Source organism: Hibiscus syriacus, unplaced genomic scaffold, assembly GCF_006381635.1.
Source record: "Hibiscus syriacus cultivar Baekdansim isolate YM2019G1 unplaced genomic scaffold, ASM638163v2 tig00111983_pilon, whole genome shotgun sequence".
Lineage (NCBI taxonomy): Eukaryota > Viridiplantae > Streptophyta > Magnoliopsida > Malvales > Malvaceae > Hibiscus > Hibiscus syriacus.
In genome coordinates this window covers 375,903-596,100 of record NW_024063228.1, presented here as the reverse complement: position 1 = coordinate 596,100, position 220,198 = coordinate 375,903, and the positions used below count along the sequence as shown (strand labels likewise).

The 220,198-nt window shown below is 35.7% G+C and overlaps 32 protein-coding genes, 3 long non-coding RNA genes and 7 pseudogenes across 39 annotated transcripts; 15 read left to right on the top strand and 27 right to left on the bottom strand.

The window, feature by feature from the left end:
- Nucleotides 1–25,200: 25,200 nt before the first annotated feature.
- LOC120173746 lies at nucleotides 25,201–26,946 on the top strand. Its single transcript, XM_039180819.1, has 5 exons — nucleotides 25,201–25,533; nucleotides 25,662–25,759; nucleotides 25,836–26,467; nucleotides 26,549–26,709; nucleotides 26,791–26,946. The coding sequence occupies exons 1-5, from the start codon at nucleotides 25,201–25,203 to the stop codon at nucleotides 26,944–26,946; spliced, it is 1,380 nt and encodes a 459-aa protein (XP_039036750.1).
- LOC120173702 (receptor-like cytoplasmic kinase 176) lies at nucleotides 26,944–27,487 on the top strand. The gene is made up of 3 exons (XM_039180789.1): nucleotides 26,944–27,071; nucleotides 27,184–27,330; nucleotides 27,411–27,487. Exons 1-3 carry the CDS (start codon nucleotides 26,946–26,948, stop codon nucleotides 27,477–27,479), a joined length of 342 nt encoding a protein of 113 aa, XP_039036720.1. The 5' UTR covers nucleotides 26,944–26,945; the 3' UTR covers nucleotides 27,480–27,487.
- A 2,735-nt stretch (nucleotides 27,488–30,222) lies between these two features.
- LOC120173704 (putative GTP diphosphokinase RSH1, chloroplastic) lies at nucleotides 30,223–36,988 on the top strand. Its single transcript, XM_039180790.1, has 24 exons — nucleotides 30,223–30,343; nucleotides 30,620–30,810; nucleotides 31,306–31,476; nucleotides 31,577–31,642; nucleotides 31,721–31,813; nucleotides 31,898–32,029; nucleotides 32,156–32,257; nucleotides 32,335–32,412; nucleotides 32,483–32,554; nucleotides 32,651–32,758; nucleotides 32,914–33,011; nucleotides 33,448–33,508; nucleotides 33,613–33,675; nucleotides 33,760–33,816; nucleotides 33,905–34,006; nucleotides 34,295–34,453; nucleotides 34,574–34,705; nucleotides 34,808–34,894; nucleotides 34,980–35,051; nucleotides 35,438–35,524; nucleotides 35,614–36,055; nucleotides 36,414–36,475; nucleotides 36,562–36,630; nucleotides 36,779–36,988. The coding sequence occupies exons 1-24, from the start codon at nucleotides 30,319–30,321 to the stop codon at nucleotides 36,881–36,883; spliced, it is 2,634 nt and encodes an 877-aa protein (XP_039036721.1). The 5' UTR covers nucleotides 30,223–30,318; the 3' UTR covers nucleotides 36,884–36,988.
- Nucleotides 36,989–38,133: 1,145 nt separating this feature from the next.
- On the bottom strand, nucleotides 38,134–39,116 carry LOC120173708 (proline-rich protein 3-like). Its single transcript, XM_039180794.1, has 2 exons — nucleotides 38,646–39,116; nucleotides 38,134–38,538 (listed from the first exon to the last, which is right to left on the bottom strand). The coding sequence occupies exons 1-2, from the start codon at nucleotides 39,079–39,081 to the stop codon at nucleotides 38,195–38,197; spliced, it is 780 nt and encodes a 259-aa protein (XP_039036725.1). The 5' UTR covers nucleotides 39,082–39,116; the 3' UTR covers nucleotides 38,134–38,194.
- A 2,111-nt stretch (nucleotides 39,117–41,227) lies between these two features.
- On the bottom strand, nucleotides 41,228–42,894 carry LOC120173745 (adhesive plaque matrix protein-like). Its single transcript, XM_039180818.1, has 2 exons — nucleotides 41,673–42,894; nucleotides 41,228–41,569 (listed from the first exon to the last, which is right to left on the bottom strand). The coding sequence occupies exons 1-2, from the start codon at nucleotides 42,892–42,894 to the stop codon at nucleotides 41,229–41,231; spliced, it is 1,563 nt and encodes a 520-aa protein (XP_039036749.1). The 3' UTR covers nucleotide 41,228.
- Nucleotides 42,895–43,826: 932 nt separating this feature from the next.
- Nucleotides 43,827–45,851, top strand: LOC120173709 (60S ribosomal protein L19-1-like). The gene is made up of 5 exons (XM_039180795.1): nucleotides 43,827–44,015; nucleotides 44,678–44,800; nucleotides 45,100–45,413; nucleotides 45,561–45,622; nucleotides 45,716–45,851. The coding sequence occupies exons 1-5, from the start codon at nucleotides 43,904–43,906 to the stop codon at nucleotides 45,738–45,740; spliced, it is 636 nt and encodes a 211-aa protein (XP_039036726.1). The 5' UTR covers nucleotides 43,827–43,903; the 3' UTR covers nucleotides 45,741–45,851.
- A 554-nt stretch (nucleotides 45,852–46,405) lies between these two features.
- LOC120173705 (ethylene response sensor 1-like) lies at nucleotides 46,406–50,101 on the bottom strand. The gene is made up of 6 exons (XM_039180791.1): nucleotides 49,922–50,101; nucleotides 48,298–49,226; nucleotides 47,716–48,084; nucleotides 47,346–47,612; nucleotides 46,972–47,102; nucleotides 46,406–46,676 (listed from the first exon to the last, which is right to left on the bottom strand). Exons 2-6 carry the CDS (start codon nucleotides 49,201–49,203, stop codon nucleotides 46,433–46,435), a joined length of 1,917 nt encoding a protein of 638 aa, XP_039036722.1. The 5' UTR covers nucleotides 49,204–49,226; nucleotides 49,922–50,101; the 3' UTR covers nucleotides 46,406–46,432.
- A 3,522-nt stretch (nucleotides 50,102–53,623) lies between these two features.
- LOC120173710 lies at nucleotides 53,624–54,534 on the bottom strand (annotated as a pseudogene).
- Nucleotides 54,535–58,641: 4,107 nt separating this feature from the next.
- LOC120173706 (probable galacturonosyltransferase-like 7) lies at nucleotides 58,642–60,537 on the bottom strand. Its single transcript, XM_039180792.1, has one exon. The coding sequence runs from the start codon at nucleotides 60,236–60,238 to the stop codon at nucleotides 59,024–59,026; it is 1,215 nt and encodes a 404-aa protein (XP_039036723.1). The 5' UTR covers nucleotides 60,239–60,537; the 3' UTR covers nucleotides 58,642–59,023.
- Nucleotides 60,538–64,083: 3,546 nt separating this feature from the next.
- LOC120173624 lies at nucleotides 64,084–64,819 on the bottom strand. The gene is made up of 2 exons (XM_039180721.1): nucleotides 64,306–64,819; nucleotides 64,084–64,159 (listed from the first exon to the last, which is right to left on the bottom strand). The coding sequence occupies exon 1, from the start codon at nucleotides 64,752–64,754 to the stop codon at nucleotides 64,320–64,322; it is 435 nt and encodes a 144-aa protein (XP_039036652.1). The 5' UTR covers nucleotides 64,755–64,819; the 3' UTR covers nucleotides 64,084–64,159; nucleotides 64,306–64,319.
- A 6,453-nt stretch (nucleotides 64,820–71,272) lies between these two features.
- Nucleotides 71,273–72,205, bottom strand: LOC120173656. Its single transcript, XM_039180751.1, has 2 exons — nucleotides 71,926–72,205; nucleotides 71,273–71,846 (listed from the first exon to the last, which is right to left on the bottom strand). Exons 1-2 carry the CDS (start codon nucleotides 72,103–72,105, stop codon nucleotides 71,280–71,282), a joined length of 747 nt encoding a protein of 248 aa, XP_039036682.1. The 5' UTR covers nucleotides 72,106–72,205; the 3' UTR covers nucleotides 71,273–71,279.
- A 131-nt stretch (nucleotides 72,206–72,336) lies between these two features.
- LOC120173655 lies at nucleotides 72,337–74,448 on the bottom strand. The gene is made up of 3 exons (XM_039180750.1): nucleotides 73,739–74,448; nucleotides 73,283–73,660; nucleotides 72,337–73,023 (listed from the first exon to the last, which is right to left on the bottom strand). Exons 1-3 carry the CDS (start codon nucleotides 74,145–74,147, stop codon nucleotides 72,665–72,667), a joined length of 1,146 nt encoding a protein of 381 aa, XP_039036681.1. The 5' UTR covers nucleotides 74,148–74,448; the 3' UTR covers nucleotides 72,337–72,664.
- A 792-nt stretch (nucleotides 74,449–75,240) lies between these two features.
- LOC120173778 (importin subunit alpha-like) lies at nucleotides 75,241–79,305 on the bottom strand. Of its 2 annotated transcripts, none has more exons than XM_039180852.1 (11): nucleotides 78,942–79,305; nucleotides 78,568–78,664; nucleotides 78,405–78,496; nucleotides 78,190–78,321; nucleotides 77,910–78,098; nucleotides 77,646–77,809; nucleotides 77,444–77,522; nucleotides 76,803–76,931; nucleotides 76,520–76,647; nucleotides 76,048–76,436; nucleotides 75,241–75,698 (listed from the first exon to the last, which is right to left on the bottom strand). In XM_039180852.1, the coding sequence occupies exons 1-10, from the start codon at nucleotides 79,155–79,157 to the stop codon at nucleotides 76,064–76,066; spliced, it is 1,599 nt and encodes a 532-aa protein (XP_039036783.1). In that variant the 5' UTR covers nucleotides 79,158–79,305; the 3' UTR covers nucleotides 75,241–75,698; nucleotides 76,048–76,063. The 2 variants fall into 2 exon arrangements, with proteins under 2 accessions (XP_039036783.1, XP_039036784.1); XM_039180853.1 differs by having other exon boundaries at nucleotides 75,241–75,707; nucleotides 76,062–76,436.
- Nucleotides 79,306–79,913: 608 nt separating this feature from the next.
- LOC120173744 lies at nucleotides 79,914–96,315 on the bottom strand (annotated as a pseudogene).
- LOC120173780 lies at nucleotides 83,575–84,218 on the top strand. The gene has a single exon (XM_039180856.1). The coding sequence runs from the start codon at nucleotides 83,804–83,806 to the stop codon at nucleotides 84,095–84,097; it is 294 nt and encodes a 97-aa protein (XP_039036787.1). The 5' UTR covers nucleotides 83,575–83,803; the 3' UTR covers nucleotides 84,098–84,218.
- On the bottom strand, nucleotides 88,985–89,950 carry LOC120173781. The gene is made up of 3 exons (XR_005521094.1): nucleotides 89,781–89,950; nucleotides 89,557–89,656; nucleotides 88,985–89,324 (listed from the first exon to the last, which is right to left on the bottom strand). It is a non-coding gene; the product is annotated as an uncharacterized LOC120173781 (long non-coding RNA).
- Nucleotides 96,316–96,781: 466 nt separating the features above from the next.
- Nucleotides 96,782–101,302, bottom strand: LOC120173743 (annotated as a pseudogene).
- Nucleotides 101,303–103,814: 2,512 nt separating this feature from the next.
- On the bottom strand, nucleotides 103,815–105,410 carry LOC120173779 (transcription factor MYB13-like). Its single transcript, XM_039180854.1, has 3 exons — nucleotides 104,980–105,410; nucleotides 104,772–104,901; nucleotides 103,815–104,665 (listed from the first exon to the last, which is right to left on the bottom strand). The coding sequence occupies exons 1-3, from the start codon at nucleotides 105,110–105,112 to the stop codon at nucleotides 104,011–104,013; spliced, it is 918 nt and encodes a 305-aa protein (XP_039036785.1). The 5' UTR covers nucleotides 105,113–105,410; the 3' UTR covers nucleotides 103,815–104,010.
- A 307-nt stretch (nucleotides 105,411–105,717) lies between these two features.
- LOC120173742 lies at nucleotides 105,718–106,957 on the bottom strand (annotated as a pseudogene).
- A 1,445-nt stretch (nucleotides 106,958–108,402) lies between these two features.
- On the top strand, nucleotides 108,403–109,697 carry LOC120173782. Its single transcript, XR_005521095.1, has 5 exons — nucleotides 108,403–108,545; nucleotides 108,679–108,768; nucleotides 108,852–108,956; nucleotides 109,258–109,359; nucleotides 109,446–109,697. It is a non-coding gene; the product is annotated as an uncharacterized LOC120173782 (long non-coding RNA).
- Nucleotides 109,698–111,152: 1,455 nt separating this feature from the next.
- Nucleotides 111,153–113,326, bottom strand: LOC120173776. The gene is made up of 3 exons (XM_039180851.1): nucleotides 113,218–113,326; nucleotides 112,712–113,127; nucleotides 111,153–112,605 (listed from the first exon to the last, which is right to left on the bottom strand). The coding sequence occupies exons 1-3, from the start codon at nucleotides 113,272–113,274 to the stop codon at nucleotides 111,321–111,323; spliced, it is 1,758 nt and encodes a 585-aa protein (XP_039036782.1). The 5' UTR covers nucleotides 113,275–113,326; the 3' UTR covers nucleotides 111,153–111,320.
- A 1,608-nt stretch (nucleotides 113,327–114,934) lies between these two features.
- LOC120173633 lies at nucleotides 114,935–138,129 on the top strand. The gene is made up of 8 exons (XM_039180730.1): nucleotides 114,935–114,946; nucleotides 125,785–125,792; nucleotides 136,640–136,799; nucleotides 136,920–136,991; nucleotides 137,140–137,213; nucleotides 137,446–137,575; nucleotides 137,666–137,746; nucleotides 137,832–138,129. The coding sequence occupies exons 3-8, from the start codon at nucleotides 136,665–136,667 to the stop codon at nucleotides 137,964–137,966; spliced, it is 627 nt and encodes a 208-aa protein (XP_039036661.1). The 5' UTR covers nucleotides 114,935–114,946; nucleotides 125,785–125,792; nucleotides 136,640–136,664; the 3' UTR covers nucleotides 137,967–138,129.
- LOC120173632 (probable beta-D-xylosidase 2) lies at nucleotides 120,619–124,809 on the bottom strand. Its single transcript, XM_039180729.1, has 6 exons — nucleotides 124,411–124,809; nucleotides 123,467–123,745; nucleotides 122,517–122,686; nucleotides 122,326–122,423; nucleotides 121,902–122,252; nucleotides 120,619–121,817 (listed from the first exon to the last, which is right to left on the bottom strand). The coding sequence occupies exons 1-6, from the start codon at nucleotides 124,798–124,800 to the stop codon at nucleotides 120,802–120,804; spliced, it is 2,304 nt and encodes a 767-aa protein (XP_039036660.1). The 5' UTR covers nucleotides 124,801–124,809; the 3' UTR covers nucleotides 120,619–120,801.
- Nucleotides 127,262–127,891, bottom strand: LOC120173634. The gene has a single exon (XM_039180731.1). The coding sequence runs from the start codon at nucleotides 127,874–127,876 to the stop codon at nucleotides 127,277–127,279; it is 600 nt and encodes a 199-aa protein (XP_039036662.1). The 5' UTR covers nucleotides 127,877–127,891; the 3' UTR covers nucleotides 127,262–127,276.
- Nucleotides 130,371–132,513, bottom strand: LOC120173635 (GTP-binding protein SAR1A-like). Its single transcript, XM_039180732.1, has 3 exons — nucleotides 132,252–132,513; nucleotides 131,865–131,996; nucleotides 130,371–130,860 (listed from the first exon to the last, which is right to left on the bottom strand). The coding sequence occupies exons 1-3, from the start codon at nucleotides 132,378–132,380 to the stop codon at nucleotides 130,540–130,542; spliced, it is 582 nt and encodes a 193-aa protein (XP_039036663.1). The 5' UTR covers nucleotides 132,381–132,513; the 3' UTR covers nucleotides 130,371–130,539.
- On the bottom strand, nucleotides 133,631–134,162 carry LOC120173636. Its single transcript, XR_005521088.1, has 2 exons — nucleotides 133,974–134,162; nucleotides 133,631–133,903 (listed from the first exon to the last, which is right to left on the bottom strand). It is a non-coding gene; the product is annotated as an uncharacterized LOC120173636 (long non-coding RNA).
- Nucleotides 138,130–140,219: 2,090 nt separating the features above from the next.
- On the top strand, nucleotides 140,220–142,484 carry LOC120173741 (annotated as a pseudogene).
- Nucleotides 142,485–149,488: 7,004 nt separating this feature from the next.
- Nucleotides 149,489–150,113, bottom strand: LOC120173629 (calvin cycle protein CP12-1, chloroplastic-like). The gene has a single exon (XM_039180725.1). It carries the CDS (start codon nucleotides 149,974–149,976, stop codon nucleotides 149,587–149,589), a length of 390 nt encoding a protein of 129 aa, XP_039036656.1. The 5' UTR covers nucleotides 149,977–150,113; the 3' UTR covers nucleotides 149,489–149,586.
- An 842-nt stretch (nucleotides 150,114–150,955) lies between these two features.
- Nucleotides 150,956–156,074, top strand: LOC120173678 (probable glutamyl endopeptidase, chloroplastic). Of its 2 annotated transcripts, none has more exons than XM_039180764.1 (11): nucleotides 150,956–151,260; nucleotides 151,401–152,388; nucleotides 152,667–152,795; nucleotides 153,384–153,683; nucleotides 153,769–154,227; nucleotides 154,358–154,423; nucleotides 154,500–154,560; nucleotides 154,655–154,804; nucleotides 154,917–155,054; nucleotides 155,359–155,663; nucleotides 155,790–156,074. In XM_039180764.1, the coding sequence occupies exons 1-11, from the start codon at nucleotides 150,987–150,989 to the stop codon at nucleotides 155,791–155,793; spliced, it is 2,874 nt and encodes a 957-aa protein (XP_039036695.1). In that variant the 5' UTR covers nucleotides 150,956–150,986; the 3' UTR covers nucleotides 155,794–156,074. The 2 variants fall into 2 exon arrangements, with proteins under 2 accessions (XP_039036695.1, XP_039036694.1); XM_039180763.1 differs by having other exon boundaries at nucleotides 155,359–155,679; nucleotides 155,797–156,073.
- Nucleotides 156,075–157,105: 1,031 nt separating this feature from the next.
- On the top strand, nucleotides 157,106–159,290 carry LOC120173653 (protein trichome birefringence-like 6). Its single transcript, XM_039180748.1, is given in 6 exon segments — nucleotides 157,106–157,558; nucleotides 157,560–157,822; nucleotides 157,910–158,102; nucleotides 158,198–158,388; nucleotides 158,622–158,780; nucleotides 158,895–159,290. Coding segments are annotated over 6 exon segments (1,584 nt in total). The 3' UTR covers nucleotides 159,220–159,290.
- Nucleotides 159,291–159,484: 194 nt separating this feature from the next.
- On the bottom strand, nucleotides 159,485–166,368 carry LOC120173651 (histone-lysine N-methyltransferase EZA1-like). 2 transcript variants are annotated; one of them, XM_039180744.1, is made up of 17 exons: nucleotides 166,218–166,368; nucleotides 165,690–165,791; nucleotides 165,167–165,441; nucleotides 164,611–164,772; nucleotides 164,075–164,159; nucleotides 163,798–163,944; nucleotides 163,626–163,673; nucleotides 163,472–163,543; nucleotides 162,310–162,977; nucleotides 161,819–161,969; nucleotides 161,014–161,234; nucleotides 160,658–160,789; nucleotides 160,494–160,581; nucleotides 160,369–160,416; nucleotides 160,133–160,261; nucleotides 159,854–159,931; nucleotides 159,485–159,783 (listed from the first exon to the last, which is right to left on the bottom strand). In XM_039180744.1, the coding sequence occupies exons 1-17, from the start codon at nucleotides 166,296–166,298 to the stop codon at nucleotides 159,592–159,594; spliced, it is 2,679 nt and encodes an 892-aa protein (XP_039036675.1). In that variant the 5' UTR covers nucleotides 166,299–166,368; the 3' UTR covers nucleotides 159,485–159,591. The 2 variants fall into 2 exon arrangements, with proteins under 2 accessions (XP_039036675.1, XP_039036676.1); XM_039180745.1 differs by lacking the exons at nucleotides 165,690–165,791; nucleotides 166,218–166,368 and having other exon boundaries at nucleotides 159,501–159,783; nucleotides 164,611–164,777; nucleotides 165,167–165,258.
- A 1,385-nt stretch (nucleotides 166,369–167,753) lies between these two features.
- Nucleotides 167,754–169,572, bottom strand: LOC120173652 (DELLA protein RGL1-like). The gene has a single exon (XM_039180746.1). It carries the CDS (start codon nucleotides 169,570–169,572, stop codon nucleotides 167,818–167,820), a length of 1,755 nt encoding a protein of 584 aa, XP_039036677.1. The 3' UTR covers nucleotides 167,754–167,817.
- A 1,266-nt stretch (nucleotides 169,573–170,838) lies between these two features.
- LOC120173654 (probable WRKY transcription factor 69) lies at nucleotides 170,839–172,190 on the top strand. Its single transcript, XM_039180749.1, has 3 exons — nucleotides 170,839–171,050; nucleotides 171,129–171,269; nucleotides 171,354–172,190. The coding sequence occupies exons 1-3, from the start codon at nucleotides 170,953–170,955 to the stop codon at nucleotides 171,901–171,903; spliced, it is 789 nt and encodes a 262-aa protein (XP_039036680.1). The 5' UTR covers nucleotides 170,839–170,952; the 3' UTR covers nucleotides 171,904–172,190.
- Nucleotides 172,191–173,309: 1,119 nt separating this feature from the next.
- LOC120173670 (ATP-dependent Clp protease proteolytic subunit 5, chloroplastic-like) lies at nucleotides 173,310–175,636 on the bottom strand. The gene is made up of 9 exons (XM_039180758.1): nucleotides 175,416–175,636; nucleotides 175,080–175,199; nucleotides 174,872–174,986; nucleotides 174,683–174,775; nucleotides 174,506–174,551; nucleotides 174,315–174,387; nucleotides 173,936–173,970; nucleotides 173,746–173,834; nucleotides 173,310–173,649 (listed from the first exon to the last, which is right to left on the bottom strand). Exons 1-9 carry the CDS (start codon nucleotides 175,544–175,546, stop codon nucleotides 173,440–173,442), a joined length of 912 nt encoding a protein of 303 aa, XP_039036689.1. The 5' UTR covers nucleotides 175,547–175,636; the 3' UTR covers nucleotides 173,310–173,439.
- A 1,597-nt stretch (nucleotides 175,637–177,233) lies between these two features.
- Nucleotides 177,234–178,074, bottom strand: LOC120173642. Its single transcript, XM_039180735.1, has one exon. It carries the CDS (start codon nucleotides 178,042–178,044, stop codon nucleotides 177,277–177,279), a length of 768 nt encoding a protein of 255 aa, XP_039036666.1. The 5' UTR covers nucleotides 178,045–178,074; the 3' UTR covers nucleotides 177,234–177,276.
- A 673-nt stretch (nucleotides 178,075–178,747) lies between these two features.
- LOC120173786 (receptor-like serine/threonine-protein kinase ALE2) lies at nucleotides 178,748–183,130 on the bottom strand. Of its 2 annotated transcripts, none has more exons than XM_039180862.1 (9): nucleotides 182,718–183,130; nucleotides 181,576–182,013; nucleotides 181,091–181,462; nucleotides 180,664–180,876; nucleotides 180,024–180,395; nucleotides 179,667–179,910; nucleotides 179,440–179,587; nucleotides 178,972–179,360; nucleotides 178,748–178,921 (listed from the first exon to the last, which is right to left on the bottom strand). In XM_039180862.1, the coding sequence occupies exons 1-8, from the start codon at nucleotides 182,746–182,748 to the stop codon at nucleotides 178,983–178,985; spliced, it is 2,196 nt and encodes a 731-aa protein (XP_039036793.1). In that variant the 5' UTR covers nucleotides 182,749–183,130; the 3' UTR covers nucleotides 178,748–178,921; nucleotides 178,972–178,982. The 2 variants fall into 2 exon arrangements, with proteins under 2 accessions (XP_039036793.1, XP_039036794.1); XM_039180863.1 differs by having other exon boundaries at nucleotides 178,748–178,924; nucleotides 178,975–179,360.
- A 1,935-nt stretch (nucleotides 183,131–185,065) lies between these two features.
- On the bottom strand, nucleotides 185,066–186,717 carry LOC120173740. Its single transcript, XM_039180817.1, has 6 exons — nucleotides 186,667–186,717; nucleotides 186,400–186,554; nucleotides 186,247–186,317; nucleotides 185,728–185,796; nucleotides 185,486–185,582; nucleotides 185,066–185,363 (listed from the first exon to the last, which is right to left on the bottom strand). The coding sequence occupies exons 1-6, from the start codon at nucleotides 186,700–186,702 to the stop codon at nucleotides 185,066–185,068; spliced, it is 726 nt and encodes a 241-aa protein (XP_039036748.1). The 5' UTR covers nucleotides 186,703–186,717.
- A 972-nt stretch (nucleotides 186,718–187,689) lies between these two features.
- LOC120173676 lies at nucleotides 187,690–191,185 on the top strand (annotated as a pseudogene).
- Nucleotides 191,186–192,579: 1,394 nt separating this feature from the next.
- LOC120173739 (glycine-rich cell wall structural protein-like) lies at nucleotides 192,580–196,686 on the top strand. The gene is made up of 5 exons (XM_039180816.1): nucleotides 192,580–193,748; nucleotides 194,100–194,200; nucleotides 194,814–194,933; nucleotides 196,156–196,412; nucleotides 196,519–196,686. Exons 1-5 carry the CDS (start codon nucleotides 192,580–192,582, stop codon nucleotides 196,684–196,686), a joined length of 1,815 nt encoding a protein of 604 aa, XP_039036747.1.
- A 207-nt stretch (nucleotides 196,687–196,893) lies between these two features.
- LOC120173738 (probable pectinesterase 66) lies at nucleotides 196,894–198,238 on the bottom strand. The gene is made up of 5 exons (XM_039180815.1): nucleotides 198,012–198,238; nucleotides 197,769–197,928; nucleotides 197,475–197,693; nucleotides 197,144–197,394; nucleotides 196,894–197,059 (listed from the first exon to the last, which is right to left on the bottom strand). The coding sequence occupies exons 1-5, from the start codon at nucleotides 198,236–198,238 to the stop codon at nucleotides 196,894–196,896; spliced, it is 1,023 nt and encodes a 340-aa protein (XP_039036746.1).
- A 1,222-nt stretch (nucleotides 198,239–199,460) lies between these two features.
- LOC120173661 lies at nucleotides 199,461–203,949 on the top strand (annotated as a pseudogene).
- An 8,946-nt stretch (nucleotides 203,950–212,895) lies between these two features.
- On the top strand, nucleotides 212,896–213,536 carry LOC120173736. Its single transcript, XM_039180814.1, has 2 exons — nucleotides 212,896–212,942; nucleotides 213,179–213,536. Exons 1-2 carry the CDS (start codon nucleotides 212,896–212,898, stop codon nucleotides 213,534–213,536), a joined length of 405 nt encoding a protein of 134 aa, XP_039036745.1.
- Nucleotides 213,537–220,198: the final 6,662 nt, after the last annotated feature.

Here is a 220,198-nt window from a genome sequence, read left to right as displayed (position 1 = left end):
TCGTTTAAAGACTGTTGTTTGTTTCCGATGTGTCGCAAACCGTCTTCCTCCCCGGGGCTTCGACTTAGAAAAATGTGGATTAGAGTCGCCACCGATCATTTATTTAAAAATAAATGGGTTGATCGGATACCCTATTTCTTACCTGATATGCGTCTTACCAGAAATATGTCGGGCTCGGGAGTCGGTTACGGTTAAGGAAGGATTAGCACTCTTGAACCGCCCTTTCGGTACTACGTAATTTCCAGTTGTCTTAATTAAGAAAAATAACAAGTTAAATTAAAAGGTAAAGTTTCAATCCTAATTACTTACCCTTGATTAATTTGAAAATATCCTTTAAAAAGAATCGAGAAATGTGTTAGATAAACAAGGTAAAGAAACAAATAAGATACAAGGAAAAATAAAATAAATAAAATAAATAAGTAAGAAAAATAGTAAAGTATAATTATATATAGTAATATTTGAAAAAAGGAAAAAAAATATAAATATATATATATATCAAAGTATTAATAAAATAAATAAGCGTATATGTACATCAAATACTTAAAAATAGAAAGTTATCCTTCCAATTCACCGAAAGTGGGGCTTTAGTAAGAAATAAGACAAAATTGGGCCCTCTAGGTTAGTAGTATATAATATAAGTTTAATAATAATAATGATAAAGACACAAGATTTTTTTTTAAAAAAATAATAATAATAATAATGAATAAAAAAAACGAAAATAATAAAAAATAATATAATATATAAAGTTTAAATATATTACAAATAAAGAAATAATCAATAAAATAATTAAGAATATATATTTAATATATGTATATAAATAAACTATTAAAAGTATAAAATACATACGACTAGATAAAGATAATTATAATATATATATAGTATATTAGACTTATAGTAAATATTAAAGAAATATATATAATAATAATAATAATAAATATAGTAAAAAAATCAAATGAAAATAATTTAATATATATATATATATACATATAATAATATAACATGAATAATAAAAAAAATGAATAAATATTCATATAATAAATAAAGGGACTAATATAGATTTTAAAAAACTCTTCCCCTCCTTTAACGAAAATCAAATCGTTTTTTAAAAATAAGCCTCGGGGTAGATCTAGGTTCGAAACATCGAAACCCCACCCATTTTGGTCATCGGCGCAACCCACGTTTTGGGTTATTCGAACCAAATTTCAAGAAAAATAACGTGCACATGCAAAAGAAAGAAAAAAGAAAATGCTACCTTTTATTTCCTTTTCGAATCCTTTACAATAGCTTTGTCTTTGTATCTTCCCGTGCTTTCCTCTATGTTTTGTGTCTAAATCGTGTGTTACAATGGTGAGTTACAATGGCTATTTATAGTGCTTGTAGATCCTATCTTTAGGAATTTAAATAATAGTATAACTCTATCCTATTTTTAGGAGTTTGAATCCTAGCAAAATTTTATCCTATTTTTAGGAGTTTGAATCCTAAAATTCTATCCTATTTTTAGGAGTTTGAATCCTAGTAGGACGAAAAATGTGTGTTTGACAGCTGCCCTCTCTTGCCCATAGTCGTGTAACGGGATAGGGCAAAGATTAAAGACACACTTTTCGTTCGGTGGAGTTGAAAATTGACTCTGATGTTTCAATAACTCCCTGTCGAATTGAGTTACGGATGACTCTTCTATCGTGAAGTCGAGTTCATCTTGAAATGATATGAAATTAAAGCCGTAGTTTGGAATTTGAATCAGCACGTGGCTTCCCGTTACCCTTCGGTCTTCTTCTCAGTTTAAAGACCTTGGATCAGAATCGATCTCAGAAATCTTCATTGACAGATAGCTTTTTCTTGACTTAAGCTATGCTGTTTGAAAATGGTTGCTTGTCACTAAGGCACGGCTAACCCAGGTCCTCTTCTCGACTTGAAAACCTCGACTGCAACCGGAAAGTAGTGTGATTGATGTGTCATCGAGCTGAATGGAGTCGAACTCGACAATTTTGATGGCAGATAATCTTTCTTTGAGTTGGATATCCTTCGTCGTGAAGTTGAAATCCAAGTAAGTAGCATTGTTCCAAGTCCAATATCCTCCGTCGTGAAGTTGAAATTGGCTCTGGAACCGGGAAATTATTTGTTGACAACCAGCCGTCCCTTCGTTGTGAAGTTGAACTTGTGTTGTCTCGAGTCCAATATTCTTCGTTGTGAAGTTGAAATTGAATCTGAATGAAATTTTGTTGACAAGCAGCGGTCCCTTCGTCGTGAAGTTGAACTTGCGTTGTCTGGAGTCCAATATCTTTCGTTGTGAAGTTGAAATTGGCTCTGGGATTGGGAAGTTGTTGTTGACAAATAGCGGTCCCTTCATCGTGAAGTTGAACTTGCATTGTCTGGAGTCCAATATCATTCGTTGTGAAGTTGAAATTGGCTCTGAATGAAATTTTGTTGACAAGCAGCGGTCCCTTCGTCGTGAAGTTGAACTTGCGTTGTCTGGAGTCCAATATCCTTCGTTGTGAAGTTGAAATTGGCTCTGAGATTGGAAAGTTGCTGTTGACAAGCAGCGGTCCCTTCGTCGTGAAGTTGAACTTGCATTGTCTGGAGTCCAATATCCTTCGCTGTGAAGTTGAAATTGGCTCTGAATGAAATTTTGTTGACAAGCAGCGGTCCCTTCGTCGTGAAGTTGAACTTGCGTTGTCTGGAGTCCAATATCCTTCGTTGTGAAGTTGAAATTGGCTCTGAGATTGGAAAGTTGTTGTTGACAAGCAGCGGGTTTGACAAGCAGCGGTCCCTTCGTCGTGAAGTTGAACTTGCGTGTCTGGAGTCCAATATCCTTCGCTGTGAAGTTGAAATTGGCTCTGAAATTGAGAAATTGTTATTGACAACCAGCGGTCCCTTCGTCGTGAAGTTGAACTTGCGTTGTCTGGAGTCCAATCCTTCGTTGTGAAGTTGAAATTGGCTCTGAAATTGAGAAGTTGTTTGTTGACAACCAGCCATCCCTTCGTTGTGAAGTTGAACTTGTGTTGTCTCGAGTGCCACGATATCCTCTGTCGTGGAGTTGAAATCACGGATGGCCCCTTCGTTGTGAAGTTGAGCCTTGACTTGAATATCCTTCGTCGTGAAGTTGAAATCCAAGTATTGTATGTTGCGGGTGGACACAATTCCCTTCACCGTGAAGTTGAAACCGTGGAGACCCCTTTATTGTGAAGTTTGGCTTCGAGCTAGATATCATTCGTCGTGAAGTTAAAATCCACTCTCGAGCAAATCGTGTCGCTTTGAGTTCAATATCCTTCGCCGCGAAGTTGAAATTGACTCTAGCTAAAACCTGAAAAAGTTATGCATATATGATGCTATGGATGCAATGCTCTTAGGTGTGCCTAAAATGCATATGCAACATATGTTATCTTGGGGCTCTAGAAATCTCGATCTCCAGTTGCCTGTCTGGAATCTTGATTCTTGAATCTTCAAATTTTGATCCCTGATCTTGAATTCTTCAAATGTTCAAATCTGATGTGCACATTCTATTTTTGATTTGAGAAATGCTTCTCGACCATCTCAGTATGTGCCTGAGCTGAGTGTAACGGTTCAGATGATGCTTCAAAGAAGTTGTCTTGAAAGAGATAGAATTCGTTTCAAGGGAACGATCTCAAAGATATCTGTTGTTTCATGAGAAACGGTCTCAAGGGAAACAAAATTATGTTTTAAGGGAAATAAATTTGAAGATTTTGTGTTTCAAGAGTAATTGTCTCAAGGGAGAAAAAATTTGTTTTAGGGGAAATAAATTCAAAGGTTTTGTTTCAAGGGAAACTGTCTCAAGATAGACAAAAATTTTTTCAAGAGAAACTGTTTCAAGAGAGACAAAACTTAGTTCCAAAAGAAACTGTCTCAAGGGAGACGGAATTTGTTTCAAAGAAAACATATTCAAATATTTTGTTTCAAGGGAAACTGTCTCAAGAGAGACAAAATTTTATTTCAAGGGAAACTGTCTCAAGATAGACGAAATTTGTTTCAAGAGAAACTGTCTCAAGAGAGACAAAATTTGTTTCAAGGGAAACTGTCTCAAGAGAGACAAAACTCTTATAGTGAAAACGGTCTCAAGCGAGACAATCTTGTTTTAAGAAAAACAATCATGAGTGAAATAAATCTTCTTTCGAGTAAAACAGTCCCAAGTGAGACAAAGTCTGTTTTAAAAAAGCAATCTCAAGTGAGATAATCTGCATTAAATGAGACTGTCTCAAGCGAGACATAATTTATATTGGAAATGTCGAATCTGAAAATGAATGTCGATCTTTCTATCTGTCGAGTTGGTTGAAGTGTAGCTTCTTGCTGCTGAGCTAAGCAACCGACATCAATCTGTAAAGGTGCTTTTGAATCGAGTATCCTTCGTCTTGAAGTCGAACTTGACTCTAAAGCTGTAAAATTATGTACGTGGAAAGAAATGATAGATATGACGCTCTAAAATGTATGCATAAGATACATGTAACATGAATTGGTTATATTTTATCTCCTGAAAAAGGTCTGATAATTCGCATTAGGATGTTGAATCCCCAAAGATGCCTCAATATCCAAAAATGCCCAATATTGATGTTGAATCTTCAAAGATACCCCAAATGTTCCTCATTTCTTGCTTCATCATTGATCTAAGCATGAGCTTTGTGTTTGAGAGTCACATGTCATTTACCAAGATCCACTCTAGAGAGACTGTCTTGTTTGAAAAAAAAATGTTTTTTCTCTTTTATTTTTAAAGTCATGAAAATATCAATTAAAGAGTTTCAAAAAATGTTTAATCTCAAGTTTTAAAAATATTGTCCCTATCACGGTTTTACAATTGAGACGAATCATAAAACTAGAGTTCATCGGATATCAAAGAATTAATTACAATGTTAATCCTTCAATAAATTATAGCTATTTGACAACTGTCATGATCCAAGCTATCTTTGGGAGATAGTCAAGTAAGGAAAGGATAAAAAGTCTCAGGTTATTGTGTTTGGTCAAAGGTTTGGCATTTGATGCTCAAAGGTTTGACATTGGATGCTCAAAAGATTGATGGGTAGCTTGCATGCTTGCTGGAAGTGTTCCCTGACTCCCAACCTTTTTTGTCACACTCGGATTGTGCGATGCCTTATCAAGGAATTTACGTGATTGCCTCAGTTGCACAATTTTTATATTCGAGCCGCCTTTTTAGGTTTTCAACTCGAACCCTCCTTTAGTTTCAAGACGTTATTCAGGATTTACGTCTTGAACCCCCCTTTGTTATTTTTTCTACCATGCATTAATTACATTGTTTTTTTGCAAACAAAGATTAATCCTGATGGGCGGGATGAAATCTGAAGATAGTCTCTTCTGTTTAGAAATCCATGTATAATTAGAAGGGACTTTTAAGGCACGTAATGTAGGCCAAGGCTCATGCTTATGAAATAAAAGGATAAATAGGCCCAAACAAGTGTTTCAGGGTGTTGAACCAAGGATCAATTCATTATGATGCCTTCAATCCTGTCTTGCTCAATTTGGATATGCTCATATGTGTTTCTCTGGATTTTCTCTGGATGTTCCATGATCTTCGAGTGAAGTGATTCAGAGATTCGGGAATGATTGTGCTTGATCAATCTCATAGTTTGAAGCTTGATGTGCCATTTGTCTTTAGAGAAACTTTGCATGTGCTTTTTGTCCCTTTTTCTTTTTGATTTTTGCTCTTCTTTCCTTTTGTTCTTGTTTCTCTTTTTCTTTGTTTTTTTTTTCTTTTTTGCTTCTTTTCTTTTTTGTTCTTGATTGGATCTTCGCACTTGCCATTTGGTCCACCTTTTGGTGTCTCCTTTTGATTGATGTCTTCACTCATGTGAGCAGATTTCTTCCACCTTGCCCCCAATGTGGAGGGTGATCCTGGTTAGGGTTGAATCAGAAGAAAAATACTACAGGCTCAAAAGGGGACACAAGGGATATATTTTCTCCTGTTGTAAAGGGATAAAGAAGAAAGCCGTTCATCATTTCATACATGGAAGTCCTCACAGAAGAGGTATCCCAGGGGGATAGATTTTCAGGATTAATTTCATTCACATGAAAACAATGTAGTTAATGCGTGATAGAATTATTTCGAATGAATTGTTTTTTTTGCTCCTTGCTCCCAACATATCTCAATGTTCAGGCTCCCGGCGAGATGCCCCAAATTGTGTCTTGAAGAATACTCATGTTCAAATGAACAACTCAATGCCTTGGGTATTAAAATGTCAATTGTGAGTCTAAAAAGACAATGGTGTGACTTTATTTGACTCAAAGAAAGGTATGGGTGTATCAAAAAGATAAAGACAATGTTCAGAATTTCAAAGGGAAGGTATGTCAAAATTTGGTCTTTTTGGTAATGATCAAGGTATTTCATTTTGGGGTTTGAGACATGATAAGAAAGGTCTAATCTTGTCATATGTCAAAAATCTATAATTCTTGAAGAGTTTAAAAGAATCCTTAATTCATCATTTCGAAGACTAAGATTAAAATTTGTTCAATTGCTCCACCTTAGAAAGTAGCATAAAATTCAATCGTTTAAAAGATTAAGCAAACATGAAATATCAGTGACGTGTTCAAACAAAACAATCCTCTAAGTGCAAATGGTATACGCTATGCCCTTCTTCGGCTGTCAATGCCTCTGAATCCATCAGGTTTTGGATCTTGCGCTTCAGCGCCTTATAGTTCTCAGAGGATGTTTGAGCATCCTATGTGGCAACTACAAATAGCTTCAACATTGTAGCCCTTAGGATATGTGGACTTTTTCTAATCTCTTGGCAGGTTTAGTCGTACAACCAGCTGATTGGGCTCATTCGTTGTGATAGTTTTTTTATGATGTTACAATCTTGCTTCCATGTGGTGTCATGTGGTTAAACCACTTCATCGAATTCTCCATGAAGAGATTCATGTTTATGAAAATACTTAAAAATGAAATGTATATGCAAAATGCAAAATGCATGAAATGTTCGAGGCATTGATCCAAAAACATGTATGTTATTGTAAATAACCTTTATTGGGACAAAAGTGTTTATCTTTTAAGAGACAATAAACATATTTAAAGGTACATCCGGACTAAATCCTCTAGGCCCGGAACCGGTTGACTAGTCATTTGCCTTCGTCTTTCACCGGTTGAATAACCTGTCGAACCGCTCCGACCTCTCTGGATGAACGTGAAAATGTTGAGTTTTTTTGTATTGGTTCCCAAAAAGTGTCGAATGACTTCATCTCTGGCTTTCATCCTTTGCTGAATCGGAAATTCCATTGAAATCCTCCATCAAAGGGATTATTCGAAGTTCATTTGCTTCTTTCTTGAATTTGTCGACAGTGACTTGCCATCTTGTTCTTGTTGTCTTTGAATGGACTCTCGAGGTCAATAACCTTTTTTCTCGTCTTGCCCCTACCACCTTTGTCAACCCATTTTTGAAAAGTTAACTTTTGATGTACTTGATTGTGGGCACCATGAATGTGACACATAGTTGTCTTGCAAATTGTCATTTTCTTTCTGAGCCCTTTTCGGACCATAGCCGGACCCTGCGTTCTTATCTCTTGTATTACAACCCCTTTGTCCATTAATGCAGATTATGTTTTAACAAACAAGTTTTTGGTGGATCAACACCTCTTTTAAATGATGCAAATAATGAAAACAAAATAAAAGAGACAAAAGTAAAAAAAAGTTAGTGAGATAAATCAAAACAAATAAAACGAAAAATCCTACCCCACATGATATCTACCCCGCATGCTTTAATTCCTACCCGGACATGATCTCTATCCGCATGCTAATTTCACACAAATCCTAACCGCATATTTGTCTAGTTCGCATGCTTTGAACAGAAAGTAAAGCAGGAAATAATTCCGGCATCCTAGGGTTTGAAATGAGGTTTTGGGGTGGGCTCTAATTCTCCATCATCCCCTTTTTAGGTTCTAAAAAACGGTACCCGAGTTCTCCTTGTTGGTGCCCCCTTGGGCTTACCAGACCCTTAGTCCTAAACCCATCACAGGCTTGTATGGACTAAGTTAAACTCGAGAGGAAACATTCCCTTATGCCCACACGGAGAATAAATTCACACGAAGGCATAAGGAATATGTATCCCGAAGGCTACTTGCTAGGCCCACACGGTGAATAAATTCACACGAAGGCGTCGCTTTCACCCCCACTTAAAAGGGTTCGGAGCTCGGGAATAGAGCCTTTGGATGAAAAAGTTTGGAAAGCTGAAATCATTAGAAAACGGTCAGTCCAACTATTTACTCGAAAAAAAATATAACCAAAAGTAAGTAATAAGGATCGAATGTTGCCTTAAAATTCAAACTTACCATTTTCGTTAAAAAGACAACTGGAAATTACCTTAGCCTGACTCGCTTACCTGCTTCCCCAGCGGAGTCGCCAAGCTGTCGCAACCGTCTTTCGGTTGGTTCCCGGAATTGGGCTTCGACTTAGAAAAATGTGGATTAGAGTCGCCACCGATCATTTATTTAAAAATAAATGGGTTGATCGGATACCCTATTTCTTACCTGATATGCGTCTTACCAGAAATATGTCGGGCTCGGGAGTCGGTTACGGTTAAGGAAGGATTAGCACTCTTGAACCGCCCTTTCGGTACTACGTAATTTCCAGTTGTCTTAATTAAGAAAAATAACAAGTTAAATTAAAAGGTAAAGTTTCAATCCTAATTACTTACCCTTGATTAATTTGAAAATATCCTTTAAAAAGAATCGAGAAATGTGTTAGATAAACAAGGTAAAGAAAACAAATAATATACAAGGGAAAAAATAAAATAAATAAATAATAAGTAAAAATAATAGTAAGTAATAATATATATAGTAATATTGAAAAGGAAAAAAATAAATATATATTATATAATATATAATATATATATATATATATATATATATATATATATATATATATCAAAGTATTAATAAAATAAATAAGCTGTATATGTACATCAAATACTTAAAAATAGAAAAGTTATCCTTCCAATTCACCGAAAGTGGGGGCTTTAGTAAGAAATAAGACAAAAATTGGGCCCTCTAGGTTAGTAGTATATAATATTGTTTAATAATAATGATAAAGACACAAGATTTTTTTTTTTAAAAATAATAATATAATAATAATGAATAAAAAAACGAAAATAATAAAAATAATATAAATATATAAAGTTATAAGATATATTACATAAATAAAATAATCAAATAATATTAATATATTTTTAAATGTATATAATAAACTATTAAAGTATAAAAAATACATACGACTATAAAGATAATTATAATATATATAGTAATATTAGACTTATAAGTAAAATATTAAAGAATATATAATAATAATAATAAAAAATATAGTAAAAAAAATCAAATGAAAATAATTTAATATATATATACATAAATAATAACATGAATAATAAAAAAATGATAAAAATATTCATAATAAATAAAGGGACTAATATAGATTTTTAAAAAACTCTTCCCCTCCTTTAACCGAAAATCAAATCGGTTTTTAAAAATAAGCCTCGGGGTAGATCTAGGTTCGAAACATCGAAACCCCACCCATTTTGGTCATCGGCGCAACCCACGTTTTGGGTTATTCGAACCAAATTTCAAGAAAAATAACGTGCACATGCAAAAGAAAGAAAAAAGAAAATGCTACCTTTTATTTCCTTTTCGAATCCTTTACAATAGCTTTGTCTTTGTATCTTCCCGTGCTTTCCTCTATGTTTTGTGTCTAAATCGTGTGTTACAATGGTGAGTTACAATGGCTATTTATAGTGCTTGTAGATCCTATCTTTAGGAATTTAAATAATAGTATAACTCTATCCTATTTTTAGGAGTTTGAATCCTAGCAAAATTTTATCCTATTTTTAGGAGTTTGAATCCTAAAATTCTATCCTATTTTTAGGAGTTTGAATCTTAGTAGGATGAAAAATGTGTGTTGACACGATGGTGTTGAGCTCGGAAAGGTCGTGAAAGTTTTAGGTGTAGTCCTTGCATGGAAAAAGTCTACAAAGTCACGTCCGACGTGAACCCAATAGCCTAAAAGAGTTTTTGCCGCTAATACTTTTGGCCTGGAGTGGGGTTAGGTTATTGACGGTGGATTTGGGATACCATAGTCAACACGCGCAAACATGCTTGTCCTTAAATCAGTGGTGATTGGCTTATCGATTCATGAATTGACTGACAAGGAGAAGATACAGAATAAAAAATATTAAAAATCTTATATATTTATTTTTATATTTTAAATACCAATTAAAAATACATATGATGTTTAACATTGCTCGTAATTTAAAAAGTCTTATTATTAATGTATCAAACAATTATTTAATGAAAAAAGATTATAAATACATAGTTGAAAATGAAAACCCTCGGAGTTCTGAGGGAAACATGTGCTAGCTAGCTGCTGCTGCTGAAACAATGAAGCTTCGCATGACTATATATATTCAGATCTAATTAGTGTTTCCCCACTTGTTTTAAAAATGAAGTTATATGCTTACTTTGTAATAATTAAGGAAACGCAATTATCCCGATAAAAAAATAATGATTAAGGAAGCTTAATTTCCACGTATACGAGAAGATCTTGAGTTTAGAATAATTAAATTGCAAATTAATAATTAATGATAGTTAAGAGGATATTGGATCAGCTTTTAAAAGTAAAAAACTTGTCCTATTAGACGATATATAAAATGCGACAGTTTTAATATACGATTAAAAAATGTATTATTATAAATATAAATATATTTTTTAATATTTCTATTAAAATATTACTTAAAATATTATTTTTTATACCAAAAATATTAATATTAGGCTCTATTTTGGAATGACAAAATATGAAATTGAAACGAATATTATTAATTTATAAGAACGACTGACGGTGCTGAATTTCATGGTAACAGGCTTTCCCATACGGCGGTCTCCAGTAGGTATGTCCTGGTGCTTGGGGTTTAACAGCTTTTTATCACATTTGATACATTTTGGCATATCATACACGAAATGCTTTACCACCAATCGTTTGAATTAGTCAGTATAAAGTTGTTCTATTTTAATTAAGATTAAATGTATAAGTCATTAATGTCAACACACCTTTTCGTCCTACTAGGATTCAAACTCTTAAAAATAGGATAGAATTTTAGGATTCAAACTCCTAAAAATAGGATAACATTTTGCTAGGATTCAAACCACCTTTTCGTCCTACTAGGATTCAAACTCTTAAAAATAGGATAGAATTTTAGATTCAACTCCTAAAATAGGATAACATTTTGCTAGGATTCAAACTCCTAAAAATAGGATAGTCTACTAAGATTTAAATTCCTAAAGATAGGATCCACAAGCACTATAAATAGCCATTGTAACTCACCATTGTAACACACGATTTACACACAAAACATAGAGGAAAGCACGGGAAGATACAAAGGCAAAGCTATTGTAAAGGATTCGAAAAGGAAATAAAAGGTATCATTTTCTTTTTCTTCTTTTGCATGTGCACGTTATTTTCTTGAGATTTGGTTCGAATAACCCAAAACGTGGGTTGCGCCGATGATCAAAATGGGGGTTTCGAAGTTTCGAACCTAGATCTACCCCGAGGCTTATTTTGAAAACCGGTTTGATTTCGTTAAAGGAGGGAAGAGCTTTTTAAAAAATCTATTAGTACCTTTATTTATTATAGATTTTATTTATTTATTTTTATTATTTATGTTATTATTATTATTATATTATATATATATATATATTTCTTTAATATTCTACTTATAAGTCTATTATTATTATATATTTGTAATTATCTTTATCTAGTCATATTTTTTATACTTTTAATGGTTGATTTATATACTATTATTAATATATATTCTTAACTATTTTTATTTGATAATTTTTTTTATTTACGTAATATATCTTAACTTTATATATATATATATTATTTTCGTTTTTTTTATTTATTATATTATATTATTTTTTAAAAAAAAATCTTGTGTCTTTATCATTATTATTATTAAACATTATATATATATTACTAACCTAGAGGATCCATTTTTTTGTCTTATTTCTGACTAAAGCCCCTCACTTTCGGTGAAGTGAGGGTAACTTTTCTATTTTTAATACTTTGATGTATATATATATTTTCCTTTTTCAAATATTACTATATATAATTACTTTACTATTTTTTTTTTTCTTTATCTTTTATTTTATTTATTTTTTCCCTTTTACCTTATTTGTTTTATTTACCTTGTTTATCTAACACATTTCTCGATTTTTTAAGGATATTTTCAAATCAATAAAGGGTAAGTAATTGTCGAAATTTTACCTTTTAATTTAACTTGTTATTTTTCTTAATTAAGACAACTGGAAATTACGTAGTACCGAAAGGGCGGTTCAAGGGTGCTAATCCTTCCTTGACCGTAACCGACTCCCGAGCCGACATATTTCTGGTAAGACGCAGATCAGGTAAGAAAGGGTACCGATCAACCCATTTATTTTTAAATAAATGATCGGTGGCGACTCCAATCCATTTTCCTAAGTCGAAGCCCATTCCGGGGCCCAACCGAAAGACGGTTGCGACAGCTTGGCGACTCTGCTGGGGATTCTCAAGTGAGTCAGGCTAAGGTAATTTTCAGTTGTCTTTTTAACGAAAATGGTAAGTTTAAATTTTAAGGTAACATTTCGATCCTTATTGCTTACTTTTGATTATATTTTTCGAGTAAATAGTTGTACTAACCGTTTCTCAATGATTCAGCCCTTAAGTCTTTTTTCATCTAAGGCTATAAACCCGAGCTCCGAACCCGTTTTAAGTGGGGTGAAAGCGACGCATTCGTGTGAATTTATTCATCGCATATGCCTAGCAAGTAGCCTTCGGGATTCATATACCTTATGTCTTCGTGTGAATTTATTCCCGCATAGACATAAGGGAATGTGTCCTCTCGAGTTTAACTTAGTCCACACAGCCTGTGATGGGTTTAGAACTAAGGGTCTGGCAAGCCCAAGGGGGCACCAGCAAGGAGAACTCGGGTACCGTTTTTTTAGCACCTAAATCGGGAGACTTTGAAGAATTAAAGCCTACCCCAAAACCTCATTTCAAATCCTAGGATGCCAGAATTATTTCATGCTTTACTTTCTGTTCAAAGCATGTGAACTAGACAAATATGCGGTTAGGATTTGTTTGAAATTAGCATGCGAGATAGAGATCATGTCCGAGTAGGAATACTAAGCATGTTCGGGTAGATATCATGTGGGGGTAGGATTTTTCATTTTATTATTTTGATTTACCTCACTAATTTTTTATTTTGTCCTCTCTTTTTTTCATCATTTGCATCATAACAAGAGGCCATTGATCCCTAAAAAGGTGTTTGTTACACAAAATAATCTGAATTAATGGATAAAGGTGTTGTAATACAAGAGATTAAAAACCCCGAGGTACGACTATGGTCCGAGAAGACTCAGAAGGAAAAGAGAGATAGTCTTCAAGGAAGCTATGTGTCAAGCTAGTTAGTTACGCCTCTATCAGTTTAAAACAAAATAATGTGCAAGAACTTCGAGACATATGAGATAGTTGGAAGAATGATCGGAAACAGAAGTTCAATCAGCGGTATGGTGACATTGCACTTTTGCTTCATGTTAAGACCAATGAGCCCTTAATCAGAGTCTTGGTTCAATTTTGGAACCTGGGATACAGTTGCTTCACTTTTAACCAGGAGGACATGGTACCTACCATCGAGGAGTATACTACACTATTGCACTGTGAAAACATTAAACTGGAGCGAGCCTACATCAAACACATCAAGAGTCAGCCTTTCAAGAACGGACTGGCTAAGATTGCAGGAGTTGATGAAAAATGGGTGTGACTGACCGACTCCGAAACAAAGGTAACGGGCAAGACTATAGACCTTTTTGCACTAGGTCTGTATGGCTTGATCATCTTTCCGAAGGTTTTAGGATGCATTGACGCAGCCGTGGTGGAACTGTTTGAGCAACTTCCGAAACGAGTCAACTCATCACCGACCATCTCAGCCGAGACCTTTTGGTCTCTCAACCATTGCCGAAGAGCTGGCGGAGGTAGATTCATTGGATGTGTTAAAATAAATGACAGGATATGAAGGCGCTTTAAAAGAGAAATGGGGTTGCCTTCATCCATTTCTCTTTTGAAGACTTTACCCTATTTGGGAGAGTTAAATCTACAATAGGCAACCCCATTAGTCTTCTAGAAGACTACGTATTCACCTTTGAGAGAGTTCATCACCATGACAGGATATGAAGGCGCTTCAAAAGAGAAATGGATAAAAGTCTTCACTCATCTACAGGACCGGGATATTACCTGGAGAGCCCCCTGGTTGTTCCTCAGTGATGTTCTTTTCAAGTGTGGGAATTCTGACACTATGACCCTATTTGGACTTTGAGGTGCAGTTGGGTATGCTCTGTTGTTGGCACTTAGACAGTATGGGGCACATCAGTTTGTCCCAGCAACATATGGATTATCTATATAAGAGTTTATGTATCACGGTGACAGTTATAAGAAGATGATCAAAGAAGCAGTCGAGTCATGGAAGAAAGTATCTCAGATGGATGTCTAGAAGATTTAGTCCGAACATACATTTTATTGTTTTTATGTCTCTTACAAGATAAAACATTTTTGTCTGAATAAGGATTATTTATAATAATGGACACTTTTCTGGATCAATGCCTCGAACATTTCATGCATTCTTGCATTTTGCATTTTTGCCTTTTTTGCATTTTCATCTACATTTTAAGCATTTTCACAAATATGAAATTAAGTCGTGAAGGGCTCGATGAAGCAAATTTAACATGGAAGCAAGATTGTAACAGTAGGAGCCTGATCAGCTGATTGTAGGACAAGCTTGCCAGGATGATCTAAGAAAAGAATCCCATATCCTAAGGGCCACGATGTTGAAGCTGCTAGCTGTTACCACGTAAGAAGCCCCAAACATTCCTCTGAAACCTGTAAGGCGCTTGCCGAAGAAGGGGCATGGCTACCATTTGCACTTAGAGGATTGTTTTGTTTGAACACGTCTTTGATCTTTCGCTTAATCTGTTAAACGATTGAATTTATGCTACTTTCTAAGGTGGAGCAATTGAACAAATTTTAATCTTTAGTTCTTCGAATATTAAATGAATTAAGGATTCTTTTAATTCTTCAAGAATTATAGATTTTGACATATGACAAGATTAGACCTTTCTTATCCTGTCTCAAACCCCCAAAATGAAATACCTTGATCAAAAAGACCAAATTTTGACATTACCTCCCTTTGAAATTCTTGAACATTGCCTTTACCTTTATGATACACCCATACCTTTCTTTGAGTCAATAAGATCACACAACTGTCTTTTTAGACCCAAAATTAACCTTTTTTACCATTAAAACCCAAGGCATTGAGTTGTTCATTTGAACATGAGCATTCTTCCAAGATACAATTTGGGGCATCTCGCCGGGAGCCTGAACATTGAGACATGATGGGAGCAAGGAGCAGAAAAAACAATTCATTTGAAATAATTCTATCATGCATTAATTGCACTGCTTTCATGTGAATATAATTAATCCTAAAAATCTATCCCCCTGGGGATACCTCTTCTGTGAAGACTTATATGTGAAATGATGAACGGCTTTCTTTCTTTATCCCTTCACAACAGGAGAAATATATATCCCTTGCGTCCCCTTTTGAGCCTATAGTATTTTTTTTCTTCTGATTCAACCCTAACCAATGATCACCCTCCATACTGGGGGGCAAGGTGGAGAAAATCTGCTCACATGAGTGAAGATATTGATTCAGATGAGATACCGAAAGGTGAACCAAATGCCAAGTGCGATGATTCAATCAGAACAAAGGGCAAAAAGAAAAAAGAAAGAAGCAAAAAAGGAAAAAACAAGAACAAAAATAAAAAAGGGAACAAAAAACACATGCAAAAATTCCCTAAAGACAAATGGTGCATCAAGCTTCAATGAGATTGATCAAGCACAATCATTCCCGAATCACTGAATCCCTTCACTCAAAGATCATAGAGCATCAGAGAAAGAGACATTTTGAGCAAGACAAGATCGATGGCATCAGAATGAATTGATCCTTGGTTCAATACCGTGAAACACTTATTTGGGCCTATTTATCCTTTTCTTTCATAACCACGAACCCTGGCCTGCATTACGTGCCTTAAAAGTCCCTTCTAATCATACATGGCTTTCTAAACAGAAGAGACTATCTTCAGATTTCATCCCGCCCATCAGGATTAATCTTTGTTTGCAAAAAAAAACAATGTAATTAATGTATGGTAGAGTAAAATAACAAAGGGGGGTTCAAGACGTAAATCCTGAATAACGTCTTGAAACCCAAAGGAGGATTCGAGTTGAAAACCTGAAAATGCGGCTCGAATATAAAAATTGTGCAACTGAAGCGATCACACAAATTCCTTGATAAGGCATCGCACAATCCGAGTGTGACAACGAAGGTTGGGAGTCAGAGAACACTTCCAGTAGAGAAGCATGCAAGCTACCCCATCAATCCTTTGAGCATCAAATACCAAACCTTTGAGAATCAAATGCCAAACCTTTGGCCAAACACAATGACCTGAGACTTTTTATCATTTCCTTACTTGACCATCTCTCAAAGATAGCTTTGATCTTGACACTTGTCAAATAGCTATAATTTATTGAAGGATTAACATTGTAATTAATTCTTTGATATCCAATGAACTCTAGTTTTATGATTCGTCTCAATTGTAAAACCGTGATAGGGGCAATATTTTTAAAACTTGAGATTAAACATTAAAGAAAACATTTTTTTCAAAACAAGACAGTCTCTCTAGAGTGATCTTGGTAAATGACATGTGACTCTCAACACAAAGCTCATGCTTAGAATCAATGATGAAGCAAGAATGAGGAACATTTGGGGTATCTTTGAAGATTCAACATCAAATATTGGGGCATTTTGGATATTGAGGCATCTTTGGGGATTCAACATCCTAATGCGAATTATCGGACCTTTTTCAGGAGATAAAATATAACCAATTCATGTACATGCATCTTATGCATACATTTTAGAGCGTCATATCTATCATTTTCTTTCCACTTACATAATTTTTACAGCTTTAGAGTCAAGTTCGACTTCAAGACGAAGGATACTCGATTCAAAAGCACCTTTACAGATTGAGGTCGGTTTCTTAGCTCAGCAGCAAGAAGCTACACTTCAATCAACTCGAATAGAAAGATCGTATTCATTTTCAGATTCGACATTTCCAATATAAATTCTGTCTCGCTTGAGACAGTCTCATTAATACAGTGATTATCTCACTTGATTGCTTTTTAAAACAGACTTTGTCTCACTTGGGACTGTTTTACTCGAAAGAAGATTTATTTCACTCATGATTGTTTTCTTAAAACAAGATTTGTCTCGCTTGAGATCGTTTTCACTAGAAGAGTTTTGTCTCTCTTGAGACAGTTCCCTTGAAACAAATTTGTCTCTCTTGAGACAGTTTCTCTTGAAACAAATTTCGTCTATCTTGAGACAGTTTCCCTTGAAATAATTTTGTCTCTCTTGAGACAGTTTCCCTTGAAACAAAATATTTGAATATGTTTTCTTTGAAACAAATGCCATTTCCCTTGAGACAGTTTCTTTTGGAACTAAGTTTTGTCTCTCTTGAGACAGTTTCTCTTGAAACAATTTTCGTCTATCTTGAGACAGTTTCCCTTGAAACAAAATCTTTGAATTTATTTTCCCTAAAACAAATTTTGTCTCCCTTGAGACAGTTACTCTTGAAACACAAAATCTTCAAATTTATTTCCCTTAAAACATAATTTTGTTTCCCTTGAGACCGTTCTCATGAAACAACAGATATCTTTGAGATCGTTTCCCTTGAAACGAATTCTATCTCTTTCAAGACAACTTCTTTTGAAGCATCATCTGAACCGTTACACTCAGCTCAGGCACATACTTGAGATGGTCGAGAAGTATTTCTCAAATCAAAAGTAGAATGTGCACATCAGATTTGAACATTTGAAGAATTCAAGATCAGGGATCAAAATTTGAAGATTCAAGAATCAAGATTCCAGACAGGCAACTGGAGATCGAGATTTCTCTCCAGAGCCCCAAGATAACATTTGTTGCATATGCATTTTAGGCACACCTAAGAGCATTGCATCCATAGCATCACATATATGCATAACTTTTTCAGGTTTTAGCTAGAGTCAATTTCAACTTCGCGGCGAAGGATATTGCACTCAAAGCGACACAATTTGCTCGAGAGTGGATTTCAACTTCACGACGAAGGATATCTAGCTCGAAGCTAAACTTCATAATAAAGGGGTCTCCACGTTTCAACTTCACGGCGAAGGGAATTGTGTACACCGCATACAATACTTGGATTTCAACTTCACACGACGAAGGATATTCAAGTCAAGGCTCAACTTCACAACGAAGGGCCATCCGCGATTTTCAACTCCACGACGGAGGATATCGTGGCACTCGAGACAACACAAGTTCAACTTCACAACGAAGGGACGGCTGGTTGTCAACAAACAACTTCTCAATTTCAGAGCCAATTTCAACTTCACAACGAAGGATATTGGACTCCAGACAACGCAAGTTCAACTTCACGACGAAGGGACCGCTGGTTGTCAATAAACAATTTTCCAATTTCAGAGCCATTTCAACTTCACAGCGAAGGATATTGGACTCAGACAACGCAAGTTCAACTTCACGACGAAGGGACCGCTGGTTGTCACAACAACTTCCCAATCTCAGAGCCAATTTCAACTTCACAACGAAGGATATTGGACTCCAGACAATGCAAGTTCAACTTCACGACGAAGGGACCACTGCTTGTCAACAACAACTTTCCAATCTCAGAGCCAATTTCAACTTCACAACGAAGGATATTGGACTCCAGACAATGCAAGTTCAACTTCACGACGAAGGGACCGCTGCTTGTCAACAAAATTTCATTCAGAGCCAATTTCAACTTCACAGCGAAGGATATTGGACTCCAGACAATGCAAGTTCAACTTCACGAAGAAGGAACCGCTGCTTGTCAACAACAACTTTCCAATCTCAGAGCCAATTTCAACTTCACAACGAAGGATATTGGACTCCAGACAACGCAAGTTCAACTTCACGACGAAGGGACCGCTGCTTGTCAACAATTTCATTCAGAGCCAATTTCAACTTCACAGCGAAGGATATTGGACTCCAGACAATGCAAGTTCAACTTCACGACGAAGGACCGCTGTTTGTCAACAACAACTTCCCAATCCCAGAGCCAATTTCAACTTCACAACGAAAATATTGGACTCCAGACAACGCAAGTTCAACTTCACGACGAAGGGACCGCTGCTTGTCAACAAAATTTCATTCAGATTCAATTTCAACTTCACAACGAAGGATATTGGACTCGAGACACACAAGTTCAACTTCACAACGAAGGGGACGGCTGGTTGTCACAAACAATTTCCCGGTTCCAGAGCCAATTTCAAACTTCACGACGGAGGATATTGGACTTGGAACAATGCTACTTACTTGGATTTCAACTTCACGACGAAGGATATCCAACTCAAAGAAAGATTATCTGCCATCAAAATTGTCGAGTTCGACTCCATTCAGCTCGATGACACATCAATCACACTACTTTCCGGTTGCAGTCGAGGTTTTCAAGTCGAGAAGAGACCTGGGTTAGCCGTGCCTTAGTGACAAGCAAACCATTTTCAAACAGCATAGCTTAAGTCAAGAAAAAGCTATCTGTCAATGAAGATTTCTGAGTTCGATTCCGATCCAAGGTCTTTAAACCGAGAAGAAGACCGAAGGGTAACGGGAAGCCACGTGCTGATTCAAATTCTGAACTACGGCTTTAATTTCATATCATTTCAAGATGAACTCGACTTCACGATGGAGGAGTCATCCGTAACTCAATTCGACAGGGAGTTATTGAAACAGAGGTCAATTTTCAACTCCACCGAACGAAAAGTGTGTCTTTTAATCTTTGCCCTATCCCCGTTACACGACTATGGGCAAAGAGAGGCAGCTGTCAACACACCTTTTCGTCCTACTAGGATTCAAACTCCTAAAAATATGATAGAATTTTAGGATTCAAACTCCTAAAAATAGGATAACATTTTGCTAGGATTCAAACTCCTAAAAATAGGATAGTTCTACTAAGATTTAAATTCCTAAAGATAGGATCCACAAGCACTATAAATAGCCATTGTAACTCACCATTGTAACACACGATTTACACACAAAACATAGAGGAAAGCACGGGAAGATACAAAGGCAAAGCTATTGTAAAGGATTCGAAAAGGAAATAAAAGGTAGCATTTTCTTTTTTCTTTCTTTTGCATGTGCACGTTATTTTTCTTGAGATTTGGTTCGAATAACCCAAAACGTGGTTGCGCCGATGACCAAAATGGGTAGGGTTTCGAAGTTTCGAACCTAGATCTACCCCGAGGCTTATTTGAAAAACCGGTTTGATTTCGGTTAAAGGAGGGGAAGAGCTTTTTAAAAAATCTATTAGTACCTTTATTTATATGGATATTTTATTATTTATTTTTATTATATATTATTATATATATATATATATAATATATCTATATATATATATATATTTCTTTAATATTCTACTTATAAGTCTATTATTATTATATTGTAATTATCTTATCTAGTCATATATTTTTTATACTTTTAATGGTTGATTTATATACCTATTATTATATAATATTATCTTACTATTTTTATTTGATAATTTTTTTTATTTACGTAATATATCTTATAACTTTATATATATATATATATTATTTTCGTTTTTTTATTTATTATTATTATATTATTTTTTTAAAAAAATCTTGTGTCTTTATCATTATTATTATTAAACATTATATTATATATTACTAACCTAGAGGATCCATTTTTTTGTCTTATTTCTGACTAAAGCCCCTCACTTTCGGTGAAGTGAGAGGGTAACTTTTCTATTTTTAATACTTTGATGTATATATATATATATTTTTTTCCTTTTTCAAATATTACTATATATAATTATTACTTTACTATTTTTTTTCTTTATCTTATTTATTTTATTTATTTTATTTTTCCCTTTTACCTTATTTGTTTTATTTACCTTGTTTATCTAACACATTTCTCGATTTTTTAAGGATATTTTCAAATCAATAAAGGGTAAGTAATTGGGGTCGAAATTTTACCTTTTAATTTAACTTGTTATTTTTCTTAATTAAGACAACTGGAAATTACGTAGTACCGAAAGGGCAGTTCAAGGGTGCTAATCCTTCCTTGACCGTAACCGACTCCCGAGCCCGACATATTTCTGGTAAGACGCAGATCAGGTAAGAAATAGGGTATCCGATCAACCCATTTATTTTTAAATAAATGATCGGTGGCGACTCCAATCCATTTTCCTAAGTCGAAGCCCAATTCCGGGGCCCAACCGAAAGACGGTTGCGACAATTAAAAATAAAATTAACATTAAATATTTAATAATATAGTTTTATTGATTTTGTGATTTTAATTATTTTAACTGTATTATTTTTTTATTCAAATTATTAATCGGATAGACAAATGATTGAGTTATTAAACTATTAACAATAAAAATGTAAAAATTATTTAAAACTTGCTTAATTTTCGAGTAATATATATATATATATATATATATATATATATATTTCAGAATATGCATGAAAATCATATACTAATACTGCACCCATAGAATATTGCAACTTGTCCACTTTGTTCTTAATCAATAATATAAAGATCAGTTACTATCTGCCTTTGCTTGGTATTAGCATTAGATTTATTGTTAATTTTTAAGAATTTATCATATCACAGTTCACTGTATTTCAGAAATTATATTAAATTTTAAATATTATATTTATATCGATGTTTCATAATGTAATTATTTAATTTTTAAATAAATATATTCAAATTAAATATTAAATTATTATAACAAATTATATAAAATAAAAGATGCATTCAACCATGACATAAAATTAAAGAAAAATTATTAAAATGATTACAATTTATTTTCTTTATTTTTTGAGGGGATCATAGACTCACAAATACATTATTCCATTTGTCATAGGCTAAAAGAGACTAATTTGATTTTTCAATAATTAAGATCAGCAAACCCTATAATTATTCAACCTTACTAAGGAGTCAAGGCCTTACCTGCTGGCCCGTTTCATGATATTCTGATTTAAGGATCATAATATTTCATTTCCTTCGAAAAATTTTATGTCCCTAAATTATATTAATATTATTATTTTATTAAAAATTTTCATATATTTGAAATGTAGATTTGTAATTAATAGTTTTATGAGATAAAAAGAGATAACAAATTTCATAAACTTGAAAAAGAAGAAAGATTTCGACATTGTAACTTATATATTCACAGATAGTGTTAATATCAGTCCTTAGATCATGATAAATAATTTTAAATTGTTGGATCACACAAATATAATTTGTCACATAATAAATTTAAGGGTAAACTATACCATTAACCACCTAATTATTTACTCATTTTACTTTAATCATCGATCTTTTAATTTTGTCAATCGGGTCACCTAACTATTTAAATCTTGCCAATCAAGCCACTTGCCGTTAAATATTAACGGAGGAGCTAACGTGACTGTTAACAAAATTAATATAATTACACATTTAGTCATCATTATTTACACATTCTATCAATTTGATCCTAGCTTTTATTTAATTCAATAAATTTAATTCTCAATCTAATGGTGACAGTGTCATTGTGTGATTGGTTTTTTTTAATATTTTATTTAATTAATAATTTTTCAATACAATCAAATGGTGTCACGTGTCACCAATTGAATGAATAGAAAATAAATTAAATCAATAACCGCTACTGGTGGGGTTTGAACCCAATAAGTGAGGAGAAGAAGCACACACCACAACCACTGGGCTGAACCATTTAAATGATAAATCTATTATGGCGTAATATAATACAATATATATATAATATATATAATATAATATATATAATATATATATAATATAATATATAATATATATAATATAATATAATATATATAATAATAATATAATATATATAATATAATAGATATAATATAATATATAATATAATATAATATAATATAAATATAATATAATATAATATAATAATATATATAATTAATAAACTAAATGTAATGTAATGTATTGTAATGTAATATATAATATATATAATAATATAATAAATATAATATAATATAATATAATATAATATAATATATATAATATAATATATATAATATAATATATATAATATAATAAATATATATATAATATAATATATAATATAATATAATATAATATAATATAATATAATATAATATAATATAATATAATATAATATAATATAATATAATATAATATAATATAATAAGTCAATGGCAATTAAAAAAGGGAAAATGACCTAATAATACGATAATATGATATATATATACACACACAAATATTATAATTGATTAATACATGAATGCATTTTATTTATATTTTTAAATCATTTTAATGAAAATAAAAATAAAAATAATTAATATATTATAATTGAAATATAAAGACGAGCTTTGTTGACTTAGAATTTTCCTAATAGTTGAGGGCTTATCGTAGTAAGCATTTTTACTTATGCATTGACTTATTTATATCTCTATCAGAGTTATAATTTTATATTTTATTATTTGTTCATTATATGTTTAAGAAAATTTGAGGATAAATTTGATTTTATTGAATTAGTCTATTTTAATATAGAGTTGTTAAATAAGATTAGAATCCGATCAACATTATAATATTTTAAAATATAAGATATAATACATTTCAGTTCAATAAAATTAGAATAATGAATATAATTTATTAATTTAAAATATAAAAAATGATACATTTCAATTATAACATATTAAATTCACTTTTATTTTAAAATTTGCATTAAATGTGATTTAAAATATAAATAAAACATATTCATTTATTAATCAATTATAATATTTGTTTATATATATATATTTTATATTTTCATATTGTTTAATTATTTCATGTTTGAGTCCTTATAAGATCATTTTTCCTTTCTTTATTACCATTAACTATATTATAAGTTATATATATTATGTTGTGTAAACTTAACAAATTTAGTAGTCGAGCTTAGTAGGTAGGGCATTTAATTTTTTGGTTTGCCTCCTAGATTCAAACCCCAAAATCAACGGTTATTGATTTAATTTATTTTATATTCATTCAATTGGTGATATGTGGCACCATTTGATTGGATTGAAATTTTATTAAATAAAAATATTAAAAAAATCCAATCACACAGTAACACATATCACCATCGGATTGATGATTAAATTTTTTAAATTAAATAAAAGTTAGAAAAAATTAATAGAATGGGTAAGTAATGAGGACTGAATGTGTAATTATACAAATTTTGTTAATTGCCATGTCAGCATTAATATTTAAAGCATGTGGCTTGATTGACAATATTTAAATAGTTAAGTGACCCGATTGATAAAATTAAAAAGTTAGTCAATAAAATAAAAGGGATAAATAATTAGGTAGTCAATTGTATAGTTTACCTTAAATTTAATTTTAGCAGATAACTTGATCCGTTAGAAATCATGTAGAAAAACTAGTTGGTGGTCTTAGGATATGACCTATTATGAAAAAAGAATATTTGAGTATTAAAATTTGTCTACAAAAGCATTCCACACGTGCAGTTGACAAAACAATGTTAATCCACTAAATTCTAAATAAAACGTTAAAAAGGAGATCGTCTGTTTGGACTGCTGCATCTTTCTTCCCCGAAAGCAGAGTGATAATGGCATTTCTGAGTCATCCAAGCTCAAGCTTAGTTTCGTCCTCCTTCCCACTTTTCAATGCTCTATACATTTCCCCCGACCTGTCCGTATTGCAAATTCCGCACCAGCACTATTTCCAGGCAACTCAACTCTCTCATGGAATTCATTAACGTTTCCGAAAAGGCCAAATCTCTAGAGCCATATTTGTGAAGTATTCGGTGTCTGGTTGGCGGTTCGAACAAAATGTAAAGAGGCGAATGGTAAGTAAAGCCAAATGAACAACAAGGTTTCCGGCAATTCCCAGACTGAATGTCTTGTTAATAACAAGGAACAAGAATAACTATGTCGATCACATAGTAGAAAGCTGCCATTGGTGTTCAAAATAAATGCTAAGCAACAGGGAATAGTCTCGAAACAGCTTACTGAAACAAGGGGGATATCGATTAACAATGACGACTAGGAAAAGGGGGGAGAGTTTACATAGAGTGATCGTTGTTTTAGAAGGAGAAAAAGTCGCCGCAGATAAGAGAGGCGTTGCGCCGCTGCTGTGGGCTTCGAAATATGCGAGTAATAATAAGGTGGATGAAATTTTAGCTCTCACCCTTCTCTCCGTTGAAGGGTCCGGACCGTCTTCGAGCAAACGTTATCATGGAGATCATAGGTGCAATCATACGTGTGGAGATGATCCGTATATCAGGTTCCTTCGTCATCAAGTCAGCCAAAAAAAAGAGGATTACATGCGAATTTTCAGACCCTTTTATGAAAGATTCAAAAGCAATGGAGTGAGTGTTCTAGCTATTCCTTTGTTTCTATGTTACTCAGACTCGTGTGTGAGTGTCGAACACTGATAAAAAAAATGTCTCGGAATACTTGGATTTTGATTATAAACCAACTTAATGTTATATTACAGGTGAAGTTTCTGGTTAAGGTTGCTGCAGGCTACCAACCAAAGGATATCATAATTGAAGAGGCCAACAATGTTGGGGCCACTTGGATTATTCTTGATAGGTTTAATTCCTTATTCTTTTGCTCTTCCTCTATGTATTTTAGCTAGCTTGAAGAAGCTTCAAGTTTTCTCTTGCAGTTCCTTTTTAAAACACTTGACTTTCCGGCTGATCGGAATCGAATGTAATGTTTCATTGGTGACTGATGGGGAAGGTGCCGTTGTTGATGATCATTGGATAACCGAGGATGTGTCGTCAGACAGCTTAATGCTCATGGAAGAAGTAATCCATAACCCCAAATCCCCGAAGATGATGAAGGGATCGTCATCGACATCACAACTGAAGCCGGTCATTCACCCGAGTGCCATTGGAGAAATCGAAAAGGAAACAGAGTCGGAGCCACTTAAGGAAAATGAAAATCCGAGACAATTTGAGCTCACTAAAACAGGTCATAATCTTCCATGTAGCAACATCAGCCCACAGCAGCTAAGCTGGGAAATGATTATGGAAATAACAAAGAGATTTTCAACAAAGGCTAGTAATGAACGTGACAAGAACTATAGCACATATATGGGATGTCTTGACCAACAATCTGTATTAGTAAAGAGGTTTGGGCCACACTCTACAACCATTCTTGAAGCAGAAATGAGAGCATCCTCGTGTATGAACCACAAGAACATATCGGTTATCACGGGTTACCATCAGAGCGAAAATGGAACGATTTTAATCTTTCCCCTGCTACAAGGAGTGACATTAGATAGATACATTTGGGGTGAGTTGTTAGTTCTGGAAATATAATCCTTCATTTTAAATGTTCATATTCAATTTGCTGAAGGCTCCATTCGTCTTGCAGGCTCGGAAAGAAGGGAGCTGAGTTTCGAAGCTAGACTTAAGATTGCCATAACTATAGCACAAGCTGTTCGATACATGCACAAAGATTGTCCACAATGGCCCGTCGTCCATGGCGAATTGCAGCCCCGCAACATTTTCATAAGGCGTGATTTGCAGCCTATGGTAAAATATCTTAAACCGAAACCTCTTACTAGGGTATATCATCTTCGGATTCTCTAATCGTGCCGTTCTTTTTCTTATTAGATTTCTGGCTTTGGAAAGGCTGCATGGCTTCATAATGAACAACTATCATTCAACTCCAAGAATAGGTACACATCCACTCTCATTAGGAGCAACTTGCTTTATGTGTTTTTCTTGAGCAATCAACTTAAAGCAACTTTTGTTGATAAAGGTGTCTAATGGATCCTTTAGACCATGAAACAATGGAACTGGTGAAAAGCGATGTCCTATCATTCGGAGTTCTGCTATTGAGACTGTTTTGCCGAACATCGGCGCCCGAGGACGACAAGAGCTTAATCGAGTGGGTTAGTAGTCTATCATCATCAGCTTCACCTTAGAAATTCTCCGTTTCTCGTTCCCTAGCTTTGTTTCAGCCTTATCGAGGCCGTAACATTCGGCTATATTCGGAAATGGCAGGCCCGGCCTTTGATGCTGAAAAGAAAATTCTATGAGCTGTTGGAGGAAGACTCAGAGTGCTCGGACATGCATGGAATTTACAGAGTCATGGCTGCTGCAACTGCTTGTACAAGGACCAAGCCAATTTCTAGACCCTATATGACTCAGGTAATCAGAACCCTTCCTTGAATTACAGCTATGGCTTATAAATCATCATTTTTGCTTTGTTTAAACACCAAATTTAACAGGTAATCAGCCTTCTTAAAGGAGAGCATTTCTGTAACATGCAATCGTCTCCATCGGACAGCAGCACGTAAAGAGGAACCAGAAGTCAGTGATGCCATCTTCTAGCTTTTGCAACCCTTTTGAGTAGCAGAGAAATTCTAGTTATTGAATGAATATCCCTACATCATTACCGTCTTTCTAAACTTTATACTTTGTTCATATAAAACAGAAATCATACTTTTTTCTACAATTCTTATCAAATTGCAGAGGTAACTGCATTGATTTCAAAGACGACTTACACTTCTTTGAAGCTAACAAATGAAAGGAATACTTTTATATAAATTTTAGGGTAAAATACATTATAGGCCACTGAACTATGCTCAATTGATCGTTTTGGTCACTAAACATATAAAAGTTATAAAATTATCATTAAATTTATCGAACTCTTAAAAGATGACCATTAAACTTTTTTTTACAAAATGAACATTAAACTTATTAAACTTTTACACTTACTATAACATTGCATGACCATTTTATAACAGTTCAATAATTTTATAACCATTTTGTAATTTTTGAAAGTTCATTTACCCTATAACATTTAGGGTAAAGGACACTGGAGGTCATTGAACTATGTAGAAATAATTTTTTTGGCTAACAATCTTTTAAATGTCACAAAATGGTTATTGAACTTCCCAAACGGTTGCAAAATAGCCATTGAAATTTATCGAGCTGTTATAAAATGGTCTTTAAACTTAGCAAGTTATTACAAAATAGTCCTTAAATCTATAAAAAATTATCACCATTTTAAATTTACAGGGGACCATTTTGTAACCATTTAAGAAGTTCAAAAATTATTTTATAACATTTAGAAGTTGTTGACCAAAAAAATCATTTTTACATAGTTTAGTGTCCTCTAGTATACTTAACCCATAAATTTTAATACTCAGATTTCGTGTTTTGTATGCATATTATTAACATTTTTACCAGTTATAGTATTCCTGTAAACACGTTAGCTCATGTTAGGTCCAATCCCACTATCAATGCAAAGCACGTTGATATTTTGTAAACCCTAACATGCATTTACCAGTTTAGAAGTTCAAAAATGCATGTTGCTTGCATCGTTTTTCAAGAAAAAAAAAATGTGTTTGTGCTCTGGAAATGGGATGTTGTGAATTTTCCGGGAAAGAAATGACTGAAACGCTGGTGTCAGCAAAGCATCTGGTCATAGCCATGGAAAACGCCAAAGCCTGTAGCTTTGTTCTCTTGTAGATGTATAAACTAGTCGTACAGAGATTCCCTTTATCTAAACTAGAATCGATGTACCAAGGGAACCCAAATACAACGAATCTCTTCATTTTTTCCTGATGCTGGAGAAAATGAATTTGGTGATTATATGCTTGACAGTGGTTAACATGTGGCGCCGTCACGGCTCTTTAGGTTCCGTGGCATTGGCACATGGATGAGATGACATGGGTGAAGGGCACAATCTCCTCTTTCCATTCACGTTTTCAGTCCAAATCAGAAAATACGTCTTCAGCTAGAAAAGCAGCGCAAATATTAGCTCCATTAAAGTTTCCTTTATTTAATAGGGTAAACTATACATTTAGTACCTAAACTATTACTTTTATTCCGTTTTGGAACCCAACAGTTTATTTTAGGTTTTAGTTTGGTACCCATCATTAAAAATTAATAGAACTACTGAATTGATATTTTTTTCAATGGTGACGTGATACTATTTTATTTTGTCACATCAACATCACCATTAAGTTTTTAGCAAGGGATGTTAAAATGAAACATAAACTAAATGTTAAATATAATTCTAAAAAATAAAATTTTGATACCAAGATGGAATAAAAATAATAATTTAGGTACTAACCGTGTAGTTTACCCTCTTTAATATTATTCAACCTTTTAACTTCTAACCTATTCTTTTCATTTCTAATATAAAATTAGTGTTATTAACTTATTAGAATGTATAATTTATTGTAGGATCATCATCATAGTTGTTTATCTTGATTATTTCATCTATTGAGATATGATATTTTTGTCACAAATTATTATAATAATTGTCCAATCTGTCTATAACATTCATTACTGTGTTCAATATAAAATCGAACAATAAAAAATCGCATTAACTCATTTTGTTTAAAATATTTAACGTATGATCTCACTAAATTAATTAATTGTTGTTGATGAAACAAAATGATTTTTTAATAATTAAATGAATAAAAAAAGTTTCTATACCAAGATTAAGAAAATAATCGTGAGTTAAATTAAAATATTAAACCTACTAAATAAATATATATTTAAAACTGTTATTAAAAAAGCTAAGTATCTTTATTCTTATAAAATTAAAATAATTTAATTGGTGGATTTGAATTTTGATGACTTTAAGGTCCCCGCAACGATAAATAAACTCAATTAAATTCCAACTAAAAATTTGACGAAACCCAAATTAAATTTTCCGCCATTCATATTGCATTCATCATCTTCTTTAAAAAGAATAAAATAATAAGGATAAACTATACTAATGATCACTAAAGTTTTAAGATGCTTATAACTTAGTCACCTATTTCGGCCACTGATCACTGATGGAAGCTGAATCAACATGTAAAAATGAAAATAATTTAAAGTTCAGAGACCATTTATGTAATTTTCACAAATAAAAATTATAGAAATTGAAGGTATTGAATATTTGTGTGGCTTCAATATCTCTTCATTTCTCTCTCTGGATTATCTCTTCGCCATCATCCTTTGCTTTCAAATTCATTGCTTATTGGTCCAAATTATCAATCTATAATATTTTTCCTTTTCCATCAGCTCCACTTCCACATAAAGCTCACTTAGTTTTTTGTTTGTTTGAATTGTTGATCAATGAGTTATTGTTTAATGCTTAGTTCGATTCAATGAGATTTCTCTGCTATTGTACAAATGGCCTCTGCTTCTTGCTTATCCGGTGAGTAGCACTACTTTATTTTTTTCAATTTAAATTTATTAATTTGTAACTTTTTTCCCGATCAGCTTTGTTTCTTTTTTTGTTAATAAGAACGAATGATGGGGGAAAATGATGGAATATCTGTCTTCCGGTGCTTGTTTCTTCACTTAATTTTGACTTAGTTTTGAATTTTTAAGCAACCAAAAGAGTGTGAAGAAATTAATTCTATGTTTATTTCGGCTTCGATTTTATTGTTCATCTATTTAGTTATTTGTTTTTTGATTCATTTGATTGCAGTTTCCTTGGAATGCGTGAATATATGTAAGTTAACGAAAGGGGAAAGAAGTGTAAGGTTCGACTGTAGCTTGCTTTCTTGTGCTTCCAAAGCTCCAAGAGCCTTAACTGGATTCCTTGCCAGCACTGCCAATCCTTCTCATTCTTCCTCCTTCACCTACGCCCGCCACGGAAGAAGAGCTCGTATCAGATCGGTGAGTTTGATTTTTACTACTCCATCTTAGGTTTTGTAGATTATCAGAAGTTCGAAGCTTGTTTAGAAATATATTGGCATCAGAGATTATTTTAGATTGAATTTACTTTATTTAATGTATAAGTAGTTGTTTTCATTTATTGATGTTGTGGTATGAAATAGGACCTTGATTCTTTTAATAGGCCTTCCAGTCAGATCCCGAACTTGTACTTAAGAGGGGTTGTTAATATTAGGTTGACAAATAGAAATGTTTCGGTGAGCTCAGAATGTGATTTGGTGTGTTCTTTAATGCGTGGAATCATCCAAAAATTGTTGGTGAATTCATTCAATAAAGAAAATGGAGAGTGATATATTAAGGTTAGAACATTGGGGGTTGGGGGGTGATTTTTGGGCAAGTAAAACATGCAATTTCTTAAAGCATTTTTGTACAACTTGCATGCATAGACAGCAAAGTTGCTAATACTTTTTTGCTGATTCAATCTTGTGTTTTTACTAGGCTCTTGATGCTGGTGGATGGCATTCAACAGATATTTCCGAGCTTGTACTGCTTGAAAAACTCTTTAGATCAAGCTTGCTTGAGGTTGGCTGTAAAAGATGGCAGTTGTATTGTTTGTCATCCGTCTTTTCAGATACCTCTAATGAGGTTTCTCCTGAAAGGTTGTGGGAGGTACAATTGACTTTTTTAAAACCTCTTATCCTTAAGAATGCGCATTTTCTGTAAGCAAAGCTGTAACTGTCTTATACTTATTAATGTTATAATGCATCAGGATCTGAAGCCTACTATATCATACCTTTCACCTAAAGAGTTGGAATTGGTCCATAATGCTCTCAAGGTAATGTCTTTGCTTTGCAGAAAACTATTACCATGCACTTTTTGAAAAATATCTCTTGACATGAGTTGTTTTGTACAGCTAGCTTTTGAGGCACATTATGGTCAAAAAAGACGGAGTGGGGAGCCATTCATCATTCATCCAGTTGAAGTTGCGCGCATTCTTGGAGAACTTGTGAGTTAATAGAAGTATGCTCTTGTCGGAAAATGTATTATGCATTCTGATAAGAGGTCTAACTTGTCTCAACTATTATTCTAGGAGCTAGATTGGGAGTCCATTGCAGCTGGATTGCTGCATGACACTGTAGAAGATACAAATGTTGTTACATTTGAAAGAATAGAGGAGGAATTTGGACACACCGTACGTCGTATTGTAGAAGGAGAGACTAAGGTGATTTATATATGTGTATATATACGTCATTAGTGTACTTGTCTGATAAAGTTTGAATGTCATATTTGACAAAAATCCAGATGGTTTTGGCTTGTTTGAGTTTCTTTAATCTTGTTTCATAACCAGGTGTCCAAACTGGGAAAATTGAAGTATAAGAATGAAAATGTTTCTGTAAAAGATGTGAAAGCTGATGATCTCAGGCAGATGTTTCTATCAATGACAGAAGAGGTTATTCTTTCTTTCTTTCTTGTTTTGGGATGGTATTTGTGGAAAGTAATGTGCCTAATCAAATTGTTTGCTTCTAGGTTCGTGTCATCATTGTCAAATTAGCTGACAGATTGCATAACATGCGGACTCTTTGTCACATGCCCCCGCATAAACAGGTTGATTGCATGAGTTGAAGCTTACCCTGGTCATTTACTTTTTCCTTTTAACATTATTGTATTATTTCAGTCCAGCATTGCAATGGAGACATTGCAGGTCTTTGCTCCTTTGGCAAAATTGTTGGGGGTGCATCAAATCAAGGTACATTCTTGTGCTTTTTGAAAATACAATTTCCATTTTATGCTCATGAATTCAAGATATCATTCAGACTTAACACAATCTGATTGCTTTTTGTAGTCTGAACTTGAAAACTTATCCTTTATGTACACAAATCCTGAAGATTATGCCAAAGTGAAGAGAAGGGTTGCTGACCTGTATAACGAACATGAGAAAGATCTTATGGAGGTGAACATTGCCCTCCTTTAATCAATAGTATTAAGTTAGAGCTCCAAACTATCTATGTGATAATTAGCATAACAGCTCAATGTTGAAAGCGTACTTTATGACTAGTATCTCATCTGCATTGTTATATTTTCTTTTCTTTTCTTTTTTGGTATTAGGCAGATAAAATTTTGACGAAAAGGATTGAGAATGATCAATTCCTGGACTTTATGTCTCTTAAAACTGAAACCCTTGCAGTGTGCAAGGAACCTTACAGGTAGGGACTTGAATATTTTTTCTGCCTCTTTGTTCATTATTTATTCAGTTCTTTTCCTTGTGATACACATGACTAGAAGTTTTGGGAATTATTTCTAGTTGCATTTCGTGGTCATGGTCACAATTGAACCAGTGGGGACTATGGAAGAGTAATTCGACATAGAATTGCCTACCACATGGCTCTAAGTTTTGTGGGAATGGGAATCTGGGACCCATTATTTCTTACTTCTCCTGATTCTAAAAGACAGATTGAGTGAGTGAGATGCAAGATATCATTTTGAATATCAATATCAAATATGGTGTTGCTTTGAATACCAGCAGCTAATTTTCTGTTCCCTGATACCTTTTTCACCTCTTTTTATGATGACTTTTAAGGCTTTTTTGGTGGCTTTTGAGTGATAATTTGCTTGCTTGTAATTTTTGTTATGGTATCACAGTATTTACAAATCTGTGCTGAAATCCAACGGTTTAATCAGTGAGGTTAACCAAATTGCCCAGGTTTGTTCTGATGCTTCCTTGAACCATTGACATGTAGTATGGAACTCTTTCTCATGGTTTATTCTTTCTTATGGACGCATTCATTCCTGTTGGCTATAAATCAGCTTCGTATAATCATAAAACCAAAGCCTTCAGTTGGAGTTGGGCCTTTTTGTAGTCCACAGCAGGTGAATTATTCTGCCAATGCAGAATTACTTGGTTATGATAGAATGCATCTGTACTTGAGTAACAATTGCAATTTCTTTTAGCAGATTTGCTACTATGTTCTTGGATTAGTTCATAGCATCTGGACTCCTGTTCCTCGAGCTGTATGTATATTTTCTTTCTCCTCATTCGACGTGTCTTTTGTATATTAGATTATTGGCATTCAGTAAAAGTCGCCTATCTTTTGAGCAGATGAAAGACTACATAGCAACACCAAAGCCTAATGGCTATCAAAGTCTACATACAACCGTAATTCCGTTTTTGTACGAAAGCATGTTTCGCCTGGAAGTTCAGGTTCTTAAATTCTCAATGGTCCTCTCAGCTATTTGTCAAGGCAACATTTTGCTTAGTTAAATTATTTTAAATATTTTTTTAACACAAGGATATCCACAACTTGTTTCCAAACAATTTTGAATCTTCTCATTATTACAGAAGTAATCATTATTGATTTATTTATATTAGTAATGTACCGGAGATGAATGTACAAGTGATTCTAATTGTAATATAGTCTGAACTTTAAAAAAATAAAAAAGGAAAAGAAAATAATTCTGGCATATTTTATTAATTGTTGGTTTCTTACAGATTAGAACTGAAGAGATGGATTTGATAGCTGAGAGAGGCATTGCTGCTCATTATAGTGGGAGAGTCTTTGTTACTGGTCTAGTTGGGCATGCAGAGCCAAACGGTAGAAGTTCAAGAGGGAAGGCAGTTTGCCTTAACAATGCAAACATAGCACTCAGGGTATAGTTTGTTTCCTTGAGTAATTTTCATTAAGAGTCATCCTGAAGGAGATTCCTAGATACCCTCTAAAGTCACCTAACAAGAATGTAAATTTACGGATGAAGCCTTTCTTTTCTCCAGGTTGGGTGGCTCAATGCAATTAGAGAATGGCAAGAGGAGTTTGTTGGCAACATGAGTTCTAGGGAATTTGTGGATACCATCACCAGAGATCTCTTAGGTAGTCGTGTCTTTGTATTTACCCCAAGGGGAGAGGTAATTCACATACTAAAAGTTATCGATGTGTATTTCTGCTAAAAGATTTAACAGAAGCCTATCATGACAAGTGTTATGATAAATAATTTATGTGATAAATAGATTAAAAATCTGCCTAGAGGGGCTACTGTCATTGACTATGCCTACATGATACACACTGACCTTGGAAACAAAATGGTAGCTGCTAAGGTATTTTGTATCTAATGGCACAATTTTTCCAATTGCAGTTTCAGTGTAAATGAAAGCCCACGTTTAATGCTTGACCTCATTGCAGGTCAATGGTAATCTTGTTTCTCCAACGCATGTACTCACCAATGCCGAAGTTGTAGAGATTATCACGTATAACGTTAGTATATATTGATCGTTGGAAATTACTTCTCCATTACTTGTATTCAAGCATGATTTCTTGATAATGTTTAGATTGTGGGAATCAGACATATGCTATGCATGGGAAAAATGTGTAATACTTGTTCTTTTTCCCTCAATAACTTGAAACTAGCAGCGAGGACTGTCAAATTCTGAGTATTGTTGCATGATTTAGGTGATTTTATCTGTTATTGAAGAGAATTACATGTATTTACTATTTTGTCAATTGTGAAAGAAAAGAAGACGCACAGGTTACTGATTAAAGTACTTACAAAGATGTATACCTGGTTCCATATATTATAGGCTATTTGTGCACAAGCTGGTGCCCTGTTTTTTTAATAGTTACAACTTTTCCTCTTGTTTCAGGCCCTCTCAAGCAAATCAGCTTTTCAAAGGCATAAACAGTGGTTGCAACATGCTAAAACACGTAGTGCCAGACACAAAATTATGAAAGTAGGTTTATTTTATGGATTATGATTTATTTTCTCTTAATTCTCTTAGTTTTCAATGCTCTGATTGTATAAATTGCTACTTGTAATTAGTTCTTGAGGGAGCAAGCTGCACTATCTGCTGTGGAATTAACAAGAGAGAGAGTAAATAGCTTCATTGGTGACTCTGAAAAGGAGAGTGAATCGGAAGAGTTTTCCAGACAGAAAAAACCTCTATGGGAGAAAATCCTGGGGAACGCTGTGGACTCGTCATCGCAAGGAAGTTATGAAGATGCATTGGCTACAAAAAGTGAAAATATTTGGACCCCTAAGGTCAATGGGAAACTTAACAAATATTTACAGCCTGTGAGTTTGATGGCCAATGGGAACATGTTATCACGGGCCAATGGTGCTGTGAAAATGATACCTACAAACATTCCGCCACCTGAGGTATTGCCTGGTCTTGAGAATTGGCAAGCCAGTAAAATTGCCTTGTGGCACAATCTTGAAGGACATTCAATTCTGTGGTTTTCTGTGGTTTGCATAGACCGAAGAGGTAAATCATATGGCAACCCTTTCATTATAAGGTCTTTATTATATGCGGTATAAAAATCCAAACTATTGGAATGGAAAAAAGTACGCATTTCCGGGTTTTCTGGGAAGACTTGGGAGGAGGGGTTCCATGAGATAATTGAATTAGAGTACCCTGGTGACTTGCTTCGTTATTCTGCTGACTGTCATAGTATGGATCATCCTACCAAGCTATCCCAATAGTGCACTAGTAAATTCTTAGAACATTGTTGGGGAGATCCTAAACTGAGCATTTAGATTTAGTATGACATTTTTGCAAACTTTTAGGTTATACCAGCTCTTTTCCTTTTGGCTAAAGCGTTTAATTGCAAACATGATTTTAGGGATGATGGCTGAGGTCACAACGGCATTGGCGTCTGTAGGCATCGCCATATGTTCCTGTGCGGTGAGTGATTTAAATTCGTCTATCACGCAATTTGCTTCTTGACTGTCAAAACTTTGCTAGTTCCATAACAATTCTACATTTCTTAGGCCGAGATGGATAGGGGAAGGGGAATGGCCGCCATGTTATTTCATGTTGAAGCCAACCTTGAAATTTTGGTACTGTGTTCACATCTACTTTCATTTTGTTTCCCTGTATTCCTTTTACCTTTTCGTTTTCGATTTTCTTCTGTGTCTGTGTTCATTTATGAGAGAGTTTATGCTTTTTTAAATGTCGCGATCAGCAAACCACTTATTTGTTTCTCAGGTTAATGCTTGTTCAAGGGTCGATTTAATCCTGGGTGTTCTAGGATGGTCCATCGGTTGCAGCCGGCCAAGCTCAACAGAAAATAACCAAATCCTTGAGTGCTAATTCAAATAATGGATCCAATAAATCCAACTAGTTGACCCAGCCGGCTGCGAGCTTGGGTATGAAGTTTTGTCCCACATAGAGCTAAGACCTACTGTTTTTTCTTATCGTAAAATTTACTTCATTTGTCCATAATCCCTATGTATTTTGTTAGACGCTCTAAACCAAATTAACCAGGAGTCAAGTAAGATGACGCTGGATCAAGGCAGGCACTGTGTGTAAAAGAAAAAGAGTGTTAGAGTTGAGTATACACTTGTAAAGATACTCGGTATGAAAAATGATCATAGTATATTAATGATATTTATGACTGCATATGAATACTGTTCAACTATGTATTTATGTATTTATTTATACATGCTTTGCATTTTATCTATATTTTTAATTTTTTGACTGCCGGATGTCTTCTACGGAAGCTACTCTCAACCTGACGTTGGGGGCAACCTACTACCCTACCTCCCCTTACCCCATTGTATATGGGAATTGGGTTTTGTTGTTATTGTTATTATCTATTTATTAGGGTTGAATCCTTAATGAGAAAAAAATCTAATATTACAATAAGTCATTTATTCTTAATTCTTATTATCTATTTATTAGGATTGATTACTTAATGAGAAAAAGATCTAATATTACAATAATCTAATTTAATATTAATTTTCACTTTTCTAATAAAAGAAGAATAGTTATGTACGGACTTTGTGTGTAATTAGATTGGTACCACACGTAGGGATAGAAGCAAGATTTTATATTGAAAGGGGTTAACTTATAAAATTTTAAGGGAGATAAACTTATAAAACAGATTTTTAACAGAAAATATAAATATAATATCTAAATTATATAAAAATTTAAAATTTTTAGGGAGACGATTGTCTCCATCCGCTTCATTGGTTACCACATGGTGCCCCTGTTGGGATTGATGGTGGATTTCGATTCAAGAATCTTTTTATCCACCATAGATCTCTTCTTTTCTATTTTGTCAATTTATTTTTTCTATCCAACAGATTATATCACAAGCTTTTCAGATCAAACCACATATTATAACATTCATTGTGTTTTTTTTCTTCATGGAAGTTAATATTATTAACTATTAATTATTTTGTAATGTTAATTAGTATGGTAATATGGTTTTCTTTTCGTGCTTTTGGGGAAAAAATCATCAAACATCCGATAAAAAAACATATTCGGGAATTATTAACAGAGCAAATTAAGCTCTTTGAACATTACAAGAACAAATAAATTACACAGAAATGAACACCAGTCTCCTTCAATACCAAAGCAGACGGCAAACAATAATAATAGAAGAATTAAGCTGTTTGTTTAGTAACCATTAGGGACCGAATTAGGTTGAGAGTCGAAGAAGAAAGGTCCTACGGAGAAAAGCTTCATCTCCATATGGTGGAGAAGACGGAAATCCGAAAGATGAGCGCCGCTAATGCCTTTATTGACATCCACGGGAACATTACAGTTCTCCAATGGAGAGCTTTCAAGGAAAGCCTTGCAATCTGTGAGCTTGCTCAATTTATCACCCTCGTTATCAAGGCCTGAAGGAGATAATCTTGCAAAGAAGTAACCCTTTGAATCAGTTTCTCCGCTGCAAATAGAGTGAGTCATCTCGTATCCATTCTCGTCAACAGCTACACATGTTATCCTCGCCAAAGCTCCTGTGTTCATTGCAACAAAGTCGAGAAAAAACACGAGGTGCTGAGTTAGATACGGTCTTAAACATTAATATGAATGCATAAATAGTGTTTTGTGCCAAATAGTTTACCTTGAATTGGATAATACTTGGGACCTGATTTACATAAAACAAGCCCTTCAACGCCAATGGGGAGAACTTCAGGTGTTGTTGGATACAAGTCTGGTTTTTTATATGCTTCTGGTTGTGGCTTGTTGATGTTTGGGTAATCAGACTTGGCTTCATTTTCGAACTCCGGCTTTTGATTTTCTACCGGTTGCTGTTGGTACAAGTCATTTTCAGTGCCACGATCAGGCTTTTCTTCCTTTTCCGGCTGCTTTTGGTAGACTGGTTCCGTGCTGTAACCAGGCTTTTCCGTCTCTTTTGGCATTGCCTTTTCCTCATCTTCTGGCTGTGGTTTATAGGAGTTTGGTTTAGTTCCATAAGCAGCATAATCATTGGCAGAAGCAGTGACAAGCAATGAGCATAACAGCAATGAAGCTGCCAACAAGGAATAGGCGATCGCCATGGTTTCCCACTGTCAACTATCGAGCACGAATAGAAGAAAAGACGATGGGATGAAGCGCAAGGGGTGACCTTCATTGTCCTTTATATATTAGGAAGTTCGGTGCGATGTAATGCCCCAATGATTAAGCAAAGAAGGAAGCAGTCTTTACAATGATTTAGTTGCACGATGTCATAAACATCTATAGACTTGAGCACCACTAACTAATATTACTTACATACCTATAAATTAAATATTTATTAATTTCATCATAATAGATTTATTAACTCGATTGATTCAAAAATCAAATGATTATAAATTCAATTAAATCATAAATCGAATACTTACATATCTTTCATAAGAGCTTGCATCTTTTGGTACACTATGCACAGAGGTCTTGGACTAGAGTTGGAAAATCCAATTGTAAATGAAATTATTATTAAAAAAACATTTTCTTTTGTGTTACTATGTATTACAGTATGGTTTAAAACAAACTACAAAGTAAAAAGTTAAATTTAGTCCTCGACTTTAAAAATATATATTGTTTTTATTTTTTACTCAAACTTTTAATTTTTTTATATAATTGAATTAACCAGAGAAAAAAAATTAAACTAACATAAAGTATTTTATCTTCTTACTAGTTTTTGTTTATATTTTTTGTAATTTTAATTTATTTATTTTATTTATATACAATTCTTTAAAATATTGGATATTTTTAAATATTTTTTACTTTTTTATACTAAAGAAAAATAGTTAATGTTCAACATTGGTAAAAATATAAAATAACTTAGAAATAAATCAGATTAATTTTTCGATCAAAAGTACTATTTGAAATTTTATGTTTTTTCTTCTTTTTCTATCCCTATCCCCTAACTTAATAAGTCTAATATTTTTATATCAATTAGGGATGGGCACGTGACTGGGTGAGTTTTTGACCGCCCTGATTCTGACCCGAAAATAAATTATTTCAACCCGCCCGTTCCGATGATCATTAACCTTTCTCCCGCCTCAGTTTTTAGAACAAAACTCCGACCCGACTCGATGATTTCAAATTTACGTATTTTAAACACATAATATTTTTAACACCTTATAACAGTGTGTTGCATTTAAATTAATTGCTGGAAATTCTTCTTTTTTTTACTACGAAAGGAAAACAAATAGAAAACAAATAAAAAATCACATCTACCATTCACACTTCAAGCATCAGTTTCTCCAGCAAATGGTGAGTCTGGCGCCTGTTCTTAAATGGAATGGCAGTGAAGGATGAAGTTGAACTAGATAAATGAACAAGTTAAATGCAAATACCAGATTTTAATGGCAGTATCCTGAAAAAATTGGAAAAAAAAATCAAATGAAGAACTAAAGAAAAAGAACAAAATCTAATAATAATTAATCTTGGAAAGTTCATGAAAGAAGATAACTAATATTTGAAATAAAAATAGAATGAAGATTGAAGAGGTAAATTTTACAGCCTTCTTTTCTTTACTGGATCTAATCGAGAAGAATGAGAGGTAAGAGGCAAACTAAAAAAAGGCAAAACCCTAAAGCGGTAAAATTTAAATATATATTATATATAAGGTACTTTTGTAATTTAAATAGAGTCGGGTCAATAATTTTTTACCTTAAACCCGATTTCACCCTGACCCTGACTTTCTCTGTTATATAATATGTCCCAACCCATTCCGAACTCGAAATTTAAAACAAACAAAAAACCCACTCCTATAGAGTCAAATCGGGTTTAGGTATTTTGACAATCCCTAGTATCAATTGATTTAATTTTAAGAAAATAAAAATTTAAGATAAAAAGAGTATTTGAAAAATATCTTTTAAAAATGATGAGTAATTGATATAATATGATATAATGTTATATAACAGTAATAATTTATCATAAAAAATAAATTTATAAAATAATTTATCATAAAAAATAAATTTATAAAATGATGAGTAATTGATAAAATAATTTATATAACATGTATAAATAAATAAATCTCTGCAAATAATCTCCAAAACAAATATCTTAATAATTATTAACAGAGCGAAATAGGCTCTATACGCATTACAAGAACAAATCAATTTTTATAAAAATCAAATACTCGCCTTCTTCAAAACGAAAAGGTCCAAAACATACGACAGATAAATAAATTATAATAAAAATAAAAGAATTAAGCTGTTTAATAGCCATTGGGGACTGGAGTAAGTTGAGGGGTGAAGAAGAAAGGTCCCACGGAGAAAAGCTTCATCCCCATATGATGGAGAACACGGAAACCAGAAAGCGGAGCGCCACTAATGCCTTTGTTGACATCCACGGGAACGTTACAGGTCTCCAACGGAGAGCTCTCAAGGAACGCCTTGCAATCTCTGAGCTTGCTCCACAGATCGACGTCGTCATGGCCTGAAGGAGACAATCTCGCCAAGAAGTAACCGTGTTCATCAGTTTCTCCGCTGCAAACCGAGTGAGTCTTCTCGTGCCCATTTTCATCAACAGTTAGACACGTTATCCTTGTCAAAGCTCCTGTGCTCATTGAAACAAATATCACCCAAAAAATGAGCTGAATTAGGGAGAGTCTTAAACATAAATACGAATGATTAAATTCTGTGTGTGTTAAATAGTTTACCTCGAATTGGGTAATGCTTGGGACCTGATTTACATAAAACAAGCCCTTCAACACCAACGGGAAGAACTTCAGGTTTTGGTTTGTAGAAATCCGTGACTGGGTTTGCGTTGTAATTTGGGTGTTCTTCATTTTCTAACTTTGGGTTTTCTTTGTCTTCTGGTAGCTGCAGATTGAAGTCATTTTTAGCGTCATAACCAGGTTTTTCTTCATTTTCTGGTTGTGGTTGGTAGATTGGTTTCGTGGTGTAAGTAGGCTTTTCAGTCTCTTCTGGCTGTGGTTTATAGTAGTTTGGCTTGGTGCCATAATCAGGCTTTTCTTCCTGTTTTGACTCTGGCTTTACTGGTTGTGGTTGATAATAAACTGGTTTTGTGCTATAACCAGAATTTTCTGTCTCTTCTGGAATTGGCTTCTCTTTCTCTTGACTTGGCTGTGGTTTATAGTAATTTGGCTTGGTTCCATAGTCAGGTTTTTCTTCCTGCTTTGAATCTGGCTTTTCTGGTTGTGGTTGATAGACTGGTTTTGTGCTGTAACCAGACTTCTCTGTCTCTTCTGGCAGTGGCTTCTCTTTCTCTTGATCTGGTTGTGGTTTATAGGAGTTTGACTTGGTGCCATAATCAGGCTTTTCTTCCTCTTTTGACTCTGGCTTTTCTGGTTGTGGTTGGTAGATTGGTTTCTTGCTGTAACTAGACTTTTCTGTCTCTTCTGGAATTGGCTTCTCTTTCTCTTGATCTGGCTGTGGTTCATAGTAATTTGGCTTGGTGCCATAGTCAGGCTTTTCTTCCTGTTTTGACTCTGGCTTTTCTTCCTGTTTTGACTCTGGCTTTTCTGGTTTTGTGCTATAACCAGAATTTTCTGTCTCTTCTGGCATTGGCTTCTCTTTCTCTTGATCTGGCTGTGGTTTATAGGAGTTTGGCTTAGTGCCATAATCAGGCTTTTCTGGTTGTGGTTTGTAAGCTGATTTTGTGCCGTAACCGATACTTGCTGTTGCTTCTAACAATGGCTTTCCCTTCTCTTCTGGCTGTGATTTATAGACATTCGACTTACTGCCATAATCAGTCTTCTCTTCCTTTTCCACCTGTTGTTGGTTGACTGGCTTTGCAGTACCATAACCATAAGCTTGTGTTTTGGATGAATCATAAACGCCATAGTCATTGGCAGAAGCAATGGCAAGCAATGAACATAAAAGCAAGGAGGCAGCCAACAAGGGACAGGCAATACCCATGGTTTTCCCAACTGTTAACTACCGAGCACAAAGAGAAGAAAGATTATGGGATGAAGTGCAAGGGATTAGCTTCATTGTCCTTTATATATTGGAATGTCTGCTGTAATGCTCCAAGGATTAAGAAATAAAAGAATTTGGCTTTAGAATGATTTGGTTGCATGATGCTGAAACATCTGCAGACTTGAGTACCACTAACTTGTATTACATTTATATTTCCCTGTGGATTGAATCCAATCTTTGCACGAACCCACTTTCTGAAAATGTTTGAGTATCATTTAAGCTAACCCAAATCTGTTTTTATAATTTTTTATACATAGAGGCAACATTTGTAATTGATTCTTTGTGCAATAATTATAGCTGGCATTTGATCATTTCATTTTATTTGATATATCTATTAGTTGATCGATTAGAATTAGGATGACAATTTGATTTGAATCCGACGATTTTGACTTGATCTTATAAAGTTGAGTCGAGTTTTACAAAGGATAAGGTCGGATCAAATTTATGTCTAAGGTGAAAAAATATCTGACCTAATATGATTCGAGATAATAGTATGATTTTCTCTATATATTTAGAGATAATTATTATAATACCCTTCAATTGATAAATTAAACTTATTATACATTTATGCAAATGAATCAAATCTTCGAATATTAATATTCAATATACTTCTAATAAATTTTCAAATAAAATTTAAATTTTAAAATTATGAGTAAAACAAACTGAATTAAAAAAAAAACGTTCTTATAATTAAGATTTACGATATCCAAATGAATCATATATCAAAAGAAATTAGGACACCTTGAAGAAGAGATATCCAAATTAACTAAAAGGACACGCGTACTAAAATCAACCGCTAGATATTAAAAACCCGATCCAAAATCAAAAACAAGCAGCTCCCTCCAAACCCTAGGGTTAAGGCGTTCATATAAATAAGCCGCTATCACTTCCTTCTCATCCGTCTTCGCTAACAGCAGTTAGCTGTATCACCGACGAGAAGAAGAGAGAGATGGTTTCGCTTAAGCTCCAGAAACGGCTCTCAGCGAGCGTTTTGAAGTGTGGAAAAGGAAAGGTTTGGCTCGATCCGAATGAAGTTAACGAGATCTCCATGGCGAACTCTCGTACGTTTTCTCTTTTCTTTTTCCTCCTTTTTAATCATTGCCTTAACATTTATAGTTTTCATGTTCATCTTCTTTTAAGTTGAGATATGACTTGAACTTGATTATCGCACCGTTTGTTGCCAGATGTTTGTGGAAATGAAGCCAAGTGTTTTTAATTTTTTTAGAAATTAAGTCTGTCAACTGTGATAGCTGATATATTTCACTTTTAAGCCCTTTTCCCTTTTACTGATTTATGACGGTAGAGCGTTATATACATCTTCTCAGATGAGCTTTAGCATTTTTACAATTCAGATTCTGATTATTCTATTGTTTGTTTATTAACTTGTTGATAAAAATTAAAATATTTTCAGCTAAAACGTACTGCAAAAGCTACACCAATTGACCAGAGATTTCCTGCTGTAGAAAGTCAAATTTTCACGTTAGTAATAGAGTGCTACTGGAGTTGTATAAATTTAATTGTTTTTAAAAGTTCCTTGTTTGCTCCACTGATAAATAAGAAATTTTTCATCTGAAGTTGTGAACTATTAATAGTAAGTTCAAGCTGATGTTATGTCATAGTCGTAATAGAATTGGATAGTATATGGAGTTGTTTATCTGTCTGTAGCTTAGCACAAGAGTTTGTTATTTTAATGTTCAATTTTGATCATGAATGGGAGTTACAGGCCAGAATATAAGGAAGCTAGTTAAAGATGGTTTCATCATCAGGAAGCCAACCAAGATTCACTCTCGATCACGCGCACGTCGCATGAAGGAAGCCAAGAGAAAGGGACGTCACTCTGGATATGGTACGCTTTTCTTTGTACACTATGGTTCTTAGATTTGCTGGATTTGATGTTATTTGTCGGTGGAGAGAAGGTTGACATGCTTACAGATTCTGTATCAGATTATATACTTGAACCTTGATTAAACATCTTGTTTCCAAAGTTATGATGTCAGAATCATTTTATTAAAGATGAGATGCAGTAATGTGGAGATGCTTAATTCTGAGAGGAATCATTTGTTAGCCATCAAAGACTGTGATTCATATTGAGTAATTTATGCATATATCGATTAGCTGGGTTTAATATTTTTATTCTGATTTTAGGTAAGCGCAAGGGTACAAGGGAGGCAAGGTTGCCCACAAAGATCTTGTGGATGAGGAGGATGCGTGTTCTGAGACGCTTGCTTCGCAAATGCAGGGAATCAAAGAAGATTGACAAGCACATGTACCATGACATGTACATGAAAGTCAAGGGTAATGTGTTTAAGAACAAGAGAGTTCTCATGGAGAGCATCCACAAATCCAAGGCTGAAAAGGCCAGAGAGAAGACATTGGCTGACCAGTTTGAAGCGAAAAGGGCTAAGAATAAGGCAAGCAGGGAAAGAAAATTCGCCAGGAGAGAGGAGCGTTTGGCCCAGGTAATAACATTTGTATCTTGTGGTTCTTTGGGCATGCAACGAGCATAATGGGATGCTTTATGTGGAATAGATATGCGGATAGTTATTTTCCTTCTGAAGTTATGACTTGGGTTTTTATGTTTTATTTTCCCCCTTAAATCTGTTTAGGGACCTGGTGGAAGAGATAAGCCAGTTGCATCACCACCTGCGGCAGCTGCTCAACCTGCCGTGTAAGTGTATCTTTGATTTGAATTTCTTTTGTTAAAGGATAAGTGTTTTTAAGTAAATATAAATTTATTTTTCCTTTTTTTTTAATCTTTCAGGGTTTCCAAGAAGTCCAAGAAGTAAGAAGGTTATGTACTCAAGATGAGTGATAGACCGTGGCTTTAGATATTAGTGTGTCCAAGTAATTTTGTCGAGCCAGTGTTTCGTGTTTTTTGGTCGATATGAACTTTGTTCTTTTAGGTGGATTAAGCCAGTTACATCCGTGGTTTTGTTGATTTTCGAAGGTTTAAACTAAAAAAGTTGTTAAACTATGTCTTGTATTTAAGTACCTAAACTAATTTTTTTTTTGCCAAAACAAGTCCCTAAACTATTATATGTAGCCTAAGTACATAAATATATCTGAAAGAATTTGTATATCTCATTGGTCGAAAGGATGTTATATCTGAAAAAATGCAACACTTAAGAGTAGTTATAATTAATAGTTGAGGGATTAGTAGGGATTTGTTTCGACTAAATATAGTATATGTACTTAAAGCAAAAAGCATAGTCATTTTCTTAATCACTAGGAATAAATCTGTAAAACGGTCAAGTGAGCTTTGGTGTAAACCTTTGAACCATATCTTCATTGTGTTTCACTGTTTCTAATCAAACTTAACTGTGCTCTTACCTCGTTAACGGGATAGCTTCTAGCAGCTTTTATCAGGGTAAATTATTTCATTAATTTAAACAGCATTTCTCAACTTTAACATAGATCAATAAGAAGAAAATGGAAAATCAGAACATTTGCCCGTCGCAACTTCGGCCCCCACAATCATCTAAAGGCTTCTTTGATATCGCGCAATAGATGAAACACTCCTATCGGTGTCTCTTAAGGTAGGTTTCTGTCCGGTCAGATCTGCACTTCCATGATGAGCTCTAACTTGGGGTGAAACTTGATGATGGATAGATGAATCATTCGGGTTATTACAGATCCCGAGTTTGACGAGGAATGTTGCTATGCTACCTTTGTTAAGGCCTTCACTCTCCATCCATATGTGGCCTCCCATCAGATTCACAAACCTGTGATTCAACATTTAATAACGTACAACTCAACGTCCTACAAATCTGCAGATTGTTGATCGAATCACAGGTTTTTTTTACTCAACCTGTTCGGCCAGTTGAACTATCGATTCGATAACAGATTTTAATCGTACGTACAATTTTTTACCTTATCATACAAGTTTAATCAGGCAGTCCGGTCCGATTTTGACAAGCATAGCATAAGCATTTTTTATAGCTACTGTGAATTGTCCGATTATAAGGGTAAAGACCAAATATTTCTTGTGCAGAGGATACTCGGGGATTTTTGTTTTACCTTCTACAAATGGCAAGTCCAAGTCCAGCACCTCCACCACTATTTTGACTGGATCCACTACGCGGCTGTGCAAATTTGGTAAAAAGAAGTGGTATATCTTGTGGCAGAACACCACAACCAGAATCCTTAACCTGCCACAGAGTAGATGATAGGTAATAGGCATGTGCAGCATCCAAGTAATATCCGATGGTCTCCATAACAATACATGGATGGCTATTCATCGGATTGTACGTCATAAACGAACACTACAATTGGAAATCCTAAACAGCATAATTCGAATTACCAGGAGATGCTTTTATGATCATGCAGTTAAAAGTTAAATAGAATAGAAGCAAAACAAGATGAAATGAAGTTTAACTGAAGCAGTCAAGAACCTGCACTCGTAAGTAGAAGTGGCCTTGACTTGACACTGGGTAAAATTCTGGAGGTCGCCAGTCCCTTAACGACTCCGGTTTTGCAACTGACGCTATAATTGAAACATTACCTTCCTTTGTGAACTTCACAGCATTCCCCATGATATTTAAAATGGTTTGCATAAGCCGTTTCTCATCGCCAACAGCATACTTTGGCAAATCAGGTGCCAGGATCATAGTCATAGATAACTTCTTTAGGGATGCAATGGGCTTGATCAGATTAATAACCTAAAATTATAGAAATATAAAAATGATTACTAAACTTAAACTGGAAAAGCAAAATTATTGCAATTTCTATGCTAAAAAAATGTACAAAATCACCGTTGGTTACCTCTTTGAAGAGTCCATGAAGAGTAAACACCCCAAAGTCTAATTCTAGGCTGCCATCTTCAAGTCTTGAAAGATCGAGAACATCATTGATTAGTGTTGCCAAAAGGTTGCTACTCTTCAGCACCGTCTCTATCATAACTCTTTGTTCTGGAGTTAGTTCAGTCTCTAAAAGAAGCGAGCACAAAGCAATGATTGCATGCATTGGTGTGCGCATCTCATGGTTCATTACAGCTAGGAAATCGTTTCGTGCATGAATTGCCTTCTCAGCCTCTCGACGAGCCAAGTCTAAAGCAACATTTTGCTCCATAAGCTGATCACGTGCACGCATGGATTCCTCCAGAATAGCGGCATGCGAAAGAGCAACGGCAACCTGTACATATATCACCATTATAAGAATCAAAGTCTCCTGTTTTCCAACTAGAATAAGGAGCAAGAACATCAAATGAAGTCACTGAAACTTTTCAAAAATGAATTCATAAACTTACAGCCTAGTGCAAATTAAAACTGAAGGTGAGCATTTCATTAAGACATCAAAGAGGCAGCCAATGAAAGAAAGAACATAAAACATAAATCATAAGATGACCTGGTCTGCCACAACTTCGACAAGTTCCAATTCATGGTCTCGCCATTTTCTGGCACTGTCCGTGGGGAGAATAAGAACCATGACTGCATAGCTTTTCGCAGAGAGCTCAGGCCAGTCATTAATTTGGAAATTTGAGAGATGTAGAAGGGGTACCCTAACAGCAACAACCTCTGGTGGCACATATCTTCCCACTAGAGGCCTGATCTTGGCTAGTGGACAGGTATAGGGTATACGCACTGCTTGAGCATTATTGAAGACTTCGTTGACAATAGGAAGATTTATTGGCACAATAGATCCAACTTGTATTTGGTAATTTAGTGTATGTGAAAGTTGCAGATTTATACCAGTCCTTGACGGCATCCACAGGGCACATTCCTCCAGGCCCAAGGTCCTACCCAATTCAACAAGGGTAGTCTTCAATATCGTGTGCCTGTCGAGTGTGCTTCTAATTTCATGAGTTAGCATCCTGACATGCCGTCCAGTTTCTTCTTGAGTGAGAATAAGGCCCATTTCTCTGTCAAGCTCTTCGGCTTTGTTCCTCAGAAATAATTCCCGAGTTTTAACACTCAACAGGTCGGGAATAATGTGCACAAGCATCAAAGCAGTTGCACACGATACAATAGCACATGCGACCTTAGCAATGGTCATCACCATAGCAACGACTTTCGAATGCATAGTGAATGTCCAAAGGTTTATAAAGTGTGTTGCGCCGCAAAGAATGATAAAAGCACCGAATTGCATAAGCACCCATCGATATGGGAAGAATGCAGATTTTTTAACAAAATAAATAAGCTCGAGGGGAATTGAGAAATATGCAAGGGCGATTAGAACATCTGATATGTACTGATATTTAACAAGCAATTCTTCAGGTGGCCACAGTGAGTCAATACAATCACAAGTCTCCATTATGTGAAAAAACGGCGCCAAATCTAAACAAAAAAATCAAGAAGAAAAAGCCATCAATGAACTAAAATGCGAAACTTCATTGGGTCGGTTATATCTTGACAGATGTTCATATCTTATTAAGATGTTTGTTCAAATTTATGCTTTCATATTTGACAGAATATTGCACCAAATCAATAGAGAGAGAGAAAAAACTATGAAACGATAAGATTCCATTAGAAGATTTATATTTTCCTACGAAACATAGCATAAGATTCCATTAAAACATTTTGAAGTGCTTTTTCCTACAAATATTCTTCGTCGCTTTTCCATCTTTATACATAAAAATATAATAGCCAGGCAGCGATTCAACATCTAGCCTTTCGAAGAGAATTTGTTCTTAAAAGTCTTTCTAACAGATGACATAGCTAATCAGTGATCACGTCAATAAATTAGTGATACGGAATCGATTCAATGGAACTAATCTTTCTCGAGAAAGAAAAGTTTTTTTCCTTTTTCATTAAAACATTTTCTCTCGAACCAAACACGACTTTTAAAAAACAAGAAAAAGCCACTCGAAACACAGGATAATAAAAAAAGAACGCACCGAACAATCCAGTTCTGAACTCATTAAGCAAAACATGATCGACAGTAAATAAAAAATGGAAGAAAAAAAGCTGATCTAAACAGAAATACAAACCAATAAAAAGAATTAAAAATAATGGAAATGTAAATGGATTACCAATGCTAGTGAAGACAGAAGAGGAGGATCGACGGCAAGCTATCAGCTGCGGACGCCAGGCGCCTGATCCATCCGTCCACTAATGAGGTTTTTCTTTTGGTCAATTTTGAGCTTCTTTGCTTGATACTATTAAACTTGCAACTGAGAAAGAAGAAGGAAGAACCAGTAAAATAAAATAAAATGAAAAGGGTGAGGTGGGAAACTGCGTAATAAAGTGGAGAGGCTGGCAAATGTATCAAGGGAAAAGGCTTCACGGACAAGGGAAGGCGACGAACGAATTCAAAATGGAGATATTACACGTGAGGCACCTAGCTGGATTTTCCTTTTCAGTAATTTATTTTCTTTTACGATCTTACTCGCACGTGTGAGTTCATTTAGGTGAACAAAGGCACAAAATATACTAGAAATGTAGTATTTATATAATTCATATGCGATTGAGATTATAATTTTATCTATGATTGATGAATTGAATACTATACTCAAAAAATAATTTTATATAAATTTAATTATAAAAATTTGAGTAACTTTTTATCATTTTATTTATCTACTATATTATAGATTATACAATAAAATAAAACATAAATTTTTACATAAAATATTTAAATAAAAGGAACCACATAGAAAATATTTATCAATATAAAAAAAATAATAAAAGTACAAGAAGATTAAAACTATATACAACTTTCAAGCTTGGTTCAACCTACAATTAATTTTAACTTCTAATATTTATTTAAAATAACAGTTATTTTAAATAATTTACACAATAATAAATTTTTTAAATTAAATTTTCTATCTTTAATTTACTCAAACTTGTGACTTTTCAGATTCATCGTAATTTTTTAATTTTAATTTTAAATATAATTAAAATAAAATTTAAATCATAGAATTTAATATTTTTAATAATATGTAAATTTATTCGGTATTCATGTGTTAAATATAATTTTTAACTGTAATATATACTCGTTTTAGAAAGAAAAAAAACTTTAATATATACGCATGATATTAATATTTAAAGTAATTTTTATTATTTATGTATAATTTTTGAAAGGCGTGTACACAAATTTCCGCAACTTTGGAAGGGGCGGAGAACGGTGCTGTATGGCTCATCGAAATGTAAAAGTTCCAATGCACGCCGCTTGTTGAGATGGTGATTTAGATTAGATGCTACTCAAGCATTGTCATTAAAAACAAATTGCCATCAATAAAATGACAATGAAGGTCAACCCACCTGATTGGTATGTGACCACCATTTATAGTACCAATTTAAGCTTAAATTCAATCCTAATATTATATGTTGGGATTTTGTGATATTTGATATATAAATTTTAGTTTTATTTACAATGAAGATAGAATAAAAATTTTAAAAATAAATTATAAATAATTATTATAATTTTTTTAAAAAAAATCAACTTATCTTATTTTAGTTTTATTTAATGTTAAAATTTAAATTTTATATCTCATAGAAATAGAATTAGGGATGAATATTGATCCTAACTCGATAGGCTCTAACTCAGTCTGATTTGTTAGGATCATATTTTTAAATTTAAGTTCATGTTGGGTTGATGATTTTGAAAGATATTATCAAATCAAATCGAGTTTAGATCTAGAGTAAAAATACTCTAACCAAGAATAATAATGTTTATATCACATCAGATTGGATATAAAATTATTATAATACTTCTTTTAATTAGAATTTTATTTTATCAAATAAAATTAAAAATTATATATATATATATATATTTATATCACGTCATATCGAATATATATTTTTATTCTAAAATCAAATTATTTTTTCAGAGTTACTTTAAATTCAAATAAGAAAAATGATGAACATCATACTCCAATTGAATTTAAATAAGTAAAATTTTCAATTTAACTAGACCCATCACTCTCCATTCGTGTAACCAAAGAATGTAGATATTAGGTACAAATACCAATGAGATAGGCATACTCTTTTGCTGGGTCTGGTTCCGAAAGGGTAAGGTTGAAAGCAACATATTGAGGCAAAATGAAATGAACATATAATAGTGAGTGATTGATGATTTGTAACCCCACATGACTTCGTGTTGGGTCTTGTCCTTCCAATTGGAAGTCCAACGATTCTACATTACATCTTTTTATAAAAGAAGAAATAGAAAACATCATGGGATGGGGGTGGGACCACGTAAATATGCCAAGTTCAATGCATTTGGATTATGGAGAAGTCCTTCAAATATTTAATCATGTTTCGTTAGAACATTATGCAACCGTCTCTCTGTAAATATATATATATATATATATATATATATATATATATATATATATATATATATATACCTATTTGGATGTGACATTTGATTTGATAATTCCTATTCTTAATTATGTAAACTAATGAAAGTGGTATGTTTGTTTCACGTAAAAAAAACCTTTTAAAAACAATTTTTTTATTTTTTAATAGTTGGTTAAAAAAATAGATTAATCAATGTAAAATATTTTTTTAATATTTTTTTTATTTTTTGAAAGACGACTTAAGGTCTAAATTTTTGTAAGTCCTTTTTTTTTAATTTTTTTATTCAAAACATAAATATTCAGAATAATATTATTTTATATATTTAATATTAATATAATATTTTAGTATCATTTTAATAAAAAAATTAATTGTTTAAATATTTAAAATATATTTATTAATAATTTTAATAGTATAATATTATAATTTTTAATATTTAATAATATACTTAATTATATTATAATAATATATGATATTATATTTTTATTTTAATAGAATATATTAGTGCTGATATTTTTATTTATAAAATTTTAAAAATAATATTTTAATAATATTATTAAAAATAATATTAAATAAATTATTCTAATATTTTTAAAAATAATAATATTAAATTTTTATAATAAATAATACTATTTATTATAGTTCATATTTGCAATAAATATTTTCTAAAAAATTATCAATTAATGAAAAATTATTTAAACAACATATTTTAAAAAATATAATTTATTTTACAAAAAAATAAAAAAAAAATCAATGAACTAACAGACTCAAACTTTAAAATTATTGTGTGGATCTGAGGCTGATACAAAGGGCTTAACAAAGTGCGTCACTACTGATCCGCAAACTGTGCGGATGAATTTGATAAGGGTGCGGCCCAAAAGTAGATTTCTATATTTTAAGGCTAAAGTAAATCATAAGTCATTCAACTATATTCATATGATTGTTTTTGTTATTAATTTTTTACAAATCATTAAATTTATCAAATTATTATAAAATGATCACTTTGATATTATAATAAGAGTAGAATTTTGATAAATTTAATTAACATTTAACAATCGTTTGATAAATTTAATGACTATCTTATAATTTTTAAACATTAAGTGACCAAAATGATTATTTGAATAGTTTAGTGACCTATGATGTATTTTATCCTTTTTAAGTGTAAATGAAAATCTTTAAATTATCTATTTAACGTTTTCCGTTGTTAATTAGGAAACAATTATATTAAAATATATTTAAATTTACCAAATAAGATACATTAGTTATAAAAAGAAATGTTCTTCTTCAAGAATTTGAATTTGAATTTGAACAAATATATATATATATATATATTAAAAGAAATTGTAAACAAATTCTAAAGGTTACCGAAGTGATTATCTTCTTTTCACTACTATTAGTTCATTACTATCTTAATAACTTAATTTACATAACACCTCAAATACCGATGGTTGGTTTCATCAAATTCTTGCTTTCCTCCACAAATCATGCCCCAAGAGCAATTCCATGCAATCTAGGAATATTATTGCCTCCTTTTGCATCCCCCTGACTGTCGAGGCCATGATTTGCCAAGAAAAATGTAACAACCTTCGAGGCCAACGCCATGATCAGCAAAAACGTGCTCTCTTCCTGGCACTAGATTCCCAGTCAAACCCTAATTTGCGCCTTTCATCTTCAGCCATCATGTCCATTAACGATCCTTGATGATCCTCAAGACTGTTTCCTTCCTGTGAGCGCACATTTTGCATCATCAAAACCATTTCTTGCATGAAATTAACAAATCCCTGTTTCCATAAATAAAAAAAAACCATTAGTACACCATAATACAATGATCTCAGTTCTCACATGAGAATTGTACATTAACAACGACTCACTTCATCGTCTTCGTCCGTAAGCAGACCCAACAACCCAGCATCATAAATCTTTCTCTTTCCTTTATCTCACAAAACCGAGTAAGCCTCCTGAATCTTTTGGAATCGTTTCTTAGCTTCTCCCGATTCTTCGGGGTTCTTCATCCATCTGTCGGGATGCCATTTCTTTCAAAACCGTTCACAAATTAACAAAAGAAAAACAACCCATTTAGCATGTGTATAAAAAGAGTTTCAAACGATGAATCAAGAAAAGTTATTATAGTATACCAAAGCCTGCCTTCGATAAGCGTCACGAATCTCAGAAGCAGAAGCTTGTTTACAAACTCCCAGCACTGAATAATACCAGGTTCCAGCTTTCGACATTTTCAACACCACCACCAATGGGACTATCGAAAACAGAGGAACGCAATTATAACATGCACGCGGGTAGTTTGGTTTTAGAGTTCGGCACTTGAAAAAAGAGTTTGACGTTGTGATTAAAAGCAGAAGGATGGGACTTTGGAGAAACTTCGAGAGGGTTCGGTCGAAAGGGAACTGTGAGAGATATATCTGGTGTACGTTGAAGACATATATGTTAAAGGTGGAGATTGTTGGCCACATGATATGACGAGCAACCGGTGAGCAGCCACGAGAATGCGTCCTTCACAACCCCTGGCTGCAAAAATGCTGTGGTCCACGCTAGTAAACCATTTGTGGCCCATCTTCTACCTTGCAATTGCATCCAATTCCAATGGCAAGATTTCATTAGGATTTTAATATAATATACTTAATTTATTCATTAAGGTTGTGGTAGAACTGCGCAGAGTAATTATAAAAAATATTTAATTTTTAGATAATAAAATACATGAAACACATGTATTACTAAAATTAATTTTAGTAAATATTTTTTTATAATACGCTTATTTTATATATTGGATGAGTCGAGATTGAACTATAAAATTATATTAACGTCTATTATATCACCTATGACAAATCTAATTTTATTTCAATCTTCATTTCGTCACTCACAACACTTATATCAATACCCACCCAATTTATTAAATAAAATAAAATACAATTTTAAAAAGCATTATAACTAAATTTGTAATTATTACTTCTCATGTTTTTTCATAATAAATAAAAAATTAAGTGTAACCGAAATATTTCAATAACACTCAAATTAGAGGAAGTCGTCAATTAAAAATAAATTTAATAATTTATTTAATGGTATAATTCAAATTAGAGGAACTCATCCAACAATCGTGAAAGTAGTCAAGTACTGCTTCTAGTTCTCCACTCCTTTGAGCTGAAGCATTTAAATAATACTATTCAAGTTCAAATGACTGAACGAAGCTTTTTCTTTTCTAGTTTCATCAAGCTCTAAACTCAAGCTTTTCCAACTAAGAATTGAACACTATGAAGACAATTTCTGTGGAGAAAGCACCCAAAAGCTTGACAATGATAATTCTTTCGAAAATGTGTTCTTTTCCACAACCTACAACGACTACAATCCCATGAACCTCAACGAAATCATTGATTTCGACGAACTGATGGTGATACTAGACGAGGGACAGTTACATGAAGGTGGTGGTCCTAGTGGCAGCCATGGCAGTACCACCATAGTGGCCGCCGACTATATAGACAATGGTGAACTGATGGAGAAATCGAATACGAGAAAGAGGATTTCTAAGGGTACTCTGGAAGCTTATTAAAGGAAGGAATTAATTATAATCAGAAACAGAGAGGCAGCTGCTCGTGCATTTGAACAAAAGAAGGTAACTTAGAGGCTAGCAACTTGCAATTATTTGCACTAACCCATTAATAAACGTTTCATTATATTACTTGTATTCCCAACTTAAATCTAATTTTATTCGATCATTAGGCTTACGTGAAGTGGCTAGAATCAGCGGTGCAGAAATACCGCTAGAAGAATGCAGATCCAAAAAGGCTACTTCTGGTGATTAAGTTTTCATCATTTCCCATTCATCTACATTACATTTGTTTTAAAGAAAAAAGTGACTTCCAATTTCTATGTATTACTTTCAAGTGAATATACATGTACAGTAATACATAGACATGTCTCGGAAACAACTAAGAAGGAAAAGCTTTGGACTGCTGTAGATCTTCAGACTTGAAGCAACTGGAAAGATTAATTGCTTTATATGAAAATATGTGTGTCTATACATATATTAAATTCTCAAATTTTCATTGTCTCTATTAAGGTTTCGGGGGATTGACCTGAATGACCGATACTCAGATCATAATACTGTGTTCTTTGATGAGAACGTGAGAGCTCGTGATGGGTTACAGGGGCCAATGTATGTAATGTAGGTACAGGTTGCACTTTCAGGAGAACTACACTCTATGTATTTGGTCCTCCTAGAGCCACTGGACATCATGGGTGGTTTTGTAGAAGGGAAGTCAAGTTATTTTTTAGGAAACCCAAGGTGACAAACAAAGCAGAAGATGTTAAAGCATTGTCTATTAATGCGGAACACGACGACGATGATGATGCAGATCATATCGAATCTTTGCTTCTTCCTAAGGGATTTGGGAACTCAACTTCTCTGGCAGCGTCAATCCCTGTTGCAGAATACCAAGGAAGGCTGCTTCAGGATGTGCAAGGAAAGGAAAACCATGTTGGACCAGCGGGTTCTCTTGCAGTGCTACTAGAAGAATGAAGTTCTTGCAGATAGTGACATATCTGAATGTGGGAATGTACCCTTTCACTGCTATGTTTCTCCTAGTCTACTGCATTTTACCTGCAGTTTCTCTATTCCCGGGCCAGTTCATCGTGCAAGCTCTCAGTTTGACCTTCATATTCTTGTTGGCCATCATAATCGCTTTGTGCCTGCTTGCTATCCTCGAAATCAAATGGTCAGGAATCACTCTTCACCAGTGGTGGCAAATTGAACAGTTTGGGTTGATTGGTGGAACCAGTGCCCATCCTGCATCAGTGCTACAATGACTTCTAAAGGTCATAGCAGGAATAGACACCTCTTTCACATTAACTTCCAAATCCGCCACCCCAGAAGAAGACGGAGACGACGCAATATGAGTGATAAATTTTTATCTTTTTATTCGTAAATTTATTTTATTGCTCAAGAGGTTAGTTTAAAAATGTTTTTGATATTAAGGTAACTTTTGTTTTATTCGTAAATTGTATAAGGTCTCTTAAATCTTTGAACGGTCCCAGCAGTTGAGAGTGGTTTAGACAGTGAATTAAACCCAGTTAATGGGGTTGGTTCGTTGTTTGTTACTGCCTCTTCGGACCCAAACAGAGAAACTTTCACCTTGCTTCAAGTCCCTGTTCTTTGGGGTTACTTTGTTGTTTGTTACTTGCTTTCTGACTTTCTGGACCCAAAACAACGAAATTTTTACCTTACTTGGACTCCTCGGTAAGTTCAAAACTAAACACCGCCAATTAGATTCCTGTAGGATGAGTTGTTCAAGTTTCTACCTTCGTTCGAATCGCAATGGAGTTTTTTAAGTACAAGATGTGCCCCACTTTAGGAGCAGGGGGACCAATTAATGTTATATTAACCTAATAGATGTTTCTAGCAGTAAAAGGTTGTCAAGGACTTTTTTTTTATTTGGTAAAATAATGATAATCTTAAAAAGTTGTTTTTTCTTCTTATTTTATCCTCCTCAAATAGTCGAGGGAGAATAAAGTAGAATGTGCATTCTATAATCAGTACGGATATTTATAATAGGGTGGATTTTAAAATTTTAAAAGAGAATAAATTTATAAAATTTTAATTGACGAAAATATATTTTCAATTGAAAATTTATTAAAAAAATCCACCACCCCTATACATCCTGCCAATAACATAATTTGTAGTAGTAACGTGGTTCGATCTACAATCACGGTTCTCTCCCAAAAAGCACACTGAACTCGAATTTTCCACGATGACTACATAAATATTTTTAATGCGGATGAGATCCTCAGGTGACTCTGTATTAAGATTAAGATTTTAAGAACATAAACTTCATACGACCATAACCAAACAATCAGTGGCCATGTTAGGACCAGAAACCAAACATGTCTCTGCTTTCCTCCCCATGGTGGGAGAAAAGAATATATAAGGTTTCCAAGAGCCAAAATTTACTTGGTCTTGGCTTGCGTGCCAACGTTTCTAATATCTAGCAGAGCCATGAAAATCGCTGTCGACATTCAGTAGAGCGATTAACGATATAAGACCAAGTTTGTATTGTTGAACAAGTAAATGTCCGGGACCAATCGATGGCGATTGGCTTTTAAGGGTCGGATAATTCTTCGTAACTAACAACAACGCGTTACAGAAATCATTGTCAAATGCAACATTTTGGCACTACAAGTAATGGCCCCCTCTTCATTTATATATACTTCAACCAGAGGATGCCATGCTATTGCTCGGCCCTCCTAGAATCATCCAAATGATTATAAACAATTGGATTAAGATATGATTAGAATAATTGAGATGGAAATCTATCAACATCAGACCGATCTTGTACGATTTCACCACCAAATCTATGTAGGTTCAGCAACTGTTAGCATGTCGGTAAGTTTCTATAATTTTAATTGATTAATTAAGGTATGGTATATAGGAAATATGATGCACATTAACTGTAAGATATAGAACTCGTTATATTTTACAGATAATAATCAAACAACTGGCTCAGGGCCAAAAAAGAATCGGGTCCCATTCCTTCTTTGAACATATCCATACACTAGAATGACATCTGGGTCCCCTACCCATTACACACAAATAGTCTGGTTGAGATAAAAAAAAATAAACATTATGAATCAAATGTACGTATGGTCGTATGTATCAAATTATTTGCAGTATGAAAACCATAAAGGTTATTGCCTGGCTTGACACATGTCCCGAAAGGAACAATGTGCAGAGGAAGTTCACGCAGGTCTTCATCCGCTGCCACCGACTAAACAAAATATTTACAGCCCCATGGTTATTCCGAAACCGGCGACTATATCCCTCAACTTTGATTTTAACTCGCGTGCCCGTACAAGTCATAAGGCGCCCACAATGCGTCCAGTGGACACGGCCGATCGGAGTCCAACCTTAGCCACGGCTTACCGCTACCGGACCAATGCAAGAGGCTAACCGGACCGGGATGCAAGTCTCGACAGCTTCCCTTCACATTGTCCCCACCCAACCCGTGTTGGTTCCATCTATGCTCGATGGGCGCCACGCGTCCCGCAAAAACCAGCAAGAAGGGCGGTAACGAACCAAGCTCGTAGATCCGGTGATGTTTCTGAATCTCCATCCATCTTTCTATCCGCTTCGTGTACCCGACCCGCCTCCATTTCACCAGATCAATCACCATCACTCCCGTGTTGAAATAACACGGCTTCCTCCCTCTGAAAATCCCCGAGAACCTTTGGTCCGACCAGAAACCGCCCGTGAAATATTTCGTGAAATTCGCGTGGCAATATTCAGGTGCCCCGATTGTACGTGGACCCAGATTGGTGCTCCACAGCTTAGAGATATCGTCAACGACGACTAGATCAGAGTCCAAATAAATCACTCTCCGTACGCATGGCTCTAGAAGATCAGCTAAGTAATTCCTAGCATAATTTAACGGCTGTTCAAGCGCTTGCCTAACGGAAGACGATATCAGGTTCCGTACAATCTCGGGATTGAAATAGTAGACCTTGAACTTCAACTGGGGGATCGTTGACCGAACGAGGGTATCCAGACTGGGCTCCGATACGAGGAAATGGAAGAAAATGTTCTCCGGGCACAATGAATGCCGGAGAATGGAGTGAACAGCGGCGATTGACCCACGGAGGTAGACCACGTCGAGAGTGACGGCCACGTGGACTAAAGAACGATCGCAGACGCCTGTGATTTTGTTGTCGGTGGAGCCACATTCGTCTGCATTACGAAACCCGGTGGCTTTCCGAAAATAAAACTCATCCTTCGATGAGTGTTGTGATGTAGACGCCTGATACGGTAACCAGATATAGCTGTCTAGATGAGACGATCTTATGGCTTCAGCGGGAGGAAACGACTGGAGTGATGGTGAGAGAATGATCATCAATATTGCGGCTGAAAAGAACCCTGAAAATCGCATTGCCCAAAGCATCTTACTACTGTAAATCCCCTTCCTCTTCTTTTTATATTTGAAATCGAGCCGATCTGCTAAGAGAGTAGACAGTGAGGACTGGAAGAACGATAAGATTCCTTTTAGGTCCGCCATAGCTCACAATAATGAATCTGGAGTAAGAATCCAAAGCTCAGAATCGGTGAAAAAAGAGGCAGAGTCCAGTGCTACCGTGCGCCGGCGGCGTAACGCTCTGACTCCCTTTCACTTCTCCCTCTCTCTGTCCCCTCCTCTCACTCTATGCAAAGAAACTGATGGCAGCACAATAGAGGGATAAGAGGCAGAGACTAGAGAGAGAAGGAGATGATAAAAGTTTCAAATTTTCTCTTAGCTTGGCGTTTTCCACCGTAGAAATCGACGGCCTACCATAATTTTAGTAACAGAATACTATTGATTCAAATATAAAGCCTGCACGTACAACAACAACACAACACAACAATTGGATTTTTGTACGAATCACCCACCCCTTTTTGTTGGATTCTTTTAATCAGTTTTAATGATTAATTGCACTAAGCGTCCTCAAATCATGCTTAGATCTTATATTAGTCAAATTTTGAGGCATTATAAATTACTATTATCATTTGAAATATGTGTTTCTGTTAGTTTAGTAAATTATTTGAGTATTAATGTCAATTTAAGTTTGATATAGAGCATATTTAAATTTTTTTAATTAAATTTTAAATACATTTGTATATATTGTATAAATAATTAAGATCTGTCATGTATAAATTTAATTATTATTAAAATTTGATATAATTATCTTTAACATTATATTTAAAGTGTTCATACAATAATATATAATATTTAAATTTTGATGCACATGTTTTAAATTTCCTTCACATCATATCTAAATTGCCACTTAATGCTTGAATAGTTTGGAAAACTAACATATTGATGTGTTTGAAATGATTTTTATAGTTTATAGATTAATTTAAAATGTTTCAAAGTGTAGGGTCTAATTTAGAATTTGAGCTATATTTTTGAGACACTTGGTGTAATTAACTCATTTTTAGTTTTACAATGAGTTAATTTTATCAGAGACCCGCAAATTATTGCCTAAATTATAAGTTAACGAATTTCAAGACATTCTAATTGAATCTTCAAAGCATCAGAACTAAATTAATTAGCTCGTTTTATCAGTCTTGTCATTAGCTTTAGGGTGAAATATTAGCTCAACTTGGATTTTTATAGAAGATTTAATTTGATCAACAAATTAAATTTGATTGAAAAAACATGATATAATGAGGACATAATTAAAATATTTTAAAATTTGTAAATTGATATAAAATATAGAAGATTGTTCAAAGACATCTAATGTAATTAACCCATCAACCGTTCAACGATGAGCCCAATCAAAATCAAAAGTGTCCGGGTCGGATCCAAACTACACGGTTGCCTCTTTAAGTCATGATTTTTATAGCACAGACTTCTTGTGACCAGTAAGTAATCTAGCCTTAAAATTGCATATGTTGGTAATTGTCGGCAGAGATTTTGTTATTAAAAATATTATTATATAAATTTATGGTATTTGATGCGGGATCGATGAGATGATATTAGACATTAGTGGATGTTGATTAATCACCATATACTGATAAACTTATTTATAAACTTATTTATAAACTTATTTCATTTTGTCTAGACGATATATCTCTTATTATTTTAACTAAAAACAAATTTGTCTAAAAACTTTACGTCAATTCCACTACATGCTCCAAAACTATGATTCAAGTTTTAAATCGGTACTTCTCTTTGTTGGAGGAGATTTTCGACTCTTTCAAGATAAGTATTCAAAATATCGTTTGTTAAGTTATCAGTCACGAACCTCCAATAACTTTGGTAATATGTTCAAATGATGTTTGTGTTCCATTCTAATATTAAAAATTTATTTTCTGATCTTTATGGACGCAGGTACTTTTAGGACTTGATTATGATGTTTTAAAGTATACAAATTAATTTAGAATCTAAGTAATACTTTAATGACGTCTTGTGTAAAATGTTTTAACATTCTTCGTACTAAATGCAGCAATTAAGGAAATGGTAGAACATGTTTTGAAATGAAACCTACAGGTTTCTTCAAATGAATACAAAATACCATGATAGTTGCCACATTACAAAAACAGGGCTAGAAAAACACTAGGGTGCCCTGTTGATTTAACACCTATTCGTTGCCACATTTCATGAACGGTTGCAGTACAATAATCTTAAGTGGGCTATAGGTAAGGGAAGCAAGTTTTTTGGACCTAATCGTTTATGGGTTAGGCATAGGCTGAAACTAACGATGAATCAAATGGTCCAATTGGACTAAATCCTTTATAGTTTCGGCTGAACCTCCATACCATTATATGCGAAATTATTATTATTAACAATGACTTTGGTATCGAGTCAAGTAATTGTTAAGTTTATTCAATTCAGTTTTAATAATAAATGAGACATATGAAGGCTTATTAATCTAGCTTAATACCAACTTTTAGTGATATTTTTTTATTAACATGGGGTAAGTACAAAAAGATAATATATTTTTAAAGATAACTCTCAATCATTTGATATTGAACGTTCGTACCTCTGACATTATCGATGCTCGAACTCGTATCTAAAAAAATAATAATAATTTATTTACTACCGAGATTACACGAGTTCATAATTTTTTTAGATATCATGTTTGATAAAACCATATTCACTTAAAACGATTTTATCAAATATTATAAAAAAACCGTAATTTTTTAAAATGATTTCAAAAGCATCAATGTTTTTATTATTATAATATATTACTAAATAAAAATAAAAGTATAATAAAAACCGATGGTAGTTAAATTGATAGGTTAGGTGGAAAGAATCTAAGCAATCTGGAAGAGCTCCTGTGAGTGTAGATGCCATCTGAAGAAGAGAGTTGGAAGAGTGCAATAATTAATTAAAGTTGGGGTTCATTTAATTAAACGTGTGGGGTTGGGTTCCCTTGCGCATTTTACGAGGGGCGGACTGATGGTAGCTAGCGTACATTATATATTCCATATTTACGTAAGGCTGTAAATAAATCGAACGAACATTAATAAGAGTATATTTATATTTGTTCGTTTATATTTAATTAAATAAATGAACGAATAAAAAATTTATTATTCGTGTTTATTCGTTAATGAATGTAACTTGTTCGTATTCGTTTATGTTTGTTCATTTAAATGATAAACGAATACAAATGAACGAATATAAACGAAAAAATGTAAACGAACGTAAACAAACACAAACAAACGGATGTAAACAAATATCAGCGAACACAATAAATGAACGTAAACAAACACAAACGAATAAATGTAAACGAACACAATAAATGAACATAAACGAACATAAATAAAATTATATTTTATATAATAATGATTAAATAATAGAAAAACAATTGATTTTAATAATAATTATTATATAATAGTATGTTAAGAAAGATTTTATATTAACTTAAAAAAAGATTTTATGTTCTAACATCTAAAACATATTTCTTAAGATTTTAGGTTCGAGTATCAGAAATATCGAACGTCTAATATCAAATGATTGAGAGTTATTTTTAAATAGATATTACATTGTACTTACCTTATATTATAAAATATATATATAGTATCTATAATATTTTTATATAATTTTTAAATAAAACAAAATTAAAAAAATTCTTTAGAAATAAATAAGTCTGAATTTAATGCTTGAATTATAATAATTATGAAAGGTAAGATGAATGGCAAGGTTTGACGCACATGAATGATATTGATGTGGAATGAGCTTCGCTTGCTTTTCCCATTAGTCAATGGTTTTTACTTTTTATAGTTACCTTCATTCAGCTCCAGAGCCCCCACCAACATTGAATCTTTTAGTTGGGAGTTCAGTCGTGTACTGGATTATGGTATCCAAAAAAAAATTAATTGTCGTTAATTAAAAATTTAATGAATTTTGAGCAGCCATATCTGGTCCCAGATGATTAATTTGGTAGGCCAAACTGAACAGTTTATTGGGTTTCAATCGCAAGATTAGAAAAACAACGTCAAATCATTTTGAACAACAGAGGATTGTAAGTTTCTTTTTCTTCTTGTTTATCTTTGAGAATCGATACCTCTAATGTTTCCATGAACTAATTCCTTTTGCGCCGCTGGGTTTTTGTGGCGAAAACGTACAGTCGGATGCATGAAAATAAACCACGTCGTCACCGTTTACAAATAACGGCAGAGCTTAGCTTCCCTGCTTCTCTCGGCACCAGCTGACCTTGCGCCATCACCAACGATTTGTAGATCTCGACGATCATTTTCTCGTCGTACTCTTTAATCGGACGCTTCCCAAAGGCCGATACCCCATGATCCCCCATGGCTCCGCCGTACCCGGTAACCGCCCTGGAGTTGGCTAACCCCAGCATCATCTTCACGTACGCATCCCGTAGCCAAACAAAGAACTTCTTCGGCGAAGGTAATCTCACCTTTGCCCTGACCCTGATCTTCCAGAACGGCCTCCGCCGCGAGGAGCCGCCAAGCTCCACTCTGCTCCTCCGTGCTCCTCCTCTCGTACCACCGTTTAGCTTTACATAGCCTCTCCTCTTCCAGTACCCTCCCAAACGCTTGTACATGGTCGTAGAAACACCCTCCATCACCGTTTCTGAATATTCGTATTTCTCCAGAGAGAGAAGAAAGTGGGGGGAGATTGAAGAAGATACGTATACACATATATGATATATATACATGTATAAATCAATATATCATAGAGTAGATAGAGGGTGGCGGTGGTAAATGCGAGAGGCGCAAATGAATTAAATGTGTGTGGTCATTCCACGTGTCACATTGTAGTCGTCGTATCGTTTGATCATCCATGGGATTCTTCTCGGGTGTCAAATTAAAAATAGAACTTTTAATTGCCCGATGTGAGGGCTAACTTAAATTGTTATTGTTAAATTGGAATTATTATTATATTTAAGTAAGTGACGTTTGATAGAGGTAAAATATCAAATCATGAAAGGGGGATGAAAGGGATTTTCCATGGCGATTGTAAGGTAGGTTATAACTTACTATTTGAAGGTCGGAAGCTGAGGAAGAATGAGCTACTTAGCTACACCTACACAGCCATTTCACACATGCATGTGGATTTTTCTAATTGCATCTCTCAATTCTTTTATTTTTATTAGTTTATGGTAATTAAGGTAGTATCTATTTACTTTTTTTAATTGTTAACTATACATATATATCTTGTAGACATACGTGTTTAAGTATAATCTTTTAAAAACAATAATCTCTTTAATCATTAAAATAGTTTTGGGAGGTTTATATTACTCAATTTTTAATGTTTACATTATAAATTTTTAATGTTTACATTATAAATTTTTAAATATAATGACGAGTGAAAAAATATCATAAAAAACATATAATATTTATATAAACAATTTTAAATGTGGAAAATGTAAGTAAAAAAAATTAATTATAACGTTGAAATTATAATAAGTTTTCAGTTTAATCGATATTTAATTAATAAATTTAGTAATATTATTTTTATTATTAATTATCTAATGAGAATTTTTTAAAGAGAAAATAACCTCAGTGACCAAAAATCTCAGATAATATACGATTTTGACCAATTTTTTTTGGATTTGAGAATTATCTATTTCGCGTTGCGATAGTCTACAGTTGTCGTTGCGATTTTCCAAATTCGTTGCGATAGTTAAAAAAAAAATTTTGTTTCTTAAGAATTTTCTCTAAAAAGATAATATCCGCGCAGACGTGTCGAAGACACGTATTACCATTACCACGACCACGACCCGACCCGACCCGAGCGGCGGTGGCGGCGCGCGAGAGTCCCCCTTATTCTCTTTCACTCAACAAGGAAGTGCAAAATCCAAACCTTAAATACCATTCCCAATAGTATTTTCAATATTATGTGGGATTGAGCATTACCCCACTTTTTCTAATTTTTTACTTTTAACAATGTTTTGAAACAAGTAAAAGTAGTCCTTTAATTTGATGACTTTGCTTGCATATATAGCAACTTACATTCTTAAGAGTAATATACGTAGATATCATGTGCTTAATTTAAGTAGCATAGGTTATCATCATTTCTTCAAGTATAAGAATACAAACCCGACAGAACCTCCACCAGAACCAATCATGCAACGCTTGTGGCAATGAACGTTATTTAACTCTTCAAGCAACAATCTTCACAATAAGATTGGTAATGCTCAATCCCACACAGTATTAGAAATACTATTAGGAATGGTATTTAAGGCTTGGATTTTGCACTTCCTTGTTGAGTAAAAGAGAACAAGGGAGACTCTCGCGCGCCGCCGCCGCCGCCGTCTCGTATCGGGTCATGGTCGTGGTCGTGGTTGTGGTAATACGTGTCTTCGACACATCCGCGCGAATACTATCTTTTTAGAGAAAATTCTTAAGAAACAAAATCTTTTTTTTTAACTATCGCAACGAATTTGGAAAATCGCAACGACAACTGTAGACTATCGCAATGCGATTTTCAACTATCGCAACGCGATTTTCAACTATCGCAACGCGAAATGCAATGCGAATTTGCGATACTGGAGATCGCAATGCGAATTAGATATCGCATTGCGATTTTGTTGTCATTTTCGCAAATCCAAAAAAAATTGGTCAAAATCGTATATTATCTGGGATTTTTTGTCACAGAGGTTATTTTCTCTTTTTTAAAAATTATAATAAGTATTATTTAACTGAATTTGCGAAAATGACTAACAAAATCGCAATGCGATCTCTAATTCGCATTGCGATCTCCACTATCGCAAATTCGCGTTGCATTTCGCGTTGCGATAATTGAAAATCGCGTTGCGATAGTTGAAAATCGCGTTGCGATTTTCCAGTTCGCGTTGCGATAGTTGAAAATCGCGTTGCGATTTTTCATTTCGTGTTGCGATTTTTCAGTTCGCGTTGCGATAGTCTACAGTTATCATTGCGATTTTCCAAATTCGTTACGATAGTCTACAGTTGTCGTTGCGATTTTCCAAATTCGTTGCGAAAATCGCGTTGCGATTTTTCATTTCGCGTTGTGATAGTTGAAAATCGCGTTGCGATAGTCTACAGTTGTCGTTGCGATTTTCCAAATTTGTTGCGAAAATTCGTTGTGATAGTTAAAAAAAAAGATTTTGTTTCTTAAGAATTTTCTCTAAAAAGATAATATCTGCGCGGACGTGCCGAAGACACGTATTACCACGACCACGACCACGACACGACACGACCCGACCCGACTCGAGACGAGACGGACGGCGACGGCGGCGCGCGAGAGTCCCCCTTGTTCTCTATCACTCAACAAGGAAGTAGGAAAGCCAAGCCTTAAATACCATTCTCAATAGTGTTTCCAATACTATGTGGGATTGAGCATTACCAACACTTGTTTCCAATACAATGTGATTATTCAGGAAACAATTAACAATCATGCACCTTAAAACAACTGAATCAGCAACCAATTGCATTAGTATTATACGATTAAATATGTCATAATTAAAAGTCAATCTACAATCAATCGCGATTATTGCAATTTTAAGCAAAACATTCAAAAACAATATCATTATTTAAGGCTCAATCCCACATAGTATTGGGAACAAGTGTTGGTAATGCTCAAATCCCACATAGTATTGGAAACACTATTGGGAATAGTATTTAAGGCTTGGCTTTCCCACTTCCTTGTTGAGTGATAGAGAACAAGAGGGACTCTCGCGCGCCGCCGCCGCCGTCCGTCTCGGGTCGTGGTCGTGGTCGTGGTCGTGGTCGTGGTAATACGTGTCTTCGACACATCCGCGCGGATACTATCTTTTTAGAGAAAATTCTTAAGAAAAAAAATCTTTTTTTAACTATCGCAACGAATTTGGAAAATCGCAACGACATTGTAGACTATCGCAACGCGAAATGAAAAATCGCAACGCGAAATGCAACGCGAATTTGCGATAGTGGAGATCGCAATGCGATTTTGTTGGTCATTTTCGCAAATCCAAAAAAAGTTGGTCAAAATCGTATATTATCTGGGATTTTTGGTTACTGAGGTTATTTTCTCTAAATAATATTCATTCTGCTCTGGATTTTAGACCCATATCCTGATGCTCTGTATTTTATAAGACTGTCACTATGATACTGGTGAGTAGATTGGTTGGATACCTTCCTGAGATGATTACTCCTAACCAGTCAACCTTTGTGAGGGGGAGAAACATTGAAAGCAATACTCTCTTGGCTCGAGAGCTTGTCAGAGGGTATGGAAGAAGTTATATTCCCCCTAGATGTGCTATTAAAGTTGATTTGCAGAAAGGCTTTGATACTTTAAGTTGGAAGTTTCTACTTGTTATCTTGAAGGGGTTAGGGCTGCCAACTCAGTTTAGGGGTTGGATTGAGGCTTATGTTATGGACTCCAGATTCTCCATTGTTCTGAATGGTAGCCTTGTGGGATATTTTAGAAGGAGAAGAGGGGTTAGGCAGGGGGACCCTTTATCCCCTTACTTATTTCTCATTACTATAAACATCCTGTCCAAACTGCTTGATGTTACTGCCTCAGAAAAAAAATTTCAGTTTCATCCTAAGTGCAAAAGAGTGAATCTAACTCACTTGTGCTTTGCTGATGATTTGCTTATTTTTTACAAAGGTAGATTGGATTCAATTGTTGGGGTTAAATGTGTTTTGGATAAGTTTTATGTGATGTTTGGGCTAAGGCTTAATGCCTCTAAGACTGAAATATACATTACTGGTATAAATGAAAGGCAGAGGACTTTGATTCAATAGACTACTGGATTTACTATTGGCTGTCTCCCAGTGAGATACCTAAGGGTACCTCTTGTCCCCAGGAAACTGACTGAGAAAGACTGTGCTAGCTTAGTGGAGAAAATCAAAGCTAAGTTGGGACATTAGTCCAACAAATGGCTGAGTTATGCTAGTAGGTTACAACTGGTGAAGGTTGTTCTATTTAGCATAACTAATTTCTGGTGCAGACAACTTATTTTACCTGCTGCTGTTGTAAGGAGGGTTGACCAACTTTGTGCCATGTTCTTTTAGAATAGAGGTGATATCCCAGCTAAAGGTGCTCGTGTGAGCTGGGATTTGATTTGTTCCCCTAAGTCTGAGGGGTGGTTAGGCCTTAAACATCTAAAATGCTGGAATAAAGCATGTACTATGCTTCTGGTAAAGGAGTTACTCTTTGTTGAGGGTTCTCTGTGGGTAGTTTGGGTGAGGTCTTATGTCCTTAAAGGGGCTGATTTCTAGTCCATTGAAAGTAAAGCTTCATTCAGCTGGAGTATGAGGAAAATTATGAAAACAAGGGAAGATTTGCAACCTTTGTTCTCAGGGACAACAGACTGGGACAAAGTGAATGCTCGTTGGATTTGGCAGGAGATTAGGGAGAGAAGAGTGAAAGTTGAATGGCACAGGATAGTCTGGTTTCCTATGCACATACCGAAGCACTCCCTTATTACCTGGATGACTATACTTGATAGGCTGCCAACTGCTAATAGGTTGGCTCGCATGAGGATTGAGGTGGATGACAAGCGCAGACTATGTGAAGCTGTGCCTGAGACTCGCATCCATTTGTTCTTTGAATGTTTGTTTTCGAAGGCTGTGTGGGAGGGGATTGTATGACTGTGCAATGTTAACAGGGCTGTAGGGACCTAGGCTGTAGGGACCTAGGATGAGGAGTTGAATTGGGCTGTTAATAGGTTCAAAGGTAAAACTTTCCCTGTGTTTATACTTAGAATTGCTTGGTATGCTTATGTTTACTGTATATGGATGGAGAGGAAGTATAGACAGTTTAGAGGAGTGAGTAGGGATATAGATAATGTGGTAAATTGTATTAAAGAAGTAGTGAGGGTGAAAGCAGCGAGAATTGTGATTAAAAGTAGTATAGTTAATTGTAGACTTTTCCAGACTTGGGGATTACCTTCTCCTAGAAGGCTAATTCTGTTTGTTTTGGGTGGTCTGTAATTGTTGTAGCAGTGATTTTTGTCTACTGCTTCTTGGATAATAATATGAGGAATTTATCTAAAAAATAATATTCCTCCTGTCTCATAAAAACCTTCAATATGTAAAATATAATTACTTTATAAACCTTCAATCAAGTAATTTTCAAATATATATTTTATAAAATTTAATTATTTAAAAATATTATGATTAAAGTTTAAAAAGTTTGATTTTAAAAAATCAATAAGAGAATTTTTTTATGGACAGAGAGAGTATAATTTATTTGTTGAAAAGTCAATAAAAGACATTTTTATTTTATAAAAATTAAAAAGTTTATGAAACTCGATATTATTTGTTGAAACTATTTAATAAATTTAAATTTATATGATTAATAATGAATTATATATTGTGGAAGACAGAGAATTATGTGTGAAGGTTTAAATATGTCAAATCCCATACATTAGTTTAAATTTTAATCTTTTTATTTTAATCTTTTGGTATGGAATTTATGTACTGTTTATTTATTTATTTAAAGAATTTGTCTCTTCCACCGACTAATGTTAATTTTATTATTAATTATTGAGCTAACAAAAATAAAAAGGTAAATATCTGTAAATATCTTTTTCACTTATGATTATTCTTCAATTACTTTTATAAATATAATTTATTAGATAAAATATTTTATTTCAATAAAATGGAATAATTTTGAGAATTAAACCGCAGGGTACAAAGTATTGGTGCAAAGAGAAAATAAAATAAAAGGTAAAGACAATTTGTTACTTGCAAACTTGAGTTTTTATGATCTGAAATATCATTTTAAAAAATAAAAAAGATATTATACCAAGAGACAGATGCGAGGATCTCTATAAAAATTTTATATTATCAAATATTATTTTATATCTGTTAGTAATCTGCTTTGGTTTCATAGGCCTGATGATATTGGGCTGCACAATAATGAGTTGGTTATGCCAAGTCCAAATTCAAACATATTGAAGTCGTAAATGAATGAAATCCCTACTTGATAACTTCATTCATCTTAACTCCTTGAATACTTGATGTTTATCTTCTTTGTTCTACCTACTTTTCTGTATGATAATCAAGAAAGAAGCTACATCAAACTAAAAGAAGCAACATGAAGCTGGAAGAAATAAAGGGAATGCACAAGTATTGATTCGACATCCACTTTTGATTTTTGTTTCCCTGTCTTTGGGTTACCATTCACTTTGCAATCAAAACCATTCACCACGCAGTTCTCTCAGTCTACGAGAATGTGGAAGCTCGGGAATCCCACGCATCGCATTCTCCTTCCAAATCTCCGATGCCCTCAAAAGCGTCTCTTCAGCCGTCAGAAGCTGCTCCGGCTTCCACCCGATCACATCTCCCCCACTCTGTTTCGTCTCCGTGGCAGTCCCATCGGTGGCTCTCGTGATGGGTTTCCTCGTATCCGCCACCTCAATCTCCGACAAAGGAGACGCCTTGTGGTCCTTGAAGTACTCCTTGTCATCCTTCGTTTGCTCTCTCTTTTCCCCTTGCTCCCTTTCTTTGCTCTCCGGCAAGGGCGTACCGTCGATACCTACACAGCTCACTTCTTCTATGGCTGCAGCACTGACATTGGTACGCCTTTGTTGAACGTTGGGTTCCACGGGATGGTTCACCGGTGAACTCTTGAGCCTCGGAGAACTTTCATGTGGCAGCTTGGGTTGTTTTAGCGGATCCGTTTCGTAACCAGGTTTGGCCTCTTTCTGTGACCGGAAGTCATTAAAGTTATGGTCATCATCTGGATGGTTTTCTATGCCCTGCAACGTAAAAAAAGGTCAGCACTTTAACAAATCAACAAGAAGCAAAAAACAAGATTAGTAACTTTATAATTCATACCTGAGCTTCACCCGTGTGAACTTCGGGTCCGGCTTCGAGATCACCGGAGTGGATTTCAGGGTCAGCTGTTCTTCCTTTAACGGCTGATCCAGAGGCAAACCTTCGAAAGAGAGCCTGGTTACCGGCTGCATACAGCGCCGAATACGTTCTCGATGCTGTTGTTGCCAATCTAGATTGCATCTTTGCTTTTTGGGGTTGAGGGTCTCTGGTTTATGCGTGTGATGGAGTTGATGGAAATGAACAAGGTGGTCGAAGAAAAGAGAAGAATCTGTGAGGACGCGTGTAGTGTGAGACGAGGTGGCATCCATATATAACGCCTCGTGGTGGGGTTTTGTTTGTTTGCTCTTACGTGTATATGGTGCAGAGGCACCTAGAAGGCCGGAGAAGTTTGGTAGTGGATTTAGCTTTGAACTTCGAGGCTACTCTAGAATTTCCTTTTATAGTTGAAGCCCTGTTACCGCCCCTTCATATAACTAAATGAGACCATCTCTTTAGCCTTAAAACTGGCCTAAGCACCCCAGTAGATAAAGCCATCAAAAGAAAATCATTTTATTCTTCATTATGTTGAGAATTTAATCAATACATCAGTAAGCAAAAACCAGATGGTGAGTTAAGATATTTAAAACTAAGGGTCTGTCATTGTCAAGTAGGTTAGTCTCTCTCAAATATCACTCTCCTAAACCTAAAACACCACTGATCATAACACTGCCGTTATTACAACAAAATAAACCCACTTGGATCACATCTTCAGTTTATGTTTCCCAAGGTTGGAAAATACATCAGCCAGGAAGCCGAAGCAAAAGCCGATGAACCGCAACAGCCATAGCAGCATCAATAGCGCCACGTCCCAGAATTTCTTCTTTGGGTAGTGGCCTCTATCCGAGATCAGCACTGCCCTGTACACGGCTTCGGTTAACGCATAGGCCGAAACGGGATCCGATTCTTCTACCGCGAATCCATACTCATTGAGGCATAGTATGTCGTAAACTCCATTCGTCACCGATATCCGGAGACTTTCGCATATCTTCAGCCGGCCATCGATCCTCTCCTCTGTCGATAATAAGTCACCATGTGTTAAGATCAGGATAGGGTTTTCGTCTGCAGACATGGAGACATGATTATTCACAAAATTGCTTTGGTTTTTGCTTTCACAAAGAAGTATATGCATATATATGTACATGTATATATACGTATATACAGCTTAGGTGAAGGTGTAAATGTCAATTTTCTTTATAAGGACATATGCACACTGTGGAGAAACGTATAATTCAAGGATCTGAACCAGGAAACTTCTATTAAGGACAATTCCAATTTGCTTTTCACGCCATTAAAGACGGTATTGGGAGAGAAAACTTACTGCTTTTACGCAAGGCAGGGGAGCAGAAGAGCTGTCTGATGGCTTCTAATGGCTTAAAGTCTCCTGCTTTTAAAGCTTTGTAAATGTGTGCTATGTTAGCTACAACCATCACACAATTCACTCGTCTCTGCACAAATTGCGCTGATGATCTCGTGCCAATGTTCTCCGCATCGTCCACCATCGTCGTCCTGCAGTCATCATATCTAAAGCATGGTTGATTATGATGAATCCCTTCACTCATCCAACATGACAATTCATCCAAGGCCTCTCTCGTTCTATTGTAATCGAACCCTCTCGAATCATAAACGCAGAAGCCGCTTTGCATCGATCTTAGGACATTGTGTTCTTCCAGGTACATTGTTGTATAACCAGAAATTCCTACAATGAAAAGTTCAATTTAGATAAAATCAATTTTTTCTGCATCTGAAGTTACTAAATTATTCAATTGAAACTTACCTGATGATGTTCGAGCAAAGGGTATTAGGCCAGAGCGACCGAGAATGCTGTACATGAGATTTATAAGCGAGCTCTTGCCTGAACCCGAAAATCCGACCAAGAGAATTGTGTTCACCGGGGGAATGTCCATGTCTTCCTTGGTGATCCCTCCTGTGGGTACCCAGAAATCACCCGAACGATACCCGATAAGCTTGTGCCGAAGCTCGATTAGTCCATCGGGTGCAATCAAAGCCAGTCTCTCCAGTTCTCTAAGCAGTCTGAGCCTAGGCGTAAGGATGGAAACGTTGGGAAAGTCCAGAGTCAGCTTCACGCATTCATCGAATTTCGCAGCCGTTCTCCACCAACAATACGCCAACCTACACGACTCGCAGTCGTCTTCATCTACGACGCAAGATACTTGGCTTTTCATCACCCGTTCCTACGATGTTCGTCGACTCCAAGCAATTCGATGATGATGTTTGTGGCTTTACTTGTACTGTTGGGAATAAGTTTTAAGGTGATCAAGAGATGATGGCATTGCGCAAAACAGTGCTTCAAATCCCAATCCAAACATGTACAATCCTTTTCATGTGTCTGGATTCGTGGTCCGACTTCCAGGTTCCTTCCTAATGAAATGATGATACAGGTTTAGGAAAGTTCCAACCGTCGTCGGTCTGACGGAATTACCCTCGTCACAAACTGTTCATAATTGCTATTATATGGGTACTTTTGCCATTGTATTTGTAAAGTTCCTAGTATCATGTTTCTAATGAAATCATTTCTTTGCTTCTCAAGGACATTGTTTGGGGTAAATTTTACTAGATAATAATTACATGCTCACGTAATTATATATTTTTATAAATGTTTTTATTTTTTTTATAAATTGTAAATCTAACCATAATCTTATTTAGAGGGGAGAGAAACAAAAAACCCTAAAAAAAGTCTTTTTAATAAGTATAAAACTCATAACTTAAAATTTAAGAAATTAAAGATAAACAATTAGACCAATCAACCAAATGTGTTTTGATATCTTTTTTTATTATGTGTAATTATTGCTCTCACCACTCACAAATATGTCACACGTATATAAGCACACTCTAGTTTGACAACTACTGGAACACACTCTTGTTTGAAAAATAAATAAATATAAACACATAACTTTAAATAAACAAACATAAATGCAATTTCAAAACATAACAAATACCCATTCGTCTAAACTCAGTTCATTCATCCCCAAGCATTGGCTCGCACCATTCATTTCAAATGTACGAAATATAAAGTTAACTTTGCCACATGCAAGGCATGTTTTGCAATTGCAAAATAGCTTTTACATGGAAAGCATCTGCCCACCACCGCACTTTCCGCAAAATTGTTCTAATATGCAGGGAAAGGTGCTACTGGTAATGCAAAGAAAGTACAACAAATGGAAGGTCTCTTTGTACTAGGGAATCTAAGAAAGTCATTGTCGGGATACAATGGGAGATGCAGATCAAGTGCAATGCATTAAAAAAAACAAAAAATATGGTAATAAATTGAATTCTATATAGAAAAACCGTAAGTTTAACTCTGTAACTTGCAACTCCAAAACAACCTTCAGGTTTTCGACAATTTTTGACAATCATACATTATCGGGATAGATAATTTTTCCTCATTGAAACTGATCGGGAAGACCAGTCAAAATACTCCACAACTATCACAAAAAAGGGATCTTTCACATGTGCAGGAGCATATGGTGGGACTGATATACAAAGAGCCAAAAACAGAAGACGGAACATGGAGTTGCATGCCTCAACCTTTGCATCCTGGAATAAGGATGCTGAAAAAAGAATATATGTATGGCTATTGGACTCTTCAGACGTTGCTACCATGGTTTGTCATAGACCTTGTCTTTATTGGAACATAATTTAGCAATGTTTCGACTATATATGAAATCCAATAAACCAGAAGAAAATAATGACCATTGAGCTTCATTCTACTCCAACCACGCGTCCTGCAAATTCAAAAATAAGTCAGGACAGGCAATTAGGCCCGGAAGTAGCAAAAACCAAATTGCTTTACAAATAAGGGCCATGCCACATGTGATCAATTCCAGATGCAAAGCACAATATAACACAATCTAAGCTTGATATGATGAAAGCTCACTTTAACAAACCTTCCACAATAAGAACAGTGGGGACTCCGATCAGTCCAAAGTTTTTTTTAATTCACTCTCTAAAATAGTCCCCATGTAAAGTAAACGATAGAGAAGAGATACCAAGAGAGCAATTCAGGCCTAAACGCAATTGCCGGACTAGAGCAACCAATACTGCAATATAACAGTGAAATCAGACGTATAAATTCATACCTTCAATTGAAATTGAATCCACCAGAGGGAACAGGAAATTGATTGCCTCCAAACTGGAACCCAGATTGTGATGCATCACCAGGGGGTAAAGGCTCATCGTCTTCTTCCACCCAATAAGTTTCAAGAATCTTCACTGCCTTTTCATATATTTCATTGTTGTCGTGACTTTGGAGGTTTTCAATCTTTTCCAATCCCTCGGCATCATCAATTAACTGAGCATAGAGATTGGCATCTCCAGTGTGCCCCAGATTTTTCTCCGCTTCACCAACCTTCAAAAAATTCTCAAGTCCTTCTAAACAAACAGTGACAATTCTTGGGTCAGGGCAGTTCAGAAGATCACACAGTGGCTTAATGCAACCTTGGCTCACCAAAAACCTGAAGAACAAGACAGAGTTAATAATTTATAGGAAATGGTTCCAAGAAGAACCCAGAGAATGATAATGGCAAAGGGAGTGTACTTTATTTGTTCATGGGTTCCACCAGATGTAGCATTTGAAATTGCCCAGGCAGCTTCTTTCTTGATCTCAAACTCAGCATTTTGAAGTAGATGGACTAGAGGGCTAATAATCCCAGCCTCAATCACAGCCTGCAAAAGGTTTTCAAAATTCATGATCCAATAGATATCCATTCAAATGGGGGGGGGGGGGGAGCTACACACACACATAAAAAAAACCTTACTTTTCGAACTTATGCAGTAGACCATCACAGTCAATAGGCTTGTCATAGTATATAATTGCTTACCTGTATCTGATCTACATTTCCAGCAGTGATGTTTGAGATGGTCCAGCATGCTTCCTTCTTGATACTCTTTTTGTAGTTATGTGTCAGCAGGTTCAACAGGCATGGAAGGGCTTGGTGGCCAATAATGCACTGAATAGGGTAACAACATAAAGAATAAGAGTACTGAAGAAAGAACCAACCTAAAGCAGTGACATGATGAAGAAAAAACATTGTATTCGAAAGAAAAGCAGATGGAAAGCATGCCAAATGTCAATTGAAAACCATGAAGAGGTTTCAAGCTCTCAGACCAATACTCAAAAGTAATCTTCAGTAAAAAGGCCAAATTATCAAATAGGATGAACACGTGTGAAGACACAGCACCCAGATCAGAGTTGCAATGAATACAGCCACATTATAATGTTTGCAGTATTTATAAAAAAAAAAGTTAGATATAAGCATCTAGCACAACAGAGTAGAGACTGTCAAAATAATCCTAATAAAAATATCAGAACTGCACCCACAAGGTTTAGGCACAAAGAAGCAATAGGATAATTCAAAGTAATAAGATGTGTACAAGAACAAGGATAACTATTAACCATATCTCAAGGGAGTGCAATTCAGATAACTGTTAAGTAATACATATGCAATGAAATATCCAATACCTGAGTCTGTGTATCATCCCCTGTAACAATATTTCCAACTGTGCGAAGAGCAGGGATTAGGACTGTCGGGGACGGATGACTAACAACAAGTGAATGAGAAAATATCCAATACATCCAGAATTTAAATGCAATTAATAGAAGAAATAAACATAACAAAAACAAATACATCAATTTAAAAAAGGGAATGAAGGTCTTCACTTACAGCAAGAGCTCAACAAGTCGAGGGCAGACACCAGCCTCAATAACAGCTTGGATTTTGTCATTAGTACCATCTGAGAGATATGACAGGGCCCAGCATGCGTCTGTAAGGACTTCCTCATCATTTGAATGGATAAGACGCTCAAGAGTGGGCAAAGCAGGTTTTGTCTGCTTATTAAATTTCAAAAACCCAATTTATTAGAAAAAATTCATCACCAATAAAAGAAACATAACAACTCCAACAATTCATATTAAAAGAAAGTCCAACCTGCTCAAACGAAGGTTGTGGTGGCTTGCCCCTGCACAAGTTTGACAAACTCCAGGTAGCATTTCGCAGCATAGAGAGCTTTGCATGCTCATTAAATTGTGCCAACAAAGGCACCAAGGCCCCATGCCCAAGGACCAAGTCACGGCATTTAGGAGAATCTCCAGCAACATTTCCTAATGCCCAAACAGCCTGTAATTCCAAAAAGAATGGAAAAGCATAAGATAAGTGCAAATAAACCGTGTTAACAAATAGAAGATCACTTGCAAACTGCAGTTCTTACCTGTTCTCGTACATCATCGGCTGGAGAGCCTAGGAGTTTAACAAATATAGGAACAGCTCCATGATCAATTACAACTCTGGTATTTTCTGATGTCCCTGAAGCAATATTTGTAAGAGCCCAAGCTGCCTCAAACTACAAAAAAAATGAAACAAGAAAAAAGTTATAACAAAGAGGTTGAGCAAAATCCTAGTTACTTCAGAAACGAAATATCAGACCTGAAGCTGAGAGAAGTCCTCCCTAGCAAGGAACTCAACAAAGCGAGGAACAACACCTGATTGTACAACTTCGTTGATTGGAGGACAACGTTCTGCAGATAAAATAAGAGCATTCCTCAAATTTCCAACAAAAATGATAACAACAACCAAAACAAAAATTAACCTATTGATAGCAGCTTCCGGAATTGAGTGGTTGCCTCAAGCTGCGCATTCCTGTCATCCGACCAAACACCAGCAATCATAGCCGGAAGACTTTCTAACTGCAATTAGATATGTAAAATATTAAAATCAATTTTATTTCAATATTAAAAAAGTAAAAATACCGTATATTTACTTCTTGAGGTCAAGTACAATCAATAAATTAAACAAACACTTCACTCCGTTTGATTAATACAATTTCGGCTACCTAATAACATTTGTAACACTGCAAAAAGCACTACCGAATCCAAATAAAGCAACATCAATCAGCTCGGGAAATCATGCACAGCCTATCATTCACGATCCAAGGGATCAAATTGATTAATCAGTAGAATATACCTTTTTCTCAGAACTGGCGCCAGAAGAGAGCAGCTGCGGTTGTGTTTGTTGAGCGAGAAGTCCTTCGCGGCGCTTCTTTAGAAGATTCTCTTCTCTCTTGTTCTTCCGGATCTCCACCATGTTGTCTTCTCTCCTCCGCCGACCTTCCTCCGCATCAACCGCCACCTTGTACCTGTTCCGTCGAACCTCAGTCCTCGCGCTCGGTCTTAAAGACATCTTCGTGTTCTTTTTCAGTTAATCTGATTGAATCGCCGATTAATTTGCAGGTGAAATACGGGGAGGCTACGATTCTCTGCGATAGATTGTTCTGAGAAAATGACGGGGAAAGAGAGTGGTTCGATTATTGGATCGGGATACGTCGGGACTTCGGTCAGGCGAGATACTGTTGTTTTGTTTTATAGTGAGGTTTTCCCTCTTCTTTTATTGGGATTACTTTCTATGTCGAAATTATTTTGTTATTTTTTACGGAAATCGGACTTAAACGTAGTGGTAATAACGATGGTGCCACTGATTTGAATTTGAATTTTGGGGAACCCTAACGTTCATATGCCGTTATGGAATCCAGTTCACTGGGATTAGATTAATATTATGATTATCTAAGAGAATATTATAAGGCTTATTATTTGATAGAGTCCAGTGAAATTGAGTTAAATTTATGAGCAAGTTGAGTTGGTAAGTACGATTGTATTAATTAAAGTTTATTTAAAATTTTATCAAATTAAATGAAAAATATATTCAAGTTGTATGAATCAATTTAAACTAAAATGAATATTTAATTATAGTTAAATATAATAAAGTAGGTTGAAGAAATATTTCTTTAATTTAGAAATTCACTTAAAAATCATAAATTACTAATAGCACGGAATTATAGATGGGTATGGATCATGTTTTAGTTGTTTACATCTTAATTCGAGAATTACATACTTCAAGATGACATTTAACTCGATCTGACAAATCACAACATAATAAAATTTAACAATGAAAACAGAAATTGAATCCACCAGAGGGAACAGGAAGTTGATTGCCTCCGAACTGGAATCCAGATTGTGAAGCGTCGCCTGGGGGTAAAGGCTCATCATCTTCTTCCACCCAATATGTTTCAAGAATCTTCACTGCCTTCTCATATATTTCATAGTTGTCATGACTTTGGATGTTTTCAATCTTCTCCAACCCCTCAGCATCATCAATGAACTGAGCATAGAGATTGTTGTCTCCGGTGTGACCCAGATTATTTTCTGCTTCACCAACCTTCAAAATGTTCTCAAGACCCTCTAAACAAACGGTGACAATTCTTGGGTCGGGACAGTTCAGAAGATCACACAATGGTTTAATGCATCCTTGGCTCACCAAAAACCTAGTGAACAAGACAGTTAATAATTTATGGCAAATTGTTCTAACAAGAACCCAGAGAATGATAATGGCAAAGGGAAGATACTTTATTTGTTCATGGGTACCGCCAGATGTAGCATTTGAAATTGCCCAAGCAGCTTCTTTCTTTATATCAAACTCGGCATTTTGAAGTAGATGGACCAGAGGGGCAAAAATCCCAGACTCAATTACAGCCTGCAAAAGATTCTCAAATTTCAAGATCCAATGGATATACAATCATGTAGGACAAAATGCCACAATTGAAAACTAAACTTTCCAGTTTCTAACATATGCCGTGGACCATCAAAGTATAGGTTTGTCATACTATATAATTGGCTTACCTGTATCTGATCTACATTTCCCGCAGTGATGTTTGAGATGGTCCAGCAAGCTTCCTTCTTGATACTCCTCTTGTAGTTATTTGTTAGCAGGTTCAAGAGGAATGGAAGGGCTTGCTGACCAATAATGCACTGAATGGGGTAACAAGAAAAAGAGTCGGAGGACTAGAGAAAGAGGCAACCTAAAGCAGTGACATGAAAAAGAAAAAAAAAATCTATTTGAAAGAAAAGCAGATGACATTTTCAACTTATATAAACTAACCAAGAATAAAAATTTCACCTCAAACAAATTATGCATGAATGACATGATAAGATGCACAATTTTTGCACGGTCTACAATCTTTACATGACAAATCTTCTCATTCCTAGATTCTTATAGAAGGAAATATTTGAAGTACAATGTTATTCGTAGAAAATTGTCTATATGCATGTCAAGTGTGAAAACCACGTAAAAGGTTTCAAGTTTTCAAAACAATTCACAGTAGTACATCTTTATTAAAAATGTCAAGCTTTAAACTCTTCAGAAAGTCATTGAAAATCATATCTCGAGGGAACACTATTGGAATAACAATTGTGAAAGTAATAAATGTCAAGAATTCCATACCTGAGTCTGCGTATCATCCCCTGAAACAATATTTCCAACTGTGCGAAGAGCAGGAATGAGGACTGTTGGGGATGGATGACTAACAACACGAGGGGAATGAGAGAGAAATAAACATAAGAAAAACAAATACATCAATTTCGAAAACTTCCTCATCATTTGAATGGATAAGAAGCACAAGAGCAGGCAAAGCAGGTTTTGTCTGCTTATTAAATTTCAAAAGCCCAATTTATTAGCAAAAAATCATCACCAACAAAAGAAACATAACAACTCCAACAATTCATATTAAAAGAAAGTCTAACCTGCTCAAACGAAGGTTGTGGCTTTCCCCTGCACAAGTTTGACAAACTCCAGGTAGCATTTCGCAGCATAGAGAGCTTTGCATGCTCATTAAATTGTGCCAACAAAGGCACCAAGGACCAGGTCACGGCATTTAGGAGAATCTCCAGCAACATTTCCTAATGCCCAAACAGCCTGTAATTCCAAAAGAATGGAAAAGCATAAGAGAAGTGCAAATAAACCGTGTTAACGAATAGAAGATCACTTGCAAACTGCAGTTCTTACCTGTTCTCGTACATCATCGGCTGGAGATCCTACGAGTTTAACAAATATAGGAACAGCTCCATGATCAATTACAACTCTGGTATTTTCTGATGTCCCTGAAGCAATATTCGTGAGAGCCCAAGCTGCCTCAAGCTACGTAACTACTCAAATCCGAAACTTCTAAAAATAATAATACTCTATTTTACCATTTATGTCGCTTATTAAATTAAGCGTTTATTCTTACTAGTCATCGATTCAACACAATCTTTTCGATTACTCAGAAAAAATAAAGCTATTCTTTAATAAAATTTATCGACTTTGTGGTTATTTTAATTCCCCCAAAGTTTAGGACTTCACCCCATTTGCTGCCTCAAGCTACGTAACTACTCAAATCCGAAACTTCTAAAATAATAATACTCTATTTTACCATTTATGTCGCTTATTAAATTAAGCGTTTATTCTAGTCATCGATTCAACACAATCTTTTCGATTACTCAGAAAAAATAAAGCTATTCTTTAATAAAATTTATCGACTTTGTGGTTATTTTAATTCCCCCAAAGTTTAGGACTTCACCCCATTTATTAAGTATTAAATGTAATTTGGTTATTTCCACACGTATGAATACTTTGGTTATTTAGCACTTATAACTTCAGTCTAAAATTAGAATGTCATTTTAAAAATATTTATACAGATAATAATTTATAAAAGATCATCACATGCTTCCAAACAATTTAAACCCTCTCATCTAAATATTTAATACTATGGGTACTTTGATCCTTTATCGATGCCTATATTTTCAAGACATACAAAATTAAACTTAGAAGAATTATAGTCAATTTAGTACTTATGACTTCAAACTAGACATAAAAGTTTATTTTTGAAAGGTTGGATAATTTATTTTAGGTCTAAATAAACTATTTGAACCATATGTTATTGAAATTGTTTGAAAAATCAAGATCAAGATCTCAATTTTAAAATCAGAGGATCAATTTCAAAATTAATAGGATGGTTTCAAAACTCTTAGCTTAGTTTTATATTTTTAAATTTCAGCTTCAAAATAAGAAGTTTGATTTTAAAGTTGATATTCAAAACCGCAAAGATTGAGTTCGAAAATACCTTCAACAGACCCGGAACCTGGACATTAAGCCTTTAAACACTTCAAAACACGTGTATTCATGACTTTATACTAGTTTTAAACCTAAATTTACATCTTTGACAGTTAACAAATAGCGTAGCAAATGTTCGTAATTATATGTGTCATTCTCAAAGCTATGAAAATCAGGGACGAACTTAGAGGGGCGATAGTCCTCTTAAAATTTCTAAATAATTATATGTTTTTTTATATATTTATATCTTTTTATTGAGAATATGTTTTGACTCCTCTAAAATTTTATAAGTTCTTTTATCATAACATAAAATTATACGTCCGTCTTTCCTGAAAGTAACTAGTAATTTCATTGAAAGGTATAATTTTTTTAATGTTTTATGTTAAATTTCATTATAGTATATAAACGTGAGTCGTGTCCCATGTCCCGTGTCTCACGTTTAAAGGCGATTGCCTTACATCAGGGCAATCTGATATGATCATCAACTCATTAACTACACGAGATGCTCATCAACTCATTAAGCAGCCCTAAATATGATCATCACACTTTTGGCCTAAACACGCGTAATTAATTCAATGTAATTGATTAATTAATTAATTAATACAGAAAGTTAGCGGAGCAGAACATTTTCCGATAATCAGAGAGGAGACAGCCCCAAGGTTCTGAAGCACCAAACTCGAGGCTGCATCTTTAATTTTCAGATTTAACCATAATTTGTTTTGGTTTTTCCTTTTTGACGAATTTCAGGAAAGAGAATCATCCCGTACTAAAACCACGTCATAATTAAGCCAGAAAAAAGCAGAGAAAAATGCTTTAAAAACTGTTCTCATTATCATTTCACAGAGTAAGCTCGAGTTCCCCAAACCCTAACCCCACACATTTCCCATTTTCGTCTTGCTGTCTCGATGGAGAGCTACGGGTCGGGTTCAAGGCCGTACGGAGCGGATCGGCGGATGGAGATAGTTAGCGGAAAGAACACGAGTGTCGTTGCATCCAATCAGATACCGCCCGTTCCGGCTCGGACGAGTCAAGCGTCGACGAACTCGAAGCCGTGGGGTTTTACGGATCCCGAGATGAAGAGGAAGAAGAGGATAGCGAAGTACAAGGTCTACACTGTTGAAGGGAAAATGAAGGCTACTTTGGGGAAAGGTTTTCGTTGGATCAAGAACAAGTGCTCGCAGATCGTCCGTGGATATTAAAAAGCGGCGGAAGCTACGGCTCAGATTGTGTACACGTCGGATGGAGAGTGGGACCCGATGAAATCGACGGTTTAGACATTTTTGGGCTAAAAACAAAACAAAACAAAAACTTGGTAAGTAAGAAGATAGCACATTTATATAAATATTTTAGCCTTGTTTTTTTAGAATAAGATTGAATTTCTCTCTCTGAAAACTAGTGTTTTTCCTTTTACTTTTGCTCTTACTAAAACATTAGAGAATAGGGTTTGATTTATGGGTTGCTGTTAAATGTTGAATGACAATTTTTCTTTTTCAATGTGGAATATTATCATATTGTTGTAACTTCATTATATCTATTAATGGTACAGGAAAGTTGCATTTGCTTAAGAACATTAATATTAATGATATATGCTACAGATTGATGATTGACTTAAGCTTCAATGTATTTGTTTGAACAACATTGGCGTTAGTGCTATTGAGTGTATGGTTGATTTAAGTTTCAGATATTTTGGGCATTAGTGCTTCGATGAGAGGAGGAAGAAAAATGCACTGTATCATAGACTGAGTAGCTTGAGCAATTCATCCTTACAAATGTCCAAATCTCATCTTTAGTATAATTGGGCTTCCAACAGAGAAGAGTCTCCGGTGCTTGATTTCCTCAAGTGAAATGGTAGTGTGGAAGGTTAATATTAAGGGTAGGAAAGGGATCCGACAAGGAGATCCATAACCCATTGTCTCACAATTTGTTTGTTATTCCAATGAATGCACTTTCAGGATTGTTGGATTGAGGATGAAACTCATAATGTCATTCAATTTAATCCCTAAAGCTTACACATCTGTGATGGTTTTAGTCAAGAGAAGGGTAGATTTTATTGTTGGGGTGAAATGACAAGTTGTATGAGCACTCGGGGTTATTAATCATATTTGTATGAGGTTTTCATGGAAGATAAAGTGTGCATATGGTGCACGTGACAGGCCCAAACAGGAGGGAGGATTGGGGCTAATAGACTTGCTTAGTTGGAACACAACTTTTGGGCAATTTTGATCATTCTTTGTGGGTGGAGTGGATCAAATTAGATCCATAGTGCAGGTTTCATTATCTCAGGCCAACATTTGAAGCTCGTCAGTTTAACACGACCTGCTTTACAATTTTTTACCAGCTAGACGCTGGCCTGTGCAGGGAATGACAAAAGTTTGGAGGGAGCTTAGGCCAAGGGCGAAGAAAGTGCCATGGTATATAGGAATGTTAATGAGTCAGATTAACTCGGTTTTTGGCACACTCAAAATTTAAACTCATCCAATCGACCCCGCTTGATATCTAACTGTATTTTTTATGGTAAAATTCTTACATGATTCGATCTGACTCAAATATATATATTTATTAAGTAAAATAAAGACTTAATTGAAAAAAGTTAAGAGATTAGATTGAATTGGATCAAAATCCGTAGGGCTAAATGTATATATTGAATTGGATCAAATATATATATTTATTAAGTAAAATCAATACTTGTTTAGGTGGATCGAGTTTTTTACACTAAATCTGAAATCATTCTGATTTAAACTCAAATTTTCAACAACTACAACAACAAAAATTGACTTGATCATATTGAATTGGATCAAAATATGTAGGGTTTGAGTCAAATATTCATCCCTAATGGTGTAGGGTTGTTTGGTGTCCTATGTCCATACATAGACTTGGGTGGCTTGCTTGAACAGATTACCTACCAAGTGAAGCTTTTCGTTCAGTTTATTAAAAAAACCAATGCATTTCTGGCATTCATCTGTGTTGACATATTGACAAGCTGTAAACTAGGAAACCAACCCCACAGTCTGAAACATGTGGGGCACTCTGTAGTTTAACCAAAACACAGAAATGACCCCGCACCAAATCCACTCCATTTAGGTGGCTATCCTATACCCCTATTATATTCCCAACAAGCTGTTGGAACTTGGGAGCAACGACCGAAATTATAATATCTAAAAACAGTCGTTGGGTGAGGGTTTTTATCTTAAAGGGGTAAAACAATATTTAGTCCTTTAATTTAACAATGTTTTTAACTTAGTTCCTAAATTTTTTTGTCAACTTTTCCACTTGATCTGTTGATCATCAAGGTCTGCATTAGTTCTAAATTTTGTCTACTTTTCCTTATTTACTTCCTAAATTTAGATTTCTTCACGCTTTTTAGTTTTAATGGAGTCTAAGTTCAAGGACCAAATTAAAAATTATCAATTTTTGAGACTAACATGAATAAAAAAAATTGAATATCAATTTGAGAAAAAAATTGTCGAGTTTAAGAACTAATGTTGGCAAAGAAAAAATATCCAGGAATTAAATTATACAAGAGTTGCAAAATTCAGGGACCACATGTTTTATCCTATCTAGAGGTAACCAGGTTGCAGGGACAAAGATTGAAATTCAAAATTTTGGAGGTCAAAAACTCAAAATGTAATTAATCCATTACATTAATTTGTAAATCTAAAATTTTAAAAGGGATTATATAACAATTTTGGATACATCGTTCCAGAACTTAGTTTCTCAATTGTTGACGCTGTAGAACTATTCCCATATATAATTTGGTGTGAAAATCTTCATGGCTTTTCAAAGTAAATTAGAGGAAGTTTCTTACAGTTTGATCCCTAATTAAAGAATTAATCATATGATTAGCAGCACAGCTTCCCGGAACATTGAATTCAGACGTTTGAAATAAGTTAAAATCTGTGTTTATAATGAGTTGTTGGAGCTTGGGATTCTCCCATTTCTTTATTTGCACGTACCATTAAACAATACGGCAAGCGTTCCGCAAGTCTCAACGATGTTCGTTCTTTCCTTCAAATCATTAACCTAATTAAAATCTTTAAATAAATAACACAACAAAACGCGTGTCCCGGGGCCTACGCTTCAATCATTTGCCTTACATTTTTCTTCTTGTTTTCTTGTAGATATAATATAATATTTGTCCTACTATATGAAAAGATTAAGGTATATTTATCACTTCAACGTATTTCGATGGATTAAAAATATCAAATTATAAGAGAGAGGGACTAATCCGTCAAAAGTATATAATACAAGGACTTTTTTATAGAATTTTACCAAAACCATTTTTTTTCTTACTCTCCGCGTACCTAAATTAAATGGACCAACATAATTACATATAAATAGCCAATCTTCACTCACAATTCAGCAAAAAAGAAAACTTAGTACTTCAAGCTTTCTGCCAAGCAATTTCACAAAAAATAACAAAACAAACCCTATTATTTGCTGCAAATTATGAAGCTGAAGAAGAACGGCGGTGTTGGCCGGAGAGCTTGGGGACTGTTGCGTCTAGCATTGTTATGGGCAAGAAAAGGTGGGGTGTTCAAGCGGCGGCTCATGATGGAGCTGCGCTTGGTGCCCAAGTTCCTAAAGGGTCTCGGACATTCAACTATGGCGTCTCATGCTTGTGGCGACCGTCTCCATTACAAGGAACGCCAGTTTTCTTTGAACGAGACGCCGATTATCTTCGTCAAGACCGTGCACCGCTCCGCTTCGATGCGGTTTCTTCTCTCTTGCGTTAGTGCCGAGGCGGTAGACTTCGATCGATAAGATGATTTGGCCATGGATGAATATGATGATGGGATTTATAGGCGTGATAGTGGAAGCACCAAGAGTTGCTCGACATGTTCGAATATTGTGGAAGACGAAGGAGAAGAGGAAGAGTGGGGATATGAAGGTTGTGATGAGAAAAGTCCGTTTCCGGTAGAGGAAGAAGGGATCGATTCGAAGGCGGAGAAATTTATAGCAAAGTTCTTTGAGGAAATGAAGTTACAACGACAAACTTCTGATTTGGAATACAGTGAAATGCTTAGAAGAGGAGCCAGTTATTAATTACTCGAATCTCCGATTCCTTTTTTAACTTCCTGAGGATTTGAGTGTGTATATTTTTTTACTATTTGATAATCAAACGACTTTCATTTATATTTAAGTTATCAAAATTTAAACTTTATTAAAAAAACATTTAATATCTTATGTTATTAGACTAAAATAAATAAAAATGAATTTTTAATTATATTATTAGTAGGTTTACGTACCAAAAGCAGAAGGTTTGCAATAACCAATCTTATTCTTGCATATCTCATTGTCCGAAAGCCAAAGACAACCTTAAAATTATAAACAGATAGAAAATTGATCAAGATTCTAACACTCCAACATTAACACGGGTCAAGAGACGAAACATGTGACCCACCATCTTTCCATACACCGGCGAAGCAGGTTACTATATATCAGATACCCAAGTATTTTATTATCGTATAGGATCATATCACTATTAACAAGGTGTTTAATATGCTTAATTTTCATAGATACTTGTGTGTTATTGAATTTAATAAATTTAATATATTATACATATAATTAGACCGTGTTGAATTTAAATCAGGAAAACAATATCATTTTCGTAATAGAGTATAATTCTATATCACTCTAATAGAATGCGTATTATTCGTAATATATATATATATATATATATATATATATATATATATATATATATATATATATATATATATATATATATATAAACTAGTATATAATCTTTGGTGTATTTTTAATATATCTATTTTATTGAGGAGTTTTTATTTGTAAACAAATTTAAAATTCAATTATTTAGTTATTTACTATTTTTCAAATTTTATTTTGCTTTTCGAGATGTTAAAATATAATTATATCATATTAATGTATACTTATAAAATTTTTAAAAATAAAATGTATATAATTTTACTATTTTAAGAGGTTTTTTTTTTCTCAACGAAAAATAGGACGTTAAATAAGATGTAAGCAACATGGAAATAAGGCTATAATTAACGTTCACAGGAGGCTCAAGAAAGAGCGCGTGTGTTTAAGTGTTCATAAAATCTATGTAATTGGAAAACTGGGGCACCAATGCAACGAAATGTCGAATAAAATCATTGTTCTAACTAGATAAAAAGAGAAAAATAACATAAGCTCTTTACTAGTTACTGTTGCCGCTACACGCATATGTGCTCAACTCAAGTCATGGTCCAACAATTTACTGTTGAAAGATCCTCAAAAGCTTAAACATTAAACACTATGATAATCCCACCACCAGGAGCAAAACTAGTCCTCAAAAATGTCAACGAAACTTTACCATGCCGCTACAGCACTACACGGACATACGATGATCTAGGAAGATGCAAATGTTGATAGGATGTTATTCTTCAACATGAATTCATCAGCTTTTGTTAGGCTTCTTGACTGCATCAAGAACAAGCAAAAAGCTCATGGTTAAGAAGCTCTTATCATAGTTCCAGCATGAGTTTACATGAGCATAAAAAAGCGACAAAATAATTTTACCGTCAGTAATATAATTTCGTTTATGATTTACTGTCAAACATCATAGATACGGAAAAGATGACTCGGGGCACAATCCAATGTACTTCTATTACAATAGTAAGTTGTACTATTTGAAGATAAAGAAAAATCTTACCTTCTCAAGAATACGATGCAGCCGCTAAATTTCCTTCTTGGGATAATCAACACATTTCTCTAAATAGCTTTTACCAGCTTTCAAGTATATCTTTCCATACCTAACAACCAGAGAGATGAATAGTTACATATATAATAGTTTTCCTCAGATGCAGGAATCTCCAAATTGACAAGTTCTCCTTTACAGCCGAAATTTGAATATTGAGGAATTAAACGATCGAAAACCTCGCAGTTGAACCTGTGAGCTTCTCTACTTCCTCTTAAATCTTGGAGAAGATTGTTTTCTTCTCATCGTTACTACCAGACACAAACTCCTTCACTAATGCATCCAAACTTGTGAATAACAGTATTTTCCACTTCGTAAAGTTAAGATATGCACTTAGAGATTAAAAGATAATAAAGAGGGCACAAGAGTATAATTCTCCAATTTGGAGATTCTTCCACTATATAAAAGAATAGTATGATTACAAGGATGTGTTCACAAAATTTGACCCACATTTGGTAGCTCACTCAAGCTTGAGGATAAAAACTTCCCAAGCTATCTCTCTTCTCTCTCAAAGATGCTCTCTAATCCTCTAGTTTCTCACTCTAAGAAGTGGACTCTCTTAGTGTTCTTGGATGGTTATGAATGAAGTCTCTCTCCCCTATTTATACTACTCCACCTCCACAATGAATGGTAGAGATTACTTGCATCCAAGGGTGGAGGTTAATTATCTAGAATGCTCCACACACTTTAAGAAGCTCTACTATCTTCCACTCCCTTCCATAAGGTTCCACATATCTCCAAAGGATTTCACACTCTTCTGCAAGCTTCTAGAGAGTTCTACACTTCTCTAGAGTACTCTAAAATGTTCTAGAAAACTCTACACTTCTTCAGAAAGCTCTAGAATTTTCTAGAACCTCTCCAATTAAGGAGGTATCCAACAAATCTCACTCTCTCGACTTAATTTAGAGGTAGTAACAAGCTGAAACATTGACAGTAATCTTCGAACTTCTTTGTCGGTATTACCTTGGTTATCATGTTTGACCAATTTTCATATGAGTGAACCTTGTTAATATGTATTTATTTTTCTTCGAGAACTTCTCAGATCCAATGATATCCAGAGTCTATATGTGGGAATGAAATGTTGAATTCTTAGCCAGATAAATTGTACTTTGATTCGTACCTTTCTTGATCTACTCCCAGCTACAGTAAAAAATTCTTCATCCACAACATCTCCTTGCAAGCTTCAGTAACTGCGATGTACTCTGCCTCAGTAGTGGACAATGCAACACACTTTGATTGCCACGAGACAACCCTTGCAAAAGTAGTTAGGTATGCCGGTGATATTGATCCCGATGTTATTTTTCTTGAATTAATATCACCGACCAAGTCTACATTTGTGTATCCTTCCAACACAGGTTTTCCTTTCCCAAAGCATAAACATTTTTTGGAAGTTCCTCGTAGATATCGAAGAATCCATTTGGCTGCAACCCAATGTTCATTCCTTGGATTGGCCATGAAACGACTCACGACTCCAACTGCATATGTAACATCCTCAATACCGGGTTAGTGACCAAATTGTAAAGTCTCAGAATTTGGTGGTTAAAATAAAATGAATGAATAGTATAAAGATTTACTTGTAAATTATTGTGTAAGATGGAATTGAAAGGAAGAAGGAATGAAAGGACAATAGAGTAATTGCAAGGAAAAATAATTAAAGAAATGATAAGTATAGATATAAGGATACACGTGGGTGGAAGGGGAGAAAACACCCAAGGCTTCCAGAGTTCTATTCTTCTTCTTTCTTCCTTGTGCGTGTGAACCAAAACAAAGGTAAGATTTCTGATTATTGAGTTTCTTGTTAAATTTAAGATTGGTTTTTGATTATTAGATGATAACTAAGCTTAAGGAAAGCTTAAGTTATCATAACATCAAAGGATGATGGAGTTAGGAGAGATTTAAGATTTGAAGTTCTTAAATGAAATCTTGGAATAGAGTTCATAACTAGAATTGAAAGTTAAATTTGACTTACCATCAATCTAGTTAAGATATACGAAGTTTTAAAAGTAGAATTCAAACATGTTGAATTATTGATGTAATTCTTGAATTACATATGAAGGATAGGATTTGAAGGTTTAAGATGAAATAAATGAGTATAAATTGGTTCAAGGATGTATACTATAGTTAAGAATGAAAAAAAGGATTAAACATGAAGGATTTAATCTAGAATGAATGAATTTTCGGGTTCAAAAAGAGGATTCTGGGCAGAGTGCATCGATGCATATTCATAGTGCATCGATGCATATTCATAGTGCATCGATGCATCAAGGTTAAAACCCAGAAATTGTTTGAAGGCGTATCGATGCACAAGTAGTGCATCGATGCACTCTTTTAAATAAAAACATCGAATGCAATTAGTGCATCGATGCATAAGGCATGCATCGATGTATCCCATTAATGATAAAACATCGAATGCATTTTATGCACTGATGTACAAGTAGTGCATCGATGCATACCTTCATTAAAAGAGGAAATTGGCATTTATCTTAATCTAAAGAGTGAACCATTAGAGTATATTAGCTATAATATTGATATAGATCCATGTGTGATTATGTAGATACTAAAAGTAAGCTTATTCCGAAACGATCAAAAGATTAGAATCGAATCAAAGCAAAGCTAAGGTGAGTGCATAATATATATATAGTATAATGGAATAAGACTTGTGATAAGTCTAATTCATATATTGATTTTCATAATACAATGGTTATGAACATGCATACATGATAATTATTGTAATACATGCATAAGGCATATATATGTTCATGTGATTGGATAAATGATGTATATATATGAATAGATTCAAATACACATGTGATATGATATGTGATATGAGAACATGACATGAGCTACATGATCACAAGATAAATGACATGAGCTACATGATCACAAGAGAAATGACATGAACTACATGATCACACAAGAGAAATGACATAAGTACATAAACATATGAAATATAAGAATAAGGCTCATAGTATACGATATGAGAGCTATAGGTGTAATTGGCATGCCAAGAGTTGATGGTATAATAGTCTTTCGGGACGTAGTCCTTCGGGATGTAGTGGTCCTACGGGACATATATGACAGTCCTTCGGGACGAATACTGAACTAAGGTTCGGTACCTCATGAGGGAATTGATACGAGCTGTGGTGACAACATTAGTGCACAACCTCAATGTACTCAAATACCTCTATTCTCAATAATATACATGGGCAATTGAAATACAAAGTAAAGTGAAAGTGGTACAAAAAAGTAAGTTTTGTACATGCATGATATGATTATATATGTTATTGTGTAATAAATACATGCATATTAAAATGTCATGAAAGAAATGGTAAGAATGCATATTCATGAAGATATTGTTGCATATTCATTTATTGCCTCGCTAAGTCTATGACTTAACGTGTAAGTGATTTACACGTAGGTACCAAAAAATAAGAAGATTCAGAATAGAAGTGGCACGGACAACAACATTACTAAGAAATCAGATCAGAATAGAAATGTCATGAAAGAAATGGTACGAATGCTCTGATCGATTTTGTATTAAGTGGTCTTTTTTATGTAAATTAAATTATTTTGTTTTAATGAAAGTTTTAAATTCCCGGGATTTTACTTTAAGAATCAAAGTTTGAAAAGCCAATGTGACATCTTGGGCTTGTATTCGGGTCGAATTTGAGTTAGGGTGTTACAGCATAGGCGATATCTGGTCTTCTATATATCATTGCATACATGAGACTGTCTACTACAGATGAGTATGTAATTTTCTTTATTTCCTCCATTTCGTTCTCACTTGTGGGACACTGCTTCGAACTCAGCTTGAAGTGTCCAACAAGTGGTGTGTTAACCGTCTTTGATTTGTGCATGTTAAATCTTACCAACACCTTCTCAATGTATCTCTCTTGGGATAACCATAACAGTCACGTAGTCCTTCGGGATGTAGTGGTCCTACGGGACATATATGACAGTCCTTCGGGACGAATACTAAACTAAGGTTCGGTGCTCCATGAGGGAATTGATACGAGCTGTGGTGACAGTATTAGTGCACAACCTCAATGTACTCACATACCTCTATTCTCAATAATATACATGGGCAATTGAAATACAAAGTAAAGTGAAGGTGATACAAGAAGGTAAGTTTTGTACATGCATGATATGATTATATATGTTATTGTGTAATAGATACATGCATATTGAAATGTCATGAAGGAAATGGTAAGAATGCATATTCATAAAGATATTGTTGCATATTCATTTATTGCCTCACTAAGTCTATGACTTAGCGTGTAAGTGATTTACACGTAGGTACCAAGAAATAAGAAGATTCAGAATAGAAGTGGCACGGACATCAACATTAATAAGAAATCAGATCAGAAGTAATTGACAAAGTAGATATTTTGTTGTGTATAAAGTGTTGGTATGTAATAAGTGGTTAATTACGAATGCTCTGATCAATTTTGTATTAAGTGGTCTCTTTTATGTAAATTAAAGTATTTTGTTTTAATGAAAGTTTTAAATTCCCGAGATTTTACTTTAAGAATTAAAGTTTGAAAAGTCAATATGACATCTCGGACTTGTATTCGAGTCGAATATAAGTTAGGGGTATTACAGCATAGGCGATATCTGGTATTCTGCATATCATTGCATACATGAGACTGTCTACTACAGATGAGTATGTAATTTTCTTTATTTCCTCCATTTCGTTCTCACTTGTGGGACACTGCTTCGAACTCAGCTTGAAGTGTCCAACAAATAGTGTGTTAACCGACTTTGATTTGTGCATTTTGAATCTTACCAACACCTTCTCAATGTATCTCTCTTGGGATAGCCATAACAGTCACGTAGTCCTTCGGATGTAGTGGTCCTACGGGACATATATGACAGTCTTTCGGGACGAATACTGAACTAAGGTTCGGTGCCCCATGAGGGAATTGATACGAGCTGTGGTGACAGTATTAGTGCACAACCTCAATGTACTCACATACCTCTATTCTCAATAATATTCATGGGCAATTGAAATACAAAGTAAAGTGAAAGTGGTACAAGAAGGTAAGTTTTGTACATGCATGATATGATTATATATGTTATTGTGTAATAGATACATGCATATTGAAATGTCATGAAGGAAATGGTAAGAATGCATATTCATGAAGATATTGTTGCATATTCATTTATTGCCTCACTAAGTCTATGACTTAGCGTGTAAGTGATTTACACGTAGGTACCAAGAAATAAGAAGATTCAGAATAGAAGTGGCACGGACATCAACATTACTAAGAAATTAGATCAGAAGTAATTGACAAAGTATGTATTTTGTTGTGTATAAAGTGTTGGTATGTAATAAGTGGTTAATTACGAATGTTCTGATCGATTTTGTATTAAATGGTCTCTTTTATGTAAATTAAAGTATTTTGTTTTAATGAAAGTTTTAAATTCCCAAGATTTTACTTTAAGAATCAAAGTTTGAAAAGTCAATGTGATATATCAGACTTGTATTCGGGTCGAATATGAGTTAGGGGTGTTACAGCATAGGTGATATCTAGTCTTCTGCATATCATTGCATACATGAGACTGCCTACTACAGATGAGTATGTAATTTTCTTTATTTCCTCCATTTCGTTCTCACTTGTGGGACACTGCTTCGAGCTCAGCTTGAAGTGTCCAACAAGTGGTGTGTTAACCGGCTTTGATTTGTGCATGTTGAATCTTACCAACACCTTCTCAATGTATCTCTCTTGGGATAGCCATAACAGTCTCTTTGATCTATCACGAGTTATTCACATCCCAATAATTTGATTAGTCGGTCCCAAATATTTTATGACGAAACTCTTGCTTAGTTCTTTCTTTAATGCAACTATCTTCATGCGATCTTGTCCAATAATTAACATATGGTCAACATAGAGAATAAGAATGAAAAAGTCGCCACTTGCATACCTTTTTGTGAAGACACAATGATCGCTTTCCGTCTTCTTGAAATCATGTTCTGCCATGAAAGAGTCGAACTTTTTATACCATTGCTTTGGTGCTTTCTTAATCTCGTATAGACTCTTAGTCAGACGACACACTAGATTTTCTTTGTCTTGAACTTTGAATCCCTCAGGTTGCTCTATGTAGATTTCTTCCTCTAAATCATTTTTCTTGTCCGAATCATTTGACTACCAACCGAGCTTTATAACGAGGCTTTGAGCTGCTATCTTCAATATTGATCTGATACACCCACTTATTCTTAAGGCTCTTCTCCCTTTTGGTAGCTCCACAAGTATGATTCTCATGCAAGGATTGCATATCTTTTTCTATGACTCTTCTCCACGACTATCACTAATTGCTTCTTTATAGCTTTGAGTCCCCCTCATCAGTGAGCATCGTATTATACCGAGTGGATGATCTTTTATCTCTCGAGGATCGTCTCGGCTCTGGTACTGTTGGAGAGCTGGATTGAGGTTATTCTTGTACTGGTTCATCATGAGTTTATTGGTTGATTTTATCTAACATTGGTTCATGATCTTCAGTATCATTTAATTTTTCTTTTATATTATTATCCTTACGTCGAACTGAAGTAGGTTCGGTGTTCTTGTAGCTTCCCAATTATGGTCTCTCTGAATTTTTGATATATTTGATTGTTTGGTCTTCGAAGAATACAACATCTCTGTTGCGGACAACCTTCTCATTGACTGGATCCCAAAGCCGATAACCGAATTCATCCTAAGGTGAACAAAGGTAGATGTATTATTTCTTGACGCAAAAACGAAGCAATGCATCTACCTTCGTTCACCTAAGGATAAATTTGGTTATCGGCTTTAGGATCCAATCAATAAGAAGGTTGTCCGCAGCAGAGATGTTGTATTCATCGAAGACTAAACAATCAAATATATCAAATATTCAGAGAGGTCAAGATTGAGAAGCTACAAGAACACCGAACGTACTCCAGTTCGATGTGATGATAATAATACACAAGAAAACAATGACACTGAAGATCATGAACCTATGTTAGAGCAAAGCAACCAGGAGACTCATTATAAACCAACACATGAAGATCCTCAATCTAACTCTCCAACAGCACAACAGCGAGATGATCTTCGAGAGATAAAAGACTATCCACTCGGTATAATACAAATGAGTACATTATGCTCACTGATGAGGGGGCCTCAAAGATATAAAGAAGCAATCAATGATAGTTATAAAGAAGCAATCAACGATAGTTATAAAGAATAGTGGAGAAGAGCCATGCAATCCTTGCATGAGAATCATACTTATGAACTTGTGGAGCTACCAAAAAGGAGAAGAGACCTGAAGAATAAGTGGGTATATCGGATCAAGACTGAAGATAGCAGCTCAAAGCCTCGCTATAAAGCTCAGTTAGTCGTCAAAGGATTCAGACAAGAAAAAATATAGATTTTGATGAAATGTTCTCTCCCGTAGTAAGGATGTAATCCATCTGAATGGTCATTGACTTGGCAGTCGTGCAAGATTTGGAGATTAAACAGCTCGATGTCAAGACAATAATCTTACATGACGATCTAGAGGAAAAAAATCTACATGGAGCAGCCTGAGGGATTCAAAGTTCAAGGCAAACAAAATCTAGTGTGACGTCTGACTAAGAGTCCACGGGCTTAAGCAAGCACCAAGGCAATGGTACAAAAAGTTCGACTCTTTCATGGCAGAACATGATTTCAAGAAGACAGAAAACGATCATTTTGTCTTCACAAAAAGGTATGCAAGTGGCGACTTTCTAATACTTATACTCTATGTTGATAATATGTTAATTATTGGACAAACATATTCCTGAGGCTGTTTTGCAATCTGATGCTTGCCGAGAATTAGATTTGGGTCCAGCTGTCGAAATAGAAGAAGAAATCAGTAAGTTTACTTCTCATACTCTAGATGACTTCCCTATTGCTATTAGAAATGGGTTAGACAGTGCACCAAGCATCCTATTGAAAAATTTGTTGGTTATAATTCATTGATGCCGTCTTTTCAAGCATTTACAGCAAACTTGGATAAAGAACAGGTTCCCACAAGCATAGCTGAAGCCCTAAAGGATTCAAAATGGAAAAGGGTTGTTCAAGAGGAAATTTGTGCACTAGAGAAAAATGCTACTTGGACCGTTAAGGACCTTCCTCAAGGAAAAAAGATTGTTGGATGTAAATGGATCTTTGCTGTAAAATATAACTCCAATGGTAGTATTCAACGATACAAAGCTAGACTAGTGGTTAGAGGCTTTACGCAAACATATGGGATAGATTTCACAGAAACTTTTGCACATGTGGCGAAACTGAATACTGTTCGAGTAATCCTAAGTTTGGTTGTAAATTGCGATTGGAAATTAAACTAACTTGATGTAAAAAAACGTTTTTATTAATGGCAAGCTAGAAGAAGAAATCTATATGAAGTTGTCACCTGGCTTAAAGTCTGTTAAAGAAAGTAGCAAGGTGTGCGAGCTCAACAAGTCTCTATACGGATTAAAACAATCACCCAGAGCTTGGTTCAAGAGGTTCACTAAAGTCATTATGAAAAACGGCTACAAGCAGTCCCTCGCCGATCATACTCTTTTCATTAATGTAACTTCTACAAATAAGAAAGCTATCCTTATTGTGTACGTGAACGACATAATTTTTACCGGAGATGATGAAGAAGAGATTTGCAATTTGAAGAAGTTAAATGAGGAATTCGAAACCAAGGACTAGGGAAAGCTAAGGTATTTCCTAACAATGGAGGTGGCAAGGTCAAAAGGACTTGTAATCAACCAAAGAAAATATGTACTTGATTTATTCAAAGAAACTGGTTTTCTTGGTTGTAAGCCGATTGATACACCAATGGAGGCAAGCTTGAAATTTAGCAAAAAAGATGGGTCCTTAGTAAACAAAGAGAAATTTCAAAGATTGGTTGGGAAACTAATTTATTTATCCATGACAAGGCCAAATATAACCTTTTCCGTAAATGTGATAAGTCAACACATGATTTATCCTACTGAAGAGCATATGGCAGCAGCAAATAAAATTCTCAAGTACTTGAAGAAAACTCCAGGACACGGCTTATTGTTTAAGAAGACACAAGCCAGAACTGTTAAAATTTTTACAGACTCTAGTTGGGCCGGAAACTTTGCTGAAAGAAGATCCACTAGTGGCTACTGCATATTTGTTTGGGGTAACCTTACAACTTGGAGAAGTAAAAAACAATTTGTCGTTTCAAGAAGTAGTGTTGAAGCTGAATTCAGAGCACTAGCATTGAGAATATGCGAAGGAATTTGGCTACTTAAACTATTGAAAGAACTTGGCACTAATCAAGAGGATCACTTTAAAGTCTTGTGTGATAATCAATCTGCTATTCAAATTGCCAAGAACCCAGTTCAACATGATCGGACAAAGCATGTTGAGATTGATAGGCATTTTATAGCTGATCAAGTTAACAAAAAGGCAGTCACACTTTCATACATTCCTTCAGAAGAACAAGTTGCAGACATTCTTACTAAGGTTTTGCCAAAGTCTGTTTTCAATAAATTCCTATTCAAGCTGGGATTATACAATGTATATTCTCTAGCTTGAGGGGGAGTGTACGAATTATAGAGATATGATTTGTTATGATTTGATATCATTTTTTTAATTAAGGGATTTTGTACATATATTTATATAATCCCTTATTTTAAGGGATCACATCCTAGGATTAGTATTTTTCTTTTCTTAAGTGTTTCCTACTTTAGAGAGATAATTTGTATATAAATATGTAATATATCCTATTGAAAATAATACGAAAATATATAGAATTACTCTGATTTCTACAACTACTAACCTTTGAAGTTAGTTGCCCTTTAACATCACGACTGGTGGCACATTTCTCATTGATGAAAGTAACAAAGCCATCTAAATCCCTGCCACCATCGTAGTCTTCACCAGCTTTGTTGCCCTTTGGGAAGAATTTCAATGTAGGAAACCCACTAATTCCATACCTGCACATACAGCGTAGGCCTTAAAACCGATCGATACACTCCCTGACTGTTAACACACTTTATAAAAGAAAACTGAGCTTATTGGACAAATCCATGCTTACTTTTCAGCTAGATCCCTATATTTGTCAACATCTAGATTAGCTATCACTACATTTTCTTCTTATTTAAATGTTGTTGCTACCTTTTCATAGGTTTGTAGAGACAAAAACATAGGCTTAGAATTCAGATCACCATTTGCCCCAAAATAATCATGCCAACGTTATTAAGCAAAGATATAGATTGCTTACAGGAGCAAGGTTTTGGAAATTGCCACACCTGGCAGAAAACCAACCCATAACTTGGTCAAAACAAAGTGAAAAAGAAAAGACGGGAAAAAAAGCACATGCTTACCAAGGTGCATAAAACTCAACCAACACATCTTTGGTTTCATCAAGGACAATCTCATCAAAATTATCGGCATTAAGCATCGCAACATTGGATGGCAAAGTGGCGATCTTCACATTAGTCCCTGTTAACAATACATCAGCTTAGCAAAATCCTAGAAAGTTTTGACCAATGTACATTCAGAAAGTTAACTACACATATGACAGAAGTAATGGTAGAATCTCCCATATTTAGCGAACTACATCAAGAAAATTCTACAAAGTAAAAGGATATATGCACCTCCTTCATTGTTCGCATATGCGGCCAATGCCTCAGCAGTGCGTGGTCCTTCATACCTAGGTAAAACAATTTTGATCAACTAAGAGCATGCTTCAAATAAATTTTTGGTATGATTAAAACAAACCTAACATAAAGCAGCTGTTTCTACATGTTAATCGGTACTCACTTTTTGGGTTCCAAAGAGCATTTAGGAAACCACTGAATAGTTGGCTAGCCTTGAACACCATATGCTGCATAGACTCTTATGTTCATCACAATCCACCTACAAGCAAGAATAACTTCATATTAGTAAAAAAAAATCACAATTCCAATGCCCTGATGGTTAATAATTCATGCATTAACAAGCAAAACTGTGTGATTATAAATCGCTAACCTTTCCTATAAAGACAGACTTAGCCTTCTTAAAACTTGGCCCGAGCATCTCGTACTCCGAAGCTAGCTTCTTACAGTGTCCACACCTGTGATCGGAAAAAAATTATATAATCACAATAAAACTAGCTCGAACTTAAGTTTTTCCATTAGAAAACCAAAAAACAAACGACTATTTTAAATCCACGCATCCAGAATTGAGATCATTGAACTGAAATGTCATTAAAAAAACAACATATAACAAATTCAAGCTCTTAATCCCAAAAAAATAACAATAAATACGGCTGAAGAGTAACATCTTTAGCAACAATTCAGTGATCTAGAACCATGAAAAACAAAGCAAAAAAATTGAGAAAACAACCGATGTTCTCCTATGATCTGCTGAGGGTAGATCTAACGGTAATTAACGAGGATCTAGTCTTAAACATATAAAAGATGAAATATAAACTCTAATCTAACTAATTAATAAGAAAAACGAGAGCAATGGAGAAATTATTACCAAGGAGCATAGAACTCGACGAGATCCCCTCTATCTTCACCAACTTCTTTGTCGAAGTTCTCTTCGGTTAGTACGAAGACGTCCTCGGCCAAAGCTGATGCTAATAACAAGGCTAAAGTTCCAAAGGCTAACCAGATTTGAGACTTCATTTTTGTTAGTATTCGTATTTTCTTCTGCTTCCCCAGTTTTAATCTCTGGTTTCTTTATTATTCATCTCCCAGGCTTTTCAAGTCTTTCATCGTAACGAGTGTGTGCAAGGACAACAAATATCTAATTTGATGATGACGTGGCGCATTTTTAGTTGTTGAACCTAAAATCACGTTTGGTATATGCGTGGCAAGATGAGACGCGCCATGCCTATTGGTAAAGCACATGCCCAATGACGTGTTTATAATGACATGGCATGCTGTAGTTGGCTAGACTGAAGTCGAGAACTTAGGTACGCAGCCACCGTAGTCATTTTTCGTTCTTTTTTTTTAGTAAGAGGCAGAAGCCTTGAAAATTAGTCGGGCACAATCTTACGGTAAGAAGGGCTGAAGATATCCCTATAGAAAATAGCTATAAGATCAGGAGGGGGTGAGTCGAAAAGATGAGTGGTGAAAGACGACGGGAATGGTAGCTTAACTAGACCATCGGCGAGCATGTTACAATCACGAGGGATCCAGATGATAAGAGAAACCCGCAGCGTTCTCTTAGGCGTTGGATCCAACGAACCAGTAGCAGCGAGCTTGGAGTAGTCTCAGCGTTTTGAACAAGTTTAGTGGCTTCCATGCAATCAGAGTGGACCTGAAGGAGTTAAAATCTGTTTGACCAAGCAACTTGTAAATCTAAGATGAGAGCCCATAGCTCTGCATGAAGGGCATTCACAATGCCACTTGTTTTTGGAAACCGACGAGTCAGTTACCATTGCAGTCTATGATAATCCCACCAACTGATGCGAGACCCGAAGAGGGAGAGGAATAAGATATCGGATATCATGGCGAGATGATATTCGATATTAGCATGGTCACAACCGGCAGGACTATAAATTTTTCAAACAGTCCGATGGAAGTTTTCAAAATAGTCCGAGAGGAGATCTGTCAAGCTCCAATGTAAAATAAAGACTACTAATCTTTTTACTTATTTCTTATTTCATTCAAAAAAATGATTATACTTGCAATATCTATAAATTATCAATTGACTAAAAAAATTAAAAATATTATCTTATAATTATCTCGAATTATTCAAAAAGAATCTTTAATTTTAATTAAAAATTTAGTGTTCTTTTTAATCTTTATTAATATCTCTCTCTCTCACTCACGCACGCACCATATTTCTTCTCACTTTTTGTTTTTCTATTTGTTTTCTATTCATTAGTTTATTTTGTATAATTTATTAGTTGTCAAACAAAGTTATTAGTTGTCATACAACTAATAATAGTTGTATAATGCATAATAATGGTTCATAATGCATTGTAAGTTGGCAACAATAATGGTTCATAGTTGACACTAATAATGATTGAAAAATGACATGGCAAAATCTCACATTTAGTTATTGTAATTTAGGGGATTTTCAATATTAGTCCTTAAAGCTTATACTATAAATATCTTAGCTCATTTAGCTTCAAAACCATCCCAAAGCATTCTAGCTTTCTTCCAATACTAGAGAATTTAGAGAGTTTCTTGAGAGTTGTTTTCTCCTTTTTATCAAGAGAGAATTATCATTGTTTTCTCCTTGGTAGATTGATAGAAGTTGTAATTCCTATTTTCTCATAGTAAAATTCTTCTACTGTTGCTCGTGGTTTTTACCCTATATTATTTAGAGGTTTTACAAAAAATTTTGTGTCTCTTTTATCTTTAATTTTTATTTTCTCAAATTATCAATTACGTTTTTACTCTATCTGATAGCTGTCTTCCGCAACATAATTAATTATTATATATCTTCACATGCTTATTTACCTCTTATTTTTAATTTGGTCAACGTCAACATATATGATTTGAGTATCGTTCATATTTTTTTTAGATTTATGCTTTATTTTATAAACATGAGATTTTTATTTTTATTTATTTAGTACATCCTTTTCTTTCTTTATAATAAAAGTTATTTTGTCTAGTATAAAAAATATTTTATTTTTATAATCTTTTTATATGTTAAAAGGTTAGAGTTATTATCGTTATTCGTGTCAATAAATATTCCATTCTTTTGTTGATCTGACATATGATTTAGACTTTCATCTTGATAGATGTTACAGTCACTTCAAATTTGTGTTAAGTTGAGATCGAACTAATTGTCAACGTTTTCATTTTTCATTATAGATAGTAATCATAGATATATTTTTTATTTTTTCCAAATCGTTTGAATATATTTATTTAATCTTTTATGTGCGACTATGTTTCATAGAATGAAAGAATAAATTGATTTTTAAAATTATGTATATGTGAGATATATTCAAATAATTATTATAATTAGTAGATTATATAATTACAACATAGTGTAATGGTAGGTATTGTAATGAATCAAATGCAGTTGTTTTGAAATATTAAAAAGAAAATCTTAATCTTACACCTACAATGGAATAATACCAATGCTAATTTAGTGGTCCTCTATAACTAAATTCAAGCCACTAAAAGTAGCTCAAGTACCTTGCCTAACCAAACGGCTGGCAATTAATGTCAACAACCCATTCTATCAATAATTTAAATAATACATATTTATTTCGTAATTATTGTTTAATTTTATTTCTAAAAAATTTATTTTGATTCAAGGGGGTATAAACCGTACAGTCGTATCTACGTGGGAATATTCAGCTATAATACAACGGTAACGTCACGAGATGTCAAAGAAAACAACACAGATTGATGCTGTCTAGCTAAAAACTCAAAGTAAACACAGAAAGATGATAAAGGAAAGGAAAAGGAAACGGCTAGATAGATGAGAGAGATCAATTTAACCATGGAATGATCACTCAAAATCGTTTTCCGACTGTGTCATCGTCCCAATCCCAATACTCCAAATCAAGATTATCAACAGCACCATCACCGATGGAGCTCGTATTTATTGAACACCAGGAAATCAAGTCCCAAACAGCTCCTTCATTAGAGTCCCCACTTTCATCAATGGCCGCCGTCTTGTTTGGACTCATATCGGCATTTGGTTGTAGCAATTCATCCTTGACTTTGATTTCATTAAACCCTTCGAACGCGCCTAAAGTATCCATCCTTTTTTCAACGTTACCGGTAGTGCTTAGGATCGGATCCTCCATGGTTTTTCCGCCACCTGCAGGGCTAAGAATCGGTTTATCTGTCTCGTAAGGATTCAGAGCCATTCGATCTTCAATGGCCGTAGCGGACAAGGTTTCCTTTTGTAGTATTGGAGTGCCTGGCAATGGCACGACCTCATTAATAGACACGTTTTTCATAGGTTTATAATTTGAAGAACTTGCGGCGTCTTTCTGGGTACAGCAGCGTTTGTTTTTTTCCTCCTTGGACTCCATTATCAGGGGAAAACTTTGACTTGATGAGATTTTAAAGCTATGTATTTTTTTACTCAAATGAGAGTTCCAGTAGTTCTTTATCTCGTTGTCTGTTCTTCCGGGTAACTGGCCGGCAATCAAAGACCACCTGCATGATTGCACGAGCGAAAAAGAAAATTATGACAGTTTGTTTTCTTGATGGCTGTGTGGCTATGGCTATGGAGATTGAACATGGAAAAAAAAATGAAAATAACCTATTTCCCAAGGTAGCATGCAACTTAACGATGATTTGTTCCTCTTCAGCAGTAATGTTTCCCTTCTTTAAGTCGGCTCTCAAGTAGTTAATCCATCTCAATCTGCAACTCTTCCCGCACCTTAGTAACCCTTCAAACGCCATAACCGTACACCGATCAACACACAAAAAAAATGATCAAATCATGCAAAAACGAAAAGTGATTTTACCTGCTTTCTCGGGCAATGATTTCCAGGAGCCTTCTCCATTGGCTTGAACATACTTGGTCAAAAGCTCATCCTCTTCTGCCGTCCACCTTCCCTTCTTCAACCCTACCTTTACACAACAAGGCACCCTCCCCATGTCCGGCAGCAAAGGCGGAGATAAGGGCCAAAATGAACGAATGAACAGGTTAGCAGTTTGACTACGGGAGTGCTGTGATTATATACTGTTTTTATTAGGAACAACAGAGCAAGGCAAAAGATTTAATCTTCGGGGATTTTCAATTTTGTAATAAGAAAGATTGGATTGATGTAACAAGTGAGAGTTGAAAATATATGCTGAAGAGATTGAAAGAGAGCCGAGGTTTTGTCTTGTTGGTGGGCTACGTTATAGGGATGTATCTATCTATGGTGATGTATTAGGCCACGTTTGCCTTGATTGAAGAATGCAGTCTTAGCGTTCGCTGCCGTCGAGAGGCTCGTCAAGGGCACGCATCTTAGCTCATTGGTGTTCCTTGTAATTGAATCAATTACAATCTTATTTCTCTTTATGTTTTAAAGGGTAAACTACCCAAATGTTTACTAATATTTAAGTAAAATTTCGTTTTTTCACTCATATTTCAAAAGTCACAAGCTGATAACTAATATTATTATTTATTACAAATTAATCACTCGATGTTAACTATTGCGGTAGGTGACTGAAAGCAAACATGGCAAGTTAATTATTTATTTGACACCATTTAACCATTATTTTGTCTTACCTGTCTCTTCCATCTCCACTTTCTCATCTCCTACCATTTCCTTCCTGTATAAATTGAAAAGGTTCTGAAAATTATATGCAAAATCCATGCCTTTTTTTTCTTCTAAAGTTCGTTTCTTCTTTTCTTTTTTTAAGCAGCCATGGGTCAAACGAATTTGATGCCTCATATCATGTTCCTGTAAACCATAGCTTAGAGCCCTCACCATTTTATATATAAATTGGGTTATATCGGTTGATTTAGTGGCTTTGAAGATGTCGAAAGCCTTTGCGGTTTGGTGAAATACATCCTTCTGCATTGTCTAAGCATGTCGGTCTCACCTATAATTGCTTTGCCCTCTAATATCGCTAGATCTACTTTCATTAGCGAGAAAGGAACATGAACAGAAAGGCAGTACAAACTGTTATCAATATCAATAACTTTCAGAAAACATCAACAACATAAGGTCAGATATAAAAGCAAAACAAAGCAGTTTTAATCCAACAAAAGAATTTAATCCAACTTTAATTTTAACAACTATTGCCGTAATATCTAGGCTTACCATCTTTCCCACGGCCTCGTCCATCTCTTTTTCCACCACGTACTTTCCAACCACCACCGTGTGATGCCCTGTTTTTGTTGCGTTTTATCTTCATATCATCAGGTAAGGGGAGTATACGATCAATACATTTTCGGAAGCTAAAATCATCAACAGTTTCATCCTCCCTGATCACAAAGAAACATTTACTATTCCGCACTGGATGATTTAGGATTTGGAAAGCTTTGATCCCTCCACCAATCTTCCTCTCAGGCTCTAGATGGCCTTTTATAAGCAAGTCCAAAAATGCCAATGTTCATACTTGTTGAAGTTCAGTTTAGTACCCCAATGATGAAGCAAATAGAAAAAGTAATCGAACATCTCCGCAAACGACCCGAAATCTTTCGGACCGAGCTGGACAGGACCCGACTCGGGTAAGTCCGACTTCTTCTCAAGCCTTTCCTCCTTTACAGACTTCTCTAGCTTCTACTTTTTGGATGCATCCTCGGTTTCTTCGCCGTCTTCTTCTCTCTCGCGCTTCGATTTGGAGTCACCGTTGGCGTCGTCCTTGGCATTGGGGTTTTGGGCGGATGAATCAAGGGTTTCGATATCCATGTCTTCAGTTGGTGGGTTGGGCTCCGACGATAGCTCTTTCTCTGCCATTGAAGAATGCTAAAATATCAAACCTTAGTAGGTTCGGCGGCAGTGAAGCAGTTTTTGATTTACAGACTGCAGACTTGAAGCCATATGATGGACGCATTATCGTTAACAGTCAGAAAACATGAGAAAATTAAGGCTTATCGTTAACATCTTTGGCTTGGCCATCTTCTTCTTCCTCTCACTAAAACTACTGCATGAAACCAAACTTGGAAGGCAACGCTGCAAAGACTTAAATGGCTTCTGCACAACAATATTACCAAGCTATGTCATGACCATTTTCTTCTTCCTCTCACTAAAACTCTGATGAACAGAGGTATTAATTACTACGAGGAGTAAAATCTGAACGAGACAAAGGGAGCCGTGGGATGGTTTTTTTCTTCTTTTTCTATGGCAACATATCGTGAAGATGAAGATCGAAAAAGAAAGAAAAATAAAAATTGTGGTTTTGAGTTGAAAAGAAGAATAGAGATAAGAGATATAAGAGAAGGATATTTCAAAATAATGGTCAATCCGTGTGAAATCAGTAGTTAACCGTTATGTTAGTTTTAAACAAATAATAACATTAGTGATCGATTTGTGACTAATTTGTAACAAATGATAACGTTAATGACTAATTTGTGATCAGTTTGTAACTCAAGATAACGTTAACGATCAATTTGTGACTTTTGAAACATCAATAATAAAAATAAAAATTTACTCAAATATTAGTGATCATTTGCGTAATTTATCCTATTTTAATTTTTTTTTTCATTATATCTCATAGATAGGTAAATGTTTAAAAACAGAAATAAAAAAAATTATTTAAGGTTAAAATGAAGATAAACTATTAAGAAAGAGTATTATCTAACAGGATCGTGGTATCAATTCGAAACTCCAATCTAATCAAGTTCTTAATCAAAGATTTTAGTGCTGAATCAATCTTTGACTGCGATCCATACCCCTAATGCTAACTGTTGGGCTTGGCGCCATAATGGCTTGAATAGCATTTACACTCTGCCTTTTACGCATAATTTTTAGTTAAAAATTTATCAAAATATCATTTTCTGTAAATAATTTTATTTTAATAATATTTTTATTATCATTTAACCTACGATAAATATTTAAATTTAAAAACATAATTTAAAATTCATTAATTTTTCTTTAAAAGATTTCCTCTAAACCAGTGGTATCAGCCCAGCATAAGGCCTAAGAACTACACGTGTAGAAGCATTATCCCTTAACTCTGCCACGTGGAGGCACCATGTTCAATCACAAAATTTTCATTGCCCGCCCGTACATAAAAGAAAATGAAAATTCATTTTCCCTCCCGCAGGCGCATCGGCCCCTCAAAGATAATAATTCTCACTCTTTCCTCGACAAGTTTTGTAAGGAAAAATCGAAAAACTCCCCCTTTGTTCCTCACTTTCACATTTAATTCTCAAACTCAATGGATTAAATTAGTTTCTCCTAGAATTGTATTTACGTCGATTCGTCTCTGTTTTCAAAGAATCAAAATTGTCCACCTTGTTCCAGTTACCCTATTTTGTTATTCTCTGTAAAGGCTAGTTTTCGATTCAATGCTGGAATCCGACGCTTCTTCAAAAACGTTTCTCGGCGTTCTTTTCTGTTTCTACGGCTTCGATCCCGTCAACGACCATTAGGTTTTTCGTTATCGGCCCCCCCTTGCTCTATGCTATTTAATCTTTGTTTCGTTGAAGTAATTATTTGAGAAAGAAATAGAAAAATGTGATGGAAAATCCATTATATTTGCTTAGTTGTTAAATTTTCGTGAAGGTTCGAGTAAAGCTCATTGACGGTGGCGGCGTTGGTGTCGGTAAGTATAGCCAGAATTGCACTCATTTGATTGTTGATAAGATTGTCTACGTATGTCTTTGAAAGCATTGTTGCTTGTTTTAAAATTTTCAAAAATTTGGATGCTGAAAATCTTGCTTTTACATGTTATTTAGGATGATCCCCTATGTGTTGCTGCTCGAACTGATGGCAAAACAGTTGTCACTGGATTATGGGTTGATCATAGTTTTGATGCTGGGATACCTGTCGATGCTACTTCGGTTAGTTGCCAATGCTCGCCATTATCGAATTACATTGATTTTTATATTCTGTTTATTATTTGGAATTTTTGTTCAATGAATTCAGTTGGTGTAGCACATTAGCACTGACATGATGAAATAAAAGCCACCTGTTTGATTACTCCATAGATAATTTCTCATGCATACATTTTTTTTAACTTCACTTGTTTTTGGGTCCAGATTTCTTATGATTTTTATTTTTTTTCTATAATAAAACTAGACTTTATTCTTATCACCTATGTAAATTTGTGAGTTTGATAAATTTTCTTTTTCCTTTGGACAGATTATGTACATACCTCTTAGGGACTTAAATGGAATTCCTGGTGCTAAAAGTTTAATTTTATGCTTGACTGGATACCAGAGGAAAGATCGAGATGACATCATGGTATGCTATCTTTCTCTATTATGGGTTGCTTTATTTGTTTGTAAAACAAATAAAAATGTTATGTGGTTTTACGTATGTGTTTGCAGACAATGGTTAGCTTGATGGGTGCTCAATTTTCTAAACCTCTGGTTGCAAGCAAAGTCACTCATCTAGTATGCTATAAATTTGAAGGTGGAGTTTTCTCTGTTTTCTTTATCATAGGGCTGCTAAAATAAACTTCTCAATGTTAGGACTCTATAAGGATCTTATTTCTCTTGTCAATATTTTCTGCATTGTATGTTATGTCGATGAGTTCTTTCTTCCTCTTCTTCTTATGTCAATTCTTAATGCTTTCCCTCTTTCTTTTTCCCTTTTTTCATTCATCTACATTTCATGTTGCTATTAGTATGATTTATTTGTATATAATTATATGCTAATCTATTAGGCAGTTTAAATGTTCTTCTCTGGTGGTTAAAACCTTAAGATGCTATATGTTTGTTTTCTTTTGCTAATATGGCTTTCTGTTGTGTTGATATTTTTAATTATATAGAGTTTAAATATTGTGAATAAGCACCAGAAATATTTGTATATAATATGTTATGTCCACGACATCATTATACATTTAGAACATTTGGTATTCCACTTTTCTATGAAGTACCAAAAATAAGTATATACGTACACAAATGATACACCAATGTCTGATCAATCCAATCATAATAAATTTAATACCTATAAAAAATTCAGGCGTCAAATATTATGAATAAATTTCTTTCTTTTTTCCATCCGTATAATTGAGATTTTTTCGATTACACGTCTTTAAAAGTTGTATAAGATATTCCATGTTTTTAAAAATAAAATATTGGTTTAATAATCAATCCTATAAAGTCTATATAAAATAAAATTAAACGTCAGTCTTGGAAGATTTGGTTTAATCATGTCGTTTAAATATTCAATTTTGGTTAAGTGATTTAATTGTTTTGCATTTCATTCAATTTTAGTAATTTATTCGATTGCATTTAATTTTATCATTTTTTAGCCGAAAATGATTAGGTTGTACAACAAAACTAGCATGCGACCAACTCATGAAATGCAATTATGTGGTGGTTCTTGCATGAAAATCTATGCCCAAATGATGCAAAGCTGTAAGCATTGGAATGACATCAGCCTTTCTAAATCAATTGGTTTTATTGTATTGAGTGTTGGATTTAGACCCCTTTTGGTTGTATTAGGCAGGCACAGAGGGACCTGAAAAGTGCACACGCTTTCCCTCTCTGTTAAGCGACTTCACACTGCCCTCTTATTTATTAATTCAATAATAATTACGCTGGCACTCAATGCCACGATGTGCCCACATAACTCGATCAAAGTGTTTGGGTGTCCTCCAATGCCAATCACATCCCTTCTCCCAATATTCAGCATTCCTAATGAATATTATAATTAAATGGGTTTCAAATAAATATTATTATGAAAAATACATTTTGAAAAACGTTGGGTGGTGGAAATAGCAAAATGCAATCTAGCAGAATGTCAGATAAAGCCAGTTCATGGATAACAAAGCAGAGAAAATTTAAATGGTAACACACAAGACAAATTATAAGAATCCAAACCACAGTAGCTTCTGTCTATCTTTTTGTTTCCTGGCCATGACAGTACATTTGGTCCCAATCAAACAAGAAAAAAAAAATTCAATTGAAATTGAAAACTATACGGAAAATTAAAGTTTCAGGCAAATGAAATGCAAATACGCAAAGCAATAAGCAAAATCTGGGGGGGGGGGGAATGTACCCGAAAGTAGAAAATTTTCAATAATGGAAGTAATGTACAGGGTAGTGGTTGACATTAAAGAAATAGGGCGACAAAATTTGCCGGCAGACAATTTAATCATATTTGTACAAATGGGAGACAGTGAAGCAGAGATTCCACGGCCGGTAAAAATATCTGGAGAAAACTTGTGTTTTTTTAATCGATTTCCAATGACAAAGTCAGCAGCTTAGTGCCTCGTATTTCACTGGGAGTGGTCGATTAAACCCAACTTGTGATCGCAAAATCCCAACAACGGTGAGATCCCTGCAAAATACACCTTGGAACACATTCGCATCGGAACTAGTTGTTTTGGCTTCGTTTTCACTGGATTTAACCCTGGTTTTGCAGCTAGAAACGTTCGATGAATTTGTTGTCGAAGTAGGGCTGGTTTCGGGTTCCTGTTTACTGCTGGAATAATAGGTCTGCTGAACTTGAATTGCTGCCTGTGCTGCTTGTAATGCGGCCGCGGCTTTCTTCCTTTGCTTCTCGGCCGCTTCTTCTTCGATAATGGTAGCCATCATGCTGGAATAACCCTTTTGAAGTAATCGGTAAAGAAGCAATGCCGACATCTTGGCTCGGTCTTTAACCGAGTCGAGATCACGCTCATCGGCGAATTCACATCGTTCAATAAAATTGGTAGCTTTATCCGGTTTGTGCCTCAGAGATAGTAACAAATGAGCTCTGTCTAATTCAGACCTTGAACACCCTCGCCTTAAGCCAATCAATGCATAGTAATCAACATTTCCAGTCTCACCAGAAGCAACCCTTTGCTTCAATTGTTGAATTTTAGTCGTTAATGCACAAAGCTTCCCGGGAATCTCCCGGTAACACACATAATGACGCTTCCAGACAGGTCCTGGAAGCTTCCTGTCTATCGAAATGGTATTGTAAAGCAGTTTCAAGTGTTCGAGGTCATGTAAACTGTCCGGCAAACATCGTATTGTTTCGAAAAGTGACGCCCTGGTGTCGAGAGCTTGGATGCAAAATGGATCAAGTGCAAGAGTTTTGTTGCAATCTGAGATCGACTCGGCAATGCGTCCAGCAGCCCTGTAAGCCGAGGCTCGTTGCATATAACACTCTGCAAGGAAGCCTTGAGGGGCTGGGCGTCGCCCGTCAACAATTTTGGAGAAATGGCGGATGGCTTCGGAGTGTAAGCCTGCATCCAATGCAGCAATGGCAGCAGTCCGACGGCGGATGAGGAGTTTGATATGTGATAGAAGCTGACATATGTTTTCAGATTCAGAGAATGGAGTGGAATTGCGTGGCGGCGTGGAAGGAGGCGTCGTGGTGGCGGAGGAGATGTCGGATGCGGGGATAGTGCTGGGAAGGGAGAAGCTGTCTTCGGACAAGGAAAAGCTCTTGCGGCGGAATGCGGCGGAAGTGAGGCGCTTGCCGGTTTGAAGGAGAACCATGGCGTCCTCCATTAGGCCTAGGTGACAACATGCTTGGCCTAGAACCAAGTACCTGTTTCAAAATTGAGTTTCCAGTGAGTTTGACCTCAATCAATTTGGAAACTTGTTACCCATAAATGCTTGAAAAAAATCAGGGGAATTAAGAGTGAAAAAATTACCTCCATTGGCCTTCTTTCTCGCAGTTTTTCCACAATCCAGCCATGACTTTCTTCTTCAATTCCGAAATAGAGAAACGCTTGAAAGACGGGTCACGGCCAGGTGAGTCGGACGAGGAGTTATCGGAAGGGAGAAGCTTGACTCGCTCCCTCGACAAGCGTTGAGACAAGTTATCCGAGGAAACCGAGCCAGAGTCGTCGCTGGACATTTTGAGACTCGGAATATAGTGTTGGAGCATGTCAGCGACTTCCCTGAAACGCCTCAGGTACAATAAAGATCTCGCTTTGAGTTCAAGGGCAATCTCCAGACGAGGCGACAGAGCCAACGCTGCATCGAGGAGATTCAGAGCCGAAACGATCTCGTTCTGGTCTTGCGTCGCAATGAGGCTCCTCGCACACTTAATGTACTTATCAACAACCTGCACAGATCAATGCAGAAACATGAGAAAAAAAGAAAATGGAAACTTGAACAGAGACAATCAAAGATCAAAGGTTCTGCATTTTTTTACCTTTCGATTGGTAAGCCACCAGTGTTTCTTTTGATCATGTCCACTCAAACAAGCCATGGGGTTGTATTTTCTTCTTCGTAGCTATATAATCTTTGTTGAGGAAGAATCAAAACTCAATCAACCATTAACCCCGTTTTCCTTCCTTGCACTCAAAGAATGCACATTTTCCTTTTCACTCCCTCTGATAAATAAGGGATGGGAAAATGGGATGTTGAACCTGGCATCACACTATTTTAGGTTCTCTCTCTTCCACTATGCTATGTGGCCTATGACACTACGACCCAGACCTTCCTAAATAAATACTCTATAGCGTACTTATAAAAATAGTCAATATTTTGTGTTTCGTCTTTCTTCTATACTCAAATATATAATTTAATCCTTATGTTTAAATTTACTATTATTTTATCTCTATACATTTTTTAGTATAAATGGGAGCCTTATATGTTTGGTAAATTTTCTACTGCATTATATGATAATATGGAAACATCACTTGAGATGTTTATCAAACTATCAATCATCATGTTCGTCTCATGCTTTTATGAGTTCAAAGTATATAAAATAATTGTACTTATATAACGATAATGACACAAATAAGGGAGATGTGATAATACCAATAACATTGGCACATGAAGATGGATATATGTGCCACATGGCCGGATGCATGGCTTTATTTTTCTTAACCCTAACTCTTAACTTTCCCTTTTTCCTTTTTCTAAACATGTATTAAAAGCTCGGCTAAACTACAAATTAAGTTATATAAGAAATTTAGTGCATTTAATCACAAATCATATTTAAGAAAATCATTAAGATCGAGGGTAAATTACATGTTTAGCATCTAAACTATAATTTTTTTTCGTTTTGGTATCTAAACTTTATTTTTTTTAAATTATACCTAATATTTATTTTATGTTTTATTTTGTTATGCCACTATCAAAAATTTAACGGTGAAGTTGACACCATAAAATAATATCACATCATTATTAAAAAAATTAAAAAAATGCAATGTCAACAGTTTTATTAATTTTTTAATGGCGAGATATCAAATTAAAACCTAAATTAAACATTTAGTTTGAATACTAAAACAGAACAAAAAATAATAATTTAAATACTAAACATGTAGTTTATACTAAGATTAATCAAATTTCCACCAAAGATAATAAAAATAATATTTTCAACTAATAATAATTCAATATTTGAACTTCAAAACTAAAAAACTAACATTATATAAGAGCATCTTGAACTTATCATTCCTCTGGCTCCACTCCACATTCACTTGCTTTATAAACCAAGCAGTTCCTGCAAACTGGAGCATCCCTGACCGTCCATCCATCGATGGATTCACCACGTTCGTTCGATCTACATTAGAGTGGATCCCATATTACTTGGCTGCCGGATCAGCAAGAGTCGATACCCCCACTATGACTGTATTATAGCTTCAACGATTTTAATGCTTCCAATAATTAATCTAAAAAATGTTTGAATTGTGAACTCCCATCATTATTTCCACAACGGATTATTAAAATTCGACTCGATTCGAAAAATTTTACGTTCAAATTGAGTATGAGTCGATCCCCTCGATACTGTATGATATATGTATATTATATATAAAAATATATGAAAAAATATATGTGTATCGTGTATGTTTATAAAAACTTATTCAAATTAGAATAAAAAATAATATCATATTATTATAAATATTTACAATTAAATTTAAACAAAAACTTGAAAACTAGACTCAATTCGAAATTTTTTTAACTCAAGTTCGAGTTGTAAAATATGACTCGTCAACTCGAATAACTTAAAATCTTTTGATTATCAATTTGTATGCCTTTATATTGTACATTATCATTAACTGATCTAATTATTAATATATGTTGTGCATTAACATTGAAGGATCAAAATAGATGTAAATTAGATATTTAATAAATAAATTACGCTTTTTTAAATTTTAATGATCAAAATAGAAATGATAAAAAAGTTAAAAGATGAAAATTACAATTTATCCAAGATTATTTTAACTCGATTTTAAACTAATAAGTACCTAAAATGATATTATACCAGTATAACAAATTGACAAACTCTAATTACCGTCATTATTTTCATTTTAGTATAAACAACTCCATACATAACATAATATGTAACTTGTAACGTCAATACATATATACACACAGGTTTAAATAAATATTGAATAGTTTAAAATTTTTAAAAACAATTTGGCAGTGTTCCTTTACGAATTATTGGATGAACATCAACATATGTTTTCTTCTTCTTTTTTATCATCTTCCATTGACGTTGGTCCGATAAGCTTGGGGACCATATGAAATGGACCCACCATGGGACAAGTGAGGGTCTACAAAGGGCGGTGTTGGTCCCTTTCAAGATCATAGCTGCACCTCTTATACAGCTAAAGGGAATTCCAGCTTGTACAAGTCGAGCCTATAGCCAAACCACAATGGACCAATTTAGAGGGTCCACTTTCCGCTGTTTTTTTCTTCTTTGCCTGATCACCCATCTTATACAGTTTCATCTTCTTCTTGGATTGGATGTCTCCTTCAAAACTTTCCAGTACATCGATGAATCTCTACCCTACGTATGCGTTTCAAACACTACACACTATGGATTAGCTTTTACCGAATATTAGAGAAAACTAAAATATTCGAATATGATAAATTTTGACTCGATCTGATTTTATATCACTCATGGAGTCGGTGTTTTAGAAGGGGTGTCATTTTTTTTGAAAAATAAGTTTTTTTTATAGATTTAATAAAAAGTAATTAAAAATAAAATAAAATAATTCTATTTTAAAAAATTATGGGTACCTTTAAACATAAATTGACATCCATTATTCATTTATAAATAGTATTTATAAATGATTCGTATCTTTTAATAAATTCTAAATCTAATTCTAATCTACCTAAAGAGGAGGGGAAGGAATGGTAGTACTCTTATACGACCTATAACTCACTAACTAAAGGAATATGAGGGAACAAAGATAAATAGTTTAGTCAACCGGCCAAATGTGTTTATTCGTAAATGGTTATTATTTAATATATTGTATAGTTCTATGTATCTTTATCCAATAAGATTTTTTATACAAAATCTTTAATAAACAAGATGATAACAATTTTTTGAAATGAAATTAAATAATTTAAATTTTTTGAAAAATTATATCATCGTCTTATTCATCTCCATTTTTTATTTTTTAGTTAGAAAACATAGGGAGACCAACTTATCATGTAGCCATTTATACTCTATGGAAATACACATGCTATGTCTCAGCCCTTTTAAATGCTTTTGCCTTCCTATTTGTTTGCTTAGACAAATTCATGTAAACTACAACAGTCTTGATCATAAAACTGCATAATAAATGGTGCTAATATTCATGGTGGATCCCTCCTACTCTCTTATTTGGGTCTACATAATAAACATGTAATTACTTCCTTTTTAATTCATGTATTCACAATTACTTATCTTCACCTACAAATCTATATTCCACGTTATAGTTGGGCAGTTTGTTTGTTTTAGAATTGCAACATATTCTCTAATTAATGCCTTTACCAGACTATTTGTGTGTCTAAATTGAAGTAACAAACTTTATCATTGCATAAGTTCTTTTTATTAATCTGGTATATGTATAAGGTAATAACTGTTCAATAAAAAACTCTCAATAATTGACATTGAACGCTCGTACTTTTGATATTCATGGTACTCGAACCTGAAACATCAAAGAATAACAACATATCATTTGGCTTTTGCTTGGATAAATTATTTTTGAATTAAAATTTATTTAAATATATAATATTTTGATTTTTTTAATATATACAAATATGAAATTGGTATATAAATTAGGATACGCTGACAGAATGGTGATGCCATATATTACACCTTATATTATATGGTTGTCCCTTATTTTCATATGTAATGGGGAAAGGGAGAGGTAAGATAGTAAGCTGCCCCCAACATTAGGTTGAGAGCAGCTTCCGTATGAGACCTCCAAATTATGAAATGTCCTCCATGGGACTCGATCCCACGATCTCAAGATTAAGAACCTTGTGCTCTATTAACTGAGGTGGATGGTCATTATATTATATGATGCTTATAATTTTAGATTACGAACTAAATATTATAATCTTAATATTGAAAGTAATCGTAGGGATCTTTTTATGTTCATCAGAAGCAAGGGGGCTCTTTGTTGGAAGTGGCGTTTTGGGTACTCGAAGTTCTGCCAGAAATCAGACTTTTTGGCCGGCAACTGTGGGGCGCACGTGTCTTGTAGATAGAACATCACGTGGGATGATAATTCCATGTGCAAATTCCAGCAGCTTTGCTATAGTGCCAAGCTCGTTATCGGATTAAAATGGCCAAAATAAGCCAGCTTAATTTATTTTATGCTTAATATGATTCTTAAATTTTAAAAAAATTAATCTGATATTTTGACTAACGAAAAAGATATTTATAACATAATAAATTTAACATCTTACAGACCAATAGATAGTTGGTGTACAATAAATAACTTGATAATTTTAGTTTAACGAATCTGTACTTGTCATGAGGAATAATTCCTTGGCATGTCTCACATTAACAATAATTTAAGTGGGCAAAAGCACAGTTTTTTTAAATGCATAATCTATAGCTTCTTATCCATTATCTTAAAGAATCCCAGAAAATAATTCATGAATCTAAACTGTTGATCCATCCATTTCCTCCGCCAGCTCCAACGCTCCACTGTCAGAAAACAAAGGGCAAAAAATACAGAGTTCGAATTTCGAAATGCTAACCCGTTTCAACACCTGCAACTAATTAATTAAATATAGAAAATTAGTAGGTTAAGCAACCGGCTGGCCTTATTGTATTACATAATTAATCATAATTATAACCCTTTATTATAATAATTAGATCATAATCCACGTTCAAAATCATATATGATTCTTTTCTAAAACCTTTTTTTTTACAAAGTATTCGTCGATTTGCCATGCCACCAACTTCGGGACAAGTCAATGTTGTTTGTTGGCGTGGAATTAAACAGAGTAATAGTAGTAGATGACCAAATTTTGAGAAAAGTCGGATTAAGTGCAGATTTGTTCATTGATTGTATAAATCACCCTCTCAAGGCTGTTCATTGATTGCAGAATTTTGGGTGTGATTTGGGGCCGTGATTTTAGCAGATTTGTTCGCGTTAGGATAGGGTAAAAAGAAAGAAAACAACAGATTCGAAGGTGAAAAGTGGGAGGTAAAGTTTTAGGTTTAGTTGTTGCTATAATTTGATACATGTTTGCTCATATGGTCTGTCGTTTTGGTTTCAGATTTTATAAAACCTCTTTCTACAATTCATTGATTTAGTGAAATAAAATTACAACTTAAAATTATGATATTGTAATTAAATAATTGAATTATTTATATTTTCATATTTTTAATAAATTCATTAATAGATTACTTTTATCTCAAATAAATTATTATTTTATAAAACATTTTTATAATACTTTAGTTAGGTTTAATTGTTACTTTATCACTGTTGTACACGTAAATTATTTCCACATCAATCTAAATAACGAAGTTGTTTAAAGGTATCATCTTATGCCTCGAAGTCAGTTGACCGTTTTGACTAACATAATAGTGAGTCTTCTGCGTATTTGGATTAAGGGATTAAGTTAAAATTTTTACTAAACACAATTGTTAGAAAATTCTCCCCCCCCCGAAATTTTATTATTTATTTCAGTGAGACTAAGGAATTAAGTTACAATTATGGGGATTTTTTCTAACTATTGTATTTAATAAATATTTTAAATATTTTATTATTCATTCTTTAATAAATATCACTTTATCATCAAGTCACATCAGTAATATTGGTTGACATGAAAATTATTGGCATCCACATACACAGAAAACTAACGGTTATGTTAGTTAAACTTTGAAGGCTAGGATGATTCTGCTAAATAATTTCGAAGGTTAAATTGATGTGAAAATACCATGGGGACAAAAGAGATAAATAAGATCTACTACAAAAGACAAAAGTAATCTTGAGCTTTTTAGTTATTATTATTGAATATTATCGCTGATGTAATCTCAAATTATTTAGATTTGAATGCATTGTATATGGCTGTTGACTTGAGGCTAATAATCTTTTGAAATTTCAGTTGTTATACAATTATTTTATTTACTATAAATAAAATTTTATTTTTTATATAGTTAATTTTATTAAAAAATCTAAAATTATAATAAAAATTTACAATTATAACCGCAAACTAAACACATGATTAGGACGTTTCCTATAACCATTTATACATAAAATAACAACTTAATATCATAGAATGACTATACAAGGAAAATGTTAAAACTTCATCGAAAAACTCGAACAAAATATAAATACGAGTAGTTTTAAATGTATCGGTAAACGAACAACAACATATGATCAAGCTACTAAATTTAAAAGACCATCGAAAATCACAAATCGGAGTTAAGTATCAGGAAAAAAAAACTATCTCTGAACGTATATCAAATATCTAAATCTAATCAGAGGGTGCAAAGCGAAGAAGATCAATAGAATAACAAATAAACGTTATCTGGACCAGTTGGAGTGACATCAAATTTAACCATGAGAATGGTCAAATGACTGATAAAAAAACTAAAAACGTGTCAAAAGACAAACAAAAACATACCATACAGACAGAGAAAAACGTACAATTGAAATAAAATTATTAAAAAATAAAAGAATAAGAAAAAATAAAGATCTGATATAAATAGTGAGTAAAAATAGAAAATACTAATAGTTGATGATTAACGTTAAAACTGATATTTCCGCTGACCAACAGAGATAGGTAAAAGGACAACCGGTGCAATGAAAAACTAGATTTCAAATTGAATGGTAAAACAGTATCATACATAAACTTTTTATATATTACGAATTGTTGAATGGTAAAACAAATAATTGGATTGGACAAAGTTGAAGATTGGACAAATAGGATGGATGGGTTTTAAGGACCACTTTTGTTATAAACCCTTGAATATAATGTCACCAATATAATGTGGCAGAACTAGTCATTGTGAGCACAATGCACATGGAGCACGATTGTTTGCAGGGCCTCCTCTAGGGCCAAAAGAGGATTACATTACCCTTTTTGGTCAAATCTTTCCAATTACAGAAAAAACATGTAGTATAGACTTTGACATGAACCACTTGGTTCTTTTATCTGATCATTCACCAAGTTACCAGCTCATGTGAATTGACATGAACCAATACTGTCCAACTCACTAACAATGAAAGTGCTGTTGAATTGAATTCAAAGCATCACAATGAGTGTCCGAAAGGCTATTTGTTTTGTAGCCTAAAATGTAACTTGGTCGGTTGATAGCACGAATATATAAAAAAATGATACCATAATCTAAATCGAAAACTAATTCAAATTCAAAATAATTTGAATATGTATTACTAAAATATTTTTAAATTTGATTTAATTAATTACTTTAATGGTAGAAGCAACCAGTTTTGGTGTACTTCTTCCTTATACAACTTGAGTAAACACTTGCAAATTGACAAAGAAAATGAATTTTGCTATTTGTATAGCAATGGCATACTCGTTTCCCCCTCTATGATTTGATCACCCCTAATGTTTCTGCTTGAAGGGATACGGGATGCTTAATGTTATCAATGTGGAGATGATGTACTCCTATTGGAATTCTTCGGACCCCTGACACGTCCACGACGCTCAGGAACTTGCACACATGGATGCTGATTCCAACTTGTTGTTCCATCCCTGCCGGAACATGCACTTTTGCAAAGGCTATCAGCTGTTTATGTGGAGCCCAATGACCAGCAGGTGGAGTCGAAAACACTAGCATCGTATGAGTACCATCTTTCGATCCCGTATTCTTCACGTTTACTTGAAGGCCTACTGACAGCTTGTTGCATCTTGCATGATTAACTTTGATTGCCTTGCCTAAAACAGTTGTGTTTCCTGAACGACGGTGGCCATATAGAGGGACGGTAACGACATTGGGTGCACCAACAATGTTATGAACGAAGTTGGTGTAACTCAATCCGTGGCCGAAAGGGTACACTACGGGTCCTTTGTAGAACCTGTAGGTTCTTCCTGGATAATTTCTCCTCAGGCTCGAACGCATGGCCATGTTTGTCATTGCCAAATTCGAAACATACTCTTGTGGGTACCATGTCATAGGCAACTTGCCCCCAGGGTTGGTTGTCCCATACAATACATCGGCTATTGCGGCTCCTCCTGCTTGTCCCGGGTATCCAGCCCACAAAATGGTGGCAATACGAGGGTCGTTCTTAGCGAAAGAAACATCGATAGGCCCGCCAGACATTAAAACCAGTATAGTTGGACCCCGGGAAGCCTTGGCTACTTTAGAAACAAGTTCTTCTTGACGCCCTGGCAAATACAACCCTTTCCTGTCTCTGAATTCTGCTTCGATGGATTGGTCGAGCCCCATTACTAGAATTGTTGCGTCTGCTCGACCTGCAGCATCGATTGCGGCACCAAATAACATGTCATCTCGGCAAGCAACATCGGCACATCCGATTTGGTGAATTGTTTTTGCGTACTTCCCTATTCCTTGCAAAGGTGATGTGTATCCACAAGCAACACCTAATCAACAAACAAGAAATAACTTTCGTTGTTAACATCCAATCACCAATAAAAGAAATGAAAAACCATCATCATGGGACTTACCAGCATAGTTTCCGATCATGCTAACCGTGGCATCGGAGTTAGGCCCGATTACAGCGACTGTTTGGTGATGTAGATGGGACAAAGGCAATGAAGGACCCCGGTTTTTAAGCAGAACAATGCCCTGTCTTGCGGCTTCAAGTGCGAGCTCTTGGTTCGATGGGCTGCAAACATCTTTCGGCCCTAAGTTCCCATACGGTTGTGCAGATGGCTCCCCGTCGAACATGCCGAGTCTCATTTGAACTCTGAGTGTATTAACTAATGCATTGTTAATGTCAACCTCCTTCAACAACCCTTGTTTTACCGCATCTTCACTGTGTTGAGCCAAGAAAGGCCCACAATCCAAGTCCAAACCTGCAATTTTCACGATTACACGTTAATGACACATTCAACAAGCTACAATTACATCAACTAAAAGTTCACTAGCCTGCTTTGATGGCACTGGCGGCCGCTTGTTCTGGCGTCGCCGTGTAATGTTGGGTATTGTAAAAGACCCCGACCGAATCACAATCCGAAACAATATACCTGCAGATCACACCAAAGATAACCAGCGGTTACATGGAGAATAAAAATGCAAGATCATTGAACCAAAGTGAGATGATCATCTTAAGTGGTTACCCATCCAGTTTCCATTGACCTCGAACTGTGTTACGTAGTAGATTGGGATCGGCGCAGGTGGGAATGCCATTGACTTCGTTGTAAGAGCACATAACGCTGGCTACGTTGCCATCTTGTACACACATTTTGAAGGGTACATCGAATGTGTCCTCGATGTCCTGTTTGCTTACCTGCACAAACGTGTGAAACAGCCACGTGAGAATGATATGGGCCTGCTTTTTAAAAAAGAAAAAGCAGAGCATTTTGGATATAGAGTTTTAATATACCGAATGAAATCCGACAACCATATAATTTCGAAACTCGAGAATCTGTAATCTTTGCGGTCCACATTTAGCATTCTTTATTAAAAAAATGTAACATGTTCGTTCGATTTATTATAAATTAATTTAAATCATTGTAATTAATTAATTAATAAAATATAATTAATTTAAATACAACCATTCAAGTTAAACTATAATAACTCAAAGAAATACTTAAAATATGTCATGGAAAATTTCTGAAGGAGCAGAGTGGTTTGATTATTCCAGCTTTTTCTGATATAAAATTCCAAGTTGCAATCACCTATACATTGAAAAGTACAGGCTATACAGCTGCTTTTTCTAATATTATCTTATCACGAAAGAAATGAGAATGTAATATTATTATCCATAATTGCACAACGCTCATCAAAATCATAAAAAAATTATCCCTGTGGCCATTATTAAATTTTGAATATGATTATTTTAAATAATTTAAATAATTAATTTTATAAAAGATATATTTAAAAATTACTTGATTTAATATTTTTATCAATAATAAATTTTAAATAATAATGAGTTAAAATTAAAAAAATTAATATAGATAGGTGTAATAGGACAAAGAAAATATAAAATAGATTACTGAATTATATTTAAATAATTATTTATATTAAAAAAAGCTATTGGTCCTACATTATTAAAAATGGAACTAACCTTGGCATTAAAGTGGAACCTATCGACACCATGCCAGTTATCGAGGTCATATGCCGTGAAATGCTTACAACAAGCCGCCACCTTTAACCTATCACCGTCACCTCCCTGTAATCCCCTCACGTAGAACGCTGCATATGTGCCGGCGAGAACCGGATCTTCACCGGGAGTCTCCTGTCCACGTCCCCACCGTGGGTCCCGAAATATGTTGACATTTGGGCTCCAGTACGTGAGTCCAGCCGTTCCCCCGTTGTACATGGCCCTGGCCTCATCCGACACGACCTGCCACCGCCCATTTCGTTCCCATACATTTGTTAGATTTGGTGAAAAATTATATTTGCATGTCGCGTGGAATTGTGTCCAGTGATAATGATTCTACTTGCAAGTTGGTTTTTATTGTCTGAACCAATCATAGAACTATGTGAAAAATAAAATGACCATATATTTGTCTTGTCTTGGATTTAAAGAAAAGCATCAAGCTATGGGGGAGCTTTTAGACTTTTAAATCTCATTTAGTATAAAGCCATGGTTAACAATTGGTGTACAGCAAATAAAGAGAAGTTTTTCAATTATTAATTAGTTATGCGTGTGATAATTATATAATATAATTATAACGAAGATTGACATATATGGATAATGGTTGTAACTTTTTGGATAATATTTAATGCATTTAATTTTTTTTCATGAATTTATAATTAATTCATTAATAAAATATAATGATAGCCCAATAAGATTGGACCCTTTAAGCCGTATGAAAACCGACCAACGGATTGAACGGAATTGCAAACCGGCATTTAGCAAAGCAGACAAATCTAAGAGACAAGAAGTACTAAAGGCTGTATCTATGTCCTAAAAAGTTAGCTTCTCATAGGTGTCCTTTGGCACAAAATTATAGTTTTATCTTTACTGGTACGATAACAAGTAAGGTTTAAAAGAAAAAAGCTCACCCGTCCGATGGCTTCCCATAACGTGGCATTGAAAGAAGCTGCGGTGGTGATTACTTGAGGGAAGCTTGTGGCCCCAGGGAATGCCCCACCGAACCTCGTTCCCGGGCCCACATCGGACACCCCATGAAGAGCCTCGGACCACCACTCGTACCCTTTGATCCCCAGCCGTGGAACCGCCGCCGCACCGTTTATCAACAGCCTAACCTTCTCTTGCAACGTCAACCTCCCTACAAGGTCATTCACTCGTTCCGATATCGGCATGGAGACCTTGCAAAACGGCAAGGCGGGCGTCGTTGAATCTTTGGGGTCGCAAGCAAATGGACCAATGGCATCCGCAAAAGCAACAAAGAGAAGGAAGAGGGTAATGGGAGTGAGGGTGGCAACGCCCATTTTTGCAGTTATGTTCGGATTGGAATGAAGGATAAGGGAGGAGCGTGTAGTATTTATAAAGGTGAAAGTTTGGGGTTATGATGCAATGGAACTAACTCGTGATCATTACATGACACGTCCATATCGTTTTTTTCAAACTTCTCAAAGTAAAACACTTAATTTTGGCAGTATATTTGAATAATAATCCACTTTACTTGTATATTTTTTATATTTAATTCTGAATTCCTTTAGTGGGCACCCTCCTAAGACATTAAGATCGAGTTGATTGATATGCAGTAGGAATATTTGGTATAAATATTTTCTTTTTCAGAGGAAGGTGGGAGAGTGAAATTTTTGGAACTGTAAAAGTCCATGTGACTACTGACAGATAAACATTTATATATATAAATTATGTACTCATTATAATTAAAATTAAATTTTATCTAATTTTATTATTTAAATCGTTTTAAATGTTTATTATTTTATTATATATTATAACGAATCTATTTAAATATATTACTTGTACGTGTAATTATATTTTGTACTTTAAAAAAGCAACTAAGAAAATAAAATGTAAAAAAAAAGAAAAAAATATGCAGTCATAAATTGGTGATGTTAATCGTTGATTTTACATAATTACCAGTGAGTTGCGAATAGCTTCGCTTTGAAGAGAGGTTACACTTCGCAAAACAACATTCATTCCGCAAGCAAGTTCAAACACGAAAAGCTAACCTACCCTTTTATCCTTTTTTTTATTAGTGTTAATAATGTTTATCATTTATATTATTATTATTATTATTATTTATATCTGTTATTTTCTTTAACAACAATTATAATTCCTAAATATTTATTATAAAACAAAATCGAAGATAAAAAAGAAGTGACTTGTTGATTCCAAAATCGAAGAAACAGCCCATGGAACTTGTTAATTCCAAGTCCCCACTGTCCTTCGCAATGGACACGAAATTAAAACCTCCTTCCACATCTTTTTGGTGAACTCGCAACCACAGAAAACAAGTGACTTGTTGATTCCAAACCACTAGAGCAGAAACAATAATTGTCATCAACCGCTAAACCCCATCCCAACAGTCGATCCTTTGTTGCCAACTTATCAGATCACAATGGCATACCGAGGACCATGGAAAGGGTACCAAATAAATTTAGCCCAAGGCACTCTCTCCTGATGCCTTGGAACCTCTTGCCAGACTTTTTTAACCTGATACTTGCCAGGTAGCAACTAATCTTCCGTAATCGAATCAACAGCCTTATCTCTCAACTTCACTAACTTGTTCTAGAACCAATTACAGAAACGAAAGATACTCCATAAAAGGCCCCCCTTGAAGGACATAAAAAATCTGCCCATAGACCAAATATGCTACACGATGCTTGCATCTCAGTTTCTTCTTGTTCATTTCTTATTTGGGCCATTTCTTTTGCTCGGGATTGATTAGCTAAATGCCCCAATCTCGTATAGGACCCGTCTTTGTTTGGAGATTGTATTCTAAATGTTGTGGAGCTGGACTGCTTTGGATCCATATTTACTTTCTTTCTTCTCTTGATAGTTTGCTTTTACCATTTTCATTTTAATTTAGACTACACCTCAATTTCGTTAAATTTGCATTTGTAGATTTAATTTTTTATTCTATTCTTTGATCATTTTAATTTTTTTACTATTTATATCAATTTTAAAATTTTAAAAACATAAAATTAAAATTGTCTAAGTTAATGTAAAAGAATAAATCCCACTAACCTGCCGGTATTAATTAACAATTTTCAGTTAAGACATTTCATAAATATTTACTATCCTAATAAATTGAGTTAATTGCATCATATGTCCTCAAACTATGACCCTCATTTTAAATTGGTCCCTTAACTTTTGAATGTTCCAGTTTCATCATGAAACTATGACTCTCCTTCTAAATTAGTCTTTAAAGTTTCATCCCTAATCTATGATCATCTTTCTAAATTGATCCCCAAACTTTTGAATATTCCAATTTTATCCAAATACGTAATTAGTTTCAACCATAGTTAAACAAAAATTTTGTTTTTTTTTTCAAATATATAATAAAATAATTTGGCCCAACGATTTTATTAACAAGGGATGTGATGAGTATATACATATAGCTTGTATTGAAAATGGAATGATCAAAATAGTTTGGGGATCAATTTAGAATGAAGGTCATAGTTTGGGGATGAAATTGAAATGTTCAAAAGTTTGAGGACTAATTTAGAATCGTATTCATAACTTAGGGATGAAATTGGAACATTTAAAAGATTAGGGAATAATTTAAAATGAAGGTCATAGTTTGAGGACATATGATGCAATTAACTCTAATAAATTCATCTAACTTGAAACCTGTAGGATTAAAACATTCATATTTGCATAGAAATTGAGCAACCACGGATGATGTTTCCATTACATGGTTACTGCAAAGTCCCTTTGTCTTTGTATTACAATGCCATTAAAAAAGGAAAACAATGGAAATGGATGACGCAATTAATACAACCAATGGGATACCTTTCTCTCAATCTTCTTCTCTTTTATCGTGTCCAAGCTTGGTTTCCATCCCTTGCCTGAATATTGCCGCTTCAAATACTCTCCTAAACCTTCCATACTCTCCGGCACTAACTCCATCGAACAACCGACTTCTTCCGCCCTTTCGCCGACGTTTCCCTTCTCCTGCAACGGTGATTTTTGTTCCATCTCTCGCATATGATTTGCGGGGCAAATCCTGGCAAGCAAAGGAAAGAGTCTAGAAGACGATACAAGCCGCTTCGATCTCAACACAGAGTTAGCACTCACTAGTACGCGACGAGCACCATCCGATGAAAACGTGGTCGGTTTCCCTCGATTAAATGGCAGCATTACGTAAACCTTTTTCTCGTCCAGTTTCTGGTCGGCCGGCAATGGAATCGGCTTCTTGCCATTAACCGCCGTGTGGAACTCCGCCACCACCTGTTGCGGATGCTCTAGCATCAGCTCCGCCGCCCTCAACGGCGAGCTGAACTCCTGGACCGAACCATCCAAGAGAATTACTTTCCCGGCACCGGTAGTATGAGATGAACTGCAGATGAAAGCACTGAAGTAATTACCCATGAAAAGGAGAAAGAAAATTAAAGGCAATGAGGTGGAACAGAAAGCAATTTATGCAGGGGGAGGGTCTTGCCGTAGGAGGTGGTGGTATTTGTTGAACCGAAGCACATGATGGACTAGGTAAATATATCATAAGAAATGGTGATATAATATATGGTCCAATGACGATGGATGCATGCGCGTGGGGTTTTCTGTGTGGGTCTAATGTACGTTGTTGGCGTGAATAGGAAGTCAATAGAAATGGTTCAACCGTAACCATGTTTACAATTTCAATGCTTTAAAATTGTGCGTTATGTGATGGAGGGTTAAACTTAACCTCGATCCGGGTAAATAACCAATCCATTAAATTGAATTAATAAAACTTTAATCTGATAAAGTTTTTGATTTATTCTATTTTTGACGGTTAATTCAATGTAATTATGGATAACAAAATAATAGTAATTTGGTAGAGAGAAGGCTTAACGTGAAGATGATAAGAATTGGATTGGTGTTGGTGAATTCTTTTGTCGGATGATAAACATTAAACATAAAATATAACACATTGGATAATGATTGACTATTTGGTGCAAATACAAAGATAAGTATGAGCAACCGATTAGGAATGGGTTTTGAGAGATGAAAACAACAGCTTAACTTGGTCATGTAACAAATCACTCTAGAAAATGTTATTCGACCAAAGATTAAAGGCTACGAAATTGTCTGTGGCTTTCGTGTAGTGCGCACGGTCTTTTTTTACGTAATTTGTTTTACTCATGAGTCCACCATGCATATTACCGTCGCTTTCAGGTGATTTCGTGTCGGGAAAACTAAGGAATGAACTGGAACTTCATCGTTTCTCATCTACAAGAAATCACTGTGAAACTTCAGTTAATACGTACTCAGTGTTAGTAATTTATAGCTTTGTGTTACGTACCTGAGTTTCGGATGAGTATTTTGTCACCCTGGATTAGGACGAGCCTTGCTTTTGATTGAAAATTTGTGAGTAAGCCTTCGATTAATTTATTCAATTTGATTAATACACTTTTTTTTCTTTAAATAAATTAATAATATAAGTTTTTAAATATTTTATATCAACTATTAATTGGTCTAATGAGAGAAGATATCATACTCTTTATATAATATTGGAGACTATAATTTAACATTCTAAATAAATTAAATTGAATTAAAAATCATCTCGTAATAAGTCTTTTATAGAATTTGATTTAAATTCATCGGTCCATTAATTAGATATTAGTGATATTTTTTTTATAATAAGACCTTGAAATTTAAAAATAAAAAATCGACTAAATAAGCTTGCTTGAATCAAGTCTTCTGATTGAATAAAGATTGATCAAACGAAAATAATTAAATTAAATTAAATTAATTTGGTTCAGTTCTTTAACTACAAGGAAGAATGAAAGAATTGTGCGATAGAAACACTTGTCAAAGCACTTCAGTAATCGATTCCAATACAGGAGTCCACGGTCTGCAGCTCCTCGATCGGTAGCTACGAGGAACGGCAACCGGCGCAACCCGAACTCTGTTCTCATCCACCTCCGTCGCAACCGGCGAAACCTTCGCACCACTTTTTCTGCTTTTCTTTCCACGACAGACCGCTTCTATGATCGCCATATCCGTATCTGTAACCTTGTTGTGAACCCTTCCTATGGGAACCAAGACGTAAACTTCACCCGCCAAAAGTTCATCGTCAGCTCGCACAGCAACCACCGATCGAGTTCGTTTTAGGTCTTTCACAGAAGAGATGACGTGACCGGGTTCCTCAAGCATGATCTCCGCTGCCTTTACCGGGAGTTTAACTCTCCAAAGGTTTCCTCGAGCATCAATTACTTGAGCTATTTTTTTCCTGCTGAAATCGGGAATAAAGCAGCCAGAGGTGATGTTACCCATGAGGAAGTTGAAGTTACTGCAGACTGTAAAGAAAGTGCTTTATAAGTCCGAATATCGGCTAATGGCTATGGACGTCGAGACTTGAAAGTGGGAAGAAGAAATGGTTGGGTATATATAGTGGAAGGAGGAGGAAGAGTCAAAGAATGAACTAGTAAATTTATTGGAAGGACACGTAAAAAGGGTAGACCAAAGAAGATAAAAAGTAGACAAAATGCTCAGTGAAGAATGGCGGTACTAACGAACGTGTAATAGAAGTTTGACACCTTATATTGTAGACTTGGTCACAGCTTCTGGCTTGTGAGCTGCAGGTTGCAGCGTAGTTGAAACGTATGGTACTTGCGAGTTATTTCAGTTTTGACCCCAAAAAAATTGAATTCGATTTATTTAGTTCCAAATAAGGGTTTAATCAGTTTATTCAATTTTAGATATATAAAAATCGAACCTATCGAATGGATGCACCTAGATTTTTGACATGGAACGTAGGGTGTTTAGGTGGTCCAGGCTAATTGAAATATGACTCCGTATGATGCTTGAATGATGAAACTATATAATACCATAAGATTTGCCTTCACAAGTAAATTTTACAGTGTAGTGCCATCAGTATCTCCTTCCACACAGATTCAAAACCAAATACATTCAAATTAAAACCCACTTAGGGGCTAGTTTCTAACAGTTTGATTAATACAACCCTTTTTCCCCTGAAGTTGGGAGTTATGAGATGGAATTGGGGTTTACCAGCCTTGTAACATCTTGCTATTGCATCTTTGTAACCATTTTTTCTACTTGATATATTGAGACATCCACTTGAAGCCATCTCCATAACCCATTTTACGGACAATGCTGCACATGAATACCTCTAGTGGACGGACGTTTGAGTCTGCTAGGTTTACCTTCCCCTTGCCGGTGGTAAAGTTTGTGAGGCCAAGATGGTATCGTAACTCGTCCTCTGAGGCAGCATATGGTATATCGATCTTGTTTCCTAGTATAAGAAACGGGACATTGGCAAGGGACTCATCAGAAAGGAGTGCATCCAGTTCTTTCTTTGATTCTGCAAACCTTTCTTTATCATAGGCATCTACCAGGTACACCACAGCATCAACCTGGACCCAGAAATATACAATTCAAAGTGAACACTAAAGACCAGGCAACCATATATAGCTTATAACAAGAAACCCAATCAAAATGAGAGAAAGGCATAATTGCATCCCCTGCAATGCAGTACAAGCTTAAAAAAATTGCCACGTGAACCTAGTCCGGTCCAAATTTGATATATCCTATACTGCCAGAAGCATTGATCATTGCTGATAGAACCACGCACAAACTCTTCTCTCATACAACCTTAAACTTCCAGCAGACAATTCAAGAACGCCTTATTATGCAGCTAAGCGCCCAGGTAGACCTTGCCCAAGATGGGGCTGGTTTTGATGCAAAAATAAATGATTAAGAGGAGAATAAAGAGAAAAACCGCCTCATACTCTGGTGAGGAACAGCCAACACCAAGCTACTAGGTTGCGACAAGCTCAGCTGCAAATATATAACTGGCTTCTTTGCACAATAAAATACTAAGAAGAAGATATACTTTTAGCAAAGACAAAAGGTACCTACTTACAGCAGACTGGATAGTGTTCAGGTTTCCCTTAGTGTATGAGACCCATGTTTCAACCGAGACAATGAAAGAAATAAGTTAATTGTTAAACATATCATTTAAACATTTTGATAGATGATCATCGAGACCACCACTATAGAAAAATTATGGCCATGAAATGATTTGGAAATTAGTATATAAAAATAGGTTAGAGAAAATCACATACAAGCTTTGAAACAAGGACAAAATATATCAAAATCTACTGATGCAAAAAAATGATCTGAAAATGGAAAATTAAGCCTCTATAAACTTTGAAGACAAAAAACCGCAGAATTCCTACCAATTGAGATGGTAAGAAAACATATTCAGTGAGTGTTGCATTACTACTAAAATTAATAACACGCAAGCAGAGATGACAAACTGTCGATGCAATGCATATGGTAAACAGTCTATAACCAGTGGAACATAAAATGAAGAAAAGGTTAACGAAAAGCATTTTACTTTCAGCTTTTAAGCTACCTTAGCATAGTAATCTTTCCAGACTCGGCGAGCAATCTGATGACCACCCAAGTCAAAAGCTTTGAACTTAATTTTCCCAATACTAAGCTCTTCAGATGTGGGAAACTGAGTTGGCTGATGTTGAACCAATCTCTGCAAACAACCAGTTCAGTAATAATCAACATCTCCGGTTACCTCGCTTTTCAAAATTTCCTCATTCTCCAATTAACTTTAACCTCTTTCATTAAAATTTATAATAAAAAATAACCCCGAATTTCAATTAGTTAACAAACCATACAAATCTAAAAAGTTAGACGATAAAGCAACCGAGATTAATTCAGAGATCCAAAATCATACTTTCAATTAAGTTTATACTTTATATATAAAGGGCTTTATGGGAAAACGAACCTCGTCTTTCAACATGTGCAGCAAGGTGGTTTTTCCGGCATTATCGAGGCCGAGAAACAAGATCTTAGCCTCTTTCTGCCAGAGACCAAGGGAAGCAAGAACGCCGTAGAACCAATCCACAAGAAACATCGTTTAACGGTTCGGCCGGCAACTCGAGGATTCCGAGAATTGAGTTGAAAAGGATCGAACTTGAAATCGTGAAAGATCGCCGTGAATCGAATCAAAGACTGCTTAGCTTCATATCGTACAAGAAAATTACAATCAATTTTGACTCTAAATATCAGAGAGTGAGAGGTAGGGGAGATAATATTGAAAGTGTAACAGTTATGCCTCTGGGACCGCTGCATTTTAAGAAAGCGAAGTGACGTCGTTTCTTTTGAAACCATAAACAAAGAATGATTGTGGAATCCGGAGTACTACTACTAGAGAGTATTATACATGAATTTTAATTAAATTTAGAGTTAATTGCATCACATGTCCTTCAATTATCTTAGATTGATTTTTAAATTTTTAAATATTCTAATTACATACCTAAATTATGACTATGATTCTAAATTAGTCCTTAAATTTTTAAATATTTCAATTTCATCCCTAAACTATGACCTTCATTCTAAATTGGTATCTAAATTTTTTTGAACATTCCAATTTCATCCCAAATTATATGTATATATTAATCACATTCCTTGTTAATAAAATCGTTAGGCCAAGTTACATTATTATATATTTGAAAAAAACCAAAATTTATGTTAAACTATGGTTGAAACTAAATACATATTTGGATGAATTTGGGGATCAATTTAGAAAGAGGATAATAGTTTAGGGATGAAATTAGAATGTTCAAAATTTTAATGACTAATTTAGAACAAAAGACATAGTTTGATGATGAAATTAAAATATTCAAAAGTTTAGGGATCAATTTAAAATAAAAGTCATAGTTTGGGAACATATGATACAATTAACTCTTAAATTTATTAAGTAAAGATGTTTGGTACTCTTTTAAAATTTAAAAATTTAATTATTTTTTAAAAATATTTAAATTTGATGTATATATTTTAATAAAATATATAACAAAATATTTATATAAAAAAATATTTAATATGTTACATATTTTTAAAAATATATCCAATATATAAAATATCAAATTGAATGCATATACAATTAAAATATATAATTTAATACCTATATTTTGTTAAAATGTTCATTATTATATATGTATCATCGTATCATTATTTTAAATAGTTTGAATTAATTATAAGATAATATTTATTTAAATTTTTTATTAATTTATTAATAATGCACATGTATCTTATAAATATAATTACTTGAATTCGAATTTCTAAAGAGAATAATGCTCATTTATCATTGGAACCTCTCAATAATTCATATAAAAGATGTTATAAAAATTGATGAAAGGGGAACATTGTGCAAATATATACTGATATTCAACTACTTTGGTCGTACAGCCCATTATGTGGAATTCAGTAGATTTATTACTCCTGGAATCGACAAGTAGACGATAAGTACACAAGGTTGCAGAAACCATGTGACGATATTCATGGAAGCAGAAGGGATAAGAAACTTCTTCTGGTGCTTCACGATCACCACTGCACATTTAACACGCTTGGCACAGTGATCACTCACACTTCCTAGAACTGCCACAAGAAACAAAATTCGTAAGTAATTCCCAAGTCTAGAAAGAAGAAAATCTCTTTACATATACACCTTTTGGAGAAACCAAAATCATGGCATCCCATCACCAACGTATCAGCTTTGATTCTTACCACCATTTTACATGATTCGTCCTTAGCATCTCCACTACCAACGATTCATTTATCTGCACAACATTTTATCATATTCGAATCTTAAAAACGATATCATAAAAAGAAAAGAACGAAGAAAGTGCACATAAAGTCAAAGAAGTACGTGAAAGCGCATACATGCTTTCCCTGCTCTCCTCAACACCCACCACAATCTTTGGCTCTTTCTTCTTCAAGTTCACTGCTTCCATTGCTGCTATACTGTAACAAAACTCTATTTCAGCAATTATTTGCCTTGAAATGTCGATAAGATCAAATAATTAAGGGCTGAGGATAAAAATCTTTTACAGTAGGACCCCATGAATTGACCTTAAAAACCATGCAGCGTATTTGTTAAGTAATCTGGATGGTCCATCAACATCATGCTGAAGCTATAAGGCTCCGATGATCGAATTATCTAGATAACCGGGAAAGTGAGTTCTACTTCCGCACGCCATTTGCAAATCTGCGATATTGTTGTTGGCATTTGGCAACTGTGCAATGAAGGGATAGCCGATAGAATGTATTGATATTGGATAATTAATTTTTATTTATTGATTGATGTGATATGTTATCACTTTCCATATAATTTTAGAAGATGAAAGGAAGGAAACAATGTAAAATGTAAATTGCAAATTGCAGGTGATAAGGTTCTGAAGTCAACATTAGAAGAGAGTAGGGGAGTTGGGCAGGCCACCCAAGTGGTCATCAATACTATTTATATGTGGACCCATGGCCCAGCCTAGTTTCAATCAGGGCTAGTTTTTCATTACAAATCCAACCAATTAGCCAACTTTATATACCCCTATCTCCACCTTATCTCCATTGAAAATAGTTCACCTACAGCTCTGAACTACCCTAGACTGACTTAATCTTATATATATATTTGTCCAATTGCTCCCTCACTTTGAAGCTAGCAATTCAGCGACCTTCCACAACTATTACTAACCCATTAATCCCCCTTTTTTCCCTTAAAAAATCATTTTTGATATCCAAACTTTAAAAATGTTTCATATTGTTAACTAACGTTAGCTTCCATGTTCAATTTGGTTACCTAGGATTATTTTCTATTGGTAATATATATTATATCATAATTTGATGACACATGTCATTATCTGATTGATTAAAAAATAAACTATTAATTATTAAACATGAGATTAAACCTAACTCTCCGTAGAAACCAACAACAACTTAATCACTGAAACAAATCGTTACATTTGTTAAATAGTTGAAAATATAATATTCTAGATAACGTAGGAATGGAAAAAATAAGTTAAAAGATTAAATTGATTACACTAATTGATTATAATGGAAAATTAATTTTCAAGTAACTTATTTTTTTTATAACTATTGATTTCCGATTTATTAATCGATTAATCCGGATCAGATATTGTAAAGACAATGGCGACCCTCCCGACCCGACTCAACCCAACCTAAAATATTGTGTTGTTCATCATTTAACAAATGTAATGATTTGGTCTATTCGTTAAGTAGTCGAGGGCTTTTTAGGGGAGTTGGTTTGATATCATGCCTAATAATAATGTTTATCCTTTAATCGATTACAAAGACATTGGACACCAACGAAATTTAATTATAAATGATCAAAATAAAAACGAAAGTTAATATTAACGATCATAATAAATTTTTTTAAAAGTTTGATGATTATCAGTGTATCTTCCTAATTTTATTTCTCTATCCATGGCATTATCCTCACTGCTTTTCTAGCTAAATCACAATTTTTCATTCGAAAAACTACATTTCTTAATAATCTGATCAAATTAATCATTTATTTCCTAATATTTATAAGATTCCAGAAATATTTTCAGATTTTTGGATATTATTTCTGGGAATTATTTATTATACATGGAAAAATCAGCTGACTTCTCCAATCTCTTGTTTTAGTTCAACAGAAAATGTCAAACGAAGGATAATATATCCTTTTGGGAGCTGGGCCTGCTGATAGCCGCTCCTCCCCCAACCACTCAGCTTAATTTAATTATAATTATAATAAATTTCATTTAAATTTTACTAATTGATTCAAATTCAAGTACATAGTTTATATTTGGTTTGAAATATAACTTCAATATCTTTCCAAATCAAAAATCCCTTCGGGGAAAAGAAAGAAGCGATAGATAAGATCGAGAAAAATTAATGAAATTATATTATCGAGCGTCGAAAAGCGGGCCCACATTAGCACGTCTAATTATTTTCTCACGTTTTTTTAATAATTTAAAAAGGAAGGGCCTACTTTTTTTTTTTTTTAATTTCAGGAACGTTTGTATTCGTTGGTTTAGATCAGACGTCTCAAATTCAAATCTAAAAGCAGGAATTTTGAATTGGACATGAAATCATTCATCTCCCTAATTTTAATTATTTTGATTTGAAATACTAAATTACTTATGGAACTTCAAGGCAAATATTAAAGTAAATATTTCAATTAAGAGAAGGGAAGGATATTTATGGAACTTCAAGGCCTGTCTCATATTTTTAAAACTCCAGTTTATATGGAGAAAAGGTTTACATTAAAAACGAAAGCAGAATTTGAAGATCAATAAAGAAAGCAACTTTTCAAAACACACCCGGGGGGGGGGGGGGGGAAGAAAAGGTTGAGAAGAAAATGGGAGACGTTGTTTTGTTTATCGATGATTTATCATCGAAGAATTCAATTTCACAATGTAGAATTTGCCATGAAGAAGAGTTCGAAAGCTTGAAGAGCTTCGAAGCTCCCTGTGCTTGTTCTGGCTCTGTTAAGGTAAACCAAATCCAACTTATTTTTCTTTTGATTTAATGCTTGTTTTTAATGTTTTAATTACCGGGTTTCTTCTGTTTTGATGATTCGGTTCCTTTTCTTTTTGGGATTTTCTGTTTCCAGTTTGCACATAGGGATTGTATACAGAGATGGTGTAACGAGAAGGGCAACACGACTTGTGAAATTTGTCTCCAGGTTTCTTTGATTTCTTTCATCGGTCTTCTTGGTTCTTTGTTCTTAAATGACTATTGCTGTGATCGTTTATTTTCGTTTTTAAAAAAGTTACCCAGAGGTTTATTTAATCATATTATTAATGCAAATATTACTGTGTAAAATCATGCAGAAATATGAACCAGGATACACAGTAATGGCGTCTTCAAAGAAGTCTCAGCTGATTGAAGCTGCAGTAACCATTAGGTACTTTTTCTTTTCAATTTCAAATTCAAATCCACTTTAACAAACATGTGTTCATCTTTGTTTTATTTTTTAAAAAGTTCTGTATTTTTAATTTTAAAAAACCAGACCTAGACTTGCCTTTTCCGCTAATCACTGATTTCTAATAATACTATAATCTCCTCTATTCCATTAAGCAGCCTTTTTCTATTATTTTAATTAATAAAAAAGATTAATTTTTTTGTTTTGTTCTCAGAGATAGCCTGCAAATTCCCAGAAGAGAGGTTGAACCACAACACCAAGCAATGAACGATGAAAATGAATTCTCTCAATGTACTTCCGCCGTCGAAAGGGGTGCCTCTTGCTGCCGATCAATGGCTCTCACCGTACGTTTAAGTTTAACCCTTTACTCCATTGTTTATAAATCATTGATTTTTGGAAGGTTTGAATGAAGTTTGCACATGAAATTTTGCCAGTTCACTGTGATTTTGCTCGTAAAACATATCATTGATGTCATCAATGGCGAAACAGATCATTACCCATTTGCTCTTCTTATGGTAAGTATTGGATTTTATTCGTCTCTGTTGCTGTTGTTAGAGCACTGTCTCTAAGATGACTTATTTTTTGGCATTAATGTTACAGATACTGTTAATGAGAGCTACTGGAATTTTAGTCCCAATGTACATAGTGATTCGATCGATTACAGCCATTCAAAACAACATTCGACGACTGGATTCGGAGGAAATTGCCGTCGCTGAGGATGGAGATGATGATTGAGCAGCAGCAGCAGCATCACAGTGCCCGACAGACAGTCTTATTGTATGCTCATAATTGTTGCTTCCCATTTGTGATCTGAGGCATTATACCTATGCCCATATTGTCCAAATTCCTTTGTTTTTTTGGTATCAATAGATAAAACGTCATAAAATATTGATTTCCAGCGCTGATTAATGGGCTTTATTGAAGAGGAAGGATGAAATAGTCAAATTTATCTGCACAGCAACCCCTACCTATTCTTCTAAGGGAGTATTTACTTCTGTTAAATTCTCATTTCAATCCTTCAAATTCTTTGCCATAAATAATTCAGATCATCGTAAAATATAGTTAACACTGTCATCTAAATGATTTTTCTTATAAGACTTTTAACACAAATATTTGTGATAAATTTACGAGCAGAATTTTTTTATATAATTTTTTAGTAGTTACCTTAAAAATTATTGCATTAAAAAAGAAAGTCTAAATAATAATTACTAATTTGTTAATAAATAATAAGAAAGATGTTAAATTATTAATCAATAATTACTACTAATATATTAATTTTTTTAATAAACAATAAGAAAATATTAAATTATTAATTATTAATTATTAATTTACTACATCCAAATATCAAATCTTAATTATCCTACCCAAAAAATTTCTGAACTTAACGAGCAACAAATTAAGTCGAACAACAAAACTTTTTAATGAACACGAGTCGAGCATTGCCCAACTCGCAATTGACTCTCTCGATAAACATCTCTAAACATAAATATCCTTAACTACTCAGTTAATTAATTGATCTAAAAAAATATCTACAAGAAGTGATCTCAATAATTAAAGAGAATATATAAATATTGTCTATAATTAAAAAAAATTATAAACATATACTCCCTTAGCCATCTCGTGCCATTCTTATATTTAAATGGCTTCTTGCATAAAATTTTGAACATAAATATCCTCATTTTCGTGTCTCCTTTTTGTAAAAAGTTTAACGAAGTCCTCGGTTGGCTATCATGGAAACAAGGGGATGCTTTGTTGGTAATGTCTAAATTTCATAGAAAATCATTTCATTAAACATAATAGCATTGATTTCGAGCCTCACTTTTCAATTACAGTGGTTACTCATTTCAGAAAATATAATTAACATTGCCCTTGTTTAAATGATTCCTTACTAAAAATTTGGACAAATATCGATAATCGTAAAATTATTAGAACTAACGTAACGCTAATAGTATTATTTTACAATATTTTTAAATAGTATGAGTGCATATAAGATAGTATATGTTTAAAGACTTTTAACTTTTTTTACATTGAACTCTCGTATCCATGCATACATGGTGTTCGATCCCGAATCTTAAAAGATAACAAGAATCATTTAACTACTAAGGTCGGTTGGTTTGTATGATTTTTTTTAATAAAAGCTCGTGCAATATTTCAATATTAATATTAGTAAAAATTCAGATATTTATTTATTTTATAAAGTGAATGATAAAATTGAATAAACGTAAACTAAACTACAACAACATGTAAAGTGTAACGTTATGCAAAGTGGACTTTTTGTTTTGGATATATTCATAATTAAGAAACCCAAATCTCAGTTTAAGTGTATATAATTACCGTGTGCAGGTAATCTTGTTTTGAAAGAAGAAGAAAAAAAAGAGCTAAAAACTGCAGAATTTTGCATGAAGCCGAACGTGCATGCGTTCCTTGCTTTCTCTATTTAAGCATCATCATCATTATTCATTAACAAACACACCCTTCTGACAGTGCAGTACTCAGTCATCTCTCAGGTCTTCACTTCACCTTTCTAAATCCTCATTCTTTTATTTTTCTGAGTATATATAGATATACATACACATATGAGTTTATGTATTATCTTTCACTTCTTTGTAAACTAAAAGGTTCAGTTCTGTGTTCATCTTTTTCTTCTTTGAATTCTTTCAGGTATGGATTTTCTTCACTTGTCTTCTGTAACGAGGAGTTCATTCTTGTGCTCTCCTTCAAAGAATATATGTATTTTATGACAATTAAAAGTTAAAGAAAGTGAATCTTTTTATTCAAGGAAAAAGAATAAGATGAGATTGCTTTTCTTTGAAAAAAATTATACTTATTTAATATGCATGCAAAGAAAAGGAAAATGTAATTTAAGAGTGATAATGGATTTTAACTAGATTTGTTAAATCTCACAAGGTAAACTGGTTTTTACCCAGATTTTCTTACTGATTCCTTTATAATGCAGAGATTGTTCATAAATTATATCTCGAAAATCTAATGAAGCTCAGCTTACAGATAGCGTCACGGCCTGTCACCGTCCTCATCGTTCTGGTAATTTTCTACCTAACGGTTTAACTATTATTCTCTTTACCAAATTCATCTATGTTAATAGCTCCATTTTCTTACAGATGATGAATCCAAATGGTGCTCAAAATGTTTCATGCACTACACCAGAATCCCATATCATGTACATTGGTGAAAAAGAGTACAGTGTTAGTTGTTCAGCAGTAGAAATATCGGGAGTGCAATCGGTACGTTCAGTTTTTATCCTATGTTATCCGCATTCTTCATTTTCTCTAAAGTATCATGTTCGGTTCGTGTTTAACAAGTTTCAGTTCGGTTTCAGGTATATGCATTGGCATCACCTCGAAAAGGATCAGCAAGCCTTGTTCACAGCAAAATCAATCATTCTCACATTGCTCTTGTAGCAACAATTGTGTTTCTGGTGATTGCACTTGTGTTTTCATAACCTCAATGGGCAACACGGCTCAAAGGGAGGTGTTCCTGCACGACAAGCTCATAAAACAAGTGGAAGCGACTCAACAAGCCGAGAGAAAGAGCATGAACAAAAGCCTTGCCTTGGTTGGTGCCAGCCATGATATCCAAGCATCGTTGGCCGGAATCAATGGTTTCATAGATTTATGCCTCGCGAATGAAGCCCCCCGGGTCCGATTTCGAGTCATATTTAAAGCAAATGAGTCATTGTGCACAAGCTCTATTAGGTAACTTGTTTCCCTTGCTTTTAGCTTGCAAAACTTTAATTATCAGTACATGGGTCTAATTAGCTGCATATAACTTGCAGGGCTGCTTAATTCGATATTGGATACTAGCAAAATCGAAGCCGGCATGATGAATCTAGTAGAACAAGAGTTCAATTTGGCTGATCTGGTTGAACATGTAGATGATCTGTATCATCCCGTGGGTATGATCAAGGGTGTAGATGTTGTTTTGGACTCATGTGATGGATCCATTATCAAGCTCACACTAGTGAAAAGTGACAGAGGGAAACTCATGCAGATATTAAGTAATGTGCTAAGCAATGCTGTTAAGTTTACTGATGAAGGGCATGTATGCCTTAGAGCTTGGGTTAGAAAGCCTGATTTCGAAACCGGAATACTTTCTTCTAGCCTGAACGGTTTTCACAAGTACTTGTCCCGCTTGTTTAACGACAATAACGAAACTAATGGTGACGTCAAAGCAATTAGTGCAGTTATGCAGAATCCTGATTCCGTTGAGATCATGTTCAAGGTAGATGATACAGGTAAAGGGATTCCCAAAGAGAAACAAAAATCTGTTTTCGAAAACTATGTTCAGGTTAAAGAAACAGAAGCTGGACAAGAAGGCACTGGATTAGGCCTTGGAATTTTTCAGTCTCTGGTAAGTCACAAATATTTGCACAACCTTAGTTTCCTGCTATATATTAAACAGGTTCTATACATACGTATGTACGAAAGTACGTAGTACATTTCATTGTATGCATGAATGGCTAATTCGAATATTTCTTTGTTAGGTACGTCTAATGAGCGGAGAGATCGGAGTTGTCGATAAAGAGATCGGTGAAAAGGGGACTTCCTTCAGATTCAATGTTTTCCTCACATGTGAGATTTCCTCCAGCGGCAATTTAAAAGGGGACAAGGAGACTCAAGGTGATGCCATCCGCCCTCCTAGTCTGAGCTTTGCCACTTGAACTTCAAGTCTAAAACTCGCTATCCGTAGTACTAGCCCCAAGTCGGTCGGTTCTCAGGTTCTTCTCTTTATGCAAAACAAGGAAAGGCGAAGAGTTTCACACAAAAAATTATGCAGGGTCTTGGAATAAGTGTTTCGGTTGTTGATCAATGCAACTATCTTCCTTCTGCACTGAAGAAGATACAACTAAAGCTAAATTCCGATTATCATTCTTCAAGGAGATCAGATATGAGTCATAGAAGCGACAACTCTAGTTTGAGTTCGAAGGATGTGCCTCTAAGTGCCATGGAGGGAACTGACCATAAGTTACACAGACGACATGATACACCGAGCTTCATACTACTTGTGGTTGATGTCAATGCAGGGCCATTTTCAGAGCTCTGGAGGATTGTGATTGAATTCCGAAGAGGCCTTCACAGTACATGTGGTAAGGTGGTCTGGTTAGACAAACCGACCGTAGGCATGATCACTCCGATAAGGCTCGATCCCGGTGATGAAGTTCTGTTACAGCCTTTCCATGGTTCTCTTTTGCATCGAGTCATTAAACTTCTTCCTGAATTCGGAGGTACCTGGTGACAAGGAGTTTCGGGTAATCAAGAAAGTGTTGAAAGTCTTTGCACTTTCGGTGCATTGAAAATGGCAAAATAATTGGACGGCAAATGTGGTCAAAATTTGGCCACCAAATTTTGAATTTATGTAATGGGTAAATGACAAATTTAGTCATTGCAATTTAGGGTATTTATAAGATTAGTCCTTAAGGCTTCAACTATAAATACCCTACCTCATTTAGCTTCAAAACCATCCCAAAGCATTCTAGCTTTCTTCCAATACTAGAGAGAATTTAGAGAGTTTCTTGAGAGTTGTTTTCTCCTTTTTATCAAGAGAGAATTATCATTGTTTTCTCATTGGTAGATCGAGAGAGGTTGTAATTCCTATTTTCTCATAGTGAAATTCTTCTACCGTTGCCCGTGGTTTTTACCCTATATTATTTAGGGGTTTTCCACGTAAATTTTGTGTCTCTTTTATCTTCATTTTTATTTTCTCAAATTATCAGTTGTGATTTTGCTCTATCCGATAGCCGTCTTCCGCAACAATTGGTATCCGAGCCAGATTAGAGTGTGTAATATCTGCTTATTGTCTTTGTGGTTGCCACCAAAAGGTGGATCCTCCCAACATAAGAAAGTAAGAAGTTATTACCCATTCTTTGAAATTTCCAGAGAACTATTCACGATAGTGAAATAGTGGAAGCTATTCGTAAACGAAGCAATGGTAACGAAATTTGATATTGAAAAATTCAATGGGAGAAATTTCTCATTGTGGAAATTGAAGATGAAGGCTATCATGAGGAAATACGGTTGTCTAGCAGCTATCAGTGAAAGGCCAGTGGATTTCACAGATGACAACAAATGGATCGAAATGGACGAGAATGCTATGACAAAACTTTCATCTAGCATTAGCAGATGAAGTATTGTCAAGCATCGAGGAAAAGAAGACAGCTAAGGAGATATGAGATCATCTCACCAAATTGTACGAGGCCACATCGTTGCACAATAAAATTTTCCTTAAGAGAAAATTGTACACTCTCCGTATGCCAGAATCTACTTCAGTGACGGAGCACTTAAATACACTGAACACTTTATTTTCTTAGCTTACATCCTTAAGCTGTAAAATAGGAGAACAAGAACGTGCTGAACTTCTACTTCAAAGTCTACCGGATTCGTATGATCAACTCATCATCAACTTGACAAACAGTAATGTCACCAATCTAGTCTTCGATGACGTTGCAACTGCTGTTCTACAAGAAGAAAATCGGTGCAAGAACAATGAAAACAGACAAGTAAATCTGCAACAAGCAGAAGCATTGACAACGATGACAATGATGAGAGGGAGATCAACAGAACGTGGCCAAAGCAGCAGTCACAAACATAGTAGATCGAAGTCGAGAAGTAAGAAGAATTTAAAGTGTTACAATTGTGGAAAGAAGAGTCATTTGAAGAAGGATTGTTGGAGTCTAAATAAAAACTCCAATCCACAAGGCAATACCACAAACACTTCAGATGATGGAGATGCTCTATACTGTGAAACGTCAACCACCGTAGAAGGAAGAAAACGATTTACAGATATATGGCTCATTGATTCGGGAGCAACATATCACATGACCTCAAGAAGAGAATGGTTCCATCATTATGAACATGCCTCAGGAGGATCTGTGTATAGTTGCAATGATCATGCCTTAGAGATCGTTGGCGTGGGAACCATCAAATTGAAGATGTATGATGGAACAATTAAAGTTGTTCGAGATGTGCGGCACGTGAAAGGTCTGAAGAAAAATTTATTATCCTACGGATTGTTGGATAATAATGCAAGCAAGATTGAAACACAAAAAGGAATCATGAAGGTGTTCCGTGGAGCGCTTGTGGTGATGAAAGGCGAAAAGATAGCTACAAACTTGTACATGCTGAAGGGAGAGACTTTGCTAGAAGCAGAAGCCTCTGTTGCCTCATGTAGTTCAAATTCTGCAATGCTATGGCATCAGAAACTTGGACACATTTCAAAATAATGAATGAAAGTCCTTGTGGAGCAAAACCTACTTCCAGGCTTAACAAAGGTATCACTTACCTTGTGTGAGCATTGCATAACAAGTAAGCAGCACCGGTTGAAATTCAACACGTCAAATTCTAGAGGCAAAAGTGTTCTAGAATTGGTTCACTCTGACGTATGGCAAGCACCGGTTACATCCCTAGGCGGAGCAAAATACTTTGTCTCATTTATTGATGACTACTCTAGGAGATGCTGGGTGTACCCTATTAAGAAGAAGTCAGATGTGTTTTCAACTTTCAAAAACTTCAAAGCGCGGGTGGAACTTGATTCTGGAAATAAGATCAAGTGTTTCAGAACAGATAATGGAGGAGAATACACAAGCGAAGAATTTGATGACTTTTGCAGAAAATAAGGCATCAAAAGACAGTTCATATTGACGAACACTCCTCAATAAAATGGAGTAGCAGAGCGGATGAACAGAACCTTGTTAGAAAGAACAAGAGCAATGTTGAGGGATGTAGGCCTAGAAAAATCATTAAGGGAAGAAGCAGTCAATACCGCCTGTTATTTGGTGAATCAAGCTCCATCAACTGCAATAGAGCTGAAGACACCAATGGAGATGTGGACTGGAAAACCAGCTGATTATTCAAACCTCCATGTATTTGGAAGTATAGTGTACGTGATGTACAACTCCCAATAAATTTCAAAGTTGGATCTAAAATCCAGGAAATGCAAATTCTTGGGGTATGCTGATGGAGTAAAGGGGTATCGCTTGTGGGATCCCACTGCCCGCAAAGTGATCATCAGTAGAGATGTTATCTTTGTAGAAGATAAACTACAAAGAAAAGAAGACGATGAAGATGATGATAACGCTGAAAAGTCATAGACTACTCAGATACATGTGGAAAAAGAGTTTGAACAAGGAGGAGATTCTTCTAAAGTAGAACCAGCACATGATGAACAAGAACCAGAGAGTTCTGAAGCTCCAACAACTCGTTAATCAGATCGTGTGAGAAGACGTCCCAATTGGCACTCAGATTATGTTATAGAAGGAAATATTGCATACTGCCTTTTAACAGAGGACGGTGAGCCATCAACATACCAGGAGGCAATAAATAACTCAGATGCTTCACTATGGATGATGGCGATGAAAGAAGAAATTGAAGCCCTTCATAAAAATAATACATGGGACTTTGTGCCACTACCACAAGGAAGAAAGCCAATTGGTAACAAATGGGTCTTCAAAATCAAGCGAAATGGTGACGATCAAGTTGAGAGATATCGTGCAAGACTGGTGGTCAAAGGATATGCTCAAAAAGAAGGTATTGATTTCAATGAAATATTTTCTCCTGTGGTTTGACTAACAACAGTTCGAGTAGTTTTGGAAATGTGTGCTACATTGGACTTACATCTAGAGCAGCTAGATGTTAAAACAACTTTTCTTCATGGAAATCTTGAAGAAGAAATTTATATGCTCCAGCCTGAAGGTTTTGAAGAAAAAGAAAAGAAGAACTTGGTTTGCAAGTTGAACAAATCTTTGTACAGTCTAAAGCAGGCGCCGAGGTGTTGGTATAAGAGATTTGATTCTTTCATTATATGTCTTGGATACAACAGACTTAATGCAGAACCTTGTGCTTATTTCAAGAGGTCTGGTGATAATGATTTTGTTATTTTGCTGTTGTATGTGGATGACATGTTGGTTGCAGGACCCAACAAAGATCATATTGAAGAATTGAAGGCACAACTAGCTAGGGAATTTGAAATGAAGGACTTGGGATCAACAAACAAGATTCTAGGGATGCAAATTCACCGAGACAGAAGTAATAGGAAGATTTGGCTTTCACAAAAGAATTACTTGAAGAAGATCTTGTCAAGATTCAACATGCAAGATTGTAAGCCAATTTCTACCCCTCTTCCTATTAACTTCAAATTATCCTTCAGTATGAGTCCTAGCAGTAAAGAAGAGAGGATGGAGATGTCTCGAGTACTGTATGCATCAACAGTGAGAAGTTTAATGTTCGCTATGATATGCACAAGACCAGACATTTCACAAGCAGTGGGAGTGGTTAGTCGGTACATGGAGAATCCAGGCAAAGAACATTGGAATACAGTAAAGAGGATCCTAAGATACATCAAAGGGACCTCAAATATTGCATTATGTTACGGAGGATCAAACTTACTATAAGATACATCAAAGGGACCTCAAATATTGCATTATGTTACGGAGGATCAAACTTACTAATCAATGGGTATGTAGATTCTGACTATGCAGGGGATTTGGATAAAAGCAAATCTACTACATGATATTTGTTCAAAGTTGCTGGTGGAGCTGTAAGTTGGGTTTCAAAATTGCAGTTAATTGTGGCTACGTCAACAACAGAAGCAGAATATGTAGCAGCTACACAAGCCAGTAAAGAAACAATTTGGTTGAAGATGCTATTGGAGGAGCTTGGGCACAATCAAGAGTATGTCTCTCTGTTTTGTGACAGTCAAAGCGCCTTACATCTAGCAAGGAATCCAGCATTTCATTCAAGGATAAAACACATACGAGTTCAGTACCATTTCATTCGTGACAAGGTGGAAGAAGGGACAGTAGATATGCAGAAGATCCATACCAAAGATAACATAGCAGATTTCATGATGAAGGCGATCAATGCTGATAAATTTACCTGGTGTCGATCCTTTTGTGGCCTGTCAGAGACGTAAGCAACATGATGGTACAAGGTAGAAAGAATGGTGTGAAGATATGAATGTTCCAAATCAAATATTCAAGTGGGAGATTGTTGAAAGTCTTTGCACTTTCGGTGCATTGAAAATGGCAGCATAATTGGACGGAAAATGTGGTCAAAATTTGGCCACCAAATTTTGAATTTATGTAATGGGTAAATGACAAATTTAGTCATTACAATTTAGGGTATTTACAAGATTAGTCCTTAAGGCTTCAACTATAAATACCCTACCTCATTTAGCTTCAAAACCATCCTAAAACATTCTAGCTTTCTTCCAATACTAGAGAGAATTTAGAGAGTTTCTTGAGAGTTGTTTTCTCCTTTTTATCAAGAGAGAATTTTCATTGTTTTCTCCTTGGTAGATCAAGAGAGGTTGTAATTCCTATTTTCTCATAGTGAAATTCTTCTACCGTTGCCCGTGGTTTTTACCCTATATTATTTAGGGGTTTTCCACGTAAATTTTGTCTCTTTTATCTTCATTTGCTGTTAGACAGCTTGGTGTTGATGTTGAGAACTTTGTAAAATGGAAATGAGGTTGTAGAACTAGTTTGCAATGGTCTTAAAAAATCAGAGAAATGGTCTTCCTTATGACTATATATTAATGGACTGTCAGGTAATGTATATGATTTCCCACAACTGCATTAAATTTTGATGCCTGGTGGCTTGAGCTCCACCAATGCTTGATGAAACTAATGAGCTTTGATCTTGTTTTAGTGTGGCTTTTCCGATAGATGTTACCGATGAACGACTACGAAGCGACCCGGAGGATTAGAACCGAGGAAAAATACGGCATTCGCCTCCTGATCAACGCGTTAACTGCTCATACATCGGGCGAGGAGGCAATGGAAGCTGGGATGGATGTTCACTTGGTTAAACCTTTGAAGTCCAATGAACTGATGAAAGTCATCGAAAAAATCCAGAAAAAGAAGAGTGGTTGATTGATCTCATGGTGCGTCTTTAAGTCAGGTATATTGTACAACAACTGGGATGTTCAATCCAATAATTCGATTAATTAATTAGATTTTCATTAGCAAACACAATTAAGGTATTGACTAATTAAATTAGTCTAATCCGACAATTCGATTAATTTAATTAGACTTGTTATGATTATCGTGTAATGATTAACGATAAATAAATAAGATCAACCAAAAAAAATACAAGATTTACGTGAAAAAACTAAAAGAAAAAATCATGGACAGAGAAACAAAAAATTCAACTATCTCGAAAAATATAAAATTTGTTACATTACAAAACCCTATTCCCTTGTACCCAAAAGAAAAAAAAACTTATTCTTTATTTTTTATTTATAGAGAATAAACGGATAATACTGCTTGTCTAAGAGTAAATTTATCTATAGTTTTAACAAGATCAATTATACTAGAAGTTTAAAACAATTAAATTGAAATACATTAAAAGTGTAAAACAACTAAAAATAATTCAAAAATAAAAACACAGTTAAATCTAATTATGACCGAAATAATAATTATATATCAAATTTCATTTAATCAAACCCGAATAACCGATAATTAAAATTTAAGTTAGATTCATTCTTGAAATGATTTTAATAATTAAAAAATAATATTTCTTTCTATATTCACGTTTGAACAATATAATTTACATCTATACATAAATTTAGATCAAAATCTTTTAAAAATTATATATAACCACATTAAGATATATCTATTCTGTCCTAACAAGTTTTTTTTAAGAGTTTAAAAGCATTCTTGAAAATTTATACTCATAATTTAGTGTTTTCATGATTATATCTGATGAATTGGGTATCGAATTTTAGATTCATTTTCTATAAAGAGATGAGTAGATTATCAAGATATATTTAATCAAATTAATTAATCACTAAATTAATCAATTAATCTTTATGATCTTAATTAATCGCGCCAATTTAATATCAATCAGTCAAATTAATTAATCAACTTACATTTTCAATATATATTCTAAATATATTAAAATATACATACTCTTAACCAACTTAATATTGATATAAAACCAGAAAAATGGGTCAAAAAGACACAAGACCCCAACACCAATACGAGTGTTAAATATAAAAGCAGCAAGGAACCTTTAGACAAACCTACGTCGATACGCCAAGCAAAACCTTGTCAACAAGCGAGAAGACCAGCGACAATTTTTCTAAACTCGAGAGCCAAAGCTACCCGAATCGGCACAATAAACCAGTAAGGGAAACTCAAGATAGGAGTAGTCATGAACATGAACAATAACTCCCCAAGAGCAATAATGCACCGATTCAGACAAAAATAAATATAAAACTTATTTAATATATATTTTCTTCTCTTTTTCATAATGTATGGTATTAAGATTACATCATTATAACAAGTGAAACCACCGATAAATAAACAATTCCATCATCAAAATAAAACTAAACAAACATTTCAATTATCATAAGTGCGACACTCATCCGTCTCCGGGTTCTCTTTGCAGTAATTCTCCAAAGGATCATCATCTTTCTTCTTGTCCCTGGCATGGCTAGCTGCCGCACTTAGCTCTTCCACCTCGTCCCAAGCCGCCACGCACTCGCCGCTCGCCGGGTCATCCGAGCATGCCTCCTGCGCTTCCTTGATGCTCTTTTCCACCTTGTCCGATATCCTATCAGGTGCGGCTCTCCTGGTTACCCGCAGTCCTCTAGACCCCAACTGGGAGACCCTTTTCCAAGGCTGGTTAAGACACGGGACCTTGACGGCGCCACCCTTTGCGAACTCTGGCATGTTGGCTACGACGACGACTCTCGGGGTTACGAGGTTAACACTAGCCAAGGTTGCCATTGCTACTTGTTGGTGTGGTTCGCTGTGTTCGAATGCGTGCAATGTTTAGTTTCGACGGAGATGTAAATATAACAGTAAGGTATTTAATAGGAAACTGTAATGTAATGCTTAGGGAACACAAATTTCTTATCATCTTGGGACCAATAAGATGGAGAAAATGGAGATATTTTACGGGAATATCTATTTGTTTTTCTTAACATTTTGTGGGAATATTTATTAACCACTCGTAGGAATATTAGAGATACACGCGTCTCGATTGCTTGCGAAGTTGCAGCACTATATGATCAGAATGTTGCCATTTATTCTACTAATATAATTTATATTCTTCAAAATTACGAGATATATATATAATCAGAATGAATATTTTAATAGTTAAGAAATTATTATATTTTAAAATATCGGGTTCGAACACTATATATATATAAGGCTGTATAAATATCTAATATCAAATAATTAAAAATATTTAAATAAATAATATTGTGTATTTATCCCAAACTAATATATATATATGTTCCTTTCTCCTTGGATGTAAAATCATTAGAATCTCACGACAGTCGTGAAGGATTGAAATATCCTTGAGAAGCGTAACACCAAAATATCTCCACCGAGCAAAGTGATATGGCTTCAGGGACAGTGATATCGTGTCGTATTTTCATTTTTCTTTTCCTGTTTTTTTTTTCGGGCATCATATTGGTCGGCGAGAAATACCAGGAAATTCCAATGAGAAATATGGGTTAGTTGAAGAAATTGAAAAACAAATTGTAAAATCAATTTGAATTGTAATATTGGTTTTATCAAATTGGGTTTAATTTGTGTTTAATTTATTTTTATAAAGTTATATTTTTAAATAATAAATATGGGTTATTTTAGATAAAAAAGAGTACACTACAGCAGTATATAACAAACTCTGATGAAGAACTGCAACTTTAATTTTATTATTATTATTTTTTACTTTAAAAATATAAGTGGGAAGGGAACTTCAAGTTTTAGTCGCATCAAAAATAAAGAAAATGATGCGAATATACAAAGTTTATCATCGCCTCTCTCCATACCCTTCTTGTTGTCTCCTCCATCCTTTTTCTCTCGGCAACGCCCGATTCCCTCCCTCCTCCATCCGCTCACCTGGCCATCTGAGAACTCACTCTAGAAACCTCTTCAATCCGGCAATGCCCGTCTCCCGATTCAATCCACTCCTCCCTGTCAACTCGGCTCTCGCTGAAGACAGCAGCACCGCTGGCAATGGTTCCGCAAATGCTTCCGTTACTTTCACTGAAGAAGACGATGGTACTTTTTTTGTTGCTTTTCCGGGAATTTAGCTTCTTTTATTGCTGAAATTTTGATTTTTGTTGTTGATCAATATATTTTTTTAAATTTCAGTTTCAAGTTAGTTACTTAAAAAAGTTTCAATTCTGAATTTGATTTAGAGAATGTTGCAATCGGAGTTAAGTATCGTGTTCCGCCTCCGGAAATTCGAGATATAGTTGACGCTCCGCCGCTTCCCGCGATTTCATTTTCGCCATTGAGGGATAAAATTCTGTTTCTCAAGCGGAGATCTTTGCCTCCTCTGGTGGAACTAGCGAGACCTGAGGAAAAGCTTGCTGGCATTCGAATTGATGGGAAATGCAACACCAGGAGCCGGATGTCTTTCTACACTGGCATCGGAATCCATCAACTGATGCTTGATGGCTCGTTGGGACCTGAGAAAGAGGTTACTGGACTCTCTGATGGTGCTAAGATTAATTTTGTCAGTTGGTCAAATGATGGTAAACATTTGGCCTTCAGTGTTCGTTTTGAGGAAGAGGAGAGTAGTTCTAGTAAGCTTAGACTGTGGGTTGCTGACGTTGAGACTGGAACAGCTAGGCCGCTGTTTCAGTCACAGGATATTTATCTCAATGCAGTGTTTGATAATTATATTTGGCTGGATAACTCGACCCTTTTGGTTTGTACTATTCCTTTGTCTCGTGGAGACCCACCAAAGAAACCTTTGGTTCCTTCTGGCCCGAAGATTCAATCCAATGAGCAGAAATCTGTCGTTCAAGTTAGAACGTACCAGGATTTGCTGAAGGATGAATATGATGAGGATTTATTTGATTACTATGCCACTTCTCAACTTGTTTTGGTGTCCCTGGATGGCAAGGTGAAGGAGGTTGGTTCACCGTCCGTTTACACATCTATGGATCCTTCCCCTGATGAGAAGTACATTTTGGTTAGTTCGATTCATAGGCCGTATTCCTTTATTGTACCGTGTGGAAGGTTCCCCAAGAAAGTGGATGTGTGGACAGCTGATGGGAAATTTGTTAGAGAGCTCTGCGACTTGCCCCTTGCAGAGAACATTCCTATTGCATTCAATAGTGTGCGAAAAGGGATGAGGTCAATCAATTGGAGAGCAGATAAGCCTTCAACTTTATACTGGTATGTATTGGTATTATTTGCCAGCTTATGCATTTGCAAAGAAGAAATGGACTGTAATTAGATGGGACTATAAATGGTCAGTCTTTTAAGTATTTTGTAAAGTGAGTACTAGGCTTTCGTGAAATAATGAAAGCTTTAAATATGCTTGATGGAATTGTGTAATCAACGTGAATCGGTTTGATGTAACCCCTTCCTTCAGTGATAAAATATAATGTAAGCTTTTTATCGTGAAGTTTCTGTATGTAATTCTTGTTCCCTGACTCTGTTAAAGTTTTTAGGGCAGAGACGCAAGATGAAGGTGATGCAAAAGTAGAAGTTTCGCCACGTGATATAATCTACACACAGGCTGCAGAGCTACATGAAGGTGAACAGCCAGAAATATTACACAAACTTGATCTTCGCTATGGGTAGGTTTATATGTTATTTTTTTCAAAATTTATCTTTGTAGGTTTCTTTGTATTGATTTAAATTGATGTGTATATCTGGCCTTTCAATTTTAATGTATTTACAATGGTGTCTCAAAACCTATAGGATGTGAATTTTGTGCGACTGCTTGCTGATATCAAAACTATATCATCAAAGTATAGGAATTCTAAAATTGAGTCTAGATTTGTAATAGATGCATTGAGGGATGTACTGAACTGAATCGCTACTAACGAATCTATGTTTGACCACCATCCTTTGGCGTTCATTTCACTCCCTCACAGGGAGATCTTTGAGGTTCTCCACTCTCCAGTGAATGTTGGGATTAAGGTTTTTCTTAACATGCATCTATGTGACATAACTGCAATGTATACATCATCTTTACTCTATGGTTGATGGCAAGGATTGATCAGCTTATTAAGTGTTGAGTAGTTCATCAAGTTGTGTTTGCTGGAAATAAATTTCAAATATCATGCAGACTGCAGAAACCAATGGCCAGCTACTCTTTTGTTTGAAATCCGAGTGAAGTTTTAATGATCTAATCTAATGTTTATGATTCTTCATTTTGACAGAGGGATTTCGTGGTGTGATGATTCACTGGCTCTGGTCTATGAGTCATGGTACAAGACACGTCGAATAAGAACCTGGGTTATATCTCCTGGATCAAAAGATGTGAGTCCACGCATACTCTTTGATAGGTCATCTGAGGATGTGTACTCTGATCCTGGTTCTCCAATGCTGAGGAGAACTCCTGCTGGGACTTATGTGATAGCTAAGCTAAGGAAAGAAAATGATGACGGAACTTATGTTTTGCTGAATGGAAATGGTGCTACACCAGAGGGGAACATCCCCTTCCTTGATTTGTTTGACATGTAAGTGTTTAGAATTAGCTTTTTTTTTTGCGTGTTCATGTTGTGGGGTCTATTGATGGCATTCTGATCTCTCAAATTCTTCCAGAAATACTGGCAGTAAAGAACGAATATGGGAGAGTGACAAAGAAAAGTATTATGAGAGTGTTGTTGCTTTGATGTCAGATCAGAAAGAAGGGGATATCCACCTTAATGACCTGAAGATTCTTACTTCTAAAGAGTCGAAAACAGAGAATTCCCAATATTACATTCAAAGTTGGCCAGATAGGAAATCATGTCAGATCACAGACTTCCCTCATCCATATCCACAGTTGGCATCATTGCAGAAAGAGATGATTAGGTACCATAGGAAGGATGGGGTTCAACTTACTGCAACATTGTACTTGCCACCAGGGTATGATCCATCAAAAGATGGGCCTCTTCCATGTCTGGTTTGGTCTTACCCAGGGGAATTTAAAAGCAAAGATGCAGCTGGACAAGTTCGCGGTTCTCCTAATGAGTTTGCAGGCATAGGTCCAACATCAGCTCTCCTTTGGCTTGCTAGAAGGCATGAAATTGTTCTTTTCATATTGCTATATATTCGTTATGTATTTTTACTTTCCCCTCCATTGTTTTTTTCCTTTTCATCTGGGTGCCACTAGACTAAATTATGGCCACTCTTATTTTCCATTTTGCAGATTTGCTATCTTATCTGGGCCAACAATCCCAATAGTTGGTGAAGGGAATGAAGAAGCCAATGATAGGTAAAACAACTACATGTATAATAAATATGCAAGTTCGTGTATGTATGCGTATCCCATCATATCACTATCTTTGTAGGTATGTAGAGCAACTGGTTTCAAGTGCAGAGGCAGCTGTTGAGGAAGTTATCCGACGTGGAGTGCGTATCTTCTCTCCCATGTATATCATCTCCGAGTTGCAGCATGCTGATTATGATTTCTGACTAGAGTTTTTCTGATGCTGCATGTGTTCAGGTAGCTCATCCTAACAAAATTGCTGTAGGGGGACATTCCTATGGAGCATTCATGACCGCAAACCTTCTAGCACATGCTCCTCACCTTTTCTCTTGTGGGATTGCTCGTTCTGGAGCTTACAACAGAACCCTTACACCTTTTGGTTTTCAGGTATTGAACTGCAGAAATTAAGTATATTTAATGCAATGCCTTTTTCTATCATTTTGTCTCTCTTCATTTCTCTTCCGATGGATTTATGGCTTCCTATATCTTATTGGTGCAGAATGAGGATAGAACACTTTGGGAGGCAACTAATACCTATGTAGAGATGAGCCCATTCATGTCTGCAAATAAAATCAAGAAGCCTATCTTGCTTATCCATGGAGAAGAAGACAACAACCCTGGAACACTAACCATGCAGGTATATATATGGCTTTCCACACCCTCGTATGTGCCCCTTGTTTAATGTTCTCCAGATTTATCAATCGCCCATGGAATAATTCAGTAATAAAGTTTATTTACTCCCCAATTATGTATTTATTGAATTATGCAATGTTAGATAGCTCTCTCCATCCGCTATTTGGCTCCCTTCATCATGGCAGAAATGCAGAGCCTGTTTACGCTTCTTTCTAGACCCTGGACACTTTTAAGCAGTTTGATTAATCATAAATTTATTCGTTATTTGTTTGCTTGCCTGCTTGTTGGGCAAATCCATACGATGCCAGTCGGATCGTTTCTTCAATGCTCTGAAGGGTCATGGAGCTCTTTGCCGCCTTGTCATTCTACCCTACGAGAGCCATGGCTATGCTGCTAGAGAAAGCATCATGCATGTCCTCTGGGAAACTGATAGATGGCTTCAAAAGCATTGTGTGCCAAACACTTCTGAAGTGAGTACAGATACTGATGCAAGCAAAGATGGAGAGGGCAAGGAAGTTACAGATTCTGAAAACAAAGCAGTTGCTGCCAGTGGAGGAGGTGGTGCAGAGCTGGCAGATGATTTCAGAAGTGGGCAGCTCCATTCCAAGCAAAGGTCATTAATGTGGCATAACTTAATAATTCTTCTGTTCTTTCCGCGTCTTCCTTTTTACTATGGTTAATTGATCAACAGATTCACCAACAAAATGACTCTAGCTGATTACGTGTTTGTACATTGTAGATAACGCTCCTGAGCTTTGGCCCGGGGACTTAAATTGGACGGATGATGTTTGGTACCGAGACTGCAAACGCTGCAATAGATGGTTACTACCGACATCATATATTACTGCAACCCCATAGTGGCATTTGGTTTGGACGTCAAAGCACAGGGCACACAGCTTATGTGATCTAAAACCACGCAACTCTCATTGTTAGTTTATCAAAACAAGTTAGCCATAGTTTAGTTTACGAAGCATGAAATTCAGAAATCTAGTATTGTGGGGGTCGAAAGCAAACCGAGGCAAGTTACGATGACATTTTTATTACTCTTTTTAACTTTGGTCGATTGTTCCGAAAATGATTTAGATGCTTGGGCAATAAGTCCAGTATGCATGTTGTTTATAGTGTTTATCTCCATTGTTACCTGAAATAAAAAAGTTTCACATACGTATATTGACGTGGTTAAGAAGAAAAAACAGCAGCAAATTTCAAGAAACGAGGCTGAAAACGAGTTTGAAAGTTGGAACTCTAAATTAGGGTTTAAAAACCTGTAGCTTTTATTTGTTCTTTCAAAGATAATATAATATGATCAATATGGATGTAGATCTAATAAAACATATTTATAATAATTCAATTTTATTCAATTAATATTTTAATTTTTTTAACCATCTATGATAAAAATTTAATGGTGATGTTGGCATGTTGCCATAAAATATAAGGTAATGTTATGTTAGTAGTTATGTTAATTATTTAACAGCGGGTGACCAATGAAACTAAAATGTACCGTTTGAAAAAAATTATTGGGTGATTAAAATAAAATTAAAATGATAGTTGGATGATTAAATATGTAATTTACGTAGAAGGAAATTGAGATAATGTATTTATTAATGACAACACTTTAGACTAGACTTGAGAGACAAAAAAGGAAAGAATGCTTAGCAACCTTAATCCATGGATTCAGCATGTTGGGTAGCTTTGTCAAAGGAATTTTGTATTTTCTTTAAACTCCAGCTAACCCATTGAACCCAACATTGCCAACGAGCGACTATATATTGGCAATATGGGTGTCGCCAGCTATGTCCATATGGCGCGGCGTCGTGTCCAAGAGTGGAGTTTATGTTTTATTATCAGTTGAAATATGTTTGGTTTTTCAACTGAGGCAGGTTTTCGGTAACTAAACACCCAGTTCCTTTGTTGTCTTTTCTCGAAAAAATCGTGCTTTTACCCTCATCTTCACAGAACATGGATAAGTGATAAATTTCCTCTACCAAATCCCATTGAAAAAAAAAAAAATTCTTTTTTCTGTATTTTGAAGCATTTTACTGGCGAATTTCGTTGATGGAGAGACAGAGAAGTTTCTCCTCCACATCCACTCGATTCTTATTGTTTGCTTTCACAATATCTTCTTCTTTAATCTTCCTGGTTTCCTTGTTTACTTGGGTCCTCAAATCCAACCCTTCAATTCACCAGGATACCCATTTTCAGTTCAATTATTCAGTTTTCAATCTGGGTGGCCATAAACCTATAACCGTAGAGAGCTTGAGTAGCTTCAGTAGCAATAGTTCAGCGAAGCATTCAAAAGATACCCATTTTTTGAAATCCGAAAATGAATCTGGGTCTGGAAATTTCTCAGTTTTCAAGCAGATCCAGATACAAGAAAATCTAGGTGAAGTACTAGAAGATGGTGATAGTGAAACTGAATCAGAGGAAGCACCTGCACCTTCAATGGAAGACATTGAAGTTGAAACCAATGAAACAACTGAGGGAGATGAAGTGAGAGCAAATCCAGTTTGACAAATTTGAACTTCCAAAGAAAAAAGAAGTGGCTTCTGTCGATAAATTTAAAGCCCCTCCGAGTAATGGGGAAATTGAGAAGAAGGTGATGAAAAGCTGTGATTTAACAAAGGGGAAGTGGGTTTATGATGAGAGCTACCCACTCTACACAAATGGATCCTGTCCTTTCATTGATGAAGGTTTTAGCTGTGACACCAATGGAAGACGAGATAGGAACTACATGAAGTGGAAATGGCAACCACAAGATTGTTATTTTCCTAGGTGAGTTTTGGTTTACTATGTATTTCTCTTTGATATGCAAATTATAGCAATTGATGTGGTAAAAGACTGGTTCTTCATCTGTTTTAGGTTCAATGCAGCAAAAATGCTTGATTTGATCCGAGGGAAAAGACTGGTCTTTGTTGGGGATTCAATTAATAGAAACCAATGGGAATCCATGCTTTGTATGTTAATGGCAGCTGTAAAAGATCCAAAGAAGGTCTATGAAACTCATGGAAGAAGAATCACCAAAGAAAAAGGGAATTATAGCTTCAAATTTGTGGTAATTGATTGTTTAAAGTTCATTTGCTCTTTATTTCACTTTATGTTAGAGTTTGGGTTAGTTTGTTTTTCTGAAGTTGTCACTTGTTTCTGCAGGATCACAAGTGTACAGTTGAGTACTATGTTTCTCATTTTCTGGTTCATGAAAGCAAGGCAAGAATAGGGCAAAAACGGAGGCCCACATTGCGAATCAACGCCATCGATCACGGTTCATCTAGATGGAAAGGAGCTGATATTTTGGTCTTCAACACTGCACATTGGTGGTCTCATTACAAAACAAAAGCCGGGTTAGTGCCATTGTCGAACTACAGTTCTTCGGGAGAAACACTTTTGCCATATACCCTAAAGTTGTTAATATGATCGTTGTTTAACTGTGTGATCTAGAGAATTCAACCTTGGTCTCAATGGTAAAAGCTGCCCTTTGAGAACTAGGATGACAATGTCGTGATAGTGAGCTGAATCTTTTATATGCTTTTTGTAACAATGTTTTGGTGTTTACTGGAAACTTTTCATATTTTAGGATCAACTATTATCAGGAAGGGAATCAAGTACATCCCAAGCTTGATGTTTCCGTAGCTTTTCGAAAAGCTTTGATGACTTGGGCAGCATGGGTTGATAGACACATTAATCCGGGCAGAACCCAGGTTTTCTTTCGAAATTCGGCACCATCCCATTTCAGGTTTGCTCGTGTTTTATGCTTCCCCTTTTAACATCTCAGATCGGCTGACCTGAAAACAAAAAGAAATCATCTACCTTTATCGGTTTTACTGACTTGGCTCCGATCATTAAACAGGGGAGGACAGTGGAATTCAGGCGGTCATTGTATGGAAACCACTTGGCCCCTTAATGACACTTCAGGCATGGAATACCCTGAGAAGAATAGAATTGTGGAGGATGTGATTTTGCAGATGAAAACTCCAGTAACATTACTGAATGTAACTGGTTTATCCGCATATAGGATTGACGGTCATCCATCAATATATGGGAAAAAACCCGGAACTCGTTACTCTTCAAGTATTCAAGATTGCAGCCATTGGTGCCTTCCTGGTGTCCCAGATACATGGAATGAAATTTTGTTTTTCCATTTCCAGTTGAAACAGAAATCCAAATACCGCTAAAAATTTCGATTGCTATCCTTAACTTGCACATTCTTTCAATTCATTCAGCTCGTAATGTTGTAAATTAGCATGCACAATGTACTTTTGGTAGCAACCCCTTCGAAATGCGATTGAGATTATACGTAGCAGTACAACTGTATTCAATACGTATTAACAGAGTCAACCAATTTGGAACTTCTATTATTTCTATAATAATAGCATGCTTTCTAGCACTAATGCATCATACCTAGCTTGCTCCCAAAGCAATTATTTCTACCTTTAGGAGTGACTTATGCAACTTACTATGCACATACAATGATGCCTTCTCTGAAGGCGATGATAGTTAATATCTGAAGATAGAGGACGTGTTAAACCGGTCGACGTAACGGTGCTTCAATGAGACTGGTGTTTCTTTGCTCTACCTTGAGAGGCTGATGTTTCATCTCTTTTGGAGCCCTCGGGTTTCCTAGCCCATGCAGGTGCTTGATCTGGACCATAGCGATAATCATAAAAGAGCTCTTCACTAGCTTCGATGCGTTCCTTGGCAAAAATTCCTACTCGATGATCCCCAGCCACCAACATTACCTGTGCAAGCTAAAGATATTAGCTTAATTAACAAGAAATGCCCCTAAAAGAATTAGGGGCGGTTATATACCTTGGCATAGCAATTCGGGTTAGATGAGTGGTTTGCGAATTTCAACTTGTCTCCTTTGCGGTAAGCGTCAAGGACATACTGCAAAGACAAAATAGCAGGTTCGTTCAGAATATATATGCCGATGTGATGCAGTGCTAACATAAATACATCTAGGTCTAAGATTTGAAGACGGTACTTTCGGTATTAGAATGATTGCAGAATTCTTAGACTAAAAGCAAAGTTGTTTTTGTTAACCGAAGGAAACTTCGGTGCCAAATGCGGGATTTCGGTTCCACTTGCCTGATCATTCAAGTCAAAAAGGAAAGATGAATTTGCACGATCATATATTTTCCCTCGTTTGTCTGCTTCTCTGTGGGAGATCAATTCACCGGTATATTCTCCAAGATAATCATTTTTGTTGACAGAATTCTGAACCACATCAAGTTCACGGATAAGAATTCAAACACAGCTGAAGAAAACACGAAACAATTAACTGCCCAAAGGTTTGCATTAAGAAAAGTGGAATACTATATTACTTTTAGAAATGCTCCCCATCCTGCAACATCAGACTTTGCCAAGAGGATCTGAAGAATACAAAACCGAAAGGTTAGAGCTCTTTCGGAACCATAATTTTAAAACTAAAACATTCTGATTTGCTCACTCTCTGCTGTTGCCTTAGAAGAAGCCTCATGTTTCCACACTGACCATCTCCTCGTTTTGGTGGCTCACCCAATGAATCCCCACCACAACTGCAGAACAAACAAAAAATATTTAATACTGGAAGAAAATTATTGTAACATGTTATATAAAACCACAAAACTTTACCTAACCCAACAATTCCGGCAAACATCTGGGTCACATTCACGCCCAGCAGCAAAACAAGGGCACTGGCGGCTTCTACATTGACTTTTTGCACAGTGGCATCCCCTGAACCTATTTTTGCAACTCTTCGAGCATCTGGATGGACATAATTCTTCGAATTTATAGTGTTCTGGACTTGATGTGGCTCAAGGATTTTTTGGTTCAAATAACAAAAAAGAATTTAAAAAAATTCAAACAAATCCATAACAAAAGCAGCTAGTCGATTGCAAATATTTCAGATTCAGTGAGATATAGGTTTGCTTACCCATAACATGGGTTCTATATGATTCATATTTGCATGTTTAAACAATTTAACTTACCCACAGTACTTTTCGCAGCAAGTTCCATTGTGCAGACAAGGGCACTGCTTTCCACACATCGACTGGCATCCACACGGAGTATATTGCTTGCAAGACTGATTTTTTCCATCTGCAATTCGTTTCCAAATTGATGGATGGCCAGCTGATTTCCATGAATATTTAAGCTTCCGCGTTCTACCCCTTCTACGAAGCAATCGTGGTCTTGTTGACATCTCTTGCTCCTGAATTACGGAAAGATTAATAGGGAACAAGTTTTTGAATGCAATGTAAAGGGGAAAGAGAAAGGTCTACAATGGAGAACCAAGTATACATCCTTAAAAAATACAACACTCACTATAATGAAGTGATTGAGATTGATTAATAATGAATAACTAGAAGTTTCATAATTAAATACGAAGAAAATCAGAATGCAGCAAAGTAGTAAGTTTGGCCATATTTTACCATTGTTCCTGGAAATCAGACACTCCAAAGAATAAGCTCGACTAATTCAAAAACTTTCAGGATGTGTTTCCTTTTTTAACATTATTTAACTATGCCAAACCTTAATGGCCATGTAACTGCAATTGCAGATTGTAATGCCATTCAGTATAGGGACTCTCAAACATTCTTTGTAATTTACAAGTTTCAGAGGGAAAGAATACATTTTTCTGAATTTGTAAGTATTTAAACTTAAGATGAAGCATTAAAGAAATGGCCTCAAGAGAATCATATATGCTGGGGACTGGAAACCGTTTCTTTTTCACCCCCTTATCAAAGAAAGACTGTATAGTAGGAAATAGAGAGAAATTAGGGTTGTGGTACACACCATATAATCTGATTCAGATTTCCCATTTTCTTCCAAAAATGAACTTGTCGTGATAGACCTATGAAGTGTTGACGCTCCACCATCACACATGTAACTTGATACCTCTATGCAAGTCTTCAAACCAGATAGTAAGTTCCTGGCTATTAGGCAACTGTAAATAATGGATCACGCATTAGTAGAAGCAGAGACATATTGTTACCTAGGAGGGAGAAGAAAGATTTTTAATCACAACTGTCTAATGTGACACATTCATCACAATCAGAGAGTAAAGCAGGTGAATTATACAAATATGAACATGATACACAATTTTAACTGAGTTTTTTGCCCTGCACATTTTAGTCCTCTAAGAAAGCTTCTGCAGTTTAGTCCATTAAATATGTAGAACTGCAGAAACTAATGCCAATGATAAAAAAGTATTTATATTTAACTCATAACATCTATTTGCATTTTGTGCAAAGCAAAAGACTGAAAAAAAATCCAATCCCTTCTACCTGTTTCTCCCAAAGATCTCGACTCCCTTCAAATACAATTCTCTCTCAATAGGCTTCCACTCAGAAGATGACCACTTCAAATCTGTAACATCTTTACCTCCATTCCTTATCTTATCCTTGGTCTTGGAAGCACTAGCAGGACAGGTAAAAGTTTCCAATCCCCGTTCACCAAATTCATTTTTGTTGTTTTTGTCTGTAATTTGAGCTTCATTTTCGTTAAGAGTGCCAACATCTTCATTCCTACTTTTACTACTTTCAGCACTGGCATGACTTGGAACAGCTTCAGAAGACTTTGTGGCTACATCCAAAATCAGTAACGTCTTTTGTTTCTTACTTGCAAAATCCTGGCTGCCATCAGAACAGTGTAGTGGATCATCTAATGGTTCTTGGGAGGCTTTGCGCTTTCCAGAACTTTCATGGTTATCCATTGGTATGGAAGATATCACTAAAGTTTGAGCTTCATCAGCACATTCTGAGTCATTAATACCTTCTAACCCAACAGGCCTTTCTTCTCCTCTGTCATCTTGCATGAGATCTGCATCACCAATAATCTTTTGCTCTTTGGCATCAGATGACACAGCCTGGTCTTTCTCTTCTAAAGTTGCAGTTTTCACTCCATGCAATGCTTTGACACCTGAGCCTTCTGTCACATCTTTGACAGCTCTTAACTGCATGAATTGATGTTGAAATCAAAACAACTTTACTCCTTCCCGACAAAATAAAAGACCTTAGATGCAAATAAAAATCTTAATACAAAATCTATACGCTTGAAAAGAAACAAGAAGGTACTCCAAGGACATGAAAATGAGCAAATTCATATCAAATCAAACATGTCTTAGCAACACAGGCATATAAGTGCGAAAACAATCTACTTCTCTTCATTAAGTAATGAAAAATTAGACTACAAACAAATGGAATGAGCTACAGATAAACACAAGTATAGGAGGTTTATTTGTGAAAATGGAAATATGAATATATTTTGCATCAGAACCCATGTTTCTAGGACGAGGAACAGAACCAGAGAACAATAAAGAATGCAAATATTTCGAGAACAAGGGAGAACTTTAGATCATAAAGTTATCAACAAGAATGATTTTGGCAGTATAAACTCATAAGACAATACCATACAAGGTTTTAGCACAAAAGAATAATAAAACCAAACCCGGAGGTAACATTGATCGCTGCAAGGCTTTCTGTCGTCTTCATATTCAGACCAATATGGTTGCTTTTCACTCTGTCAAGCAATAGGTTCCAAATCAGATAAACTAATGAAACCAAATCACATTAAATTGAAAGACGATAAACATATTGCTTACAGGGTTAATTAGAGATTGGGAACAGCCATGGAGACGGCAATCAAACAACTGTGACACATAAAAAATTGATCAGCAAAGGTTGTTAAAAATGTCGACAGAGCTGCCAGTGATATCAGCAGGCCCATGCTTCTCTTTAATGAATAACGTTAAGAACGATGGTGAGAGATAGTACCAAGCAGCGGCGGCAAAAGAGGTTATCAAAAGAATCTAAGGCAACACTGAGGCTCTTGTCCAAAGATATACCCTTCTCAGATACAGAATCCTCAGAATCTTTAATGTTTTGGTCATTGTATTTGTCTCTGAGCAAGCCATGCCGATCCTGCAAGTCTCATAGAAAACAGCTACTAATAAATATTTAAAAAATGGTATGTAAATACAAACCTTGGGAGGATTAAAGAAACCAAATATCATACAAAGGCAACCATGTGTGCATGCTTATAGCATAATACCTGGATCTCAGAGATGGTGACTCCCAAAAACTGGCTGATAGATTTCAATATTTCCTCACCTAGACCATACTCCTGACAGACATTCCTACCAATTTGAAATTGTTAATCTGAAAAGAATGAGCCTTACTTTTTTTCTTCCATAAAGTGCAAAAGAAAATAATTTATCCAGTAAAAATCCAAATAAACGTTTCTTGTGATGACAGGGTGTCCCTTCTGTACTAAACCCAAAGCCAGTTACATATACTGAAATAAATACCAGCATGAAGAGTCTAACACAGTACAAACAGAAAACAGCAGAAGAACCAGACACACTTTTGCCATCTAGTTTTACATCAGTCTCACATCTCGCCATGCGCTACAACAGTAATAGGTCCTAGGCCACATATATTAAAAGATTATCAACAATGACTACCACTTGCATTTCTGTAGACGATGTTGACTTCTGACCAGTATGATGAGGAGAAGGCACAGGAAGTTTAGCAATCTAACACAACTTCCTCTATTTATTAATGGAGATTGCATTTTATTTTACTTACCACAAAAGACGATCTTCACCCTCAGAAAATTCATGTTTTTCTTCCTCGGGATCAGCAATGTCTTCCTCACTCTCACTACAGATCAAAGCTTCACTGCCGTGTTGGTCATAGTATATACGTCTTCTTCCAACAACAGATTGGTCATCAGCCATTCTCTGATTTCTGTGCTGAATGGTGCATATTTAAGATAAGACAAGCCAAAATAAAATCTCATGGAAAACAAGATAAGCTGAGAAAAGGTGGTAGATTTCATCTGTGGAGTCTTGTGCTGCTGAAATCAGCACTTTGAACTAAATAACAGTAACAAAACCTTGGGGGGGGCTAGCTTTTGCTAATAGCTTGGTGCCAACACAGCCCTTTCAAGAAAGCTCCCCAAATTATAATCCTCAACTGGAGAAGACTTAAGTAGCATGGCTAGCCCATGACCTAATGGCTAAAGCTATTCAGATCAAGTGGTCTCTAATGGCCTACCAAGTCAAAGCAGAAGCACAGTGTACATAAACAGACAGAATAGAACACCCAAAACTAGGCAGACTAATATACTAATCTAACATACTTGTCCAGAAATATCCATGTCGTATATGGCGGTAACTTCTCCACATACGGAAGCTTGACACTCGTCGAAGATACAACTTCATGACCATTAGCATAGTCTCCTCCTGTCGTCCCTTGAACAAATCCAGCAAGCTTACATAGTGGAATTTGGATTCTTGCAGAAAGCATTTTACCAAATCCAATCTCCTCCACACATGGAACATTCCTACTCGATGTAGCTGACAAAATCTCCATAACATGACTCTCAAGCTTCTTTCTGTTCTTCTCGATTTTTTCCTGTGCACACCACACGATAGAAATATAATTTGTTTGCATCTTATCTAGTAGGTTGGTGCACAAATAAATTCAACTTAGACAATTCGAATATAACAGAGTAAAGAGTTACCCAAGGAATTTGCACGCATTGACAGAAAAAAAGTTAGATTTCATGTCATTTCTAAAAATGATAACGCTATTCAAATTCAAGAACAAATATGAATAATAATAATAAATGAAATATTTAGTCACTAATATAACTAATCTACCTTTACCGAAGCTGTTCTCTCCGCTTGAATTTGTCTTTTAAGCTGATTTAACTTATGTGCCAAGTTTCCTACGCCGCCACCAGAGTGTTCTCCTTGTGATTTCTGCCATATCAATAAAATAATAACGAAACAAAACGTTGACGAGTAAGCTAAAACGGAAATTTGAAAGAGAAAAAAAAACTCAATTCCCATTTTTTCTTTCTATTTTCTGTTTCAATATAATTCAACAGGAGCCAAACAGAGCATAACCGGCAGCGAATGGCAATGGAGTTGAAAGAAAGCTCTGCCTCGGAAAAACCAAACGATTTCTTTCGCGGATCATATTCAGAGGATTTTCAAGTCTAAGTTATCGTTTATACTCTAAGGACCAAAACACGAATTGAAAAACATTTAAATTTTATGTTTAAATGATACAGTGAATTACGCAACTAATAACCAGTTTTTTATGATAGCGAAAATATTGAAATCAAACGAATAAATCAAAAGGGAAAAATTGAAGATCAAAAGGATAGGAAGAGAGATTCTAACTCTAGATTTAGAGGAAGAGTCACTCCCTTTGGAGACCATTGTTGGCTGAATTGGTGGTTTGCTCTGCGACTCCCTAGTCATTCCGGAGTGAAGAATCTGAAGAAATAAAAAAAGTAAAGAAGCAAAGCAAAGAGCCGACACGTGTGTGTTGTTGTTACGTGGCCTTTACTGTTTACTCAGTTCATTTTGAGTATCATGGGCTCAACCATTTGTTTATATACCTTAATTTAAGCCCGAGGAATCTCAACGGGCTATAGCTTAAGGCCTAAGTTATATCTTGCCTATACAAAATATAAAAGGGTCAACTATATAAATGATCATTCAATTATAAAATGTTTTTATTTTGATCACTGAAAATAAAAAAAGTCATCAAAACTATGTCTAATTTTGATTTTAGTCACACATGGTTAATTTTCTCTAAAAATCCATTAATGAAATGTGTTTTCATATAATGATGACTTATAGTCATATGATTGATTGAAAAAAACATAAAAGATTAAATTAGAGGACCTGAGATTCAAATCTATGGCAAAAAAACAATGTTCTTCTTTAGAGGACTCGAATTTACGCAATTACGTCAGTAGAATGTATACATTATTGATAGGTTAAAAAATTAAAGACCTATAATACCTTGTAATCACTCTAAACTATTAAAAAAAGAGAAAATAACCTCAGTGACAAAAAATGTATTATAATATATGATTTTAATCAACTTTTTTTGGATTTGCCAAAATGATCAACTAAATCTCAATGCGATCGATAATTCGCAACGCGATCTCCGGTATCGCAAATCAGTTTCCAGATTCGCAACGCGAACTTCGACTATCGCATTACGATTTACATATTCGCATTGCGATAGTCGAAGTTCGTGTTGCGATTTTCCAAATTCGTTGCGATAGTCGAAGTTCGCGTTGCGATTTATTCCAAATTCGTTGCGATAGTCCAAGTTCGCGTTACGATTTATTCCAAGTTCGTTGCGATAGTCCAAGTTCGCGTTGCGATTTATTCCAAAATCGCAACGCGAACTTGGACTATCGCAACGAATTTGGAAAATCGCAACGCGAACTTCGACTATCGCAACGCGAACTTGTACTATCGCAATGCCAATATGTAAATCGCATTGCGATAGTCGAAGTTCGAGTTGCGAATATGAAAACTGATTTGCGATACCGAAGATCGCATTGCGATTTAGTTGGTCATTTTGGCAAATCCAAAAAAAGTTGGTTAAAATCGTATATTATAAGGTATTTTTTGTCACTGAGGTTATTTTCTCTTAAAAAAATCATATAGACTAATATTTAATAAATTTAAATTTTGAGCAAGTCTATTTAATTGGCCTCGGATTCTCTTAAGTCATGAGTTCTATATCTATTAAGAGCACTTCCCTTCATTTTTCTAGAACTTTCCTTCTTTCCCTTGAGATATAATTAATATTAGATTTAGAATTTATTAAAAAAAATTAAAAGTAAAAATTAAGATGTATCATTATATTTTTATATCCTTCAACCAATGGACATAAACACATATGAAATGTAGGAGTTATTATGAACTTTAAACTCAATAAAGTTACAATGTAAAAAAATAGCAACAATTTCGGATTTCAGAACGTATAGTTTCCGAATACCCTCCCTCTATCTCTCGAGAATTTCCAGGCCGAAATCGATTGCATCGGAGTTCCCTTCCATCCGACGATCACGCTCTTCCCGATATGTTCGAGCGTGCAACAACTACCGTGAGGAAACTGTTTGATCACCAAATTAGCTTGGTACAAGGACGAGTTGCTGAACCCCAATTCCACCATTCTAAACCTCTTAAAGAATGCCGACCACACTTCCATCTTCACATTTCTGACGATCCTCTCTTTGCCTTCCATGGCCACTGTGTTCCGGATCCCACACCAAAGCATGGATTCGATCTCCGTTCTCAACTCAGCTTCATGTTCCAGGCACATATCGAGGCAGTCGAAAAAGGCACTGTAAAAGAACAACGTTTCGATGAATCGACTCACGAACGACGGAGAATTGTGGTTGGCTTCGATTTCGATGACGACTAGTATGGCAGGGTTCAAATTTTTCATCACCCGCATCAAATTTTCCAAGCACCCAGGCCTTGAAATCATTGTTCTAAGCACCAATGGACAGAAAACGGCTAAAGATTCGTCGCTTTGGACTTTGAATAACTCTTCCTTGATGTCTTCCATGTCTCGAACATAAACCGCACTGAACGAAAAGGGTAAATTAAACGATGCAGCGACACTTTCCAACCTCTTTCCGGACTCCAATATCGTCTCATCGCCGAATAATCCAACGGCCGTAATCTTAAAAAGCTCGACACGGTGCGATTTATTGTCAGCCAGAGCTTGCATCAGGCCAGTCCATTGAATGCCACTCCTGAGTTGAAGGTCGATTACATGAATCTTACTGGCAGACTCCACGTTCTCTATAATGGCTTGTATTCCAGCAAATTGCGTTACTTGGAAAAATGGTATGTATTGGTGACTTCTGACCGTTGTGATGCTAGTACTCAGCCCGTTTTCGGTTCGGCTCTTAAATCCCGGTTCCGATTCCTTCGATACAAACCTTCCTGTTGCTTTATCAATCCTCTCTCGAAGAGCTTCGGCGAAATAGTAGACAATTCTCTGGACCGGATTAGCTTGCTGGGACGCGATCCACTCGCAACGAGAAAGCAATCTGCTAGCACGTTCGAATTGTTCGTACCCTACTTTCTCCGCCGCCGTTAGAAGAAGGTGCACGAGCTCAACGTCTTTCGTCTCGTCATCTGACAAACCTGAAAGAGCGTGACCGAATGGATGCGTAACCATGAAGAAATCATCGTACCTCATGTCCGAAAACTGTACATATCTTGTTCCAGCTACCCTCATAATTTCCTCGGTCGAAAGCTTCTTGCGGCCACGTTCATTGCCTTCATCACCATTGCCCCCATAGTTGATCGATCTCAGTTTCTTGAAACTTTTTCCATAGTTACTAAGGAGTTCCAGAGACGACAACTGAAACGAAGACGGCGTGGCCTTCGGATTTTCTGGCCTAGGAAATTCTTCGAATGCGGTATTAGTTGAGAAAACAGAGTTGAAATCGAATTCGTCGGAAAAATCATACTTGGTTTCTCGTCCCAGTTGTCGATCATGTGTCATCTTTGTTACGTTCTCTTGAAACAAACCATGCTCAGCAAAAACAGGATTTTCCTGGTTTCCAAACAAATGTTTGCCTTCTATTGCAACAGCATCTTTCTCGAAATCGTGAAGATGGATGCAATTTCCTAGGATTCCATTGAATTCGAACGTTGAATTGAAAGAGAATAAGCCGCTCTCCATCTTAGAATTACTGAAACTTTTCATCAAAGCTTACATTCAGGAAAGCATCTAGCTGTACTAATCACTATGAACCGCAAAAAAGCTCTGTCAAATTGCCTAGAAGGTCCCTATATTATAATTTTTAACGGATTCAGTCTTTTTACTATAGTTTAATTCTCTTTAAGTCTTCTACTTTTGATTATTCCAAACACATTTTTTGGTTGTTGTAAGATAGGGTCAACAAAGTAGGTTACATGTAAACTCCCCCACCAAATCGGTCAACTTAAACATTTGCTTACATTAGTATTTACCGCGTCACCATATGTTTTAAAAAGTTAATACCAAATTGTTTGACAAGATTAACGGGAAAAAATAGCTTTAGGATTGAAAACATATATGAAAAGTACAGATTATGCTAAAAGGACTGGATCCGTAAAATATTCATAAATCAGGAAGCTTGTACATAATTAGACCAAAAGGTTTTTGGGTGTATCAAAGTCTTGGCATTTTACAAAGATGGCAGTAATAAATAAATATAAAGGAAAATAGAATAGGGTGGGATAGCGATATTTCGATGGGGGCAATATGTCCGGCCAGCTGGTTGAAAACAGATCGCATGTAAAAATATTGTGGTTATTACAATTGGCGAAAAGGACGATGAGATAATGATAATGTTGGTGATTATTTCCACATCACGGACGAGGGCGACGATCCAAAAATAATGTTGAATCTGAATTCAATGCAAATATTATATTAGATTACTCTGTACTCATTGGCAATTAAGGTAAAACTAAGTGACAAGTATATAGCTGAAAAGCACGAGAGAGAGACGTAAACAGAAACATAATCATAAACAATACATCGTAGAATAAAGAAAATATTAATTCAAATCTAACATAAAATATATTTAAAACACATTAATAATATTTTAGACACGTATACTATTATCTATTATATGGATAATTTGATTTCAAAGTTTTAAGGAAAAAAAACCAGAGAATGTCATTAAAATTTTGTAGGGTTACTTTTATGAACTAGCATTTGATGTTAGACCAATGAAAAAATGGATTGATACTATATAAATACTTTGAAGAATTGATTAGAATATATTTTAAAATTAAGGATTACTTCGAAATCTAAATTAACTGGCAAATATCCAAGTGGCGAGTGGGAATTATGTTTTGGGCACAGAAATCGGCCCAAACCAATGAAGTGGAGGATGGGGCCGGCAATGTGCTTGTCGTTGAAACATCTGCACATATTTATTAATATGCGGCAACAGCAGCAGTGTGTGTTGATAATGGCTTTTACTTTATTGCACGGTGGGTGTGGAGAGGGATGGTGAGTGGTGAGTGGTGATTTTAATGCATATTGCTCATAACTTTATATTAAAGAAGTGGCAAGAAAGGGATAAGATCAGAGTTAATGGACGGTTCTGTGACCTCTGTCTCTCCAAAATTGGATTCAAAGGAAGAATCAGAGGCAGAGCTCAAACCAACTGAAACTCCGGCATCCAAAAGGAGGTTAGTTTAAGCTGCACTTACATGCATTTAACTTCAGTTTCCGATATTTCTAAATTTTGGTCATGTTTTGATTACCAGGAAGGCTGTTGTCGAGAGGACTGTTGTGACCGTGAAAATAGGAGAAAATGGTGGAAAGGTAAAGAATGAAGGGCCGCCTTCTGATTTATGGTGTTGGAGGAAATATGGGCAAAAACCCATCAAAGGGTCTCCTTATCCGAGGTTGTTTGTCTTCTGATGATGTGTTTTTTCTCTTCATGTTCGTATTTGTTCGGTTTCCTTCATGTTCCATGTTTGATCATGTAGGGGTTATTACAAGTGCAGCACATCAAAAGGATGTTCAGCCAAAAAGCAAGTCGAGAGATGCAAAACGGATGCTTCAATGCTCATCATCACTTACACTTCTACTCACAACCATCCAGGTCCTGATCTCAACACCAAAAACCGAACACAGTCACCGAAAGAACCCGAACCCAACGACAGCGGCGAGGATCGAAAGCATCATCAACCTGAAGTTTCACAAGAAGAAGTGAAGAATGGATTACCCATCAAAACAAGCAGTGATGAAGATGCAAGTGAAGAGGAGCCTTTCCACTACCTAAAATCCCCATTAAAGTTTCCCAAAAACACTATAATCAACCAAGAAGATCCTTTCACTGGGAATCTAGAGGGAACGTTTCTGTTATATGATGAGCCACTCTCTTCTTGTTCTCGAATAAAGGCATTACCTTCAACACCGAAATCAGAGGAAAATGATTTCTTTGACGAGCTTGAAGAACTGCCCATATGTTCAGCTTTCACTAGTTCCATGAGAAGCAAGTTTTTCGATGAAGGGGTTCCTGTTGTCCCTTCTTGATCCAAGTGTTTATAGAAGACATGTAAATTTAGATGTTCATATTGCAAGGGATTATGCCTCCACCTACTGTCATTTTCTTGTATTTCTTTTTCGTATGTGGGTTCACAAAATGAGAAAGCTGGATCAGTGTGGCATGGAAAGTTTGTGCAAATGGTGTCGTTTCTTATCGATGTGGGAGATAGGGATGAAAAATGCTTTATTGCAAGAACGGTAAAAACTAGCAAATGACAACGGATAGAGAAAAGAGGGGCTCTTTGATTGATGCCACCAGAGGCGCTGCTTTTCTTGTTGGGTGAGCAGCTCCTTTCAACATTTAAGAATTAATAAGATGGGTAAACTACACTGACGATCACTGAACTTCTATTCTGTCATTTTGGTCATTAAAAATTTAAAACATGTATTATAATCACTAAAAAATTGAACGGACATCAATTGGTATGGCAAGTTAAATTTTTCTTTCCTAAAAAATTTCTATGATTTCAAATTGACAACCGTCACAAAAAGACCAAGTTTTCAATGAACGGAATAATCATCAGTAAATTCTAACTATGAAAAAGCTCTATTTGATCAAAAGATTAACGTTATTTGATTTTAAATTGATTCAAGAATTGACATTAAGGGATTGAAAAGTTTTAATTCTAAAATTTTATATAGATTTGCAGGGATTAAAGGGTTTTCGATGTATTTAAACCGGAAGAAAGAAAGCAAATAATAAATTTGATGTTTTTTCAATAAGAAAACCACTAAATGACAACAAAATTTGTCAACTATCGTTAATGACTTGACGGTCAAGTGACTAAAATAAAAAAAAAATTCATAGCTACAATGACTCCAATGAAAGCCTTTTGATTTCGACAATCAAAGTGATAGCACCCTAAAAGTTCAATAACTATTAGTATAATTTACCCCAACTAAAATTGAGGCCATGAGATTCACGAGAGAGTGCTTTGCTCGATACACCCATGTTTACAGACAGGAGTGTCATTTGAGTTTTACCTTGTCCATTCGCATTATTTCAATGATTGTTGGCCTAACTTCATCTGTTTTTACTGAACCTATCAAAACGCTGCAGTTATAACGGTGAAAAACAAAGACCGGAGTTTGTTGGTGGGTGATCATGTAAGGCTAAGAAAGAAAAGTGGTATTTTAGTTATCTTTGGAACTATCAACTTCCCATTGTTGATCACTGTCCGTGTGACAACCTGTACTCCAGTGTGATAGCTGTCAGAAACCTGACATCAACCTTGAGTCACCCGACCAGGAGCCATGTTTACACTTTTTTGCCATATTCACAGTGTCCTTTACCATTCAATCATGGCGTTTTCAGTTCATAATTCAGTTATTTCAAACAAATTGGGAGTGCATGAAATCCACAAGGAAGCTTTGGTTCAATATCGGTATATGAATCGACATCAAAATTCATCTCAAGATTATATTGTATTCGAAGAGAAAACCAAAAAATTGAATAAACATTTCCAGTTTTCCCTACAGTATAGCCATGCCATTGATTGTAAAAGTACCTGGAGGACGACCAGGCTATTCATTACTATCAGCTGCAGGAGCTAGCGGCTGAAGAGCTTTAAGAGGATTCATGATGACACCATCAATAAGTCCATATTCTTTCGCTTCTTTTGAGCTCATGAAAAAATCACGATCGGTATCCTGGTTAATCCGCTCCAAACTTTGACCAGTGTGGTAAGCAAGATACCCATTTAAGTTCGCCTTATGATGTAGCATTTCATTTGCCTGACAATCGCATTTAATAGTCAGGGATACAGAGGAAAAGGAATGCGGAAGTTCAAAATTTAAACAGCATAAGGTTTGCCGAGAAAAAGTGAATACCTGGATATCGATATCAGTTTGACCTCCTTGAGCTCCACCAAGAGGCTGATGTATCATTATCCTTGAATTAGGTAAACTGTATCGCTTTCCTGAAATTTTGAAGAAAACAAAGGGGATACACAATTTTAGTAGACTGGAGTGATAACACACCAATCAACGGAGCTACGAATGACACAACACTACTATATACCTTTCGTTCCCGCACTAAGCAGAAAAGCTCCCATGCTGTTCACGGAAAAGCAAAATATATCCATTAACAATAACAAAAAATTGCATTTGCAATCAAATATATATTACACATATCCATTAACCTGAAGGAATACAACCCATCCGGGCATATAAGATATATATTAAGAAATATTATCATCAAAGACCAAATATCTGTCAGAAATTCGGAATGAATCAAATACCATAATTTAAGTATCGAAGTTAAGATCAATATTCCTTAATTAAGAGACAAACACAAACATGACATTTGCCGCAACAATTCTTATTTCCGATATTCCACGTTGTGACATGACAATGTAATTGCACTACAAATAGAAACAATTAAATCAATAAATTTATACCTAGCAGCAAGTCCAACGCACACAGTTGAGACATCAGGTCGGATATGCCTCATGGTGTCGAATATTGCCATACCTAAGACAATTCAAAGCCATACAAGCTAGACAAGTCATGAAAGTTGTCCCCCAACATGCTATTTGACACAAATCAGTACAAGTAGCAAGACAAGATACTGGGTAGAGAAATATATTACCGGCTGTAACCGATCCTCCAGGAGAGTTGACGTACATGACAATGTCCTATTGAAAATATCCAGAAAAGCACAAGCAATGAATAACATTCATAATAGCATTCCGGGTCCTAATTTCTTCAAGGAAAAAATATCAAGGTGTGTATTACTGAAAGAAAGAAAGGATGGAACAGAACAGACCTTCTGAGTATCGACAGCATCAAGATACAGAAGCTGAGCTACAATAATGTTAGCCATATCATCATCGACAGCTCCACCACAGCGAACTATTCTCTAAAATCAAAACAACAACAGCAGGTACAAGAACTGATAAGGGAGAAACCGAACACTCATGAAGTCCAAAATGCACAACCAAAACTAAATCCATACATGTTGAAAAAGTTGGCTGACAACACTCTGAAAACGCTCCTGCACCATCGGCGGTGGCCCCTGCCCTTGTGCATACGTAGGAATGTAAGGTGACGAAGGCAGTTTCAAATCATCCCTGCATTGTCACAAAACAATACCTCTAATCTTTTATAACATTCTTTTATCAAACTAACAACAACATAGTGTTGTAGTTTAAACGAGATTGTACCTAATAGACCAAATTCCCTGTCGAGAGCTCGTCTCTGGAGGCCAAAATTCTCCATTGTAAACAGCCTTTGGCTGAAAACCAATTACATTATTTTGATTACTAACTAGCTTCTTCAATTTCCTGAATTAGGGGAAATTCAGAGAAACAAACATCAGAAAATGAATTCATCCCACAAAACCCCTAATCAAACCAACATTAAAAATAAAAACATAGGTTTTAAATAATCTTATCAAATTAAATGATTAATTCAAAAAACAAAGATTATAATATACATTGTTCTTACGGCCTCCTAGTTTGGATAAGTTAAAGAACGAGCAAGAACAACAAAAGAAATACCTGGGATGAAGAGGATGGAAAGGAAGAGACAGCTTATGAGATTCAAGATTGGTGCTTGAATTTGGGGAGAATAACAGAGAACTCAACCGAAGAGATGAGACCGATGAAATGGAAACGCATGTGTGCGACATTTTTATCTACCTTTTTTTTACCTGTCTGAAATTCTGAACTGGATTTAAAACAAAATCCAAAACATTTGTTTCAGAAAATGAATAGGAGTGTACTTTGGGGTTTCATTTGTCTCGAATTTTAGGGCTTAGGGGCGGCGATGGGCTTCGGGAACGATAACCGAAGTGGAACTAGTTTTAATGGTGAAATTACGTGGAAGATACCTCTATTATAAAGACCTATCCAAATTAGTCTATTTACTATTAAATGAATCAATTTAATCATGACTCTGTACTAATATAAAGAATTAAATAATGCTAAATTTTAATATAATTAACAATCTTTTCTTAAAAACGAAATGAAACTTATATTTTTAATTAGGTTTCAACTTCAAACAAAATATTTTATTTACAGAACTATATAAATCTTAGAAATTTTAATTTTGTTAAATAATAAATACTTTTTAAAATAGTAAAATTATCACTGTTAATTAATCATATTCGATTATTTTTTACTATTAAAATGAATAATTTAATCTATTTAATAATAAATCGACTAATTTGAGCCGATTTGTTTAATAGATGGAATAATTATTTAATAAAAAAGGCAACAATTTGAGCTGATTTTCTGTATTATTTTTTTAGAAGAATGATTTTCTATATTAGAGTGACCTAATAAGTACTAAAATGTCATATTTTCTTTCTTTTTTAATTTAATATATAGTTCGGATTTTAAAGAAAAATACTCTTACATCACTGAAATTTTTTAAAATTTCAGTAGTTTTAGGTGGTTCTAAATAAATGAATTTCGAAGTTTAATATTAGAATAAAAAATATTTATAATTAAATTCTCAAAACAAATAGAAACTGACAGTAGAATGATCAAATAAATAGTTTATTCTATCTAAATCGTTTTAAATTATCAATAATTATAAATATCATTTTGTAAATATTGATTAATACTATTCATACGAGTTCGATTACAATATAACTTACTTCCTAAAGATGTAATGTTCTTATATTTTTCAAGATTTTAAATTTGAAACTTTGATTAAGTAGTAAAACTCGTGGTACTTTTGAAGATTATATATAACATAAAATGATAAAAATAACATTATAATATTTTTTTAATATTACGTGGATATTCAATTGATATGTATTTTTTTTAAATTAAATTAGCTGGCCCTTATTCTCATATGTAATGGGGTAAGGGGGAGGTAGGATAGTAGGCTGTCCCCAACGCCCGGTTGAGAGCAACTTCCGTTGGAAACCTCCGAATTATGAAATGCCCTAGCCTTGTGCTCTACCAACTGAGCTGGATGGTCATTTTTTATATGTAATATTAACTTAAATTTAAATTAAATTAAAAAATATAGATGTTCTTTTATAAAAATTAAAGATATTTTTAAACTTTATGTTTGTATTAATAAGGTGGCATGTATGCATCGCTTATGTAAAATTTCATGGACAACACAAGTACAATTTTTTTTTCGTAAAAGAGAATGATAATTGAATTCGATTTGTTGTAGAAAATTTGAAAATAAAATTAAAAGATGATATATTTTGCTCATTGATAATTATATTCATAATCACACGATACACATCGTAAAAGATTGATCTTCAAAAGCAGAAATATAATACTTTCAGATTAACAGAGTAACGAAGAAACATTTTCCCACGACCAAAAGTCTAATCTTGACGCCTATATTTCTTTGATAATTTTTCCTCAGACCATTAGTGGGCGTTTCGTTCGACTAAAATTTTACCATATCGGAAACAATGGTTAGGGTGATGTGAAGTAGTCTCTGAAGCTCTTCTTCCATGTCCCTCATCGGCGACGTAATGTGCATTTGATGGTTGCCATCGAGACATGTATCCACGCTGGCCAGGCTAGAGCTTAGCTTGATTGCAGCCTCGTTGGCGTTGCGTTTGTCCAGAGCTTGGAGCGCAAGGTCGTTGTCGTCGGGAATGCTTTGGTAGTTCTCCAGGCATGTGGACATGGCCTCTTTAAGGCTTGCCGACGATTTCGGATCATCCATGAACCTGGTGGCCGTGTCGATTGCTTGCTTCGACATGTCGGTCGACACTCGAATCCCCACCTTCGCGATGCTGAGAGGCTCGATCTTGACACTACTGTTTACGAATGGGGAGATGAATTTCGTGCAATCGACGGGCAGCTTGGTGGCTTGGCAGATTTTGTCCAGCCCAGGGGGATTGCTAGCGGGCATTGAAGCAAAGGAGAATTGCGCAGACGGGCCCGATGCTGGTTCGAGTGGCGAATTATCATTACTGGCGTACGGTGATTCGGGTGATTCTTCACCGGCGTCGGGTGATTCTTCACCGGCATCTGGTGAATCGGGGGTTGTCGTACTCTCATCCGGCGCAGCGGGAATCGACGAACCTACGTTTGGAGCTGCGGGCTTGTTGCTATTATTAGAAGTGGGCGTATGAGGTCTGCTAGAAGAAGAGCCTTGCAAGATATAGAAGATGGAGATGATGAGGACGAAATGTTTGATCTCCATCTTCTCTTTGAAGTTAATACTTCGAATATTTTGCGAGAGACAAAAGAGGACGGTGTTTTACGTGCCTTTTATGGCGTGGGATTTTCATGCAATTACCATTCTCTGTGCTATTTTGTGTCATACAAACGTAACCCTAAATTTCAGTCAAACCACTCCTTTGTTACCATTTTCGTAGGAGGAGACAACTCCGAATAGATTACATTTGTTGATATCCCATATTATATTTTAAATGTTTTAATTAACCGTTTTTTACGGTTGTAAAAAGAATGGCGGTAAAAAAATGAGATCCTAGAAATAAGGAAAATATAACATGTGTTAAAATCTAATTATAGCTTGATCATCAAAATCGAAAAATAAATAACAGTATCGATATTATAATATAGTATAGTATACGTATCGTTTTAATTTTAATTGAATGTATCCGAAGAAATAAAAGAGACGAGAAAATAACCATTTCGAATTTGACATCATGTACTTAACTTGGCATGTTCACATTCTTCTTAGTTGGGTTGATTAATCGTATTATTAATTCAATTCAAAATTTTGATATGGTATAGATATATATATATTGTATCGTGTTCAGATAAAATTTTATAAAAATGAACTTTTAGAATTATATTAATATTAAATTATTCAAGTATAGGTGAAAAAGTAATATATATTTATATTAATATTTGGTGACCACTGACCAACAAATTATATAAACCCTTGAATGCAAATCCAATGAGGAAAAAAAGCTACAATTGTGCATATGTACAAAATTTCATCCACCACTGACTAGGGGGAAATTTAACAGTTGTACAACAACAAATAGTAACAAGAAGAACCCATTCGCCCCATCTATAGAGATTACAAAAATCTACAACACTTCCAAATCCATCATTTCCTACCAAGAAATTTTCTCACTGTTGTATTCGGTTTTCACAAGCTTCCGGTGTTCATCGACCTTCATGGAGATCTTCAGAGGGAACTGCTGTTCTTGAGATGTTGTCATTGTTGAAAGCACTTAGGCCGGAGTAAGGACCGGAGGAGAACATTGATGATGTCTCATCAGACTCGAAGGTAGTAGAGGACTGCCTCTGGTTGGGTCGGTTGTTCGAAAAGGTTAACAATGAATCCTGATATTCAGTAACACGCTGCACCATTTTTAAAGACTGTACTACTTCCCCCATTGTTGGCCTTTGGCTAGCCTCTGGAGCAACACAAGCAGCTGCAATTGTGCAAACTCGTACGAAATCCTCCTTTGGGTACTTCCCTCCAAGCCTTGGATCAGCTAGCTCCTCCAAACGATCCTTGTCTCTCAGGATCGGTCTCCCCTGAAAGTGGAACAGCCAACTTGTTGTAAAAGTTATCTAGCAACTCGAGTGATTCATAACAGTTAGGCTTATTACTCACCCATGTGACCAGGTTCTCCTGTCCCGATGGTTGTGACATATCTACAGGTGTCTTTCCAGTAATTAACTCAAGCAGTACGACTCCATAGCTGTAAACATCACTTTTTACCAGTAGATGTCCGGTCATAGCATACTCAGGAGCAACATACCTATAAATCAATCCCATTCTACCTTAGCGTCAACTGAAACAGGAGAGCGATATTTATAAGATTCGTGCATGAAACTAACCCAAATGTTCCCATGACACGAGTAGACAGGTAATTTGTTCTGCCTTCGGGTGCTTGTTTGGCAAGGCCAAAATCAGCAACTTTAGCATGAAAGTTGTTCTCGAGTAATATATTGGATGCTTTGAAATCTCTGTGGATAACACATGGCTGTGAGTCCTCATGCAGGTATGCCAGTCCTCTTGCAGCATCCAGTGCAATCTTCATTCTGGTGTCCCAGTCCAGAGGACAATTTACTCCCAAGGGGCCTGAAGCAAAACGGGATCGAAGTCAGTACTACATATTAAAAGTCACACAAAGAAGAAAGGATAACACCATTTAATGAGCTGCCAATTGGTTCAAGTTTAGAGAGGCAAATTACCGTGGAGCCAAGCTTCTAAGCTTCCATTTGGAACAAGCTCATAACAAAGCAGGTTTTGCGAAGAGTCACTACTGCTATAGTAACCTACAAGTTTCACAAGATTACGATGATGCAATCTGCTAAGCATTTCAACTTCAACTAAAAACTCTTTATTCCCTTGAGGGCCTCCACCGATAAGCCTTTTAATCGCTACAGCTGTCCCATCAGTTAAAACACCCTTGAAGACTCTGCCGAATCCACCCTCCCCTAGTGTGCTTGCAGGTGCGAAGTTGTTTGTTGCTTCTTTAAGTTCTTCATATTGTAGAAACCGTGTACTGCTTGGGTGGGGAAGAGAGCCTGCTTGTGCAACTGCATCAGCAGTCTTTGGTTTTACTGCAAGAAAAAGAAAAACCTGAGCACTCTGCAAGACTGAATTAAAACCAGTAATGCAAAATCAATCACCATTCTTGTTTACAAGGTTTAACTAGAAGTGCAAAATCACGCAACTTTAGCTTTAGTTTAGTTTAGTTTTTTTTTTGGGGGGGGGGGTTCAGCACTTCAGCTTATGTTATAGGGTTCTGAATCAATTTTTGCGTAAATAGAGATTCAGTTGCACAATTTATTTTCGGTCATCCTACATGAGCAAGAGAACTTAACATACCAGGTTCTTGAGGAGATGCTTTTGCCTTTCCCCCACGGAAGGCACAGGAACAAATTATAAGCACGGATATTATAGCAAAAACCAGTAAGCCGGCAGAAATACCAAAGACAAGAGTCAAATCTGAATGTTTCCCCTTATTTGAAGGGCTTGTTGGTGTAGAATTGGAGGATTTATGTGCTGGTGCAGCTACAGGTTCAGAAATCACAACGGGAGCTGTAAACAACATGCTGAGCTTTGTCAGGACAAATAAAAGAAGATAACATCATCCCTTGTATACATGTGTATATATAAGTATAATTAAAGTGAAATAAAATAAAACTATGAGTTTTCAAGAAGCCATTGTGTATAAAAACTACTTTCAATCAAGAAAAACATAGCTTTCAAAAGCCACTAGATACGAGAAGAACTGAGGTCATATCATAATTACCTGGGGAAGGCGCTGGAGCCTCAAACCATGTAAAATTAAGGACTTTGAAATCTCCAACTACATTTGGGTCAAAATGAACCCTATGCATCACAAGTGAAGAGTTTATTTTATATGCATCATTGGCAGAGAAACTGACCCCTGTGTGTGGAGTAATATCCATGGAGATATTTAATCTTGATAAACTGATGGAATAAAAATTCGTAATGTCAATTTGAGTAGGCAGCAATTGAAGCTGAGAAGCTAGCTCGGCTAGAAAAACACGCCAATTTGGGTTTTGGGAGACATTTAAAAGAAGAAGGTCAAGCTTTATGGGATACACGCAATGGCAACTATGACTCCCTCGTTTCAAAATTGAATTTGGTTTGCAACAATCTGGCCAATTGCAAAAATACCCATGTAAGCATCTCATACACAGTATATATACATGAAAACATAAAAAAGGAAGTAGAATACGTTTTAAAAAAATGTTTTGGAAAATATGTTACCAGACACTTCAGGAGACAATGGTGGTTGAGCCAAACCGGTAGGAATTTCACCAGGGCGGATCTGTGTAGGGGAAATATTTGGCAAGTTGGTACCATGAGGCACTGAGGCACTCTTCTTCATCAATGGTTTTGACAGGTGTGAGCTGGTAGGAGGGTGACGGGAAGTTATAAATGGACCATTAAGAGGAGGTTGGGCTGGTCCTACAGGTGTTGGTGCACTATGTGGTGAAAAATATCTTCGGCGGGATCTATGAATCAGTGGCAGATTGGAAGGTAGGGGCAGAGCAGAAACAGCTGGTGCACCCTTGTGTGCTCTAGTGGGCGATTGTGCAGGTGCTTGAAGTAGATTATTTGAAAAATCAGCACCAGTGACCAAAATTGCACAACTCACAACAGCTACAACTTTCACAAAAAATGAACAGATATTTCCCAATGCTCCTGTTAATTTATTATATTAAGAATAAAACTCAATCACAGAAGGAGAAAAAGCTATAACAATGTTAAAAGAAAAACAATGTCTAAATCGCAATCGTGACAGACCGTACAAGATATAAATTAAATACACTCAAATGCAAGAATACCTCTTTCACTGCGAAAATAATCAATTTCTTTCTTTCATAAACCTGTGCAGTCTTCTACTACTGGTTTTTGTGAAAGGAGTTTAGATGATTCTTTTCTCTCTCGATCTTAAAAGGCTCTTATTTTCCTCCATATTTATCTAAAACGCAGTGATATAGCATGGGAAAAAAATGGTAGGCAATTCAATTCACAGTCTCTTATCAATTTCCTTTCTTTTAAGGAGAAAGGGAAGAAGTTCTCTGAATTATCATTCAAGTAATAAGTTTTGAGCTAAACCTAAATGAGTGATTTATAAGAGTCAATTGATATCTTTCCTTTTACATCACTGGTCCCAAATTGTGCAAAAAAAAAAAGTTTTTTTAAAAAAAATCTAAATTTATACCTGAATAGAGCTTAATTCAAATCTTCAGCTAAAAAAATGAAAAATAAGGATTAAGCTTGTTCTAAGTTATCATTTTTTTTTTCAACCAACCAAATTTGGAAATCTGAGTATACTTAAATTTCTATACACAGATGACAAGCAAAATCAAATAAACAGGAAGAGCTAAAGCAAATTAAGTTACCACTGGGATATGAAAAAAGAAAAGCTGACATCGCGGACGCCGTTGATTGTAAACGGAGACAAAGTCAGATCTGGAGATAATTTCCCAACGAACCAACGACGAGATCACAGTTTCAACTGAGAATAAAGCCTCCAAACACATAAAAAAGAAGAAGAATACTACAATAACAAACTTATTTGCTATTTGCAACAGCCAACTGAGGACCCAACGCTGAAGATAACATCACGGGAACCAAAACTCGCACGCAATGACTGGGAGTCAAAATTGCCGTAATGAGTTCCCGAGTCAAAGAACTTCAGCTTGAAAAGAAGGAACAAACTCGAGTCCCCCAAACATTGAAACGGAGAAAAAAGGAGGTTGATTGTGAATTTTGTTGGTGGGACTGGCAAATACCGTTGGCTTGGCTTTCTCTTCTCTTTAGTTAATCTCAGTAGCAGAAAAGGTTTCGGTTTTGGGGTTTGGTCTTTTTAAAATAATATTTTACCCATTCTTTCTTGCATTCCTTCACTAATTCTTTAGTTCTTTCTTTCTTTTTATCTTTCCTTTTTCGATAGTCTGAAATCTATATCTACACTTCCTTTTTGTATCTATCATTTTTGTTTAAATTATTTAATTTTTTTTAATAATTTTGTAATATTTATTAGTAGTTTAATAATACAAATGATTATTATTAATTAAAAATATTTTGATAAAACTTAAATTTAATTTTTTTCCTTATTATCACATCTAATTATTCAAAAATATAATTCTAATTACTTTGAAACTAAAACTCGATTGAACTCTCATCGAATTTAAATTATTTGAGTCGTTATTTATTTTTGATCGATTTCAAATAACTCTCAAACATTTCACCTCTCTATTCAAAATATAATTCTAATTATCTTAAAATTAAAACTCGATTGAACTTTATTCGAATTTAAATTATTTGAGTCGTTATTTATTTTGATCTATTTAAAATAACTCTCAAATATTTTAACTTTCATATCCTAACGTGCATAAAATTGTCAGAATCCAAGCCGTTGGATTGATACTGACAGTTGCTCCTGCCGTTCATGCTCGATCAAAGGACAAGACAACACAGCGACTGAGCAATCACCGCCATTTGCTTTTACATTTTGGCTTATTTGTTTTTCTACATAAAAATCCAACTACATTATTGTTGTATTTACTTTTATATTAATGTTGATAATATTTATCTTTTATTATATATTATGATATTTATTTGTATTTTTATTTTTTAAAATTGTTTTATCGAATTTTTAACCTTTTTGATTGATGATGTTATTTATTTTTATCTAAATGGTATAAATATAATTTGAGTTACAAATATATCAATCACATATTGCATGCACAGATGCACACGACAAGACAAGACGAAATGTACAAATATTGACAAGAGAAAATACCCACCAACCAGATCTACGTACCTAACATATAGTAATTTTCCCAAGCAGATGGACCCTTTGCCCTTTGCGGACTTCGTCATTTTCTTGGCGTCCAAACAACGTTTTTTGTATAAATTTATCACACAATTTGTTTACATTTAAATTTTATAATGATAAGCTACTGTAATTAGAACCTAGTATCCAGTTGTTTGTTTTGTATTTATATTGAAACAAAGGAATGTATAAATATTTTATAATTACAGAGCCTGGAATGATTTTTGGTCCCATGTCATGGAAAATCATTCTTGTCTGTCAGCTGGAATTTTCTATTTCTCTCGTCTAATCATATAATATGATCACCTAACCCTTGACTTTGGGTCGTTTATACCTACCAATAATCGATTATCATCTCACTTTTTTATTTGATATTGACCGAGTTAAAGCTTAATCTTATTGAGTTGATATACTTTATTTTTATTTGCTTCAGACCATTAAAATCGATTAATTTAATATTCGATTCGGTTATCAGATAATAGTAACAGAAATCAAGCACAATGTAAAACAGTGTTAATAAAAAGGTTTGAAAGAGAGAAACGTTAACCGCTCTTCAAGGGATCCTTGTTTGTGCTTTATTTTGTTCTGGGTTAACTTTTTGTCACATTTTCCAACTTTTGGCATGTGCTTATGCTCTTCAATCATAAGACACGAAGGTGATAGGTGAGAGATTTGAACTTTATTTTTATATGGATCTTTTGGATTGCCCATTTCTTAATTCTTACATTAGATAAATTGTATGCTTTTAATGGGATTCAACAAAGTTAATGATCCTCCTTGTATGCTTTAGAGCACATCGATTAGAGATAAGTAAAACATTTATTTATATCTAAAATGGTACAATCTCCAGCATGTCCGACCGGCTGAAAGCTCGACGAGCTCTAAAATGGCGGATCATTTTATCACTATCTAAAGATTTTCTATTTGTGTGAATGAGATACTGCTGGGCCTACGAACCTGATATGCAACAAATAATGCTATACAGAGAGATGCTATTGAGAACAGAAAGGCGAACGAGCTGGTCGCATCCGAGGTACTGCTAGGTGCTGACTCGGTTAGCATAGAACCACCTGAAGCAATGTACAATGGCACCCAATCACAGTTGATAGTATAATGTCCGGATCCAACCCACGAGTTCCCGTCGACCGGATACCAGAATGCAACCGACATCTTGCTCAATCCATCGATTGTGAACTGAATATCCTGCAACTCAAACAGAGACTTTACTTGTGCCACGCTGTTGCAAGGTTAAAATCTAATACAAATAAAAAACCAACCGGAAGCAAATAGACTAAAAGGCCAAAGAGAGAAGAATGTTATTTAATCTGTTGTAAACGATCCATGGTTCTCAAAGGCCGAGTGAATCCGAAATAATAAGTTCCCGTCTGACCTCCGGTTGAATAAGGATTGTCTTCCTCCACGAAACCTATTAAAAGTGCACCAGATAAACTAAGTTTCTAATGAAAAACGACAGGCAGCAATGAATCAGTACATCTGAACTGGTTTTTAAACTTATGATACGGGGGAGAAAAATGTACTCCTTTAGCTTATAATCACAACAGTTTAATTACCTGAATTATCTATGAAACTACTGTGCCACCATGCTCCTTTCCAGTTATTCTGAGCACTAGAATCATTTCCTGAGAATGAAGAACGTAAATCTTATTAATCTAAACAATGGGGAAACAAAAACTATACTACAACCGGTATCCTTCTAACGAGAAAGGGGTCGGGTGAATGGGAGACAAAGGATCGAGGTATAGCACGAAGCCCAAATCGACTATTGAGGTATATCACCAAGCATAGTCAATCAGTCGATGTGCCATCTCGAATATTTAGTGTCATTAAAGAAGTGATTGACGCTTGAAGATCTTCAAAAAGTTCCTTCTAGTGAGTGACACATCCATTAAGCAAGCGTTCTAAGTATTGACTTATGGAGTAGTCTTCATTCTATGACACATTGATGGCCCCCTGTAGTCACTTTCTTTAGTGCCTATTCCCACTTTGCTTTGCCATCCTAAAAGCAAGGTCCATCGTTTTCATCTCAAAAAAAAAACAGGCCACTAAGATTAAAGGATCTTAGTATTTACCAGCAGGACCCATTCCATCAAGGTATCTACAATGTGGGTTCCAAGCATATACATCAACCAAATGACCAAAGCTGTCAGCAAAAAGAGTATTTCATTCACTATTATGATAGCTTAAAATACATTTGTACGACAACTTATGTTGTACTACATTACCTGTCACCTCCAGTTCCATTTGTGTTACCAATCAGGTTGCCACCATAAAGCCGCCCAGGTACAGCACTTCCGATGGAGAAGTGCATAATGTCAACTTCATGGCCTTTGCAAGTCTTCTTGGTGCAAGATCCACTTTGTTCTTTGAAGCCACCCATCTTGCACCACAATAAAGCTTTCTCAACTTTCCTCCTTGGATCAAGGAGAGAAGCTAACAAAGAGCACCAAAGTAAGATGAACATAGAACAACAGTTGGATCGAATAATTTACATTATGATAGGTAGCACCGTCGCCGATTCGAAACATGAGTGCTATAGATGGGCATTTGCTGCTGTCCCTGCATGATGTTCAAAAAACTTCACAAGGCTTTTAACATAGATAAGCCAGCTTGCGGCGAGTGACAACATAAAAAACAAAGTAAACCAATTCGGAATGCCATGGATAATAGTCTCATGAAGCATATAATTTAACGAACTTCTTCTTTTTGGAACTATTTGTGTAAGACACTAGCTATCCAGCTTTATAGGATATCTGAAACAGGGACAAAATGACGAACATCTTTTGGGCATAGTTCTAGAGAAGCATACCCTTTGGAGTAAGCATAGTTCCCATCAACTTGCAACAAGAAGAAAACGCTATTTCCGTCATGTAATACCTAAGACAATCCCACAAAAAACATTGCATCAGAGCTCCTCCATCACTATTTTCTCCCCTCAAATAGAGGGTATTACCTTCACTATCATTTTTCCATCTCTGTACTCGTGGTCCTCGTTAGACTCACAACTCCAATCTCCCAACTCCTCGTGCGAGGTGACCCGTCTGGTTAGCCCCAACCCCAAGACCGAGAACGATAGCAGGAGGACCCGATCCATTGTCGAGCAAGAAATTTCGTTACTGAAGCAGCTGTTTTCGGTTTTTGTTGCTTGTTTTTACAAGTCCTTCTGGAATTATTACATTCCTTAGCCGCTTAATGAAACAAAATCAGCACTAAACGACAGTTAATTCGTTGCTTATATCGCTCAATTTCATTGTACTTGTAAATGTTTAAACTAGCAGTACAATTTTCATGTATCAGTTGCACGTGTGTGGTAAGCATTTGGTAAGTGTGTAAAAGCAAAAGGACAACAGTAGTGACACGAGTGTGCCCCTGAAATCAATGTCTCAACCAACGAAGTAACAAAGCACTCAGCTTTCTCTCTCTCTCTCTCTCTCTCTATCTTATCCTTTAGATTTTAGAGAAAAACTCAAACTTTCTTCTTCACTCTTCGGCCGTTTCTTTCTCAGCAATGGCATCTCACTGTCACTCCTCTCTTACCCGTGTTTTCAAAACCTATAGAAACACTTTCTAGCATCACTTACTCCCTCACTATGTCGTGTACCGTCGCCCTCAGCCTTTTATTTTAGGCCAAGAGTTGTTGAATGGCTTCAACGCCGCCGCATTGTTCGATCACAGCTACAACAAAGCCTTATCAAAACCATCATTACCCGCAAAACCAATTCAAAAACCACCGTAACCACCACCACAATCACCGAAATCAAACTCATCCCTGGAATTTCTCCTTCTTCAAGCCACCTACTTCATCTTCCAATGCAACGAAACACGCCGCCGCTGCCGCTTCCTCCTCCACCCGTGCTACCGTCTCTCAGACACCCAACCCTTTCCCTTCCCTCGCTCCTGATTTCTCAGGCCGCCGGTCGACTAGATTCGTCTCCAAAATGCATTTGGGTTGGCCCAAGATCACCGTCAAAACCCGCCATAGTCCTGTAGCTGAAGAAGTCCTTCAACTCGCCTTACATAGTGACCAAGCTGGAATCGAAAGCGTTCTCGTCTTGTTGGAGTCTAAGCTTTGCGGCTCCGATGACTACAATTTCTTGCTTCGAGAGCATGGGAACAGAGGTGAGTATGAAAAAGCAATTAAGTGTTTTCAATTCGCTGTTGGATGAGAGAGAAGAAGAAATGAACAAGGGAATTTAGCTAGTGATATGATTAGTATTCTTGGTAGATTAGGGAAAGTTAAACTTGCCAATGGTATTTTCGAGACTGCATTAAGAGAAGGTTATGGAAATATTGTTTATGCTTTCTCAGCTCTAATTAGTGCTTATGGGAGAAATGGGTGTTATGATGATGCCATAAAGGTTTTCGATTCTATGAAAAGGTATGGGTTGAAGCCAAATTCAGTTACTTATAACGCTGTGATTGATGCTTGTGGGAAAGGAGGTGTAGCGTTCAAAAGGGTTGTGGGGATTTTTGATGAGATGGTAAGTGATGGAGTGCAACCAGATCGAATAACCTTTAATTCGTTGCTGGCGGTCTGTAGTAGAGGGGGTTTATGGGAGGCGGCAAGGAATTTGTTTAGCGAGATGGTTAATAGAGGAATCGATCGAGATATTTTCACTTATAATACACTTTTGGATGCGATTTGCAAAGGTAGACAAATGGATTTGGCTTTCGAGATTATGGCAGAAATGCCTATGAAAAATATTTTCCCTAATGTTATTACATATAGTACTATGATTGACGGGCATGCGAAGGCTGGTCGATTTGATAATGCACTCGATTTGTTTAATGAAATGAAATTTTTGGGTATTGGTTTGGATAGAGTTTCTTATAATACGTTGCTTTCTATTTATGCAAAGCTCGGTAGGTTTGAGGAGGCTTTAGATATTTGCAGGGAGATGGAGGGTTCAGGGATCAGGAAGGATGTTGTGACTTACAATGCACTTTTGGGTGGATATGGGAAACAAGGGAAGTACGCTGAGGTTAGAAGACTGTTTGACGAATGAAAGCACAAAGGGTGTCACCTGATTTATTGACTTACTCCACTGTGATTGATGTGTATTCCAAGGGTGGTTTATATGAGGCAATGGATGCCTTTAGAGAGTTTAAGCGAGCAGGATTGAAGGCTGATGTTGTGCTATATAGTGCATTAATTGATGTTTTGTGCAAGAATGGGTTGGTCGAATCTGCTGTGTCCTTGCTTGACGAGATGACAAATGAAGGGATTAGGCCTAATGTTGTTGCATACAATTCTATCGCTGATGCTTTTGGACGGTCTGCGATTTCAGAACGTGTGTTTGATGCTGGTGAGATCAGTGAGTTGCAAACTGACACTTCTTCGTTGGTCATTGAAGTGGTATTGAAGACTATGCGACAGATGGGGCGGATAGCCAGATCATAAAATTTTTTGGACAGCTGACAGCTGAAAAAGGAGGTCAAGCAAAGAAAGGTTGTGGAGGCAAGCAGGAAATCTTGTGCATCTTGAGAGTTTTCCAGAAGATGCATGAGTTAGAAATTAAACCAAATGTCGTCACCTTTTCAGCTATCTTAAAATGCTTGCAGGTATTGTTATTACTTTTCCTATGTTTTCAATTGTTTTCCGTATCCTGTTAGGTGGAAAATGTGGAGTTTGGTGCAACAGTACCGAAGTCCTGTTTCTTTATAGCTCCACTGAGTTTTGAAATTTTCTGCATGTGATTCTTTTATTTGATGCGATGACTTGGAACTAAATTGTCAAGGTTCCTTTTCTTGATGTCGTACTTGTGTTTAACATTCCTTCGCTAGGTATCAGCTAGCTCATTTGATTATTTCTAAAGTCTCGAGACAGAAATGTCCTTGCCTGTATTAATGCATGAGTGGTACATATACTCTATGATAACTGCATAAGTTCTAGCTTTTCAAGAAAATGACGTTGTCTGCACATGAGCTTACTCATTATCCACTTGGAGTTGAACAAATCAAGCACACTGTAATTCAGGCCCTGAAATTTACTTGATGTGGCAAGGTTTATCTGATTTGCAAACAGTGGGACTTTATAATATTATATTTTAACCATCTTTATCTGGAAAAACATGGACGATCATTACTATGTATTGGATTGGATGCAGCCGCTGTGATTCGTTCGAGGATGCTTCGATGTTGTTGGAAGAGCTCCAGCTGTTTGATAATCAGGTGTTGCCCATGGGCTTCTCGTGGGTTATAGGGAGAATGTTTGGATCCAAGCTCAATCACTTTTCAATGAAGTGAAGTTGATGGACTCTCCAACTGCTTCTGCCTTATATAATGCCCTGACTGACATGCTGTGGCACTTCGGTCAGGTTAGCTTTCGTAATTCAGTTGCTTCTCTAGTTCAATACACTTCTCTCTCTCTCTTTCTCTTGCGCGTGTTTCACTATATTGCCTGTTGCATGTTATCTTTATAATTGAAAAGCTTGACATTGTTGAAATGTTACTTTACAGAAACAGGGAGCCCAACTGGTTGTGCTTGAAGGGAAACGTGGGCAAGTATGGGAGAATGTATGGTCTAATTCTTGCTTAGATTTGCATCTTATGTCCTCTGGTGCTGCTCAAGCAATGATGCATGGTTGCTAAACATGCGGTCTATTGTTTTCGAAGGCCATGAATCGCCAAAACTGTTAGGTAACAAATCCGTTTTGCATTTAATGGTGTTGGTTAACATGTTCCTCATACAATCTCGTTCCAAAAATAAAACATCTACTTCCTTCGTCCAGGATTTTGACAGGTTGGGGCAAACATAGCAAAGTAGTTGGTGATGGTGCCCTAAAGTTAGCTATCAAGGCACTGCCGGCCGGCAATGGCGCACCGTTTCAGCTTCCAAAGTGTAATTTAGGTAGATTCATATCAACCGGTCCTGTGGTTGCTGCATGGTTAAGAGAATCCGGTACCCTAAAGTTGCTTCTGCTTCACGATGATAGAACTCAACCCAAAAACACTAGGTTTGAAGAAATCTCAAATTTACAAACACTTCCTTTGTAGCAGTTGTACAAATTGTTCCATAAGTGGCATACATATCTCGATGCAATATTTGAAGCTCACTGACGTGTCATCTGCTCATGATTTGAGCTGTTAACTTGAATTTTGTTGTACCAATTCAGCTCGACTCGTCTTGTTGTAAGTGTATGTGTAAAATATTTAAAATATATTTTGTATTAATATTTTTATAATTAAATTAGAAATTTTAAAAATGTAGTGATTAATTTAAATTTGGGTCTAGTGAGATTGACCCAAGTTAAAATTTTCTTTGACCAAGCCCAAAGCTGTGATCTTATGGATTATAGAAAGACCAAGATTTCAATTATCAATGACCCATGCATGTACCCCATAGTTTCTGGTTCAACAGCTGGACAAAGGGTGGTTTCCAACTTGAGTTAGTGAGCAAAAAATATGATAATTGATAACAGTGGCCGACATTAAAGGCCATTTCTCACACTAAACCATTTTTTTATATAAAAAAATCTCTACTAACAGAGGCGTGCATTTCTTTAATATAGTAAACTTTCTGTGATTTGGTAATAGTATATAGCAAAAAGGAATTCCATTGGCAGTGTGTTCATTTAATCCGCAAACATGGTGAAGTGAATAGAGTTTGACAGTTCTTTTTTTCCCATTTAACAACACTTTGCAGATCATTTTCCGGCAACTTCACCTCGTGCTCCGAGACATAGGCCTGCGACTAACAGGTAGGATATCTGTACGTAACCTGTGCTTGTTTGAAACCAGATCTCGCCATTTTAGTTACTATCCTTCATCATCAGCTAAAGTGTCGAATGCCCAAATATGAACACTGGCCTGCGACCAGTAAACCTCTCCTAGCACTGACAAATGTGTGATTAATAAATATTGGGAGCCTATAGACTAGATTGTTCTTAGATTTTACCAACCCAAATAAGGCAAACTAAGTGGGGTTTGATGTTACAACCGCTTCTACGCGTTGAGAGTTTAGCTACTAATTTCCCGATACTTACTTTCTCTACCGTTTATGGGATACACCTTGGCGGGTCTGTAACCCTATTAGTATCGGCACGTATTTTCCACTTAATCTCTCCTTTTCACTGCTTAAGTTGATAGAGCCTTAGGAGTTTCAATTCCCTTCAAATTCTTTTCAACTAAACATTGGACTCGTAACCAGCGACCTTTTGTTGACACGCCACGTTATGAAATGGGAATAGCGCTATGGCTTTTCGAGTTTCAACTCTATCGTTTTCATGCTTTTGACTTTAGTTTAAATGATTCCATCTCATTATCGTTAAGGGTAGAAGATCCACTGACCCTTTACTATAAATAGCCTATGCTATGCGCCATGGAATTGCAACTTACAAGCATCTTGTATACCATATAACTTGAATGTTTCTCTCTATTTCAAAAGCGTCCTTTCAAAAGAAACCATGGGGAAGTTTTTAGGAAACGTTGAAATGCATGCCGTGGTGGTATTTTTGGCGGTAATATTAATAGGAATTGTTGAAGGGCGACGAATAGACAATGCAAAGTATTGTTACTCTATTGAAAAGAATGGTCGCCATGTTGATCATTGCTTTGGAAAGGGCGGTGGTGGAGGTGGTATGGGCGGTGGTGACTTTGGCGGAGGTGGTGGGTTTGGTGGTAGCGGTGGAGGTGGTAGTGGTGGAGTTGGTGGAGGTGGTAGTGGTGGTGGGTTCGGTGGTAGTGATGGAGTTGGTGGAGGTGGCGATGGTGGATTTGGTGGTATTGTTGGAGGTGGAGGTGCCGGCGGTGGTGGATTCGGTGGTAGTGGTGGAGCCGGTGGTGGTGTAGGGGGTGGAGTTGGCGGAGGTGGTGGAGGTGGAGTTGGTGCTGGAAGAGGGGCTGGAGTTGGCGTGGGTAGTGGTGTAGGCGCTGGTGGTGGTGGTGTCGGGATTGGCGTAGGAGGTGTAGGTGCTGGAGGTGGTGTTGGGGTTGGTGGTAGCGGTGGACGAGGCGGACGTGGTGGAGGTGGAGGTGGTGCTGGTGGTGGCAGTGGTGGAGGAGGACGTGGTGGAGGTGGTGTGGGTACAGGAGGAGGAGTTGGAGTCGGTGTGGGTGGTGGTGTAGATACTGGAAGTGGTGTTGGAGCTGGTGGTGGTGCAGGAGGTGGAGTTGGTGTCGGTGGTGGTGTAGGTGGTGGAGGTGGTGTTGGAGCTGGTGGTGGAGGAGGATGTGGTGGAGGTGGTGTTGGCGCTGGTGGTGGTACAGGAGGTGGAGTTGGTGTCGGTGGTGGTGTCGGTGGTGTCGGTGGTGGTGCTGGAGGAGGACGTGGTGGAGGTGGTGTTGGCGTTGGTGGTGGTGGAGGAGTTGATGCCGGAAGTGGTGCAGGGGTTGGAGGTGGTGCTGGGGCTGGTGGTGGTGCAGGAGGAGGAGTTGGGGCTGGTGGAGGTGGTGGCGTTGGTGCTGGGGCAGGAGGTGGTCCTAGAGTTGGTGTCGGCGGTGGTGTTGGTGTTGGAGGAGGTGTCGGAGCTGGTGGTGGTGCAGGAGGAGGTGTTGGGGCTGGTGGAGGTGGTGGCGTTGGAGCTAGAACTGGTGGTAGTGCAGGAGGAGGTGCAGGAGTAGGGATGGCAAACGGGTACAGTTTCGTGGATTCCGCATCGCATCCGCTCCAATTGGGGCGGGTAGTGGGCGGGTGTGGATTTAGAAAGTGGTACCCATCGCGGGTGGTGGGCGGGTAATGGGTTTGAGACATTACCCGCCCCGCATCCGCCCCCCCCCCCCGCATCCGCTCGCCCCACATCCGCCCGCCCAGCTAAATATCCATTAAATTTTGGACCATTATGAATTTAGGTGTAATTTTAGAGACTAATTTATAAATTCTAATATTGTATAAGATATAACATGTAATTTATCCAACTCTCCAACAAATAGCAAATGATATTTTGGGCATTCCTGTCTCCACTGTCCCATCAAAATCTGCATTCAGTATAGGTGGAAGAGTAATTGGTCCTTATCGTAGTCGACTACTTCCGGAGACGTTTGAAGCATTAATGTATGCTCAAAATTGGCTTTGGGCCGATATTAAAGGTAATATTATTATTTAGTTTATATTAGTTGTCAAATTGTACTTAATTATCTTATTAAAGTTTAGTTACTAACTTATATTAGTTTTACTTTCTATTATATATGTAGGTAGTAGTGAATTTAAATTAGAGCGCTCTCAGTTGGAGGAAATAGAGAATGATGATTGTAATACTGGAGTATTATATGTCACAAATATTGCCTGAAATTTTATAATGTTGTGTCAAAGAACAAAAACATTATGTGTTTGTCATTTATGTTTCTAGACTTTAATTATGTCCTTTATTATGGTGTTTTATGTATTTTAAGATCTATATTAACACTTAACTTAGATAATCATTGAATTATTTTATTATGTTTCTTAATGGACATTTTTTTTATGTTTGTTGCTTATGTATAACTTAAGTTTGCTGTCAGGCGGGTCTAGACGGGTACGTCGCTAGTGGGTAGTGGGTGTGGGGATGAATTTGAGAATGTACCCGCGTGGGCGGGTGTGAATTTGAAAATTTGTACCCATCATGAGTGGTGGGCGGGTGGTGAATTGAAAAATATTAGGTGGATATGGGGATGGGGGAGGGGGTATCCGCACCCGACCCGCCCGTTTGCCATCCCTATGCAGGAGTTGGTGTCGGTGGTAGTATAAGTGCTAGAGTTGGTGTGGGTGTTGGTGCCGAAGCTGGTGCTGGAGGTGGTGTAGGAGGAAACGCTAGAGGTAATGCAAATATTGATGGAAGAAAAGGTATGAAAGGTGGAGCTAGCCATAGAGTAAAATGTGAAATTCAAGGTGGATCCTAATTTAAAGGTAAAAAATATTGAAAAGTAAGGAGATGAAAAATGAGTCATAGCGTGTACTCATGCATATCTACATTTGTTAATGTCATCACTTATAAGCCTAGTAAAACGTGTATTATCGTTGTTGTAATAATATTGTAATTATGGAATAAAGGATCATCAAATTTCCATCCATTGAATCAGATGTTTTCACACAAATATTCTCTCTACGTCATGACGTGCATGGTTTTTATATTTCTTTTCAATTTTAAAGATAGTTGAAAATTGAAATAAATGAATTGCATTTATTCCCCGTAATTGATAGCAACCCTAGAACTAATGGTGATCTTGTCCCATAATAACGTATCTTGCAACCACAGTTATAAAATGTCGAGCTGTCCCCGTATATTCTAGCTGCTAGTGTCAGTTTCTCCAGATTCCTGGTGCTATGTTGTAGAAAATATGCTTATCTCATATATATTTCAGCACAATTCAACATCGAGTAGATGAACTTATAATCTATTTTCTTTTTGACTTAATTTGTAAATGAAAAGTCGAAATAATTTTATTAATGTATGATTTTGGTCCTTCTATTATATTAAAATTTGTTATTTTAGTTCAATATTTTAACATTGTATATTTTGGTTTGTGTTACACCAAAAGGTTCATTGAGGTTGCTGAGGAAAATGAAGGGGACAGTTAAATTAAATTGTTCCATTTGACACTATTGAAAAAACCAGTGTTCATGCATTATTCAGTCGAAAATTGCATGCTAATGATGTGAAGGAAGAGTCTGAATATCCAACTATTAGCAATAAATTGAGTTAATATTTTCTTGTTGGATAATTTTAAGTTAATATAGTATAATTAAAATTTTAAATTTTAAAAAATATATAAAAATTAAAATTGATTAAATGAAAGTTTCAGTTCCCTTCACATTCTTTTCAACTAAAACAATGGACGCTCTATCCTTTTCATGTGTTTTACTTTCGTTTCGACCTCATTATCGTTAGAGGTTAAACCCTTTACTATAAATAGTGTATTCTATGAAGCATGGAATGGAACTACAAGCATCGCATCGTGTATACTATAGACCTTGAAGCGTCGTTTCTCATAAGATGGAAACCATGGGGAAGTTTTTGGAAATGTTGAAATGCATGTCTTTACGGTATTTCTTGCGTTGATATTAGTGGGAATGGCTGATTCGGGACGAACAAAGAGTGTGTATTGTTACTTTGTTCAAAAGAAGGGTCGCCGTATTGATCATTGCTTTGGAAAGGGTGGTGGTGAGCTCGACAGAGGAGTCGGAGGTGCTGAGGGTAACGGTGAAGGAAGTGGAGATAGTACCGAGGTTGTTAGCGGTGCAAGAGGAGGTGTTGGAGTTGGCGTTGATGGTGATGGTGGTGCTGGTGGTGATGTTGGGATTGGTGTTGGAGGTGGTGCTGATGCAGAATGAGGTGTTGGAGTTGGTGGTGGTGGTGGAGGAAGAGGTGGTGTAGGGGATAGTGGCGGTGTAGGAGGAGGTGTTGGAGTTGGTGGCAATGGTGGTGTAGGTTGGAAGAAGTGGTGGGGTTGGGGTGGCGGAATTGGAGGTGGAGAAAGAGGTGGGGGGTAGTGGAGGTGGACATGGTGGAGTTGGTAGCGATGCAGGAGATGGTGGTGGAGATGGAGGAGGACATGGTGGAGGTGGTGGTGTAGGTGTTGAAGGTGGTGGATCCTAATTATAAAGCTCCAAAGTTTTGAAAGGTTAGAGCTCCTACTTATGCATGTTGTAACACGTCGTTATAATAATGGAATAAAGGATCAACGGTCTTATATAGTTTGGAAAAAAAATCTAAATTCAAATGTTATTCTTTGATAATAATATTATTACAACTTAATGGTCAATGGCCAAAACACTTGCAAATCTCTAAGCCTTTAATTGTTGGTTAGGACTTGATCGGCAGTTTATCAATCCATCCTTCTTTATCAATATATGATCTCCTCACAAATTGATGGAGCTGCGAAGCACCGAGTTTTTTCATCCAAGGCACTCGCCCCGAAGTGTTGGCCCCTGCTCCCCTGCAATTAGCCTCCTCGTACACCAAATTTCCCCTGCAAACATTGTCATTTAAATTCTACGTAAACCAAATTAACTTGCGAACATTGTCCTTCTTTATCAATAATGGAATGACGTACTCTTGGTGAACATAGTCCCAAGCATCCCAACCAGAAGGAACAATTATATCCGACATCATTGACCTGTATATAATCACTCTAGAGTAAGCCCCATATGCTCTTCCCAGGTACGTTTTACCAGTCCCTACAAAAGCACAAGTTTTAAACACAAAACCGCTTGGATCATCCGATGAACTCCTTCCCTGTGCCGTTATGTAACCCTCGGGATACTGGGGTGCATATTTTCCCAACGTGAAATTTACTTGACAACTCTGCAGAATTACAACATCTTACTCGTAAAACCCAATCTCATTTTCTCATGAAACTAACAAACATATTACATGATACATACCTCATAGATCGATTGGCCACTCCCGAATATAAAATCTATACCACCTTCGATGTAGCAACCGTAGAAGTAATGGCGGCCTTCTACGTCCCATAATGTATCTTGCAACCCGAAGAAACCACAGCTATAAAACGCTGATTTGTCCCCGTATATTCTTGCCGCTAGAGCCGGCACCACCGAGTTCTTCCCTTCTAGTACAACCGGTGGTATGTTGTAGATATTCTGTTCATATAAACTAGATTAACATATAAACTAGAAAGACCAAAACCATAATTGGATCAAAAAACAACTCTATACCTTGAAAGAAATGCCTTTTGCAACAATGTTATCAGGATACGAGGAGAAAGTAGCACTGTCACTGGTACACTTATGATCATCCCATTCAATAATGGTTAATCGGCTCCCGGATCCTTCCAAGAAAATGCAAGGCTTATCAGCAGGAATTGTAACTTTCTCCCTATACCAACAACACAAGACAAATCATACATACATACGTACACATCTTTCATATTTAATTACATGCATGAGCTTATGTAGGACCTGAAGATCCCCGGAGAAATATAGATACGTATCCACTTATTGTTGTTACAAGGGACTGAATCAATAGCTTGTTGAACAGATTTGAACTCTCCTTTGCCAGATTGATCCACCCAGATGGTATAAGCGACCCCAGATCGATGTCCAGCACCAGATTTGCATTCGAAAGACTCACAGAAACCGAAACAAAGCAACAACAGGATCAAAACGAATGCAAAGAGGCACTGCATCTTCTGTGGATGATATCTATAAAGAAATGAATTTGATATCTGGTTCTGCCAGTACACATGGAAGTTCCCACCAGTGAACAGTCAAAAACCAAAGTAACTGACATGTATTAGTTGGTATTACTTAATTTTATTGCCATAAAATCGTATGGAGGATAAATGAAAATTATTGTCTCATTAACTGCTGTTTTTATTTAATTTCCAAATTAAAATATACATTATAAAAGGTATATTAGTTGGTATTTCTTAATTTTATTGCCATATAATCGTATGGAGGGTTAACTGTTTTTTTTTATTTAATTCCCAAATTAAAATATTAGTTGGTATTACTTAAATTCTATGGATATTTGAAGTAGCCCAAACCGGAAAATGCCCAATGGTTAGCAAATAAAGCCGTAAGCCTCGATTACCAGGTCAGATCGATACATTCTATTTAGTAAAAGCCCATTAGTGTCTTCAAATTGGGGTACCTAATAGACACTTTTATTTCTTAAAATTCAGCAGTGAGCCCATAAAAAAGATTCATTTTTATAAGTTATTAACGCCAAATTTCAGCAATTAATCCACAGACATGGATTTTGGATGACCAAATTCAATTTTATCCTTTAAAAGGGGAAATTTTCTAAGTTGCTCCTTTTAATTTAATTTATTTAATGGTGACGCACTAAAAGAACTTTTGGTGACACTGATGTAGTGGATTTGCTTGCAAGAAAAGAAACCAGATGTTACGATGTTTAATTTTCTTTGTGCAGTGAAGCATGCATTTCGGTGAGAAAAAGACTATTCTTGTGCATTGAAGCATGTATTTATGTATTGATTCCATCGACGATAACCACATCATTTTTACGACTTACGAGCAACAACCACCACAATTCTGATTTATTTGTGGTTATTGATGATGAAGGAAGCGTCGCTGTTGATTTTAATGCAACGAGAGTGAGTGATTTTAATTTGGGTCCAAATTGTCCCAAGCGCGCATCCTCGCGTCATCATTTCCTTTGGCATATACTATACATGCATACATCCATGCATTCTACATGTATCATCATCATGCATCCATCAAATGTTAAACAACACATAGAAGTTAGCAGAAACAACTGACTCAACCGTCCAACAAATTTTTTTTTAATCTATATATACGTGCATAGCCTAAACCAGCTCACCACCATTCTCTTTTGTGTTCGAACAAACATCTCTCCTGAAGAAAAATCTTTCCTTTTTATCTCATCAACTGCCATGAACTGTTCTTTGTAATCTTTTCCTTGTACATTAATCCTTCGTAAATATCTCGCCTTCCTTATTCATTTCAGAGGATCATTAGCCTTAATTTGCAGAAACTAATTCTTTTGGGGTTCAAATTCCAAAAAAAAAAAATGTGGCTCCTTTCTGTATAAAATCTGTCTCTTGTTACCCATATTGACATCCAAACCCTAAACTTCATTTATCCTTTTTGAGTGTTTCGATCGTTTTGTTTTGTCATGGCACCGCCAAACAACCCTGGTAATTCCATTGCCAATCTTCTTCGGTCTAGTAGTTTGGACAAGTGCTTTGATCTGTGTGATGGAAAGTTGAGTGTCAAAGGCATTCCTTTACTACATGATGTTCCTAGCAATGTCACTTTCACACCATTTTCCTCGGTCTGTAACGCATCCGAGTCCGATGCACCGGTTCCACTGGTTCAACGAGTCCAGGCTCTGTCACACAAAGGTGGGTTCCTAGGGTTCAGCCAGGATGAGCCTTCTGATAGTATGTTGAACTCTTTGGGTAGTTTCACCTAGGTTGCACTGATACGGATACGGGGACGGATACGGAGACGGGGACGAGAAACGGTAATTTTTAAAATTATAAAATATATATAAAACAATTATAAATAAAGTCAAATATCAAGAGTCAAACAACAATATTAAGTTTAGAACAATAAAATCTATAAACAAGCCACGATATTAAAATGTCAAATTTCAAAATTCAAACCATAATATTAACTCTGGAATAATGAAATTCATAATAAAATCATAATATTAAAGTGTTAAATCTTAAAACTCAAACCATAATATTAAACTCAAATCAAACATAATGGGGCAGTTATGTAAAAACATAATGGTTAATCTCAAATGCAGATCCATAGGAATTTACAACAAATAGATCTACTGAAACACACTACAACAATGAACGATCCCTTCCTGCCAAAGCCTTTCTGTCCACTCCCAAGAATAGATCGAATACTAAAGCAAAGGAACGCCAGGCTAATGCAAATCTAGGAAAAAACAAAACAATAATAAATAACAAACTTGAACCAACACAAATTCACAACAATAAGAACGCCCAACAATTAAAGCACATCAATCTCTCCAAGCAATAACTCAGACAAAAAAGAACTAATTCAAAGTAATAATCTCGTTAACAGACCTATAGAAATCCAGGGTAAAGAAGCAATAATTTAGCCAAAAACACACCAAAATGAAATTCTTTTCATAACCGACTCAAAAATCTGGTCAACTCCAAAGATTTTCTTATTAAAAATGGAATCGTTCATCCACAATCAAATCGACCACATAAACCCAAAGAGCGCAATGTTCCACAAACTCAGGCTAAAATTAAAGAAGGGATAACCGAACCAGGACAAAAAGAAAGATTTAACATCTCCAAGGCATATGAAATTAATATTCCATTTTGAGAACCATTTTTGCCAAATACAACGAAATGATGTTCAATGCAATGAAGAAACTCACATGTTGCTGCCGGTTGCTGCCGATTGCTGTCGAAAAGCTCAAGAAGCAGAAACAATTGCTGCCGAAGCTCCAATAGAAAAGTTGGATTATTGTCGAAAGCTGCAGCCTCCAATTAGGTTATGCTGTTCCCGTTGTTTTCTTAATGCAAAATGACGAAAATATCCTGGGGACGCATGTGAAAGTCACATGCCGTCTCCGAAACGTCCCCGACGCCGTTCAGCCGTACCCTGCCACCGTGGAACGTCCTCGATACGTACCTCAGCCGTCCCCGTGTCGTTCCCGTACCGGGGACGTATCGGGTATTTGAAACGGCACAAGTTTGCCGTCCCCGTGCTTCCTAGAGTTTCACCGGCAGGAACTTTCTAAGTATATTTAGGTTCAAAACATGGTGGTCTACACAATGGGTGGGGACTTCAGGATCTGATTTTCAAATGGAAACCCAGTGGGTAGTCCTAGATGTCCCTGAAATAAAGTCCTATGTCATGATCATACCGATCATCGAAGGCGGTTTCAGGTCTGCTCTTAAGCCTGGCAACGATGGCCATGTTATGATCTTTGCTCAGAGTGGTTCTAGTAAAGTAAAGTCGTCGTTGTTCAACTCTATAGCCTATGTTCATGTGTATGAAACCCCTTTCAACTTGATGCAAGAAACTTTTAGTGCTATCAGGGTTCATCTTAACACCTTTAAGCTCTTGGAAGGGAAGGGTCTTCCTTCTATAGTTGACAAATTCGGTTGGTGCACTTGGGATGCGTTTTACTTAACCGTGGAACCCGCTAGTGTATGGCAGGGTGTCAAAGAGTTCGCTGATGCCGGTATCGGACCTGGGTTTATCATCATCGATGATGGCTGGCAAAGTGTCAATGCAGATACCGATGACCTGAACCGGGATGCGAAAAACCTTGTTCTTGGAGGGGAACAAATGACTGCCAGGCTTTACAAGTTTGAAGAGGGTGAAAAGTTTAGAAAATACAAGGGAGGCTCATTTCCGGGTCCCAACGCCTTATCATTCAACCCACAGAGGCCTAAGATGCTGATCACAAAGGCTATTGAAATCGAGCATGCCGTCAAGGCTTGTGACAACGCCCTCCAACACAGATGTTTCTGAACTCGAAGCAAAGATGAACAAGCTGAAACAAGAATTGGATGATATGTTTAAAGGAGAAGGAAGCGGTCTTTCGAATGGAAACCATGAAATATTTGGCTGCAACGCTGATGACTATGCCATGAAAGCGTTTACAAGGGATTTAAGAACCCAATTCAAAGGTTTAGACGATATTTGGGTGTGGCATGCTCTTTGTGGTGCTTGGGGTGGTGTTAGACCTGGAGCAAATAATCTCGATTGCAAAGTAGTTCCCTGCAATGTCTCTCCGGGATTTGATGGTACGATGCCGGATTTGGCCGTGGATAAGATTGTTGAAGGAGGGATTGGACTAGTTCATCCCAGTCAAGCCGGTGACTTCTATGACTCCATGCATTCTCACCTTGCCAAATCCGGTTTTACCGGTGTAAAAGTCGATGTCATTCATGTAAGTAGTTTTATAAACTCAAAGTACTATATTATTTGTCTGATCTAACATTGTAACGATTTTATATGTTTATGTTTTTCGATTTAGACTCTCGAATACGTATCCGAAGATTACGGAGGCAGGGTTAACCTAGCCAAGGCTTACTAGAATGGATTGTGAAAATCATTGTCGAAGAACTTCAAAGGGACCAGAATCAACTCCAGCATGCAACAATGCAATGAGTTTTTCTTCTTGGGGACAAAACAGATATCCATGGGCAGAGTTGGTATGAAACTCACACATTCGATTCCACCGATTACAGTAACTATACCAAAACATGTCTTTTATTATAATTGTTTTCACAACAGGTGATGATTTCTGGTTCCAAGATCCAAATGGGGATCCGAACGGAGTTTTCTGGTTGCAAGGCGTTCACATGGTCCACTGTGCTTATAACAGCTTGTGGATGGGTGAGATCATACAACCAGATTGGGACATGTTCCAATCAGACCATGTTTGCGCCAAATATCATGCTGGATCCAGGGTGATTTGTGGTGGACCGGTCTACATCAGTGATTCCCTCGGCGGTCATGATTTCGACCTTATTAAGAAGCTTGTTTACCCTGATGGCACCGTCCCCAAGTGTCAGCAATTTGCCCTTCCGGCCAGAGACTGCCTTTTTGTAAACCCTTTATTTGACAACAAGTCCCTGCTCAAGCTATGGAATTTCAATAAGGTACCTCAATTTTTATCGAAACATTCAGTTACTTGTACATTAAGTTATTTGGATGTATATGTATGATCTCAACATCCTCTGTTTGTGCAGTATGGAGGTGTTATTGGAGGTTTCAACTGTCAAGGAGCCGGATGGGACAGTAACTTGCGGAGGATCATCGGCCATCCACAGTGCTACAAGCCTGTGTCTGGTTCGGTGCATGTCACCGACATCGAATGGGACCAATGCAAGGAGGTTGCTGCTATGGGTGAGGCTGAAGAGTATGTGGTCTACCTAGACCAATCTGAAATCCTGCTGCTCGTGACACCAAAATCCGATCCAATTCAAGTCGTCATCCAACCATCTTCATTTGAGATTTTCAGCTTTGTGCCATTGAAAAATCTGGGTCCAATTGCTAAATTCGCCCCTATTTGTCTAACCAACATGTTTAACTCTGGAGGAACAATTCAAGAACTGGATTACAATGCGGCTGGAGCTTCCTAGCCTACTCTAATGTTGCGCCAATGACCTGCTACGTGAACGGTACTGAGGTGGCTCCCACATGGTCGGCGGACGGCAAGCTGAAGCTCGATCTTCCTTGGATTGAAGAAGCTAATGGAATTTCTGAAGTGATTTTCGTCTTCTAATTTACTTTTTATTTATTAGTTTCTTTTTTGGTTATTGTTTAAGTTTGAACTCATATGAAGGGTGCTTTTATTCATCCCTTTCTTATTATTCAGAATAATAACATCTAAGTTTATGTACATGGAACACCCTATTATCTCCCCGCAAATATGTTTCTAACTATAACTGGTTTTAGACTGTAACTGCTCCATAAAAACCGTTGTTACAGTTACATTGATGCTCTGAAGGGCCTGAACTGACAAAATTAGATCAAACTTTTTGACAAAGTTAGACATGGTCCTAGTTTCAGTTACTCTGGTAGATGAACGTTACAGTATAAATGTGGAGCTGTTCATGTATTGAAGCATAAGGCAAATTGATGGCTTGATCTTGTAGTCGGGAATTGATGATGAATTTTACGTTATAGAACAAATTTATAAAATTTTAGGACAACGAAAATAGTTCATTAAAAAAATATTGAAAAAACATCTAAAATACATAAAAATTTAAAATTTTTAAGATCGCTCCCGCTATTGTCAACTCCTCAATCTATCTATGTTTGTAGCTAAAGCAAGCTGATAAGACGTCCAGATTGCAAACCCTTACCTATCTTCCCAGATTCACTTTCGTTGAAAATTTTATTGCATAGATCCATTAACAAACTTTGTACAGTGACAAGTTACGTCTGAAAAAGATATACATGTATGATATATGTCATGTTAGATTTTTCATATATAGATAAAATGTACTAAAAAATCCGATAAAAAACAAATTGGAGCGTGCAAGAGCCCGATCACGAGTCAGTTGCTTACGAGAACGCGTTTGGGCAAAATTTGTAAAGATTATCACTTCTTTTTGGTCGGTCCAAATGCTAAAGAGGGCTAATAAAATGTCATCCAATTTATAGGATTATATGACCAACTGCAATTTAACTAACAACCACAAATAACCGCTTATTCAAAAGCCAATTCTTCATGTAGTTTGACTGTTGGGAATCTTATCCTTTTAATGGATAATGTTTATGATGCCATCATGTCAAGTGTATGCATCCATCATGCCCATATTTTGGGTATTAAATCAGCCCAAGCCATGGTCTATAGTTATCCATCTGGAAACCCTAGCAGTGCATGCTGAGCTATTTGATCTACCAAGTAATTAATTAGTTCACTGAATCTGCAATTTTAGTTGCAAACGATTTTTCTAATAATTTTTCTAATTGTCGTATATAATTTATTAATAATTAATTCAGATTGAATAGTAAAAATGTTATATGAACAATTTTTTAATTTAATTTATTATATTCTTTAAATCTATTCTTAATTTAAAAAATAGATAAATAAAAATATTTGCATTAATAAAAGATGTACCATAATCTATGTCGTATATAACAACATCTTTAATTTTTTTCATAATAATATACTTTCTTAATAAAATAAAAATAATAAAATTATCATAATATATATTTTTTGGGTAAAATAAAATTTACAAATGTACGAGATTTAACTTCTTTCTTTTTCCCAGTTCTTTTTTTTTTTTTTGATAAGTTAGATTTTTTATTTATCTAAGAAGAAAAATACAAAGTTTCAAAGAAGGTCAGAGACCACTATACAACAAACAAATTATGCTATATTCCAATTGTTACAAAGAAGCATATTAACATTATCAAGCTTATTGAAATCTCTATTCATATGATGAATTCCTACCGTCTCTTTTATAGAACCAAGCAAGTCTTCAATAGTTCGGAATTTACCTCGAAATATATGACAGTTTCTCTCCTCTCAAACCTTGTAGATGAAAGCACATCAAGCAGTCTTCATGATAGAGGTTAAGAGAGATTTACCTTTCCAAGTTGAAGCAGCCCAAACAAGCTTGATTTCCCATGGCATGTGAGGAACGGACAGAAGAGACAGTTACAAAATACCATTCTAAAGAGAAGTGATCACAGTACAATCAACAAATAAATGATTTCTCGTTTCAAGAGCATCATTATAAAATACACAATAATCAACAGTAGTGAGACTCATACGTGTTAACTATGGAAGAAACTTAGCAAGAGAAGCAGAAAAAGAGAGATTTGCTATTCACATGAATCATGCTGATTTACACAAGTTGAGCTGCTATTTAATGGCTGTAATACACAGCTGTACAATCGGTTATACTTAACCAATTAACTGCTTAACAGCTTCTAACCACCACTCAACTGAAAGTGGTTTAACATTCACCCTGCTTCTTACACACTTCCTTCAACTCAAACACACACAATTTACTCTTAAACAGGTCAAATTTGGCCAAGGGAAGAGGCTTTGTTAATATGTCTGCTACTTGGCTGCTGGTTGGCACATAATTGATCTGCACTTCATGTGCTGCCACCTTCTCTCGCACAAAATGCAGGTCTAGCTCGATATGCTTGCTTTTAGCATGTAATATGGGGTTTGCAGCCATAGCTACTGCACTTGTATTGTCGCACCACACCTTAGGTTCTTCAGGAAGTGCAATATGCATCTCTTGTAGCACAGCCTTGATCCATACAACTTCAGAAGTAGCATCTGCAAGGCTCCTGTACTCAGCTTCTGCAGTAGACCTGGACACTGCTCGTTGCTTTTTCGAGCTCCATGCCAGCAGGTGGTTTCCATTGTACACACAGTAACCAGAGATCGACCTTCTGTCATTAGCATCTCCTCCCCAATCAGAGTCCGAAAAAGCAGTGAGAGTCACCAGCTTTTGCGCTTGAGTTGAAAACCAGAGGCCAGTTTCCAGTGTTCCTCGTAAGTATCTCAAGATACGCTTGACTGCAAGCCAATGAACCTCAGTGGGCTCTTGCAAGAACTGTGCAGCTTTGTTAACTACAAATGAGATATCTGGCCTTGTATGACAGATGTACTGCAGTGCCCCAACCACACTTCTGTACTGTTGAGGCTTGTTTAACACTTCCCCATCATTCTTACTGAGTTTGGTTGTAGTTGCCATGGGAGTGGAGGCTGAATTCGCACTAAGCATTTGATTCTTATGTAGCAGTTCTGTAATAAATTTCTTTTGGCTGAGGAACATGCCATTATCCGATCGGTGTACTTCTATGCCAAGGAAATACGTGAGCTGCCCAAGGTCCTTTAGAGAGAATTTCTCATGCAGAGCATGAACTATCCGATCAACTTGGAGTTGCGAACTACCTGTGATGAGAATATCATCCACATACACGACCATGTACACCACTTCATGATCTTCTTGACGAATAAACAACGAGGAATCTGCCCTCGAATGTTTGAACCGTAAGCTAAGCAAGAAGTCTCTTAGTTTAAGAAACCAGTTTCTTGGAGCTTGTCTCAGTCCATATAGAGCCTTCTTAAGCTTGCACACCAAAACAACACCATCACTGGACTGTTCTTCAAAACCAGGAACCTGCTGCATGTATATGTCCTCGCTTAGGTCGCCTTTTAGAAATGCGTTGTTGACATCCACCTGTCTGATTTGCCACTGACATGTAACAGCCAGTGAGATCAGTATGTTTACTGTGAAGAAACGAACCACAGGACTAAAAGTTTCCATAAAATCATAGCCTGGTATTTGAGAATACCCCTTGGCAACCAGTCTAGCTTTCAACCTTTCAACTGAGCCATCAGCATTCTTCTTTACCTTGAAGAGCCATTTGCAGCCAATAGCTTTCCTGCCAGCTGGCAACTCCACAATGTCCCATGTACTGTTGCTAATAAGAGCATTATATTCAGTCATTACAGCCATCCTCCAATCATCATCTTCAAGAGCAGTTCGAATGTCACTAGGTACTGCTTTGCATTGAACTGAATATATTTTTGGTTTAAAAATGCCATGCTTGCTACGAGTTGTCATGGTATGAGTATTGCTCACCCTAGTTTCTGGGACAGTTTCTTGGCATTGAACTTGCCCAGTAGAGACAGACTGTTCTTGTCGTGAGGAGACATTAGCAGTAGATTCATGAGCAGAAGAATCGAGTCCATTATTCGCTGAGTGCTCTCCAGAATGCATGTACAGTTCATTTCCTGTTGCTGCAGATGGACTAGTACTGCTTGCTTCTATTCCTTGTCCAGAGTTGACATCAGTATTAATACCTGACCATGGCACAGCCCTGGTTTGCTCATGTGGGCTGCTAACAACTGGAACAGCCCTTGACCGAACTGTTGTATCACCATCTTTCTTATGACTTGCCGTTTTGTGAGCAAACGGAAAAATGTGTTCATTAAACACTACACTTCTGGACACATAGATCCTGCCATGTTCATCCATGCACTGATAACCATGGTGCAATGGTGAGTATCCGAGAAAAACACAAGCCTTGGACCGAAAATCTAACTTGTGTGCATTGAACACCCTAAGATTGGGGAAGCATTGGCAGCCAAAGGTTTTGAGGAAGCTGTAGTCAGGAGGCTTGTCATACAGCTTCTGATAGGGAGAAATATTGCCAAGAATCTTAGAGGGCATTCTGTTGATGAGGTATACTGCACTAAGAACTGCATGAGACCAAAGATTTAGGGGCATTGAGGCTTGAGCAAGCAAAGTTAGGGCAGTTTCAACTATATGCCTGTGTTTCCTTTCCACTACCCCATTTTGTTGTGAGGTATGTGGACATGACTTCCTGAGTTTAGTGCCAAGTTTATGTGAGACAGCTTCAAGAAAACGAAACTCACCTCCATTGTCAGTTTGCAATGCAAGGATGGTTGTTTTGAATTGATTTGAGACTAAGGCATCAAATATTTCAAAGGAGACAGCAACCTCACTTTTATTCTTTAAGAGATAAACCCAGCTGTTTCTCGAATACAAGTCTACAAAGCTCACAAAGTATCTGAAACCACTAGAGACAATAGGAGCAGGGCCCCATACATCAACCTCTACTAATTCAAATGGCTGTTTGTAAACAGTTTGTGACATAGGAAAGGGCTGAGTTTTGCATTTTCCCATCTGACAGGCTGCACACACCTCACTCTTATCTACACTTAGCCTTTTGTTGAGAGCTGTCATAACCACCTCAGCTGCTGGATGCCCCAATCTTTTGTGCCACAACCAGTATTCGTTGGCACTTTTTGCAACAGTGTTATTTAGTGTTGCTGTATCATGCATGGTTTGACAGTCAAAGCAGTCCTCCATCAAGCTTCCCTTCTACCAGCACGACTCCTGTACTCTCATCCTTAACATAACAAGTATTTTTATGAAACTCAAAGAAAACTGAATTAGCTTGAGTGAATCTCGAAACTGACAAGAGATTTTTATTAATGTTTGGAACATGCAGAATGTGATCAAGCAAGAGATCCCTAGAGTCCGTTTTTAAAATATTTGAACCAATGTGTGCAATTGAAATAGTGGAACCATCTCCTAGATGCACCTTACCACTGCCGGTGTAGGCTTGTTTGCTCGAGAGTGCAAAAGTAGTGCCAGTTACATGGTGAGTGGCTCCTGAATCAGGAAACCATTTAGCATGGTTCAGAGGACCATTGGCCATTAATGCATTGACTTGTGCATTGTCATGTGGCTCGGTGTCAGCTGAATCTTCATCTTCTGTATTGGTGTTTATAAAAGGACTGTAATGACAGTCAGTTGCATGAGGAAAACATGAGCACACGTTCGCCTGCATGACACTAGACGAGGAACTTTGCTGAGCAGTTACACCTTTGAAGTTCTGGTCAAACCTGTGCCAGCACCTGTCAACTAGATGACCTAACTTTCCACATAGTTGACATTGCTGTTTGGGTCTCCCCTTATACTTGTTACTAGCAGTATTGTTAGACTTTGCAGACCCACGATTCTTGTATTGTTGAGAGTCCGAGTTCTGACTGGTGTTGTAGCGTGTGAAATTGACCCCTATTGGGAATCTTGAGGAGTCATCAAGGCGGGACTCAGCATCAATGAGAACCGATACCACACTGTCGAGAACAAATGATTCTCTGCTCGCAGTAATCGCAGCCACTGTTGGCTCATACTCGGCTGGAAGACCATTAAGGATGGTGGCGATGTGATCAATGTCTGAGATAGGATTGCCACATGTGGCTAAGAGGTCACAAATTTCTTTAATGGACATGGTGTAGTCTCTCATAGATTGAGTGCCTTTCTTCATTGATCTAAGGCGATAATGCAGGGCCATTATTTTTGTGGTGGATAACTTCGAATACAGTCTGGTGATGGCATTCCAGACAGCAGCCGTAGATTCAGCACCAACCAATTGAGGAAGAATGTTGGTACTAACGGTGGAAAGAAGCCAAGAAGCCAAGGAACTATCTTGCTTGACATACCGTAGAAAAGCTGGATTAACAACCTGCTCACCAGCATCATTAACCGTTAGTTTTGTTGGAACCACCATGGAATCATCAAGAAAGCCTTCGAGTCCGAGCCCTCTGATTGTGAGAATTACTTGTTGCTTCCAAAGAAGATAGTTTGAGTCGGTTAGGCAGACATTGATTCTTTTATTAGCAAAGGTATGAGAGCTTGCTTCTGTTATTTGCTCATCCTCAGCTGTCATGATCAAGCCTTGCACCATGACTTTTCTTCGAAAGCAGCCTAGAACCAGAAGAACAAGGAATAAGAAAGAACGACGCACAGCAAAAGCTTATTCAGGATCTAATGGCGAATGATACCATGTTAACTATGAAAGAAACTTAGCAAGAGAAGCAGAAAAAGAGAGATTTGCTATTCACATGAATCATGCTGATTTACACAAGTTGAGCTGCTATTTAATGGTTGTAATACACAGCTGTACAATCAGTTATACTTAACCAATTAACTGCTTAACAGCTTCTAACCACCATTCAACTGAAAGTGGTTTAACAATACGAAGGAGTCTATCCCTTGTTGGTAGTCTATCAAGAATAGCCAACCAAATAATAACACTAAATTTAAGAATGTGAAGGATAATCCAGATAAATTTATGTCAAGGGACTTTATCTTGTTTGTGTCTAAATTTAGTGGTCGTAATACATACAAGCATTAAGAATGGGGATTTTCCCAGTTCTGATGACATCACCGTACCTGTCATGTCATGTTGCCGTCACATCTAAGCCATTAAAATTAGGGTTTATTAAACACATCTTTCCCAGCTTTAAAAGCCTACCCAAGTCGATTCCAATTTCCAAAAGTAGAGAAAAAATTCAAAACCTCTTTCAATCTCTCCCTTGTTCCTTTCAGCTTTGAGTGAATTAAAGGAAATATTGAAACAATTAAATAAAAAAACAAGAAGAGTCAGATTTCAGGTCTGTGCGTGAATCTAATAAAACTGTCCCACAAAAACAAAATTCTGGAAAGGTGGATTTGGTTTCATGTTAGATTCACGCACAAACTCGTAATCTTTTCATTCTTCCCGCGTCGTTTATTCAAGTTGCTGTATTTATTTCTTTTTCTTTTTTTGTCCCAAATGAATTGCCAATTTTGATCATAATTTTGGGAAAAGGGGAAGAAAAGTAGCTGTTATTATCAAGCCTACCTGCTGAATCAAGGATCCTCTGAATTCGAAGGTACATTTGTTGAAAAAACTGACATTTATCTTCATCCTATTATAATATTGCCTTATCAATTAGATATCGGCATGAGCCGCTCGACAAGGGAATAATTGCTTATTATAATTGCATTGGGGAAGACTCTGTCATGAAATCTTCAGGACTTTCTGCTGGCGTTGTTGTTAGTATCCGTATCGTGGTTAAGTGGTTTAGGATGGAAAATTCATTAGCTGTAGTACCTTGAATGAGAACTAGTACTTGCAGAATTTGGATCCAATGTCCCCTTCGCTTCTCCTTTCCAAATGTTTAAGATAATGAATGAAACAAGTCTTGCTGCTTCTGTTTTGTTAGGGTTCATCTGCCAATTTATCTGCATTAACATAGTAAGTTCTTATTTTGAGTTGATTGTCATATAGCTCAAAATTTATGTAACCTGGACGTATTGAAATTGGTCATCTTTCCCTTGTCTTGAAGAGTTGCCCAAGGATACCTATGATAGAAAATTTCTTGAAGAGGCTTTGTTTTTTTTTGTATATATGGTATTTTGAATCCTATATTATAAAAGAAAAGACTTCATTTATTTTTGTTATATTTATATATTTTTCTCATAGGAAATAACCAATATTATATATTAACAACTCTATTTCATCTATTTTGGGAGATTTTCACCCTTTTAGAGTATTAGTGGCCTTCTCTATTTGTATCATACATGATGCAACACCAATGGTTAGAAGGGCAAAGTTTGTGAAAGCTCCGTCAGTGTCTCGTTAATTACAGATTCTATTCCGAATTTGGTGCAATTATGAATGTGTGAGTAACTAAAGGCAAGAAATTAGTGGTGTTGCCGCAAACTTCTTCAGAATTTTCTTCCCTGACCATAAGCATGCACCTTTAACACTATTAATTGTTTACATATGAACTTCTAGTCAGAATTCGATAACAATAGCTTTCGTTTGCAACAGCAATGAGTCCAACGATTTCAAGCCAATGAGAATGCTTTTAGGGTGTGTGAAGCTTTCCTAATTCATTAAATTTCCTAGGGTGTCCCTTCTTGTGCATCAACATTTCAGCTCACCGTTAGTGGTTCATCCACATTGGCATCGGTTCATCCAGCCACCATAAAGGTGGAAGCTTTTGGAGCTTAAGAGAACTCCAATGGAGGGAAAAAGCTGCTGCAAACATCAGTCCATCACAATTAGTATACATCGTCACACACTGTAAATTGCTTATATAGGAACTTCTAGTTAGAACTCCATAACTGTAGCCAATGTTTCATAATTGGTTTCTACAATTACTTCCAGAAGATTTTGCTACGTGCTTTAATTTGATGAAGAAATCAGAAGGGTTAAGTACTTGTGTTGTGGGTGATTTGTTGCTAACATCGAACACCATATGATTCTTTATTATTGACATAGACATGACATATCAAACAGAGTATTAGTGAATGTTCCATAGTTGTTATGAAATCGGTGGTTGCAGAACCAACAGCTTCCGTGACCTAGGGTGTGAGGTGTTTTCAGACATCATGATCTCATAGCCCGGCCACCCATGTTATTTCTTCTCCTTGTTCATGAAGTTTGTTATACTTATTGATATTATTATAATCTTGATGTCATTCTGAAAATTGAAATTTACATGTTACCTGACCAGGAAGATTCTAAACAGAATAGGCGATATGATAGGTAAATTTTGAAGTGATTGCTTATATAAAAAATCAAGGAAGAAAGTATAACCTAAAAACACCTAGTGTAGAACATGATAATTATGTTGTAGTAGCAACTAGAACCATGTTATTTGAACTTGGGTCTGAGTGTGGAACATAGTTATTATTTTAAGTCTTTTTAATTTAAATATTAGTCAATTGGTCTCCTCCTCCAATTGGTTTTGTTAAATTGAATGTAGATGGTGCTATGGACAGGTGGTGGTCGAAGGGAGGAATTGGTGGCCTTATCAGAGATGAGAAAGGAGTGATGTTGGGTTCATTCTCAGAAAAAGTGGGATCCGGTCCTCCTATTATTGCAGAATTGATGGCAATTAGGAGAGGCTTGAACCTGTTCCTGGATTCGGATTTGTTGGTAAATCGAAGGCTTATTTTGGAGTCTGATAGTGCGATGGTAGTGAAGTGGATAAAAAATCTAGCAAGTTCCACTCCAATGTTTCTATCTATTGTTAAAGATATAGAAGACATTGTGGTCAATAAAAGGGTCATTGTCCGTCATGTGGCGAGAGCAACTAATTGTGAAGCGGATGAATTTACCAAACAAGGGATTAGTTAAATGATGGGGAATTAATTGGGTTGTTGTTTGTCTATTAATGGGCTAAAGGGAACATTAGGGAATGATAGTTGTTTGTAATTGGTTGTTTTGTTGTAGGGTATTAACTTTTTCATGTAGGCAGTGCTGTTTTGCACTGTATTAAGTGGAATACCATCTTTTTTGGGTGGTAGTGAGATCTTATTGTATTTTGTAGGCCTGTAAACGAACCGAACGCACACGAACGGATGTATGTTCATGTTCGTTCATTTAATAAATAAGCGAACATAAACGAACACGAACATAAACGAACAAACTTTTTTTTGTTCATGTTCGTTCATTAAGGAATATAGTTTGTTCATGTTCGTTCATTTAATAAATAAACGAACATAAACGAACACAAACATAAACGAACACGAACATAAATGAACACGAACATAAACGAACATAAACGTTAGAGACCCTACCTTCCATTGTTCTTTCATGAAAAATAGTCGACAATGCAAATCAACCAAATCTACAGTGATAATAGCGTAAGAGCTGATTAGCAGTGATGAAATGTTTGAAGATATCAGATATTTCGATCAATCTTTTAAAGATATTAAATGATTCACACAACTTTAGAGTTAATTTGTTCGAACACGACAAAAACATACATAAATCATAAGTAAGCTATATGAATATAATAAAGTCTTAAAGTTAATTTGTTCAACAAAACAATCTTCTTGAAATCCAAACAACTTCAATAATATTCGTAACATATTCAACTTGCATTAATGATCAGTCGTTAATTCATCATCCATCCTGATCAAAATCAAACAAATAAAATTATATTAAATTAAAGGAGTTATAACAAAAGATGAAAAATGTACTAAATTAGCGAGGTTATACCAATTCATTCATCCTCATTTTCAAGGAATCTCAACATGTATGATATCTTCGTTTTTCTACAACAAATCAAAAAACCAAAAATATATTAATCATTGTAAAACCAAATTCAATAAAACTTAAAACATAAAAATACCTTGTTTTTATTTTTCTCCAACCCATAGTATTGACGATACCAATCAGCTCCACAAACAAGCATATCTACCATCTTAGTTCCTAAAGAGGATCGATGCGGATCAATAACCCTCTCACCAGCACTGAAAGCAGATTCAGAAGAAACAGTAGTGACTGGAATTGCCAATATGTAAGCAGCCATTTTTGACAAAATGTTAAATTTAATATTGTTCTCCTTCCACCATCCCAGTCCACAGTCTTCATCTTTCCCAAGCCCTGAACCTTCCTACCATGCGAGTCCCTCATCTTCCTTATGCCCGAGTCTAACTCGTTTCAATTCAAATACCTCGACTCACCTCCTTCCATTCCTCCGCAACATTGCAGCCATATCCAGCAGCGCTCCACTGACCTCGCCACTTTCTTCCCCCACTAGAGGATATAAGCGCAAATCTGACTGGGACTCCCTAAAGGAAACTCTAACGCGGATGACTGGGCAACGAGGGGTGGGCTGGAGAAGACCGACTGGTCGAATGCACCGTTCATAGCGGCGTACAAGGGGTTCCAATTCGTTCAAGATGCCACAAAAAATCCCTAAATTCACAACCCAAAATTAACAGACCAAAAAATTCAAATTATTTACCTTATGAAATCACGTTCAAGAAGGGAAAGAGATGAAGCTCTGTCGAATTGTTGCAGTTGAAGACTTGAAGCTCCGTCAAATCGTTGCAGTTGAAGACTTGAAGCTCCGTCGAATCGTTGCAGAAATGAAAATTGTGGAGGGTGGGGAGAGTTGAGAATCAAGAACAGCTGAATGATGGGATGGAGAAGAGTTTGTTTTTAGATTTAGGGTTTTTTGTATTACCACTTAATCAGGCTGTAAAATTGGGTTAATTATGAAGTTGGTCATCAAAATATCATATTAATTAATATTTTTAAGATACATACAAATTGGTCATCAAAATTGATTTAAGAATATTAGGTTAAACATAAATGAACGCACATAAACGAACATAACTAAACGCATATAAACGAACATAACCGAATGTTCACGAACGTAAATGAACGAACAAGACCTATGTTCATGTTCGTTCATTTAATTAAACGAACACAAAATCTTATTCATGTTCGTTCATTTAATAAATAAACGCACATAAACGAACTTCCCGCCGCACGGTTCATAAACGGTTCGCTGAACGTTCAGTTCATTTACAGGCCTAGTATTTTGTTATTACGCAATAAAACTTCTAAGGCACTCTTTTTCTCCTTCCAATGTTCGTTTAGTCTTTGTTGCTTGACGGTTATGAAGGGATTTTTAACGAGGTCTTCCTTTTTATCAAAAAAAAATTAAATATTAGTCAAATAAGATTTTTGTCCCCAGCAATTCTGAAATTTAATATTTAATAAAGCTTTGTTTTTCTTATAAATAAAATAAGTCCTCCATGTTTGATCCTAGCTCTGCCCTGACTAGAGTGGTCATTCTTTATAAAGGTTAAGGTTTGTTCTCTCTTGACTTCTAGAGAGGATTCACTTTCCGATTTTATCCTCTTATCAATCAGCAGTAATACTTGGCTACTATGTAGCTGTTTACATGCTGAAAGGGGTATTCGATGCAATGCAGAAACATTGATGGGACTATGGATGATCGGCGTGTAAATCTATGGATGATCGATGCAATGTAGAAGGAATATTATATCATTAATTTAACATTCCAAAATATCATTCTTATATTTGGTTTCTGAACATTTCCGGGAGGGGTAGTAAATTTAAAAACAATTTTCGATTATCTGAACGAAAGACTCTTTAAAACTGTTTCAAATTGAAAGATAATAACATAACCGAGTCTCAAAATTAGAGCTGAAATTTATACGATAACTGACGAACTCGTAATTATTTATATTATGAGAGAAATCAATCACGTTTTAATCGAGAATCAACGATATAAATGCTGAAAATTCAAATTCAACCGGACATCAGTGGGCCAGAATTTCCAGTTTAGATGTGTTGATGTGCATAATCTGTCGGCACCAGCCGAATAGAAAGAAGAGTATATTGGCCGCAAGTGCAATTGGGGAGAACTAGAACTGGACCATCGAGTAGGCTATGAACCAATAGTTCTTCCTTTGACCATGATACTTGTCATATTTTTGTGTACATCTATCTCACGTTTTGGAATGCTAGAAAACAGATTCTGAGATTACGATAAGTATCTACTGTCGGCAGGTTTGTTTTCATATTCCGTTTCAGAAAGCATTAATGGCATCAAATTTTCTTAAACTATATTACTTGGAATTTAAGTTGATCTTATTGACAAAACACGGTTAAGTTCAGAATTTGGTCCAAATGCCTATTAAGCAAAAGAAAAACCAAACATGACTTGCGTAACAGAAAGCTACCGAGTAAGAGTGAGATGGTAGGATGTTGTAATCAACATTGGTGGCACAAACCGACCCTCAACAATAAAGCTTTGGCCTTGTTTTATTAGGTGACAGTCAAAAGCACTGATACATCCTCTGGAGCTTCTGGTGTGGACAGATACAATCCACATTCAGACATACGGTAAGCAGGAGACAGCGGAAGAAAGATAGTTGTCGTCCAACAAAAGTGAAATTCAGAATATTTTGTCTCTTTCTTTATGCCTCTAAGAAACTTGCCAAAACCCCAATTTTAGTTTGAGTTTGGCAATGCCATGTGCACCACTCGTACAGGCTCTTGATTTGAATAAATCGTGTTAACGGGGCCAACAATAGGGAATCATGAAACTGAAAAGTTAAAGACACCTTCGCTGCTCTCAATCTTCTAAGACAGTTTATACGATAAAAAGCTTAATTGAGAAATAAATAATAAAATTATATATTTTTTATTTTATTTTTTGTAAAAATAAATATTTAAACTTTTTATTCACACCTCATTTTTATATTATCTATTAAATTATTATTTTTATCAAAAAATAAATATGTGTTTTTTATCATTCAGTTATAAAAAAATAATTTATTATTAAAAAATTGAATTTAGGTCATTTAGATCAATCTACCTTTTAATTCTTTAAAGATGTCAAATCATTTTAGAAATTATCAAAAAAATCTTGAAACTTTCATCTCAAACACAAGTTTTTTTTTATATTTTATTTGATCCATCCGTGTTGGAGTATTTTCTTTTAAATAAAGATTAAAATTAAAAAAATGTTAAAATATAAAATTTTAAGACTAATATAAAGATTCAATGTGAAGGGACGAACGAAATTTAAGAAAATAATATAATTAAATGACAAATTTAAAAAAGAAGTTAAACGAATAAATATATAATAGGACTTTAGTTTAGACAAGTGGGTGGTGAATGCAGTCAACTATTGGGCTCGAGTCCAAAAACTAGGCTGGTTTGTAATCGAAGATGGCGACTTGGCACAATAAAACAAAACAACTTTAGATAATTTTAAACTAAAGAAAAAGAATAGTGTATACAATTCTTGTATTTTTCTTGAGCTCCCAAACGTATCCAAGAGCTCAAATAGTCTACATACATAAGAATTGTTATATATTTAAAGGATTAATTAACAATTATTCAAATAATTAATCAATCCAATACTGAAAATGCTTAAATTAACTCAATTGAGATATTAAATTCAACTAGGAATTACAAGAGAGAATAATAAATAAATAAACAGATTAAAGGGGAATTTGCCGCTTTAGAGGGGAAAACTTTACAAAATGAACGGTCCAATTAAAAAAATCTAAAATCTTATAACGTGATTGGAGTTTTGTTCTGGCCCAAAATGCCAAACTCACGGCACGATCAAGGGCACTTTCTTCCTGATGTCACCCGTTGGATCAACAACGTGGAATGCTGGCGGTGCCCCTTCCAAGAAAGAGGACAAAAAGCGGGTCCCATAAAGGCAAAACAGTAGCCAAATAACACGTGTGAGGCGAAAGGCTCCAACGATCGCGCGCCTCAAATGGGAACATCCGAGCCGTGTATTTAATGATTTAAATATTAAAATTTAAAATTTAGAGTCTCAGAATGTAAAGTTAAGAAAATAAGATTTTAAAATTTAAAATTTATGATTCAAATTCCTCGACGTAAAATAATTTTTATATCAAACAATATTTGTTTTCCTTCTTAAAATAGACTGTTGATCAAAATTCAATTCCACACCAATAAAATATAAAGAATTTGACCGTCTCATCTTTATCCTTCCAACGAGGATGCAGATTTGACGTTGCAAAAGATTACACGCGGACGAATGAAAACAAAACCTCATTATGACGTTTTATTATTGTATCTTATATTTATATAATTTTGTTCCACGTTAACCCCTTTTATATTACGTAAATATTTGGAGACTCTGTTACATTAATTTTAACATTAATCAAATTAGACTTGCCTTGTAAATTTCAGATTTAAAATTATAAAAAATTATATATATGAGAAACAACTTTTATGTTGGATGTATTTATATACAAAAGTAGTTGTGGTGTGTGAAAAATAAAAAGCTAAAGTTAATGGTTACCGAGAAAAGAAGAAAGGAAGCGAATTATTGAAGCAAGGTAAGTCGAGCTTACACGTTAATTGTGTCACCGTGCGGTGGGATGGATGGAATTCATGCTACAACTAGGCAGTAAATGAGACGAGACAGATCGTGAGGTACTCGAGATAAATTCGATTAAGTCTCGATAAATACTCGGATCGAATGGACTCGAGTCGAGCTCGAGCTCGACTCGAATTCTTAACGAGCCGAAACGAGCTACTTGATATTCGACTCGAAAACCTCGTGAGCAGCTCGAAAATATAATATATTAAGATTTTATTTTTTTAAAAAATAAATTATTAATAATATTAACATTTATGTATTGATTGTTTTTAAAAAATACAGTAATGTTTTAATGTATTTAAGGTTCATGTTCGAGTTTGAGAATTCAATATAGTTAAGTTTAAGATTTTTTTTTTCATTTCGAGCCTTTTCGAGCTGCTAACGAGCTTCAGTTTAGGATTTCGAGTTCGAGTCGAGTTTAAAAATTTTAATCTCGCGAGTTTTTGAGTCGAGTCGAACTCCATTTCAGAGTTTTCAAGTCGAGACGAGCTCAGCAATACTCGAACTCGACTCGACTCGTTTACACCCCTAACTACAACACCACACGTGCATTGTATTATTATTCCCACACCGATCCCCATGAGCTAAAGCTACAAAGAAAAAGATAATTCTAATGATCTTCTTCTTCCTCGTCTTTATTGCGTTTTTCCACCTTTCATTCGGATAACCACCGTCTTGAATAAGTAAATATTATTAATACAACTAGTCCCTACATGATCTATCGTGTTGATTATGACACAAATTAAGTAATTATTAAACTAAAACATGATCAATGTATACGTTATCTTATCCTCACACTTTGTTTTATACACGTTGCCACTTGCCTGATTTAATAATTATTTTTTCTTCGTTTTCCGTAGGGTTTTGGAGTTATTTCCTTACACGCCCCCGCATATACATACACGTATAAAAGAATGTTAGTTTTGATTTATGAGAAAATATTAACATATACTTTCTTTGTACATCATTAGGTTTTGATATTATTAATTTATTTGTTTTTAAAGATGAAAAATGGCAAAACTTTCGAGATAATGTTCTGAAAAAAATTAATTCACGGGATAAAGTACTCCTAAGATTAATTGCTCAAATAAGGTGAAAT

Coding starts and splice junctions, on each gene's coding strand:
- LOC120173746 (XM_039180819.1), top strand. CDS start 25,201: ATGACGACTAGGAAAAGGGGGGAGAGTTTACATAGAGTGATCGTTGTT. Junction 25,534..25,661: donor AAAGATTCAAAAGCAATGGA/GTGAGTGTTCTA, acceptor GTTATATTACAG/GTGAAGTTTCTGGTTAAGGT. Junction 26,710..26,790: donor GGCGTGATTTGCAGCCTATG/GTAAAATATCTT, acceptor TTTTCTTATTAG/ATTTCTGGCTTTGGAAAGGC.
- LOC120173702 (XM_039180789.1), top strand. CDS start 26,946: ATGGATCCTTTAGACCATGAAACAATGGAACTGGTGAAAAGCGATGTC. Junction 27,072..27,183: donor ACAAGAGCTTAATCGAGTGG/GTTAGTAGTCTA, acceptor CGGAAATGGCAG/GCCCGGCCTTTGATGCTGAA. Junction 27,331..27,410: donor CTAGACCCTATATGACTCAG/GTAATCAGAACC, acceptor CAAATTTAACAG/GTAATCAGCCTTCTTAAAGG.
- LOC120173704 (XM_039180790.1), top strand. CDS start 30,319: ATGGCCTCTGCTTCTTGCTTATCCG. Junction 33,817..33,904: donor GGACTCCTGTTCCTCGAGCT/GTATGTATATTT, acceptor TCTTTTGAGCAG/ATGAAAGACTACATAGCAAC. Junction 36,056..36,413: donor GGTTTGCATAGACCGAAGAG/GTAAATCATATG, acceptor ACATGATTTTAG/GGATGATGGCTGAGGTCACA.
- LOC120173708 (XM_039180794.1), bottom strand. CDS start 39,081: ATGGCGATCGCCTATTCCTTGTTGGCAGCTTCATTGCTGTTATGCTCA. Junction 38,539..38,645: donor CAAGTATTATCCAATTCAAG/GTAAACTATTTG, acceptor CAATGAACACAG/GAGCTTTGGCGAGGATAACA.
- LOC120173745 (XM_039180818.1), bottom strand. CDS start 42,894: ATGGGTATTGCCTGTCCCTTGTTGGCTGCCTCCTTGCTTTTATGTTCA. Junction 41,570..41,672: donor CAAGCATTACCCAATTCGAG/GTAAACTATTTA, acceptor CAATGAGCACAG/GAGCTTTGACAAGGATAACG.
- LOC120173709 (XM_039180795.1), top strand. CDS start 43,904: ATGGTTTCGCTTAAGCTCCAGAAACGGCTCTCAGCGAGCGTTTTGAAG. Junction 44,016..44,677: donor GATCTCCATGGCGAACTCTC/GTACGTTTTCTC, acceptor TGGGAGTTACAG/GCCAGAATATAAGGAAGCTA. Junction 44,801..45,099: donor GGGACGTCACTCTGGATATG/GTACGCTTTTCT, acceptor TTCTGATTTTAG/GTAAGCGCAAGGGTACAAGG.
- LOC120173705 (XM_039180791.1), bottom strand. CDS start 49,203: ATGGAGACTTGTGATTGTATTGACTCACTGTGGCCACCTGAAGAATTG. Junction 48,085..48,297: donor TCGAAGTTGTGGCAGACCAG/GTCATCTTATGA, acceptor ATATATGTACAG/GTTGCCGTTGCTCTTTCGCA. Junction 47,103..47,345: donor ACTTCTACTTACGAGTGCAG/GTTCTTGACTGC, acceptor ACTCTGTGGCAG/GTTAAGGATTCTGGTTGTGG.
- LOC120173706 (XM_039180792.1), bottom strand. CDS start 60,238: ATGGCGGACCTAAAAGGAATCTTATCGTTCTTCCAGTCCTCACTGTCT.
- LOC120173624 (XM_039180721.1), bottom strand. CDS start 64,754: ATGGAGGGTGTTTCTACGACCATGTACAAGCGTTTGGGAGGGTACTGG.
- LOC120173656 (XM_039180751.1), bottom strand. CDS start 72,105: ATGCAATCTAGATTGGCAACAACAGCATCGAGAACGTATTCGGCGCTG. Junction 71,847..71,925: donor TTCACACGGGTGAAGCTCAG/GTATGAATTATA, acceptor TTTACGTTGCAG/GGCATAGAAAACCATCCAGA.
- LOC120173655 (XM_039180750.1), bottom strand. CDS start 74,147: ATGAAAAGCCAAGTATCTTGCGTCGTAGATGAAGACGACTGCGAGTCG. Junction 73,661..73,738: donor CTTTGCTCGAACATCATCAG/GTAAGTTTCAAT, acceptor TTTTCATTGTAG/GAATTTCTGGTTATACAACA. Junction 73,024..73,282: donor CCCTGCCTTGCGTAAAAGCA/GTAAGTTTTCTC, acceptor CCATGTCTGCAG/ACGAAAACCCTATCCTGATC.
- LOC120173778 (XM_039180852.1), bottom strand. CDS start 79,157: ATGTCTTTAAGACCGAGCGCGAGGACTGAGGTTCGACGGAACAGGTAC. Junction 78,665..78,941: donor GCGCCAGTTCTGAGAAAAAG/GTATATTCTACT, acceptor ATCTAATTGCAG/TTAGAAAGTCTTCCGGCTAT. Junction 76,932..77,443: donor GGGATGATACACAGACTCAG/GTATTGGATATT, acceptor TACCCTATTCAG/TGCATTATTGGCCACCAAGC.
- LOC120173780 (XM_039180856.1), top strand. CDS start 83,804: ATGGAGAGCTACGGGTCGGGTTCAAGGCCGTACGGAGCGGATCGGCGG.
- LOC120173779 (XM_039180854.1), bottom strand. CDS start 105,112: ATGGGGAGGGTGCCTTGTTGTGTAAAGGTAGGGTTGAAGAAGGGAAGG. Junction 104,902..104,979: donor ATCATTGCCCGAGAAAGCAG/GTAAAATCACTT, acceptor TGGCGTTTGAAG/GGTTACTAAGGTGCGGGAAG. Junction 104,666..104,771: donor CATGCTACCTTGGGAAATAG/GTTATTTTCATT, acceptor GCAATCATGCAG/GTGGTCTTTGATTGCCGGCC.
- LOC120173776 (XM_039180851.1), bottom strand. CDS start 113,274: ATGGCTTGTTTGAGTGGACATGATCAAAAGAAACACTGGTGGCTTACC. Junction 113,128..113,217: donor GGTGGCTTACCAATCGAAAG/GTAAAAAAATGC, acceptor TGATCTGTGCAG/GTTGTTGATAAGTACATTAA. Junction 112,606..112,711: donor GAGAAAGAAGGCCAATGGAG/GTAATTTTTTCA, acceptor ATTTTGAAACAG/GTACTTGGTTCTAGGCCAAG.
- LOC120173632 (XM_039180729.1), bottom strand. CDS start 124,800: ATGGGCGTTGCCACCCTCACTCCCATTACCCTCTTCCTTCTCTTTGTT. Junction 122,687..123,466: donor GGTTCCACTTTAATGCCAAG/GTTAGTTCCATT, acceptor ACGTTTGTGCAG/GTAAGCAAACAGGACATCGA. Junction 121,818..121,901: donor CATGATCGGAAACTATGCTG/GTAAGTCCCATG, acceptor TTTGTTGATTAG/GTGTTGCTTGTGGATACACA.
- LOC120173634 (XM_039180731.1), bottom strand. CDS start 127,876: ATGGGTAATTACTTCAGTGCTTTCATCTGCAGTTCATCTCATACTACC.
- LOC120173635 (XM_039180732.1), bottom strand. CDS start 132,380: ATGTTTCTTGTGGATTGGTTCTACGGCGTTCTTGCTTCCCTTGGTCTC. Junction 131,997..132,251: donor TGCACATGTTGAAAGACGAG/GTTCGTTTTCCC, acceptor GGTTGTTTGCAG/AGATTGGTTCAACATCAGCC. Junction 130,861..131,864: donor GGAAAGATTACTATGCTAAG/GTAGCTTAAAAG, acceptor TTCTGGGTCCAG/GTTGATGCTGTGGTGTACCT.
- LOC120173633 (XM_039180730.1), top strand. CDS start 136,665: ATGGGAGACGTTGTTTTGTTTATCGATGATTTATCATCGAAGAATTCA. Junction 137,214..137,445: donor GAAGCTGCAGTAACCATTAG/GTACTTTTTCTT, acceptor TTTTGTTCTCAG/AGATAGCCTGCAAATTCCCA. Junction 137,576..137,665: donor GCCGATCAATGGCTCTCACC/GTACGTTTAAGT, acceptor AAATTTTGCCAG/TTCACTGTGATTTTGCTCGT.
- LOC120173629 (XM_039180725.1), bottom strand. CDS start 149,976: ATGGCAACCTTGGCTAGTGTTAACCTCGTAACCCCGAGAGTCGTCGTC.
- LOC120173678 (XM_039180763.1), top strand. CDS start 150,987: ATGATGCGAATATACAAAGTTTATCATCGCCTCTCTCCATACCCTTCT. Junction 154,228..154,357: donor CTCCTTTGGCTTGCTAGAAG/GCATGAAATTGT, acceptor TCCATTTTGCAG/ATTTGCTATCTTATCTGGGC. Junction 154,561..154,654: donor AGGAAGTTATCCGACGTGGA/GTGCGTATCTTC, acceptor GCATGTGTTCAG/GTAGCTCATCCTAACAAAAT.
- LOC120173651 (XM_039180744.1), bottom strand. CDS start 166,298: ATGACTAGGGAGTCGCAGAGCAAACCACCAATTCAGCCAACAATGGTC. Junction 163,544..163,625: donor CCCAATCTCTAATTAACCCT/GTAAGCAATATG, acceptor ATTGCTTGACAG/AGTGAAAAGCAACCATATTG. Junction 161,970..162,309: donor GAGATCTTTGGGAGAAACAG/GTAGAAGGGATT, acceptor CATTATTTACAG/TTGCCTAATAGCCAGGAACT.
- LOC120173652 (XM_039180746.1), bottom strand. CDS start 169,572: ATGAAAAGTTTCAGTAATTCTAAGATGGAGAGCGGCTTATTCTCTTTC.
- LOC120173654 (XM_039180749.1), top strand. CDS start 170,953: ATGGACGGTTCTGTGACCTCTGTCTCTCCAAAATTGGATTCAAAGGAA. Junction 171,051..171,128: donor ACTCCGGCATCCAAAAGGAG/GTTAGTTTAAGC, acceptor TTTGATTACCAG/GAAGGCTGTTGTCGAGAGGA. Junction 171,270..171,353: donor AAAGGGTCTCCTTATCCGAG/GTTGTTTGTCTT, acceptor TTGATCATGTAG/GGGTTATTACAAGTGCAGCA.
- LOC120173670 (XM_039180758.1), bottom strand. CDS start 175,546: ATGTCGCACACATGCGTTTCCATTTCATCGGTCTCATCTCTTCGGTTG. Junction 174,552..174,682: donor ATGCTGTCGATACTCAGAAG/GTCTGTTCTGTT, acceptor TATTTTCAATAG/GACATTGTCATGTACGTCAA. Junction 173,835..173,935: donor GCTTAGTGCGGGAACGAAAG/GTATATAGTAGT, acceptor TCAAAATTTCAG/GAAAGCGATACAGTTTACCT.
- LOC120173642 (XM_039180735.1), bottom strand. CDS start 178,044: ATGGAGATCAAACATTTCGTCCTCATCATCTCCATCTTCTATATCTTG.
- LOC120173786 (XM_039180862.1), bottom strand. CDS start 182,748: ATGTCAGCTTTTCTTTTTTCATATCCCAGTG. Junction 180,877..181,090: donor GGCTCCAGCGCCTTCCCCAG/GTAATTATGATA, acceptor TGTTGTTTACAG/CTCCCGTTGTGATTTCTGAA. Junction 180,396..180,663: donor AGCATCTCCTCAAGAACCTG/GTATGTTAAGTT, acceptor TTTTTCTTGCAG/TAAAACCAAAGACTGCTGAT.
- LOC120173740 (XM_039180817.1), bottom strand. CDS start 186,702: ATGTTTCGAATCGGCGACGGTGCTACCTATCATAAT. Junction 186,555..186,666: donor ACGGTGCTACCTATCATAAT/GTAAATTATTCG, acceptor TTGTGGTGCAAG/ATGGGTGGCTTCAAAGAACA. Junction 185,364..185,485: donor AGAACCATGGATCGTTTACA/ACAGATTAAATA, acceptor TCTGTTTGAGTT/GCAGGATATTCAGTTCACAA.
- LOC120173739 (XM_039180816.1), top strand. CDS start 192,580: ATGGGGAAGTTTTTAGGAAACGTTGAAATGCATGCCGTGGTGGTATTT. Junction 194,934..196,155: donor AAATATTGATGGAAGAAAAG/GTATGAAAGGTG, acceptor CGTTGATATTAG/TGGGAATGGCTGATTCGGGA. Junction 196,413..196,518: donor GTGTTGGAGGTGGTGCTGAT/GCAGAATGAGGT, acceptor ATGGTGGTGTAG/GTTGGAAGAAGTGGTGGGGT.
- LOC120173738 (XM_039180815.1), bottom strand. CDS start 198,238: ATGCAGTGCCTCTTTGCATTCGTTTTGATCCTGTTGTTGCTTTGTTTC. Junction 197,395..197,474: donor GTGGCCAATCGATCTATGAG/GTATGTATCATG, acceptor GTAATTCTGCAG/AGTTGTCAAGTAAATTTCAC. Junction 197,060..197,143: donor TGGGACTATGTTCACCAAGA/GTACGTCATTCC, acceptor CAATGTTTGCAG/GGGAAATTTGGTGTACGAGG.
- LOC120173736 (XM_039180814.1), top strand. CDS start 212,896: ATGTTACCTGACCAGGAAGATTCTAAACAGAATAGGCGATATGATAG. Junction 212,943..213,178: donor CAGAATAGGCGATATGATAG/GTAAATTTTGAA, acceptor TGCTATGGACAG/GTGGTGGTCGAAGGGAGGAA.